Source organism: Solanum lycopersicum, chromosome 9 (assembly GCF_036512215.1).
Source record: "Solanum lycopersicum chromosome 9, SLM_r2.1".
Classification (NCBI taxonomy): Eukaryota; Viridiplantae; Streptophyta; class Magnoliopsida; order Solanales; family Solanaceae; genus Solanum; species Solanum lycopersicum.
The window spans coordinates 69281674-69517794 of record NC_090808.1 but is presented as its reverse complement, the minus strand read 5'-3'; the positions used below and the strand labels follow the sequence as shown (position 1 = coordinate 69517794).

At 33.1% G+C, this 236121-nt stretch overlaps 37 protein-coding genes and 1 long non-coding RNA gene across 63 annotated transcripts; 12 read left to right on the top strand and 26 right to left on the bottom strand.

The window, feature by feature from the left end:
• The first annotated feature begins 3257 nt into the window (after nt 1–3257).
• Nucleotides 3258–15830, top strand: LOC101260377 (importin beta-like SAD2). Its single transcript, XM_004247948.4, has 22 exons — nt 3258–3636; nt 5503–5638; nt 5813–5900; nt 6041–6190; nt 6738–6900; nt 7215–7399; nt 7515–7688; nt 8696–8841; nt 8941–9064; nt 9162–9342; nt 9875–10034; nt 10108–10149; nt 10245–10363; nt 10442–10640; nt 11635–11766; nt 12450–12553; nt 12633–12812; nt 13830–13969; nt 14088–14227; nt 14314–14474; nt 14961–15096; nt 15205–15830. The coding sequence occupies exons 1-22, from the start codon at nt 3547–3549 to the stop codon at nt 15363–15365; spliced, it is 3111 nt and encodes a 1036-aa protein (XP_004247996.2). The 5' UTR covers nt 3258–3546; the 3' UTR covers nt 15366–15830.
• A 590-nt stretch (nt 15831–16420) lies between these two features.
• Nucleotides 16421–31265, top strand: LOC101260670 (ATP-dependent DNA helicase 2 subunit KU70). The gene is made up of 19 exons (XM_004247949.5): nt 16421–16592; nt 16771–16848; nt 17862–17978; nt 18491–18605; nt 19276–19381; nt 19464–19581; nt 19755–19838; nt 19912–19970; nt 21726–21859; nt 21949–21992; nt 25290–25366; nt 26750–26897; nt 27384–27445; nt 28031–28091; nt 28832–28924; nt 29017–29134; nt 30238–30340; nt 30475–30646; nt 30900–31265. Exons 1-19 carry the CDS (start codon nt 16521–16523, stop codon nt 31011–31013), a joined length of 1875 nt encoding a protein of 624 aa, XP_004247997.1. The 5' UTR covers nt 16421–16520; the 3' UTR covers nt 31014–31265.
• Nucleotides 31266–31402: 137 nt separating this feature from the next.
• LOC101248333 (DNA polymerase zeta processivity subunit) lies at nt 31403–36056 on the bottom strand. Of its 4 annotated transcripts, none has more exons than XM_010328627.4 (6): nt 35940–36056; nt 33040–33150; nt 32859–32939; nt 32662–32774; nt 32170–32359; nt 31403–32059 (listed from the first exon to the last, which is right to left on the bottom strand). In XM_010328627.4, exons 2-6 carry the CDS (start codon nt 33062–33064, stop codon nt 31860–31862), a joined length of 609 nt encoding a protein of 202 aa, XP_010326929.1. In that variant the 5' UTR covers nt 33065–33150; nt 35940–36056; the 3' UTR covers nt 31403–31859. The 4 variants fall into 4 exon arrangements, with proteins under 4 accessions (XP_010326929.1, XP_010326930.1, XP_069144982.1 ...); XM_010328628.4 differs by having other exon boundaries at nt 33040–33105; nt 35940–36043; XM_069288881.1 differs by lacking the exon at nt 35940–36056 and adding an exon at nt 34319–34455.
• On the bottom strand, nt 33837–36072 carry LOC101260971 (protein WHAT'S THIS FACTOR 1 homolog, chloroplastic). Its single transcript, XM_004247950.4, has 2 exons — nt 35940–36072; nt 33837–35265 (listed from the first exon to the last, which is right to left on the bottom strand). Exon 2 carries the CDS (start codon nt 35263–35265, stop codon nt 34069–34071), a length of 1197 nt encoding a protein of 398 aa, XP_004247998.2. The 5' UTR covers nt 35940–36072; the 3' UTR covers nt 33837–34068.
• A 425-nt stretch (nt 36073–36497) lies between these two features.
• LOC101248618 (putative late blight resistance protein homolog R1B-16) lies at nt 36498–39830 on the bottom strand. Its single transcript, XM_069289638.1, has 7 exons — nt 38917–39830; nt 38761–38818; nt 38044–38687; nt 37852–37997; nt 37647–37706; nt 36710–36822; nt 36498–36593 (listed from the first exon to the last, which is right to left on the bottom strand). The coding sequence occupies exons 1-7, from the start codon at nt 39828–39830 to the stop codon at nt 36498–36500; spliced, it is 2031 nt and encodes a 676-aa protein (XP_069145739.1).
• Nucleotides 39831–41178: 1348 nt separating this feature from the next.
• On the bottom strand, nt 41179–51504 carry LOC101261270 (signal peptide peptidase-like 2). Of its 2 annotated transcripts, none has more exons than XR_011211528.1 (14): nt 51241–51504; nt 50072–50230; nt 48879–48990; nt 48654–48773; nt 47873–47992; nt 46342–46517; nt 44609–44643; nt 44360–44516; nt 44133–44186; nt 43931–44023; nt 42778–42920; nt 42217–42312; nt 41586–41669; nt 41179–41500 (listed from the first exon to the last, which is right to left on the bottom strand). XR_011211528.1 is itself a non-coding variant. In XM_069288880.1 (14 exons), the coding sequence occupies exons 1-14, from the start codon at nt 51358–51360 to the stop codon at nt 41397–41399; spliced, it is 1548 nt and encodes a 515-aa protein (XP_069144981.1). In that variant the 5' UTR covers nt 51361–51504; the 3' UTR covers nt 41179–41396. The 2 variants fall into 2 exon arrangements, 1 of the variants encoding a protein (XP_069144981.1); XM_069288880.1 differs by having other exon boundaries at nt 42217–42287.
• A 4218-nt stretch (nt 51505–55722) lies between these two features.
• Nucleotides 55723–58947, top strand: LOC101261553 (pirin-like protein). Its single transcript, XM_004247952.5, has 6 exons — nt 55723–56077; nt 56482–56531; nt 56766–56833; nt 57230–57292; nt 57485–57588; nt 58123–58947. The coding sequence occupies exons 1-6, from the start codon at nt 55857–55859 to the stop codon at nt 58607–58609; spliced, it is 993 nt and encodes a 330-aa protein (XP_004248000.1). The 5' UTR covers nt 55723–55856; the 3' UTR covers nt 58610–58947.
• A 1047-nt stretch (nt 58948–59994) lies between these two features.
• Nucleotides 59995–63651, bottom strand: LOC101261857 (ras-related protein RABA5e). Its single transcript, XM_004247953.5, has 2 exons — nt 63095–63651; nt 59995–60495 (listed from the first exon to the last, which is right to left on the bottom strand). Exons 1-2 carry the CDS (start codon nt 63426–63428, stop codon nt 60176–60178), a joined length of 654 nt encoding a protein of 217 aa, XP_004248001.1. The 5' UTR covers nt 63429–63651; the 3' UTR covers nt 59995–60175.
• A 1036-nt stretch (nt 63652–64687) lies between these two features.
• On the bottom strand, nt 64688–66751 carry LOC543607 (pirin). The gene is made up of 6 exons (NM_001247363.2): nt 66632–66751; nt 66388–66437; nt 66230–66297; nt 65983–66045; nt 65674–65777; nt 64688–65364 (listed from the first exon to the last, which is right to left on the bottom strand). The coding sequence occupies exons 1-6, from the start codon at nt 66736–66738 to the stop codon at nt 64881–64883; spliced, it is 876 nt and encodes a 291-aa protein (NP_001234292.1). The 5' UTR covers nt 66739–66751; the 3' UTR covers nt 64688–64880.
• Nucleotides 66752–68578: 1827 nt separating this feature from the next.
• Nucleotides 68579–71199, top strand: MCA1 (metacaspase 1). Its single transcript, NM_001279269.1, has 2 exons — nt 68579–68924; nt 70295–71199. The coding sequence occupies exons 1-2, from the start codon at nt 68579–68581 to the stop codon at nt 71197–71199; spliced, it is 1251 nt and encodes a 416-aa protein (NP_001266198.1).
• Nucleotides 71200–71591: 392 nt separating this feature from the next.
• On the bottom strand, nt 71592–75510 carry LOC101262458 (uncharacterized). 2 transcript variants are annotated; one of them, XM_069288879.1, is made up of 3 exons: nt 75363–75510; nt 74701–74947; nt 71592–72105 (listed from the first exon to the last, which is right to left on the bottom strand). In XM_069288879.1, exons 2-3 carry the CDS (start codon nt 74899–74901, stop codon nt 71923–71925), a joined length of 384 nt encoding a protein of 127 aa, XP_069144980.1. In that variant the 5' UTR covers nt 74902–74947; nt 75363–75510; the 3' UTR covers nt 71592–71922. The 2 variants fall into 2 exon arrangements, with proteins under 2 accessions (XP_069144980.1, XP_004248003.3); XM_004247955.5 differs by lacking the exon at nt 75363–75510 and having other exon boundaries at nt 74701–75108.
• A 22-nt stretch (nt 75511–75532) lies between these two features.
• LOC101248920 (protein spotted wilt resistance-5) lies at nt 75533–80703 on the bottom strand. The gene is made up of 2 exons (XM_004247995.5): nt 80399–80703; nt 75533–79426 (listed from the first exon to the last, which is right to left on the bottom strand). The coding sequence occupies exon 2, from the start codon at nt 79417–79419 to the stop codon at nt 75682–75684; it is 3738 nt and encodes a 1245-aa protein (XP_004248043.1). The 5' UTR covers nt 79420–79426; nt 80399–80703; the 3' UTR covers nt 75533–75681.
• Nucleotides 80704–82508: 1805 nt separating this feature from the next.
• On the bottom strand, nt 82509–84056 carry LOC101262752 (oil body-associated protein 1A). Its single transcript, XM_004247956.5, has 3 exons — nt 83840–84056; nt 83027–83430; nt 82509–82834 (listed from the first exon to the last, which is right to left on the bottom strand). Exons 1-3 carry the CDS (start codon nt 83974–83976, stop codon nt 82659–82661), a joined length of 717 nt encoding a protein of 238 aa, XP_004248004.1. The 5' UTR covers nt 83977–84056; the 3' UTR covers nt 82509–82658.
• A 593-nt stretch (nt 84057–84649) lies between these two features.
• On the bottom strand, nt 84650–85807 carry LOC109121102 (uncharacterized mitochondrial protein AtMg00810-like). The gene has a single exon (XM_019215596.1). It carries the CDS (start codon nt 85805–85807, stop codon nt 84650–84652), a length of 1158 nt encoding a protein of 385 aa, XP_019071141.1.
• A 4748-nt stretch (nt 85808–90555) lies between these two features.
• Nucleotides 90556–91942, top strand: LOC104649439 (uncharacterized). Its single transcript, XM_010328631.3, has 2 exons — nt 90556–90928; nt 91283–91942. Exons 1-2 carry the CDS (start codon nt 90601–90603, stop codon nt 91654–91656), a joined length of 702 nt encoding a protein of 233 aa, XP_010326933.1. The 5' UTR covers nt 90556–90600; the 3' UTR covers nt 91657–91942.
• Nucleotides 91943–96298: 4356 nt separating this feature from the next.
• Nucleotides 96299–104272, top strand: LOC101263058 (transcription factor bHLH128). Of its 2 annotated transcripts, none has more exons than XM_010328632.4 (6): nt 96299–96903; nt 101863–102185; nt 102838–102975; nt 103321–103386; nt 103517–103585; nt 103916–104272. In XM_010328632.4, the coding sequence occupies exons 1-6, from the start codon at nt 96474–96476 to the stop codon at nt 103970–103972; spliced, it is 1083 nt and encodes a 360-aa protein (XP_010326934.1). In that variant the 5' UTR covers nt 96299–96473; the 3' UTR covers nt 103973–104272. The 2 variants fall into 2 exon arrangements, with proteins under 2 accessions (XP_010326934.1, XP_010326935.1); XM_010328633.4 differs by having other exon boundaries at nt 96313–96903; nt 101872–102185.
• Nucleotides 104273–104705: 433 nt separating this feature from the next.
• On the top strand, nt 104706–109717 carry LOC101055591 (putative late blight resistance protein homolog R1A-3). 2 transcript variants are annotated; one of them, XM_004247959.5, is made up of 4 exons: nt 104706–105157; nt 105410–109245; nt 109324–109356; nt 109452–109717. In XM_004247959.5, the coding sequence occupies exons 2-3, from the start codon at nt 105427–105429 to the stop codon at nt 109330–109332; spliced, it is 3828 nt and encodes a 1275-aa protein (XP_004248007.3). In that variant the 5' UTR covers nt 104706–105157; nt 105410–105426; the 3' UTR covers nt 109333–109356; nt 109452–109717.
• A 2036-nt stretch (nt 109718–111753) lies between these two features.
• LOC101264157 (putative late blight resistance protein homolog R1A-3) lies at nt 111754–116682 on the top strand. 2 transcript variants are annotated; one of them, XR_003248245.2, is made up of 4 exons: nt 111754–111940; nt 112501–116225; nt 116298–116355; nt 116463–116682. XR_003248245.2 is itself a non-coding variant. In XM_026032990.2 (3 exons), the coding sequence occupies exons 2-3, from the start codon at nt 112518–112520 to the stop codon at nt 116301–116303; spliced, it is 3714 nt and encodes a 1237-aa protein (XP_025888775.1). In that variant the 5' UTR covers nt 111754–111940; nt 112501–112517; the 3' UTR covers nt 116304–116682. The 2 variants fall into 2 exon arrangements, 1 of the variants encoding a protein (XP_025888775.1); XM_026032990.2 differs by having other exon boundaries at nt 116298–116682.
• Nucleotides 116296–120826, bottom strand: LOC104649440 (auxin-induced protein PCNT115-like). Of its 6 annotated transcripts, none has more exons than XR_003248248.2 (7): nt 120415–120826; nt 120082–120279; nt 118718–118890; nt 118546–118648; nt 117587–117737; nt 117318–117509; nt 116296–116692 (listed from the first exon to the last, which is right to left on the bottom strand). XR_003248248.2 is itself a non-coding variant. In XM_019215603.3 (6 exons), exons 1-6 carry the CDS (start codon nt 120637–120639, stop codon nt 117490–117492), a joined length of 870 nt encoding a protein of 289 aa, XP_019071148.1. In that variant the 5' UTR covers nt 120640–120826; the 3' UTR covers nt 117241–117489. The 6 variants fall into 6 exon arrangements, 2 of the variants coding, with proteins under 2 accessions (XP_010326936.1, XP_019071148.1); XR_003248249.2 differs by having other exon boundaries at nt 117323–117509; XR_743356.4 differs by having other exon boundaries at nt 117318–117737.
• A 243-nt stretch (nt 120827–121069) lies between these two features.
• Nucleotides 121070–124332, bottom strand: LOC101265369 (anthocyanidin 3-O-glucosyltransferase 2-like). Its single transcript, XM_004247965.5, has 2 exons — nt 123137–124332; nt 121070–121735 (listed from the first exon to the last, which is right to left on the bottom strand). Exons 1-2 carry the CDS (start codon nt 124033–124035, stop codon nt 121204–121206), a joined length of 1431 nt encoding a protein of 476 aa, XP_004248013.1. The 5' UTR covers nt 124036–124332; the 3' UTR covers nt 121070–121203.
• A 4201-nt stretch (nt 124333–128533) lies between these two features.
• LOC101264464 (MACPF domain-containing protein At4g24290) lies at nt 128534–133750 on the top strand. The gene is made up of 7 exons (XM_019215601.3): nt 128534–129260; nt 130061–130299; nt 130856–131054; nt 131250–131327; nt 131410–131593; nt 132443–132609; nt 132785–133750. The coding sequence occupies exons 1-7, from the start codon at nt 129000–129002 to the stop codon at nt 133505–133507; spliced, it is 1851 nt and encodes a 616-aa protein (XP_019071146.1). The 5' UTR covers nt 128534–128999; the 3' UTR covers nt 133508–133750.
• Nucleotides 133751–133937: 187 nt separating this feature from the next.
• On the bottom strand, nt 133938–137086 carry LOC101265964 (protein ACCELERATED CELL DEATH 6-like). 4 transcript variants are annotated; one of them, XM_069288877.1, is made up of 7 exons: nt 136699–137086; nt 136299–136511; nt 135961–136149; nt 135776–135883; nt 135239–135696; nt 134302–134614; nt 133938–134196 (listed from the first exon to the last, which is right to left on the bottom strand). In XM_069288877.1, exons 1-7 carry the CDS (start codon nt 136979–136981, stop codon nt 133991–133993), a joined length of 1770 nt encoding a protein of 589 aa, XP_069144978.1. In that variant the 5' UTR covers nt 136982–137086; the 3' UTR covers nt 133938–133990. The 4 variants fall into 4 exon arrangements, with proteins under 4 accessions (XP_069144978.1, XP_010326939.1, XP_069144977.1 ...); XM_010328637.3 differs by having other exon boundaries at nt 135776–135880; nt 136699–137085; XM_069288876.1 differs by having other exon boundaries at nt 133938–134614.
• Nucleotides 137087–142789: 5703 nt separating this feature from the next.
• On the bottom strand, nt 142790–146170 carry LOC101265678 (ankyrin repeat-containing protein At5g02620-like). 4 transcript variants are annotated; one of them, XM_069288878.1, is made up of 6 exons: nt 145547–146170; nt 145262–145405; nt 144923–145111; nt 144668–144745; nt 143849–144303; nt 142790–143502 (listed from the first exon to the last, which is right to left on the bottom strand). In XM_069288878.1, exons 1-6 carry the CDS (start codon nt 145881–145883, stop codon nt 142876–142878), a joined length of 1830 nt encoding a protein of 609 aa, XP_069144979.1. In that variant the 5' UTR covers nt 145884–146170; the 3' UTR covers nt 142790–142875. The 4 variants fall into 4 exon arrangements, with proteins under 4 accessions (XP_069144979.1, XP_025888777.1, XP_010326940.1 ...); XM_026032992.2 differs by having other exon boundaries at nt 142790–143517; nt 144923–145114; nt 145547–146020; XM_010328638.4 differs by having other exon boundaries at nt 144923–145114; nt 145547–146020.
• Nucleotides 146171–146420: 250 nt separating this feature from the next.
• On the bottom strand, nt 146421–158381 carry LOC101263849 (phosphoglucan, water dikinase, chloroplastic). Its single transcript, XM_004247960.5, has 19 exons — nt 157857–158381; nt 156285–156888; nt 154816–154902; nt 154615–154746; nt 153647–153772; nt 153357–153535; nt 152575–152659; nt 151530–151697; nt 151388–151440; nt 150863–151071; nt 150656–150774; nt 150017–150087; nt 149765–149882; nt 149288–149374; nt 149093–149179; nt 148536–148612; nt 148270–148435; nt 148002–148113; nt 146421–147645 (listed from the first exon to the last, which is right to left on the bottom strand). Exons 1-19 carry the CDS (start codon nt 158078–158080, stop codon nt 146741–146743), a joined length of 3609 nt encoding a protein of 1202 aa, XP_004248008.1. The 5' UTR covers nt 158081–158381; the 3' UTR covers nt 146421–146740.
• Nucleotides 158382–161760: 3379 nt separating this feature from the next.
• LOC101265070 (geraniol 8-hydroxylase-like) lies at nt 161761–166022 on the bottom strand. Its single transcript, XM_004247964.5, has 3 exons — nt 162871–166022; nt 162479–162760; nt 161761–162257 (listed from the first exon to the last, which is right to left on the bottom strand). Exons 1-3 carry the CDS (start codon nt 163747–163749, stop codon nt 161934–161936), a joined length of 1485 nt encoding a protein of 494 aa, XP_004248012.1. The 5' UTR covers nt 163750–166022; the 3' UTR covers nt 161761–161933.
• A 1448-nt stretch (nt 166023–167470) lies between these two features.
• Nucleotides 167471–169968, bottom strand: LOC104649441 (geraniol 8-hydroxylase). The gene is given in 4 exon segments (XM_019215602.3): nt 167471–167765; nt 167768–168053; nt 168180–168461; nt 169029–169968. Coding segments are annotated over 4 exon segments (1524 nt in total). The 5' UTR covers nt 169914–169968; the 3' UTR covers nt 167471–167694.
• A 2999-nt stretch (nt 169969–172967) lies between these two features.
• On the bottom strand, nt 172968–175039 carry LOC104649442 (geraniol 8-hydroxylase-like). The gene is made up of 3 exons (XM_010328641.4): nt 174367–175039; nt 174017–174298; nt 172968–173728 (listed from the first exon to the last, which is right to left on the bottom strand). Exons 1-3 carry the CDS (start codon nt 174952–174954, stop codon nt 173123–173125), a joined length of 1476 nt encoding a protein of 491 aa, XP_010326943.1. The 5' UTR covers nt 174955–175039; the 3' UTR covers nt 172968–173122.
• A 789-nt stretch (nt 175040–175828) lies between these two features.
• Nucleotides 175829–177722, bottom strand: LOC101264763 (auxin-induced protein PCNT115-like). The gene is made up of 6 exons (XM_010328642.4): nt 177420–177722; nt 177112–177315; nt 176770–176942; nt 176564–176666; nt 176313–176463; nt 175829–176192 (listed from the first exon to the last, which is right to left on the bottom strand). Exons 1-6 carry the CDS (start codon nt 177645–177647, stop codon nt 176002–176004), a joined length of 1050 nt encoding a protein of 349 aa, XP_010326944.1. The 5' UTR covers nt 177648–177722; the 3' UTR covers nt 175829–176001.
• Nucleotides 177723–179072: 1350 nt separating this feature from the next.
• Nucleotides 179073–180058, bottom strand: LOC112942114 (uncharacterized). Its single transcript, XR_003248062.2, has 2 exons — nt 179967–180058; nt 179073–179644 (listed from the first exon to the last, which is right to left on the bottom strand). It is a non-coding gene; the product is annotated as an uncharacterized lncRNA (long non-coding RNA).
• Nucleotides 180059–180984: 926 nt separating this feature from the next.
• Nucleotides 180985–184475, bottom strand: LOC101266267 (auxin-induced protein PCNT115). The gene is made up of 5 exons (XM_004247968.5): nt 184034–184475; nt 182694–182909; nt 182031–182203; nt 181843–181945; nt 180985–181496 (listed from the first exon to the last, which is right to left on the bottom strand). The coding sequence occupies exons 1-5, from the start codon at nt 184256–184258 to the stop codon at nt 181158–181160; spliced, it is 1056 nt and encodes a 351-aa protein (XP_004248016.1). The 5' UTR covers nt 184259–184475; the 3' UTR covers nt 180985–181157.
• A 124-nt stretch (nt 184476–184599) lies between these two features.
• On the bottom strand, nt 184600–188343 carry LOC104649444 (aldo-keto reductase 2). The gene is made up of 5 exons (XM_010328643.4): nt 187905–188343; nt 186114–186314; nt 185336–185508; nt 185148–185250; nt 184600–185031 (listed from the first exon to the last, which is right to left on the bottom strand). Exons 1-5 carry the CDS (start codon nt 188127–188129, stop codon nt 184693–184695), a joined length of 1041 nt encoding a protein of 346 aa, XP_010326945.1. The 5' UTR covers nt 188130–188343; the 3' UTR covers nt 184600–184692.
• A 426-nt stretch (nt 188344–188769) lies between these two features.
• LOC101250055 (aldo-keto reductases superfamily protein) lies at nt 188770–190951 on the bottom strand. Of its 3 annotated transcripts, none has more exons than NM_001346125.1 (5): nt 190118–190353; nt 189819–190019; nt 189531–189703; nt 189337–189439; nt 188770–189240 (listed from the first exon to the last, which is right to left on the bottom strand). In NM_001346125.1, the coding sequence occupies exons 1-5, from the start codon at nt 190340–190342 to the stop codon at nt 188902–188904; spliced, it is 1041 nt and encodes a 346-aa protein (NP_001333054.1). In that variant the 5' UTR covers nt 190343–190353; the 3' UTR covers nt 188770–188901. The 3 variants fall into 3 exon arrangements, with proteins under 3 accessions (NP_001333054.1, XP_025888477.1, XP_010326948.1); XM_026032692.2 differs by lacking the exon at nt 190118–190353 and adding an exon at nt 190723–190951 and having other exon boundaries at nt 188784–189240; XM_010328646.4 differs by lacking the exon at nt 190118–190353 and adding an exon at nt 190718–190947 and having other exon boundaries at nt 188784–189240.
• A 7596-nt stretch (nt 190952–198547) lies between these two features.
• On the top strand, nt 198548–200872 carry LOC101266563 (uncharacterized). Its single transcript, XM_004247969.5, has 2 exons — nt 198548–198775; nt 200197–200872. The coding sequence occupies exons 1-2, from the start codon at nt 198635–198637 to the stop codon at nt 200515–200517; spliced, it is 462 nt and encodes a 153-aa protein (XP_004248017.1). The 5' UTR covers nt 198548–198634; the 3' UTR covers nt 200518–200872.
• A 1533-nt stretch (nt 200873–202405) lies between these two features.
• On the top strand, nt 202406–206244 carry LOC101266869 (transcription termination factor MTERF15, mitochondrial). Of its 3 annotated transcripts, none has more exons than XM_019215695.3 (3): nt 202406–202541; nt 203692–205240; nt 205845–206244. In XM_019215695.3, exon 2 carries the CDS (start codon nt 203781–203783, stop codon nt 205164–205166), a length of 1386 nt encoding a protein of 461 aa, XP_019071240.1. In that variant the 5' UTR covers nt 202406–202541; nt 203692–203780; the 3' UTR covers nt 205167–205240; nt 205845–206244. The 3 variants fall into 3 exon arrangements, with proteins under 3 accessions (XP_019071240.1, XP_010326950.1, XP_010326949.1); XM_010328648.4 differs by having other exon boundaries at nt 202534–202640; XM_010328647.4 differs by lacking the exon at nt 202406–202541 and having other exon boundaries at nt 202916–205240.
• A 72-nt stretch (nt 206245–206316) lies between these two features.
• On the bottom strand, nt 206317–211796 carry LOC101267163 (uncharacterized). 2 transcript variants are annotated; one of them, XM_004247971.5, is made up of 10 exons: nt 210065–211796; nt 208934–209093; nt 208691–208752; nt 208109–208268; nt 207876–207996; nt 207417–207498; nt 207209–207312; nt 206920–206998; nt 206779–206829; nt 206317–206699 (listed from the first exon to the last, which is right to left on the bottom strand). In XM_004247971.5, the coding sequence occupies exons 1-10, from the start codon at nt 210332–210334 to the stop codon at nt 206616–206618; spliced, it is 1173 nt and encodes a 390-aa protein (XP_004248019.1). In that variant the 5' UTR covers nt 210335–211796; the 3' UTR covers nt 206317–206615. The 2 variants fall into 2 exon arrangements, with proteins under 2 accessions (XP_004248019.1, XP_010326951.1); XM_010328649.4 differs by having other exon boundaries at nt 208934–209099; nt 210065–210472.
• Nucleotides 211797–211926: 130 nt separating this feature from the next.
• On the top strand, nt 211927–217059 carry LOC101267450 (ras-related protein RABA5c). The gene is made up of 2 exons (XM_004247972.5): nt 211927–212378; nt 216506–217059. The coding sequence occupies exons 1-2, from the start codon at nt 212045–212047 to the stop codon at nt 216820–216822; spliced, it is 651 nt and encodes a 216-aa protein (XP_004248020.1). The 5' UTR covers nt 211927–212044; the 3' UTR covers nt 216823–217059.
• A 1339-nt stretch (nt 217060–218398) lies between these two features.
• Nucleotides 218399–220636, bottom strand: LOC101267742 (cytochrome b561 and DOMON domain-containing protein At3g25290). The gene is made up of 3 exons (XM_004247973.5): nt 219806–220636; nt 219380–219628; nt 218399–218891 (listed from the first exon to the last, which is right to left on the bottom strand). The coding sequence occupies exons 1-3, from the start codon at nt 220427–220429 to the stop codon at nt 218586–218588; spliced, it is 1179 nt and encodes a 392-aa protein (XP_004248021.1). The 5' UTR covers nt 220430–220636; the 3' UTR covers nt 218399–218585.
• A 782-nt stretch (nt 220637–221418) lies between these two features.
• On the bottom strand, nt 221419–232511 carry LOC101268032 (DNA topoisomerase 3-beta). 2 transcript variants are annotated; one of them, XM_004247974.5, is made up of 15 exons: nt 232363–232511; nt 232185–232241; nt 230556–230659; nt 229459–229552; nt 229118–229217; nt 228018–228258; nt 227249–227411; nt 227041–227160; nt 226087–226166; nt 224810–225088; nt 224315–224483; nt 223686–223814; nt 223336–223548; nt 222511–222690; nt 221419–222332 (listed from the first exon to the last, which is right to left on the bottom strand). In XM_004247974.5, exons 1-15 carry the CDS (start codon nt 232381–232383, stop codon nt 221688–221690), a joined length of 2595 nt encoding a protein of 864 aa, XP_004248022.1. In that variant the 5' UTR covers nt 232384–232511; the 3' UTR covers nt 221419–221687. The 2 variants fall into 2 exon arrangements, with proteins under 2 accessions (XP_004248022.1, XP_010326952.1); XM_010328650.4 differs by having other exon boundaries at nt 229459–229547; nt 232363–232490.
• Nucleotides 232512–236121: the final 3610 nt, after the last annotated feature.

Here is a 236121-nt window from a genome sequence, read left to right as displayed (position 1 = left end):
AAATATGAAATCTATTATATTACTATATTTTCTTAACATTTTAAATATGTTTGCTATTTTTTTAAATAATTTTTAGTGACTTATTTATGCGTAATTTAAATTTTATTCAAACGTTAAAAATTAAATATAATCATCGAACATTATAGGAAAAAACAAAAAGAAAATGTGTGCAGACAAATATTACAACAGAGGATGCCGCAAAATCCAAAGCTCAAAAACAAATCTCAATTTTCACGTTGTAGGACCCACGCACCACCTACTACTACTAATTAATTTCTTATTTTCCATATGCGTGACCCCACGCGCTGCCGACCAATAAAAAATAAACTATTTTTAACTTTTGTAAAAAAAAGTTATTTGATATTCACATATTAGTAAAATTAGTAAAAAAATGTTAAGTCAACTTATTTTAGTTTATAAAATAATTAAATTATTTAATCTACATATACTTTTAAACTAAATAAACAAAATATATTTTATTAAGTGCCACAAAGTTATAAAAAAACAAATAAAAAAAGTTAAAACTAGCTAATAATTGTACGATTTAATTTTATTTTTTTAATGTTTTAATTCCATTTATTTTAGTCGAGGGTGTAATCAAATGTTATCATAAATAAGTGAATAATGTTTTTTTGGTATATGAATTTTACATATTTTTATTGTTATTATTATTATTATTATTTATTATAACTTATAAATTGTATTTTGTTTGAATAAAGTGAGAGAAAAATGTATAAACACATGCAAATATGTGTATCTTCGTTCTACACTTTATACTTATACAATACAAACATTCTCCTATCCATTTCTTTTTGTCTTTCTCTTTTTCTCGCTTTATACAAACACATATTATACGAAATGTAATGTATAATTCATGTTTGTATAAACCAAAGAGCGAGCGATATTTGATATACAAATATTTTATTTCGATTCAGTTGTATACAAATTCAAATTTTATACATATATACAAACACATAAAATTGAATTGAGAGGTTGTAAATAATTTATACAAACGAGAGACTGCCAACAATTTATACAAATGGTTTGCCAGCGAAATTATACAAATCTGAAGAGGAGCCAGCGATTTATACAAACGAGAGATTATCAACAATTTATACAACTGGGCTGCCAGTGAAATTATACAAATCTGAAAAAGAGTCAGCGAATTATATAACTGCTACTTTTGTATATATGTATAGGAAAATTGCCAAACTTCTTTTGTGTATGTGTATAGCATAAATAGTCATAGCATGTTTGTTATAGAGCGCAATTATACAAACTATATTTATAGCATATAAATATAAATTTTGTGTTTGCTATATTTGAAAGTTGCTCATTACTACAGGGATCGATGACAAAAACAGACAATCACATAGTAATTATAATATAATTTAAAATTATTTAAAATATTTTTAAAATACACATTCTGTAATATATTTTTATAACAAATCAAACATTAAAAAAAACAAATATTACATTGTAGTTTTTAACTAACTCTTGTATTTATGTGTAACTTGTGTTAGAAGTGATTTTGAAACCTCATATTCAATCAATTTGACTTTGTAGATTATGTCAACTCGCATATGTAAACATTGAAATTTTATTGATCAAGGCTTTGGCTAATAGAAATAAATTTATTTATAATTTTTTTATGATATTAACTGTGATTTTCATAATTTTACATCAATTTATCAATCTCAAAATTATTTCAAAATTCAATTTGTATTCGTATAAGGGTATTCAACTATTGATATCATTCATCTTGTGTATATATTGATGGAGAAGTATAAAGAGAAGAAAAAAGACTAGCATGTATATATGGTGTTCACTTATCTTGAAAAAGTCTACGATAAAGTCTCGCTGAAAATTCTTTGGTGTCTAGATGTGTATCAATGACTTACATTAGGATGATAAATGGACATGTATCATAGATTTAAAACTTGGGTAAGGTAAGAAATATGGAGAGGAGACTCTTGACACATGCAAAATGTTGATAAGAACACAACATATAAAAGAAAGAATAATAACGAGAACAAATAATATAATAATCAAAATAAAACCTATGTGACAATTAGAATTTAAGTCTGATTATAATATTTAAATATTGATTAAAGTAAGTTGTGGATTTCACTTTTCAATTATCACGCTTTTGTTTTATAACATAGATACGTCAATGGTCCTATCATATGTTGTTTCGTCATAGAAGGACTCATTTTCAAAATAAGAATTACATTGTCTGAAACGTATATCTCGAATTACGTTACATGGTTATCAAAGTTTTTTTTTGCATGTTTGATTTCATCGTTTTATATGTTATTCCCAAAAAATAGAAATGTACGGTATTTGTAAACAAAATTCAATTTTATTTCTAATTATAATAAAACACTTTTCATATGTTTTTCCGTTATAGAATGATTCATTCTCTAAATAGGAATCACATTAACTGAAAACCTATATCTTGAACTGTAACAACAACATATAAGGTGATCAAAGAAATTTTACATGCCTGATTTCATCATTTTATGTGTATTTTTATGTACGATATTTGTAAAAAATTCATTTTTGTTTTCTAATTAGAAAAGACACTTTCTTGTATCCGATGGATTTGCACCCCCTCGATATCCCCCCCCCCCCCCGATACCCACTTTTTATGTAATACATAACTATTTTTTTTAATATAAACGTTTTTTGATTTGAAAAATATTTAATCTCATAATAAAATAACTTGGTTGGTTGACTATCTAAACTCTTTCTTTATAATTCACCACCTTATTTACCACAACATAATCAGTAAATTGAGTAAACAATCATGAAGTTTTTGATTCAAATTTCAGAAAAGACAAAACAACTTTGTAATTTCTTTCATATGTTTTTGTCTTAATAACAAAAATAATATTTGTTATCGATAAAAAATGACAAATATATCGATAATTTTAATTGAATAACTTGTAAAATAATACATACATCATAATTATAAAAGAATAAATAATAATAATAAATAAAATATAGAAAGAAACATTACACCTAATTATTTAATTTATTTTCCTATAAAAAATGAAATATAGTAAATTAATTAAACCTTAATACTTATAGTTGACCAGAGGTGATTGATATATCTGTAAAATTAGTGCAAAATAATACATACACCATAATATATAAAAAGAATAAAATAAAGAAAGATACATTCCACCTAATTATTTCATTTTTCCCCCTATTTTGTTTCCCCATAGAAAGTTCCCTTTTTCCCTTTTCTTCCCAACTTTCTCAAAATAAAAAAATGAAAATATAGTAAATTAGTTAAACCACTCCCCCCCTCCCCCCCCCTCCTCCTCCCTCCTATCTGTCTCTTTACCCCCTAAACCCTAATGATTTAAACGCCCACAACACATTCTCAGCACACACTCCAATTTTTCGCTGTCTCTGTCTGCAACTTCTATTCATCCTTTCTTCTCTCTCTTTATATACATAAACTCTAGAAGAAGTCCTTTCTTCTAGGGTTCATACAATCATTTGTTTTCATTATCCTTTTTGCTGAAAGTTGAAGTTATGGATTTTCAGAACCTTGCTGTCATACTTGCAGGTGCTCTAAGTCCGAATCCGGATGAACGGAAAGCTGCTGAGAACAGTCTCAATCAGGTTTCATTTGCTTACAAGCTGCTTAAGTATTGTTTTGTTAATTTAAGTTGATTGAGAATAAGCTGAATTTGATTGGATTTGTTGTTACGATTGAATTATGATTCAATTTTACATATCAGAGAGTTATGATATGGTTAATGTTAGTCCTGGATAGCCAGATGAATGTAAAAGCTGCTGAAAACAGGGCTGATCAGGTTTAGTTTGCTTATAAGCAGCAAAAGTATTGATTCTTTTTTCCAAGTTGTTTGGGAATAAACTAAATTTGATCGGATTTGTTGTTATGATTTAATTGTGATTAAATCCATGTTGTTATTTCAAGTTGGATCAGTTTACATGTCAGAAATGTAAAGCTGCTGAAAACAGTGTCCATCTGGTTTAATTTGCTTATAAGCAGCACAAGTTTGATTCTCTTTTATTCAAGTTGCTTGAGAATTAACTGAATTTGATTGGATTTGCTGTTTTGATTGAATTATGATTAAATCTATGTGGTTATTTAAGTTGCATTACATATCAGAGAATTATGATATAATTGATGTTTTTGTTTGTGTTAATCCTGGATATCCAGATGAATGTAAAGCTGCTGAAAACAGTGTCTATCAGGTTTAATTTGCCTATAAGCAGCAAAAGTAAGAATAAACTGAATTTGATTGGATTTGTTGTTATGATTGAATTATGATTAAATCTATGTGGTTATTTGATGTGCAACAAATATGCTGATCAGAGAGTTATGGTATAGTTGATATTGTTGGTAGATTGTCCTGAATATCCGGATGAATGTAAAGCTGCTGAAAACAGTCTTCACAAGGTTCAATTTTCTTATATCAAGAGTATTGAATTTTTGTTTCAAGTTGGTTGAGAAAAAAATGAATTTGATTGAAGTTGTTGTTATGATTGAATAATTATTAAATCTATGTGGTTATTTAATTTGTGATCACATATATACTGATCAGAGAGTTATGGTAGAAATTGTTATTTTTGGTAGTGTTGTGCTGTGTATACGATGAACATAAAGCTGCTAAAAACAGTTGAAGCATTAGTATTGAATTTTTCAGGTTGCTCAATTTAATAAGATCTGTAGTAATGATTGAGTTATCATTAAATTCATGTGCTTAGTTGATTGACATCAAACATACCGTATCATAGAGATATGGTAATATTTTTGTAGTTTTATTAGACCTGAATATCATGATGAACGTAAAGCTGCTGAAAATTGTCTCAATAAGGTTTAGTTTACTTATAGAAAGTATATTTTGTTTCTGGTTGCTTCAGATAAAAACTCAATTTGATCAAATTTGTTGTTATGATTGAATTATGATTAGATCTATGTGGTTATTCGATTTGCATCAAGTATACTGATCAGAGAGTTATGTGTGATATTTTTTTCCAGAACTATGGATATGTGGTGTTTGGAAATTGTAGGTAATTGGATTGGGTTTGTGATGTTGGACGTGCAAGTGTATTAAACTATTTAATGATTGACAAATCATATTGCCTGTTTCAAGTTGGATTTTTTTACTTCTGACTCAGGTGTTCTCCTCATGTTCAATTTATTTGACAAAGAAATATATTTGAATTCTCCAATAAAAATAAACAGAGTTTCTTAATTTTGCTGATAGGAAATTGTTTTTCTTTGTTCTGTAATCTGAAGAATGTGGTTTACTTTTTTCTGTACTTTGTTTATTATAAGAGTGTGGTTCTTATTTTAGCTATTTATATATGTTTAATTTTAAATCATCTCTGTCCTCATGGATTAAAGCTCACAGGTTGACATTATAGGATGTTCAGCACTTGAATTATGGGGAAAAAATTTGTGGACATTGGATTATTTTTAATTTTGTATATTCCTGAGTGCATCTATGTTTGCAGTTTCAGCATACCCCACAACATCTTGTGAGACTGCTGCAAATCATAGTAGATGGGTCCTGTGACATGGCAGTCCGACAGGTGGCTAGTATCCATTTTAAGAACTTTGTTGCAAAGAACTGGTGCCCTCATGATCCTGGTAATGACCTTATTATATACCCCTATAAAGGAGAAATAGAAGAATAATATATTATTTTTTAAAAATATTTATAAGATTTTTTTAATATGCAATAAAATGACAAAGTACATTTCATGATATTTTCATTATGGTTGTGTAAAATTGATATTTACGGAGAAATTGGTGTTGATGTAGCTGAGCAATCAAAAATTATGCCAAGTGACAAGGAATTGGTGAGGCAAAATATTCTCATATTTATTGCACAGGTTCCTTCATTGTTGAGGTATTCTTTATCATCTGTATTTGCTGTAATATGTTTTTTATGGTAATCCTATTTGAAAAATAAAATGTTCATAGTAATTTTCTTTTCTACTTTTTTGACACTGAACTCTTCTAACTAAACAAGTTTGTTGCTGTGAACAGGGTACAGTTGGGGGAATGCATTAAAACAATGATACATGCAGACTACCCGGAGCAGTGGCCAACTCTTCTGCCTTGGATAAAGCATAATCTGCAGGATCAACAAGTATATGGTGCTTTGTTTGTTCTGAGAATACTCTCGAGGAAATATGAGTAAGTTGTTGATTTAGAATGGTGCTCTTCTTGACAATCTCTATTTTTCTTTGTTTTGGCTACTCTAGAAATTGTTTCTATGTGCTGCGCTTTACATTCTTCTGCTGATTCATGACCAATGAGTTTGCCTACAGAAAATGCCTTTCATGTATTACACAGTGTATCCCGCCCCCCCTGCTTTGTCTAATGGTAAGATCGTAATTTGTCATGTGTGGCTAAGCCACACATTATGGGTCTGACGCTGCTGCATACAAAAGTTTTATATTTAAGTCGGAAAAAAAGTTGAGGGGTGGGGTCATTGTCTACCGAGTTGCAAACTGTGCACCACTGACCCATTAAAATATGTATTATATAGTTTCTCTGAGTTCTCAGCGATGGATGAATAGTATTGAAGTGCAGGGATCTCCTTCTATCTGTTTAGAGATGAAAAACCCTTTTTGAGTGTTTTTGTTATCTATGAATATTCATTCTGTGTCCTAGATCAACTGGATGGTGAAACTCCATTATAACTTCTTCTGTGTATGCACATCTTTTTTCTATTTAACAGATTCAAATCAGACGAGGAGAGAACACCTGTTTATCATGTCGTTGAGGAAACTTTTCCACATCTTCTCAACATATTCAACAAACTTGTTCAGATAACAAATCCGTCAATTGAAGTAGCCGACCTGATCAAGCTCATTTGCAAAATATTCTGGTCATCCATTTATGTATGTTGCCTTTGAATGTTATTATTTTGTTTGTCTTATAAGGCTACATGTCTGGATGAGGGTTGTTGTTTCTAATTATTTAGCTGAACCCTTTAAAGAAGCGTGTGGTGTGTGTAGCGAGTTTCTGCTTGTTGGCCTTTTCATGTTCTGTTAGTATTTTCAAATATTCTTGATCTGGAAAATAATTCATAGAATTGACCTGGATAAAAATGCTGTCCCCCTGCTGTTCAGATTTATATTCTTATAATATAGATCCTTAAAAAAAAATTTGATAACGTAACTGAAGTGTATGCAACTCTCTCTACCTTTTCCAGTTGGAGATTCCGAAGCAGTTGTTTGACCCAAATGTGTTCAATGCCTGGATGGTTCTTTTCTTGAACATGTTGGAGAGGCCTGTCCCTGTGGAAGGCCAACCAGCTGATCCAGAGCTAAGAAAGTCGTGGGGTTGGTGGAAGGTGAAAAAGTGGACAGTCCATATATTAAATCGACTTTACACCCGGTATATTGATACCCTTGTGTTTATTTGGTTCTGACCAATTATGGTTTGCTTCTAAAATTGATCTCACTCTTTTTATCCTTTAGTCCTCTGAGTACTTTTATGTTTTTTGTTCCAGGTTTGGAGATTTAAAACTTCAAAATCCAGACAATAAGGCTTTTGCTCAAATGTTTCAGAAGGGTTATGCTGGGAAAATCTTGGAATGCCACCTTAATCTATTGAATGTTATCCGTGCTGGTGGTTACTTGCCAGATAGGGTGATCAACCTCATTTTGCAGTACCTAAGCAATAGGTTTGTGCGACAACTTTGTTTACTGACTCGAGAAATATGTCACATATACTATCTCCAACTACTTCCTGAATAATCTCCTCCTGGTATCTGCTTGTATGTAGGAGGCATAGCATGACCTTGGGTTTTACTAAGTTGAAACACTTCATGGATGTTTTAAGTTGTGAGCTGTATTGATATCTTTAGAGTACTACAATTTTATTTAGTGGGTAAAGGTTGGATGCTCTAATGTGGATTTAAGATACCGTGATAAAGTGCTGCTCATTTGTAATTGAGAGGATTCTCTTTTAGCTCTTCCTCTTCTAGTGGTGACCTGAGAGTGAGTGCTTGGTCAGTGAGAATACATTTGAAATGGATGAAGCATTGTAAAGGACTTATGGGCCTTCATTTTCAATCTTTGAAATATCCACGAAGAGGTAGTATGCCTATGCATAGATACTGTAGATTAATAGCATAAAAGTGAGTTCTTGCCAAGAAATTAATAGACTTCTCATCTTTATAATAAAGTAGATGGCTCATCAGTGATTTCCAACAGTTCATAAGGAAAGTAGACAACAATCTCGAACACCTCTGTTTTGAGTGAGCTTTTTGATGATGTGTCGTTTAATTTTTTGAGTGGAGACAAACACCAATCTCGGTCTTTGTGAAGAAAAATGACTGGATTGAAGGCCTTACTTTTTAGATAGTGATAATCTTTTCTGCTTGTCCTCTAGTTGCTTTACTTCCTCTGCTACCTTGCTTTGTTTCCCTAGGTTGCTTCTGTAGATAGGTTTCTAATAAGCATGTAATGAGTGATACTGGGCCCTGGTTTTGATTTCAATTGCTGATCAATTGACTGCAATACATGTGCTTGATTAGCTTTTTCTGCCTCTCTATTTTGTTTATATCAGCCACTATGGGTCAAATCTTTTTTCCTTCTCCAAGTTTCTAGATTGACAGTTTGGTAACTGAAATGCACTCTTTTAATTGTTACATTTTTCTGGATACTTAGTTACTCTTGTACTGTGCAGTATCTCAAAGAGCAACATGTACAGCTTGTTGCAACCCAGACTTGATATTGTTCTTTTCGAGATCATCTTTCCGCTCATGTGCTTCAGTGATAATGATCAAAAGCTTTGGGAGGAGGATCCTCATGAGTATGTGAGGAAGGGTTATGGTAACTGCTAATATGTCACTCACTAGTATATATATTGCTGTCACTTCACTCAGCTGAGTTCAGTATTTTAAGATTAACATTCTTCTTATAATTATGCAGATATAATTGAGGACTTGTATAGTCCCAGAACTGCTGCGATGGATTTTGTGAGCGAGTTAGTAAGAAAGCGTGGCAAAGAGAACCTTCACAAATTTTTATTCTTCATTGTCGAGATTTTTAAGAGGTATATGTCAATTTTACTTCACATGGTAACACTCATGTTAAGCACATTTCATGATAACAAAATTCTTGTGTTCACACTGTGTATTTTATTTTCTTAGGTATCAAGAGGCAGCCCCAGAATACAAGCCCTATAGGCAAAAGGATGGTGCTCTCCTTGCAATTGGAGCTCTTTGCGATAAATTGAAACAAACTGAGCCGTATAAATCAGAGCTTGAACATATGCTTGTCCAACACGTTTTCCCTGAATTTAGCAGTCCCGTGGGTCATCTTCGAGCCAAGGTGTGTTGGACCGTGTTGTTGATCTTTGTTAATTTATGCTCCTTTAAGGACTATTGCATATATAACACTCTGTAGTCTGTACATTTAACTAGCTATTTCAGGAAGCTTCCCGGTTCATTGAACTCTTATAGATTTGTCAATCCAGTCTAAAGACCCCAAATTCTGTTTGTGTTCTCACTTATCTTTTATCAATAACTAGAGGAAGATTGCTCCTTCCCAATTCCTTGTTTCTTAAAAATAAGTTGTGTTTCCTGTGCAACTGGACTTATTTTTCTTTTTCTTAGATCCTTACCAATTTCACACAATCTTTGAACACTGCATCCATTCCCTTCTTTACTCATGTTGGTTTTTTATTGATAGCTATTGGTGCAATGAACTATTTTTAAAATTATCTATAATGGAGGTTTATAAAGAACAATTTGTTGGTGCCTCGTGTTTTTTTTTTTTTTTCTGTTTATCATAATTTCTGATCTTCAAGATAAATCTGAAACATCCTCATCATTGTCAATGTTTTATCTTTCTATCATAACAGGCAGCATGGGTTGCAGGACAGTATGCCCATATAAACTTTGCAGATCCAAACAACTTCCGCAATGCATTACACAGTGTCGTGACTGGAATGCGTGATCCTGACCTACCTGTTCGTGTTGATTCTGTTTTTGCATTACGCTCGTTTATTGAAGCCTGCAAAGGTAAACATATACTTGACATTTTGGTATCTTCATATAGGTCAATCCTGCTTACACTTTTCATCTGTTTGTGCAGATTTGAATGAAATCCGACCAATTCTTCCTCAGCTACTTGATGGTACTTGTGATATCCTTTGTGTTTTGTATTGCTAACCAACATCAACTGATGATGTCATTTTGTTTAACAATTCATTTCATATCAATTGTGTTCAGAATTTTTCAAACTTATGAATGAAGTTGAGAATGAAGATCTTGTGTTTACACTTGAGACTATCGTGGACAAGTTTGGTGAGGAGATGGCTCCTTATGCTCTTGGGTTATGCCAGAATTTGGTGAGAATATTTGTTCTTTGAGCGATTCTGAATGCAAAGAATATCTGCGCCACCAAAATCTAATGAGTTGCTTTTTAGGCTGCTGCATTCTGGAAATGCATGAACTCTGCAGAGGCAGAGGAAGAAGCGGATGATCCTGGAGCTCTTGCTGCAGTTGGCTGTTTACGAGCCATAAGCACAATACTTGAGTCAGTGAGCCGGTTGCCTCACCTCTTCATTCATATTGAGCCAACACTCTTGCCAATAATGCGTAGGATGTTGACTACAGATGGACAAGGTACTTTTTTTTAAAAAAAATTGGAAAAAGATTATGTATATAGGCTAGGTGTGTTATTCTCCACCTATCCAAAAGTTGCTTTATTCTTCTGTTAGCTTGTTACCTTTCTATTAGTAGGACAACCATTTAGATGAAGTTAGTAGTTTATCAACCTGTCTGGTGTCCCGTTGAGCTACACTTCTAACGTCATGAATCTGCCTCGAAATACATTGTTGCATTATCCAATTCTCATCATTCGAATTTCATGCTTTCTTGTGGAAAGAGTAGGAATGTAATATAGGCAAATAGAGTGGAAAGGTTTAAGAAGTTCATATTTTCCTTTGTTTGACAAAGGCAAAGAATCTATGAAGATGCCATATGCGTGTAGCCCCACAAGTGGGGCCTGAGGAGGGTAGGATGTACGCATACTTTACCCCTACCTTTGTGGGGTAGAGAGGTTGTTTCCAATTGACCCCTTGCTCAAAAGAAATGTGTTCGAAGCATGATAGATTGTCGTATGTGTTTCTGTTATTTTTAATTAGATAATACACCAATATGAGAGAGATGAGCTGATTTTGCTCAGTTTGATTTTTCAAATACTTTCCTGTTCTGTACAACAGAAAAGAAGAAATGAAAGGATTTCCTTTCATTTAGTTTGCCTTGAAAACATTTTTGGAGTGTGAATTTGCAGAAAGGCTGGGTGGATCATTTTAAAATGAAATATTATAGGTGAACTTCTTGTGATTATCATATAGTATTAGCTAGCTTCTTTTGTAGTGTATCTAGTTAGACATGAGCAATTTATCATTTGTTATTTCCACCTGTGTTCATTGAAGTATTAGAAAAATGTGAGTAATACTATCTTGTGGAGACTGACCTCCTCCAAAGTCAGCATGGTTTATTTGACTGCACCAGTATTAGTTGAACAATGATCCTGTTTAAACTAAGCTGGAAGTGTTGCATATTTCTTTGGAATTTATATTTTTCTCTTCTAACCAATTGAATCTTCCTGCAGAGGTCTTTGAAGAGGTTTTGGAGATAGTTTCATATATGACATTTTTCTCTCCAACAATATCCATGGATATGTGGACTCTTTGGCCCTTGATGATGGTGGCGTTAGCAGACTGGGCTATTGACTTCTTTCCAAGTATGTGTAGACTGTTTAATGTTACTGTCGGGAAAATGCTCTTTTTCGAAGGGGTTGTTTGGTGGTTTTTATCTGTTGCTTCTAAAGCCTTCCTATTTAATAAAACACATTTGCTGTGTGACTAGGTTTATGAAGTTCAATAATTATCTAAGAACTCATGATATGCTCAACTAAGTATATCATGTGTTTAAATTGTTCATTTAGATTTAAAGAGTAAATAGTTCTCATTGTGTCATGGGAGAGATTGGTGGATAAGATTTTTGATGAGCAGAACAATTTTTTCTTGTTGTATTTTGAACCTATCTTATTCCTAGCTATGTTTTTCCTTTTTTTTTTTACTTCCCTCTCGCTCATCTTATTGGGAGGGGTGCTGGTGGTAAAGAATAAGTCGCTAATCAATCTAGATGGTTGGATTTCATCTCTTTCTAAAGATTGGCCATGTTTGGTGAAATGATTTTGCGATGCTGTTATATTGCTTATAGTAATAGGGCTTGTGGCTGTAGTGAGATATGGTGCATTCTTCTGTGAAAGAGATGCTAAGTGCTGCGGAATGTAGCATATGCTCTTTGTTTTGCCAGTGGGATGGTATATGTTTAATCATTTATATGGAACAAAAAATTACAGTTCTGCATATTACCTGATCTGGTTCCCTTTTTTGTTGGGTTGGATTTATGTTTTTGCAGATATACTGGTTCCTTTAGACAATTATATATCCAAGAGTACTGCTCACTTCCTCACTTGCAAGGATCCGGACTACCAACAAAGCCTTTGGAATATGATATCTTCTGTAAGTAGAATACTGCCCCGAATTTTAGCTCCTGATCATTTGCTTTAGATTAAAATGTGGAATAAATATTTCTTGTCAGGTTATGGGAGATAAAAATTTGGAGGATGGTGACATTGAGTCCGCACCTAAGCTTATTCAAGTTGTATTCGAGCATTGCAAGGGACAGGTGGATCATTGGGTTGAGCCGTACATTAGATTGACAGTTGAACGTCTCCGTCGAGCTGAAAAATCACATCTGAAGTGTCTCTTGGTCCAAGTGGTAATTTACTTAATGTTCAAACTTACTTTTGGGTATGTTTCTCTATTAAGTGTGTACTTTTGTTGGTATGTGGTAATTGGATGCTTCCTGAAACAGTAATATAGGAGTGCTAGCTATCTTGCGTCAGAGACTCCCTATGTGTCCTTTTGTTTCTGTTTTGCTAACCGTTGATCTATGAAATGTATTGTCTGTCATTTTCATATGACATATGCAGATGGATGCTTTCTTTGCTGCAGCAACATGCACATTCTTCATTTGTTATGAAAACAACGTTTTGATGAAATTGAATTCAATTGCATTGTGGTTGATCACATGAATCCTATATAGCAATGCTAGTATTGGAACCATTTCATTGGCATACTCAATTTCTTTTCCGCAACAAATGTTGTGGTTCTCTAAAACTAGAGTGCTCTACATCTCACACTTGTCACTCTACTGGCTTACATATGTCCTAAACAAATTATGATAATATTCTTAGAGCTGGACTGGTTGTGTGTGCAATTGGGCTAGGCAAGCTAGTTGGTATTCTTCCCATGTTTTGTTCTTTATTTATTTCCAAATGGCTCCAGAGAGATGGTAGCTTTCTGGAGCTCCGTGTGCTTTTAGGTGTATTAAGTCCCCTTTTAATTCCTTCAATCACCACAGTGTTGCGCACAGTGAATACTGCATTTGGAGATTTACGAGGTGGTGTGTATCAGTTTTGGGAAGAATTTGATTCTTCTTTTTCTCGTTCATTGTCAGAAGGCAATATAACAACCATGAATTTATATTTAATATGGGGTGTATCTGTTGAGTGTAGACACTTCAAGAGCCGTCTGTGTACTTTCCCCTTCTCCCTTCTAACTGATCATCAAATTTGATGCACGTAGAATATATCTATACATATGATAAATTGCTGATGTTTCTATTTGCTTTAAGTGTTGGTACTCAGATTGTTCATAGCTTATTGTTCTTTTCTAGATTTTGTTTCACAGGTTGCTGATGTTTCTATTGTTTTGATAATTTTCCTTTTGGCAGATAGCTGATGCTCTTTACTACAATGCACCCTTGACATGGAACATCCTTCAAAAGCTTGGCCTTGCTCTAGAGGTGTTTAATCTCTGGTTTCTGATGTTGGGACAAACAAAAAAGAGCGGAAAACGGGTTAACTTCAAAAGGTGAAGAAGGCCTGTTACTCTTGCTGTTTCCAATGAAAAAGGAGAAGTTTAAACAATTTTGAATGAATTAGCAGGTAAACAGTCCCATTAATGTTATGCTCCTTATATTGTTTTGCAGGGAACATGACAAAAAGGTTTGCTGCTTGGGCTTGACATCTTTGCTCCCTCTTCCTGTGGATCAATTCCCAAGGGAAGCCTTAGATCGTGTTTTCAAAGCAACTCTAGATCTGCTTATTGCCTACAAAGATCAAGTAGCAGGTTAAACTTATTTTAGCATTTTCCTCATTTTCTGGTACATTACTACACCATGTACACTCATCTAATATTTTTATCATTGTTTTTAGAAGCGGCTAAGGAGGATGAGGCAGAAGACGATGATGATATGAATGGCTTGCAAACTGATGAGGATGACGATGAAGATGACGAGTCTGACAAGGAAATGGGGGATGATGCTGAGGAAGGGGATGAAGCTGACAGTACTAGGCTTCAAAAATTGGCTGCACAGGTACTAAAATTGTACTTGTACTGCTGATGCATATTTTTGGTGGAGTAGAGTCATCTATTACTTTCTGCTTTATTTTAACCGGAATGGGGGTCATAAGACAGCCTCTCTACCTGCACAATGTAGGAGTAAGGTTTGCGTACATACACTCCTGGACCCCATTGTGGGATTACACTGGGTGTGTTGTTGTTGAGGATTCGGAATTTATATTTTTAAATAGTGAATTAGCAGCTTGAGACGGGATCTGGTTTTTATCCTTCATATGACAACAGTCGAGCAACTTATTGCAGAGAAAGCACAAGATTTTTATTTGAATGTGGTTGAACAAGAGAACACATAGGGTTTTATGTCGGTTGTGTACTTGTTGACATGAGTTTGTTGGAGAATTTATTACAGATGGAGGGCTTGACGTCTCTAGTTCACGACAACGATGGCCGCCATTAGAGTTAGCATCTCTAAAAGCTTTGACATCTTGTTCTGCTTTTGTAGGCAAAGGCTTTCCGCTCACATGACGAGGATGATGATGATGATGACTCTGATGACGATTTTAGTGATGATGATGAAGAGATGCAGTCACCCCTTGATGAGGTGGACCCTTTCATTTTCTTTGTGGAAACAATTAAAGGTATGATGCTCTGCTTGCCTATTTTGTTTTCAGAAATGACTTTTTGCTTGGTATGAGGCAATGGGCTCACTTATTTCGTCCCTTCTAACATTGGACTGTTGGATCCAGCTATGCAAGCATCTGATCCAGTGAAGTTCCAGAGCCTGACCCAGACTTTGGACTTCCGTTATCAAGCATTGGCAAATGGTGTTGCTGTGCATGCTGAGGAGAGAAGAGCAGAGATAGAGAAAGAAAAATTGGAGAAGGCGTCAGCAGTAGTTGCTTCATGATTTTGGTCAACCGGTTTGCTTTTGGCCAAAACTCAATGAGTGATCATCCCATTATGAGCCTTGGTTACCGAGGGCAGAAGATGAACTTGCAGCTAGGCCTGCTTTTTCTTTTGCTGTGTGGTCTTGATGAGTCGCCGTGAAGTGGGCTATTCTATGTCAGAAGATGCCCCTCTTTGCTGGATGTCATTGTCTTTTTTCCCGAGTGTCTTGGTAGTAGTTCATTTTTATACAGATGAAAACGTTAGGATTATTCATTGGTGGCCTTTCTATTTGGTATAGGAGGGTTTGGGGGTTGAGGGATGGTCGTAAATGCACACAGCATTTATCATGTATTATATTTGTTTGGGTACCAGATGATGCATATACTGTCTGAATTGGGTGAATTACTACCCTAAAAGTTTTGTAAGCCCCGGTTGTAGTTTATGTTCAGTATTTATACATCATTGGTTTATTTTTGGGTCTAAAGGTGCTTCACATTGCAAGTGGTTACACAATTAGCTTCGCTGCTGATTATAAAACATTTCATATTCCTTAGTGTATTCATATGGATTATCACAACTCTTTTTGTTCGTTTGTCTTCATGTTTCTTTGATCACATCTCTTTTTGTTCGTTTGTCTTCATGTTTCTTTGATCACATCTCTTTTTGTTCGTTTGTCTTCATGTTTCTTTGAATGTACTTGTGAAATCATACTGAAGATGTAGCTGAACAAATTTGGATATGCCATGCCCTTTATGTTACCTATAGCATAAAGGGTTTTATTTTTTTCTTTCGATTCGATCTTGATCTAGCTTACTATAAGGATCCGATGTAATCTATACAAAGGTAATATGTATTGAGTCGATTAATCAGACAATGAAAAGCTAATAATATGAGGATTCATGGTCATTTAATTAAAGTGGACTCCATTTAAAAACTTTGTAAATTCCACAATCGTAATTCTTAAAAGTACAAAAATGCAAGCACATAGTACCACATTAAAAAATTGCAATAGCCACCTGGCAAAATGAAAATGTCTTGGGCAATAGAATTACGAAAATACCCTATTTAGAATAAGGCGGGAGGGCGTCTCCTTCTCCAACAAGCTTATATTCAGAACAAGTCACATTTTAAAACCTAAACCTTGTTCACTTTATTGTTCAATAAAATCTTCGATATGTCAATGGACCTCGACCCAGATGAAGTCTTCCGTGATGATGAAGATGACCCTGAAAATGAATTCTTCAAGGTAAGCCCCCTTAACCTTTTTTGTTTGTTTTTTTAAAAAATTAGGGGAAATGGGTAAAATAGACATGCAGGAAAGAGATTCCTATAAGGAATTATTATGATTTTTCACTTTCTTGTTTGGGCTAAGATTGATTATTAAGCTCTTTGATATTTTTTATTTATCAAAACTAAACATTCAGGAAAGAGATAATACTAAGGAGTTCTTGGTATATCTTGTGGATGCTTCTCCTAAAATGTTTTCCTCTACTTGCCCAACGGTTAGTCCTTTTTACCAGCTGTTTTTGTCATTTTGATTGATTTTGGTCATTTCCCGTTACTTCACTTCACTTCAAACTGATGAAGTTGACTTATTTCACTGTTAATTTCTGTTAGACATTAATTTATAATCTGATCGAGTAGAGTTCAAGGTGCCTTATCATTACATAGTAGTAAAGTCAGGTCCATTCATGTTTTGACCTCTTGGTCCATGCTCCAGTAGGACCTGGGCGTAAAGGGGTTGGTTGGTTAGAGTTGGCTTGATTTTCACATTTATTGGGGAATGGACCAGCGGTCTGCTTATATAGACTTGATCAATCACTCCCTCTTGAACTAACTTTTGGCGTTGCAAAGCACCACAATTAGGAGTTGTTTTTTCTGGAAAGGGACATCTCCTTGATGTTGGATTTCTATTGCTTTTTGTTAAATGGTAATGTGCATTTTAAGCTGTATGGTTAACAAACTGTTCATTTGGTAGAGATGAATAGAGAGACTTGGTGATAAGTTATTAAGCTAATAAAGATGGAACTTATATTAGAAGTCTAATTTATTATCATATAGAAAGGCATTTCTTGCAAAGCACATTTTTTTTTGAAACTTGTAATGAATATATATATTACAGTTGCACCATAACAGGGCAAAAGGACTTTACAAAATCCCAACCAAGCTTAAGCTACTGCTTCACGAGGATCCTATCATATTAATAATCAACTAGTGATTAACCTTCTTAGCATATCTTTCAAAGCACAATTGTTAAAATGGTTCATGCGATATTCCTGGTGTCTTGTTGGTGTAATTTGAACTTGCTAGCTGGAGCTTGGAGGAACGAAAGGCTTAATTGGGCTAACAGCAGGTTCCGAATCAATATTTGGCACCTTGTTTGTGTTACTTTCATTAAAATATTCTAAGGGATCCTAGGAGGCCTATTTTTCTTAAAAGCATCTTCTCAATTTCCTTTAGCATTTTCACCTTTTGATTGTAAATGTGGAATCCCACTCTTTCTTCATTTTTGCAGGATGATGAAAAGATTGCAACTCATTTTCAAGTTGCCGTCAGCTCAATTGCACAATCTCTCAGAACTCAGATTATTAATAGGTCTTATGATGAAGTTTCTATATGCTTCTTTAACACTGTAAGCCCTTGTTCTCTAAAAGCTGTGACTTTGACAACCCTTTTATGATAATATCCTTAATCTCTGCTTTTCTCTATCTACAAAATTATTTCAGAGTTATACACCCCCCCCCCACCCCCCAAAAAAAGAGGAAGAAAACAAAAAAATTAAATCCTAATGAATTAAGCTTTGCTGGACCTTCTTTTCCACCTTGGTTGTAACTTGAGAATTCTGTGTGGATTTGTATTTTTCTTTACTTGTGGGATCGAAGTCTTCCTTGTACTATATAAGTTTTATCAAATACTATTTAGGTGGGCCAGATGTATGTGCTCTTGTTATGCAGCAGACTAGGTGGGTTAAAATCTACTTCTATCAAGGCAAATTTGTTTTTGCTATTTCCCCCCTAATTAACACCTGTTTCAAGTTTTTGTTTGCTATTATTAGTATTTCCAAATTTTGATAAGGAAAAACCAAATTAAAGAATTTGTTTTTAGGTGATAATTTTTTCTTATGTTCTTTTTGTGTGATTTCAGCGGGGAAAAAAGAACTTGCAGGACCTAAGTGGCGTTTATGTATTTAATGTCCGAGAAAGAGAGGATCTGGACAGACCAACAGCTAGGCTAATTAAAGAATTTGATCAAATAGAAGGTAAATCATCATATTGGTCTCTAATTTAATTTTTGGTGGGCGTGTAGTATTGCACCTTTCTCTGTTTTGACTAGATTCAACATTGGTCCTCAATTTGCTTCATCATAGTCACATCATTACAGTCAAGATGCGCATAAGCAAAGTGACTCGTGCCAAGTTGTTGTATCATCATTTCGTCTTTTTTTCCCTTGTAAATATGAGCTGTTTCTCAGACTTAAGAGGAAAACTCATCCATGAAGGTACTCTTAATTTTTCTTCATTAGCAACTTTAACTCCACACTTAAATTTCAGTTTTTGCAGTTAAACCTTAGTGCTTCCTATACTTTGCACTCTGAGGACTCTGGCTTGTTGTCAATCTTCCTAAAGGAACATAGGCTCTTGAATATATGTAGAAGCAGTCATTTTTACTGACTCTTCACAATCGTCTTATGGAGTACTTTATTAGTCCTTGTTTGACCAGCAAACTGGAAAACCCTAAAATGATGTTATTTCATACTTAATTAATAATTATGTGTAGAATTTTCTGCTATGTCAAAATGGACTAAGAATTCATCCTCTATACAATCAGTTAAATGTCTTGCCTCATCAATGAATAAACTCAAGGAAAAACAGTGTGAACTTTTTTGGTTTTTAGACTTGTACTGCAATTACCTGTTTAATTTGTTTGCAGAAAGATTTGAAAAAGAAATAGGAAGTAAGTACGGCATTGTGCCTGGCTCTCGTGACAATTCTCTTTACAATGCTCTTTGGGTTGCACAAGCCCTTCTCCGTAAAGGGTAAAATTTGCTCATTTCCTTTTTGTTTTCCCCTGAAATGATGTGCACCCTCTTCATTTACTGGTGTTCAAACCATTTCCAGATCTGCAAAAACTGCTGATAAACGTATTCTCTTGCTTACAAATGAAGATGATCCTTTTGGTAATCTCAAAGGTGTCATAAAAGTGGATATGATGAGGACAACGATGCAGCGTGCCAAAGTATAGTATCTTGCCACATATTTATATATTAATATTATAGTCAGTTGAAAACAAGTCCCAAAAGAAAAAGTAAATTTATGTGAAGATAAATAACTCTGAGTGACTGTGATTGTTTTGTGACTTCTTGAACGATTATTACACAATTATTCTACTCATAGCGCTAATGGTTGCAGGATGCTCAAGATCTTGGTATTACAATTGAGCTTCTTCCACTAAGCCGGCCAGATGATGAGTTCAACGTTTCCCTTTTTTATGCTGTATGACCATTATTTATTTTTGAGATCCTTTGTTGCATGTTGTTGTTATCTAATTCTAGATCTTTGGCTTCAGGATTTACTTGGTCTGGAGGGTGATGACCTTGCTCAGTTCAAAGCTCTGATAGGAGAAAGGTATACTTTACAAAAGATTCCAACTGTTGAGGATTCCCCTTGGATAGTTGTGAGCTATTCAAGTTTATTAGTATGCTCAGTATATGTATGGCTGTCTCATATGATTGCACTAGTCAGTTGACGAATCTCCATCTAAAAAGTTAACTACTTTCTGAAAGACTTGATACTTGTTGACACAATTTACTGTAGTGTGCTTAAGAATTTGTTACATATATTCATTAAACGAGTCCAAATAATAACTTGTTACATTTAGTCATGCTTTCTTTCAGTGATCGAGATGATTTAGTCATTTGTTGTGTAGATATTTTTCTAAGTGATCTAATGTTCATGAAGATTTAGTATGATGGCAATATGAAATGAGCTTAAATAAAGAAGTGGCTATTCATATAGTCGAAGGCAACTTGCTTGGGACTACGATTTAGTTGTTGTCTATCTAATGTGTAGTTGTTGATCTAATGTTCAAGAAGAACCAAAGCACCTAAGTTTTCTTTCCTACAGCTTATTATAGTAGTGTTAGGAAGTTTCATGCTGGAAGCATGAATGGTTGCACCTATGGTCTCCATTTCTTGAAAGATCATGGAGTGAAGTACTGATTGAAATTCAGATTCTTGTATGTTAATACTCAGAGTTCTCTATCTGTTTCTTAAGATGAATTTGTCCTTATGTCTAGGCATTTATACAATGTCTGGGAGTATGCATGATTTTTTTGGGTAAGTAACACAACGTAGTTATAATACTATTGAAGTTTCTAAAATAATTGCTATACAGACAGATTGCTGAGGGACTGGCAAAGGTATACAAGACAGACAAGATAATTGTCCAATATAATTAGGTACAGACATTATAAGTCTGGTAAATGAAAATAGGAAAATATATTTTCCAATACCATGTGGTTTTTCCGTTGGAGTAGCATTGAACAGACATGAATACAGTGAAAAAGAAATAGAACTTCGACATTAGAGGGCCTGAACATGCAAAAGGACATAAAATAACATCAATTTGTGTATTACACAATTAGAAAAGCGTAATACATTTTTTTTTTTAAAAAAAGGTAGCATAATACCAAAGAGAGAATATAGAATCTCCAGACTATCAGCAAAGCTCCTTTACCTTCCCATTTCAGGCTTCACTGAAGGAAAGATTCCATTTCTTCAATAGGTGTTGCTTACTGGAAAACTTACTCAGTTATATGAATTATAGTCTTAAACAAGGAGGCTTTTTTTAAGTGGATGAAGACTGAAGGAAGATGATCTATTTTGTGCATTCAGAGAGAAATGAGGGTCCAAAAGGGTGATATGAATGTTCACAAATTTACTTGTTAGATTTATTTATTTATTCTCGATTGATGAAATGAATACTCGAATGTAGAAAACCAAATAACATGAAGGTGAGATGACCAGATCTGGTAATTGGGTTGAATGCAATTTGTGCAGGCATTCAAGATCTGGTGCATGTGTTTTGTGCGCTGTTAAACAGCTCAAGCTTGTACATGTCCTTTGTTCATGTAGGAATCTGATTGGTGTGTGTTTTGTGCCCATGTAAATTATGCATTTTTATAACTTCCTGCATTTCCAAAATTTGTGGTTTTATTCTTTATGATTAAGATGGCTAGATAATAGATGTCAGTTTGCAAGGTGTTAAGGTGTTGAATACACTTTGAGCCTGTTAGATTTGATATTCTTTTAGAGCCTAAATTTACTGAAATTGTATTGGTCCCTCTTTTCATGTGTTCCTTTCGTATGTTTGCTATATCAGGTTTGAAGATCTGAACGACCAGCTTAGGAAACGCATGTTTAAGAAGCGCAGAGTTCGAAGACTTCGACTTGTAATTTTTAATGGATTATCTATCGAACTTAACACCTATGCTTTGATCCGTCCAACTAATCCAGGTCTGCCTTTTTTGTCCCATCTTTTATTAGGTAATGATTAACGTGAGGCGACTATAAGTAAACGCTATGCCCTTATTATTTTTCTGTAGGGACAATTACTTGGCTTGATTCGATGACTAATCTTCCTTTGAAGGTACTTTTTAGCTTCGTCGTCATGCTTTGTTTTAACCTTGTTTCTTCTGTTCTTTGGAAGTTCCTTATCAATTTTGTTGTGTTTATGTATGTCTCTTGTTTAGTGGGAGGGGGATTAAGAGAATTATTGTTCATAACTAACCTTTGCACTTCTTGGGGTTTTGATTTTTATTAGTTCTGATTGTAATGGATTTGGAGCAATCTTTTGTTTATTCGTTGAGGGTTCATTGTTGTTTTCTTTCTTACGGTCATTTCGTCCAAAGAAAAATCTCATTTGACCATCTATCTTTCAATATATTTGTCAGCCTTTGTAGCTATACATTTTTGTGAAAGAGCCAGTATAAGTTTTTCATTTCACTTCTCTGTACATCCCAATTATACAACAATTTTTTTGGTTTTCCTTGCCGACCAGTCATGTGAAGACACTCTTAGGTTAATGAATATCCTAAGGAGCCAATGAATCCGTAGTTAAACAAACAGGGAACCTTGTAAGAAAATTGTCAGGATATTTATCAAAAATGTTGTTATTTACCAAACAAATCCTTCTATAGCATTTTAGGCGCTCGTATTTCTAATACTATAAGTTTTCTTAGTTCACATTCTATCTTGAAAAAATAATATAGAATCCCGTTATATGTTATTTATGCGACTTATGTGATTATAGGGGAATTAAACAGTGTTACCATTGTAATGCATTTATAGTAATGCAAAGTTTTATACCACAAACTAAATAGTGGTTTTTTTTAAAGAAAGGTGACGTTTACTTCTATATATCTACAGGTATACTACATTAAAGTGTAGTCCCCCTCCAAAAAGTTCTACTTACATCATTCCTAGGATCTTTTAGTTACAGCCAATCAATAACACATCTTCAATAACTCCTATCACTACTGCTTGCACTAAAATAGTATAGTTCTAGGCAGTTCGTCTTTATCTTCTGAATATTGTTCTGAATTCCTAAAAAACATCTTTGATTCCTTTCCCTCCAAATTTCCACCAAATGCAAGCGGGGAAATCCTCCATCTCTTCTCTTTTTTTTCTCCTGCATTTTCATTCATGTTCCAGCATTGTAGGACTTCTATAATTCTCCCTGGCTTTGTCCACTTGATCTTCCTCTTGCGGATGAACATCTGCCACGATTGATCTGTCCATTTGCAGTGTAGAAAGAGAAGTTTGACTGTCTCCACCTGTTTTTCACATAGATAGCATCTAGAACACAGATTAGATTCCTCTTGTTCAAGTTCTCATGTGTCAAGACTGCCTCCTTTATCAAGAGCCATGTGAAGTAGTTCACCTTGTAGGGAATTTCTGTTCTCCAGATCATCCTCCAGGGCCATCCTGTTTGCTGCACCTCAGTAGAACTGAGTTCTCTGTATGCTGATTTTACAGTGAATTCTCCCCCCCTCCTCCCCTTACATAATAGTCCATGTTCCTCTCCTGTCAGATTGGTAGCCATATGCATTGTGTGATGAAATTCTTGTTATGGTTGTCATTTCCTAATCATTTAGGTTCTCCACCTGTTTTTCACATAGATAGCATCTAGAACACAGATTAGATTCCTCTTGTTCAAGTTCTCATGTGTCAAGACTGCCTCCTTTATCAAGAGCCATGTGAAGTAGTTCACCTTGTAGGGAATTTCTGTTCTCCAGATCATCCTCCAGGGCCATCCTGTTTGCTGCACCTCAGTAGAACTGAGTTCTCTGTATGCTGATTTTACAGTGAATTCTCCCCCCCTCCTCCCCTTACATAATAGTCCATGTTCCTCTCCTGTCAGATTGGTAGCCATATGCATTGTGTGATGAAATTCTTGTTATGGTTGTCATTTCCTAATCATTTAGGTTCCTTCTTAGAAACAGGTTCCACCCTTGTCCTGTCCATAATTCTGCGATTGTTTTTATTTGTGCTTGGTTCAGTCTATGTAGCACAGTGAAAGCATGTTTGAGTGTCTCCTTTCCACACCAAATGTCATTCCAGAAAGCTACTTTTTCTCCACTGCCCACCTTACAACTTGTTCTCTCCCTGACTTGTTGCCATAGGTTCCTGATAGATCTCCCATACACTACAATTATGAGGGTTGGTCACCACATCTGTCATCCATTTGTTCCTCCATGCCATATTTTTCTATTATTACTTCCTTCCATAGAGATACTTCTGGTGAGACAAATTTCCACAGCCAATTCATCATCAAGCTCTTGTTTTGGGTAATCAGCTTTCTAATCTAAATGTTTTGTTTTATATTGATTACTACACTGAAATTACTATGTATTATACAGGTAATCAAACAAGCTCGTAGAGCTGATGTAGTTCATTGGAGAAGTTATTGTGTCTACTAGGTCTGTTAGATCTAGGACATAAGTTTTACTAAATGAGAAGAGTATTATAGTTGAAACTGAAATTTTTTTGTGAAAGTTAAAGATGTGTTCGAGAATGAATGGAGAAGTATTCTGTGGTCGTTGAAGATTTGAGATTAGAAACCTGTGTTTCACTTGAAATACACCTTTAAACCAATACCTCAATCTTTCACCTAGCGTTCAAATGCTTATATATTTATGGCCGAACATGTTTTTGCAAATACTGATGTGCCGTATTTGTAAATATTGAAATATTATGACAAACCGGCCCTTGGTTTTAGAATGAAATAGTTTCAGCCTAGAGCGGGTTGGACATAGAGGATTGTTATAGCTGGCCCCAATGAGTTTGAGATTGAGGAGGAGTTGATTGGTTTGGTTTTTATGTAGAGTCTAAGCATTTAAATTTGTATAATGTTTGCATAGTAGAAGATAAAAAACAGTTGGGGGCCGTAAGTGAGAGAGGGTATGCTGGGAAACATTTATGTATAACATAGTTGAAATTGGATAGACTGTTATACATAATGGGATTAACTTCGGGGTGGGCTGTATGTTGGGAAGGTGTTACAGGTGGTTGTGGAGCTACATAATGTCTCATATAGGATATTTTTTTTCAACAAAAAGAAGACTCAACTTCGTATAAGGAATTTCTAAACGTCTGAGCTGTTCCATTGCCTTGTATTGTTTTGTTGGACGCTCAAATTCAACACATGTTTCATGCATGGAGCGACAATAAGTTTTTGCCATGTTATTTTAATATATGGTTAGTTATTGAGGAATTTTGTGTCAGCTTGTTTCTGAATCCCACTTACTAGGGAAAGTCGCCATTTCTAAGTTGTCATTTATCATTGAAGTTGGTAGAAAAGTTGATGAAATGTCAGTTCTGGTTTGTGTTGGGATTTGGTATAAAGCAAGTCTTTAACCTCTTCTATGTTCTTCCTTGTTTACAGACTGAGAGAACCTTCATATGTGCTGATACTGGTGCTATAGTTCAGGAGCCTCTAAAACGCTTTCAGTCTTACAAAAAGTCGGTATCTGTTTCTTAAAAGAATGACTCCCTCTTCTTCTACTCTGAATCTAGATTTCTCTCTTCAATTATTCTTATTTTAGATAAATGTGTGTGGCGGCATTTTTCATGTTTCTTCCAAATCTTCTTATTATGTGTGTGTGTGTGTGTGTGCATATATATATATATATATATATATATATATATATATATTTATTTATTTATTTTAAAAAATATTATTTTTGGACAAATTATCTTCTTATTATATATATTTAACAATTTAATATGAAACTGCAAATTACTTTTTCTAGTGTTTAATAAATTGGGAATTGGAAATCAATTTGTATCGGAGTACCATTCTATGGCCTACAATTATATTTTACTGATGATCATTTTGAGTGCTTTAATTAAAGTTGTCATTATGAATGTTGAAATTAGTCAGTCTAGCTACAATGTGATGTTACAGGTACTGAATTCATGCATGTTAGTTAAACCTTTTATTTTTGAAAATCCTGCACTACCCTTTGAGAAGTGTAAGTTCTCTTCTCTTTTCTTAATGCTCCATATGTTTTGTTGACTTTTTTGCTTTGTCCTATAAAAGACTGAAGAATATTATGTTATTAATGAAGTGGTGGGAGAACCATGAGGTTTCAGTTTCATTAGAGATAAAATAAACACAAGGTGATATTTCCTCATTTGCCCAAGCCTTGGGGGAATACCTGATAAGAGTACTGGCAGGATGTAGTAGATATTAGATGAAATTAGTCAAGGTGCACACAATCTGACCATATACCACCATCATAAATAGAATGTGCCATATTTCAGAACCCAAAAAATTTGTAGGAGACCTTCCCTATTTCACGTTACTCAACCTCCTATATCCTATTTAGAGAGTGTTCCCATATCTTGTCAACAATCAATTTCAGTAAAACTTTTTCACTTCCAACGGGTAGGTGAATTATTATTTGTTTCTTTGGAAACACTTCAAAATTTAACCTCTAACGATAGCTCGTACTACCAGAAGATAGTAAAAAAGACAAAATCAAAGGAAGAACAATCTCTTTATAGATTATCCATAGAGAAGTCAAAACATTACCAAGCCTCTCCACAGACTATATTAGTATTCAGCTCCTAACAGTGCTCTTTTGTTGCATTTTGTCCAATTTTTTCTGATTAATTCAAGAGAATATGGATAGATTGTAACATGGAACAGGGTGTTAGATCCTCATCATTTATGTATTGAAAAAGATTATGTAGTGAACTTGGATATCCTAGAAGAAATTCACATTTGAGTTTCCTTGATTTGCTAAATTTTGCTTCACTGAATTACCAAATGACCAGCCCAACTCAACTCTGGTAGACTTATTCAACCGTTCACTGATGTCTTGTGCCTTTTTGTTTCAGTGAGAATGTCATCTTTTCTGCGGATGAGCTTTCAGAAGTCAAAAGAGTTTCAACTGGACATCTTCGTCTGTTGGGCTTCAAGCCTTTGAGCTGCTTAAAAGACTATCATAACCTGAAGCCAGCAACTTTTGTCTTTCCCAGTGATGAGGTGTTCTTTTCAATAATCCACCTTCATTTTTCTTCTTTTGGTTCAGTATATGGTCATTGTTAAAGGTTATTCACAGTCCTCAGGCGTCTTCATTCTCGACAAGCTAAGCTGGTTAATATTGTCCAAATGCTACTAGTTAGATTTTTTTATTTGAAGCACTCTAAAATATGTTAGTTTTGTCAATTTATATTGCTGATAGATGGGATATTGGATTGGATCATTTCACCTTTTAAAACTACATCTAGAAATGAGTCTGATGAGTCAACTTGATTTGTGCTTTATTTCTACGTTTCTATATCTATCTTCATGTCCTTATGGCATAGTTAATCAAATTCAGCTTTAACAGCTTGGACTATGCAGTACCAATGATTTCTTACCATACAACTTTACCACTTCGATCCATCATTTGGGAATACTTTTCACTATCTCCTATAATATGTCATTTCCATGATGATCAATTCTATTGCTTCTCCTTGGTACTTGCAGGAAGTGGTTGGAAGCACTTGTCTTTTCGTTGCTCTCCAAAGATCAATGTTGCGGCTTAAGCGGTTAGTATGCCTGAAAATTTTGTTAATTTAATTAGCAAACAGGGTTAAGTTAATAGTAGGGAGTGATAAGTTCAGTCTTGCATGTTTTGACCTGTTATCTCTATTTAGAAGTGGCTGGATGCTCTTTTTCTTAGGTAAAAGTCCATCCGTTCTTCATTCAACTGGGTTTTCATTTTCATTTTAGTCACTGTTTATACTGTTTTGTCTATTTAAATACGAAAAATGTGTCTCTAGTCAGCCTTTTGTCTAAAGTAATTCATGCAACTGTTTTGTTGTCTTTCTCTCCTTCTCATTTCACCTTATCTTAGGTAGTTTGAACTACTCTATCAGCATCCCACTGTGCTAAATCTTGTTTGAAGTTGTATATAAGCAGTCTGCAGTAGTGCTAGCTAGCTTTGATCTCAACTATTACGGAAGTGGCACATGTTGCTGACTTATGGACATTTTTCTGCTTGCCTTCTCGCATTAAGATTAGTTTGCAAATGTTTATTTTTGCTCGATTGTAGAAATAAGTTAATAATCTCTCTGTTGCTGTGCTTGCTGAGTGTGTTGCTGTTTTGTGTTTGACTTTAAGTATCATCACAGTTTTGCAGTTGCTTTCTATGGGAATTTAAGTCATCCTCAATTGGTTGCTCTTGTTGCACAAGTAAGACATTGTTTTTCCTCTCCAAATCCTTTCGGATTATATATAGACTAAATCTACCTATTAATGCACCTGTGATTGCGGGGTCAGTGATTGCCAACACCTCTGACATGCACTGAAGGATGTATTGAGTGTGATGGTGAGACAACAATCCAAGTATATAATTTGATACAATCACTAAGAATAGTCTTAACGACTTTATTTGTTCGTGAAGTTCAAAAGAGATCTACTAAGAAGTATTAAGTCGGACATTCTTAATCCTTGTGCGATCATAATTTCAGGATTCCAAGAATTAAAAAAACTTCAATTGCTTTTTTGTGTGTTTCACTAATTTTCATGAGAGTTTCTTCTCTCCTTTTTAACAAAATTCTCTTTTCAAATGGCATTGGAGCCTCTGCGATTTCGATAGGGACTTAAGTAGCTTATGCCTACTCGCTTCTCATGCGAGGTGAAAGTTTTCCCTTTTTCGTTTCAGAGTTCAATCACCTCTTTCCTGATCACTTTTTGCAACCATGCATTTTTTTTTTTGGGGGGGGGGGGGTTGGTAACACCAGCACTCTTTTTGATAATTTTTTTCAAGTCCAGCATACCTTGTATAACTTTTTAAGTGCATTCAAACTTCTCAGTGGAAATTGGGTGGAGGGAGTAGCCTTTTTTGGTGTATTCTTTTCTGTGTGAAGTTGTGAATAATGACAAACTTTTACCTGTTGGTCTTCCATTTTCATGGTTTTTGATAAATGCAGGATGAAGTAATGACTCCTAGTGGTCAAGTCGAGCCACCAGGGATGCATCTGATTTATCTTCCATATTCTGATGATATCAGACATGTTGAAGAGGCAGGCAGATTATGTCTTAGTCACAATTGATTTCTTTTTCTATTTTGAAAAATCATGAAGTCTATATCTAACGAATGTGGTTTTACTTGCAGCTTCATACTGATCCTAATTCCGTGCCTCATGCCACTGATGACCAGATAAAGAAGGCCTCCGCTTTAGTGAGACGTATTGACCTCAAAGATTTTTCTGTGTGGCAATTTGCTAATCCTGGTAAGTAATCATAGCTTGGGAAAGGAGATCATTGTTTTGTGCTGCCACTATATATGCAGTTCCGATTCCAAAATGAAGCTTTTTTTTGGTAAGCAAATTATATTATTTACCAAAGGTGGTAGTGTTACATCTCAAGAAGATAAAAACAAACAGAAGAAACCTACTACAAAGAGCCTGCACTGGCTAGTATTTATCCCATGCCAGATGCACCCTGCAGCTCGTGTAGACCTCCTAACACCTCGTCCCCAAACAAGCAACATCACTCCGGGTAACAATCCAGTTTAGTCATGTAAGATACTAACTCAGGCACCATTGTAGCTCTATGGAAATCCTCCTGGACAATCTGCCTAATGATAACATGTTGTAGCCTTGTAGATTGCTGAAAAATTCTAAAATTCCTTTCCTACCACACTTGGAACACTGCAGCAGCTAACATCATCTTATAAACACCTGCACCTTTGCTTTTCCCTTTGCAATACCTCTGCGCCCATTGCACTTCATCCTTCCATCCTTGGTTCAATCTTGAGATGCCTTGCCACTGTAATAGCCTTTTCCATATACTACCAGTTACTGGGCAACTAAAGAATAGGTGTTGAATGGGCTGATAATTTACGAGGTGAGATATAAGCCTTTCTGGAGCTTGATGTTACCGTTGGGTTGGACTAACTGATCCATCTCTTTGTTGATCAAATGAAAAGTAATAAGTTCAATTATAGGGTGGACATCCAAAAGAAGCAAAGTTTTTGATGTAATTTGTTAAATATTTCCAGGTAGTTAAAATGTAAATTGCTGAATCTATTTATTAACTTCAAAAAGGGACTTTCAAACACAAGTCTTGCAAAGGTGTTTAAATTATGTTCCAGTGCTTCATATCTTAAAGCAATTAAATGATGCAAAGCAAAGGGTCATCGCTTCATACGTGAAGTCATGCACTTGAAAAGAATTTTCGCTTCAAACAATGACTTGCAGAGTTATTTCATTGGACACCCTTCCAATTGACATGCACTCATAATTTTTACAGAACTGTATGAAGTGGAATGCCCCTTATATATAGAAGTGGAGTACCCTTTCCATTTGTATTCTTACAAGATTGTTTCTTGCAGCATTGCAGAGACATTATGCAGTATTACAAGCTCTTGCACTTGATGAAGATGAGATGCCTGAAATTAAAGATGAGACTCTTCCAGATGAAGAAGGAATGGCTAGGTAGTGATGAATTTCCACCATCTTAGGTCCCTTTAGTCTGTGGTTTTGGTCCTTTTTAGTCTTCAACTTGCCTCTTATGTTTAGAAAATTTGTTATTCTGAATTTCCTTTGCTTGTATCTTGTTTGGGTGCAAGGCCTGGTATTGTCAAAGCATTGGAGGAATTCAAGCTCTCTGTTTATGGAGAGAGCTATAAGGACGAGGACTCAAACATTGAAGGAAAAGCTGAGCCAACTAGGAAACGGAAAGCAAATGCTATAAAAGAATATGGTAATTATGAGTGGGCTGACCTTGCAGATAATGGGAAGGTAACATTGCCAAGCTTATGATGTTATGCTATATATATTTTGCCTCAGTTCTGGGCTTTATAACAGATCCAAAATGTAATCAATCTATAATATATGAGGTCATGTGGTTTGGGTCAGATAAATTTGTTGGAACAATTAGTGCTTCAAGTGAATGAGAAGCTTTTAGTGAGATGGCAAGAAGAATACTTTCATAAAATTTCATTTGATTTCTTACTATATATGTATTTCACTTCTTTTTGTTGCGATTTTGCAGTTGAAGGACATGACAGTTGTAGAATTGAAGTATTATCTAGGTGCACATGACCTTCCAGTCAGTGGAAAGAAAGAAGCCTTGATTAGTAGGATCTTAACTCACATGGGCAAGTGAGTTGTGACTTTCAGATCTTTGGCGGTCTGCCATTAGTTTGTACAGAATGGTTCTTTTTGCTGCAGCCTGTTGAGTAGTTAGTTTTTGTTTCTCGTTGAAACCTTTATGTCTTGGCATTATTATGGAAATTAAGAGGTCTCATTACCTGTTGCTTCATGTAGATGAAACATTGTTGTAACTTGATCCTTTTGCTTCATGTGTAAAAAATTGTTGTGACTTGATCAAAGAAAGTCAATGGTGAACGAATGTAAACCCCCTCTTTTCTAGTTGTTGAGACAATTAGGAGTTCTCTCCAGAAAGGAATATGGGTGTACTTGTTTTTGCTTCTGGTAACGTCCATATTCCAACTAAGATCAAGTATCTTGATGAATGGGTTCCAAATCAATGCATTTTGAGAGGAATAGTACCAGTCACATAATAAATGTTTAAAATCATTCATATACTGAAATAAATAGACTGAGTACGCATGCGGCATGACACTCGATAGTACTTTTTGAATAGAATGATGGCCAACCAGCTTAAATACTACTCTATGTAATTGTAAGGAAATGAAGCTTTACAAGATAATCTGGTGACCTAACTATGTTTTATTTGAGTCTCTGTGCATAATTGATGCCCCCAGATATGCCCAAATCTACCTTGATATACTATATCCACTGCAGGATATGAAAACTCGGCTGTATCCAGATTAGTCAGGCAAGTGAGTTTCGAATAGTTGATGGTTGAAAAGAGAACGGTATGAGAAGTGGGAAGATGTCAGGAACCACACCAGGATAAGATATTGGCACGCCTTTACTAATTCTGTTGGAAGAGATCCATGACAAATGCCTCTGAGATGACCTCCTTCTAAGCCTTTGGTTCAGAGAGACTTGGATGTTCAAGATATAGCTGGACACCTAGAGGTTCACTACTCATGGACTTAATAGGAGTTATAAGAGGTGCTTGCTGCCACTGCTGAGTATCTGTTGGGACCCAAATTTCGGCATCTTTGCTGGTACCACTCTGCGGGAGAGAGCGGAAGTAAGCTGTTATCTCCCACCTGCAATCTATCAAAGCTAACAAGTTGAGGAAACCACTTCGAATTCTCACAAAGGCTAATTGCAAAAGCTAAGAAGATTTATAGTGCCGTTTGATATAAAGTTCCTAATTAGCTTACCTGGTGGAAGAACCTTCATTAACGATTGGGACAATGGAAGCTTGATCAAAAATGATTTAAGAGAGAACGCCAGATCAGCTTCCTCCAACTTTGAACCATAGGATTGGTTTACATTTATCTTGAAAACAAATCTCTCGATAGGTACATTGTTGCTACCAGAAAAAATCACCGCCACTCTCTCAACTAATCCCTGCAGGAAAAGAAACATGATTACTTTTGAAGAACAACAATAGCACAAGAATGACAGCCTATAGTGCCAATCTCTCATTTCCCTTGCAAAAGCAATAGCATTTGTCTGATAAACAAGATCAATAAATTGTTATAAGTTTAAGGACATGTCAAAAAGTTCCTCTGTTTTTTCCCCTGAGGAAAAAGGGGGGACAATGTGGCGAGAGGAAGGGGGAAGTTAGAAATGTCAATTCACACATTAGCTCCAGTACCCAAGATGACCAATTAACTATTATAGGACTGTTGAAAAGAAATGCAATACACCTTTTGTATGAAAGGAAGAAGTCCATTGACAGAAGAATGGATATATTGTTGAAGCTCCGGGTGTCTAGCTCTTTGAACCACAACATTCATGTAACGCCGCCTTTCAAAAGCCCCTTCATAGAACAAGATCCAATTCAGAGGTTTTCTAGCTTAAGCAGTAAAATAGAGCTCTGAATTGCCGGTAATTTTTCTTTTACCACTTGGGTAAACTCCTTTGAGGAACACAACTGACGTAATGGCAACTTCTAAGAATTCTACAAGAATCTGGGCAGTTTCACCTGCAATTTCACATTGAAGGTAACCTCTCTCCTTGCTAAACACACTGATGAAAAAAAGCTTTGAATCAGCATATCAGAACCTGTATAAGAATACACCAACCTTGTGGACTTCGATTGCGATCCATCACTCTCTCCTCAACTCCTATGGTTTCTGCAGCAATGTATTCTGCTCAAACATGTGAAGCAGTCACACAATGAGTTCTCCCTCATCCTATACACAAAGAAGACATTTTATATTGACCAATGAGGTTGCCTTTTTAAAGGTTCGACAATACCATAGTAAATGCGTTTCAACTCAAACTAGCTTACCTTAATTTACTAGTTATAGATTTTCCGAAGAATTATTTGGAAAGGTCTCAATGCGACCATTTCAGTACATAAGTTTTGACGTGAAGTACAATTTTATAAGAACTATTAAGAGTCTAAGATTATGAATTGCTACTCTCAATCAATAAGGTTCCTTAACTAACCCGAACTAACAAATTAGAAAATTTGCAAAAAGCTTCTTAAAAAATATTTATATTTTTTTCTCAACAAGATATAAAACAACCAAGTTAAACAAATAATGACCCATTGAAACTGTTGAAATTTGGATCAAAGAACCAGGAAGATATCCTTAATAGAACACTCATGAAGATTCAAGGCCTTTAGAGAGAAGCTTCTATTATTTATTGCTACCAGCAGTACAGATTCTAGGGAATACAGGAACTTCTCTATGACCTCTAAAAAGAAGTTAAACAGAATGCCAACTGAAATTATGATTAAGGAGGATAAATAGAGAATGTTGTGACATACGCAGACAAGGACGCCAAAAAGCAACTTTCAGGAAAAATTCAAAACAAAAATTAGTTGATCTCCAAGATAGTTCTCAAGATATTCAAGTTCACACCATATCTCTTTCTTTCAGCATGCCTCTAGGCTCTAAAATTCCAATAAATATGATTGATTCAGTACTTAGTTGTTTTCAACATAGAATTGAATACAAAAGCTGCATCCAAGTTCCAAAGCTACATCATTGCCAATATCTTGACCATTCGTATTACTGATTAACACAATACAGATCAAGACCCATGAGAAACAGGGTAAAAAGAACAGAATACAGTGTCAACCATTCTTCTCATTATATAAACTATGTTGGAGCACTGATACATGAATCAATATCGCTTCTTCCTGTAAGTGCTATAAACTTATCCCTAAATAATAACAGAGGGCATTTACAGATCAAATTAGACCCATCATAAGCCTCTTTAAGTATCACGGTACTCCTGACACCTTTATTAGTGATGTAGAATATACCGTGTTGTTTGATTAAGCAAAGCAAAAGTCTAGCTGGTAACCGTAACTCGGTATGAAATGCATCTATTTGAGCAGATGTCAACCTCTTTTCCATAGTCAAACTGAGGAGCTCGTGAAGCACTGCGACTACTCTCTTTTGAGCTTTGGGATCAGCAAGTTCAAATCCTTTAGCATTCAAGTATGGAGAAGGGAACTCCATCTTCTGCCATTTCTGAATTTCCTTAAGGTAGTTCATATTCGGCCTAAATCCTGCAGGATAATGCATTCGAAACGCGAAGGGACCGAAGTAGTTTCCATCTTTCAATACTCTAACCTTCTCTTTTGAAGTCAGGATCCCTTCACACGCCAACCTTTCCTCCCGGGCAGTGACAGCTAGATAAGAATCCCAATTTTCTAACTGAAGGGATGTTCTTCCATTCACGTCTTTCACTGAGAAAAATTGTGGGTATTTTGGAATCAGCGATTGCCTGAAGTCATTAGGCAAGCCCAAATCATTCTCAATCAGTTGAATGGTTTCCAGTGGCAACGTGCAATCAACCGACAACATTAACAACTTCCTTAGATTCTTGACCAAAATAGGTTCCATTTGCACTCTTGCTTTATCTTCTTCTAGTGCTATTTTATCAGCCTTTTCAGTCAGCATAACCATCGGTGGAGTTCCATTACCACCGGTGACACGGAATATCATAGGATATTTTTCAATAATACCCATGAAATTCCACTTTTGCACAAATCCAACTTCTTTCTCAAGGTCTCTAAGAAGGACACATTGTTTTCTCTGTGATTGAATTATGGATTTTAAGCGTAAAATCAATGATGGTTTTTTCTGAAGCTCCATGACTCTGTCTAGATCATTTACTCTATAGTACATTTTCTTCTTAGGTCTCCCTCCACTGGTTTTGAACATAATTTGTATGCACATATGCCCTACTCTCAGATATGGCAATGGATGGCACAATCTTTGCCTTCCATTGACTGTGAACCATTTTCGAGACTCAATTAGCGAGAAGACCATCACACATTTATGCATCTGGAAAAGAACAGAGACATGCGCAATTCAGCTTAAACAATTGAAGCGTAATAAGATTTTGGAGAAAAGAACTGTCTTCCCTTAAATGAAAACTACAAATAGAGTGAAGTTTGTGGGTTCCCAACCATCTCAAATTAAAAACAAAATGCCTACATGGTGGCGACCAACGGATTCGCCCTTGACCAAGAGGGCAACAACGCTTAAAAAGATTACCTTTTTGCCACTACCCAACATCCCCAAGCCGTTTCTCTTATATATTCACTGGAATTTTCAATACAAATAGAGGATCCACGCAAACGGGTAGCTAGGTCCCAGGAACCTCCAATACCCTAAATCCGTCTAAAACAGGAATTTGATCTAAACAGTGTCATTGAGCTTAAGCTGTATATGACCCAAAAAAGGACAATTTTTTCTCGACCGTTAACACTTAAACACAGATTAGAGCTACACTATTAACGATACCATGCTTTAAATTTACGAAAAAATAAAAACATGAACTAATACAACGGAGTTGAAGCTCTTCAATAAATTGGAGCAATTGAGCAAACACATCATTAGAAAACAAAAACAAATTCACTCGAATTCATAGTTTACTAAATACACTCAAATTGCAAGTAAATTGCAAGGGTTTCGGTCAATTTAGAGAGAAATCGAAGAGAAAAAGAGAAACTTACAAGACGGTGCAGAGCAGTGAGACGAATGAAAATGGTTCATTTGTGTTTTTCAAGTTGAACTTTGCCTTGTATAAAAAAAGAAAATCATAATCTAAATTTAAAGAAGGGGTAAAATTGGAACTTTTTTGCAAATAGTTTTTGCTATGTTTTTGTCTTTGCTTAAACCATGAATCAAAGATAAATGATAATACCACATTTGAAGTATCATTTTTTTGATAAGTTTTATATCTCAATTATCGAGTGTTCGTATTTCTTATCTAAACTATCACTAAACTGCATGTCAAAACACACATCAAAGCTAATAAGATCAAGTGTTTAAATACAATCTCCAAAAGATATTCAATAATTTAATTTACTCAACAATTTCGTCCACATGAAAGCTGACTCAGCATGTTTTTTTAATAAATAGTTCGCAATAGTTCATATAGGAAGTACAAATATTTGATAATTCAAATAGAAAACTAATAAATTTTTTTTACTTCGAATCGTGTTTTGAACCATTATCTCTAAAATCAAACGAGACACTTGAGACTTTCACAGTCTTATCTCTTCAACTTCTTAAATGTTCAGAGCTGAATCCTCAAGTGACTTGGTGCATCTCTTCATTTGATCAGCATCAGCTATTCTTTTCATGCCAGAAGCAACAGAGGAGCACTGGTTTTTACTGATGAGTTTCAAAATATGAAGTAAACACACGAAGAAATATCAAAGTAATTACACATCTACTATATATAAACAATATAACTTAGATGAACCCCTTGACTCTCTACATGGCTCCTCCCCCGCCCAGAAGCAACATCATCATCCTCGAACTCGAAGAATGCTCCATTAAGTCTCTCAAGGACTCTCACCTTGAGAATTCTCAGGGGTACTTCTTGACACACTGTGTGAATGAAAACAGAAAACCAGTAAAATAAGAGAGTGAGTCCACGATGCTACGAACTAGCCAAGTAGCTCACCCTGATATCTCCAAGCAAACTCTAAACTCAGTCATGACAGCCGCTATCCCGGGGATACATTACTGTACAAAAAATGCAATAAGTGTAGTATGAGTACAAAAATATAACGTGTACTCGACAAGTATCTTCAATAGTAACGAGGGTTGGTCTTTCAAATGTTTGTGTTCCATCATGATCAGCTTATGTGATCTCAACAGACATATAATAACAATATATAAGTATATCTAAGTGAACATTGTTATAAAAGAAATGCACAGAACCAACGTACGGAGAAGATATGCACAGATTCAACCGAACAACTAAATAAAATGTGCGAATAAGAGTTATGATGAGATATCAGTAAAGCTGATTCTTTACCACAATTGTATCAACAAAACCCAGGCAAAACAACCCTACGCGATGTTCACTCCTCCTCCCAAGATCACAAAGCACAAAAACCTGATGCACCAGAAAGAAAAAATCTGGTGCAGCTGAAATAGGAAATTAGCACCCAAAAGGCCAAATCTCACTGAACCTCTCGAGTTGCAATCCAAACATATGTACAAGTTCAAAATCATCCTATGGACCTACTCAAATCTCGAATTCGAGCCTGTCTAATCACATCATTGACTTTGGTTAACTCTTAATCGTTGAAATAACTAATTTTGGCTGTAAGAGATTCTAAAACTCAAAACAACCTAATAGGTCAATACAAACATGGGAACATAAGTCATTTGCAACCTCAAGTCAAAAGGTGTCAGTGAGCTACGGTTGTTTTCTTGATCCCAAACACTGAAGCATTCTGCTGCAAAATCTGCATCTGCATATCCTATAAAGAAAGAAAGCAAAATAGAGAGAAAAATCAAAATGTTACCTGAATGAATTGTTTTACCTAAATAAAGTTTCTCTTTAAGTCCAAACAGTTTTCCGGATTACTATACATGGTTAAACGGGCACTTAATGATATAACTTACTGTCTGGTTGATACTGAATATGAACTTGGAGACTATCACATCCTGCAATCTCTTCCACTTCATTTTTAACGTTGAAAGCTGAATCCTCAAGTGAGTTGTTGCAGCATATCAACTTAATCAACTTCAATGTCGGGATATCCACAAAGCTAGAAGGGATCTTACCACACAGTTGTGCATTTGTTTATAATTAACTTCTCCAGTACGGGGAAGGATGAATCTGAGGAGCGCCATTCTGTCATGAGAACATTCTGTAAAAGCAAGTACTTGAGTGCTAGGAACTCATAATCACTGACATCCCAACATATGCCATATCCAGCCTGCCTAAATCTACCTTCTGGCTTGAAGTATATATTACGTAGTTTGAGACTTTCAAGGTTTCGCAGACTTGCAAGTTGTGAAAAAGCTTCTTCTGTTAAGCAAAGTCTATCAAGGGACAAATTCTTTAGATTTGAAGGGAGGACAACACAGCTGGCCAGTCCTATGGATTTGTAGCCGGAGATCGGGCGTGAAAAACACAGTTTGAGAGATTGAAGTGGGAGTTCTTCAAGATTAGGCATATGAACTTCATAACCTTGTTCAATAAAGTGGAGCTTGAGTTGTTCAATATGTGGAAATCTCCACCAGAACTCCGGGGTCTTATCAGCCAAAAATATACGACACTTCCCAAAGGTCTTCAACTCTGGTAACAAAGTTGATGAAGATTCTTCGGAAAGTGCTCGATCATTGTCTTCCCATTTGAAAGAAAAATCCTGTATATCCACATGTCTTAGCTTCTTCATTTTCCAAATAGATGGGGATGTCTCGAAACGCCTTGAAAAATCACTACTTCCCACCACCTGCAAAGTTTGTAGATAGTGTAGGTGTGATACCCACTGGAAATCAAATTCTTGGGTACAAATTGCAAGATACCTCAAGTAAGTTACTGCTTGCACTGCTGTAGTCCAATAACGTCTTTCCAAACAGACATCTGACAAATGCAACACCCGAATAAATCTTAAGTTATCGAGTAAAGGAAAAGTCTTTCGCCAAACACGGGACTTTGGACGAGCAATAGACTAAAGAGACCTATCATGACATTTAGCGAGAGACTCTCCTTTCTTCAAGCCTGCCAACATTGGAATCCTATATGATGATTCTGTATACTGCAACAATTGGTGAACAAGATGATCATGGATAAATCTAGTATACTGGGGTTCCTTTGAAGGTTGGTACTGCATAAACTTTTTTTTTGTAAGTCTCCTCAAGCAAAACTCATGCACTACATCATGAACAGTGCAGTACTCTATCTCACCATTATCTTCTCTCCTTCGAGAAACAATTACTAAGCTTCTGTTCACTAGATCATTCAAGCAAATTTTAGATGCGTCCTCAACGTTCTCTACGTCCAAGTTGTGTACAAAATTTTCCGCTATCCACAACTTAAGCAAATTGAATACTGGAAATTGATGGTCTTCTGGAAACAATCCCATGTAAAGCAGGCAAGACTTTAAATGGTCTTCCAAATGGTCATAACTTGATTCTATTATCTTCATGCTTTGCTCTTGTAAAATATGGGAACTCAAATCTTCTGCGAACCCAAGCCACAAAGAGGCTTCCCTTTGCTTTGCAATAATTCCAGCAATCAAAACAATCACAAGAGGTAATCCCTTGCAGTTTTCAGCAACTTGTAATCCTGTTTTGAGTAGCTCTGGGGGACAAATCTCTCCTTGAAATACTTTCTTCTGAAGCAAGTCCCAGCTTTCATCCACTGTGAGAAATCGAAGAAAATATGGATCACTGTGGTGCTTAAGCTGCCTATACACTTCCTCATCTCGAGTTGTTAGCAGTGCCCTGCTTCCATTTTCATCATCCGGGAAAGATAACTGCAACTCTTCCCAAGCCTCAACATCCCATATATCATCTAACACAATGAGGTATCTCTTGTGCATTAGAATCTTGCGCAACTTGTCAGGCAAGTCTTCAGATGGGCTATCATACATATTGCCTACAACTTGTTTAGGAATCTCTAAGAACACCTTCCTCAGATTATATTCTTTTGAAATAGAGCACCATGCTCGAACGTCAAAGTGTTAATCAATACAATGATGAGTGAAAACCATTCTAGCCAAAGTTGTTTTGCCTAGTCCAGGCATTCCAACAACCGATACAATGTCTAGTTCCTTTGTTCCACCTGTCAATTGTTGAATTATGTGTTCAGCATCATCCTCAAAACCAACCACTTCCTCATCTATTGAGGTGGAAGTTCTTTCACCCTTCAGAACATTTTCCGTGTCAGTTATCTAGATCTCTTTACTGCTGGTAGAAGTAGAAATAACTATGTCAGAACTGACATCTCGCCCTAGAATAAATAGATTGGCTAATTAGGTCCATTTATGTAACGGTAGGGATATATGTGAGCCACTTTTGTAACGAGGGTATATAATCTCTAAATTGCAAAGTTGAGGGGATATGAAGCCCTTTTCCCTTCTTCTTTTTTTGGGTATAACATACATATAGACACACATTAAAGCTTATGCATTCATCTTCTTCTTTTCTTAACATTAATGTAGCAGAACTCTTTTATGCTACATCTTGGAAGAACAAAGAGTTCAGCTGACCATAATTTTGAAGTTCTCTCCGTTTACTTTTAATTGTCTACTATTCCAAAAATAGATTTTTATTTGTATTGGTCACTTCTATCAGATTAAAGAAAGATGATATTTTCCCATGTTTTAACCTGAGTATTAATAACTTATTCCCCAAATTATTTTCCAAGACTTAATATTGAAAAAATGCTTTGATATTGTTTTTTAAGCATCTGCTAAGTCGAAAAGTAAAAGTGAACCGAATAAGTAATTTCTTTTCCCAAAATTTCAGACCTTTGTAACTTCTGTTAGAATTTCAAAAACAAAAAAAGACACGCTCTGCATAAAATTTATAAACTATGCCCAAAGATTTGTAAATTCAAACCAGAGGTACGTAGTACTGCAATGCTAATTCCTGGATCTTTCTTTCACTTCTATACTCGATTGAGGTCCGATTGAATTTGGATTTATACACTAGATCTTTAATTAAATCCTTCTGAGGGATCTTTTTCTTTTTTCATTTTTTATGTCCAATCAACTAATTTCACAGGATACTTCATATTGTTATCTTCCGCCAACAACTCAACTAATTTCACAGTTACCTGCAATCATCAATAGATACCGAGTAAATTGCCTAGCAGTTTTGTCTATAATATTTGAACCTTGTTTTAGAATTCACAAAGAGTCCCAAAAAGGAGTATCAAAAGGTTAGTTAATCTGCTAATAAAAAAATAAATTGGAAGTTCTCTACTATTTGTAAAGGTAAAAACAAAATGGGAATTATTTACTATTGAAAGTAATTCAATGAGTTACAACATTCTCCTTGTTTTGTGATTCTTGTGATGTTACATAATAATCAATTGATTGATAGAATATACATAGAGAGAAAGGACAGTGAAGTATTCCTTTGGAAAACTTCAAACTCTATTTACAACTTTTGCAGCATGAAACATACCAATGGGTCGTGCTTTGTATTCTTCATCAAGCACTCCCTAGACGCGCTTCAGCCATTTGTTTTGATTCATCGCAATTGGTCCAAAGGTCTTTCAATTCGTGTCTCACTGCCCCCAGTACCACACAAGTTCCTGGACGATAAAGGTTTTAAGACGATGAAAAAACAGAAAACTAAACAACAATTTCAATCAACAGGTCATCAATTTTATCATATACCTAATGTGCAGGGCACGAGATACAGGAGAGCAGGTTGACCATGTCCGTTCATCAAAAACAAGCCCAAGTAAGTAATGGAAAGACCTGCACGGATTTTAGGTTGATTGAGGCGAGGAATGAACGAAATGCAGCATTAGAAAAGAAAAATAGGAAGGAGAAAGTACAAGAATAAAAAAGGAACGCGGAAAGAAAGAAACTCAGAAAGAATGATAGATAGTCAACATGATTCACACGTAAAAATCAGAACTAACTAACATATGTGGAGCTAAAAACAATTTCCATAGATATGTGCAGAATCATTAGCAGAGGTTTTATTAGAATAATTAGAGGTATTGAACGAAAGATGTGTACATTGGAGCGATAACCTCAAAATGATTTTCAATTAGGAAATGAGGCTATTCTGAATTTTACCCCTTTTTATGGTCTCGAACAACTAAGAACAACAGTAACATATTAAGCCAAAACGGATATGAAATAACACACTACAATATCAAAATATCCAGTATAATCACACAAGTGGAGTCTGGATAAGAAATAACATAGTAAGAGCAGATAAAAGTAGAAAGAACAATAAGAACAACATATAAAATAAAAAAAAATTAGAAGTAAGAAACAAAAGAGAGGTACCCACCAGTCCCATAACCAATCAATAGCCAAAGGAAGTATCCATTTAGTATCCCCTTCTTTTTAGCTTCATCAAATCTGCAAAAGAGATCGAGAAGGAGATCTACAAGAGGTCCAAATGGGATAAATCAGAAGTCAAAGCTAAATCGCCAACATTCTGTAGAAAGAACGAGTCAATTTTGACAAACTGGGCCACTAAGTTGATTTGAAAACATCCTCTGCTGAATCCCACAAATATTTATCCAACTTTTGTTTTCCCATTTTTTAACCATCGTCACCGGGATGATTTGTAACACTTGAAAACTGGAATATTTAGAGATGTTTGCATAACAAATAAGCATTTCCATTGAAACCGAGAGCTTCATATATCAAAACATTCCTGACTAAATTCATATATACTCACTGTCCTTATAGATGCCTATAACAAGAATATCTTTAAGAACAAAGGTAGAGAAGTAGCATGTGAAATAGAAGTTTCTTATCAATTAATCAAGGTGATGTGCTAATCTTTACATTTCTAAAAGAGAGAAACAATAATCTTTGCAAGATGACTGAAGAGCAAATATACCTGTATGTAAAGCAAATTAGCAAACCAGGGAAGAGAATATCCCCAAAGCCAAGCATATCAAATCCTTTATAAGGATCTGTTAATTTAGGAACTCTCAGAAGCATCGGGATTGATTCTCCACCGGCATTCTTACCTTTAGCAACCTACAAGAGAGGCCAAATCCAACCACCCAAAAAATTACTGACAGATACTGAAGAGCTAAATTATCTTCTGGTAAGAAGTGTGTGGCAACAAGCGAGTTTAACCCAGCTTCATAATGAAAGCATCCAGTTTTGAGCACGTAAATGTAATTAACAGATACCAAGAAAAAAAAACATTGAAACCATCAAAAGATAAAAGATGCATGTGTGCACATTTAAATCATACAGGTAAATCTTTATGGTTTAAACAATCCGGAGCAGCTTAAAATCATTACCTAGTTCCTGTGCAAAACAATCAAATAGTTTTGTTGCATTTTGTTAATGTTCCACAATACACATCGACAAGATAAATATCCAAAAGTGTTCAATAAGGTTATTTAGCTGCTACTACTTTGAACTGTGCATATTATGCATGTTGCAGGAAGGCAATGACATCAGAGTAAAAGAAAATTTTAATGCCCAACATTAGTGCCATATTTCGAAAGAACAGAAACCAAGTTGAGGGAAGTTCTCCTTCCTATCTACCTGAAAAATGAAACTAAAAAAAGACTGAAACTTTATACAGACAGGTTGTATAACACCACCTGCCTGTAAAGGGGAACAATCTTTAATTTTCTGGAGATTGAAGACCAAAAAGGCTTCATGCTGAAAATATTAAAAGGAAGAAAACTGGGAAGAGATAATAGCATTCTTACCAAGTTAATACAAATAAATTACAAGATACACCTGTATATAGGTGTGAAATCCATATATTAAGTGTGAGTATAATAAATAAAACAAGGTGTATTAATGCAAAGCTGAACACATTCATTATGTTGATACCTTCCATTGCCAACCTCTGGCTTCTAAAAAGTACCATTTCTCAAAACTAAAAACAATAAAAATTTCATTTAATTTAACTTTCTTCATTTTCTTACACAAATCTTTATTTAGACATCTAACTCATGATATGATTTGATAAAATATCTACATCAGCGAAACAGCTTAAAATTGTAACTAAAGAGAAAACTTACTGAAATCATAACACTGTCATGGAATATAGTAGGAGATAGGAAAACCCAGAAGATGTCATAGACAAACGCGCAGCTGAGAAGCACTGTAGCAACCTAAAAGAGAAAGGAAATGATATAAATGAAAGGTATATTAGTAGACATAGGTCAAGCAAAACAAGAAATTTTTATGTTCACTGGTGAATTTTAGAAGCTATCAACACACCTTTATATTAGGCAATTGAGCCATCTGCAGAACAGTGATCATCAAAGCAATCCCCTGGAGAAAATAAAGTTTTCATTTACTTTTAACAGTTTTCAGCTGGAGTAAGTATCTAGAAGAGTGAGACTTGGTGATAAGGATGCATAAAACCAACTAACTATCCAACTGGAAATAAAGGTCTATCACACATACAGTTTTTCAGTTAAGGAGGAAATTATAAATTAGCTTACAAGAATGTCTTGGCCAACCCAAGAGTATGATTCTTTCCTGTTTACTGCCCAGAAGATGGCGAATCCCACACAAAGTGTTAAGACAACTAGAGACAGAATAGCGACCTCCCCAACAAGCGGCAAATTCAATGTTTTCTTTCCACAGCCTCTAAATTTGCTGCTTAAAAGATTGTATGAAGCATAGTTAAGGATCTAATCAGAAATCCTGTACATAATATGACATAGACATAATGGGCCAATACATCATACCTTAGTATGAGCGTCACTATACAGTTATGCAGTCCCTGGAAAGAAACAAAAAATTAAACAATAAAAATTCAACAACCAGAAAAAATGTTGACCAAATGCAAACCAGAATTACTTTTGCTCCAAAACGTAGAAAGTGCATATGTTGCACAAATCAAGAGTAATAAAAAGCAGTCAGAATTTAGGTAAGTAACCCCCCAAGCACCATATGTACTTGCGCATATCAACTAACAGAAAATGGAAGCTAACTAAATCATATGGATTTGTAAGTCCATATATTAATCACAATTACAATATTACATCTATAAGCAGATGGAAAGGTTAACCTTTTAGAAGATTATGGAAGGTAAATCTACTGTTCCTACGATCTAAAGTTAGAATCATAGATAACATAAGGTCTTTGATGCAGCCAGTATATTAAGCCTAATACACCTCATCAGCTGGTGCATTCCCTTGACTTTGCGGTTAAGAAAGCATAGCTCCATGACAATGTTAACCATAATGATCCCCTTCCATTAATGAGCTTGATGAGTGCAAGTACAATATCATTAGAGGGCCATGATAATATGAAAAGAACAATATACTAGGCACAGCTGATGTGTTTCAAATAACTACAACTACAAAGCTACTTATTCACTTCGCATGCCCAAAAGGAAATTTGGCCTGGTGATTAAGAGTCTCTTATAGAAGAAAATACAATAATTCCACAGAAATGCATGCATTTTGCATATCAAGAAGCATTTAACATTTGTAGCACAATTCAAGAGTCAAATGATTGATTTGAACCATTAAACTGATGGACATTTAATTTTAACTATTTTAACCTTGTAATCTGGCACAAGTGAATAGAAAAGGTAATCCACTCATGTGAGTGCCTTTTTTACAGTAATATGTAAAACCAAGTACATCTCCATGGCAAGTGGGTGGGCCTACGTAGGATGTTGTCCCAGTGTGTTATGCCAAAATGTTAAGAGAGCTCAACACTGGACGATAACCCTTCAATGATCAACTTGGACTTTTTGGTTGGAAAACATTATAAAAACTTTCGAAGGAGAGGAAAACCTTTAAATAATTCTAGGTCTAGATCTATTTTCAAGCTCTAAGTTTTAAGTTCGGGAAGCAATGATTACTAGTGAAGACTTAAGAGTTCCCTAGATATGAAGAAAAAGCTGTTTTGATCATCTACTTTGTTAATCATGATGGTATGTTATTGTTTCCATCATCCAGGAGCTAGCTTTCCCTGTCCCAGAAGCTTCTTTGAATATTTTTATCAGGGGTCTAATGCAGGGAGTGGGAGCATGACAAAAGATTTGTCCACTTGAATGCTAGATTAGACCAGCCATGAAATAGTTACTACCGAAGTACAAAGTTGTATCATTTTCCTGAGTAGTTTTAGAATAGCAGGAAAATCTACTATAAACATGGCATGGAAAATATTGCAACGAGAAATATTGTAGTTCAGTAACATAATAATTCAAAAAATACATCAAACTATATATTATTAGGCATTGACAAACACATTTTTTCTAAAAAAATTTAGGCATTATATTCCATTCTTTGCATACTATACGAACAGATGCATTATATCATTATCTTGCTCATCTGTCAGATACCACATGAATGGCCCCAAATTATAAACTAATTCAACAATAAAGCATAAATAAGCAATGCCATGAAAAAAATGGTTTTATCAGACCAAATTCTATTGGCTTAGACGAAAGAACGAACGTGAATACCTCGATTCCACCGAGACAGAAAAGCAATATCAGCAGCCAGACAAACCACGTGGACATGAAAAAGTAAAGCAGCACCAGAAATGTGGATGCTGAGATGACAAATCCAATAGCAGTCCATGCAGTAATGTGCAGAATTTCACTGTCATCCTCCTCCTTGACGGTCATATCATCATCCTGTAAGGAGAGGATATACTTTTTAAGACATTACAGCTATTAATCAAGCAAGGCATCATTGGGTGTTATCAATATTTGACACAAGCACTAGAAGTAGGAAAACCAAGAAAGACATGTTCACAGTACGCTCATAACATTCAAATATAAATCATAGATATAACTAGATCACTTGTTCAACTATTTTTTAATCAGATCAATTAAGGTCATATATATCTTCAGTTCCATTCCCCGCTCTATTCGGGGATATTTCACTCCAATTCTAGATAATTTGTATTTTAACACAAAGAAGGAGTTCCACAAAATTAGTGTGCTAAGGTATGACAAGATTTCTATTGATTAGGGTTTATTTAATTTTATTAGCTTGATTAGCGATTAAATCAGATTATATCTGATTTGATTTGATCTTGAATTGTACACTTACCAAATTGTAAGTACTTGTAATTACTATAATTTCCAACTAAGCTTGAGGGATTGATCAAACTTTTCTATTCCTTCTCATCCTCTTCCCTCTATTCAATATAGCAGTTTTCAAAATTACACACCTTGCGACACTTTAGAGAATATTAGGCCTTCTAACACTACACCATTTCCACTCAGTCGATATATTGTAGCTCCACCAACCGAACAGGCCATCATTATTTGAGTCTTGTCACCACAAAGATTGTCAACAGTTTTTGAGATCCTCCAAGACCTCTCCAATTTCTTCTCTGGATAAATATGTCTCTCACACACCTTTACCTTTTTCATTAAGGAAAAAGGATCTATACAACAAGCCATCTCCTCGATGTCAAAAGTTTTTCCATCGATCTGGCCAAGTATACTTAGAAAGCACATTCTATTCCATTCATTTTAAATTCTTGACTTACTGGATCCAGTTTAGCTTCAGCATACCTCTTTTTTCGCTGGAGATGCTTAGAAGGCGACACCCTATTAGTGGTAGTAAAGGGGAAAATGTAAGCAGTGCACTGGTCAGGAACTAAAGTATCCAAAGGAAGTATGTATCAAGGATAAATTATTTGGAAAAGGTCAGTGTAGTCAAAAGATAACACAGACATGTCAACCTTGGTCAATTTAGATGTATGTTAACTTCTGGGGCAGCTCTTGTCACACAGGCAGCTAAGTTTTGAAAGACCAACAACTATTACCAATTATGTTACCTAAAATCCAACAGCCAGAGTAAACTAAATTTACTACATTATCATCAAGATGCAGTGCTGAAAAGCTTAGACAAATAGCCTAAACAAAATCAATGTTGAGAATGCTACTAACTGAATTTAAAAGAATATAAGAAGCTGAGCATGTCAAATTTGAGATTAGGAAGGGGGCTCTTGTGATAGTTCATAGTCGTCACTTTCCTTAGATTGAGTAAACTTTTTCCAAAGAGCTGCACAAATGATTGTTCCAACAGCCATCAACCATATGAAAGACACCGAGTAGTCCACAATAGGGCGATCTGGCGAATATAACAGCAGCTCCACTGGATTAAGAAAAGGATTCCATATATCAAAAGTATTCCAAGTGAAATAAAACAAACAACAAGAAATAAGATCAGAACAAAAGATATGCATCAATTACAGAGTCACTATAATCGTTTGCAAATAAAAAAGCCATTTGATGTTAGCCAACACTGCATTTAAGTCCACATTCTCACCAGCTATGTCTGACAATTTGAAGAGAAAATCAATTTTTGATCTTCTATCTTCGTTACATCACACAAAACCTTCATCCCAAACTCATTGCTTAAATGTTTTTTCAAAGTATTAACCTGACATGCCTTTTGCGGTGAAGTCACATCATCAAGATCCAACCATAAATAGATGAAGAATCATCTAAAAGCTTTATACAAACACACAAATGGCATACAGTTCCTACAGAATACACCCAACAATATATGCAACAAGGACCTCTTGTTTGCACCAAAAGTTAACCAGCAAGAAGTGGGATTACATCTCAATGATATATAATAAAGATATTTCATACTTCAATAGCACTCATTAAAATGAATTATAATGCATGTAATATAGAAAAAGTAGATTACAACACAAGCTAATCAACATCTTGACAACCAAAATTAGAATCCAAAAGAAAGCTAACCTTCATCAAAACATCTAAGCAATACATATGAGGCCAGGGCTAACCTTTCTTTCCTGAATTGATGTATTTATCAATAATATCTGCCCCCTCTTTTGAAATTGAAACAACAGGAATGGTTACATTTGATATGGTAGAATTATTAGGACAAGCAATATCCAGAGTACCTAAATAAATGCAAGAAAAAGCAGCGTCATATCAGAAAGAGATGAAGGGAAACATATAAAAGAGACCTTGAGACCTAAGATGACAATGTGAGTCAGGGTTACAACCTCCTTCATTATTTATTAGCACAACACCTCCTGCACCTCCTGCTTGGGCAACCGTGGCCTTGGTTATAAATTCACATTCACCGCGACGAGCTAGTGCAATAGAGCCTGATAACTAGAACAAATGATATTTCTGCATTATTAATGTATAACAAACAACAACACTATTATTTTCTTTTTATAGGACATTCTCGAGCCTATTTTTACAACAGCCAAACAGACATAGCAAATTTAGACTTCTTTGGTATTCAAAGTAAAAACTCAGTTTGTAATAGTTAACTTCTGGTAGATCCTAGTGGTAACCCTTTCAGCTCATTTTACAATTTGAAATTACTCCACACTACTATTTGGTTCCACTTCTGAAAACTACCATGAAAAGGATATTTTTCCTCTAAATTTTGGAAGATGATGTAAACAATGATTATCACTTGAAAAACTTATAAACAATTCAAGCAAGAGCTTATATGAAGATGAGTTTCTGTCCAGAGAGGGGTGAGGGTGTTGACAAGACTCACGACAGAACAAAAGGTTGTTCAGTAAGGTATTTAACTATTTATCTAGTATGTGTTTAGTTCATCATATTAATCAAAAAGAAGAAGGAAAGATTGTGGCTACTTTTAAGCTCTCAAGAGATCATTCCTTCACCGTCCTGTACATAGTGCTACATCATCCTCAACCTATCTCCATATCTACTCTTTTCTCCTATTTCAACCCTCCACTGTGATCCACCAGAAAGAAGTATATTTCCATTTTCACGAGTGAAACTTACACTTCAAGTTTTCTTATATGCTGAAAATAAGTTGTTGTATGCAGAGTTGAGAAGTTTGAATTATAACTTCCTGATAGAAGACAAAGAGATGGTCAATGGCTTCACATGTAGATGTTTTCACCAAAACTACATTTTTAAAAAAATTGTTTCTTCACTTCTCCTTTATATAAATGAGATTGGTTCACTATTCAGCTCCTTAAATCTTTTCAACCTTGCTGAGATTTGCATCAATTCTTCGCTCTTATAGCAGGACTTGGCAAATATTCGCAAGTTAACAAATGAGAGATGGAATATCATCAAGAAAGATCAAAAGAACCGAAATTGGGCCGCAAAAGAATTATGACTATTATTTAATCAAGCAGCAACACAATGTTTCGTTTCCGATATCCACCTAAAAGTAGGTGTGTAAGGAATGTGGAGTAAATACCTTAGTGGAGGAAGCAGAACAGCCATTCAAAGGTTGTGTATAAACAGCAGGCAACCTGGAGGCACGTTTAGTATCAGTGGGTAATACAGACCCAAATGCTGCACTCAAGCCAACTATTGAATCTTCCTCACCACCATTAACCCACAACTTCACCAGCATCTTTAACAAAAGAAAGGAAAAGAATGATTAGCACGGTAAGTTTCTATACATGCAAAACAGGATGGAAATAGAGAATACTTCAAGTCCAGTTAAGAAATGGACCAAAACAATCTTCTACATGTTAAATGCAATCTCTTATCAAGTTGCAGTTTCGATACATCCTATTTCTAAATACAACCCTAAATATATGCTCTCAATTCACTTTTACTTCTCCACTTTAGTCTATACTAAAAATACATTTTCAGTTTTACTCGTCACTTTTAACATATCAACAGAAAAACATATCTATTTCATGTTTTACCCCTCACATTAACTACTTATACTCCAAATCATTTCCAAAGAGCTGAGACTAAACATCAACTAACATGGAAATTGTGGTAAAATAATCATTTCAATCATTGTTTCTCAAGGGGTGCGCAAAGTCCAAAATGGACAAGTAAAAGTGAATGGAAAGAGTATAATAAATTTTGAATAAATCCTTGTATAGTAATCTTATAACACACACATCAAAACCTCAAATTAAACTTTTTTATGGAGGTGGTGTCCGAGCTAACTTGCCCACACCTCAACTATTCCACTGAGTAACTCTACCACCCCGGCACAGGATCAAAACATGATGTATCAAATAACTCCATTTCACAACAAATTCCACCAAATGCATGAACCCAATCCTCACCATTTCAAATCATCTTATTAACATTACCCGAAAAAGATTGCTTTTTCTTTTTATGATAATCGCGGTGTCTAGGCAAGCTCAACTAATTCCACTAGATACGTATCACCTCCCACCAACATGTCCATTCCAAACAAAGATTCTTAACTATTGAACCCCCTCAAAAGAAAACAATACATAACCCCGTCATGACTTTCCACATAATCAAGAAATGACAACATCAAATAAAAAAATCTACAAAACCCATGAAAGATTACATTTTTAACACAATTTCCACCCAAAAAACAAACCCCACAATTTATTTTCTCTATTTAGTTAAAGGGTTGAAAACATTTACCATATTGATTTCATTGCTGCAAGACTTATCTGCATTGGTAGGAGCAGAATGTGCTATTGATGATACATTTAGAAGAAAAACAAAAATAGATAGTCCAATAAAACGCCATGAAAATGCCATAATTAGTTATTTAATGTCGATTCCCCTTTTTCTTCCTAAATATTTTCCCCAATTTTCTTCACCTATTTCTGCATTAATTTTTTTTTCTGTCTTTTCAGGGGAATGAAGGAAGAAAGGAATTTTCTTTCCGATGAAGAAGTAAGCAAATTTTTAATAATCATTAATAATAATCTTAAATTAAATTAATTAATTATGAATTGGTAAAAATACCAACTCATATTAATATAGTGTGAAATTTTATGATTAATTTCATTTATAAAATAAATAGCAAAAGATAAATATGAATTTGAATGGATTTTCTTGTGATAATTTTTTATACTATGAGTTAAAAACAAAGCTAGTAAGACATGAAATTGTGTGCAACAATTAAGAAATGATATTCTTAGTTATAGATTTGATTCAAATTTTAAAAATGAATAAATCGTTTATGAAATAAATATAAATTAATGAAATTATTAAATTTCTAATATGGAATTGTTATTTTTTTTAATTAAAAAAACAGCAATACACTTAATCCTAGATATTCTCAAAAATCTAATTTATTTAGACTCCTAGTGGGATACCATACTAAAACCACTAAGATTCAAATGGAATATACTTTTAAATATGCACTAAACACATTAAGTGGATAATATCAACAAAGTGAGGACACAAGGAAGTCAACTCATGATTATTTATGTCATTAGTGAAATTTCTTAGTTGACTTTTTTTTAATTTGATATTTAATTAAAATTTTGATTAACCTAAATATATATCATATTTTAAAGTTTTATAAAAGAAAGTGTTGCTTAACTAAATCTTTTTATATCTATATTTGAAATTTGTAATTAAAGGTGAAAAAATGATTACGCTATCCCTAGTTGACCTTATTTTGACATTGTTTAATTTCAATAAGGTGTTACGTGTTAATGACAATTAGTAACCATGAAAATAAAAGAGATGTGAATTGGCATTATTTTTTATTGGTAGAATTATAAAAAGTTCCTTAACACACTCCTTGTACAACTCAAAATAAAAGGATTATGGGAAAATATTGAAGAAAAAATCAATTTTGAATAGATAATAATATATGTAAATTAAAGTCAAAAGGCTTGTTCCAGAATGATGCCTGAAATTAATTAATTCATTTGAGCTTTTCATTATATTATTTATTTATTATTTAAGCAGTCGTTAATTTATTAATTTATATTGAAAGAAAAAGGTTTAACACACGTTCAAATTATGGTTGTTAAGATAACTTACTATTATAACATATCTTTAAAAATATTATACACTTAGTATTTTTATTTATACGTTAGTTGCTCAGTCTCACACTTCTTTAAAATATTAATATATCTGTATCAATTCCTTAACATCATTTGATACATACTCGTCGATATTTTTAAAGAGTTTAAACTATATTATTTTTTGGATCTAAAACTTACCTACAATAATATTTAGCCTAACAATTTTAGGTCTTATGTTTTGTTAAATATTTTCAACGTGGAAATTTAAGTTTTTGTTGGACTTAAATAATTATATTGAAAAATAATTAATTCCTTTTCATGGTTAATTGTGAATTGTGGCCGGCTCACCTTTGTTGATATTTTTAAAGAGTGTAATTTTATTTTTTAATAGTCAATGTATATTAACAATGAGATTTGAACCTTAATACAATAACATTAAAAGAGTCTTAAGTACCCATTCTAAAATCATTGGGCCAACTATATAATTTATTCATTTGGTGCTCTATGTTAATTTTATACAAATATCTATCAATTTCTACATAGATATATATATTTCATAACGATTAATATGTGTATGTATGCATATTAATTAATACGTAATTGAACAATATGTAATATGTTTTTCTATTTTTAAACAGTTATTGAAAATTCCCGCTCCTATTACATTATTCATATATGCATCAAAGATTTCGATTTATAAAAATTTGAAATGTAATAATACACAATATAATATAATATAAAATAAATGAATATTGAAAAAAAAATCGTTGAACGAGTATATATCAACGGCTGAGAAATTGATTGTTCTAATATATATATATATATATATATATATATATATATATATATATTGTGGAAATAGTTGAACAGGATGGAGTAGATAGGATTTCACTATCTATTCAAATTGAAACAGTATTTTTATTAAATAAATGGGTCACTAAAATTTGAGTTGTAATACTCAAATTATTTTAAAATTATGCAATATATGGAAATATCTTACCTAAATCTTCTAGATGTCTTCTTCCCATAATTGAATTATAGAATATATAATTCTACTAAAATAAAGCTTTGAGTGATAATGGAAAATGAAAATAAATAAATACCTTAAAGTATTTTTAAAATATATACTATGTAACTTTTTAAGTATATTATAGCTTGTTTGGTAAGGATTTTATTAGATTTTAAAGTGCTAATTTGTTTTAGAACATAAATAACTTAATTTTATAAAAAGGGTTAGTTCATATTTTTGGCCCCTCAATTATGGATATAATATATCCCATTAATTCGTTTTCCCTTTTAATTTCATTAAACATAATATAACAAATGAACACTTTATAGGGCAATTTTATTTTATTATTTTATCATATAATAAAAGTGAATGTGCATATTCTATTCATCCATTGTAAGCATAATGTCATATGATTAATGTCATTGTTGTTGTCATTGCAGAGTCATCTCTCAATAACTGATTTTGTAGTTTTGCACACTATGTAGCTTCTGATTTTTCTTATCTATATTTTTCCATTTTAATAAAACATTTTTTATATTTATTTCATAATTGCAATTCAATTTTCTAATACATAATTTTATTGCAGACATGCACTGGTGGAATATGATATTTTAAAATAATAGTTGGTAAACTTCCAATTAAGTTACTGCTATCTTGCGACAACATTTGATAACTTAGACATATGAAAGCCTATATCAAATAATAGATACATGATATATGTTTGTTATATATATATATAACAATTGTAGCTTTAGTTTATCTAATCTGCATATTGTTATAGTTATGAGTTGATTTAATTCATTAGTTTGGCTCAAATCTTATAATTATGTTTTTAAAAAAAGTTATTTAATATATTTAAAATAAATAATTACGATTATAATCTATATTATTTATATTAAAAAGACAAAGGATAAATCTCACCTTCTTATAGTGCGTACTTGTATCAAAAGGTCAAATTCAATTGATATTAGCTACTATTATAATTATTACAAAAATCAAGATTTAAGACACAAATCCTTTATTATTATTTAGAAAAATTATAATTCAAAGTTTATAAACTAAAAGCTTTGAATTCATTGTTCTTAAATTGCATATAGTCTTGGCAAATAAGCTAATAAAGCTTGGTGCAATGACAATATACAATCAACAAAGAATAGAAAGGAGAGAAAAAGCACTATCCAATCCCAAATATATATAATCCACATAGTGTTACACTATACCCATGCACATAAAGTTTATTCAACTTACAAATGCAATATGCACTATAGAGTATAATAGTAAAATGAAAAGTGCAAAACTGAGGATTTGCTTCTAGAAACTTTACCCACATGAAGGCATGAATGAATATAATGCACTTTTAACTTTTGAAACACTTGAACATTGACAATCAAAAATAATAAACTAGAGTATTTTTTAGTGCAAGTGTATTTATTATTTATATATCGGTGAAATATTGAGAACGTTATATTAATTAAATATTAATAGTTATAATAATATAATGATCGAAATTTACAAATATGTATTCACACACATATTTAAGTAAGTCACTTCGAATTTTTTTTGATAAGATCAAAAGACATATATACATACTTCTTTCGGGGGGAAGTGTACGTATACTCGATTTTAAGTCGCTACTAAAATCACATTTTAAATTTATAGACTTTTTACATATACATCATTTCCTAATATACATATATAGTATTTGAAGTTTCGTGTTATAAAGTTCAAACATTTCTACTTTGAGTTTTTTTAACAAAACTTTTCTTTTTTGAATATTTAGTTGAAAATTAGTTTTTTTTCCAGGTAAATAAAAGCCTAATCCATGTGGTAATATTAATAATTTAGAAAAAAAAAGAAATAAGACCTATATTATTTAGAAGAAATGTAAAATAGTGTATAGTAATATTTTTTGTTTAAAAAGATTTCTGACTAAATTTTGCTTTTAAAGACATTTTTTTTCCTAAATTAGTAATTCTCCCAAATACATTTGACTTTCAAAAGGGCTTTTCACACAAAGGAAAAAAGCTTCCATCATGATGACACAAGACTGAAATCATCATATATTAATTAATATCCATATACTAAAATACAAATAATAAATTAAAATAACAATAAAAAAAATTAGCTGTCTTTTTCAATATTCAACTTACAGAGTTCCCTCAATTTGAACCCCATTTTTAATATTCTAAGAATTTTCATATAAATAGGGATTCATAGTTTACAAGATACACACAAATATTTCATAATCAAGAATTGGTTATATGAGAGCTATTTCTGAACTATTTTTAGTGAAAATCTTCCCATTTGTTAGAAATAAAAAAGTTTCAAGAAAGCCTATTTTTTTTCCTATTAGAAATATTAATATGTCTGAATCAAATCAATATGATTCTTGTTTTGATAGACCAAGATTGGTTATTAAGAAAGTTTTGGCTAAACCTCAAAGTGAAGGGAATGGAGCTGTTGTTAGAAGAAGCATTGGAAGGTAATAAAATTTGGGATTTTTATATTTTTCACATTTTCTTTTTGTTGATTTTAAATTTTGTTTCTAAATTTTATGACTTTTTTGTCATTTGGGTATTTTTCATTTTGGACAGTAAAAGAAGTAACTTTAATAGGAAATTGTGTTTTGAAACTTTGACCTTGATGTGTTTTCTTGGTTTCCATATTGTAAAGTCTCTGTCTTTACGTGGTCTCGAATAAAGTTAGCTAGTACCTGTGTTATTAGTGCGAGTTGATAAATATCTCGTGTAATTAGTTAAGGTGCGGAAAAGCCGCCAATACACTACAAATATCAAAAAGAAAAAAAAAGTATGTGTTTGTGATTTTTTCTTTAATCTTGTTGCTTATTGAATGTGGGGATTTTGTTTTAAAAATTTGATCCTGCAGGCATGAATTGAGGAATCTTGATCCTTTCCTAATGTTGGATGAATTTTCAGGTACTGCTTTGAGTAATGTTGCTTGGATCCTCCAAAAATATTGTTCCACATGTGTCGGATTCTCCAAAAAGCCAAAAATACATAGCTTTTGGAGAATCTGAGACACACATGACGTATTTTTGAAGAGTCCGAGCAACTTAAGTTTTGAACATCTTACTGGAATATGTTGTTCATTTTTGCTTAGTTATTTTTTGAGCCAAGAAGAGTTGATAAAGTACTGTTTTATTGTTTCAGTTTCTGCTCCTGCTGGTTTTCCTGATCATCCACACAGAGGTTTTGAGACAGTAACTTACATGCTACAGGTAAAAACAGTTAGTTGCACACTTCAATCCTATATAATAATAGTGAGGGAAAGGGCGGACGAAGGGTGGAAAATGAAAGGCCTTTTCTTGTTCCCTAAGGCTGTGTGTGTGCCACGACCAAACACCTGTTCGATGCTCTTTAACCTCCCAATAATGATGGCTCTTTTGTCTTGGTATCCTAACCATCCAACAAAGAATAAGCAGCAAAGTGCCAAATGACATGTCTTGTTGAATCCATTGAATCGTACTGAGGCAGATGTAGTGTTTACTTGAACCCAATATTTTTGACACAAAACACAAAAATAAACGCACATCAAATTCTGAACTCATAATTTCAAAAGTGAAACGGGCACAGAAGATGTTGATAATGCTAATGTTGTGTTTTCGTTTCCTTAGGGAGCTTTTACTCATCAAGATTTTGCTGGTCACAAGGGCACAATTAATACTGGTGATGTGCAGGTATAGAATATTCAGCTCTTAACATTTTTACTTACAAGATATGTAGTTCGGATTCTCCAAAAATGCATAACTCTTGGAATATCCGACACACGTTCGACAATGTTATTAAAGAATCCAAGCAGCATAGCTTATAAGAACAGAAGAGATATTTTGGTTGCTGATTTATGTTTCTTATATTGGATGATATTGCAGTGGATGACAGCAGGAAGAGGTATAATTCATTCAGAAATGCCTGCAGGAGAAGGCAGTCAAAAGGGGTTGCAACTTTGGATAAATCTCTCTTCTAAGGACAAAATGTAAGTTAGTCATTTAATCATTAGAAGCTTTCGGTCTTATCACTCCTTTTGACCTATGTTGCTCGTACTCTTTGAAAATGCTGGCACACCCGTTTCAGATCCTCCATAAATGCACTATTATTTGGAGATTCTGACACGTGTCTATTGGCATTTTTAAAGAGTACCAGCAACACAACTTTTGACTGACCCCATATAGATACTTTACACACCACTACTTTATTGTACTTGGCTCTAGCATATAGTAGTAAAAAAATAATGTTAGCTCTTATCCTACTTTTATTGTGGGGCGGGGGGTTAGGAGTATTACTAGTATGCAGTATAAAGATTAATCATTCACTTTTCTGTTTCTGCTGTGTTTTGCTAAGCTTAATCATTCACTTTTGACTAACTTCTCAAAATCAAGATTTAGTTTGAACCAATATTTTCCCATGTTCAAGTTTATAGCCCAAAACGAAGACTTTGTGGCGAACACACGTTTGATATGTGATTGCTTTTTCTTTTTCAATTATTATTAAGTTCAAAGTTCAACTACAGGATTGAGCCAAGGTATCAAGAACTGCTGAAAGAAGACATACCAAGAGCAGAGAATGATGGTGTTAAAGTAAAAGTTATAGCAGGTGAAGCAATGGGAGTCCAATCCCCGGTTTACACACAAACGCCTACAATGTACCTCGATTTCACCCTACAACCAACAGCTTACTATCATCAAGCCATCCCTGAATCTTGGAACGCCTTCGTATATATAGTTGAAGGAGAAGGTGTCTTCGGAATTCCGAGTTCAGGTCCTGTATCAGCTCACCATTGCTTGGTTTTAGGCCCTGGAGAGGGACTTAGTGTATGGAACAAGTCTTCAAAGCCATTAAGATTTGTTCTTTTAGGTGGACAACCTCTTAATGAACCTGTGGTTCAACATGGTCCTTTTGTGATGAACTCACAAGATGAAATTGATCAAACATTTGAAGATTATCAATATTGCAAGAATGGTTTTGAGAATGCTAGATACTGGAGATCAGGGCACTGAAGAAATGGAACTGAAACAATAATACAAGTTATGTTGGTCGGAGTCTTTAAAAACTGCCGACAGGTGTGTGTTGAATTCTTCAAAAGTAGTGTATTTCTTTTGGAGGATTCGACGTTGGTGTGGCAACATTTTACGAGAGTACGAGCAACATAGACTATTAGCCTCAAAATGCACCTTTTTTATGTTTCTTTTTTCGTTTCGTAAATATATCCCTGGTAAAGAAATAATGGCTAAGTTTATCTTGATTTATCATTTGAAAATTGTTTAGGTTATTGTTATTTATTCTTATTTTCAATGTGGGATTTAATAGCATATTTCGTCCCTTGGTTGTCGAAAAATTCCAGTTTTCTTCCTTGTGATATCTAACATTTACCATTCAGTTACTTGAAACGATCAAGTTTGATCTCTTTGCTTATGAATACTCATAAAACTTAAAACTTACTAATTACACATATGTTATGTTAAACTTGGATAAAGTTACACGCATTCTAATTAATTGAAGATTAAATATGTTGAGTCATTACTACATCACAAGAATAAAAATGATTATTCATCAATTATTGAGGTATCAAAAATGCTATTTTTTCTTCAATGTTGATAGGTCATGATCAAAAAGTTGATTATTATTTCTTTTTTCTTATAGTGAATATTGATTCTGAATCTGTGATTCTATCTTCTTGGATATTTGATATAGTGGTGGGGTGAGATCCTTTGTTGTAAGTTGGTTTACTCTCTATAGTCCTGTTTTGGAGCTCGATATTGAATACGACTTCATAGTCTGAGCTTGAACTTAACTTCATATTCTGAGCTTGAACTTAAGACTCTAATTAAAATTATCGAAATAGTTACTGCTTGATCACAAGTTCTCATATTATGTTTGAAGTAATGCTTTTCTTGTCAACTTTGAAATACAAGAAAATCTCACATAATGTTCTAGAGCAAGAGTGTTGGTGGGGATTTTCTTGATTGGAATAACTTTTTTGTTTGACAAAGTTTGAAATATGGGAATCTCTCATAATGCTGCTAGAACTGACAGTGTTGGTGAGGATGAATGGAATCATTTTACATAATTTGTTGAGAAAATGACGTTTACTCAGTTTCTAGAAGATGTTGATAAAAGCTGACCTTGACAGACTATACTGTCTTGTTCTTCTAGAATTTGCATCAGTAATGCATGTTATAATCAGCTCTCCGGAAAAACAAACAAATTGTTTTTATTACTCAACTTCTGATTCACAACTAAATCATTCACATCGAAATAAATCGCTTCCTAACAACAGTGATTCCATGTACTCAAATTCGAAAACACTGAGTGAATATGAAATAGTATTTACAATTGAACAATCAAGAATGACAAATACATAAAGCAAAACACAGAATACAGATTTGCATTGGGGAAAATAAACATTTATCATTTCAGCTGCCATATAGAATATAAATATTAAGTTCCTGACCATTACAAAAGTACTTTATCCATTAACAAATCAATAAACAGTATGACCAGCAAAAATAATTTAATGAACCATTCTTGTAAAACTTAAGGGGAATCAAGAAACATAACATTAATCACCTAGAACAACAAGAGTAGCCCTGCTTTTGTTTCGATCCATCGGTACCATCGTTGACCAGGTTGACTCTGTTGACAGATAATTCGGCTTTATAAGAATCGGAATTCAAAACCTTTCTGCTAACACTATTATAGATCTCTCGAATCACAATCTCGAAAGCCTTGTTCACGTTTGTTGAATCGAGGGCAGATGTCTCCATGAAGAACATCCCTTCTGATTCTGCCAGGCTTTTGCCTTCTTCTACGCTCACAGCTCTTATATTCTCCAAGTCACATTTGTTTCCCACCAGTATCCTTGCAACCGTTGTATCCGAATGAGCTGCATGAAAATGGTTATTTCAGTTATGATTGGGAGTATGAAGAACATATAGAACACCACCATAACATGTAATTTGCACACCTAATACTATAACGGTATAAATAAAAGTTGGGATTCCCGACAGCAGAGAGTATCATTCCAAGGCAAAGTGTGATAAATAAGCTCGTGAATGCAAAGTTCAAGTACAGCACCTGCACCTATAAAGAGTCTGTAAAACTTAATATTACTACATATATTTCCTTCAAAAGTATGTATCTGAATTTCCTTAAGTCGCTATTAACTACTTCATTGTCTCCATCACACCAGGAAGCAAAATGATGCACCTTATTAACACTGACTTTGATTTTGATGACATAATCCTCTGCTCATTTCATCTCGTGATTAAATGAAGCTTGTGGAGTACAAACCTCATTTGTGGTTATATATGCTGCAAATGTTAACATTCTGTTTATCACATTTCCCTGGCCCTGGGTTCTTTAATGGCCTTAAAGATAGGGATCTCGGACCATGTCAGGGCTCAAGCTAACATCTTGAACTTGGGCAAACGGCCTTGTATCTGATCCACTCATTCTGATAGATCAAGAGTTAATACTCCTCGATCTATATTATGGACATTAAGTTCTAAAAGTTCTCAATTTTGGAAACAGTGAGCACAAAGTCATTCATTTTCAAGATTCAAATGATATTTGCAAGACAAGAACAGATTTGAATAACAAAATAAGGTCATGCAAGTATCACATAGCAGCTCACGGCTCAAAGCAACAAATATACACTCCCGTCCAGCCAAAACTTAGTTAGCTAAGGGCTTAACAGAGAGACTACCTAAGTTATAAATATGGCACCATTTAACATCAAAAGAATCTCTGAGATTTTTTATCAATCCGTGAGACTCCTTAGTCTACCATAATACCATACGTAGGTAAGCCAGGTTGTTGGTCCTAATTATTTTCACAATCAAGCAAATAAAACAGATTCCATATAAGTATGATCCGTTGAGAAGTTCATTTGGATTGGCTTTTCGGAGAAAGAAAAGCATGACTTGAATTCCAATTCCTAATATACATCCAATTGACAGTCTGTCTAATTCGTTCTTATCATAGGTTCCCAACTGCATCTAGACAAAATTGAGCATAACAGCTACATTGGCATATATACCGCTTTCTTTGCCATTGCTTCAAGTAACAATGATACATAATCAAGACTCAAGATTTTTCTAGCTAACATTGCCATTTGTTTCTATGTCTGGTAAGTAATTTTTTACTAAAATGATTGAATTAGACTTAATAGCAACTGTAAAATCTTACATTATTCAGTTAAAGAGAAAAGTTATCGGAACCAAAACAAGATTCAAAAAATATAGATTGAACACATCCATTATTCAATTCTAGAAAAACTCGATTAAAATTACCCTTATGGCATATTCCATCGTCCTAAATAGTTAAAGTAGCCAAGACTTTTCGGATCTACAAGATATCTTACATACTTATAAGTTATAATCAAGAACCAAGAATGTGGAAGTCAAATTCCAGAATTGCCATCATGTCATAACACCATCAAATCTCAAAAACTGAACTTTATACTACCAACCTCAATAAATCTCAAAAAGGTGAGGAACTTTTATGAAAAAAAGAAAATATGTGTATCATACTTTGATGGGAACTCAACATATGCCAAAACCAAGTTGAAAAGTGGGAATTCAACATGAACCAAAATTAAGTTCAATTTTTTTTGTAGAAACAGAGACATACGAATACAACAATCAGATCTCGACTCACTTGTCAATTTATCCAATAACTAATTATAAACAAAACGAATAACGTAGAAGTCAAATCTAAAGAACTAGCATTCTATCATAACACCGTCAATTCTCAAAAAAATAGACTTTACAGCCAATCCACCAAAAAGTTGAGAACTTTCTGTGCACAAAGAAAAGACAATGCATAAAGCTTAGATGAACATAAAACAAAACCAAGTCTAGAAAAAGAGAAGAATTTTAGCAACAAATGCCAAATCTAAGAATTACCATTATATCATAGCATAATCAAAACCTCAAGAACTGAACTTTATAGCCAATCCACCAAAACCTCACCATATTTGAAAAAGGTGAAAACTTTTCTTGCACAAAGCAAAAGATATGCATACAACTTTGATGGGAATTCAACATAAACCAAAACCAAGCTAAACAAAGAAAAGACTACTAGCAACATAAACAAGAATATAGAAGTCAAATCTAAGAATTACCATTCTATCCTAACACCATCAAATCTAAAAAAAACTAAGCTTTACAGCCAATCCACCAAAAAGGTGAGAATTTTCTATATACAAACCAAAGACAATGCATAAAACTTGGATGGGAATTCAACATAAACCAAAACCAAGCTAAACAAAAGAGTATTTTTTTTAGCAACATAAACTAGAATGTAGAATTCAAATCTAAGAATTACCATTCCATCATAACATCATCAAATCTCAAAAGACTAAACTCAAGCCAATCCACCAAAAAAGGTGAAAACTTTGAATGACAAATAAGAATTCAACATAAACCAAAACCAACTTATAAAAATTAAAAAATGGAACTTTTAGCAAAAAAGATACATACTTTTGAGTTCATCAAGCCAACGAGGGATACTATCAAAAGTTGTCCTTCTTGAAATATCATAAACAACAAGAGCACCAAAAGCACCACGATAATAAGCAGAAGTCACAGCTCTAAACCTTTCTTGTCCAGCAGTATCCCAAATCTGAGCTTTAACTTCTTTTCCATCAATTTCAAGAGTTTGGGTCTGAAACTCAACTCCAATAGTTGCTTTTGAATGCAAATTAAACTCATTTCTTGCATAACGTGTAAGCAAATTAGATTTACCTACTGCAGAATCACCAATGATTACAATCTTGAAAAGATACTCCTCACCCTCATCATCTGAAGAGTCCATTTGCTGAAAAATTGAAACTTTTTGAGGTTTAGAGAGAGAAAGAATGCAAACTGGTGATCTAGAGAGAGAGAGAGGGGGGAAGGGGTGTTGGGGTTTTGTGCAAAGAAGTAATGGTGGCAGAGCTGGCAAAGATTATACAGAGAATTTGAAAGAAGTGGTCTTGCTGGATCTTTTTTTGTTATTTTGTTTTTTTATTGTTTTTTCATAAAAATAAAATAAAATCACAAGTGGGTCTTCTTTTTGGGTAAATAAAAAAGGAATATATAATAATTATATTATAACCTTTTGTTTGAAGAGAAAACAGGCGGTTGGACTCAATAGTTTTTCTAAAAAGTAAAAATAAACTTTTTATAATTTTTTCCTTCTTCTTATTGGTTTAATCCTTGTAATATGTATTTAAATTACTCAATATATTAAATTATGTGTTTATAGCTTTTTTATGGTAAGAAATATGTTAACTTTGAGCTATTTTTGGAGGTACTCTCAAATATGAAAATTCTTCGTTTGAATATAGATTTTGAGACTATTTACTTTTATTTACAAAATACAAATATAAACATATTCAAATTTCAAACACTTTCTTTCAATATAATTTCAATTTTTATTTTTCAATTTATGGTGGAGGTGGGGGTGTTGTATAAAAAGTGATGGCAAAGCTAGGTACAGATAATCTTGTTAAGAAGTGTTGTTGCTGGATTTATTAATTTTCCTTTTCTAGGATGAATTTATAAATGGAAGAATAATAGTAAATTTGTTCTATTATCTTAAAACATAAATATTTTTGTAAAGACTAATGTTAAAAGTACACATCATCCTGCTTTTCTTTGATATTTAAGCGATAAATTATTTAATTCTTATGTGTTTTTAACATCAATTTCTCTTTATAAATTTTTTTTAGACATGAAATTAGTTCTTGAGTTGATTATGGTAAAACTTCATGAATAACCACGTTGACTCAATAATTGAGAAATGATCGTAAAAAATCACATTGGACCATGTTTTTCATGGACATCCACTCCCTATAATATGATAATATAGTCATTATATTTTTAATGAATGATTTAAACAAATAAAAAATATATTATTCAAGAAGTGAATATATTTTTCCAACAAACTACTAAAAAGGTCGACGAAGGCAAGTTAAATTTTTTGAGATTCGTACATTTTAAAGAATCTGATACGAAATGCGACAATCGTTTTGGATAATCTTGATGACATGAAAAATTGAGTCTATGATCCAAACTAAAGAAGCTAAGATATAATTCAAGAACTCTAACATAAATTACTATAAATACAATCTTGAACAAATGAAGGAAATGAACACTAATAAACATCACTCAACACACATAACATTTCAAATGAAAGCAAAGACTAACACAACTTGAAATCATTAAGAAAACTAATGACTATTGCACTTAATGTTCATGAAGTATAAGATGTAACTCTGTTTACTCATTTAGAATACCATTGTCTTGATCTTTCAAATCCATTCTTTCCAAGTTGATAATCTTGATAAGCCTGCATAATCTCACTCTTAGTGTTCATAACAAATGGACCATACTGCACGACAGGCTCGTTAATCGGTTGCCCTCCTATCAGAACAAACCTCAATGGCTTTGAAGATTTGTTCCACACACTTAGACCTTCACCAGGGCCTAAAACCAAGCAATGGTGAGCTGGTGTAGTGGTTGAATCCGAAGAACCAAACGCTCCCTCTCCTTCAACTATGTAGAGGAAGGCATTCCAGGTCTCGGGGATCGGTTGATGATGCTCAGAACCTGGTTTTAGGGTGAAATCAAGGTACATTGTAGGCGTTCGCGTGAAAACTTGTGATTTTTTCCCCATGGATTCCCCTGCTAAAATAGTAACCGAAACACCATCTTTTTCAGCCTTTGGTATGTCTTGGTGTAGCAATTCTTGATACCTTGGCTCAATCCTGCATCAATATGGATGGACAAAATGAGTGAAGTTACAAAAAACGGGGCAATGAAGGCTCGTGAAGTAACAGGGTCATGAGTTGTTGTGACTAAAGCATGTTTTAGCCACACAGATTGAAGACTGGTTACTCGAACACCCTTTGTCTGACTCATATAGGTCAAGTCATACTTTAATACATATATATTAAATCTTAAACGCTTAAGTTTTATGAATTTTGATCAGAGTACATGTTTTATAGGAATATGTTAAAAAATGAAATACTAGATTTTTCAAACACTAAAGTCAAAATTGAATCAATGTAACTTACATTTTGTCCTTAGAAGATAAATTTATCCAAAGCTGCAACCCCTTTTGAGTACCTGGTCCAGCAGGCATTTCTGAATGAACTATACCTCTTCCTGCTGTCATCCACTGCATTAAACCAAACGGGAAAAAAAATAAAATCATAAAACACACTTTAAATTTCATAAATTCGATATTCTATCGCGTCATGAAGTCCCACTTTAGGAGGTAACTATCACATGTTATGTTATATTACACTGATATTATTAAAAATCTTCACACTGTCAGTGTACGTAACTTAAGTTGATAGTGGTGTTGTGAGCAAACTTATTACCTGCACATCACCAGTCCTGATTGTACCCTTGTGACCAGCAAAATCTTGATGAGTAAAAGCTCCCTAAAATTAAACACCACAAAATTAAATCACATTAGAATTTTCAATCTCCATAATCCATACACCAAATACAGAGTTTAACTTATATACATCGCGATACCTAATAGTATATATCAATATTTTTTTGGTCGGTGTACAAAAGTTAAACTTTCACCCAAAAAAAAAAGAAATTAAAATGAATTTTTACCTGCAACATATAAGTGACAGTCTCAAAACCTCTGTGTGGATGGTCAGGAAATCCAGCAGGTTGTGAAACTGCAAGAAGCCAAAAATAACATAGCTTTTTAATAAGTCAAAATCAAAATAAAATCCACAAAATAATATACTAAGAGAAAAAAAAATTACCACTAAACTCATCTAACATGAGGAATGGATCAAGATTCTGCAATTCAGGCCTGATCAAATATTATATAAAAAAAAAACAATCAGTATTCGAGTCGTGTTTCTGATATATGGTATCTAATTTGGAGAAAAATAAAAAGATGTGATTATTATTCACCAACATATTTATGATCGTCAGAGATTTCTCGATTATCACAACGATGATAAAAAATCAAGAAAAAGGAAAGAAGTATAGAAACATAGTTACCTTCCAATGCTTCTTCTAACAATAGCACCATCACCTTCATTTTGAGCTCTAGCCAAAACTTTCTTAACAACCAATCTTGGTCTACTAAAAATAGAGGACATAGACATTTTGATGTTTTTAATGTTTGTTTCAACTAAATTTATTTTTTGTTTGTTGTGTTTTCATTTGATTGTGCTAATGTGGCTATTTATAGGCAATTTGTTCTTAAGGATTCATATTCATTGAATATATATTTCGTGTGTTGAATAGAAGTTTCAAGTGGGGCCTACTTAATTTTTTTATTTGATGATGTCATGCTGATGTTACTATGACGTGGTTTCTTGATTAAAAAAATTATTTGGATAAAAAACTGAGAATATGAATTTGTAGATTTAATTGACCAAAGAGGAAAATAAGTTAAAAAGAAAAAAGAAAGATATATACTAGAATTATTAGATATTAAAGAATTCCAAATAATATAAATAATGCATGAATTATAGATTAAATAACTATAATGGAAAATAAGTTCAATGTAGAAACTAGGAATTATTAGATAGCAAAGAATCCAAAAAATACTTAAAATACCATATTTATGATTTAAACTCTTGATGTAAAATAATCTTTTGAACCATTTGTTGTAAAATTAAAAGTATATTTTAATATAAAAAATAAATTTTACTATTTATATGTGATCAAAGCATATATCATAAAGTAATTTACGAGTTAACTTTAAATATTTTAAAATTTTAATTAATACTAAAAATGTCATATTTATAATTTGAAATTTTGACATAGAAATCTCATCGCGAAGGTAAAAGGTAAATTTTATCATTTGTACGTAATAAAAAAAAATTATTTGGCAAGAAATTCAATTATATGCCTTGCCAATTACCTCACCTTCATGATTTATAAAAAAAATTATGATTGAATAACTAGAATTTTCTTATTTTTAAAAGTTTCAATTTAAATTTTATATATATATATATATATATATATATATATATATATATATAAAATCTGTAAATAAAATTTACGTAATATAAATTTGAATTAATTAAATAATCTTTATATAAATATTAAATATTAGGCGGAGAAGGATGTTATTTTTGAATTGAATGTTTATTATATAATTATTATTGATTTATTTTTTAAGAAAGAAACATCTAGCAACTTCAAAATCAAAGAGAAACAATGTTTGGTAGTTGTCGGCATGTAAACCTTTTTTATTTTGCTGCCTTTGATTCGTTGACCGTTGACGTGATCAATATAAATTCAAAATTATGTACAAATATTATAAATTATAATTTTATATATATTAAATACATCATAAAATAATAATTTTAAAATAATACGCTTCTTTAAAAAATAACAATAAAAAGAAACGAAAAAGTTATTATTGAATAATATGCCATTTATTTATTAATTTTATTGATATACAATTTTTTTGGATTATTTTTAGAAAGAGGATTAAAAATATTGTATTTGATTAAGTAGTAAGAGGCCAAATCATTTGTTCAAATCTTGCTAAACATATAATTACAATAAAAGCTTAGAAGCCACACTTTATATTTGGTGTATAACTTATGAAATACTTTACAACTTATGTTAGAAGAAAAACTTTAATTCATAAACTTGTCCTAATTTTATATGCAAAATTTAGTTTAATGACTTTTAAAAATACAGTTACTGTTTTACAGAAAATATAAAAAGGTTACTAACAATAAAAAGTTAAAAACTTATTATTTTTATATTGACTTAAATGTAAGTAACATAAATTTATGACCAAACTCTAAAAACGTTACAATTATAAAAGAAAGTAAAAAATATATAGGGGGTCCTAACTTAAAAACTTTTAATTACTTATGTCCCACTAGCCTTTTGACTTAAAAAGATCTCAAATTATTCAATCAACAATCCCAAAAAATTCTCTAAACTAAAAAGATCAATTTTTTTTCTTGAAAAATTTCAATGGCGAAAAAAGCAGTATTAATTGGAATCAATTATCCAGGAACAAAAGCAGAACTTAGAGGTTGTATTAACGATGTTAAGCGAATGTACAATTGTTTACTTAATCGTTACGGATTTGCTGAGGAAGACATTACTGTTCTTATAGATACTGATGATTCTTACACACAACCAACTGGTCGGAATATACGTAAAGCTTTATCGGATCTTGTTGGATCTGCTGAATCAGGGGATTGTTTGTTTGTGCATTACAGTGGACATGGAACTAGGTTACCTGCTGAAACGGGTGAAGAAGATGATACTGGTTTTGATGAGTGTATTGTTCCTTGTGATATGAATCTTATTACAGGTAATTCAACATTTTTTTTTACTTAAACCGCTGTTTTTTAAGGATTTGGAGTAGGGGAAATGGGGCGGGGATTATGAGGTGGGGAATCGAGTTGTCAGGTAGTCAATCGACTGAGCTATTTAGATTGTACTTGATCTAAATGATGGGTTTGTTCCAAGATTGTTTTTTTCTTTGTGTTTGTTGAATTATGTTGGGGGTTATTAGTTGTATTGGTTTGATTTAAATGATGGGTTTGTTCCAAAATTTGTTTTTTTTGTGTGTGGTATGCGTTTTAATGCAGCTACTTGAGCATTTCTTTGATCAAAATTAGGAATTGAATACTTAGGTAGTTAATCAACTGAGTTAGTAAGTCTGTACTTGATCTATATCATGAGTTTGTTAAAAAAATGTTTTTTTTTTGTGTGTTGTGTTGAATTTATTGGGGGTTTAGTTGTATTGCTTTGATTTGAAGTATGTATTTGCTCCAAAATTTGTTGTTTTTTGATTTTCTGTGTTGAGTACTTATATGGTTTGATCTAGATCATGGGTGTCTTCGAAAATTTGTTTTTTTTTAATGTGTTGTGTGTGTGATATGAATTTTATTGCAGGTATTTGTATTGCTTTGATCTAAATTTTGGGTTTGTTTCAAATTTCGCTTTTTGTTTGTTTGGGGTTGGGTGTTAGAGTTGATGTGGTAGGGTCTAGGAGATTGAGATCTTCAAATGGTTTTCTCAAAAAATGATCTTGAAAGGTTGAGTTGATCTGTTTTGATGATAATTCAGGTGGATCAAAGATATAAGGAGATTTGTAAAACGAGGAAATGGGATTTTAGAAATGAGAATTTGGGTTTCTAGAGTGATTGAAATAGTTGAATGGGGGACGCGTAACAGTTGGGAAAAAAGGAGGAGTGTAGTTTACTACATTGTGATACGAATCTCATATACAGGAACTTAATCATGGGTTGTTCCAAAATTTGTTTTTTTTTCCGTGTGTGTAAGTAATTTGTAGATTGGTATTAGACTAAGATCATCATAGAATATTGAGTAAAAAAGGATCTTGAAAGTGCTTAGTTGATCTGTTTTGATGATTATTGAGATGGATCCCGAGTTTTAGGAAGATTTGTGAAATGGGGAACTAGGATTTAGAAATGAGAATTTGGATCCAGAGCGATTAAAATTATTGAATGGTGGGAGATCAGAAAAAATTGGCAAAAAAAAGAGAATGGTCGTGATCCCACAAGTGGGATCTTGAAAGGCTAGGATGTACGCAAACCTTACCCTTGATTTCCGACACTTGGCTATACAGTTTATTACCTCTTGCTTATTTAATATTGGAAAAGTAACAGGCAATTAATATTGAACTGTTGGATGTGTTGTTTCATCCTTGATCAGATGATGATTTTAGAGAGCTCGTTGACAAAGTTCCTGAAGGTTGCCAGATCACAATTGTATCTGACTCATGCCACAGTGGTGGCCTCATTGACAAAGCTAAAGAGCAGATAGGGGAGAGCCACAAGCAAGGTGATGACGATGAAGGCCATGGATCTGGTTTTGGATTCAAGAATTTCTTACGTCGAAATGTTGAAGATGCATTTGAATCCCGGGGTATCCACCTTCCAGGTCGCCACCATCGCCGTGAGGAAGAAGAGGAGAATTTTGCTGAGAGTAGTGTGATTGAGACGGAAGACGGTGATCAAGTTCATGTGAAGAGCAAGTCCTTGCCTCTTTCCACTCTCATCGAGATACTTAAGCAGAAAACTGGTAAGGATGATATTGATGTTGGGAAACTTAGGCCAACACTCTTTGACGTCTTTGGCGAAGATGCAAGTCCTAAGGTGAAGAAATTCATGAAAATCATTTTTAACAAGCTACAAAAGAATAACGAGCAGGGTGGAGGCGGCGGGTTCATGGGTATGGTTGGTAACTTGGCTCAAGAGTTTCTGAAACAGAAACTTGATGAAAATGATGAGAGCTATGCAAAACCGGCCATGGAAACACACGTTGAAGGTAAACAGGAGGTTTATGCCGGTTCAGGTAATAGAGGTCTTCCAGACAGTGGCATTCTCGTCAGTGGGTGCCAAACAGACCAAACATCTGCGGATGCAACCCCTGCAGGCGGAGAGTCTTATGGTGCTCTAAGCAACGCAATTCAGGAAATCCTGGCCGAATCAGATGGTCCAGTCACCAATGAGGAGCTTGTTAGCAAGGCTAGGAAAAAGATGCAGAAACAAGGCTTCACACAACGCCCAGGCCTCTACTGCGATGATCATCACGTTGATGCTCCTTTTGTTTGTTGATTCTACTGTGCTATGCCTTCTCGAGTAGCTGTTGAAATACGACTGTGAAGTCAACGAGGTGTTATATAGCTACATCCTTTTGTGTATTTGTGTGATTGTTTGTGCTAATGTTGGAGTAGCTCTTTTACTCTGGTGTTTCAGTAGAACCATGCTCCATCATGTGAATGTGTACTATTTGGCTCTTTTTTTTTTCTTTTAAATTTGGTCAGAGAATAAGGTATTAAAGAACCACAGTTTTCGGTATTGTTTAGGATATTTGAAAGTTAAATCTGGAGAACTTGTTTGTATACTGAATGAGTTATATTTTAATGCAACTGAATGTATCATGTGCCAACATAAATATTGACCTTTGTCTGGCGAAACTAGGGAACAGAACGAAAGGAGGAGCTGAATTTCAAAATTTTGGTTTACATAAGAAAATATTCACTTAAATCGTGCACTTTCATACTATATAGTAATCAAGTACAACAAATCCTTGCACGCATAACACAATATCGCAATGCAAGTAAACAAGATTACTCGCGCTAGAACTAAGATGTGGTTATTTTAACTTCAATGAGATTTCACTCATTCGACAACAGTCGTTCTTCAAATTTTACTTGTACAAGTTTCAAAGATATATAGCAATAACTCCAGTTGTGTCCATGATTCCATTCCAAAGCTTTATCCATTGGAAAAAGTAGAAGTACCAAACTAAATCAACAAAACCGGTTAAGCCACGATCTACTTCTGTTCCTTCTTTGCTTCAATATCACTTGGATTTGGGACTGGTTGAATTCTTTGGTAAGGTTTCCTTGTCAACGTTTCGCCCTTTAGAGCTGCAACATATCTGTCATTTGTGTTCTCCTTTCTCTGCAGTTCGCCAAGGTACTCAGCCAACCTCTCTTTATTAACTTTACCCATCATCTGTTACAAAAATCAAAACAATATATGTTTAGGAATTCAACAATTGTAAGTCAAAGTACTAAGACAGAAGAAACCACTGTGTCTGTGAGTCCATTTTTTTTTATCTACTGCAAAGCTTTACCTACTTTGCTCTTCATAAAAAAGGCAAAGTCGATGTTCTTTCTAACAGCAAAAGACTGAACAATATAGAGAAGTGAACATTATAGCTATTTGTAGAAAAGGGTTTAAAATTAATCTTTATTACAATAACACTTTACGTCACTCAATGGAGGTTCTTTGGGGACTTAAAGAACTTAGTTGTCCTTCCTTTCCAATTTACAAGTTCCAAAAATACAAGCTGGTCCAAGGCACCCAAAGGCAAACCAGGGTAAACGGTGAGAGATTTTTCCACCTTAAAGCCCGAATTGCTGGTAGAATCTGTACGTTAAAAGATACTAACATTCTGGTCGTTTACAGCTTAATATGCACAAGTCAATCTATTTAACCCCTGCTCTCAAGTAGCTTTAGTAAGAAAGGCCAGCTAACACGGTCATATTCCTTGAAGTCTAATTTGCACATTGCCCTAACATCAATATACTTCATCTTGGACTCCAAGCTCATATTAGCTACTAGCACTCTCACAAAGAAAAAGATTATGTGATTTAGATACCAATTTGTCTATTATTTTCCTCAACCTTCCATTGAGGATTTTGGCAATAATCTTGTAACTATTGCCAAATAGAATAGAGGTCAAAAGAGTCTAACCAACATCTTACCTCTTCAGGAATCAGGATTATAGCAATAAAAATCACATTTAGGCTTCTATCTAGTTTCTCCCCCTAAAGGAAATACTTGAAGCTGGTCTTTGATTCTTCCTTAATGATTGGTCAACATCTTCTTGATGCCTTTAATGGAGCTAGCATATCACCCTCTTTACTACTATGTTCTATTTGCATCTTCGTGATGCCTGTTAATGATATTACTTCGTTAAAAATAAATAATAGGTCAACATTATCAACAAAAAGCCCTTGGTGAATCTATCAAATTCCAGAGACTTCGTTTCCTACACTGCTTAGATAGCAAGCCATACGTTTTCTCAATGAAAGTTTTTTCAACTCGGTCCACTTCCGCTCCACTTATAATGTATTCCCCAGTTCCTCAACATACCATCTAGGCTTTCACTTCTTTGTCTCTCTGAACAAATTATTGTAGAATCCCAGGATTTCTACATTTAAATAATTTTTTTGACTAATACTTAAAAAATACCACTGTTAATCTAATTTCTTAAACTCCCGGATCTGTCATATGATGTCTCATAAAACATACATAGGAACCCATCAATAAATATAGAGGAGGTGTCCAACCAAATGCTTAGAAGTAATTCAATTACTTTACACTCTTGTTTTGTATCTACCAAGATTGGTTATCGATTGCTATTTTCTATAAGTTAACTATCAATCACTTTATCTACACTAAAAAATAAAGCTCCAAACATCATTTTATTTTCAAAGGTAACCAGTACATCAAACAACAAGAAACATTATCAAATGATACTGCTAGTTTACTTTTCATTTTGACAGATCAAAAAGCTCAATCGTCACAGCAGAATACACAATAGACATGAGGCGCATACTGACCTCGCCAGATGAAAGTTTGCTCCTCATATACCATTACTAGTAACAGAGCATCTTTCAAAGGCCTTTGCCTTGCTAATTGTTATGAAAGATCCTCTGGTAGTAACAGTTAAGTAGGCAAAGGCCAAAGGGAGTACAATAAACAAAAAGAATCAATTTGCATACAATCATAACGGCAGAAACTACAACACATGAATCAATACTCATCTGGTAAAAACAATACTCCTAGGTGAGGGGACTCTAAAGCACATTAGGAAATAATAATGACAAGGCGGTTCTTGGTATAACCATTAGATCAGGATGTACAAGACATGTGAAACAGATCACTCATCCTACCAGATTGAAGATGTTCCTGTAATAACGCTTAGCTAAGCAGCGGCCAAGGGGAGTCAAGAAAAGAAAGATTTTTATTTTCTTCAAGACTCCGGGATAAAGACACAATTTTTATGAAAAATTGTTTACAGAAAAATTCAATTCATGTTAACCAAAAACAATGTTCCCTTCTTTTTCTGATATTTTTATAACGGATTAATTCAATGAATTAGAATGAACCAACTGACTGATGGTCTATATCTTTTAGACTACATTTAATGGATACTCTTAACTCATAATTGTAATTATATAGACTATGATTCCATATCAGAATTTTTTTAAAGAATACAAAATAAGAACCGACAACACCACGTAAAATTGCGTATAACCATAACTACAGAAGCTACAAGACAAATGAATCAGATAATCATCTAAGAATAAAAATACTACTAGGTGAAGGGGCTCTATGTTAATATCAAAGCAATTTCACGCTGCAGAAGCTACAATACATACGAATCAAATACTTATTTGGCAATTTACATTACTATTAGGCGATTGATAATCCTAAGCAATTCCCCGTACAGCTAAAACAGCAGAAGATACAACATACATAAATCACAAACTGATCTAGTTTTAGCAATATGAGTATTCGAAGGGGAAGTGAACATACTAGGGATTCTGGACGAGCGTTCTTCCGTAGTTGGGCTTCAAGTTCAGGACTGCGAGTATTGGTGGCTGACATAACGCAGAAACCAATAATCCCCGGAATGACGCCGCAAACGGTGGCGAATCCGATGAAGAACGGCTTCGATTCCTTCGTTCTCCTCACTAACCACCGCCATGTTCCACTCTTCTCCCACAGAATCGACATCGGCTTTTTTGATGATTCTCTCAACACTTTTCTTCTGCTATATTTTCTAGAGTAGAACATTGCAAAATGGTCCCTTATATTAGAGGAGCATTCAAAATAGTCCTCAAAAGTTATTTTATATTTATAAATTTGATGGAAGAACAGAAAGATTTTTGTAATTTTAAACATTAAGAGATCTTTAAAAAGACAATAAAAAGAATAAACTATATATTGAGTAAAAAATTGCACTTTAAAAAATATATATAGTTTTGATTTCGATCTGAATTAGAATTGATGCCTTAATATTGATTTTTTTAACCTATTAATTGAATCACGAACCAACTATCCATACAAGAATTTATTTTTTTTAAATAAAAAGAGAATTCTTTGGACTAGTTTGCCTACAATTTTACACTCATTTTGTTTTTACATCTCCCCTGTATGGCTTTAGATCAAAGGGAAAAGAGAAGAATCTGTCCAACCTTTGAAAAATATTGCATCTCCAGCAGTAAATTTAAGCTTGAGCTTTTTCGGATCGTTGATCGAATTATAAAATCAACAACATGGTTGATGTGTATTGAGATATGAAGATGTTCAATGGAGAGAAATTGGTCAAAAGCATAAAGCTAGCTGCATAACAAGAAGAAATCAGTGAATGAGCAACTGATTTATATTTATCTCCAATCATATGATACATAAAAAGAGTGTATCAATGAAAACAAACGTAGCAAATAGTAGTTGTGTTACAACAAAAGAGAAATGGGCTAGCAAGACTTGAGTGGCTGCAACAATTAGCTATCATCAATCTGAGTGTTGTTTGACGAGGTGTAAACGATCACATCCTTCAATCTGTATGATTTCTTCCTTCATTCTCACAGCTGAATCCTCCAGAGATACTTTCCAGGACCCAATCAATTTAATCTGTTCCAATGTGGGAATATCAGCAAAGCTAACTGGGATCTCCTCTAGGTCACCGCACTTCTTTATAACGAGTGTTTCAAGCAACGGAAATGATTCCTCTGAGACATCCCACCTTGATATATTTAACTTCACCAGTTTCAACAACTTAAGTTTATGGAACGTCATATCTCCAAGGCACCACTCTTCTGATTGAGGAAAACACACATCCTGTAATCGGAGATATTCCAGGCTTGGTAGTCCCGCAATGAAGGGAATAACACTTTCTATATGAATTCCTTCAAGTACCAACTTATTTAAATTTGAAGGCAACTGTAACCCGGATAGAGTGCGGGGACGCACAAAGGAAAGTTGAAGTTGTTGAAGCTGGGTAAGATTCTCCAATTTGGGACAAAAAGGCTCTTCATTATTCCCAAAATATGTGATTTGAAGTTGTTGAAGATTAGGACACCTCGTTGATAACACATCCACCCTATCAAATTGTATAATATTCTTTAATATCCTCAAATTTTCCAATTTAGAGGATCCTTCAGAGAGCCCCTGCTTATCAAATTCAGCCTTACCAAAATGAGCATGCCTTAATTTTTTCATTTCCCAAAAAGACACTGGTAACCCTATACCATAAGGAAAATTCTTTACAATGAAAGTTTCTATATGGGGAAGATGTGATCCTGGATCAAAATAGAATTTATCAGCCTGAACTGCGAGGTACTTCAGCTGATTTAGTGGTTTGAATGTAGCTAACGACAAAAATTCCACAGTATAAGAACTCAAATCCAAGACTTTAAGAAGTCGCAATTCACTAATCTGACAGAAGAGAATCACATCAATAGATTCTGCTCGATTGGTCGTTATCAATGACCTCAAGTGTTGATGGAAAGGCTTCTGTGTTTTGGAGACCAGAGATGCAAACTTGGAAAGCTCTTCACTAAAACTGAAGCTCACTCGAGTTCCCTTCCAATCCAAAGGTTGAAACTGGATATATTGACCCTTCACTGCAAGCATAAACTTTGCTTCTCTACTCTTTTCCAAGCAAAAGTGATGCACAACATCATGAACCTGACAGTATTTGACTTTACCCTTATAACTTCTCTTTGAAAGCATTACCATGTTACTGCTAATGAGATCCATCAAGTAACCTTCAGCTTCCTCTTCCATTAATGTACCAGATTCAGTGTTCTCCACGAATCCTTCAGCAATCCATAAACTTATCAATGTAGATGCTGGAATTCTTGCGTCCTCCGAAAACATTCCCATATAAAGAAGACAAGGCTTTAAACAGTGGGGTAAGTTATCAAAACTCAACTGCATAGTTGCCAGACTATATTCTTCGAACTCACTGTCAAGATAGTCAAATAAAGCATCTTTCACCTCATTCCACCAAGATTCTTCCATTTTCCTTTTTTTGATTATTCCAGCTACCAAGACAACCACTAGGGGCAGTCCTTTGCATTTTTCTGCTACTGCTTGACTCACATCTTGTAGTTCAGGCGGGCAATCTTCCTTTTGAAACACTTTTTTCTGCAACAATTGGCAACTCTCTTCTGTTGTGAGGAATGGAAGAGAATAAGGATCAGTATGGTACTTGACTTGCTTACCCACTTCTTCAAGTCGAGTTGTTACGACTATTCTGCTTCTAATTCCAACATCTGGAAAAGAAAGCCTTAAGTCATCCCATACCATACAATCCCACATATCATCCAATACAATGAGATATCTCTTTCCCATTAATTTTCTCCTCAACATGTCGGCAAGAACGTCAACCGTAGCTCCATTGTCGTTGAAACCTGTAACTTGACTAAAAATATCTTGTAATAACTCTCTCTGATTATACGTTTGAGAAATGATGCACCATGCTCGAACATCAAAGCGAGAAACAATAATGTCATTATTGTACAACTTTCTAGCAATTGTCGTTTTCCCTTGTCCTCCCATGCCTACAATTGGGACAACGTCTAGCTCATTTGTACCTCTAATCAGATAATCAATTAGTTCTTCTGCTTTATTCTCAAAACCCACTACCTCCTCATCAGTTACAAGATTGCTATGTCGATCCGGCAGATGTTTTAATGGAGCAGCCACATAATGAGGATTAAGAGGAATGTCCGCTGACCACATCTCAGTCACCTCTGCATTAATTTGCTTGATCTCTTTTACAATTGTAGGAAGTGAGCAAAAAATATGCAAAAAAACATTATACTGAGCAAGAATAGAATCAATAGCAACCTCAGCCTCACATGCCAAATTGATGGTACGTCTCTGAAGATCTTTAGGAATGTTATGTTCATGGTGCACGACATCACTGAAAATGGATGAGAGCTCCTTCTCTAAAATGGATGCAAGAGATGATAGCTCTTTCTCCAAATTCCCTAAAAGAGGTTTCGTCAGGAAACCTAATCCGGACTTAGATGTCGACATCTCATTCAGTTTCCTTAAAAGAGAATCCAGAAAGCTCAATCCACCAAAGGTGGGGAACTGAGATGGAGTAAATTTTAAGGATTTGTAGTACGTCTCAACTTGTGCCTTCAGATCTTTAGTCTTCTCCAATATCTGTATTGAGCAAAGACTTATGTTGCTAGTTTCATCTTTGTTTATTGATCTAGGAAGAAGCTTTTGAATTACATATAGAATATCACCCGCTATAGCTCCAACCTTTAACAAGACCTCTTTCAACCAGTTACCATTAATAACATGATTTGACACATCAGCATCAAGGAAAACCAACAAGAACTCTATTGCCACATCGATATTTTGAGCAGCGATATTATTAGGAAAATTCTCGAGCTTTTTGTTTCTGAGATACATCAACAGATTGTGGAGATGATGTGAAAATCCTTTTGGTAATTTCTTGTCCTTGAAAGTTTTTGATCGAGTAAACTTTGAAGCCTTTACTTCACCATGAAAAAGCTTCTTCATTTCCAGCTCCACAAACACAATCAATGATAATAGGTAAGGAGGTTTACTAAAGTTGTCATTTTCATCATTAAGTTCACCCTCAGCGACATAATCTAATACGGCCACACAATATTGTCCCACAGTGTTAGTCATGAACTGAATTCGAATCTCCAAACATTCCTGCTTCTCATAGTCGACATAACCATTTATCTCTGTGGCATATATGTATTTCAAAAATCTCATTTTCTTTTGAACAATTTTCAGTTCCTTTATAGATCGATGTATTGCAAGTTTTCTTTTGGAATGGCAGGACCTACCCTTTTGCAAGAACATCATCAGTACATCATTTAGAAATTTTTCCAGACAATCCATATATTTTGACAGATCAAAATCATTCAACTCATAATTGCGACTTAAACTGGCCGTATTACCTTGAAAGAATTCCAACAAATGTGATTCTAGCCTTTCTAGATTAAGGTTAGTTTTACATTTATGTGGAATCCTACCCAACACCCGGTGAAGTATTTCCCCAGTCAATTTGGCCATCTTTGTGAGTTTGACTAAGGAATCAGGCAAAAGAACATCATGATACTTTGTAAAGGTTCTAAAAACTCTTAGCACCATTTCAAGTTCCTCAATTCGCAATATGTCGAACCAATCCAGATCACCTCCACTCTTGATCCTTCTCAGGTGCTCTAACATTTCCTCAATTTCATTTTCAGCCATTTTCTCCCTGCAAGTTCACCAACTTTTCCAATTAGGTTCTTGAAGCCCATCTTAATGCTTTTGAAAAGTTGTACATATTATTAACCTTTGCTCAAATATATAAAAACATCCCTAAACTTGTTAACCCTTCATAATGTATAGTATGATAGATACAACATATGGCTAACATTGTTTGATGTTGTTTAATAATATTTTTATTGTTTAGTTTGACTGTATTGTAATTTATAAATTTATAAAATATCCTTAATTATTTAGGATATGAGGTTTTGATTAGAATTAAAGGGTAAAATAGTAATATGAAATATTATCTAAGGATATGATTGGGAAAAAAAATTAAGAAACAATAAACACACCAAATGGTTGTTCCATAAAATGGGGGGCTTCATTTTTAGTAATAATTAAAACAAACATTGTAGGTATGGTAAAGATACAATACAATGGAAAACAATGATTCAAACAAAGTGTTAAACAAACATCATTGGCTGATGCGGAACCAAATTTTGTGAGGGGTATTGATAGATAATTGTTGTTTCAGAACTCATTAGTCCAATTTATAGAGAAAATGTTCGAGATTAATTATGTTTTACTTCAAGTCATATGAAAGACATTAGAAAACAAATGAGACTAACACAGTTTTTCTTCATTCTTCAATCAAAATCATTACAATACTAACACAATCAAAGACATTACAATAGTTGATCAAAATCAACCAACAATGTTTAAAAGGAACAAATTATGGGTGATTCAATAATTGAATAGGATAAAAGGAGTAGTTGAGCTACTTGAGGAAAAAAAAAACAAAGTTTAGAAATCTATTTATGAGTTCGTCTTTTACTATTTTACATCTTATTTACCCTTTTGTAATGTCATGTAACTAACAATTATTATCTCATAAAATTCTCTTTTTCACGAGATAGTAACTAGATCATTTGCAAAATCAACTCTCTAATTATGTATCTATGGGAAAAAGATGACTTACAGTTAGTTAACGAATATCTTCAATTCTGAATCAATCGTTAAAAGGAGAAGAAGAGATGAAATATTAAAACTTCAAAGCAAGTTTTATCATCCTAGAGAAAAAACAAACATTATGAGGTAAAAAAGAGAGTAATAATTCTCAGATTTGGATTCCAACAAAGATATATTTCTGAGTTTGTGAAATTAGAAAAAAATTCATTGAAATAAAATGAGTGAAAGTTTGAAGGTTTGAAGGAAGAAGGAGGAGTATTATTTTCTTTCTCACTAGTAATTCTTATACCTAACAAGAGATGAATATTATGTGGTAGCTGTAAAGTGGCTTAATAATAAACCTATATTATTTGTCTTTTTCCTGAGGGTTTGTTTGGTTGGTACAAGTTCTCTCGAGAGTTATTATAAGTTACTCCGCTACGTATATGAGATCATAATTAATTATCTATTTTATTACTATAATATAAATAATGAGACACATAATTTAAGAATTACTTAATATATCTTCTATCAAATACAAGATAAAATAATTCTATATTTTATACTTCACACCAGATGACTCTTTAGGAAAATCCCCCAAAATTTTATCTATTTGTTAGTTTCATACTTAAGCTTTGCACTTCTATGATATTTTCTTAGCATATAATAAGGGGTTTTATGGTTGGGCATTGGGTCGGACATGAAATCATATCATCATCATCATATATTATCATAATAATATTATTATAAGTGAAAAACTCTGAATTGAAAAGTTGAATTACTATTTTAACTTTGTATTAAATTAATATTTAATTAATTAGTTAATATTTAATTAGTTAATTGAAATATTAAATTATCTCATTTTAATAAAATAATTAATAACTTTTGTACTTCCTTAGATTAATTCCTAATTAATTATCTAATTTAATAATATTTATCATCAATATTTATATTTAATTTAATCACCATCATATCATATAATCAACATATATAATAATAATAATAATAATAATAATAAAAATATTAATAAAAGTGGAAGAAATTTTAGGCAAAAATTAGATTATATTTTTGTCCCTACTCGGATATAAATACTATTAATCGTCTAATATATTTCTTAAGATTATTTTTTTACGGCAGCTTATGATTTTAAGTTTTTCTTTTTCATTTTGAAATTAAGATTGTCGAAGTATGTGATCTTCTCATTTATAAAACCTTAAGCTATTAAAAAGAGCATATTTTTATTATTTAACTATATTTTTAACATGCATTTCTTGACCAAATGGTGTTAGAACTATTAGACTAAGAATAATCGTCTAGTCAAATGTCATAAACCAAACAAGGATATATTAGTAGTATATATGTATATATCTATACACACTCGCTCTATGGTAGAGAAAAGAAGTAGAGAGCAGAGTACATGAGAAAATAATAATCCTAATATCCACAAACTTTTTGACCCCCCAAGTCTTATTACCTATGTTTGAAAAATTATCATATAAGACCATTTTTATAACTTAATAATCATGGAATTAAGTAAGCGTTACGAAAATTTAGTAACTCCGCCGAAATTTCAAATCATGTTTTAAAAAATAAAAAAAAAATTGAAATTAATCTCATCTATTCGGAACTGTATCGTCATATTACATATTCAAATGAAGAAGTTTTAGTAACTCAATTTTCTTCGTTTTTTTTTGGTGAGGATCTGATTTCATTTTGAAAGAAATTTCAGCTAAATTATCCCACCTTGTTAAGTCAATGAAGTTTCACAATTTGCAAAGGATTTATCTTGTTAATTATCAGGAAATTCAAAAGCACAAGTACAAAAGTTTGAAAAATTCACGATTTGCTTATGTCATGCAATATTTTGAACTTCTAACATTATACTAGCAAAGTAACTTTTAACGTTATCGAGAAATTTAATTTAAATACAAAAAGGAAAATTACTTTTTGCCTTTAAGTAGAGTTTATTTTATTTACTTGTCATATTATTATTATGTCGACTTCATATAGAGTACATTTTATTTAATTCTCATACAAATTAGTGTGTCACCAAGACAAATCAAGGAAAACCTCAATTAGAGGTACCTTACAGGAAAAAAGCAAAGCGCGTGCTATAATGATACATATATGCAACACCACCATACACAAGTTATACAGTATTTGATTACATAAACATAGAAGAGGGGAATTATTCATTCACCAACACTCGAAACATATACATATACAAGTCCTGTCACAAAAGTAAAATTTTATTTTGAACAAAATAAACGCAAAACGAAATGAACCTAAGCTTAAACAAAAACTCTAGGGACAGATTCGATAGGTTTACAATCAACTTCTCTAAGGACAGTGCGAATGCCTTTGCCTCCAGCATTAGCAAGTGGGTGAACCCCATGGGACGGACCTTCCATATATGCCCTTTTCTCCCTTTCTTCATCAAAGGACACACCAAAACGCTTCTCCACATCTACATCCAATTTTATTTTTTAAAAGACGTAAAAATATAACAAATAAAATTGAACATGTGGATGTCGCTACATAACACACACAATTTTTATGTAGGCATGTAGGACAATTTGTTTTGTTCAATATATACTTGTACACATCTAAAGCCAAGTCACATCAAGTTAAAGGGTTTTTTTATTAATGATTTGTGTACCTTGAACAAGGTTCTGATCGAGTTGACCATCTCTAGTAAGCGCCATCATAACTTGAGGAATTCCCAAAGGAAGTGTATCACCTCTATCAACCTGCCAGAAATGTATCACTTTGCCATAAGTTTTCACCGTTTTTTCATGATCTTGTCGTTGAATCGGGCCTGGAACACCGGGCATGAACAAGACACCACTTTTCACCTCGTACAAGTGGGAATGCCAGAATTTCTTCTCGTCGTCTGGCAATGTCAAGAACAGCTCCTCCGATACGATGTACTCGAGCCCGATTAGACGAGCATCGGCATCAGGCCTGTCGTAAATGAGACACTGCCTGAACTCTTCATTTTGGTGTCCACAGAAGTGGTGCGCCTCCACTTGCCGTGTCATGTCGTGTCCGTAGAAATGGAACCTGAAATCGAAAGTGCATAGTTTCACGCTAGAGTCGTGGATTTGAGCCAGCTATCCAACTTAGAAAACTGTAAATAACATGAAGATTTTCCTAAAAATAGTATGAAAATTCTTACAAAATTTATTTTCACGCAAATTTTCATACTAATTTCTAAAAAAATCCTTATATAATTCTCACTTTTCTTCTGATGGTGCAGAAGTTAAATGTTCTTATTTTTTACCCCAAACTCCTATTGTCCAGCTTTGTTCACGAGTAACTTATAACACATATCAATCTACTCTCGTCTCAAAATAAATATATCCACCTATAACCCTAATATATTAAAAATTTTAAATTCGCCACTAGCGTTATCAGTGCTATAAATTTAGTTATAATAAAAAAACGAAGGATAGAATAATAGAAACTTAACGCGCAAAGATGTTGATGAATTTTGTTGATAGGACCAAATCCTTGAATAGTAGCTGTTGCAGTCTCAAGAATTGATGTTCCTGTCTGCGTAGGTTCACCTGGAACATCTGGATGAGTCGATATATTTATGCCTTCCATCTTTTTTTTTCTCTAAAATTTCAAAGAAAAAATCAGAATTTTGTTGTGTTGATCTGTTTACTTATTTTGGCCTTGAAAGAAGAGGCAGCTAGCTTATAGATAGGAATATGACTAGCATGCAGACTAACACGTGGCATGACACGTGGCAATACAACTGGTTACGTGGCAGTACAGATGTCTTATGTTTGGGTAATTTGAAAACTGACTCTTTCTGCTTATCCTTATGACTTGTTCTCTTAACTTTGTCTAGAATTACAAGTGTGACAAATATTGTTTCTTATAGGCTGTGACGTGTGATAATTTAGTTACTCACTTTGAGTATAACTAATATTTTATTTATGATCTTATAATAATTATACTAAATGTTATATTTACGTTCTTCATCGATTAAAAAGTGTGAAGAAGCTCTGTCGAAGAGCTTCAAGAAGAATGAAGAGGAAGAAGATTAAAGGGACGAGAGAATGATGAAGAATTGTATTTCTGTGTGTGTACATACAAGGATATCTATATATACAATTACATTTTTGAGTATACTATTTAGTCTAACTATTTTATTTAACTAATTAGTATATAGTTAACTAACTAACTAATTTCCTAACAAACTTAACAAACTAGAATATTGAAAGAATATTACAAGATTAGTATATAAGTTCTCTTAACACTCCCCCTCAAGCTAAGAATTGGAAAATACATTTTTCATTCCTAGCTTGACAATTAGTTCTTCGTGTTGAGGTTTGCACAGCCCTTTAGTAAGTATGTCAGCTTGTTGTTCTCTTGTTCCCAAGTGTTGTGTCTGAATAAGTCCTTCAAGTATCTTTTCTCTTACAAAATGACAATCTATGTCAAAATGTTTGGTTCTTTCATGGAATATTGGATGTGCTGCTATTTGGATAGCAGCTTTGTTATCACAAAATACTTTCACTGGCAACTTTATGTTCATTCCTAACTCTTTGAACAAGCCTTTTAACCAGACTATCTCAGCAACTGTAGTGGCCATACTCCTGAATTCAGCTTCTGCAGAGCTCCTTGATACTGTGCTTTGTTTCTTTGACTTCCAAGACACCAGTGCTCCTCCTAGTTTAATCATATAACCAGTAACTGACCTTCTTGTTTCTACACAAGCTCCCCGGTCAGAGTCACAATAAGCTACCATTTCATTGTTTTTGTTACTTGGCATAAACAATCCAAGGCCTGCAGTACCTTTTATATACCTCACTACTCTGAGTGCAGCTTCCATATGAGATGATTTAGGAGAGTGCATATATTGGCTAAGAACCTGTACAACAAAAGCTATATCAGGTCTAGTCATGGTTAAGTATAGTAACTTTCCTATTAGCCTCTGATATTTTCCAAACTCATCAAGAATTAAGTCTTCTGCATTAGTATTTTTCTCAATAACTTCATCAAACACAGTAGAAGTTAGCTTGTGATTAAACTCCAAGGGTGTAGAAGAAGGCTTACAACCTGCTAATCCCAACTCAGACACAAGTCCTAAAGCATACTTCCTTTGATTCATCAGTATACCTTCTTTAGATCTGGAGAATTCAATTCCAAGAAAATATTTAAGCTCACCAAGATCTTTCATTCTGAACCTTTGTTGTAGTTCCTTCCTTATTTGTTGTATATGATGCAAACTGCTCCCAGTAACCAGGAGATCATCAACATAAACCAAGATGACTAGAAGATCTTTACCTATGTTCTTAGTAAAAAGTGAGTAATCATAATGAGATTGTAAAAATCCTATATCAACTAAAGCCTCTGTTAGTTTTAAGTTCCATTGCCTTGGTGCTTGCTTCAGTCCATACAAGGACTTATGAAGCTTGCAAACCATATTTTTCTCCCCCTGGTTTGCAAAACCTTAAGGGATATGCATATAAACTTCTTCAGGAAGATCACCTTGAAGAAATGCATTGTGAACATCCATTTGAAATATAAACCAGCCACATGAAGCAGCTAAAGCCACTACTGACCTTACTGTAACCATTTTAGCTACTGGTGAGAATGTCTCAGTATAGTCTAAGCCTTCCTTTTGATTGTATCCTTTTGCTACTAACCTGGCTTTATATCTCTTAACTTCTCCAGATGCTTTATACTTAACTTTAAACACCCACTTACAGCCAATAGGAACCTTTGTTGAAGGTAAAAGAACAATAGACCAAGTATTATTGTCTTCTAGAGCATTAATCTCATCTCTCATGGCATTCACCCAATGAGTATCTTGACAAGCCTCTTTATATGTATGAGGTTCAGGAATAAGAGAATATGCAGCAAGAGATGCTCTATATGTAGGGGCTAGTTTAGAATATGTAATATACTGTGACATATGATATAAACATGCACTTTGTGCACTTTGAGTCACATATGAGTCCATCCAAATAGGTGGTTTAGATTGTCTAGAGGATCTTCTTAGAGGAACTAATGGTGCTGTAATGTTAGAGGAAGTCTGAGGTTGTGTAGAAGTTGTAGGATTTAAACCTGGAATGAAGGTTTTATCAGATTCTGATTCAAATGACTCAGTACATGAGCTATCTTGAAGATCTAGAACAGGAAACAGATGATCTGGAAATGATTGAAGACTCTTGAAAGGGAATATATCTTCTTTAAACACGGTGTCTCTGCTTATAAAAAAAGATTTGCAAGCCAAGTTATATAAAATATAACCTTTCTTGTTCATAGAATACCCCATATGCACAGCTGGAACAGCTCTAGGTGCAAACTTGTCTAAAACTTTAGGATCTGTAGCATAGCATAAACTTCCAAACACTCTAAGATGCTGAAGACTAGGAGCTTGTCCAAACAACTTTTCAAAAGCACTCTGTCCTTGTAACAACACAGTAGGTAATCTGTTCAGTATATATATTGCAGTAGTAACACAAAATCCCCAAAACTGTAGAGGTACACCAGCCTGAAACCTTAGTGCTCTTGCCATGTTAAGAATAGACCTATGCTTTCTCTCAACTACTCCATTCTGTTGAGGAGTATACACACATGAACTTTGATGTATAATGCCATTAGCTTTGAATAGATCATCCATTTGACCATTAACAAACTCTGTTCCATTGTCTGTTCTTATACACTTAATGCCTACTCCAAACTGATTTCTTACCAAGTTTACAAACTCTGTTAACACTACCACAGTATCTGACTTAGTGTGTAATAAGAAAATCCAAGTATATCTGGACATATCATCTACAAGAGTTAAAAAATACCTTTTGCCATCATGATTAGGTACTCAATAGGGTCCCCATACATCACCATGTATAATATCAAAAACTGAACTTGAATGAGAAAGACTAGTAGGAAAAGGCAGTCTTGATTGCTTGGCAATTGGACATATAGAACAATGATGATCATGCATAGACACAATGTTTAATTCCTTTATTCTACTTAACACTTTGAGAGGAGCATGTCCAAGTCTTTTATGCCATAAGCTACTTACAGAATCAACAGAAGAATTAAAGCTAACAGGTCTAATCCTTTTACATACAACTTCCTTTGCATATTCTTCAGAAGAACCTTGATCATTTGAAGGCTTTGTTGTGGCAGCAGTATTGAGGATATACAATCCTTGATTCTCTTTACCAATCCCCAGGACCCTCCCATTGAAGAGATCCTGAAAAATACAAAAATCAGGAAAAAACACTATTGCACACTTCAACTGTTTTGTTAGTTGTGACACTGCTAGAAGATTATACTTGAATTCTGGAACAAACAACACATCCTTTACTACTTTGTCTTTAAGAATCAAAGATTCACCAATATGACTAATAGACACCTGATCACCAATAGGTAAATTAACTCTCATACCTCCCTGAACATCAAGATTTGCAGACTGACTCATTAAACCAAAGTTGTGAACCATATGATTGGAAGCACCAGTATCTATAATCCAATTAATATGTGACATGTCAGACATTAGAGCTGTAACATTACCTGATGTTCCAGATACAGCTGCAGTAGCTACATTGGCCATTGTATCCACTTCCTTATTCTTCCCTTTTCTCAGCATCTGTAATATCTCATAGTATTGTTCTTGAGTAAACATTGACACACCCTGGCCTAAAGTAGTGTCATTAGATGACTCATTTGTTCTAGTATTTGATCTTGAAGTTGAGTCTACCATTCCAGATTCATTTTTAGCAGAAGCAGCATTATTTGCATAAGAAGATACTCCTCCTTTCTTCTTTGGATAACCATGAAGATTATAACAAGTTTCTTTTGTATGTCCTTTATAATGACAGAATTCACAATAGAGTTGAGACTTTCCTGTAGTGTAACCAGTTCTTCCATCTCCATACCCCTTATTTCTATATCCATTATTCTGAAAATTAGAAATTCCCCTTCCAGTTCCCGAGGAAGTTGTATTATTGTTGTGGTATCCACCATGTCCAGACTGAGAAGAACTAAAAGACATTCTATTACTCATCAATGCTGTTTCAGATACAGCTTCTGCAGATGAAAATGTATTTCCTGCACCATGTATTCTTTGACTCTCAACATTAACAATCATAGCATATGCTTGATTTACACTTGGGACTGGAATCTGCATCAAAATTTGGCTTCTTGCATGAGCATAAGACTCATTAAGCCCCATCAGAAATTGCCATAATTTTTGAAATTGTAAGTGTTCAATGTATTGTTTAGACTCAGGACAGGCACATGAAGGACAAGGAATCAAAGTTTCAGCCTCATCCCATAACTCTCTCAATCTTGAAAAATAGATTGACACAAAAGAAGTTTCTTGTGACATAGTAATTAGTTCTTTGTGAAGGTAAAAGGCCCTAGATGCATTTACTTTATCAAATCTTTCACGTAGATCTTCCCACACTGAATGAGCATCAGATCCATAGATCACTGTACTAATCAAACTTTTAGACACAGTATTCATAATCCATCCAAGAACAATTGCATTGCATCTATCCCATACATCATGTAAACATTCAGAATACGTCTCCTTTCTACAAGTTCCAAGTAGAAATCCTAACTTGTTCTTTCCTAGTAACACAAGTTTTAAAGATTTGCTCCACAAAGAATAGTTTTCAGAACCCAACAATTGAATTGAAATCAGAACAGAACCTTGAGTATCTGAAGGGTGTATAAAGAGGGGATGATTGTGATCTATTTTGGCAGTATTTGCGACTGGAAATTGTTGTGGAACTTCACTTGAAGCTCCGTCTCCAGTTGAAGGCATGATTTGATCAATTTCAACAGCTAACAGTCTTTGAATTAGACAGACTCTCGACTTTCAACTCAAGATTCTTAGAACTCTTGTCTTCAGATTATGAAGAAACTAACTCAGAGATTCAACTCTTCCGTAGCTCTGATACCATGTGAAGAAGCTCTGTCGAAGAGCTTCAAGAAGAAGAAGAGGAAGAAGATTAAAGGGACGAGAGAATGATGAAGAATTGTATTTCTGTGTGTGTACATACAAGGATACATACCTATATATACAATTACATTTTTGAGTAATACTACTTAGTCTAACTACTTTATTTAACTAATTAGTATATAGTTAACTAACTAATTAACTAACTTCCTAACAAACTAGAATATTGAAAGAATATTACAAGATTAGTATATAAGTTCTCTTAACAAAAAGTTATATCCAATCACTTTAGTAGCAAAATTGCATACCTTATAAAATTCAGATTTGATCAAAGTTTAGTAATTTTCTCAAAGTTCTAGTTATGAATTTATATTTTGATATATATCGTGTTGTTTTGCTATGCTACAACTTGTCATGTCAATTTTTCATCTTCATGAAATGGTAAGGCTTGCTGTTGCCAAAATCTTTTTGGGCCAAGCCCATCAACTTTCCAATATCCAATTCTGACTGAACAAGCCCAATATGAGATGACATGATTGTAACAAACCCTAATATTCACATCCTAACTATCGATGTGGGAACTCAACATCAGGGTATCAATTGACACTTCCAACCGCCACTGTCACAATAATCCTAATAAATCTGAGTACATCATAGATGTTTATCAAGTCAAACATCAACAGTTATGAAACACCATTATAGTGACAAATTCCAAATTTCTATCGATCTGGGAACTCAACATAATCAAGGGAGACGTCGTTTAATTTTGTAAACGATAGTATTAGATATGAAAAAGTGAATTTTTAGTTATGTATTAGGATGCCAAAAACCTATCTATGACATCACATTTAACTGTTCCTTTTAATTTTGGCACCAACTTTTCTTACACTAATTAAGTAATATAAGTATGAAACAACTTTGGCAGCTTTACGATCCTTGACGCATTTCCAACTGAAAAGAAGAAACCAAATCAAGGGTGTGTTTGGCTTGGAGAAAACAAAAACAATTCCATGTTTGGTTTAATTTTTTTTCTAAAAAATACTTTCTCTAAAAAAAAATATTAGTCCAATGCACAGAGAAAAAAACAAACAAGATTAAATGAATGACATACAATATTTTTTTTTAACCAAATACACCCTAAGAAGTAGCTAAAACTAACAACGTGACTCCAAAGCAAAGCTTGCATGAAAAATCTGAAGCCTTGCATTTCACGTGCCTCTTACAAACGACTCTTATTATTAAATTGAAAATTTTCGATTATCAAATACACAACAACTAAACAAAAAAAAAAATCATCAATGAACACTCAAGAAATTCAACAATCAAATTCTACACAAATCCAAAGTGTTGAAATATCAATTCAAAATCTCATAAAAAATTGGGAGAAAAAGCAAAGATGGAATTTCTTTATCATGAATAATCCTTCACAACAACCAACAAAACAACAATGGAGAACAAATTTAACAAAGTTTTTAGAATCCACACCTCTTAGAATTTTCACCATTGTGTTACTCATAATTGATCTTGTATTCACAAGTCTTGAGCTCTCTTCATCTTTGATATCCTGCCCCCAAAACCGGAACGCGATAAATCAAGAAACGAAAGAGGTTTGGTATCATTGGGCAGGTAATATTAGATAGTCTGTAATATTATATATGAAGTAGCATTTTCTTGTATCAAAATGAAAAAATGAGTTTAAAAGCCTTTATATTATAATATTATTAGTTACATCGAACAAATTTTATAGCTAATTCACGTTTTTTACCATAGAGGTATATGTAGCTTTATTGTTTCCTATAACTTTAAATTAATTGTTCTATTTAAAACATAGTCACAACTTACAATTGTATTTAAATTTTAGTTACTTTTTTTCTTCTTGATTTTCCTTGTTGTTAGCCCTTATACAACATTTCTACGAAAGATATTATATTTCACGTTTCAAAGCTTTAATTCAATTCTATTTTTCTATTTTCCTAACAGGTATAGGGATCTTGGGATTGTTATTTTTGAAGAATGTAGGCCTTATTGTAGGTCTAGGGTGCGCGTTTTTTCGAAGACCAGGGTACTTGTTAGATGGCATAGTGGTTATGGTGGCATTATTTTTGGAAGCATATTTGGAAAAAAATGGAGGAGGATTACTTGTTGTTGTTAGCTTATGGAGAGTTGTTAGAGTTGTTGAAAGTGCTTTTGAGTTAAGTGATGAAGCAATGGAAGCACAAATTGAAGAAATTGTTTGCCAATTTGAAGAATTGAAAGAAGAAAATAAAAGATTGATGGATAGTGTTGTTGAGAAAGATAAACAAATTCAAATACTTCAACAAGAATTGGATCAATACAAAAAATCAACTTACTAGAATTTTATCTTGTTTTTAGGTACTACTTTTATACATATATATATTTATATAATCGATAGAAACTTTAAATTATCTGAATAAGTAAAAAATCATATCAAAGATTTCCCAAAAAGCAGATTGAACATGAAAAATTAGCTCATATTAAATATTAGTTCAACGTCAATTGATACTTCTTGATCTTATGCATATTATTCCTTTAATTAAGGATTCTTGTAATAAAATATATGAATATCGAACATGAATAAATTATGTCAGCTTGGTACCCAAGTGACATAAATTGTCAAAACTCTCCAGTTTATTGCCCACTGAATGAATAAAGAGCTGGTCCATATATATTAAGAACCTGTTTGGCCTTTGATTCCATTCCCTTTGTTTGATTTTTTCCCTGCAAAAGCTTTTAGCTTTTCGTAGACTTTTAGTGACCAATGAAACTTTACTTATTGACCAATTAAAACTATATGATAAATTAATAACAAGCTTTTGAAATGTAATTCTTATTTTTTGAGTTTATATGAAAAAGATATGATTTAAAGTATGTCAATCTTTTGAATTTTATATCTGAACTAATTATGTATGTTAGTTTTCTATTTGAACTATTATCACTTGAATCTCTTTTCTATTGAAGTATCATCATCTTTCTGAAGCAAATGATAGTTATGGCTTGTTTTAATGAATAATTGATGATAGTTTAATTCGAACACATGATAGTTCAATTATAAAATTTGAAAAAAATCAAAATACTAATAGATGTGTTTTGTCCCTTTGCTCTTCTTTTTTATGTGAAACTCAATTGATCTTTACTTACTTTTAGGGATCGAGCTAGAAGTTTAATTACGGATTCAAAAGAACCCAATCTATTTTGTATAATAGATATATTTGTGTGAAGAAATTCATTAAATATATATTCATATTATTATTATAACTTGACGAAGTCGTATTTCTTTAATTCAAAACCCATAAATTAAAAGTTCTGCTCGCTTCTAACATCACATATTAATCAAAAGCAATCGCATTAATTAATTATGTGGGTATAGTATCCATCGTTTTAACCTAATATATAATCTTAAATATGAACTTTTTATATATAAAAGATTGATTTCTTTTGTAATTATGTAGGAAAAAGGGAGGAAGTTATAAGCAACTTGTAAATTAATATAATTGAACCCTAGTTTGCCTATCCTCCATCTATTCATTCGAGGTGGGAATAAAAAAATAAAAAAATTAACACCTTCTTTTATTAAAAATATTATAACCTTCCAATTATAGTCGTCATATTCTCAAAGGGAAAAGGGTGCAACTTGTGCAATTTTAAGTACACTTAATTAGGTCATATACATGCATCTAGTTGTTGAATCGATGTGAGAGTTGAAATAAATTATTATTAAGAGAAAATAGTGGGGAAAGGGTTGAAATTTGTGTAATTTAGAACCAATATTTGTACAATAAAGTTATTCAATTGATGTAAGAGTTAGAAAATTGTGATAACAGACAGACACTCCAAAAAAAAAAATATATATGTAAGGGTACAACTTGGTTGATTTGATTTTTAAAATTTTAAATCGTTTAGTCATTGAACTGAGGTTCATATAAAAGAATGGTTTATACTTACATATAGCGGTCTAGGTCATTAATTGTCAATTTTAATATAGAATATGCTATTTTTTTTAAAAAATGAACAAGAAGATTTAAATGAAAGATATTCTTTTTTACCAATAATATAGGTAGAATTAGTAAGTTTCTAAGATAAGCAATTAATTTTTTTTTTCTTCTTTTCTAATCTCTGTGGGTATATTTATGAGAATAAGGGTATGTTTGGCCTGTTTAGGTTTGGTAATTGAGTATTTAAGGTTCAAAACTTCAAATAAAGTTAGCATATGATCACTTTCTCGAGTATACTTTTTTCTAAACTATAAACTATAGTGTTCAAGTTTATGTATAAAAAAAAATGTTAGTGTTCAAATAAGGTAGGCATAAGACTTTTTGAGATAGACCAATAAATAATTTATCAGAAAAAAATAATTTTCACACTAGGAAATGTCAATACGTATAATAATAATAAAAATACTTGACATGATCCATACAAATATAATATAATACACAGGACATAATATGTTAAATTAAATTTAAAAAAAAAAGACATACTATGTTCTAGGAAAAGTGCATATGAACATGAAAAAGAAAGAATTATTCAATATGAAAAAGAAAAAAGATAATTAATCTTCTAATTATTTATCAAGGAAATAACAAATTGTCATATATAATTATTATTGGCAGAATCCTAAAATTTACAAATATTGATGATTCTTTTAATTATGAAAAATAGTTTAGGGACTTTATATTACTTATATTAAATGGAATATTTCTTAAATTACAAAGGTTATACTTTCTCTACTCCATTTTATTTGTATATAAATATTAATGAAAGGATTATTTGACTAAATTAGCTTTATTTACTCCTTTTAATTTAATATATAGACTTGCCTCTTTGTAAAGTAGCAATATGCATGCAGACTTATTAACCTACTTGCAGTACAGTACTCTCTTTGTATTAATTTATGAGATATTTTTCAAACTTTAAATGCTAAACAATTTTCTTAATCACTATCTTTTTATATGTTTTATAAGTATTTAAATCACTAATGAAAAATAATTACTATAATACTATTTTCTATAATGATCCTTGAGGAATACAAACAAACTTCTCGTGACTTGAGTATATATACGTGCAATTGCTAGTACAGTGTACTACATATAGTGTTGCTTCACATGCATTGCTTTGGCACACCACATTGAGCAGCAAGTTGAACAATATGGATTGAGGCCGGGTCAGGCCTGCACCTTTTCGGATCGACCCGGTGAGGACCCGCCAAACGAAACCAATGTAGAAGAGGAAGGGGCCGGTTAATTAGGCAAAGTATGTGTCTGTGGAGAATAGATTGTATGAACAGACCTTCGTTATTATAGAATGATTATTATGATTAAAGCAGAATGACAAGAAAATATGACAACTGAATAATAAAAAATCGATAGTATAAACACATAAAAGAATAAGAAACTACATGATTATTAATACTATTACTGAAAACGAGAATTGGGAACGAGAAGACTGACCCCACCTCTCCCGTACATATAGTTAGGGGTGTACATGGGCCGGTTTGGTTTTTCATTAATAATAATCTAAACCAATTCTATTAAATCTAAAAATCAAATCAAACCACATAAAGTCAAGTTTTTTCAGTTTTGACTTTAGTCGGTTCTTTTGATTTTTTGATTTTTTACAATTATACGGTGTTTGAAAAAGTGATCCAATATATTCTCAGTTATCTGTGTGATAAGCTAAACTTAAAAGATGTCATCGAAAAGATGTAAAATTTACACGAGTACAAAATATTTTTGTTTTTGAAATATCAAGGTTTGATATGTAAAATTAATAAAGATCAAAGGCGACAATCAAAGTGAATACAAAACGAAATATTTACAAAGTAAATTGTTAACTTCGAATTTGAAAATCTATAACAATATTATTTTAACTTCTGATCTTACTACAAAATAAAATATTTACAAAGTTTTACAAGCTCAAATTTAAATAAGTATATATAAACATTGAAAACTATAAACTAACTAAAAATATATTAGCAAAGTAGATTATAAATAATATTTTTTATTTATAAATAAAACAAAATTGTATATTTATATTATGTCGGTTTGGTTTGGGTTCGATTTGACTTTTTTTCTTCGAATAGCAAACCAAATCAAGAGTGGTCGATTTTTTTTTCACGCCAAACCAAACCACAAATCGTTTTTTTCGAATTGATTTGGTTCGTCGTTTGATTTGACTTGTATACCCCTATATATAGTACAGTAATACCTGGATATCTACCCACTTTCTACTTTAATCCTCGATCTCCAAATTTTCGTATCTTGATACTAGCTATGATCACTCCCTTTATTTCATTTTCAACCTACTTTTACATCCACTAACTCCTTCTATACATAATCAACTTCTCATACCACCTACCCGACATATTTGCACACTCCATCTTCACATGTTCGAATCATATCAACCTCATCATTTTTCTCATTTTGTTTATTGTTGCAAAAGCCACCCACATATTTTCCCCGTATAACTTTATTTTCATATGCCTCATAGTATGCCCACACATCTGCTTAACTTTATAACTGATCATATTCCTCATAGTATGCCCACACGACTGCTCTTCTAAACGTGGGTATATTCTTGACTAGCTAGCCCCTCTTTTCAATAAAACAATATCGATCTAATCACTATTATTTCACTTGCCTTTAAAACTCTACTACATATTCTTATCACACAAACATACCACATCGTAATTTATATCCTTGTTCTCTTGAATTATGAATTCAAAATATTTAAAATTTTCTCTCTTTAAAATAATTCATGCGTCATTTTTCATGAATTACGTTATTAAACTTACACTTTAGATAAAATTAATAACTCACAATATAAATAATGACATAACTCACAATATAAATAATAACGATAATGTGTCACGTAAATTGAAAGAAATTAATTTATACTTTAGTAGGATAGGATGTAGTACACATTGTATATTAATTTTCTATTAAAGAAAAAATGTAAAGACAAAATCACAAAAACAGCAGAACCCCATTGGCTGATCCACTCTCTTTCTCACAAGACTTTTCATAAAACAAGTGTAGCACTTTTTCATTTTTTTAATTCCCAACTTGCTCTCTTCCCTCACCCCACCCACCCACCTCTCTCTCTATTAACTTCTCAACCTCCAAATCTTAACAATCCAATTCGAACAAATTATCAAATGTATCCATCATCAACATCTTCTTCATCACAAGGTTCAATGAGCCACACCAGCACCACCGCTGGCGGCGCCGGCGGTGGTCTCACTCGCTACGGTTCAGCTCCGGGATCATTTTTAACTACAGCAGTTGAAGCCGTCGTTAACGGTAATCACGAGTTCGCTTCTCACGGATCTCATCACTCACACCTTGGTCCTTCACGGTTTTTTCAGTCCAATCTAGCATCTACTTCGTTAAATTCCGAATCTACAAGTAAAGCGAAGGAACAATCGAATTTACAGAGGTCAATTGGTTTCAATGACTTAACAATCGGCGGCGGAAGCGGCGCTGGAGGAGGAGTTTTGCCGACGACTTCAACGACGCCGTTGGTTCGACATAGTAGCTCACCGGCGAGGTTCCTTAATCAACTTGCTACTGCTGCAGGTGATACTGGTAAGTTTTCAACTTCCCTTTTTTTCCTAATTGATATGTCAAATGACGAATTTAACCTTCCTGTATATGATTCCTTTCTGTTTGCTTTTTTTTTTTTCCTGCTAAAGTCATCAGCATTTGGTAACTTTTTTAACCAATCAGAGTAGACTTTGCTAATTGACTAATCACAACTAACTTTGCATAAATTAACAAACTTTGAAATGCATTTTACATTTTAAAGTATTCCCTGGTTACATTTTGTCCACATGACAAAGTTAATTTCGACACAAAATTTAAGAAAGAAATAATATTTTTATAGTTAAACATGTTAGAATAATTTTATAGCTATTTAAATCGTAAAAATAATTTCTTACAAAAATGTTAAATTGAATTACGAACAATAAGCTCTTGTGATCTGTTTTTTTTCCAAACCCCAGACACAGCAGAAGCTTAATTAATGCGTTGAGTTACCTTTTAAAGAAAGTGTAATTAGCTACCGATGAAATGAGAAAGTAGGTTTCTTGCAGATAGAACCAATTAATGGAGGATTAACTTATATTAATCATCTCATTGGACTTCATTAACTTCTAAATGAATTGTCATGAGATTACAGTACAAAAGTAAGATTTACTTATGTCACAATTAGACGTTATAAACTGACTAGTTGAGCACTTAAACATAAATAATTACTCAAAAAAGGACACATATAGAGTAAGTGGGGAAATATGCTAAGAGTAATTGAGTTTGTCTTATCTAATTACATATAACAAGTTGCTAAAAAAAATTTACCAAAAGATTAAAAGAGTTATGTACATGTTTAAGGATATACTTAGTACTCGAAGAATCTTTAATACCTCCTTACAACTTGCAAACTCATTTTTTCTTTCCCTCCATATGATTAGTACTTTTAACTTCTAATCTTAAAAAAGAAGTACTACTTCATTTGTCCCACTTCATGCAGTTACTAAAATGGTGAGCTAAAAGGAATTCTATAAAAATTTTGAACTATGAATTATTAAATTTATATTACATTTTAAGCAATTTTAAATATGTAATTTCTTTTTAAAAAGATATATGTCCATCAATTATTGAATCATCTCACATAAAATGGAACACAGAAAATATATCATATCAACAAAAGTTTAGCTAATTCTACTTTTCCTATGGTGAGTGTATTTTTGTGTCTGCTCTTTTTATCTGTCTAAGATAATAACAATAACATACTTAATATAATCTTATAACAGAAGTCTCGAAAGTACAGAATGTACATATATTTTATGTCTATTTTGTAGAAATCAAATCACTAAAAACAGTTTCATCTTTTATCTATCTACCTTCTACCATTTCCAAATTTATACTTTCCAATCTTGACAAGTATGTTAGATAGACTTCTGTAGTTCATGTTTGTAATTGAATACATCGTGTAATTCAAGGTTTATACTCCCTCTAGTCCCAATTATCAATCGTTTGACAAGTTGAAATTATTTATAAATATTAGTATCCATTTTAGAAATACAAGAAATGATTTGTTAATCCTTTCGTTTCAATTTATGTGTCATAATTTGATTTTGTACAAACTTTAGAAAAAAAAGTACATACGTCTACAAGTTTTGGTCTGTAACATCCCAAAACATATATGTAACTTTTATAAGATGTGTATACATTAAAAACTTCAGATTAAAAATGTGTCATTATTTTGAAGCATATAAAAAAAATTTGATACATTTAGCTAAAATTATATATTTATTTCGAGAAATTCATTTAACATAAATAAATTCTTGTTTTACAACCAACTTAATGATTTAGAATTCAAAAGTTATATACTCTAAATCTTAATTCCGCTTATTGTTAATTAATATAAAAAGTAGAGGGGAACAATCTTGGGTTAGCTTAAAATAAATGGAATTAGTTTCCTAAATTAGAAGGTATATAACGTAAGCAGCCGCAAATTATTATTTGCTCTCTTTTAAAAATAACTTATCCATCAATAGGGCAAATTAGGTGATTAGTGGAGCTAATTGGTAGGTCTAAATCCTGTCTCAACTCTTAGTGACATGTAAAGGTGGGTTCCACATTTGGTGAAGGTGAATGCATGTGTGTCTGCTAAGTTTCCAATCGCCCACAACATTTGGCCAATGAAACCACTGGTATTAATTAATTACTCATTAGATGGTGGATCCTTCTTTAAGATAGAATCTCATTAGCACTAATTAATATTTTTTTTAAAAAAAAAATGTTTCTGGAGATAGGATTTGGGGTGGGGGTTGAACGGAGTTAGATGCAACTTGTGCAATTTGACACTGCTGAGCTTATAAACAATAATATACCGTAATGGTGAGAAAATTTAAAGAAGTTATAAGTTAATATATTAAACAAATTTGTTACTTTTAGTTTTTTATAACTATTATATTTAAACCAACTTGCATGTATCTAATTAATTACGTATATGTAGTTAATTATATAAAAGTCAAATTTTATTTCTTTTTAGTCTAAGAGGTAAGGGATTTGATCTTAATGGTAAAAGTATAACGTGTGATATTCAAAATGGAGAAGATCAGAAAGATGAATTCATTATCCATTGAACTGTGAATCATGCATCACTGATCCTTGTTGTTTTTCGATTTTAATAAAAAAATATTTGACCTTTGTATTAATATAATTAATGGTGCCTAGATCCTTAGAAGCAGGGAAGGGAGAAAGAATGATACTACTTTTGTAAATTAATTTGATATGAGGTGGGGAGACTGAAAGGCTATGCTTTTATTGTCAACTATCAGAAACTCTACAACTCATTTTGATCATCTAAGTTGGTTAGACTTTTTTAATTTGTTATTACGATTCATTTAAAATGCACTATTTTAAAAGACCTGACATGCAATTTTCTATATTTTTGAAATGTCCGATCGGTATAGAAATAAATTCTCCTTTCAACTAAAAGGGTGGTTTAATCTATGATTTTTTGCCAATAAGATATATTGATTTGGAATAGGACATACAATGTGGATGCTTTGACCTCGAAAAAAGGCAATTTATTCTCTATTAATTTTTTAAAATAATTATAATCTACTCTACGTTAGGTTTAGGTCTACTATTAGACCTTTAATCGTTGTATTAGTTTCTTAAGTTAATGTGTGTATGAACTAAGTCATGATCATTATGTCACACAAACTTGAATGGGTCAATAAAGTTGTGTTGCGGTTCCTTTATTCATTTTTTCTACTTATGGTAATTGATATATGAGAGGTTGGAGTGTGCTTCTTTGAGCACTGAGTCTATTCCATTAGTTATGTTGTAGTTTTCTTTTCTTCAACCCAAATAAAACAATAAATAAATTAATTAATTAAACGAGCACAACTTGGGACTTATTATTCATTTTATTTCATTTTATATGGTATCATTTTTATTAAAAAATTTATTCCATGAATAATTACGATAACATATATGTATAATATCACAAATAGAATATAGGGAGGACAATATGTACTTCTTTACTAGGTGATGAAACTTTAGGCTAAGAAAAAATTATTTGAAGTAAGATTGTCAAAAAATATTTGAAACAGAATATTGTATAATTATGTAGTAATGTAATAGAAAGAATTGAAAAACTTTCAGGGGCCAAAAAGTATTTTGTGGTCTCTGTAAATTATACGAGTAGAGATATAAGTTTTGGAATTATTAATTGATTTTATAGAACAAGTTGTCACTTGGGCCCAATGAGCAATATAGATATTAGAGTATTATTTTGTTGTTTCCTTAATCATAATCTTAGTAAGAAGCTCCTTATTGGAGGAAGTGAGCATTTCTTTTGTGGGGTCCAAACTTTCAAATATAGCAAGTTGACATTATATAAAATATAAAATTCTAGTAAAAGTAGCAACTAGCCAATAAAATAATGAATAAAGGAAAGGGAAGGAGTTTTGTCCCTTTATTTAATTGATGGTGATTGTGCCTACGATTCTTTGAATCCATTTTTTACTTATTTTGAGGTCAAGATGCATTCACCAAACAGCTCCTAAAATTCCATGACTGGTCAGTTATCACGTGCATGGGTATTTACTTGACCCGTTTATTCCCACTTGCTCTATCCATTATTATTATTATTATTATCTTAGCCGCCACCTAAAACCAGCCCAATGTTTTTGAGTGCTTTACTAGTTCTAAGATATTTTCTGAAAGTTTTACAGTCGACTGTTAGCAGATGATCCTGTTTTTATTTGTTGGTGTAATTTATGATTCTTCATATAAGAAATGCTTTGATTATGATCTTAAATTTTGTAGACAATAAACAAACTTCAATGTTTTGTTAGTTTCAAAGGCTTATATTTTCACAACTTGTGAAAATAGTGATTAAATTTAAATGATGACTTATTTTAAAAAATTTTTAAATCAAGGACTTTCTCATTTACTATTCATATTTTGTTTTGTCTAGTGGTTAACGAAGGAGGTTTAAGCATTATAAGGTCCTAGGTTCAGTTCCTAACAAAGAGAAAACACTAGGTGATATTTTCCCTCATATATCCCATGAAATGGAGCTTTAGTAGATCAGTTAGTTTTGAGTTGAGGGTCTATCGAAAACAATCTCTCTACCCCACAAGGTAGGATAAGGTGTGTGTATCTTATTTTCGTTGGTTTTATCTTTAGTTTGAGTAGTAATATTCATACCTTGTCAAACAAAGACTTCAAATTAGATATCAAATGGAAGTCTAACAATTTGATGTGGAAAAGAGGATCTCTTTTATGTTATGTCTGTAATATACTTTAATTTTGTCAAAGAAGACCTTAATATATAGAGCCAAAAGAGACCAAATACTTTTCCATGGAGACTACAAGGGTCACACCAGAACTATCAGCTTTTGAGATGACATTTTTGAATCAAACTCACGAAAAGATTCATATCTAATATGTTGTAAAGGTTTTAATTTGGTAAAAAGAACTCGTTACCATAACTTGTAGTATAATTCAAGTTTGACTTGACGTTAGGATTTTCAGTTTCAATGGGGAGAGGAAGCTATAACCCAAAAGGCGGTGGAGATAGTGGCCGGGGAATAACAAGGCTGAACTCTCAGCTCAGCTTCACAACGCAAGAAGCTCTTTCTCAAATAGCAGAGGAAAATGAGGATATTGAAGGGACCAGTATAGCCAATGGCCACAGAAAGTCAACACATTCTTATGCCAGTGCAAGTAGTTTCGCGATGGGTTCTTGGGAAGATAACAACTCTATAATGTTCTCTGTCACACCTAGCAAACGATCCAAGCAGATTAGCAATGACATTGTCAATGGGCTCGATGACGGGGAAACTCAGGTAATATAACTGTAACTTTGTGAAAGTATGTTTCTCTGATAAAATTGTATTTTTAGTTGAGTGTTTAAGGGTCATGTTTTCTTTATCCTGAATTCTAGAGTTGTGCATGTGATATGCCTAACGTTAACAATATTTATGTGAAAAGTGAGATGTAATTTTAATGATGTTAGCCTTCTAGATGAAAAAATGTCATGTGCTTTGATTTGGTGATCTTACAACTGATTCAAAATCTGTTTTTTCTCCTTCAACACGCTATTTGAAATCTTTCAAAAAGTTGATGATTTGGTTTTTGCTTGCATTCTTTTGTCTCTAATTCCCTACCTTTCTTCTTTCTTCCAGCTAATATGAACTTGAAGGTCACTATCAGAAAACACATAAACCTTCACCGTTTGACATCTGTGTTTTCAACATGTAAACGGCGATAGATATACTTCCTTTACATTTTTCCCCTTAACAACCTTACAACTACATTCTGTGTATGTGTTTCTTTTCTTTCTGCAGAAGTATGTAAAATAAAATAGACAAAATAATCCATGTTGGCATACTCAATCATGTTTCTCGTGTGTAACTCACACAAAAATTGATGAAAACTGCATTTTTATTACTTGTGGGAGGATGAACTGATGTTTTTCGATTTTTGAACCATTTTCAGTTTCAGTTTGGCTTGTCTCAGACAGCTCTAGAAATAGCATCTATGGATAGATTGCTGCACATCCCCGAGGATTCTGTTCCTTGCAAAATTCGTGCCAAGCGTGGTTGTGCTACTCATCCTCGCAGCATTGCAGAAAGGGTGATCTTCATATTTCTTAAGCCATTCCTTTACTTGGCCCTTATAATGAACAAAAAAATAAAAATCCAATTGAACTTTATCAATTTATTTTTCCCCTGCTTCATTTCATTTGATATGGCTTCGATTGAGAATGAATTTCAAGATACTATCTGAAGCTGATGAAACTCTTCCAGCCACTGATTTTAAATGCCAACTTTGCTATTATGTAACAATAGATTTAATTGTCAACATGTAGTAGTTGTGGCATTTGAAATACTTTTCCTCAAAATTTGGATCATCATAGCTATGTTTTGCTTTTACTAATACACAATAATGAACGTTGTATTCTTTTCTCATCTTATGCAGGAGAGAAGAACCAGAATTAGTGGGAAACTAAAGAAGTTACAAGATCTTGTTCCAAACATGGACAAGGTATAGTTTGCTTCCACTCCACAATATTTTCTCAATTGGAGCTTATTGGAACATGTTTTAGCTGTAAATTTTGTCGCAGCAAACGAGCTACACTCCAATATTAACAACATTTTCTTGTTTGTTTTCGCAGCAAACGAGCTATGCTGACATGCTGGATCTAGCAGTGCAGCATATTCGAACCCTTCAAGATCAGGTTCAGGTGAGTGATCAAAATGATCAACCTTACTGCTTTGCAGCTTTACCTAAATTACTTATACTCTATGTTCCTTACACTCTTCAAAGAAACAGCCAGTGTGTTGGATTAGATCCTCCAAAAGCTATTAGTACAACAATTTTGGCCCGAGCAACATATCTTGTATTCTCACATGAGTTTACACCAAACCGAACAATTTAACCTTAATGTATTTGGGATAGATGATGTCTAATATGTTTTGCAAATAAAAAATGATAAATTTTCTAGCCCCACCTTTATAGCTGTGTGATTGAAATAGTCGAAATATAATTTTCACGTTTTCTTATTCTTATGCAGAATCTGAATACAGAACTTGAAAACTGCAAATGTGGATGTAGGAAATCAAGTCAATAACAAAATGGGAGGAAGCACTTTAGCTGAAGATTGACTTAAAAGGATTTTTGTCACCATTATTTTGCTTCTTAGAAACTCAAATTTGTACATATGGAAGTAAATTTCATACTAGTTTTTTAAAGCTAAAAAGTGAACTCTCTTTGTTTTTTTTTCTTTTCCCTTTTCCAGTTAGAAGACTACGTATATGATTGTTTTGGATTATTTCTAGTTTTCTTTTTTCATCTAACATTTACATTTTTAATTTATTTTTGAGTTTATTTTGCTTGAAGATCATAAAAGCTAATTGATGATGTTGTACAACTACTTTCTCTATTTCATTTTTATGTTCTTCTTGGGAAACAACCATTTACAATTTGAAATCCAACTCTACTCTACAAGGATTTCATGTGTTTTATTTATCGAACTGTTCATTTTCTGTGAAACAAGTCATTTAATTAATATAACGTTTGTATTGAGCCATAAAATCTATTTTTCCCTTCTTACTTGTGTATATCATGAATAAATGTGATTTATCAATGCGGCACTTTAGGATATTTTAATATTTTGCTCATGAATGATGATTTGCTCATTCAGTAATATTGCATAAGAATTGAGTAACTTTTGATATCAATGTGATCTATATTTTGCATATACAATCAAAATTTCAACTTCATATCAATAAGAATTTATATCGCATTATCCAAATGGGGCCCTACATTTGTAATTTTTATATCGCACTTGTCCTGTTAATCAAGTGTGAAAGATGAGCAAAATGAATCAGGCTGAATAAAAGTTCATTGTTCGAGGGATTTTGTGAGTGTATTTTCCTTGAGAAAAAGACAAATAATATGGTTGTATTATTGAGCCACTTTACAGATACCACCAAAGGCAACTTGCTACTGCAATTCATCTCTTGTAAGAATTATTAGAGAGAGAGAGAGAGAGGGAGCTCTTCCTTCTTCCTTCAAACATTCAAACCTTCATCCATTTCATTTCATTAAACCTTTTCTCTAACTTCTCCTAATACGTGAACTCGGAAAATATATCTTTGTTGAAATCCGAATCTGAGAACTATGACTCTCATTTTTACCCCATAATGTTTGTTTCTTCTCTTGATGAAGTCAGCTTTCAATTTTATTTATGATTGATGAATCAGAAAATTGAAGATAATAAACAGGCATAAGAGAAGACAAAAGTTAACTAACTGTAAGTCATCTTCTTCATGAATTACTTTTTCCTATTGATACAAAATTAATAGTGTTATTATATTAGGAAGCCAGTTTCTTTGTTGACGAAAACTGAAATCAAGAAAAAAAGTCTGAGATCATATAAAAAAGGTTTAACTATGCAAAATTTGTTAGATGAAATGGTGCATAAGATGTATAATCTTTCAAAAGACTAGATGAATAAAAATGTCGCTCTTAAAGAAACTAATTCCAAGAGTTGGTACACTTGCAGGAAGTCTTGTACGGAAGATGGCTCAAAATGAAATTGAAGATATGTTAGATCACCTGAGAAGGATCAAGAGTGGAGGTAATCTGGATAGGGTCAAGATCAATCGAATTGAGAAACTTGAAATGGTGTTCAAGTATCATCATGTTCTTTTGCCTGATTCCATCGTCAAACTCAAAAAGAAGGACAAATGGATTGCGAAAATGGTTCAGTGGGTATTGGATGGAATTCCGGATGAATGTAAAACTAACCTTAATTTAAGAAGGTTAGAATTACATTTGTTGGAATTCTTTGAAGGTAAAATCAGTTTAAGTTACAACCATGAGTTGAATGATTCTGATCTGTCGAAATATATGGATTGTGTTGGAAAGAATCTAAATGATGTACTGATGATTTTACTGCAAAGGGCTAGGTATGACCCTCCAGGAGAAAACCTCGAAATCCACAGATTTATAAAGCAATTAAAAATTGTTCAAAAGAAAATGAGATTTTTGAGATACTTATATGTTATAGAGATAAATGGTTACGTCAACCAAGAGAAGTTGGAATGTTTGGACACTCGAATGCATTTTATGGCTTACAATGTGGGACAACTTTGTCTTGCTATTTTAGGTTACGATATTTCTAATTTTGTAGATGATGATGATGATGATGATGATGATGATGATGATGATGATGATGATGAGGATGAGGATGGGGATGGGGATGGGGATGGGGATGATATCTTGAATAAACCTCCTTATTTATTATTCTTGATTATCTTAGTAGAGCTGGAAATGAAGAAAATTTTTCTCGGTGAACTAAAGGCTTCCAAGTTTACTCAATCAAGAACTTTCAAGGACAAGAAATTACCAAAAGGATTTTCTCATCATCTCCATAGTCTGTTGATGTATCTTAGAAACAAAAAGCTTGAGAAATTTCCTAATAATAACTCTCCTCAAAATATTGATATAGCAATAGAGTTCTTGTTGGTTTTCCTTGATGCTGATGTCGGAAATCATGTAATTAATGGTAACTGGTTGAATGAAGTTATGGAAAAGGTTGGAGCTATAGCGGGTGATGTTCTATATGTAATTCAAAAGCTTCTTCCTAGCTCTATAAAAAAAGATGACAATAGCAAAATAAGTCTTTGCTCAATACAGATATGGGAGAAAACTAAAGATCTGAAGGCACAAGTGGAGACGCACTATAAATCCTTAAAATTCACTCCATCGCAATTCCCCACTGTTGGTGGATGGAGCTTTCTGGATTCTCTTATGCGGAAACTGAAAGAGATGTCGAAATCTAAATCTTGTTTAGATTTCCTGATGAAACCTCTTTTGGGGAATTTGGAGAAAGAGCTATCAGCTCTTACATCCATTTTAGAGAAGGATCTGTCATCTTTATCATCCATTTTAAGCGATGTCGCCAAGGTGCACCATGAACATGAAATTCTTCAAGATCTTCACAGGCGTACTATCAATTGGGCATATGAAGCGGAAGTTGCGATTGACTCTATTCTTGCTCAGTATAATGTCTTTTGGCATATTTTTTGCTCACTTCCTACAATCTTAAAAGAAATCAAGCAAATTAATGTGCAGGTGACTCAGATGTGGTCAGCGGACATTGCTCTTAAGCCTTGCTATATGGTAGCACCATTTGAATACTTCCCAACTCGACATATCAATCCAGTGACTGATGAGGATATAGTGGGTTTTGGGAATGACATAGAAAAAATGTTTCAGTATCTGATTAGAGGTACAAATGATCTAGACGTTGTCCCAATTGTAGGCATGGGTGGACAAGGGAAAACGACAGTTGCTAGAAAGGTGTACAATAGTGACAACATTGTTTCTCATTTTGATGTTCGAGCATGGTGCATCGTTTCCCAAACATATAACCGGAGAAAGCTATTACAAGACATTTTGAGTCAAGTTACCGGTTCCAAGGACAAGGGGTATGAGGATGATATCCTTGCTGATGAGTTGAGGAAAAGCTTAATGGGCAAGAGATATCTCATTGTCTTGGATGATATGTGGGATTGTATGGCATGGGATGACTTAAGGCTTTCCTTTCCAGATTCCGGAAATAGAAGCAGAATAGTAGTAACAACTCGACTTGAGAAAGTGGGCGAACAAGTCAAGTGCCATACTGATCCTTATTCTCTTCCGTTCCTCACAAAAGAAGAGAGTTGTGAATTGTTGCAGAAAAAAGTGTTTCAAAAGGAAGATTTCCCGCCTGAACTACAAGATGTGAGTCGAGCAGTTGCAGAAAAATGCAAAGGACTGCCCCTAGTGGTTGTCTTGGTAGCTGGAATAATCAAAAAAAGGAAAATGGAAGAATCTTGGTGGAATGAGGTGAAAGATTCTTTATTTGACCACCTTAATCGTGAGTCGGAAGAATATAGTCTTTCAACTATGCAGTTGAGTTACTATAACTTAACCGACTGTTTAAAGCCTTGTCTTCTTTATATGGGGATGTTTCAGGAGGATGCAATAATTCGAGTATCTGAATTGATAAGTCTATGGATTGCGGAAGGATTTGTGCAGAGCATTGAATCTGGGAGATTGTTGATGGAAGAGGCAGCTGAAGGTTACTTGATGGATCTCATTCAGAGTAACGTGGTAATGGTTTCAAATAGAAGGTATAATGGTAAGGTCAAATACTGTCAGGTTCATGACGTAGTGCTTCACTTTTGCTTGGAGAAGAGTCTAGAAGAAAAGTTTATGTTGGCAGTGAAGGGGCATGATAGCCAGTTTCAACCTTTTGAATGGAAGGAAAACCGAGTGAGCTTCAGTTTCAGTAAAGAGCTTTCCAAGTTTGCATCTCTAGGATCCAAAACACGGAAGTCTTTCCACCAACACTTGAGGTCACTGATAACGATAAATAACCTAGAGTTAATTGATGGGATTCCCTTCTGTCAGATTCTTAAATTGCGACTTCTTAAGGTCTTGATTTTGACTTCCCATGAAGTGGATTATTTGTCGTCAGCTACATTCAAACCTCTAAATCACCTGAAATACCTCGCAGTTTGTGCAAATAAGTTTTACTTTCATCCAGAATCACATCTGCCCAATCTTGAAACTTTAATCGTAAATAATTGGGAAAATGAAGTAGAGTTACCAGCGTCTTTTTGGGAGATGGAAAAATTAAGGCATGTTAAGATTTGGGATGCTAAATTTGATTTGGAAGAGGATAATCAGGGATCCTCCGAATTGGAAAATTTGAGGATATTACAGTATGTAAAATTTCCAATTGATGGAAGGGATAGGGTGGATATGTTATCAAGGAGGTGTCCAAATCTTCAAAAACTGCACATCAACTTGGAATATCGGGGCAGTAATAATTCGGCAGATTTATTTTGTCTCACATTAGAGAATCTTACTCAGCTTCAAAATCTTCGCCTAACTGTTGAGAGGTCCAACATTGTATCTGGGTTACAATTGCCTTCAAATTTAAACAAGTTGGTACTAAGTGGGGCTCATATCGAAAACCTGAGTTCCTTCATTGCAGGACTACCAAGCCTGGAGTATCTCCAATTTTGTGACCCCTATGAATCTGTTCAAATCAGAGATTGGTGCCTTGGAGGTATCACGTTCCCTAAACTTAAGTTGTTGAAACTGGTGAACTTACCGATCTCAAGGTGGGATGCCTCAGAGGAATCGTTTCCCCAGCTCGAAACACTTGTTATAAAAAGGTGTAACCACCTCAAGGAGATCCCCCTTAGCTTTGCTGATATTCCAACACTGAAGCAGATTAAGTTGATTAGGTGCGAGAACGAATCTCTCAAGGATTCAGCTGTGGAGATTAAGAAAGACGTTGAAGAGAATGAAGGAAACGACCGTATTGACCTCATTATCAAAGTAAGTAGAAACAAACTCCTAAATATGTTCTGTTTTTTTGAGTATCTAACTAACTTGACACCACTATGTATAATACAGGGATGGTAGGGAATATAATTCGAGATGAAACATGTACGTGCCTGTAATCACAACAATGCTATATATTCCTTCTTCTAATTTGACGCTTGCTTTTGCTTAATTGCTCCATGTTGATTTCAAAATTGCAGCAAAATCACAGACAGAGTGGCCGGGGAATAACAAGGCAAGAAGCTCTCTCTCAAGTTCACAAATTTTCGCAGCATTAAAAACTCAAAGGTTTTGATAGTGTCTTAGATATAAGCTCATTGACATGATACTTTTGCTGTGCACTCAAAATTTTGAAGTTTGTTATTGTTGAATTATTGTAATTTGTGGCACCTATTGAAAAATTTTAATCACAAACATTTCTTTTTTAATAAAAGTAACATGAATGATGGTTTGCTCATTCATCAAAGTGTATGTACGGCATGATTTCATATCGCCTATCCAAATGAATTTGTAAACTTTTATTTGTAAAATCAATTTTCCCTTCTTCCCCATGTATGGCATGAACTCTCTACTGGTATAAGTAACAAAATATAAAACCATATGTATTTACATGAATATATTTAGAATTCGATACTCTAGGGTGTGAAAGCAGAATTTGATTTATTTGACAAAGGTCTAAATATTTTTTTATGCAAAATTTGAGTTTTCTTTTCACGTTCCTCTCCTGTTTGGGCTATATCCAGTGGCGGAGCTACGATTTTTAACAAGGAGTTCAAAATCTGAAGAAGTAAAGACACGAACTAATCGAACATAAAATAAAATTTTAGCCATGTATACTATTTTCTGTTGAAGGAGATTTGAATGAACCCTTGAATGTATGCTGGTTCTGCCCTAGCTATACCGATGTGTCAATTCCACTAAAATGTTTATCAATTTAAATGCTTGTCAATCCCTTTTTCTGATCTGCCCTCTATGATTATTGTCACACATTTGATATTATGACTTTCTTTTTGTTTTTTTTTAAAAAAGACTACATCCGCATGGGTCTTTTTTAAATAACTAGTCTTTGCGCACGTGCAATGCACGTGTATCCTATTAATTAATATTTTTTTTTTAAAATGACACAAGTATAAAATATATAAATAAGGCATAAAGAAGATTTTTTATAAAAATAATCATAAACTTGAAACAATGAAGGGTGACATGTATACTTCAAATTTTCTGAATTAATTGAAACGTCAAGTAATATTACCCTATTATCAAATATAGATATGAGAACCATATATTTATTCACCGGTCATTTGTATTACATACACTTGTATTATATATATGCATGACTTTTCAATTTAATTGGTACCATAAAAGTGAGGTTCAATCATATTATTTTAATTGTTACCATAAAAGTGGCATTACTACGATGACTTTTTGAAAGTTAATGTCTCTATGATCCTATACTATGTGTTGACAGTAATAACTACATTTCTTAAAGGATGAAAAAGTTCGTCAAAGAACCAACAAAAATTGAAATCCCAAGATAAAAAATAGAAAACTATCACATAACGTATAAAATTGAGCAATACCTCGAGAATACATTTCAAAATTACTAAAAATAGTCAAAAAATAAATATAAAGAAACATTCAATGATACAACATATTAACAAGACCACACACAAAAAAAATAATAACTGTGTAAACCTCTTCTAGACTAGATTGAAACCATAATGAGGCTAAGCATATCAAATACCATAAAACCAAAAAAAAAAAAAGTTGATATTCAAAGAATACATCAAAATCTAATATTAAGAAAGAAGAATCAAAAGCAAATAACACTAAAAAGATCACACAAAATTAACAAATTGTATTACAGATTCTTAGCACAATTTGATGGAAACAAGATCAAAAACTTAAACAAAACATATTAAAATACAATAAACAAAATCAAGATTAAATAAATAAAATAATAAAAAAGAAAAAACATAAAAATTCAATACGAATGAAATTACCTTTAGTATCTATACTACTTCTTGTATATCTTTTCTCTATTAACAACAAAAGATGATAAAGAAATAATCACTAACACAGTCTCAAGCCAAAATTAAATTGATTTTGATAAAGAAGAATTGATATACACATTTATTAAGAAAAATATAACTTTTGGTCTTTCATCTTCTTGTAACTATTTCCCAAAAGAATTTAAATCATTGTATCTAGAGGCATGAATTTAAATAAAAAATATTATCTAATATTAAATTAATTATATATTAATATTTATTTAGATTAGAAATAAAATAAAAATAAAATAATAATTCAACTTTTAAGTTGAGAGCTTCATGCTTATAATAATATATGATATATCATGGAATAATTAGACATTATTCTTAAAGACGAGGGATAAAGTTGACGTTTTTACTAAAGCAATCAATAGGAATGAAGCACTATCATTATTTTATTATTAATTAATAAAGAACCAATTATTGTTTACCTACCATTAATTAATAGATTAATAACGCACTAATTCAGAACTCATACAGTACACATTCCAGTATGTTTGAGCCATTGCCATCTTTATGTACCAGATAACACCTCGTACCACATAGGATTTGGATCTACGATCAATCAGTTAACAATAGACCATTATATCACTGAGTTATTGAGGAATAACAAAAGATTTGATAAGTTAAAGATTGTGGTAAGTTTCATTCATTCATTATTTATTTTCATACTTGATGGATCTATATATATACTTTCTCTTCCCAATTTAAGTGTCTTAGTTTGATTAGATATGAAGTATAAGAAATAAAGACTTGATTCTTGTAATATTAAATTAAAGCCTTTAATATGATCATAAGTCACCTAGTTTTTTTTTTCATTTCATTCATAAGGTCATTCAAGTTTAAAATTAATACATCCGGCTACTTTTTATGACATAATATCTGTAAGTCATCTTCTTCTTGAATAATCTTTTCCCCTTTGATTTTTCAAATGGTTCACTCAACTAACAGCTCAAAAAATCATTTTTCTTTATTGAAGAAAATTGGAATCGATAGTTTTCTTAGATAATAACTATTAGTTGAGTGATCATATGAAAAGCGTAAAATATGCTTTGTTTGCAAGATGAAATGGTACAAAAGATGTATAATCTTTCACAAGTATTAACATAGCTTCAAACACTAGATATATTGAAAGACAATGAATAAAAATGTCGCTCTCAATGAACCTAGCTAATTCCAAGAGTTGGTGAACTTGCAGGATTTTTTCTAAAGAAGATGGCTCAAAATGAAATTGAGGAAATGTTAGATCGCTTGCGAAGGATCGAGAGTAGAGGTAATCTGAGTAGCGTCGAGATTGGGAAAGTTGAGAAATTTGAAAGAATGCTAAGATTTCTTAGAACCATTACAAGTTATCATCGTTTTATTTTCCCTGATACATTAGTCAAACTCACAAAGAAGGCCAAATCGATTGTGAAAACACTTCAAGGAATATTTGATGGGATTCCAGATGAATGTAAAACTAACCTTAATCTGGAAAGGCTCGTATCACATTTGTTCGAATTCTTTCAAGGTAATACGACCAGTTTAAGTTGCAATTCTGAGTCGAATGATTTTGATCTCTCAGAATGTATGGATTGGCTCGTAAAGAATATAAATGATGTACTGATTCTCGTGGGACAGCCTATGGATGACTCATCTTGTCGGTCTAGGTTAGAGTTTCTATTTATAAAGCAACTAAAAATTATTCACAAGAAAATGAGATTTTTGAGATACTTATATGCCACAGAAATAAATGGTTACATTGACTATGAGAAGTTGGAAGGTCTGGAGACCCGAATTCAGGTCTTGGCTGATAATGTAGGACAATTATGTACTGTATTTATTGTACTCGAGGATGAGGATGAGGATGAGGATGACAATGAAATAGTTGATATAGTTGAGAATAAACCTCCTTATCTATTAGGGTTGATTGTGTTAGTGGAGCAGGAAATGAAGAAGATTTTTCTTAGTGAATTAAAGGCTTCAAAGTTCACCCAATCAAAAACATTCAAGGACAAGAAATTACCAAAAGGATTTTCACATCATCTCAACAGTCTGTTGGTGTATCTCAGAAACACAAAGCTCAAGAACTTTCCTGATAATGTGTCTGCTCAAAATATTGGTCTGTCAATAGAGCTTCTGTTGTTTTTTCTTGATGCTGATCTTTCAAATCATGTTATTAGTCGAAACTGGTTGAATGAGATCTTGGAAAACGTGGCAACCATAGCGGGTGATGTTCTATACGTAATTCAAAAGCTTCTTCCTAGATCAATAAGCAAAGACGATGACACTAGCAAGATAAACATTTACTCGATGCAGGTATTGGAGAAAACTAAAGATCTGAAGGCACAAGTAGAGACGTACTACAAATCCTTAATATTTACTCCATCTCAGTTCCCTACCTCTGGTGGTTTGACCTTTATGGATTCTCTTTTAAGGAAATTAAATGAGATGTCAAGATCTAAATATGGTTTAGATTTGCTGATGAAACCTATTTACTGTAATTTGGAGAAAGAGCAATCAACTCTTATATCCAATTTAGAGAAGGAGTTGTCATCTTTATCATCCATTTTCAGAGATGTCACAAAGGTGCACCATGAACATAAAGATCTTCAAAGACGTACCATCAATTTGGCATATGAAGCTGGGGTTTCCATTGACTCTATTTGTGCTAAATATAATGTTTTTTGGCATTGTTTTTGCTCACTTCCAACAATCGTAGAAGAGATCAAGCAAATTAATGCAGAGGTAACCGAGATGTGGTCAGCGGACATTCCTCTTAATCCTCACTATGTGGCTGCACCATTTAAACACCTGCCAACTCGTCATAGCAATCCCATTACTGATGAGGAGATAGTGGGTTTTGGGATTGACAAAGAAAAAATAATTCAGTGTCTGATTAGAGGTACAAATGATCTAGACGTTGTCCCAATTGTAGGCATGGGGGGACAAGGGAAAACCACAATTGCTAGAAAGGTGTACAATAGTGACAACATTGTTTCTCATTTTGATGTTCGAGCATGGTGCATCGTTTCCCAAACATATAACCGGAGAAAGCTATTACAAGAGATTTTGAGTCAAGTTACCGGTTCCAAGGACAAGGGATATGAGGATGATATCCTTGCTGATGAGTTGAGGAAAAGCTTAATGGGAAAGAGATATCTCATTGTCTTGGATGATATGTGGGATTGTATGGCATGGGATGACTTAAGGCTTTCCTTTCCAGATTTTGGAAATAGAAGCAGAATAGTAGTAACAACTCGACTTGAGAAAGTGGGCGAACAAGTCAAGTTCCATACTGATCCTTATTCTCTTCCATTCCTCACAAAAGAAGAGAGTTGCAAATTGTTGCAGAAAAAAGTTTTTCAAAAGGAAGATTGTCCGCCTGAACTACAAGATGTAAGTCAAGTAGTTGCAGAAAAATGCAAGGGACTGCCTCTAGTGATTGTCTTGGTAGCTGGAATAATCAAAACAAGGAAACTGGAAGAATCTTGGTGGAATGAGGTGAAAGATTCTTTATTTGACTATCTTGATTGTCATTCAGAGCAATATAGTCGGGCTACTATGCAGTTGAGTTTTGATAACTTAGCTGATTGTTTAAAACCTTGTCTTCTTTATATGGGGATGTTTCCGGAGGATGCAAGCATTAACGTGTCTGCATTGTTAAGTTTATGGTTAGCGGAAGACTTCGTTCAGAACATTAAATCTGCTGAAGATTACTTGATGAATCTCATTAGCAGTAACGTGGTAATGGTTTCAAAGAAAGAATATAATGGCAAGATCAAATACTGTGAGGTTCATGATGTAGTGCTTCACTTTTGCTTGGAGAAGAGTAGAGAAGAAAATTTTATGTTGGTTGCGAAGGGAAATCATAGTCAATTTCAATCTTTTGTTTGGAAGCAAAGTCGAGTGAGCTTCAATTTGATTGAAGAGAATTCCAAGTTTGCATCCAAAACAAGGAAGTGTTCCCATCAACCGTTGAGGTCACTGATAACGAACGGAGCATCTTTTTATATAATGTCCTTAAGTTCTTGGATTCATAATTTGCGACTTCTTAAGGTCTTGGTTTTGAGTTCCTATGAAGTTGACTATGTGAATTCAGCTACACTGAAACCACTTAATTACCTGAAGTACCTCGGAGTAAGGGCAACTACGTTCTATTTTGATCGAGAATCACATCTGCCCCATCTTGAAACTTTAATTGTGAAGAATGATAGATCAGTTATGTTACGAGGGTGTTTTTGGGAAATGGAACAATTAAGGCATGTTGAGATCAATGATGCTGAATTTGATAAGCAGGGGCTCTTTGAAGGATCCTCTAAATTGGAAAATTTGAGGATATTAAAGAACATTGTTGGATTTCCAATTGATAGGGCGGATGTGTTATCAAGGAGGTGTCCTAATCTTCAACAACTTCAAATCGAATTTGGATCTTTTGCAGAACCTCTTTGGCTCACATTGGAGAATCTTACCCAGCTTCAAATACTTGACCTTTCCTTTAGGTTGTTCCACATGCTATCTGGGTTACAATTGCCTTCAAATTTAAAGATGTTGGTACTAAGAGACGCTGATCTAGAAAACCTAACTTCCTTCTTTGCTGGACTACCAAGCCTGGAGTATCTTCAATTAACAAATATGTATTTTCCTCAATCAGAATGGTGCCTTGGAGATATCACGTTTCATAAACTCAAGTTGTTGAAACTGGTGCAGTTAGATATCTCAAGGTGGGATGTCTCGGAGGAATCCTTTCCCCTGCTTGAAACAATCGTTATAAGATGGTGCCATAACCTCGAGGAAATCCCCATTAGCTTTGCAGATGTTCCAACACTGAAACAGATTAAGTTGGTTCACTGCAAGAACAAATCTCTGGAGGATTCAGCTGTGAGGATTAAGAAAGATGTTGAAGAGAATGAAGGAAACGACCGTATTGACCTCATTATCAAAGTAAGTAGAAATAAACTCCGATGTTTTGTTTTTGAGTATTTACCTGCATCTAACTTGACACCAATAATACAGAAATAGTAGGGTCGTCCGGAAGCTGTGAGTCAATTATGTGCCTGTAATTACAACAATGGTAAATATGGTTTCTGTTTTATTTTTTTCGTGTTCCTTTCTCTAATCTAATGTTTGGTTTCACTTAATTTCTCCACGTTTATCTCAAATTAAATTTGATAATTGCAGCAAAAGTACAGCCAATTGTTGCAGCCACGCTCATGCTCAAGTATATTGTGCGCCTAGAGCCGACATCCCTGTCCTTTTTCTGTATGTTGTAGATGATCTTTCACTGTGATTTCTTGTTGCCTTTTATAAACATCATGCCTTTGTTATGCAGCTTTATTAATTTACAACCTGTCAAAACATTGCTTCTTTGTTTTTTGTAATATAATAGTTGTTTCCCTTCCATCTTACACCTGCAAAATTCAATAAAGTATACAATTGAAAGCTGGCTGAATACAACTCCCTAATATCAATCAATAGAATACTGAATGAAAGTTGTTTTGATACAAAAGCTATCTATATTGTTCCGACTCTTAAAAAATGTCACCAAGTAGTACTTTTGGATAACAACTTAGATAGTTATTTGTACTTCCTCTCTTATTCCTTTGGTAGCCTACATCAAATCAGGTTGGTTAACATGAACATTTACATATCTATAAAACTCAGGCAGAAAAAAGTAAAGCATAGATTTACGAGGATACAGATTCGAGTCTCTGGAAGATTTATCACTTTGAGATGATCCAAGTTTTACGTAAATCAAGTATAGAGAGAGAACCGGATAAATGCTCTACTTTATAGAGTGTTTAGCGGCCATGGTGTTGGATGAAAAAGTACAACTTGAATATGCAATTCTAAACCATACGAAAACATTGAAAAATCGAGACTTGAAGTGATTTAGGAGTCTTGTGTGGAAGGGCTCTATCGCACAAAGGATCAAAGGTACACAGGAGATAACAAAAAATTTCATCGCAAAAACAAGTAAAACTTAGATATAAAGGTATGCACTAGCAAAATGAGTTCAGAATACGAGAAAACTACATTGCCTGGTTCAGCCTTTACTTCGAATTAGACTTGGGCCTTAACGGAGGCTTCTTCCAAAGCAAGACGAGAAAGTATCCATTATTCATCTATCCAGGAGGACAATGGTGGAGTCTCCGAATTTATCCAAGTTGCCCACATGAATGCGTGCCTTTCGCCTTTAACCATATCTTCAGCAGCACAGGACTCTAACTGCATCATTTCATCAATTGTCAGCTTTACAGATATGGCTTCGATATTTTCGTTGAGATTGTCAATCTTGGTGGTACCGGGTATGGGGCATATGTCATCTCCTTTGTGAAGAATCCAAGCCAATGCAAGTTGTGATGTGGTGCATCCCTTTCTTGATGCTATTTCCTTGACTTGCTCGTATATTTGCTTGTTGTGCTCAAAATTTTCAGGCTTGAACCTTGGTATATTCTGGAAAAAAAAGCAAATGACATCAGCCATCCCGATTATATGTATTGTTTTATACGTTAATTATAACGTGCTGTATCAGAAGAGATTTCGAGCGATAAGGATGAGTTGGCAAACTGGATTGAGAACCATGAGGTTCAAGTTCAAATAAAAAAGACCAGGTGATTTCTTTCTATCTGTCTATGCCTTGATGGATAGAGTTACCCAATATCAATGAACCGAAACAGTTTTTTCTTTGATGACAACTTTGTTTAAACAACTCTATTTTTGTATCGTTCTAATTATAAATATTGTGATTTCTAGTTAAGTTTCTATAATTCAGATATACCAAAAATTTGGATGCATTGACCATGACACTGTGACCCGCCATTCTTTGTGGGATAGAAGTACATATTTTGTACACTCTAAGCATGTTAATATATAAAGAGTGTTTTTTTATGTCCGAATTTGCACTAGAAGTTAAGACTCGTTGATCTTGTATTCAGATCGCCTTATTCATAAGTAGCATGTGTTTCGTAGCCTTAATTCATCAATACTAACGAAATCTCATCAAGATCAGTACTGGTAGATTGGTCGAGCTCAGTTAATCAGCAAGCCGTTGGTTCTGAGTAGGAAAGTCACAACGTTGATGCTAATATTGAGCTCTCCAAAGGAGAGGCTTTGAGAGTTTCACAAAAAGCCAATGACACATGTTGCAGAATTTTGGTTTAAAAGGAAAATGATGGGTATGATATGCAGCTAATGGAGGTAAGTGGCTAAGTGCAAATGAAAATCATGCAAGATCGAAGACAGTGCAATTAACTAGACCAACCTTGCGGAAGTCTCCCTCGGCCAAGCTCTCAATCAACTCTGGACCTGCTGAGAAGAATCCTCGTCCGAGAGGACTATACGGAACAATTCCAATTCCTAATTCTCTGGAAAAGGCATTTACTCAGAAGAACCTTCAAACTATCTGAAAGAGTGAACTCTAAGAGACACATTACCTGCAAGTTGGAACTATTTCTTCCTCAAGATCTCTGGTCCACAATGACCACTCCATCTGAACAGCTGTTATTGGATGCACCGCGTGTGCCCTTCTGATTGTTGCTGCGCAAGCCTCAGATAAACCTATATATTTGATTTTACCCTCTTCAACAAATTTCTTCAGTTCTCCCATCTACACACTATGCCACACAATGTCACAAAAACAAAATAATAACAATAAGCACAATAAACAAATTGCCAATTTGAGATACTCCATTGTCGAAATGTTTATTCTTCTATTTGACTGGAGTATCATCTTTATTGATACTCTTCCATGCACCTATCATTTTCTCTCCCCATGCTTTGCATTACTTGTTTATAATAGAAGATTAATTTTGTCTCGGTGATGCTTTCAAAAACAATAGTAGTAGCTAACAATGATGTAACCTTTGTTTGTGATTTCATCATAAAGCAATTCGTTGGTGACAGAGCATAGAGTGGGTAAGTGTGACATAGACAGAAATTCTTTCATAGTTAGAGAAACTACGAAATTACAGTAAGCATAGATGAGTGTTCCTTTTACTGAGTAAACTTTATCAACACAAGAATTTCAAAGCATTGGCCTATCCTCCGAGAATTCGAGAGGAACACATTACATTTCTCACATAGCATAAGATTCAATTCAACCTTTTCGTACACCACTTTTTCTCTACCATCAGTAGAACATTGTTCCGTCTCTGAATTTATCTCATGGATTGACAAACAACACATCAGCTATGTTAATCAGATTCTCCCAAAGAACAGTCTTTGGAGGAAGGATCCTACACGCACCCATCTCCATCAACACTTTTGAAGAGTCCGAAAAATATAGTGCATCAGAAGATCTTCATGAATATGTCGGTTTGGCAATATAAAAGCGGATTCAAGTAAATAGCTCGGGACCATTTTCCACACAGTTGATTCAATCAATTCTTTTTTTTTAAAGACTAGAAGATTTTTGCGATTTCTAGCCAAGCTATATCCATGTGAAATCTGCTTTTATCCAAGTGATTAACTGGTTACTGTTACCTCTTTACACAAACCACACAATCCAACAATTCGCTAGAAATCAACAACATACCTAGTATAGTCCCACAAAGTGGTGTTTGAATGAGGATAGAGTATACACAAACCTTACCCCTACCTCGTAGATAGGAAGGTTGTTATCGATAGACCCTCAGCTCGAGGAAAAATAGCTCATAGTAGTCTAGAAAAAGAAGTAATGTGAATACAAGAAAAAACAGATACTAGTGTAAACAACAGATAGCGACCGAACAGTACTACAAGAAGTTTGCTAGAAATCCTCAAATATAATAAAGGGAAAAAAAAGAGTAAGATGTCAAACCGTGATTTCAATAGGCACTCGAATATCAATCCGATGAACATAATAAAGATCGATGCAGTCGATATCTAGTCGCTTCAAGCTAGCTTCACAACAAGCTCTTACATACTCTGGTTCACCACAAATGTCCATTTTCCCTTCTTTCAAACTTATGCCAAATTTGGAAGCTATTTGTACTTTTTCTCTCATTCCTTTAATTGCCTAAACAAAATAAAATTTAGAATGCACATGTTTAACTACCTCAATTAGTGTATAAATTGGGAAAACAGCAAGGTACAACACATTAAAGCAGGAGGTACAACACATTAAAGCAGTAATTGTTACATTTTATTTTACCTTGCCGATGAGAAGTTCATTGATGTGAGGTCCATACTGATCGGACGTATCGAGGAAGGTGACGCCGCGATCAATGGAGTGTTGAATGAGCTTGATCATTTCGGGCTCGGGCTTGGGCGGGCCATGATTGGGAGACATGCCTCTACAGCCCAGCCCGATTCTAGAAACTTCTAGGCCTTGCGAGCCTAATTTGATCCTCGGAATTTTACTCGCCGGCGTTTCCATTTCCTCCGTCGAATCTCTTGAACAGTGAGCTCACAGAATATGTTGACCAAAGTTTGGACTACGAATTTGGTTAGAGTTAGTTGGAAAAAAAAAAAAGAATATTTTGGAATTAAAATTGTAAAAAGGAGCCTTCCATTGTGAGAGTAAGTTTCTCTTTTTTTTTGGTTGACATAAACTTTATAAAATCACTATACATATTATACATGTATATTTTTAAATACTTAATTTGTACAAGCATTATAAGCGTATATTTAAATTTGAAGTTAAATATAAATATTCAGTATTGTTTAATCCATTTGAAACAATAGTAATAATAATATATCAAGTATAATGACAAACTCAAGTAAGGTTTGAGAGGAGGATGAATTATACTTGAATTTTATCGATGGACTCAAATCAAGAAAATTGTTTGAAAGAAGTATGAAAATTATTTTTGAAGTGAACGCATTGAATAAATATTGAAAGTGTACAAATATTAAAAATGACCATAAATCATAATACTACATATCTCCTCAAATACCATATATCTTCTCTTGTTTTGCTTCTTCATATACTATAAGAAAATTAAATATTTGTGATTACATCCTTAATTAGAAGTCCAAGTGAGTTATAAGATGATCCACCTTCCTCCATAGCTACTCTACTCTTCTCCTTCATTTTTTTCCTCACTTCATTTTCTTCACTTTTTACCATCAACTTTAATAAACCACTTTCAATTTCTTGAGCACTTACTGTATCAACTTGATTATTTTTCCCTTCAAAATCAACAGCATAGTCCAATCTTATCTCTTCACCAAGTCCTAATTCTTTCACTAATAAAAATGCATTCATTTGTTGTTCAGCATAGAGTGGCCAAGTTGCAATTGGTACACCAAAATGTACACTTTCTAGTATTGAATTCCATCCACAATGGGACACAAATCCTCCTATTGATGGATGAGATAAAATTGTTACTTGTGGTGCCCATCCTATTATTTTTCCTCTTTCTTTTGTTCTCTCCAAGAATCCTTTTGGCAAAACTTCTTCATAGTCGCTGTAACTTGTTGGTATATCTACTTTTCCCTTTGGTGGAGATTTTCTTAAAGACCACAAGAACCTATTTAAAAATAACAATAAAACAAAATTAGGAATAGGTTTTCGAGGTATAAAAATCTATGTTGCTCAGATTTTTTTAAAATGACGATATGTACGTATTGGATTTTCCAAAAATAAAGTAGTTTTAGAGAATCCAACACATACGCGCACGACATAATATTAATTTGGAGAGTGTAGGTGAAAAAAACTTTCCTTTGAGATATATAAACAAGCCACTATACATATGAAAAAAAAGAAAAACTTATACCCTTAATCCCAATCAACAAAGTTAGTTGGTGTGAGATATGAATCCTTATTATCGTAAAGGCATAATACATAAATATGCCCTTTAACTTGATTTCAAATTACATTTATGTTCTTCAACTTTAGATGTGCACAAATAAACACTTAAACTTGTATAAAGTTGAACAAATAGACACGTATGTCCTACATGTCGTCCTACATGTCATTTTTTGTCCTACGTGGTATCCTACTTGTATTGTGCCATTTAGGACTCATGTGTTTATTTATTTAAAAGTTGGATAGTTAAAGTGTTTGTTTGTGCATTATGAAAGTTGAAAGTCAAAGTTAAAATTTGGAGCCAAGTTTAGGATCCAATATATGTATTATATGTTGTAAATTATGAGAGTTCGTTCTCTAAGGCTAGAACATAACATCTCTAGTTAATTATAAATAAACCTTTATCATATGTAGTACATCCATATATTATATGTATGCACACTATGTTACTTTCTCCGTTTAAATTTGTTTGCCTTATTTATTCTTTTATTCTGTAAGGGATAATGCACAAGTACTCCCTCAAACTATGTTCGAAATCTCAGAGGCACACTTATACTATACTAAGGTACTATTTCCCCCTGAACTTATTTTATTAATAATTTTCTATCCCTTTTCGACTTTCATGGCACTATCTTCTGGGCCAAAGGCTGATTGACTTTTTTTTTTCAAGTTGAAACCACGTAGGCTGAAAATGGATAGAAAATTACTTATAAAATAAGTTCAGGGGTAATAAGACTTTAATATAGTATAAGTGTGTCTCTGAGATTTCGGGAAAGAAGTCTTTCCTTTCCACTGGTTCTTGAAAGCTATCAATCCCCGCTTCTCCCTCTCGCATCGGTTCTGCATCAGATGATGAGCCCATGCGAAAACGGGTTGAGGGGTGCTTGTGCATTTTCCCTTCTTTTTTTTAACAACTCTTTAACTTCAAATTTTCACGTGACATGTTTAAAACTGTAAAATTAAAAGATATTTTGTTATATTCTACCTATTTATCGTTTAAGAAATACCACAAAATTGAAAAGTCTTTTCTATTTTTAATAAAAAAAACTCTGTGCTACATGTAAACCAGACAAGCAACTTGATGAAACTGGAGAGTAAAAAAAAAAATTACAACTAATAATACCTGTGACCGGAATGCTCCAGTGCAGTTGCTATTTCTTTGACCTGTTCTGCTTCAAAACTTCCCATACTACCAAAACACAAAAACACTACAGAGGAATCCTGTTGATCATCTAACCACTTAATAGTACTTTCAATCTCCAATGAATTATTTATAAAATGACCACTTTTTTCAAAACTAACCACTGGACCAACTGGATAAATTTTTGGAACCATCTTAGAATCCAAAAGAGCCTGAAGAGAAAACGATTCAAGCTCGAAAAAAGTATTAACAATAATCCCCTTAGTCTCTTTAAATCGACGAATTCCATCAAAAAACAATGTTGAAGCAAGTCTTGAATCTAACAAATGCTTAGGCAAAACTTTAGTAGGACAAAGATTTTTAAAACATGGGATTGATAATGCCTCGTTAGAGTTCATGTATCTGGACGTATCTGAATGTTGTTCATTTCTTAAAGTCTCAAAATGAAGACATAAGCCAAGAAAAGAAGCGTTTGACGCGAAGTAAATGTAACTAGGGACATTGAATTCGTTAGCTATATCAATCATCGATGTACAAAACATGTCAAGAACAAAACCATAACATGGACTTGTTTTACAAATGTTGTGAACATATTCACGTACGCGTGGTTTGTGACCATCGATGAAATCATAGAGGAATGTTTCATGGTTATTGAGGAATTGAGATGATGTTTTTTCGTCTAGGGTGATATCGATGAATTTTAAACGAGGTTGAGAAGTGAGTGATTGAATGAAATTTTTCACACCATAGTCTAAAGGAAGTTCCATGATGAGAAAAGAGATGGAAAAATTTTCATCTTTATTTAGAATTTGTTTTGCAAATTCAATAGCTGATACAATGTGCCCTAATCCTGCTAAAGGAATGAAAATTAATTCTTTCATGTTGACAGAGTTTTTTTTTTTGGTTAATTTATTTGTGGGTAAAGTATTTAGAGTTTATATAGATATATCATGATAGAAGAAGTGATCTTTTTTTTTACTAATTTGAAGTTTCAAACTTCATATTTAGGTAAGAAAAGTCTTTGGATAGTAACATTAGTATGATATGAATGTGAGAGGAAACTCATTATGAACCATAAAATGGTTATAAAGTAAAGGAATTCAATTTACAAATGATAATAAGAAATGGAGATAAAAGGATTTTTACGTTACTTACTTCGATGTCACGTTGTGTTTGATCAGATATGAAATTTTAAGGGGAGAGGTTTAGAGTTCAAGCTTTGAAAATAAAAATATTTAGTTGATAAAGAACGTTTTACTTTTGAGTAAAGTAAATTTACTTTGGCACAAATTTATTGATTAGGATGTGTACTAAATGACAATGTGTTCTTTAAACCTGGAAAGACAAGTATTAAGGTTATCTTTGACAAAGAAAACATGTAGACCTTTGTAATAATTAAATGTTATTATAGAGATTAGAGAATAATTATTATAGAGAGATCTGACTATAATAGGTGAAAATAGTTTCTGGCTTGATTTTATGTTGAAAACGTTAAGTAATCAATAATGTGTTAAAAAAATAGTCTGTTGTCTTTGTAGCTATAATTAATTGACAAGTTCAAATATTTTTCTTTTTACTTTTCTTACAAAGGACTTGTCCAAATTCTAGATGAATGTACTTTTTGAAGTTTCCTTTTGTCAAAATTTCCTACAAATTAAATTTCTATTGATAAGAAATATATATGAACTTAGCGTAAATTAGCGTAACTTTTACCCTAAAATTACGTTTTTCAAATGTTAATTAGATGAATTCTCCTTCACATAATTAAATGACAAGAGTTTTTGTGTCATAAAACTACACTTTTAAGAGTGACAATTGCTACCTTATAGTCAATAACTTAGCGTATCAAAAAAATTCCGAATCAATTACAATTAGTCATGAGTCAATCGAGAAAATAACAATTCCATGAAATTTTATAAAATACTATTTAGCCATAGAAAAATTGACTAGATTTACACCTATTAATATTGGATGCCCCAATTATATAAATTATAATTAGAATAGGAAAAATTACGCTAACAAAATAAATTTATATTAGTTAATTACTCATCATAGCTATACTTTGCTGTAATTATCACTCACGACTAACATTATACAGTAATTATGTGGGTTTGACTTCAAACTTGTATAACTAGTCCTGTTTGTATATGTATAATTCGCCAGAATATACAAATATACACATATGTATAATATACAATTATTTACCCTATATACATATACAGTTCACATCTCTCACTCTTTGCCCTCTCTCGCTCTCCTCTCTCTCCCAATCTCGCTTGCCCTATATACAAATATATATGTATAATATACAATTATATACAATTCACCTCTCTGCCCTCTCTCGCTTGCCTCTCTCCTCCCTCTCCCAATCTCTCTTGTCATATATACAAGTACATATTGTAATATACAATTATCTAACCAATATATATACAATCCACTTTTCTCCCACTCTTTTCCCCCTTTCTCTCCCGGTCTTGCTCACTCCTCTCCTTCATATAACATGTAGCTTCAAATTGTTATTATCAAACTATAGTTATAGAGAGTAATTAATTATTTTTAAGTGATTATATGTGAAAGTTTCCTGTTAGAATACCATGTACAATTTAATTTTGTTTATATGATGTTTAACAATTTATAAAATGTTTTTATTCTTAAATGAAATAAAAAAATTTGTCTTTTATTATTAAGCCGAGTTTTGTCATTTTAGTGTTTTAGTTTATGTAGTGCTAATAATCAACTTATTACTTATGTGGAAATAATAATAATAATAATAATAATAATAATAATAATAATAATAATAATAATAATAATATCGAGATTATAATATCATATCTCTTTGATATACCCCTACCAAATGACTCCTAAATTTTTCAATAAATGCTTATGAACTTTTGCATTTACATTAACTTACCACTTTTTATTTATTTCCATCAAAATAAAAAATTTACAGATAAGAAAGGGATGATAAATAATGGTCAGAGATTATAATTATTTATTAAATAGTAAACATAATTGTTAATGACAAATTTATCTCAACATCATAACCAATTGTATGAATGGAGAATCCAATTTAATTAAACTTTAGTCCATAATTAATTAATTCATTAATAAAGTCATTAGTCAATGTTCTTCTCTCATTGACTGTATCTGTTAAGTAATAAATGCTCAATGAATTTTTCTTATTTAAATACTCTTATTGTATGTGTGATATCTTCAATTAGGGAGGCTTTTGGCAGATTGAGGAGGTGATCTTCAAGTTTTTCTCATTGTAAGTATGTTAATTTTAGATGAGTTTTTTTTCCGTTTAATCATTTCATATGTATTTGTAATTTACTGACACATTTTTAGAGCGCTCGAATTAAATTTTCTTGTTTAGGATATAATTTGAAAGCTAAATTTCATCTTTCTTAATTCTTACCACACTCTATGAAATGTCGAGATCTTATGATTAACCTCTAGATCTATCTCGTGATAATAGGTATATTCTTTAAAATTTTAATTTGTTTAATAAAGGTGGAAGAGTTTGTTATTCGTAGAGACTATTCACTTTTCTCTTTTATAGAGATTGCCTTTCTTTTCTTGCCTAAATCTTAGATCTAGCTCATGTTTCTCGTCTCATTTAGTAGCGATACCAAATAATCTGACTATTTTACATAATGCTCATCAGTAAATACTAGTCACATTTTAATTTGCATGCTCCTTTTTTTCTCTCTTTGTTGTTTTATCATATCGCACAACTAGTTATATGTATATATATATAAATAAAATCAAATGTAGTATATAAATATTCTCAAGTTAGAAATGTCATCACGAAACTTGCAAGCACCTACCTTCATAAATCACAAGGGGTAGATATAGAGAAAATCACAACAAATTTCATGTTGCTGAGCTGGCTCTTACTTAAAGCATTTTTTTTAATAAAAAAAAGTACTATTATACCCCTTTTTTTTTATTTAATAAAAGTCAGATATCTCCAAAACTTAGAATAGTAACCAACATGTTATCATAGAAAATATTCTTAGAATATAATCTTCATTAATTCATAGTTGAACTAGACAAAGATGATATGCTTATTTTTTTTTAAAAAATAAATAGATGGAGTGATCCATATCTCAATTAAAGATAATATTTAAATTAAGTAATTAATTAATTGGAGTGAAACCAGAAAGCAGGTGAGATTTGGAAAGAATAATAAATAAAATAAAATAAAACAAATGAAATGAATAATCAAATCAAAGTTGGAGATTGCTGACTCACCAACAAACAGTCAACACTTCACCAGCCACTTTCTGGGTCCCACGTCACTACTATTTGCAACGTAAATTCTTGAAAATTCTATAAATTATCTGTCGAGATATCGAAATGAATTTAAAATTTTAATTACGTTAAAATATTAGCTTAGGGTTCAACGATCTTTAAAATTATGGATTTAATAATGAGTATATGTTTTGGAGTTTATATATTGTTAAAGCTATATCAATTTAAATTTGATTAAATTGTATTGTTAAAACTATATTAACCATTGATCATCTAATATTCGAAATTTATTGATTATTTTAATTTAAATTTTAAATCTGAAAATCCGTTTAGCTTGTGTAAAATTATCTTTTTATTAATATTAATTATTATCCTACTACATGTATGCATGCTTATGCTTGAAGCTGTAAATTAGTTTACCAACTCCAAGTTCATGAATATTTTTATTTTAATTATTGTATCTTATAGTAGGTGTGGAATGTTTTTTTGTTTAATTTGATGTTAACTAGTAGTTAATTAATATGACATCTTAATGGATTACTTCATTTAACATATTCAAACTACATTACACCTTTTATTTTTTTTAATTATACATATGTGATTTTTTGTAATATGTTTACTTGATTCTAAAAATTTAATTTTTGAATAAAAAACAAAGAAGTTGATCCCAAAAGTGATTTTTCTTTCTGCATTTGGCAAGAGTCAACTATTTCATGCTCTTAATCATGTTGCATTATTCTTAATATTTTGAAATTTCTAAAAAGAAACAACTTTTCAATTTAGAGCAACCTTCATGTTGGGTAATAATTGTTGATAACTCATAAATATCACTATTTCAATCATGAAATATCTTGATATATCAAGAATATCTTTTTCAAATTAAATTTTTCGGCAAAAATTTAAATTAATATTTTAAAAATTTTAAATAAATATTCAGTTTTAAGATGATGTTTCTCCTTTCAAGCGCAATATAATATTATCACATTTGTTTCATCTCTCAATACTCACCGTTCTGTGGACGAAACGCTGACATAATATAATAATATAAGTTATTATATTATATTACATAAGAACTCACATATAGATTTTCTATTAAGGGAATTAAAACAAGAACCAAAAAGTGCAAATATCAACTCTTATACCAACATGTATTTTACATTAACTAACTAGATTTAAAACAAATATCGGACACATATTAAAAAATTAATTTGAAAAAATGATTTTTCAATTTCAGTTTTCATTTTAAAAGTGAAATTCCATTTTTACCCTTTTTCACCTACTATTTAATTTTCATTTTCTTTTAGAATTTTCTAGTTATGGTGTTTTCCTTCTTCCTTCCTTCTTTTTAGTATAACAAGATTAATGGAGTCAACAATTTACAGACGAAACATCTGGTCAAAAGTCAAACCTTTTCTCTTTCACTTTCCTTCTCCCGTCATCTACTTCTGACCAAAACCCCTCTACCTATCCCCAAACCTTATACCCCTCATTTTCTCAAATGGGTATTTCTTAAAATTTCCATTTTTTGTACTTTTTTTCAGCTCAAAAAACCAACCAGAAAGGCTCAAGCTACGACGTTTTTGAGCTGATGGATGAAGAATTCGAGAGGAAGAGGATTGAAGTTAAGGCTATGGAAGCTTTGGGCTGTGGGTTTGATTTTGCTAGCGATTTCAGGTTGAAGTTCGTAAAAAGATGTCCAAACGGGGGTAGATTGGTAATTTTGGATGAGAGTAATAGACGGAACGTCGTCATCCCCGGCGGCGTTACAATTCCCGATGTATCTGAAAATATCCGATGTGATAAAGGGGACCACATTCGTTTCAAGTCTGATGTTCTCGAATTTAATCAGGTTTCCATTTTTAATCTCCCTTTTAATGATTCTTTGCTTGGTTTAATTTTTTTTATTGTTTGATTATATGCATAATTTTAGATTCATGAAGTTGGTATGTGAATGAATTTTGTAGTTTTAACTGAATTTTTAGTTAAAGATCAAATTTTTAGATGATGTTCTAAAGTTTAGTGTTTGTATTTGATAAAGTTCAAATTTTTAGACAAGTTCTATGAATTTTGTTCTAGTTAATTAAGATGAAATTAACCACTCATAAAGTTGACTTAGAGAGCGTGTAAAAGACGAGAAGTGGCATTAGGTGTTCTTTTAAATCTGTTTTCAAGTCTTGGTGGTAAGAGTTACGTGGCATAGGAGGAAGGTACTATAAGGATTTAGTTGAGGTATGCTGAAGCTGGCTTAGGACAACTCGATTGTCAAAAACAAATAGTAGTAGAAGTTGTTCTAATGACCATTGTGAATTGATTGTTATAAAAAGCATAGTATAATCAATTCCAACTTGTTTGGGATTGAGGTGCCGGTATTGTTGTAACTACATAACTCTTTTTGGGTGTAATTTCTATTTGATGGCCAATACAAATTAGGGAAGTTGTTACATCTTACTGATTAGTTTTGTCAAGGTTTTAGAATGATTACTCCTCTCATTCTATTTTATATGATGAACTTTCTCGGTTGGTCTATTTTTTTTTTGAAAAAGATATCTTTTTATATATTATTGACAAAGTGATCTTTAGAGTTGTATTTTTGTCGAGCGTGTTATTGGCTGTCTCATTAGCTCCAAATTTTCCCTAAATTCATTGCAGATGTCAGAATTGCTAAATCAAAAATCATCAATACATGGAAAGGTTCCATCAGGCTATCTAAATGCCATTTTTGATTTAAGTGGAGCCTGGTTGAATGATTCAGCAGATGCTAAGTACCTCGCGTTTGATGGTTATTTTGTCTCGTTATACTATTTGCACCTGACAGCATCCCCATTAGTACTCCATGACCAAGTGAAGAAAGCTGTTCCACCGCATTGGGATCCAGCATCCTTATCCAGGTAGCTTCTCCATTCCACTCTGTACTCTCTTTGCTTAATCGGATGACTAGCTGTTTGTTAGTTCTAACTGGCTAAGCACAATTTCTTAAAATATCATCGCAATGCCTTTGAGGAGACTGTTAACTGATGCATTTGTGGATCCCTTTTAGTTTTTGGATTAAGTACTGGTGCGTTCAAGGATAGCCAACCCCAACTTTCTTGAAGCATAAGTGTAATTGTTGTTGTACTGATTAATTTAAGGATCTTCAGTTCGTCATTCAAAATCTGCAAAACTCCATGATTAACTTGTCTCAGAGTAGGTAACTACAACATACCTAGTGTAATCCCACAACATCAGGGTCCATTGGAAACAACCTCTCTACCTCTACGAGGTAGGGGTAAAGTCCGCGCACACTCTCTACCCTCCCCAGGCCCCACCCTACTTGTGGGATTACACGGGGTATGTTGTTGTTGGTGAATGAGTTTATGCGACTGTATGGTAGTGTTTGGAGATGCATTTGTGTTTTCGTATGGTTGTCTTATTTCTTATGACTTCTAATCTGACAATCCTAAGCAGATTTATTCAGGCTTATGGGACACACATAATTGTGGGTATGGGTGTTGGAGGCCAGGACCTACTTTGTGTTAAGCAGAAACCATCTTCAACAGTTCCTCCTGCTGAGCTAAAAGCACACTTGGATGACCTCGGAGATTGTCTCTTTTCTGATGAAGCAAGCCCTCTGCCTGAGTGGAAGGCAAAAGAGGGTAAAAAGAAGGTATTTTACACTCTCTAAGCAATGAAGATGCCTCAGTCCCAAACAAGCTGGGGGTGTCTATAATATATGAACCCTTGCTATTCCATTTTACATTCAGTTAAATAGGCACTTGATTTATGTTTGGGTATGTTCTGATATTTATGCACATAACTGGGGTCAATCATATCTGAATGGATTCTTATTTTAAATCTATAGGTCCCCGAGGTATTCAATCGCATGTTGCAGTCGCATACCATGCAATTTACTAGCATAACAGAGACATCAAGCAAGGATGTAAGTCACTCTCTGATTTTTTGTGTTCTGAAATGGAAGAAGTGGTAGACATGGTTAGTTATTAACGAATAATGTGGAGCAGGGTCTCACTATAATTTGGTCAAAAAGAGGTGGTGATGTGTTTGCACAAAGCCACTCGAAGTGGCTTCAGACTGTGGCTGCTTACCCTGATGGCATACTCTTCAAACTTGTACCGATTACTTCGCTCTTAACAGGAATACCAGGAAGCGGTTATCTCAGCCATGCAATAAATTTATATCTACGCTGTAAGTATTTCATAGTCTTTTATAGATGAGAAACATATTTTCCATCCATTAATTGTGTATAATCAGATAAAAAGGTGCATTGCTGCCTCTCTTTTATATAAAAAAATAAGTATTGTGTTTGTGTGAATTCCTCCTCATCAATTCCTTGATGAGATCTTTTGTGTGAATACAAAGTTACCTATTTAAAAAAATAATAATAATAAGTTGCGTGTTTCCGATACTGTTGCAGATATTATTTTAATTAGGTTTTAGGGATTTCTATAGTGTTCCAAAATGTAAAACCGACGAAATTAGATTAACCTACAACAATATCAAATTTGGTCATGCAAGTCCAAATTAGAGATTTTAAAGATTTCAAGAATTTGTTTTGGCTAATTTTTGTTAATGAATGTTAATGTAGCCGAATACATTTTTTGCTATCATATCTCTATGAGGGTCTAGTGTTTATCACCTTTTTTTACATCTTGACCATTTATTTGTAAACTAGTAGTTCTACTCACTGTGGCTTTATCTACCCTGCAGTATTTTACTGTGACTAAAACAAGGCTATCTTCTGATATGGTTCAATTGAAATTTACAAAGTGCATATATTCTGAGGCTGTTTCTTTTTCTTGTCTTGTGATCATTTTTCTTTGACATTCTCTTGAACTCCTCCGCATATTTACTTACCTTGACAAGAAATAATTATCCGTACAGAAGAATGTGAGGAACTTGTTTTCTTAATAAGTTCTAGTATTTAGCATATTTCATAAAATCGGCGTATTTTTCTTATCTATCAGCTTTTTCTTCTTCATTTTTCTGTTCAAGAAAGACGATGGTAGTTTTATCCGCGATTTGTTTCATTCTCAGATAAGCCTGCTCTAGAGGATTTACAGTGTTTCCTCGAGTTTCAAGTTCCTAGCCAGTGGGCGCCATTGTTCTGCGAGCTGCCTCTTAGCCATCAAAGAAAAGTGGCATCTTGCCCTGCATTGCAGTTCTGTTTATTCGGCCCAAAGCTTTGTGTGAGACCTACCCAGGTACTTCTTTGGTGTTTCTTTCTTAGCAAAAGGACCGCTGCTTTATTACAAAAATAATAAAAGTTGAAACTATATGTGCTTCATTCCAATGAGGTATTGGTCTTGCCATGGCTTCTAATGCACTAGTATTGATGTTCATGATGACACCTAATCGATATGTTCTTCTTATATGTAGGTTACAAGTGGTCAAAAACCCGTCATTGGTTTGCGCTTGTATTTAGAAGGGAAGAAATGCAACCACTTAGCCATACATGTACAACATCTTTCTAGTTTACCAAACATTATGGCATCTAAGTCTGTTAATAACCTAACCTTATGCAAGCCATGTCAATGGCGAGGCTCCGATGATTATGAATCTAGCGACCAATTCTTAGATCCTGTCAGATGGCCGAGATATTCCAACGTGTGCTCATCTGTAGTTAAGCATGATCCAAGCTGGATGCAGGGCGAAACGAGTGGCGTCTTTGTGGTAACTGGTGCACACCTTGTCAGCAAAGGGAAGTGGCCTAAGACAGTGCTTCACCTGCGTCTACTTTTCACCTATCTTCCTAACTGCACAATACGAAAGACAGAGTGGGCAGCTACACCAGAGGGTACTCATAGGTCAAGTTTCTTAACAAATCTCAGCACAACTTTTACTTTCACTCAGCGGACAAAGACAGATGCTGCACCAAAGCAGCTTCCTGCTGCTCTTAACTCGGGCGTATATCCAGACGGACCTCCAGTACCAGTTCGATCAACAAAGCTGCTCAAGTATGTAGATACGGCTGAGATTGCACGAGGGCCATACGACACTCCTGGACATTGGTTGGTAACTGCTGCTAAGCTTGTTACAGAAGGTGGGAAGATAGGTTTGCATGTGAAGTTTGCTCTATTAGATTTCTTACACGAATCATAATTTCTTGTGTGTACATATTCTGAGGTAGCCTTGTCCTTTTCTTTATATCATTTTTATTCAGTTACATTTAGTCTTATCAGCTTCCAATATCTTGATGATATATCATATTGTTTAATTTATCCAAGAAATGGCCAACAGGGGAGGAAAATGTTATAGTATTGTACAGAAGAATTTAGTGGAAGAATCGATTTATTTTTTGTTCTTTCCACCTTTTCAATTGTTTATTTCAGTTTAGTTCTATGATTTCTGAGTATCCTTTCCTATTTGATCCCTTTGTATTACATATTAGAAGTTTGCGATTGGTTCTATTCATCGAAAAGAATCCATCAATGCATTCCTTTCATATCACCTGGTAAGAAAGATCTCGTTTATTTACAAATTTCTAGATTATGTATGACTTTATTGTTACAATGGAAAAGTTCAGTGATCACACGTGAAATTAACTCATATTTTGTATATAATGTAGTAATAAACTCGATCAACTTACATACGTCCTCTCTTATAGGATACAAAGAATGAATAATAAACCAAATAATACATATAATCAAAGACAGGAAATGTCAAATCTACATAAATAAGAGTCATAATAAAGCCAACAGCTACAACAGCTATAATAAGCCACCAAACATCTTTGTTCAAGAATATATTCTCAAGGTTGAGTGCTTGAAGGCAGGCTACTATTGTAAATGCTGTGGCATAAAAGATTGAAATAATAGCAATTATAATCTTTATAGGCAATGAAATGTAGAAATCACTGCTATAAAATTTGCAAAGAAGAAATGATAAGAGTGTACCCATAGTGAATACTGAACTAAAAAGTGCTGCACCTAAGTAAAACATCAACATCCATAGTTCTTGTTGAACTTTGTCTAGGAGAATAGGTAGGCCAGTTTTCTCTTCAAAACCTCCGGGGACTGTGAAAATCGCGGCAAAGTTGATGGTACAAAGGAGTGTAGAAAGTACTAGTGTAGAATTTGATAGGTTTCTAACTGCTGTCTCTGCTTCTTTTCGTACGTGTAAGTGGTTTTTCTCGAACATCTCTTCTGCTTTAAAGCCTTTTAAGTTTTTAACATCCCAAAGGCGCGGATGCATGTTGTATTTTATATACTGTAAGAACAAATGTAAGTAAGGAATTAGCAAGACATGATTGATTGTGTATTTTTGTTGGGAGTTGCATCAAGTGAAAATGTAAGTATTTAAAGTCAATTTAGGACTTTTGGCCAAGTTAGACCTAGCCCATTTTGATGGTTTGTTGATGAAACTATTTAGTTTGTTGATGGTTGTATGATGCTAGCTGGTGGTGGATACTAGAGGTAAAGGTAGTTGATGGTGGTAACTCATGAAGACAGAGAAATGGTCGATAGTAGAGATGATTGTTCGTAGTATAGGTGATAGTTGTCAACAATAGTCGTTCTGTTGTTTAGCTTGTTGGTAGTTTAGGTGATCAACACTGGTGGTTGTGTGGTGGTGGCTGGTGGTGAATATGGTTGGTACTTGGTTGCAGTAGCCTGGTGATGTAGGTAGTCATCGATGGTGCTAGTTAATGTGGTGGCTATATAGTGGAGGTGAATCGCGATGATAGTGGATATACTAAACTACTAATTGTAAACTGTCACTTCACAACGAAACCTCTCTTAATAAGATTTCGCTCAAGATCTTAATGAATCAGACCTATTCAAAACATATACTAACCGATACTCAAAAAAAAAAAAAAAAGTTGAAGAAACTTACCTTGAACCAAAGTACTCCCCACATCATCATTAACACAGACATCACACACCATACACTTTCAATATGTTCTGTAGTTGATGTAAAAAATGGTGTCCCAACATGTGCTGCATAATGCAAAATTGTATTCCCATTTTCATCAATATCAGCCAACATCCTGTTTTGACTAGCCACTTTTTTGAGCAAATAATCAAACAAAAATCTGTTTTTATGTTCTGCTGCTATATGCAATATATTCTTCTTTTTTTCATCCAATGTCTCCACAAGTTCAGGGTATTTTTGCAAAATTTCCACCACTAACTCATCAATTTTATGTTTTGATGCTTGTATTAGTGGATTTGGCACAATGTGATCAGTAATACTATAGCTCCAATCATACTTTTCTAGCAACACTTTTGCTAATATTAGTGCAAGAATATGCTTTTGCTTTGCTTCATCAATAGCTTGTAACCAGGAATTACCTAGAGAAACAAACATACAATCTAGAAATTCATTTCAACCAATTGAACGTGCAACTTGTAAAGTAATGGTGAGTGGTACCTAATAGAGACTTGGTAAACGGCAACCTCTCAACGCAGACAACCTTAGTCCCAGCTTGTGTCTGGTTATCACTAAGTTTTGATTCTTTATATCGCGGTGAAATACCTGCTAACACATAAGAGAGTAAAATTCTGTTACGTAAGTGTGACAGACATGTTTCCGCGACTTTAATTAGTAGAGCTTACAAGAATAGATGATGGTTTCAATCATTTGAACAGGAACAGAAGGTGTTTTGCCTATTTCTGCAAATAAGTAGTTGGATCCACTCCTGAATGACAATCTTTTTGTAGACAACATATCCAAAGCAGTCATACGATCATTATCGCGATCATTAACAAGTTCAGGATACATATTCACTATATAAATTGCTAGTTCTGCATGACATTAAACAAAAAAAAAATTACTGTATTGCCAAAAACCAAATAAAGAGATAACGCTTGCCCGTTTAATTGACCATACATGGTGTGAATCTGAATTAGTCAGGGCCCTAATGCGAGTACCGTAAGTCCAATGTAAACCTTACCATAACAGTCATGGAATACTGTTGCATGAAGGACAGTTTTCCCATCATTCCTCTTCATTGTGAGCTTATTGAAATCACAATTGGCCAAAATAGTAAATACATCTTTCTCCCCACTTGCAGCTGCAACATAAAGTGGGGTCTCTCCCAAATTGTTTTGCACATAAACTAAGTCCTTCTCAATTCTCAAAATCCTCTCCACCATATCTTTTTTACCTGTCGTTGAAAACATAATTAAGTAAATACACGTGTCTTCTCAAGCGTGCTTGGCTGATAAAAAAAGAATCAAGTTAGCATGTGTAACTAAGTAAATAAAAGTGTTCTCTCTGACAGTTTAAACTTTTAAATGAGACAGTCACACATTTCAACATTACCAAATCTACGTCACACATTTCAACATTACCAAATCTAGCAGCTTCGTGCAACGGTGTATCTCCACTATTGTTCCTAGTTTCGAGATCTTGAACACTCAAATTAGGTTCAAGAATTTCGAAACCAGCCACATTGCCATTAACAGCAAGGAAGTGAAGGATGGTGTCACCCCGATTATCAATCGGGGAGACACCTTCTTCTTTCCAAAAATCGCGTAAAACCTGGAGAGATTGCAGTACTCCTGATGATGATGATGATGCAGCTTTGTAAGCTGCTGATCTACATCTTGCTTTAGTACTGAAGTTGTTCTGCATTTTGCTTTCCCTTATTTTTGTGTTCTTTTGAGTATATTTTGTGATGAATGAGATTTTATTCAGCAAATTAAAAGTTGTTAAGGCTTGGTTACTAATTGGAATAACAAAAAGAAAAAAGCTAATGTACAAATCACTTGTCTTTGATTGCTTTTTCTGATTTAAATTATATTCCTTTGTGGAAATTTTACAAAAAACAGTACTACTACTTAATAACAACTTTATTCATTATGTTCCAGTATATTTGTCCATGATGATTCTTATTATTGCTTCATATCCAAGGAATGAAAAATTCTACTCCGTATAATTTCACTTTTCTTGCAAAACATATTTTGATAAAAAATGATAGACTTATTGTTGTTCGAATAACTTCATCTTCATAAGGACATGACCCTAGATAGGAAGGTATGGAGGTCGATAATTAATGTAGAACGTTTGGAAATAGCTACTCGAGTGTGGTCTCCATATCCTCTTTTCCTTATTAATTACTCCCTTTGTTTCGTAAAGGATGACCTAGTTTGACTTCGAACGGAGTTTAAAAAAGGAAAAAGACTTTTTAATCTCGTGGTTCTAAATTAAATTTAATGTTATGTCGAATGTATAAATATGCCCTTTAATCTTGTGCTCGTAAACATGCCATGTAAAAAGTTAAAGTGTTGCCAAAAAAGGAAAGGGATCATCCTTTTTGAAACACACACAAAAAAAATAGGAACATTCTTTTTTAAACGAAGGAAGTAGAACATAGTTGATAGTAGTATTATGTTTTTTACTCTTCAATATGTTTTACGTGCTTTATTTTGCCTAGTATCTTTATATTTCTGTGTCATTTTTTTCTTCTTATAATCACTCATCGATAAACTTCTCTTTTCAGCCAAAGATCTATCGGAAATTGCTTCTCAACTCCACAAGGATTTATATACATTTTATACTCCACAGACCTCACTTATTGAATTACATTGAATATGTTATATCTATTGTTGACACCCGATTTCGAACCTCCATAATATAGATTAATCATCGAACTTCTTCAATTTTAAACGATTTAAAATAAATATTTTTATAAAGTTTCAAAAATAGTTTACAAGTTATTTTAAATAGTTTTGTTACTTTTTATAATTTTTAAATTAATATATATGTATTAGATAATTATGTCTATTTTTACAAATATTCAAAAATCGTCTCAAAAGATTTTAATTTTACTTAAATAGTTGGTTATTACTTATATTTTTAAGTAATTAATTTATAATTAAGTTAATTTTGTTAAAATTAAAAAGTTCATTAATTAATTATATTATATTACTATGTAGGCTAATTGTCTAAAATTAACTCAATCATGAGGCCATCCATTCATTTATATTTGGGCCAATTTCCTTCATTCCAACGGCAGCCCATTAACAATAGAAACGAGAAGCCCAGTCCATAAACCCATTACAATGTTTCTTCTTCACCTAGCGATCCATTACTAAAAATTTTGTGAATCAATTATAGCATCAACTAATTTTACTCTATTATCAAATATAGATACCGTAAACCACCATATAGTTATTCATTTGTTACTCGTATTGCATAATAGCATGATTCTGATTTTCTTATTTTTAAAAGACTATCATTTCAAATATATCATAATAATTACTATAATATTTGAAATCCAAACTTTGCTTGGCGTTATTGATAATGGTGCCAATTAAATCAGTGGTTTTCAGCTTAAATATTTGCACACTTGAAATTTGTAAAAACAGCATATATAAAATCAAAAGTCCTCGAGAGGTATGATAATTAATGCTCAATTTGAGGAAGCAAATAATGAGATTGGAAGATTTAACATTAAATAAATAAATTGCAGAACAATAACTTCGAGAATATATTATTAAATAACCACAAAACTCAAGATGAACTAATAACGTATGAACAATTTGACCACACTAATTTAACAAATACGCGAAAACTTTTGCTCACAATTTACGACTAAGCAAATCAAATATCATACGACCGACAAAAAAAATGAAACTCAACACTAAATAACCGCACAAAATTGAAAAGCACTGGCAAATTCTGTCACAGTTTGTTAAAAGCAAGATAACATATTAAAATACAACAAAAAAATTACAGAACAATAGAAAAATTTCAAGATTTAAACAAACGAAGTAATTAAAAAGAAAAGGCAAAAAGCTTCTATATGAAAGAAAGGAGTCTTAGCAACTTCCTTTCTTTTCTCTATTAAAAGCAAATGGGGATAAGAAATGCTAGTTGACGGTAAAATTGATATACATTTATTACGGTAAAATGCAACTTTTGGTCCTTCCCATTTTTGAAAAAATATCTTAATTATACTCTTAATATTAAGTGGCAACACATAGAATCGTCATTTCTTATTTAAAACAACTAGATGAAATATAATGTTCACTTGCAAAAAAAAAATTCCAGGCACCTGCCACTAAATAAAACGATCTCTATACTAAAAAAAAAGAAAAAAGAAAAAAGACCATGTCAGCAACAATTCAACTTCCTTATTCTCATTTATTCAAATAATAAAAAACTTGCAACATATGGCTACATCAAAACCTTTTATTGTGTTAATAAATCTAACACATATGAAGGTGTTCAAATATAAAATGAAATGACTAATAACAACCCACCATATAGGTTCACTACTTGCAAAAAAAAAATAAATAATTCAGGCACATGCCACTAAATAATACCAGATTCAATAATGCACAAACAGACACTTTAAATATTCAATTTTTTAAATAATGACAAAATACATGTAGAAGAAAAAAAAATGTGTGACGACAACAATTCATTGACAATTTAAATAGTAAAAAAAAACTTACACCTTTTCACAAGGGTTAAATACATATAATCAAAAATTGAATATTTAATGCTAAGTTTATATAACAAATATTAATAAATCCAACAACCATATAAAGATGAAACTAGAGCAATTATGTTCATTTTAACTTAAACAGCATTCACAATATAAACTTAAAGGGCTTTGAGAGTTTTTGTTAGAGGAAAAATTTATGGGTCACAAGCTTGAACCTCCCATTATTCCGAGTAAATTGGTTGAGGTTGTACTCTCATCTCCTTTGTGGACAGGTCGATTGCTCGAACCATGTTAAATCTTTGAGTCTTTTGATATATTTCCCGTTGTCTTTTTACTCGTGGTCTTTTGAGGTTTTGCTTTGTTAGCTTTCGCATTTACACCTGCTTGTTTTCGGTCCTAACAAGTGGTAACAGAGCTAGATTCAATGACGGAGTTGGGTTTAGTGGTTCGATAATCGATTATTGAATCAGGTTAGAAAGAGGTGTTCATCTTGGCGGGTGCAATTCTAGCCACAACCTTTTTTGATAGTAATGAAGATTTTGTTGAAGAATTGTTTCAGAGAGGTTCTCTGTGTTGAGACATAAATTTTGCAAAGGAGATTATGGAGAGAAGAAGCAAGTTGTTAAAGATTAAGTGAAGAAGGTAGACAATTAGAAATTCAGGTCAAGGAAAAGATTTGTTGGAAATCCAGGTCCTGATTTCTTACCATTAATAGGTTTTGGATTGACTAATCCTTCTTCTGGTAGGAAAAGGTTTAGAACTTTATAAATAAAGGTATGTTCCTTCTAACTTAATCAGCATTCACAATGTAATCTTAAAGGCTTTGAAAGTTTTGGTTAGAGGGAGAATTTATGAGTCACATGCTTGATAAGTTATTACTTGTGGGAACCTCCATGTATTCCGAGTCAATTGATTGAGGTTGTTTCTCTCTATATTTTGTACTCTCATATTTATAGTGGATTGCTCATCTCCTTTGTGGACTTAGATCGATTGACCGAACTACGTTAAATCTTTGTGTCTTTTGATATACTTCTCATTGTCTTCTTACTCGTGGTCTTTTGAGGTTTTGCTTTGCTAGCTTTCGCATTTACACCTGCTTGATTCCGGTCCTAACAAGTGGTATCAAAAGTCAGATTCAATGACGGAGTCAGATTCAGTGGTTCGATAATCAATTATTGAACCAGATTAAAAAGAAGTATTCATCTTGGCTGGTGCAGTTCTAGCCGCAACCTTATTACTTCCTTGAAAGTGAAGCTTGGGTCGATTATTTCCCCGGCTTGGTGAGTCCTCAACTTTGAGGACAAGTGCATTTGTTTCTAGTTTATAGTTTCTTCTATACTCTAAACTATGTTGTATTTCCTATTTTTGGAGACTTTTTGATGTAAAGGGCTTGATCCCTACTTGTACTTCTTGTTGAAATGGTGATAAGACAAAGTCTAGTTCTTATTTTTTCTTATATGAAGAAGTTGACTTCTATTGTGAAAGTTATCAAACTTTTTTCGTCATTTTCTTTGTCCTTATGAGATGAAGCTTCAAGGGCTTGTAGATGCCATATTACTTTCTAGGGAATAACCACGGGTCGTGACAATCATTTTTTCCAAAAATTTACATAGACGTTTGTTAAGACTTTAACATAGAGTCAGTTGGTCACCATTGCTAAAACGATCATTTCGCAAGGTCAAACGAGTCTAGAGCAGGTCCCCCTAGTTAATTCTAACGTCATTTTTACCAAATTTTTTATGGGCTAGTTGATCTTGATGGCCAAAACGATTCATTTTCAAGGTCAAACAAGTCTTAAAGTATTTTATCGATTTTCGTGTGCTATATAGTCCACCATCTTTTTTGGTGATCCCAAATTCGATGTCATATTTGCCAAAAAAATTCATCGACGTCCGTTAAGACCTTAGTTGTGGAGCCAATTGGCCTTGATGGCTAAAACGACCCATTTCAAGGTCTAACAAGCTCAAAGCAAGTAAAACCTCTATTCTGGTAATTTTTGTGTTTTATATAGTCCACCATCTTTTTTAGTGATTTAGAATATTGACGTCATTTTTGCCAATATTTTTCATGGACGTCCGTTAAAACTTTAGTTGTGGATCCAGTTGACCCTGATGGCCAAAACAATCCATTTTCAAAGTCAAACGAGCTCAGAGTAGGTAAACTCCCATTTTACCTATTTTCGTGTGTTATAGTTCACCATTTTTTTGTGATCCAAATTCCACGTCATATTTTATGAAATTTTTCATGGACGTCCATTAAAACTTTAGTTATGGAGCCCGTTGACCCCGACGGTCAAAACGATCCATTTTCATGGTAAAACGAGTCATACATCAAGTATACCCCCATTTTGTCGATTTTCATGTGCTATAGTCCATGAATTTGGTGATCCAGAATTTCGACGTCATTTTTTTCAAAATTTTACATGGACGTCCGTTAAGACCTTAATCATGGAGTCAGTTGGTCCCCAAGACCAAAAGGACTTATTCACAAGGTTAAACAAGTCACGGAGCAGGTAAACCCCCAAATTTCGAAGTCTTTTTTTTTCAAAAATTTACATGGACCTCCATTAAGACCTCAGACATGGAGCCAGTTGGTCACCACGACCAAAACGACTCATTTTCAAGGTCAAACGAGCCCAGAGCAGATAAACCCCTTATTTTATCGATTTTCATGTGCATAGTCCATGAATTTTGGTGATTTGAAATTTCGACGTCATTTTTGTCAAAAATTACATAGATATCCTTCGAAACAACCAATTTTCAAGATCAAATAAACCCTAGAGCAAGTAAACCTCGAATTTTACTAATTTTCATGTGTTATAACACATAAAATCTATCGTCTTTTATTTTAAAATAAAACAACTATAATGATGACAAATTATCCATTAGTTCACTTATTTTAATGTAATATAGTTGCACCACTTACAAATTTCAGGGACATGCCACTGAATAAAACAATCACTCAATACTAAAAAAAAAAAGAAAGTGTTACAGCAACAATTCAAACTTCTCATTTCTCATTAATTCAAATAAGAAAAAACTTACAACATAGTTACATGGCTAAATCAAAACCTTTAACTTACATAACTCCCTCTCTTATTGGATATAAATGAATAAGAAAAAAAATAATAAACATAATCAAAAATTGGAAATGCTAAATCTATATAAATAAGGGTCATAATAAATCCAACAACTACCAGAACTATAATTAGCCACCATACATCTTTGTTCAAAAAAATATTTTCAAGATTTAGAGTTTGCACACATGCCAAAACTGAAAATGTTGTGGCATAAAATACTGAAACCATAGCAATTATGACCCTTATAGGCAAAGAAATATAAAAATCATCACTATGAAATTTGCAAAGAATAAATGATAACAACGTACCAATTGTGACTAGTGAACTTATAAGTGCTGCACCTAAGTAAAATATCAACATCCATATTTCATCTTTCAATTTTTGGAGGAAGATTGGCAGGCCAGTTGTCTGATCAAATCCTCCAGGGACTGTAAAAATAGCAGCGAAATTGACTGTGCAGAGGAGAGTAGCAAGTACTAGAGCTGAATTCGCTAGGTTTCTAATCGCGTCCTCTGCTTCTTTTCGTATTTGTTGATGGTTTTTTTCGAATAGCTCTTCTGCTGTTACACCCTTGGAGTTTTTTATGTCCCACAGGCGCGGATGTACGTGGTGCTTTACGTGCTGCAAAGATAAAAACTGTCATCTTCTCAATACATATTGTATCGAATCATCTGATTTAGCTCATCATTAAATTAGAAATCACATTATTTCAGAGCTTGTGTAGTTGATTTTGAAGGTAATTGGAGTAGTACTAGACATTGTATGTGGTAGGCGCTGTCACTCCCTTAGCAATCAAACTTATGCCTAGTAGGGCATAAGTTCTTTAAGGATGCAGGACATACTCAAATTAGTTATAGTTTTACGTTGACTGTCAGCCTAAAAATGAAACCAACAATATGAGCAAACTCACACGGCGTTAGCACAACATAAATACACACAAAAAGAGAAAAGAAAAGAGAAAAAGTACCTTAAACCAAAGGATCCCCCACATCATCATGAACACAGACAAAACACACCACACTTCATCAAAATGCTCTGAACTTGATGTTCTAAATGGTGATCCAACATTTGCTGCATAATGCAATATTGTATTCCCTTCTTCATCAACATCAGCCAACATCCTTTCTATATGACCCACTTTTTTCACCAAATAATCAAACAAAAATCTGTTCTTATGTTCCACTGCTATATGCAATATATTCCTCTTTTGTTCATCCAATGTCTCAACAACTTCAGGGTAAATTTCCAAAATTTCAACAACTAACTCATTGATTTTGAGATTTGATGCTTGTATTAGTGGATTTGGCACAATGTAGTCAGTATTATAGCTCCAATCATAATTTTCCAGCAACATTTTTGCTAATATTAGAGCAAGAATATGGTTTTGCTTTGCTTCATCAATGACTTGTAACCAGACATTACCTAAAATACAAAAAAGATATATACAAGTGAGAAAGTAGGGCATTAAGAGTTTGACTAATATCTACCGACAGTCTAAAGAATTTACACTATCAAGTCACCTTTACATGTTGTAGCAGGTGGCGTGTCTTATATTTTTCAAAACTACAAATTCGTTTTATATAATGGAGAATTAGACATATAATTTTTACACTATCAGGTTATCTATACATGTCATAATAGGCATATAATTTTTACACTATCAGGTTATCTATACATGTCATAATAGGCACATAATATATACTATTTTAGCAAATATAAAAGTGGTATATTCAATTCTTAATATGAATCATATAATGGATGATTAAATGAAGGGGCATATATATACCTAACAGAAAATTGGTGAATAAAGACCTTTCTCTGCTGAAAATTTTGGTGCTAGCTTGTGTATACAAAGGAGGAATACCTGCTCCATCAAATAGCAAATTAAATGTAGGTAATAACCGTAGTCAAAATTAGAGAAAGTAAATTTGGACTATTTTTTCCTCAAGTATTTTGACAGGTGGAAATACGATGCGATTAACTAATAATAAGAATATGAAGGACCTCAAGACAAGTAGAGCAATATTAAATGTGAGCTTACATGAATAGATTATGGTTTCAATCATCTGAAAAGGAACAGAAGGTGTTTTCCCTATTTCTTCAAATAAATATTCAGATCCACTCTTGAATGATAATTGCTTTGTAGCCAACACATTCAAAGCACTCATTTTCTCATTATCACTTTGGCTAACAAGTTCAGGATATTGATTCACTATATATATTGCTAGATCTGCTTCACATGAAACAAAATAATTATAATTAGGAGTCGATCAATGAATAAAGTTACTAGGTACCTGTACAGGTGTAACATAGCAACAGAAGATCACAAATTTCAAATTTAATTCAATCCGCTCATTCGCAATAATAATATAAAACTTACCATAACAATCATGGGCTACTGTTGCATGAAGTACAGTTTTACCATCATTCCTCTTCATAGTTACCTCACTAAAATCATAATTTGCTAGAAGAGTAAATACATCTTTCTCTCCACTTGCCGCGGCTACGTAAAGTGGTGTCTCACCTGCAAAAGCCGAGCCAGAATTTCAACTTTATGTGTTGAATTTTTAGAATGAGTATACATTTACTATTTGAACAAAAGTTACTGAGTTTGTCTGGAAGAACCTGGCCCGTATCTGGGCTTCTAACTCCGCCCCTAACTTACCTAAGTTGTTACGCACAAAAATTAAGTCCTTCTCCTTCTTCAAAATCATCTCCACCACATCTTTTTTACCAAATTTTGCAGCTTCATGCAATGGTGTATCTCCATTACTATTCGTAGTTTCCAAATCTTCAATGCTCAAATCAGGATCAAGAATTTCGAAACCCGCCAAGTTACCATGGATTGCTAGAAAGTGAAGAATGGTATCACCCCGATTATCCATCGGGGCAACACCTTCTTCTCTCCAAAATTCACGTATAATTTCAAGAGAACTCCTTCGAGATGCCGCTACGTAAGCTTCTGATCTTCGACTTGCTTTGTCACTCAAATCCTTCTGCATTTTAATTCAATCTTTTCTTGGGATTCCAAGTTTTTTTTTTATCATATATATATGTAGCGACCAACACGGCAAGTATATGCACTAAACTCTCATCATGTGTGGGGTCTTAGAAAGGACTAAACGACACGAATTATACACATTCCTATAAGAGGTTGTTTTCAGACTTTGAACCGAGACCTCATTTTATAGATGTAATTTGGAATATTTACTAGTGGGTAAGTTGCTCAAGTTTAGTTCTTTGGAATAACAAAAAAAAAAAAAAAAAAGCTACTTACCCTACCCTACTTACTTCTTGAAATGCTTTGCTTTCTTGATTAAAGCAAATTAATTTGAGGAAAAATCTAAAAAGAAACATTGGCTTTTCAGCTTTTTCAAGTTAAATCAACTATTTATATAGCAAAGAGGTAAGGGGTATCTTCTTACTTTTGCAGATAACAATAATTTCATTTTAATTGCTAAAAATAGTTAGGTACTATTCTCTGATATAGAAAGATGACCAATTGAAGTCATAAAGTGAATACAGTTTCAGAGGAAAAATTCAAAGCAGTGAATTAATATGTGATTGAACTTTATTAATGTCTATAATAATATGAAAGTATGATCTCAGCCAGTACAGCAGATTGTGCAATCTAGGTGAGACAGAAATGCAATAGACTCTTTAAGGTAAGGCTCGTACAGTAGACTCTCGTGGTCCGACTCTTCTCCAGAGCTTGCACATAACGGTAACTTAATGCATCAAGCTGCTCCTTTACTCGTATAGGACTAGTATAAGCTTATTTAATCAACTGTGTACACCTCAGAGAGATGCTGAATTTTACAAACGCTATTGTGAACAAGTACAGTGCAAACTCGATATCTCACTGGGGTTGAGGTCGCGATTGCACGATGAAAATCTCATTACCAACCAAACATCCTTCGACATCTTGAGGAGAACCAAACTTGCGTTCTAGGTAGAAACCAACAGCGCCAAGCCTCTGACCGAGCTGACGTCTGAAAATGGGGTCGATTGTTAAAGGTTTCTTGCTATAATCGACAGTCAAGTGAATAACTTCTCCGTCAGCAGGGGAATTGCCACCTACAACCATCTCCTCGCTAAAGTTGGCGAATGCTAGTGTGCGAACTGTGTCATCAAATTTACCACTAGATAGACGCCACGGTGTACCCCTTGTTCCTGAAGCGAGTGTTTCACCGAGTCCAGGTGCAATTTCAGCCTCAATGAAGTTATGATTGTTGTCCGTGGGGCTCAGTGTGTGGAGGACAAAAGACAAATCTGGTGAAAGCATTTCTTGCACTAGCACGGCCATCGTAGCATCTTTCTGGGACACACCAGCAGCTCTGCGGCTCAGTACTGCTCTTCTAGTATACAACGAGGCCCAAACACGGGCTACAGCATGTCCAAACCTTACCGGATCTGAAGGGCTAACATTAGGAATTGAATCATAAAGTCCGGCTGCTGACATCCCCGCCAAGTCCTCGACATTAGCACTTGAACGCACTATTAAACGTGCATTACCGGGAAATATTTCTCCCAAGCTTTCGATGACATCTTGTCCAGGCAATAACGAAGATATTAACTTCTGGAGATCCTCACAGTGTTTATCAAGTTCACCGCCATCAATTTCAGCTGTTTCTATCTGCTCAACAAGCAATGTGAAGGTCTCCATTAACTTGTTCGTTTCCAATGCCGTTTCCATGGAACCAAATGGAATAACTGCTCCAGCAGGAACTTTAAATGATGCTGGTGCACCTTGGTCACTATAAACTGCAATCAGATAAATCATCAGACCCAAAAAAAAAGGGCAAAGACATATATTGCACCAATGGCATCCATCGTTTGTGCTATGATAAGCTAAACGCAAAAATAAAGTACCAATCGATGTTGACCAACACCGAAATTTAACTATGACAAACATAGGAAATGCAAAGGACCAAATTTTCAACTGGAAAAAGGAAAAAAAAAAAATAGAATGGGAGCAAAAACATTTACATGGAACTTTCATTTTTAAATAAAGGGTTCGTTAAGCAGAATTGACATTTTAGCTACAGCAACTAAGAATAAAATAGTAACAAGTACGGATGATATGAAGAGAGGGTTGTCCTGCAAAGAACCAAGACTACCTTTAGTAGAAGAAGTGGCCAGTGAAGCTAATTGAGCACAAGAAGCAGCTTTTGCACCAGAGGTTTGTATATCTGCATCAACAAGAGGAATAACACCTCTAGCAGGTCCAACCTGCAAGTAGAAATTTGGCAGCTCGATAAGCAAATGATAGAAAAAAATAGAAAATAAAGAATAAAGAGAAAGCAAAGTGAGAAAAGAGGGGTGGAACTGAATTAAAGCAGAACATATTTGGAGAAAAAGGTTATTTGCAAGGAAACAGTTATTTACCTCTTTAACTTGAGATGATTTGACGGCAATTGAGGAAGCACCGCTGTCTGATGAGGTTGCACCTGTAGAAGACGCATTACTTGAAAGAAGTTTATCTGTAGAAACACCACCCGTCTTCTCTGATGAAGAAGCAGTTAACTTTACACCAGTTGATGATGCTTCTAACCTGAAAGAAAAGGGAAAACCCAAAGAAAATTAAGGACAAAATAAAGAAACTACTAATGCATTATAATCATCAGTGAGTTAAAAGGTTTGAAGAATATAACCTCACATATTTTCCTAGTAGCTGTCTTACATCAGAAACTTTGTCATCGTCATCGCAGGTCACAAAAACAACCTTTTCCTGCAATCAAAAGTATGTCACACTTCTGTAACTAACACTCATATAAAAGAAAGCCTATAATTAACTTTGGACAACAACAACATACCCAGTAAGATCCCACAAGTGGGGTCTAGGGAGGGTAGAGTGTGCACAGACCTTACCCTACCTCGTGGAGGTAGAAAGGTTGTTTCCTAAGGACCCTCAGCTAGAGAATAGCAAATCTAAGTACGAAAAGTAAGAACGACAGTGAAGAAGACATAGCAACTAATATAAAAAAAAAAATAGTGCAATAACTGAAACATGATAAACAATGGATGATGATACATCATATCAAAAGCAAGACACTACAAGAATACGGCTAATACTAGCCAAGCAGAAATCCGACAAAAAGTAAGAAAAACACTCCACTGCCTATCAACCTTCTCTCCAAATCCGTGATAGATAACAAAATCAAGACACTATAATTAACTTTAGGACATGGAGACAAGATTTGGAACTCGCCTGCCGGGCCCTAACACCTAGATGAGATAAATGTGGTAGCTCCTGTAGAAGTACAACTCCAGATATGTTACTCCCTGCGGCAGTCACCTGCAAGATGGTCAACAGGCCATTCAGTATCCTTTTCCGTGCAATACATAAGTTTCTAATGCCTTAGGATCCTGCAGAAGCAACACAGAGATGAGAAGCGCTAGAAACCTCTTCATCTCCATCAGCTTTGTTCACTACAAGAATAACAGGTCCTGTTGCAGATGATGGTAGAGTGCCGGGGATAATTCTATCCACCTGAAATGTGAGTAATCAGACAACATATCAGCACTATATAAAACTAGTTCTACCTTGGATAAAATTTCAAACAGAGAAGATGCAATTCACAGCATGAAGTTAAGGTCAAAACATAGACCAAGTACTGAACTGGATAGAAGAAGTTACACTGCAAGCATTCAGATAAACCCAAGTGCTTTGTAGCTTGATCAAAATGAATTCTTCTAGACTCTTTTGCGACAAAAAATCTTACTTCTAACAAATAAACCAAATCTTTCTATACCCCGATGTTCGGGCCAGCTTGCGCATGCATTTCGAGCAAATTAACCAATTTTGTAGAGCAAATACCAGCTAGAGCTCTAAATATATAAATAAATTGCTGGAATAAGAGATTGACAATATAATATTCACCTGTATTAGCTCTCCAAAAGCATCTCCTGGAACGAGAACGTCCCATCCCGATGACCCAATTGTCCTTCTAACAGCCTTCAAAAGTAGAGTAGCAAACTTCGAAACCTGAAAAACCACACTACAAATTGCATGTATTTTACAAAGTTAGGCACTTTGTTAACTTACAGTAACATCCTCTGTCAGACAGAGAAATCAGAAGGATAAGATTGGAGCAACAATATTCAGAACAATAAAATATTTGTGCAATCATACCCTGCTCGAATTTCAGCTTCAGTAAATGTTCTGACAGTATTTTCAGGAATTCCCAAAGATTTTCCTAAAATCTGCAAGACCATATACTCAGTTAAAATCCCAAGTTATATATTTCTTACCTAACAAGCATGTCAATGACACTGAATGAAATAAGGGCTGATATAGGAAAATCAATTTCCCTCCAACTGACTTAGCTAATCATATCACAATGTGGTCCAAATGTAGTTCCAATTTGGATAGCTTACAGGCATGCCACATATAATGGAGTTTTTAAAAATAATAATTCCAAACTAGTGAACAATAACTCAAGAACTGAAAATAATAGCCAAACCGGTACCATGAGAAAAATTGAAAGCTTAGAAGCCACTACTGTCTTCTGAAGTACTCCTACGTTTCAATTTGTTTGGTTTTGTCTTGACACAAAGTTAAAGAAAGTAAACAAGACTTTTGAATCTTGTCATCTTAAGCTAAAGCTATCAAAATGCCCAGTTTTGTGGTCTTAAACATGTCATGTGAAAAGTTAGAATTAAAGAATTGTCAAAAAGGAAAGAAACATTCTTATTTAAACAGACTAAAAAGGAAAGTAAGACAAGAAAATTAAAACAGAAGGAATAATTCATTTCCAAAAAGTTGTTATACCTGTACTTTTTCAGGGAATATTTGGATAAGTGTCTCGGAATACTCCTCAGTTAACCTTCGACTTCTATCAAGAGTCGCTTTTAGTCTTAATGCCCATATAGTCTTACCATCTTCGCTGCCTTCAGTAAGGATAAGCCCAAAAATTTTCAGGATTGCTGATGCATTCTTGATTGCACGCATGATAAATCATTGATGACAATAAGATACCTTCAATTTCTGAAATACCCCTTTCTTTCCATGACAGAAGTTCATTTCCAACAGCTTTGCACTCCTCGGGCTTCCAACCAGATAGGCCTAGCTGTTGGATTCCTACTGTAAGTGCTCCAATTGGATCATTCCAAGAGCTAACGTTTTTCACAGTTACATTCTCTGCAAGCCAATCAGCTCCTCCTAGAGCTTCAACTGCATTCACAAACCTATATTTCGATTGAAAATTTCTTAGCTCGGGAGAAAAGAAGATTGTAATAATAATAAATGGGAAGTGTTCCTCGAAAAAATAAAAAAATAAATGGAAAGTATATTAACATATGCAACTGATGCTCAAATGTAGAATAGATCCATCAAAACAATAAAATACTCTTATGTTTGATTGATCAACCTATCCTCAATTTTACTTTTTAAAAATCTTTTACTGTCAGGAAAAGGGAAAATATAATTTGAAGTGGACCAATGTATTTCCCCTGCAATGCACCCATATGTTTTTTCCATACATATAGGGTATTCAGAGTATACCTGCTCAAAAGAACAAATGCATAGTCTTCAAGCCCAATTTCGCAGAGACGCCACTGCACAATGAAAAGTTGGAAGTATTGGATGATTCAAGTAACAGGAATCAATGACAACTTTAGTGTTGGTACATTTAAACAATTCATACCTTCTGACGCATAGCTATTGAAGCATCTGGAGCATCATTTCGGAGGCCACTTTCAAGACCCTTGGAAATTACTTCACGAAGAGCATTCAGAGAGTTGATAGTCCTGACTAGAAATCCAGTTCTTTCAGTCTCTGAAACATTATGTTTTTCATCCAATCTAACCAATTCCTGGGAGAGACGCCAAAGCCAGAATCAACGTCAGTTTTAATAATAGGAGTTATCCAACTAAGAGATCCTTGATTACAGGAAAATACCAAGAGGCCAAAATACGTATATGCTATCTCTTGAGGAGACATAGGGTCTATAGAAAGCAAAAGATGCATTTCATCGCAAGTGAACCAGATAACATTTTTACCCCTCCGTAAGAAAAATATTTTTTTGTTTCCTTTTTTCAGTCACTTAGTAAGAAAATGGTATCAATCATAGCCTGAGACTGCCGAGTAATCCTGAAGGTAAGACACCAAACTGCCGAGAATCACTATTCATACATTTCTTGCTTTAATATTTTGATATAATCTAAGCATCGAACCCAAAACCTTAAGGTTATCGATGGCGTCACCCATGACACTGAAAACTCTTTTAGAAATTCTTGCACAATCGTGAGGGACACTCTATTCTCCCACACCTTCTTGTATGCCGCATGAGTAAACAGATTCTAGGTTTACATGTGGGTGAAAGATTTTCCTTTTTTACTTGTTTTTCTTTTATACCTTTTTCCTTTTGTTTAGAAGATAGTGGGTTTGAAGTAGAGAGACAGAGAATAGGCTGAAGAGGATAATTGGAGCAGAGAGATAGTTGAAGAGTGGGTACGGATCAGAGTCAGTGACCCATATGAATTGAGAAAGATGAAAGAAGCCCCGAGTAGCTCGTAAACCTTCACTATATTACATCTAAGTCAAATTTATGTACATAAATACCTAACTAACAGTTTAACCTACATTCATAATATCAAAGAACACACAGCTATTGCTAAAAATCTCATCGCATTAGTAAAAACTTTGGAGCTTCTCTTAGGTAGAGCTATCACCAAAACAAATACACTGACCTTTTTGGACTCCAAGAATGATGAAAGCATTGTCAAGCTACTTCCGTCGAGTGATTCTCTTATAGATTCCAGCTGTTCATCAAGACTGAATAGACAGAACAGAAAGAAGTTATTTCAAGCAAATTTCATTTTCCAGTGTGTAAGCATTTTTGTAGGAACATATTGCACCTAATTAATTCCGTGTAAATCATACGGACGTTCATGATTGGGAATTACGTACTGGAGAAACATATCCCTTGAAGGGTGACCCATTACTAAGGACGAGAAAATTCTATAACATGCACCCAAATCATTTTTCTTCACTGTCAAAGAGCACATTTAATCAGACTAAAAGTTACTTAACAATATCCTTAAACGACTCTATAACAATGCAATCAATCTACTTTTTTCTCCTTGGGAGAGAACCACATTTGCACGTATGATAGCAAACAGTGAAGTTCATACATCACGAGCCAACTGATCTCTCAGACATGTCATGTCTAGATACCTCTCAATTAATAAAGTGAGGGTACTGCAAAGTAGCAAAATTTAATATAGGAAAGAAAAAACATTGTTGTAGAGAAAAACAATTCAGGAAGAAATTGAGGAACAACATACTGGTGAGACACTATTATCTAGCAAGTGAAGAAGCGTATTTTATAAAGTAATGGATCTGGACCAATGCATGCTACGGAGAAGCTTGATTAGTCGATCTACTAAACTTATCTCCTTTTTATCCCATAATAGGACTGACTTTTTGTGAAATCAAATATTTTGAAACAAGTAAGAGATGAAGGTCATACCTCCCAGCATTGAAGAAATCTTTTAGTTCATTGTGGAAAATCTTGAATTGCTCTACAAATGCCTCACTGTATTGTCCAGGTTGTTTGGTAATTCTTTCGAGCATTGCTTCTGTGGATACTAGATCTTCAGGGCCAGCATTTCTATGGAGCTTGTTTTGTATAGTATGTTTGATTTCTTGCTGAAGTAAGGTTATTTTAATAGTAAGAAGGACAAATATATTACGTAAAAAACATGAAAATATTGAGAATGCAAGGAAAAATTAAAAATAAGTATTTTGGTAGTATACAACCTTAAGATCATGCGGAATATCATTCCTATGAGCGATGTCCCTGATTCTCGTTAAAGGAACGGATGCAGTGAATTCTGCTTTAAAAGAAGGCAAGCACGGTTGCATCTTGCGGATCACAAGTATTTCCTGCATATAATGAAAAGAAAACTTTTCTAAGCCACTCAAAACTGGGTAAGGAAAAGCTCGAGAACAAGATAACGGTTGACTCATATCCACAAAGTTCAGAGTGATGATTTTTCTAACTCCCTTTCCTTCCTGTATCATGTTCCCAAGTTACCTTTTTGTTTGCATTTCAACTCAAAAGCTTTAAATCTCATAATCATATTACAGACAGCAGATGTATGGTCTAATAATATTTGAAGCAAGAGCTTATATTGACCAATTGTTACTTTGCCGACGGAACTTTCTAACTATATTAATGAGATTTAAGAAAGAAAAGCAGTCAGAAGTTCAGACCCTTCTTCATTAGAAAAGCATATTTGATTTTACCATCAAGAAGAAAAAAAACTGAACCACAGAATTAGCTCAATTGTAGAAGCAATAACATTTTCTCTTCAGAGCAGTGCTCTAAATAAAAATTCAAGGAATAAAACATAGATCAACTGAATTCTTCCTAACAAAATACTAAAGAGATCAATATCTACTGTTGCGTCTAAACTGAAGTTACATTTGTGTGATTTCCAGTCACATTTTTTATAACCGAGAAATTCCTGAGGGACAAAAGGCACAGTTCGAAACTCGGCAGATAATGGGCTTCCCCTCTACCTTGTTGAGATTTCCAGTTACCTATGACTTATTGTTACCATATAGTACCACCACTTAACAAATCGAATAAGAATTTGCAGAACGAATTGAACCAGTTCAACGGATCAACATTAATTTCTCAAGAGCAACCAACATGTTCCAGAATCGAAAGACATAACAAAAATTAAAATAAGCGTAATGAGGTGCACTTAACGGTTGAACACCTGAAGTGTAGTGTCTTTCCTGCTCAAGACTTTTTCTACTTCACGAAATATAAGCCTGGAAATCTCTGCATGTCTATTTGGTCGATGGTGACCCCCATCTTCAAGGCAAGGAATTTGCCCTGTATTTATCCACTGCACCCAAGAGTAATATTCAGTAGAGATAGAAATGAATCAAGCAAGTCATCTAAAAATATACGAGACCTTTAGATAGACAGCTGCATACGTGAGAGCCTCCAAGCGATGTGAACTATCCATGTTTTCAACAACTAGTTCTCGAACAACCTCAAGCTAAAACCAGTAAAAAAAAAAGGAGACAGTTAATTATAAAGAGATGTAGACAATTCTGAAGTTAGAGCCTTTTCACGAAATGGAAAAGTAACAAACCACAAGAATTGCAATTAATAGAGAATAACATCACTTCTCATGCTTTAGTGCTGGTGTTACCTCTCTTCAACCAGCTATTTTTTAATCACACAATCTACCGTTGTTCCAAAGTATATTTAGTTATCTCCAACTGAGAAGAACTAAAACTATCTTTAAATATAATCAAATTAGTAAAGTTAAAAGAATGAGAAAAGGGGAATATTTCAAATAGACGCCAATAGTTTTGCTATGACTTATGAGTTCACATACAGCCAACTCATTAGCATTATGCTAGGAAGTTTTAGCTTTTAAAAGCTCATGCTTCCTCTGTCTCTCTGTTTGAGCCGCTGCTATTCCATACTGTATCTCTAATGAGAACCAGTAACAATAACCTAAATCTAACAGTAAATGATAGTTTTATCATCCTTATTGGTATCAATGAGAAACAACTTCGCCAAACCACACTAACAGGCACCACTATGTAACTATCTCAAGATATATCATTGTACTGGCATTAAAAAAACATCTTAAATAAGGCAAAGGATAACAATAATCTAAATCTAATATGAAGTAACGGCTCTCCCATCCTTATTGATATAGCTGAACAACAAATTCAAGCTTCATCTAAGCACAAGAAAATGCACTTTCACATAGCTATCTCAAGATATGTTTTGGCCTGTTAATCTGATGGATGAAAAGCAACTTGTAGTATAGTAGACCACCAAATGGAGAGCAATCAATTTCTCCATGGACTACTTAGCAACAAATAAAACTGAAAGAAGAGAATATTGTAGTTCATCAGTCAATTTGCATAAGAACCAAGTGCTCGCTCTACAAAAAATATCTCTCAATCTCCTGGAAACATCTCTCTCCAACTTTCCTCTGTGGCCACACTTGATCTTACACAGAACGCAAGGAAAGTTATTCTCTTCCCTCTTTGCTCATTCCATCTCTTCCTTCATACCGTTTCTCCACTCATTAATCATCATGAGTGTTAGCAAATCTCTCTCTCTCTCTCTCTCTCTCTCTCTCTCTCTCTATATATATATATATATATATATATATATATATCCCCATAGCTAAAAGGAGACACACTTGGAGGACTTCACACACAAGTGATGAGTGAGCTTAAAAGAAGACACTCTTGCAATAGTGAGGATACCAACAATGCAGATTGATGAATTATAGAAAATAAATTGCAGAGATGCCCTGTGATGCTATCTTGCACAGAAGTAATTCTTTTATGGCACAGTCAATTTCCAGAATGCAAACATGCCATCAAGACGAGATCTAATCTATCTTCTCACCTTCCGCCACCAGTTTCGAGCATTCTTATCACCTTCAACAAGCTTTAGGGAAATTCCGGTGAGACCTGATGTGTCCCACTTCCTATTTTTATCAGAATCCAGCTGGTCGTTTGAACGTACAAAAGATGCAGCCCTCCCTTGCCATTGCTCCACAAATGGACTTGTTACTACGTCAGGAACAACTGCCTGGCTAGTAATTGTAGCTCCATTATCACTTGTCTCTTCTACTAACTTCTCTACCTCAAATGGATCCAATGACAACAAATTCACAGGCTCATCTGTCACATTCCATTGACAGACCAGTTCAAAACTTCCTCCTTCTGGTAGCTTCAAGATCCGATTACTGCCGTTTTCCCATAACATATTCTTGTCCTTACCAACAATTACAAACTTATACTCAAGAATCTCGCCAGATCGTACTTCCAGTTCACCAATCCATCCATTTTCTGTCCAATCCATCATTATATTTTTCTTCCAGGACCCTAATTCTTTGGCCGATCCCAGAACTGCAATGTGCTCCCCATATTCAACTTGGTGATCAAGCCGAAAACGTAGCTGAACCTTCTCACTAGATGATTTGTTCTTTCCTTTATTTTGGTTTTCCCTGCATCGAAGAAAATTTTAGTCAAGGAAAACCCACATATCTTAAATCTGTGAAATAAAAGCAATGATTTTGCTGAACCACATAATACAATTGGTCTACAATAACATAATTTATTAATTTTTGTCATGTATAATTGGGGTAAAATAGAATAAGTAATGGCTTGAAAGTTGAAACAAGAACTGAAAACTACCAAGGTTGAGGCAGTAAAGCCAACACAGAAAACTTAACTCAGGAGACAGTGGAACTTCACGGTTGCACCATCTGCTTGAGAAATAGTACCAAGGTCGGGCAGTACCATAGCCCTAATATCACTGCATTTCCTATCTAATTCACAAAGGCAGTAAAACTCGTACTCTCTCCCAGATTAACTGCACTAGGCCTTCTTTAAGATCAAAATTACAAAATTTTGAACATCAAATACACTGAGTCTTCTGCAACTAAAGCTTAACTATTCAACATCATATCAATTTTAATTTAATAGGTGCCTCCATTTTTCTCTGAACAATTAAGTATTCCAGGTGAAAACTTTTAGCTTTAAAACCAATCTTAAAGACACCTTAAATGGACAGAGGAAGTAGAAGAAAACAGCATTCTCATAGAATAAAACACACACAAAATATATATATATATATATATATATATATATATATATATACCAAATTATAAACTTAGGTGAAAGTTTTGATCTTTAATACAAGTTAAGCTTAACTATTCAATATCATATTAATTTCAATTTAATAGGTGACCACCATTCTTCTCCAAATTATAAGTATTCAAGGTGAAAACTTTGTACTTCATGACACCTGGACACAGAGAGCAGAAGAAAACACCATTCTCATAAAATAAGCTTAAGCACACTTATTATTTCCAAATTATAAAGAACTGAAAGTTTTGATCTTTAATTCAAACTTAACACATTATAAGCTATCTCAGTAAAAACAAATTCAAAGAAACAAGAAAAAGGATACCTGGTTTCAACAGAAGACACCCCACAGACAATTCCTTTAACCCTACGATCCATGAAAAAACCCAAATTCGTTGCAGGCAAAAGGGTCAAATTTCTCACACTTGTATGACTTATCTGATGTACAACATTGAATTGCTTCAAAATCTTGATCTGGGGTTGTCTCTTTTTCACATTTAGAACTGAATAATAGTGTGACAGATGCATAGAATCCATATTAAAGCACATTAACAGTGAAAACTATATACTGATTCTTGAAATTGACAGCAAACTTTGATTTTTAAGACAGAAAAGATTGGCTTTTAGAGGTAGAGTGGAATCAAGGAGAAGTATATTTACAAATACAAATTCCTAGGAGCGATCTAACAAAATTATTTATGAAAAAAAATATAAACTTGGGATGGAACAATCATGGAATTGTAAAGAGTGTAGTAAAGAAGGACCCTCCATTTGTGGATAGGTGTCACATGTCAATTTTTAGATCTTTTAATTCGAATGAGTACAAGTTAAAAAAAAACATATCTAAATTATTATTTTTTTGCGAATTTCATATTTTAAGTAGATATGATAATGATAAGTATAGATTTAAATAGAACTCAAAGCAACAAAAAATAATAGTTTGTGTATCTCAAATATATTAATATATATAGCTTACTTCTCTTTTTAGTCAAATAATTTAAAATTTGAGTAACATACTATGGGTTGATAAATTCATGATTAATAGGCTATAAGTTATATATTTACTTGAGTTAATATGCACTATTGTAGCTCAAGAGAAAAGAAGATAATTTTAGCATTGAGAATTATTGCATGTAATGTTTGGTCCATTTTAAATTCTTTCAATTGGAAGCTCTTGGATGGCATTTTGCAAAATCCCATCCTTTGCAAGCAATTGTGTCTCCTTTTTTTAATGTATTCGCGATTCAAAAATCAAATTCAAAATTTAAATTTTAAAAATTTAATTCTATTTTGTTAAAATGACTTAAACTTTAAATTCAGAGGTTTGAATGGTAACAATTGAACTGAAGTTGCAACTTAAATATGAAATCTCCAGTTTTAGGCTAAATTTTAAATAATATAATTGTGACTATTATCTTAAATAGGGATCCGTATACACTTCTCCTGAATCCTAGGCTCTTAAGCCCAATCCAATATCCTTAACAGAGACTATTTAGTTGTGGACTTGGCCCATTTATCTGGTTATTACATGTTCTATTTAAATTAATATTTGATATACATATTGAAATTTGACTAAATTCAAAACCGTCAATTACATGATGAGTTTATCCCCTTCTCCTTTTACGGCCACCACTATTTTTTTATTATACATGATATTCAATGTTTACGTCAAATCAACAAATATTCTAATATCAAATCAATAATAATACCAATATATATTACATAGATATACTCAACTAAGGGTGGTTTATTAGATAAATAAACAAAAAGATGAATCCAATACAAGTATTATAAAATATTAAACGAATCATTTTCCATGACTCATATATATCGTGAATATCATTTTCATGGTTAATATAAATTATATTAAATTTTTGCACTTCAACCATGTTGTTGACGTGAGAATAGAATCTCAATAATTTAATTTTCTATGTACAAACTAAAACTTTATACATCGAGTTATCAATTATAAAAGTAAACAGACACATAAATAAATATATGATCTATCTAAATACTTTTTAAATTGATCAAACAGTTATTTCATATAAATAATATATTCTACATATCTAAACACTTTGATTGATAATATTTCATACACACACATATCACGTTATTCTTTAAATAATATTGCTTAAGGTCTATAAATATTTAATTTTAATATAAATATCGAATACATATAAATACTTATTGACTCGATAACATCAAAGAGAAAATGGGAATAACTATCAAAGGATGAGCTTTACCTAAAGGTGATACCAAATTTCTCCTCCATGTCTAAATCTTTTGGTACAATGTTTGCCTCAAGCTTCCAATTGAAGGATTTTAAGAGTGACCCTAATATTACTGGAACAATTCTCAATGCTAGTGGAAATTCAGGGCATATTCTTAGACCAGCACCAAATGGGACTATATTTAACTAAATAAAAGTTATATAATATTTTAGGGATATTTTTTTATTGAGTAAATCGAAAATCAAATTGATAACTATCAAAAACTGATAAATCAAAAATCGATAAATAATATCTTATTGATTTGTTATTGGGTTAGCTTATTTAAAAATTGAAAATTGATAAATCAAAACGATAATACATAAATCGAACCGAACCGATGCACCCCTAAAACTTCATAAATCATATGTTCTATTTTATTTATTTTTCGTTTTGATGAACAATGGGATTGAAGTAACAATTAATATTGTTCTTGAAAAAGAAATCCTCAAATGGATTTTATTATATCAAAGAATAAGTCCAATCAAAGATCTTAAATTTTAATTATCTTTTAAATAAATTCATTTGTAATTAATTTGTTTAATCCTTTTTGATATACAATATTTTAGATTTATCAATATTTCTAATAAAATTTTTCTCTTTTTTGAAAATTTTATATTTTCTAAAAGTAATTATTACTTAAAAAAAAAAAAAAGAAGAGGTCCCCCAAGTTAGGTGGCCTAAGGCTAGTGCCATTTTTCTAGGCTAGTAGAGCCACCCCTGGACCTCGTTATATCAAAGAATAGAAGAAGACATATGGAGTAATATTTTATTTTCAATAATTAATATGTAATTATAGATGTATCCTATTATTATTATTATTATTGTTATTGTTGTTGTTGTTATTATTAAAATACAGACATATATAAGGGAAAACTTAGCAAATATTAGAAAATGGTGAATGACGAAATTTAAAGATTATACCCTAAATAAGACCTTTTTGCTAATATTCAATTGGACATAATTAATGAAATATTTTTCTGCTTTTAAATTAGACTATTTTATGTTTTTCTCTCCAAAGATAGGGCTAATTGATATCCATATATAGTTCTAAACATTTATTAACATATATTTAGCCAAGATTAGTTAAAATCTAAAAAGTTTGGCATTATATAGAAAAAAATCTAATAAGTTTGGCATTATATATAGCAAAAATTCATTGTGTCCACAAACACATCTTATATAGGCACATGCCCATTTATTTATTTAAAAACTAAAATGTACATGACATATGACTTGTATTATAACTGACAATGACAAAATGTGTGTATCAATTTTTGCTTGGATTTTTCTTTATATCATTATAGCAAAGATATGCAGAAGGGGAAGCAAAAAACTTCCATCATGGCCAATATTATGGGAAATCTTCACTTTGTAGGTCAAATTGCTTTCAAAACAATAACTTGATTGTAAAATCATGACCAATTCATATATGAAATAATATGTTAATTGAGAAATAATAATGGAAATATTAAAAAAGTGAAATAGAGAGGGTGAGTAGTAGTTCTCCAATTTTGAAGAACTACCATTCACCTCTCGATAAATTGAATATAGAGAAGGGTTGGAGAGGGCATACTCTATTTACTCTCCAAATATAGAAAATGAAGAGTAAAATAGAGGTGGTCGGAGATGGTTTAACAGATATTGAATTGTGGATATGGCCCACTTATATCTAATACGGAATATATTTTCAGCATACCATTGACATTACAATTCATATTTTATATTTTCTCTTAAAATATCAAGTTAAATGACGAAGTTATAATCGACCATATCTTCATAGATCTTACCGCTAATAATAGAAAAAATAATTAAGAAAAACATATCGTATTATTATGTGATATTTTAAATTTATTATGGATATTTTATCATATTATTATTTTTAGGTAGAGATTTTTTTTTAATATGCTACAAATATTTATGATGAGGAAACTATTAGTATTGCACAACATGAATCTCCTCTTTTGATCTTCATAATCTTTTATATTTATTCTCTTTTTGCCTAAAGCAAATAACATTCATGAGAAACATATATAGGCAATATACATATATATGATTATTTAGATTAAAATACTTGCTTCAGCGTAAATATCAAATACATATAAATATTTATCGACTAGGCAATGCAACATCGATCAAAGAGGAGAGGGGATAGCTCGCAAAGGATGAGCTTTGGCTAAGGTAATACCAAACTTCTCCTCCATGTCTAATTCTTGTGGCTCAATACCTGCATCAAGTTTCCAATTGAATGAATTCAACAGTGAGCCCAACATTACTGGAATCATCCTCAATGCTAGTGGCAACCCAGGGCATATTCTTCGTCCAGCACCAAATGGAATCAACTCAAAATCTTGTCCTCGCATGTCCAGATCCAAATTCAAAAATCTCTCAGGTTTAAACTCTAAAGGATCCTTCCAAAAAGTAAAATCTCGACCAATCGCCCACACATTAACTAGTACCTGGACTCAAATTACATGAGTTAGTTTATGTTTGGATTGGTTAAAAGAGCTCAATAAGATTCAGTACTAAACAACAGGTCAAACCTAATCCATCCAACTCTAACCAAATTTTAATTTATTTTATTTTTTTAAAAAATAATTATAAATTTTCTTTTGGGTCCTCTTTAGTACACTATTCATATTATTTTCGTCAAATAACTTTATTTACCACACATACATACCTGTGAGCCCTTTGGGATGATGTAGTCACACAATTCAACATCTTGGTCTACTTTGCGCGGAACTAAGAGCGGAACCGGTGGATGCAATCTTAATGTTTCTTTGATAATGCATTGCAAGTAAGGGAGTCGAAAAACATCAGCTTCTTCTATTAATTTTCCTTTCCCAATGATTTCAGCAAGTTCAACTTGAGCTTTTTTTATTATCTCAGGTTGTTTAAGCAATTCTGCCATTGCCCATTCCAATGTGCTTGTGGTTGTATCAGTACCCGCACCAAATAGGTCCTATAACATTAATTTGTACATCAAAATAAATAACCATATATTGCAATAATAATAAAAAAAATTCATAAATTATAATAATATAACATAAGCTCATGATAAATAATACGAACCATGAACATGGACTTGATGTGATTATGATCAATCTCTTGAGGATTTTTTTCAGTAATATTGAGAAATATTTCAAGAACATCGCTCTTTTCCATGAATCCTGGTCTTTTCTTTTCCTCCAATCGTTCGTTGATCAAATCATCAAAAAGTTTAAACAACTTACCAAAATGAATGATAGCGCGACGTCTTATTCCTTGAAGATCAATTTTTTCAAGTATGGGGAAAAAATCTACTAAATTAGGCTTCCCTACCTCAGCCATGATACCCCATATAACTTCCTTCAACTCTACCTTTGAATCTGAAAAAGGATCAGCCAAATCCTTGGAGAAAAGTGTGTTTGACAACAAATTAAGACTAGTCTTGAAAACAACTTGACCTATATCCAAAGCTTCACCTTGTTGACTACATTTGTCACAATAATCAATCAATTGTTTCACCTTTTGAGACCTTAGATGTTGATTTGCATCAAGCTTATTGGAAGATAAGAGGTTAGTGTTCAATATTCTTCGAAGCGTTCGCCATTGAGGACAAACAGGAAGCCATGCCACAGAAAATTTGTAATGGTTGTGCGCTTGAAGAGCATTAGGAGCAAATCTAGATGAAAAGGCTTGATCTTGAGTTTTAAGGACTTGTTTTGCAATGGTTGATGAGGAAATGACTATTGTTGTTATTTGACCTAACTTTAAACTCATAATTGGACCATAATTTTTTGCAAGATTGGCTAGTGATATATGAGGTTTTGCACCTAACAACTGAAGGTTTCCAATAATTGGCCATGGTGATGGACCTGGTGGAAGTTTTTTGCTTCCTTTGCTACATATTTTTGCTATGATATTAGCCAACACTAAAATTGACACAAACACAAGTGTATAGTAATCCATAGGCCTCTCTCTCTTGCTTCAACTTTGAAAGCTGACAAGATAAATGATAATAATAATAAAGGATACAAGATACATATGTGTCACTAAATATCATAACATCAATCATGTACTAGTTAATATAATAACCACCACTAGTGTTACTAATTAAATAACATTATTTTATATATACATATATATTATATTCTATTCGTTAAAATAGACGTATCAAATAAATATTTTTTTAAAATTATTTTAATTTTTCGCTACTAAAATTACTAACTATAGTGATTTTTTAATAGGAAAACTTGATAAATCATATGTTACTATTTTTATTTTATTTTTTCGTTTTAATGAACAGTGGGATTTGAAGGAATAATTACTATTGTTTTTGAAAAAGAAATTCTCAAATGGATTTTATTATATCAAAAATAGGTCCAATAAAAATTAAAAAAAAAAAAGTGGAATAGAAATGAAATAGAAGGGTAGGCCAGCCCTATACACAAAAGTCCATCACTCATCACTCTTTATCACAGACGGTACGACTAATTGACCCAGTGGCGGCTAAAATATAAATTTAAAGGAAGGTTAATTATTTTTAAAATAGTTTTATTTATAATTATTAGTTTAATCCTTTTTGATATAGAATATATATTTCAGATTTATCAAAATTTCTAATAAACTTTTTCTCTTTTATGAAATTTTATATTTTCTAAATAATATTCAATTTTTTTAAAAGAAATATTTATAATCTATTATTTATTTATATTTTTTAGAAAAATAAAAAACAAGAGGTCCCCCAAATTAGGTGGAGGCTACTGACATTTTTCTAGATAGTTTAATGGGATTGAGCTGTCATAATATATCAAGGAATAGAAGAAGACATATTATTATTATTATTATTATTATTATTGTTATTATTATTATTATATGAGAAAATTAGCAAATATTAAAAAATGGTGAATGGCGAAATTTAAAGATTACCCAAAATAGACCTCTTTGCTAGCTAATATTCAGTTGGACATAAATAATGAATTATTTTCTAGGTCTCTATTTAGTTCTTCATTTTAAAAGTGACACACATATTAAGCACTAATTAATATCATAGATTAGTTATAATTTTATTCTTAATTTAAAAAATTATGCAATTCCCCTAATATAATAAATATATTTTCTGGTTTCAAAAAACATGCATTACAACTAAGTAGTACTAGAAATTTTCTAGAATTAAATAGGAACATATTAGAAAAGAAAATTATTTTCCTTTCTTGATTTATTGAAATGAACAAATAAATAGGAATCGATATAAAAAAATATGAACAAATAAATAGGGACAGAAGAAATATTTTTCTACTTTTAAAATAGACTGTTTTATGTTTTTCTCTTCAAAGAAAGGGCTATTGATATCCATATATATTTCTAAGAATTATTGGCATATATTTAGCCAAGATTAGTTAAAATCTAAAAAGTTTGGAAATATATAGAAAAAAATCTAAAAAGTTTGGCATTATATATATAGCAAAAATTTATTATATATAGCAAAAATTCATTGTGTCCACAAACACTATCTTATATAGGCACATGCCTATTTGTTTTATGTAAAAACTAAAATGTACATGACATATGACTTGTATTATAACTGAAAAAATGTGTGTATCAATTTTTTCTTTGATTTTTCTTTGTATTATTATAGCAAAAATAAGCAGAAGAGCAAGCAAAAAACCTTTCACCATGGCCAATATTATGGGAAATCTTCACTTTTGTAGGTCAAATTGCTTTCAAAACAATAACTTGATTGTAAAATCATGACCACTTCATATATGTATATTTAGTATAAGGTGTATATATTATCTATATACTAGATAGGTTAAAGGGATTGAGGTGTAATTATTTATTTTAGTACCATATTAAACTAGTTTTTTTTTTTTTAATTATTATGATTTTGACAAGAAGGCGTTCATGAATGATTTATATTTGGGAATTAGAACAAATATACTCCCGCACTATTGTAAATGATATGCAAATATCCTTCGTCATACTTTTGGGATATTAGTGCCCCTGTCGTCTAAAAACTAGAGCATATATACCCTTTATACTAACGGACATACACGTGTCATAATTTTATCCATTGATCTGACATTTATCGACGGATAAGATTGTGCCGCGTGTCCCTATTTAGTCTTCCGTTAGAGTGAAGTGCATATATGTTCTAATTTTTGGATGGCAGAGACATCAATGTCCCAAACGTATGGCGCAAGGTATCTGTGAACCATTTACTATAGTTCAGGGGTATATTTATCCTTTTTTCCTTTATATTTTCATAGATTAATTTGTCAATGATATTGGTATAACAGTTTATAATTTTTTTAAAAAAAATTTAAGGTAGATATGAATTATATGATTTTTTTTGTGTGTGTTATTATCAACGTGAATTGCTATACTGTTGATATTATGACCCCCTTTTTTGAATTCAAAGGTAGAGTTGATTGCGATTTTGACATCCCAACCCATCATTTTGACTTTATAAAAGGGAGTTGATTTTTACTAATCACATAAATTTGATAGAAGAAAATTATGAAAAATGTTCAAAATTATGAAAAATGTTCAAAATTAAATATGAAATGTATTAAAGAAATCAATGTATCTGAACTCGTAAAGTTAAATATTAAAAATAAATGTTGTGGGAAAGAAAGTCGATAATGTAAGATTAGTGATTTTTTAATTTGAGATGTGATCGTTTTTTCCCTTGTTTTTTTTGTTATGATACCTTTCTAAATTATAATTTTTTGAATGATTTCTCTACATTTAATTGAACTTGAGATATGAACACTATTTTTTCTTTTTACTTTGTTCACTTCTTAAAATATAGTTTTAGAATGATATCTTAATATTTATGCTTCATAAGATTCACATTTTTCATCTTTTTGAATAAATTTCTTAAAAATATTTTTAGTATGATATCTCAACATTCATGCTTCATAAAATTCACGTTTTTTATCTTTTAAAATAAAATAAGATTTAAAAGACAAAGAAGGAAATAAGAAAAAATAGAATAAAACGAAGAAGAAAAGGGTAAAATATATCAATATTTTGTGACAATTGTTACTTTATGTTGTCAATAAGGTATATACTCTTTAATTCAAGTTACTTATTTTTCAAAATCAATATTTTTTAGTTCCAACTTCTTCTTTGTTAACTTCATTGCTATCTATTTTTTAATTTTTCCTCTATTAACCAACCTAAAGAATTGTCAATCAAGATCACTAAGAAATAGATAAAATTTTGAAATTAGAAGACAAAAGAAGGTAAGAAAGAAATATATTTGAAATTAAAGAGAACAAAGGATAGAATTAACTACCCAAAAAAGATTGAATAGATACAAATTTCCAATTTTTCTAGTTTTACTTGGCTTATATACAAATATATTAAAGAGTATATTTCAGTATACAATAAATTCCTAAGAATGACAAGTTATACTGATTAAGAGAATTAAGAATATGAGTTTGAATTTATTTGTAACGTAATTGAAATAATGAAAAGACAATCAAAATTAAAGTTATTAAGATAATTATTTTTACAATAAGTTTCAATAAAAAGCAAAAACAAAAACGAAATATGTCAAAATAAAGAGAGACAAACAGGATAAATTTTGTTGAAAAAAACTTGACAAGTGAAGATGGCCATGGTGGAAGTTTTTTGTCTTCTTTGCTACATATTTTTGCTAGAATATAAAGAAAAAAATCAATGAAAAAATGGATCCAAACACCACAAGTGTATAGTAATCCATTAGATGCTATATATTTGCAAATACAAAGTGTAGGGGAGGAAATATTGATAATTATTGTACTTTATATAGTAATCTTTTCCCTTTGAAATTACTTAAACTTCAAAAAAATGAATAAATTTGAAGTTTGAAATATTTTTATATTTATTGCCTACATTTTTGTTTCTTAAGAAAATAATAAAACTTTAATTGGAAATTGGTGATCTCAAATTTTTGACCATCAAAGAGGAGATGGGATAGCCCGCAAAGGATGAGCTTTGACTAAAGCCAAACCAAATTTCTCCTCCATGTCTAGGTCTTCTGGTCTAATGCCTGCCTCGAGTTTCCAATTGAAGGAATTCAAGAGTGAGCCCAACATGACTGGAATCATTCGCAATGCAAGTGGCAAGGCAGGGCACATTCTTCTACCCGCACCAAATGGGATCAGTTCAAAATCTTGTCCTCGCACGTCTAAATTTGAATGCCAAAACCTCTCAGGTTTAAACACTAAGGGATCCTCCCAAAAAGTAGAATCTCTATTAATTTCCCACACATTGACTAGTACCTATTAAAAAAGTGTCAAATAGGCATTCTTGTCTATGTTTTGGACAAGTCATATATTTAATGAAGTTATAACTACTATATGGAAATTACATAAATTGAGATAACTTATGTTCTACCATATATATACCTGTGAGCCCTTTGGAACGATGTAACCACACAATTCAACGTCTTGCTCCACTTTGTGTGGTAGTAAGAATGGAGCAGATGGATGTAATCTTAATGTTTCTTTAACTGTGCACTGCAAGTATGGAAGTCGAGAAATATCATCTTCTTCTATTGATTTTCCTTTTCCAATAATTTCTTCAAGTTCAATCTGAACTTTCTTCATAATCTCAGGATGTTTAAGTATTTCTGCCATTATCCATTCCATTGTGCTTGTGGTTGTATCAGTACCCGCCAAAAATAGGTCCTATAAAATCAATTTGTACATCAAACTCTAGACTACCAATAATATAAAGAAATAAATTGTTCCCTCCGTTTTCTTTTTTTAGAGTCAAACGCTAAGAACTTTGCCTATTATTTTTACAATGTTCTTTTTTTCATCATAGGTATACTACTTTTCGTATAGTTTTTGAATATCTAAATTTTTTATTTAAAATATCGAATTAATGTAATCTAATTTGACTTTTTAAAAATTGCAACATGACCACAGACGAGAAGCTTTTACGTATTACGGAAAAGCAACTCAACCAAATCGTTGAGGAATGAAATGCCCTAGCCGAAATTTGGAAAAAAGCTACTTTCTTCTGTATGGTGTTGCCGGTGTCGCCCAAGACCAAAAAGACAACATATATCTCATCCTTGAAATGAGATGAGCTTGATCTTAGCGAATACCTCAAAACGGTCCACTTCATCACAATAAGATTTGTAAATGCTAATTAAGGATGGAGTCCATAAATGAAGAGGGTTAATTGATGATATATATATATATATATATAGCTTATAACTCATTAATTAATGAGAAAAGAGCACAAACCAAAAATACGGATTTGATGTGATTATGATTGATTTCTTGAGGATTTTCTTCACAAATACTGAGAAACACTTCCAAAACATCACTTCTTTCACTATGAAACCTTCTCTTTTCCTCCAATCGTTCGTTGATCAAACCATCAAAAAGCTTAAACAATTTACCAATATGAATGGTTGTACGACGCTTTATTCCTTGAAGATCAAACTTTTCAAGTATAGGGAAAAAATCCACTAGGTTAGGATTCCCCATCTCATCAATGATATTCTTTATAACTTCCTTCAACTCCACCTTCGAATCTGAAAAAGGGTCAGCCAAATCCTTGGAGAAAAGGGTATTTGACAACAAATTAAGACTAGTCTTGAAAGCAACTTGACCTATATCCACAACTTTACCTTGTTCACTACATTTCTCACAATAATCAATCATTTCTTTCACTTTTTGAGACCTTAGATGTTGATTTGCATCAAGACTTTTGGAAGAGAAGATATTTTTGTTCAATATTTTGCGCAGCGTTCGCCATTGAGGACAAACATGAAGAAATGCCACAGAGAATTTGCTATAGTTATGTGCTTGAATGGCATTAGGAACAAATCTATATGTTGAAAAAGCTTGATCTTGAATTTTGAGGACTTGTTTTGCAATGGTTGATGAAGAAATAACCACTGTTGTTATTTGTCCTAATTTTAAACTCATAATTGGACCATAAATTTTTGCAAGATTGGCTAGAGATACCTGGGATTTTGTACCTAACAAGTGAAGATTTCCAATAATTGGCCATGGTGATGGACCTGGTGGAAGTTTTTTGTTTCCTTTGCTACATATTTTTGCTAGAATATAAAGAAAAATCAAAGAAAAAATTGATCCAAACACAAGTGTACAGTAATCCATTATATGCTATTTGCAAATACAAAGTGTAGAGGAATCCAATAATATAGGTGTGTCATGTGTGGGTGTGTAATACATTTTAAAAAAAATAATAAGGCTTAACTCATCTGTGGCCCCTTAAAGTTGTCCACATAATTCACTTAGACACCTAAACTAGGACTTATACCTATTGAATACCTAAATTATCAAGAAATGTGTCTATTAAACACAAAACGTTGATGTGGCAAAATAAGTGTATCTCACTACTGCTGAGCGCGTGAATGCATTTTTTTATTTTTTTTAAAAAATATGTATAACCTACTTTGTTGACACTTGGCATGCATTGATTAAATATATAAAAAAAATTAATTTAAAATCTTGTAAATCATTTAAAAAAGAAAAAAAAAACCCACACTCATCTTCCTTCAGGCTTCAACCCACCATTTTTTGCCTATTCAAAAAGAGTCGGAAGTTTTACGCTACCGGCGGCCATCCATCGGAAAATCTTTATATTCGAACTCAACAACTCTTTCACATGCTGTAATTTAAGAAGTCGATTTTTGCGTTTAATTTTTAAGAGAAGTTCGTTGGACTTGTTGGTGTTCAAGTGAAGATGTCCTATTAAAACCCTAAAACCTACATCAATTGATCTATCAATTGGTACTCTCCTCATTATCTTGACATTCTTCTCATTAAACGGAAAAGAATGTTAATGTTGAAAATACATTGAGGGATGTTAAAGTTGGAATGACGATGGAGGAAAAGAAAGAATTGCCATGGATGGGTGGATTTTTTTTTAGAATTCTTTTTAATTTTTTAATTAGTTAAATAGATTAAAATAGTTGTCTTTTAAAGTTTTATTTTTTAAATAACTTTTTGGACTCAAATACCACGTGTCATCATTCAATTTGTCATTATGTCATGTCATCGCCATGTGATAGCGAGCGTATTATACACATTTCAGTTTTTTTGTTGATTAACAAAAAAATGTCCAATAGGTATTAGTTTTAAGGGGCATAGGTGTTCAATAGGTACAAACTTTAGTTGAGGTGTCTAAGTGAATTATGTGGACAACTTTAAGGGGCTACATATGACTTAGGCCAAAATTAATGTGTCATACATTTAAAAGTTTTTAGAAAATTGAGAATGGACAAAAGTGACTCACCACCTTTATTGTTAACCATATTATCTTATATAAATGTGTGTGTCATACATTTAAAAGTTTTTAGAAAATTGAGAATGGACAAAAGTGACTCACCACTTTTATTGTTAACCATATCTTATATAAATGTGTGTGTCGTATTTGATATTTATAAACTTCTTTATATATAAGAATCATCAAATGGTAGAAGAAGACAGGGAGTGATGTATAGCTACTATTATTAAATATTTTTTTTAGTGTACGGTAACGCGATAAGATTTATTTATATAAATATAAATTATAATATTAAAAAAAGATATTTTGTGTCTCACACATTTAATATAAGGTGTATCATAAAGTAGGCTTCGTTTTGTAATTTCACCTTGGAAATTGATGATCTCGAATATTTGACCTCAACTTGCTCCAAGGACAAAATTTTAAATTCAAAAGTCAGAACTCGTAAAACTTGAAATTTTGCCCGTGGGGCAAGTGGAGTCTAAAGTTCAACACCCGCCATCAACAAGATGAATCTCGTAAACCACCCGAGTAAATCATGTAGTCGGAGAAACATCAAAAAGGAGATGGGATAGATAGCAAAGGATGTGCTTTAGCTAAATCCAAACCAAATGTCTAAGTCTTGTGGTCCAATGTCTGCCTCAAGTTTCCAATTGAAGGAATTCAAGAGTGAGCCTAACATGACTGGAATCATTCGCAATGCGAGTGCCAAGCCAGGGCACATTCTTCAGCGCTCACCAAATGGAATCAGTTCAAAATCTTAACTTCGTACGTCCAAATTTAAATGTCAAAACCTTTCAGGTTTGAACACTAAAGGATCCTCCCAAAGAGTAGAATCTTCACCAATCTCCTAGACACTGACTAGTACCTATTAGTAAGGCATGGTTGTTTAAGTTTGAATAAGTCAACAAAAGGCTAATTAATAATAAATGAAAGAAATTACATAAAGTAGTTTTGCGTCTAAGTTTCTCATATTTCAATAGTTTATTTGTTTTACTAGTTTATTATTATTTTTTTGCTAGTTCCATTTTTCGATTACAATATTTGAATGTTTCTATTGTGAGATCGGAGTTGTTACAATACATACTCATATATTGAGATTTCCAAATAGCCCCTTTTTCATCTTGATGATTGAAATATAGTCATTATCATAAAGTATCAAATTCCGCATATGAAATTTCAATACATTATCATAAAGTATCAAATGCTCATATATAGATGCTAGTTAATGTGTGGACAATTGGTCGAGACCCAGCTTCGTGGAAATATCCTTTGGTGAGAGGTTCTTGGATTTAATTAGAAGTGGATGTACGAGGGAAAGATTTTGAATTAATTCCATTTGGTGCCGGTCTAAGAATATGTCCTCGATCACCACTGGCAGCATTGAGAATGGTTCCAATAATGTTGGGTTCACTCTTCCATTGGAAACTTGGAGAAGGCATTATTAGTACACCAAAAGAATAAGACATGGAGGAGAAATATCACTTTAGCCAAAGCCCGTCCTTGGCGAGCTATTCCCTCTCCTATTTGACGTAGAATTTTACTCCCTCCGTTTCAAAAAGAATGACTTCCTCTCTTTTTTAGCCTGTTTCAAAAAGAATAACCTCTTTCTATTTTGGGTAACAATTTAATTTCAGCTTTTCACGTGGCATGTTTAAGGTCATAAGATCAGAGGGCAATTCTGTACATTTGACCTAACTTTGATTTAGGACCACATGATTCAAAAGTGTTCTTTATGCTCTTAAACTCCGTATCAAGTCAAACCAGGTCATTCTTTGTAAAACGGAGAGAGTATTTTTTTTCGTCCCTCGTACCTAAGACATATGATGTTTTGTTTCATACGACGTTAATTTACATGTGGCTCATTATTTGAGTTCTGTTTTATGTAGTGATTTGCTATTTACTACAAGGAATAAAGGGTATTTGGTTAGACAAGACTTATTATTATTCTTTTATAAGAATCCATATACATAGGTGTCTTCAAAATTTGAATAATGTTACATTATTTTGACATCTCATATATATTATTTGGTGTAAACTCAAGTATGAATAAGTACTTATCAACCGACTGACAACATCAAATAGGAGATGGAATAACTCGTAAAGGATGAGCTTTGGGTGTGATAAAACCAAATTTCTCATCCATGTCTAAGTCTTTTGGATCAATGCCCGCCTTAAGTTTCCAATTGAATGAATTCAACATCGAGCCCAACATAACATGGACCATTCTCAATTCAAGTGGCAAGCCAGGGCATATTCTTCGACCAGCACCAAATGGAATCAATTCAAAATATTTTCCTCGCACATCCAATTCTAAACTCTGGAATCTCTCAGGTTTAAATATCAAAGGTTCCTCCCAAAAAGTAGAATCTCGACAAATTGCCCACACGTTGACTAGTACCAATGAACCCTTTGGGATGATATAGTCAAACAATTTAACATCATGGTCTACTCTGCGCGGGATTAAGAATGGAGCTGGTGGATGCATTCTTAGAGTTTCTTTGACGATAAATTGCAAGTAAGGGAGTCTGGAAATATCAGCTTCTTGTATTGATTTTCCTTTTCCAACGACTTGTGCAAGTTCAGCTTGAGCTTTTTTCATAATCTCTGGTTGTCCAAGTGTTTCTGACATTGCCCATTCTAATGTATTTGTAGTTGTATCAAAACCACCAATAAATAAGTCCTGTAACATTTTTGAATACAACTAGTTACCAATACAAGAAAAAAGCTATATAATATTATATACTAGCTAGGTTTGGGAAAAATACTCCTTATAGGTTTGAAAAATCCATTATTTGTTATAAGTTTGAGAAAACAATTTTCTTGTAAGTTTGGACTAATATATAATAGTTGTACTTATATTATTATTCTTTTCATTTGTAGTGGAAAACTTTCTCTGTTTTGCCTCGATCGAGGACATATGATTACTTGAGTCTTGTTAAAAAGTTAAAGAAGGGATAAAAGAGAGAACCAGGAGCATGGATTTTATATGATTCTGATCGATCTCTTCAGTATTTTCTGCGTTGAGAAGCACTTCTAGAACATCACTCTTTCCATAGCATCCCCTTCTCTTTTCCTCCAATCGCTCATTGATCAAACCATCAAAAAGTTCAAACAACTTACCAATATGAATGGTTGCACGACACCTTATTCCTTGAAAATCAATCTTTTCAAGTATGGGGAAAAAATCCACTAGGTTGATCTTCCCAACCTCATTCATGATGCGCCAGATAACCTCCTTCAACTCATCAACCTTTAAATTTTAAAAAAAACGTATGTCATAAACATTTTAGTATATCAAATGCATTGTTCAAACTCTACCTTTGAATCCGAAGAAGTGTTAGCCAAGTCCTTGGAGAAAAGTGTGTGTGACAACAAATTGAGAATAGTCTTGAAAGCAACTTGACTCACATCCAAAGCTTCACCTTGTTGACTACATTTTTCACAATAAGCAATCATTTCTTTCACCTTTTGAGACCTTAGATGTTGATTTGCATCAAGACTATGAGGTGAGACCATTTTCGTATTCAATATTCTTCGAAGCATTCGCCATTGAGGACAAACAGGAAGCCATACCATTGAGAATTTGGAGTAGTTGTGTGCTTGAACAACATTAGGAATAAATCTACTTGAAAAGGCTTCATCTTGATTTTTAAGGACTTGTTTTGCAATGGTTGATGAAGAAATGACTACTGTGGTCATTTGTCCTATTTTTAAACTCATAATTGGACCATAATTTTTTGCAAGATTGGCTAGTGATACATGAGGTTTTGCACCTAACAAATGAAAGTTGCCAATAATTGGCCATGGTGATGGACCTGGTGGAAGTTTTTTGCTTCTTATTTTTGCTATAATATAAAGAAAAATCAAAGCAAAAATTGACACAAACACAAGTATATAATAATTCATCACTCTTCCTTCCAACTTTGATACTATATATTCCCAAAGTTGATGTATAAAGAAGTTGCCTTTTAAGGGTATTACTTGTTGGAACATTTTAGTCTTATTATTAATTAATAGAAAATTCTCTGTTTGGTTATTTTATAGAAAACATTAAATGGCAACTTAATTTTGTATTGACTTTTCCTTTTTAGCATATCATGAATACAAATTTTGTATTGACTTTTAATTAAATTATTGGATACTTATTCACAAAAAGTAGTACAAAATAACTGATCGGAAAAACTACAGCAAGGCAATACATCTCATGTATTTAATCTTTAATTTCGAGATCAACATGGGTTGTGGTGCACTAGTGGAGTGTTTCACCCTTAACCAGAGGTCTCGTGTTTGAGACCTGGGTATGGAGAAAATCTTGTTGGGAGTGCCACCACCGCATGAGCCCTGCAGTGCACGGTCTAAATTTGATCAGAGCTCCTATGTGGGTTCCGGACACAGGAGGAGAAACCAAAAAAAATCATAATTTTGAGTGAATTTCTTGGCCTATAGCGGGAAAATGGAAGGGTAGAGTAATTACTAAGGCCTAACTTTTGTTGAAATAAATTATGCATATTGTTTTCATGCTCATATATATTACTCCTTCGATCTTAAGATAGTTGTCACATTTTACTTTTCAGTAGCTAATTTAACTAAGTGAAACCTAAATTTGATTAAATCAATTCAATATTTATAGATTAAAATTTAAATATTCAAAAGTTATACAAAAATTACTATAAAATCGTATAATTCTACTCATATGAGTAGTATTTACTTTAAGAAATATAGGGTGTCCGGTTCGTGAACAAGTTATATTGGAATTATAATGTGAAAGATCAAATATTACTTTATGAGTAAATAATGAGGCGATTAATTAACGAACATTTTGGTACGATTCACAAAAGACATACATTCGATAACACAAAATATAAATAAACATAGATTTATCATCTATAAACCTTTAACTTTTAAGTTCATTATTTCAACACGGACCTATTAACTTGGAAGCTACGCGATATTTCATCGCGCAGCATGCCAAGTTGACATATGTGGAGTATCAGAGGTTTTATAAGTACTTGCACTAGAAGCATCTCTTTCACCTTTCACTGCATCAGCTGAAGCAATGGATTCAAGCTCCACCATGTCTTCAGTTGTTAACTTAATGTACAGAGCTTCGATGTTCTGTTCGAGGTTTTTGATCTTAGTGGTACCTAACAATGGACAATTTAGCATATAGTCAATCAGTTCAACTGAATCCAGTATTTTCATCACAAATCAATCTAAAAAAGTTTGAACTCGTCAAATTCAAATAACGAATCCATCTCTGGTACCTGGGATGGGGCACACGTCATTTCCTTGGTGATGTACCCAGGCTAAGGCTAATTGAGATGGCGTACATCCCTTCTTCGTTGCCATTTGGCAAATTCTCTCGTATAAGATCTTGTTATGCTTGAGATTCTCAGCTTGAAACCTTGGTATATGCTGCAAAATCAATATATAGTATTTATACAAGAGTGTTTTTTTCTTATAACTATATAAATTTTAGTTGAAATGATCGCGCAGTTCAACAAATACCGCAAACCTTCCGAAAGTCTTCATTTGACAGATCCTCGAGCAGCTTCGGACCTGATGACAAAAATCCTTTACCTAAGGGACTATATGCTACAATTCCAATTCCAAGCTCCCTACAAAAATCAATTTTAGTCATGCCGATTAATGTTGTATTAAGAACTTAAAAACTATGGTTTTAGACGTTAAAAGAGTATTAAATGGATGAATGTTGTAAACCTGCAAGTAGGAATTATTTCTTCCTCTACATCTCTTGACCATAGAGACCATTCTAACTGTACTGCTGTTATTGGATGAACTTCATGTGCTCGCCTAATCGTCGATGCTGAAGCCTCAGAGAGACCTATGTATTTTATTTTACCCTCTTCGACTAGCTTCTTAAGTTCTCCCATCTTGAAAACAAAAAGCAATTCATCAAAGGATAATACATCGCGAACAACAAGTTTGATCATTGCTTCTTATCAGGGGACTAAAAACAGGATTTTTAAACAGGGGACGAAACATTCTAAATTTCTAACAAGCTTGTTGTCGTAACTTATACTGATGATGTATATAACTTACCGTGATTTCAATTGGCACACGTGTATCGATCCTATGTTGATAGTATAAATCGATGCAGTTAACATCAAGTCTCTTTAAGCTAGCTTCACATGAAGCTCTAACATAGCAGGGATCTCCAATTATTTCTATTTTTCCATCTGCAGAAGCATTAATTCCAAACTTTGTTGCCAACTCAACTCGTTCTCTCGTCTCTCCCTTCAAAGCCTATCGCGATTATACAATCAACGTTAATCAACAAGTTTATCAAATGTTATGACATATTTAGACTCATTCTTTTCGGAACTGACTAAATTCGTAACGTAACGCACCTTTCCTATGAGGATTTCATTTGTGTAAGGCCCATATATATCTGAAGTATCAAGAAAAGTGATACCAGAATTAATGGAATGGTGAATAAGTTTGATCATTTCATCATCAGGTTTTGGGGGCCCATAAAATGCAGACATGCCCATACAGCCCAGCCCTTGAGCTGATACTTCAAGGCCCTGTGAGCCCATCTTCATTCTTGGCACTTCTTTAATTCCTTCTGCAGCCATTGATGAATGAAAGAGAAAAAAAACAGAGAAACAGAGTTGTGTGTGTGAGTAGGATGTAGATGTTGAGGTATATATATGGAAATGGGGGCGCGGATTTAGAATTTAAATTCGATTTATTTGACTAGATACGAAGTTTAATAAATTAAAAGATAGAAGGTTGAACTTATGGTAACATTACAGAGACATTTGTGCGTAGTTACAGTTTCACTTACGGGTTAGTAGCTTTGATCTAAGACTTAGTATTTATGTTTAAAAAAAATCATCTAATACGTATAAACAATATATTCAGAAATTAATATATCATCTTTTTCAGAATTCAAAATTTTGGCTTAATTTTTATTTGTCTTGATAAAATATTATGTTATTATAAGTAAAAATGGAGAGTATAGAGCTAAATTGTTTTTTTTTTAATATAGAAAGATGTCATTCAATTCGAGAGAGACTGACTACATAGAAAAGTATCACACAAAATGGAGGGTCATCTTATACGCATGACGCATATCACAGTTATTTATCACCACATTAAAAACAAGGTAAATTTACCCACCAAAGTGCAAATAAATATGAAGAAATTGTTAATAAGTTTCTCTTTTTCTTGCTGGAAATTGAATTTTGATCTTCAACGATTTTATCAACTTTATTGATCATTAAATCATAATCTTTTGCGTTTTCACCAATATTGATCATATAACTAAAATTAAAAAGTGATTTTTCCTCTCTACAAAAGTCAAATAAGTAAAGTTTGCTATTAGCCCGCCATTTACATAAAAGCTCGTCAACAAAATAATATATTCAATTATTGGGTGCTAGTTAATGTTAATTCTTTTGTTTAGTTAATTTATTAGGTGTTCGATTTAGAAAAAATAAATAAATTATTTTAGCTCCGTTCAATGTACACTGAGTAGTAAAATTATCGGAATATTTTAATTATTAAAGAGTATTTAATTTGACTAAATTATTCTTTATCTCTTTTAAAAACGAGTTCGGAGGAGAATTAACCATTCAATCTTTTGTGACCAAACAAAATTTGAAAAAGAAATACACACGGAGAGAAATAATCCATCAATCAAGAACATGAAACCGTTTTATATAAAATAAGGTATGAACAGGTCGCAAACACCTTTGAGTTGTGATTTCAATTTATTATATATAACAAAAGGTTACGTCACTAATGGTAGTGGGTGGTGATTGTTGATAAAGTGATGATGAATAGAGTGGTAGTTGGTAATTGTGGACATAATAAGACAATCGATACTAGATAAGTATTTATTATAAAGTTTACGCGATTTCAAAGAGGAGATGGGATAGCTCGCAAAGGATGAGCTTTGGCTATGATGGCACCAAATTTCTCCTCCATGTTTAAGTCTTTTGGCTCAATGCATGCCTTAAGTTTCCAATTGAATGAAGTCAACATCGAGCCCAATATTAGTGGCATCCATCTCAATGCATTTATATTAGTAAAGATCGAGGATGAAAATAAAGTCATAGTGCTCCTAAATTCGTTGTCATCTTCCTACGATACTTTAGCAACAGTCATTTTACATGGTAAGGACTCTATTGAGTTGAAGAATGTCACATCAGCCCTTTTGCTTAATTAGAAGATGAGAAAAATGTCTGAAAATCTCGAACAGACTCTCATCACGGAAAGTAGAGGCAGAAGATACCAAAGGAGATCAAGTAACTATGGTAGATTCAGAGCTCGTGGAACGTCCAAGGTCCGATCAAAATCAAAGGCCAGAAATTACTACAATTGCGATCAACCAAGATACTTCAAAAGAGATTGTCCAAATCTAAAAAGGAGCAAAGGGGAAAGTAGCGGACAGAAGAATGATGACAACACAGCTGCCATGGATGGGACACACGTCGTTTCCTTGGTGATGTACCCACGCCAACGCCAGTTGAGAAGGGGTACATCCCTTATTTGCTGCCATTTCACAAATCCACTCGTACAAGATTTTGTTCTGCTCAAGATTCTCAGCCTGGAACCTTGGTAGGTGCTGCAAAAATTGACGATCTATTTGAGTCAAACATGTATTTTTTTTTCACATAGTAGCACAAATGTATATCAGTAGCCACAAATACGATTCTCAATCAACAAGGTCAAAAGGCAATACGTATGCATTAACTAACTACCATGCTCCTTATATACATTTAACGACAGAAATATACTCGCGATATATATACACAACAATTAAACATGATATTTGTATGTTTGAAACTCAAAACCATACACAAAAACTAGAAAATCTAACATGTTTGATATTCAAAACAACAATGAATACAAAGTATAGAGTTAAAAATCGAAGAGAGAATACCAACCGTGATTTCAACCTGTTTCTTAAGTTCTCCAATCTAGTAAACAGAGTTGAAACGTTGATCATTTTAAACCCTGCATTTTATAGAGTTAAAAATCGAAGAGAAAGAAGACCAACCGTGATTTCAATGGGCACACGCGTATCAATTCGGTGCTGAAATAGTCAAGGTGCACAGGAGCTGATCTACACACTATGATTATTGGAAAAAATACATCTAGAGTACATTGATCAAACATCATTATAATATAAAATAAGTTATATTTTAATGAATATTTATAGATAGATATATGATTTTCATAGAAAGTAATAAGTTCAGATAATGTTGCAATGCATAATGGTCATTACTGTGGAGTTCATAATTACATACTTATATATATTGAATGAGTTTTCTAATTTTTTTTAAAAAAAAATACTAAATTCGGAGAGAGTTAAAAAATTAGTTATGAATTCTTGACACTAATCTTGAATAGATTATTGTACATTTTAAATTATCTTTTTATATATAAATATAAAGTCTGAATACTAATAACACGACATATAGAATTATACTTAACATTTATAACTTGATAGTACAAAAGTTTAACACTTACAATATATATAGCTTTAAGCGTAGAGATAAATACTTTTTAGTTAAATATTAAAGGAGCGGTCGATCGGAGTAATATTTCATATTATGGAGTGTGACAAAGAATATGTAAGCACATACGTCATTATTAATAATAAGAGGACCATGGGGGTTGTATGAGTATTTTATTGCCATCATGATGACCTTTTTTTCTTCAAAAAATTGCATGATATTATATTATTTTAAGCTTGTTCGAGAAATTATTTATTTAACTTTATAGATGTCTTTTGTGATAATATGTAACGTAGGACTTGAGCAAATTTTGAAAGCTAAACATGCTAAAAAAAATGTCTATAGCTAAAAGAACGTATGTTTGCCTGAAACTATCATGATTCAAAAATACTTGTCCAATTAAGGAAAAAGATTGAACCAGTACATATTATGTAAGGCAATGGGGTAGAAATTGTCAGTATTTTACTCCATAGGTAAAAGTCTACAAACATAAACATGAACTTTATTATTTGAACCATAATTAAATGGCACTATAGTTTGAATTTTGAAACAGAGAAATATACTCTCTCAGTGCATATTATGCACAACACAAGAACAACAACTCAAGCAACTGCAACATCATGTAGCCTTCCATGCTGAAAGGGGCGGCGTTTCTGAATTTTTGAAAGTACTCATACCAGGTATATATCGATCACCCTGGACTGCGTTAGCTGAGGCAATGGATTCAAGTTCTGCCATGTCTTCTGATGTTAACTTTACAGACAGAGCTCCAATGTTCTGGTTGAAGTTTTCAATCTTAGTGGTGCCAGGGATGGGACACACGTCGTTTCCTTGGTGATGTACCCAAGCCAACGCTAGTTGAGAAGGAGTGCATCCCTTCTTAGCTGCCATTTGACAAATTCGCTCATACAGCTTTTTGTTATGCTCAAGATTCTCCGCCTGGAACCTTGGCAGATGCTGCAAAATTGAGGATCAATTTTAAGTCCAACCAATTGAAGACGTACTTTACTCTCCCACAATATCGCGTAGCAAGTAGAGGAAAACAAATAGTAACACTAAACAGCACAAAGGAGAGCATTGTATACCAATTAAACAAATGGCAATATATAAGGGACAATGTTAAGTTCATACTTCATGACTTTTGATTGAAAGCTTTTGTCCCTAGTAATACCATCCAGATCAAATAGCTTATTATTCGAAACTCTTTCTTCTATAAAACAAGCAAATATACTCGCAACAGAAATACATCAATGCAATTAAACATGATAGCAATATGTTTGAAATCCGGAACAACAAAGCAAACCTTTCGGTAGTCTTCATTTGACAAATCCTCAAGCAGCTTTGGACCGGAAGACAAAAAGCCCCGTCCTAGTGGACTGTATGCCACAATCCCAATTCCGAGTTCTCTGAACGATTAACAGATAGGAGAACATCAGGATCTCACACTGCTGTATACCCCAAACACGAAAACTAACAGAAAGAAGAATAGACCTGCAAGTAGGGATTATTTCTTCCTCTACATCTCTCGACCATAGAGACCATTCTAATTGTACTGCTGTTATTGGATGAACAGCATGTGCTCTTCTAATTGTTGATGCTGAAGCCTCGGATAGACCTATATATTTTATTTTACCTTCTTCGACCAGCTTCTTAAGTTCTCCAACCTGGTAAAACAGGAATCTCAAGGGAATAAGAAATGTTGACAATAATCTGAAAAAGAGAGCAGTTAATCTATTTTTCCGTTCATCTTCATATTGTTTGATTCCAGTCTCTGGATGATCATTTCTTTTATTGTTGCTTTCTTTTTCAATAAAGCAGAAAGACAGGGAATTGTCTTGCTGATTTGGACTATAAGGGCAATGATTTTGGTCTAAGCAATATAAAGAGTGTGGCTAACAAGTGCTAGATCAATTCCGAAATATTGCATTGAGATAATAAGTAAAAACATATACTCGAATACTAGCCAGAAGCTTGCATTACAGTCAAGAGCATTTGTAGATACAATATAACCACTATACAGTAATTATTTTATTAGATTTTAGCAACACTATTTCCTCAGTAGTCATCCTCCGAGTAAGATCAAATATTACATCATTTTCCAAAATACATAATAAGTACCTTCAAAGAGTCATAAATGGAAAAAAAAGAACTAACCGTGACTTCAATGGGCACACGTGTATCAATTCGGTGCTGATAGTACAAGTCTATACAGTCAACATCAAGTCGCTTTAAACTAGCCTCGCACGCTGACCTTACATAGGCTGGATTTCCATGCACTTCTCTCTTTCCTTCTGCTTTCTTTTCATCTCCTAAAACAATACCAAACTTTGTTGCTAATTCAACCCGTTCTCTCATCCCTCCCTTCAAAGCCTACATAGATACATAATAATCAGAATTGCAAGCAACAATTATTGCAAAATGGTTAAAAATTCTCAGTTGCTTATGCGATGAATGAATAAGCTTAAGAGTGTGGTTTATGGTTGATGAAGTCGATGCGAACTTTATAAAGTTCGATTCAAATCTCAGCGGAGACAAAAATTAAAAATAAAATACAAAATGATTTCATTTCATTTATCTCAGCCTAGGTCTGTAAAGTTACTCAATATTTGTGCTAATGGAAGGTAGCAACTACATGATGAAATAATCAAGGTGCACATAAGTTAACTTGAACACTTCTATAAGAAAATACAAGTTCACTACACTTTTGTTTCAGTGTACTTTATATTAAGAAAAAAACGACTTTGCAGGAAAAAAACAAGGTAAGCTCAAATAGTAAAATTAGAAATCGCGCATGATGATACAGGTTTGAAGAATCATGAAAATTCTTCTTCTTAAGGTGTAACTCGCGAGGCTTAAGCATCTGAAAGTCTGAAAGGTAGCACATTGTCAGGTGAAAACATGTAATAGTACCTCAAAGTTTCATAACAACCCCGCCGCCAACCCAAAAAAAGAAAAGTGCAAGACTTTAAACTCTGAGAACAATCATATTCTGCATATGTAAACAAATAAAAAAGTGTTCCTTCTCAAACACCAGTAATTAGCACTACTACTTAGTACTTACTCCCTCCGTCCTGTGATGTAACACTCCTTTTTTTAGTCCGTTCCAAAAATGATACTCCATTTCAATTTGTCTGCCTGGTTTTCACTTACACAAAATTTAAGAGAATAATGAAAAACTTTTGAATCTTATGATGTTAAACTAAAGATACGTAGAATGTATCAAAATGTTCTTCAATTGCGTGATCTAAACATATAAGCAATTTTAAAAACGGATTAACAAGAAAAGTAAGACAAACAAATTGAAACAGATAGTATAGCTTTATTTATTAGTAACAATTTAACTGTAAAGTTCTCATCTTGGGACGACGAGTAGCAATCACATACTTTTACCAAAACCAATAAAGGTACAACAATCATAGAATTACGTACAACCATCCTAATGCATAAACAAAAAAAAATTAAGCATTTGGGGTAAAAAAGGTTGAACATCATACTTTACCAATGAGGATTTCGTTGGTGTATGGCCCATATACATCGGAGCTATCAAGAAGAGTGACGCCGGAGTTAATGGCGTGGTGGATTAGTTCGATCATTTCGGGTTCGGGTTTGGGCGGCCCGTAAAAAGCGGACATACCCATACAACCAAGTCCTTGAACAGATACTTGAAGCCCCTCTGAACCCAACTTCATTCTTCCCACTTTTGTTCCTTCCGTCGCCATTGTTGTCCTTTCAGCCTATTTCACTCTGCTAAATGTGAAGGACTGTGGTTTAGAATTATGCGCGGCGGCTGGTAAGTAAATACTCAATTTATCATTGCACATCTAATTACCTTTAATTCGTTTTCAAATTACAAAAATAATCATCTAAATATCCTTACAATTTATGTGTCATATTACGGGTATCGAAATTGTCATTTGAAATGTTGATATGTACAAAGTTCGAGTGGTTACTTGCTATTTGAGATTAAAAGTTTGAATTTATTTATATACCATATCATGTGAAAATATATATTTTTTTTAAAAAAAAAAAAAAGAACAAGTTGTTGGATAAGAGGGATTGATTGGACGGTAAGCGTGCAAACTTAAAAATTGCAAGTTCAAATTATGTTTGGAGACATAATTTATTATTTGAAACAACAGCACGTAGCCTATATTTATGTAGCCTTCCATGCTGAAAGGGGTGGAGTTTCTGAATCTTTGTAGGTTGCCGCAGCCGAACCGTACCTATCACCCTGGACTGCATTAGCTGAAGCAATAGATTCAAGCTCTGTCATGTCTTCAGAAGTAAGCTTTATGGACAGAGCTCCAATGTTCTGGTTTAAGTTTTCAATCTTAGTGGTGCCAGGAATGGGACACACGTCGTTTCCTTGGTGATGTACCCACGCCAACGCCAGTTGAGACGGGGTGCATCCCTTCTTAGCTGCAATTTGACAAATCCTCTCATACAGTTTTTTGTTGTGCTCAAGATTCTCGCCCTGGAACCTCGGTAGATACTGCAAAATTGAAGATCAAACCATGCCCCATATTACACTAACAACACAAATGCACTGAAATTAAACATGATGCGAGTATGCTACAACTCCAAGACGAACAATAAACACAAGCTAACCTTTCGGAAATCTTCATTTGAGCAGTCCTCAAGCAGCTTTGGACCGGATGATAAAAAGCCACGCCCTAGTGGACTGTATGCTACAATCCCGATTCCAAGTTCTCTAAACAGTTCACACATAGGCGTACATCAGGAGCTCGAATTGCAATAGAGCCAAACACGAAAAATTAACAGAAAAAAGAAAGTACCTGCAAGTAGGGACTATGTCTTCCTCTACATCTCTTGACCATAGAGACCATTCTAATTGAACCGCTGTTATTGGATGAACTGCATGTGCTCTTCTAATTGTTGATGCTGAAGCCTCTGATAGACCTATATATTTAATTTTACCCTCTTCAACCAGCTTCTTAAGTTCTCCAACCTAGTAAAACAAGACATTCAAAGGGGAAAAAAATGATGATCATTAACCATTTGAACAAAGATGGGAAAAAATTAAACAATATAAGCACTTCACTTAATTGGTGCGCGGCTGAAATGTATTGGTCTATGCCAATACTCTCTAAAGGTTACCCATGCATTATATCAGAGGTAACGGCTTCTCATTTTAAATTCTTTTAATGGTTCATCAAGCTTAGAGATGTAAACTAGAAGTCGGAAAAGTCTAAATTAGAGTGCAGTTGCATCTAATTTTGTCTTAACTTCATATTGCTTCTTCCCATCTCTGGAGGATCAATTCTTCTCCTTTTTTTGTCTGTGTAGAAAGCCATTTGGATTATAATCGCGGCGATTGTACCATAAACATATACAGAGACTGGCTTTCAACAACTAGATCGACCCCAAAATTATTGCGTATGTTGATCAGAACTGAAGCCATTTAGTGTTTGTAAAATATATATTGTATCCAAACAAGTCAATCATTTAAAATCATGGATAGGAATTGTATCCAAACAAGTCAATCATTTAACATCATGGATAGGAAAATGTTCGTAACATTCATTTTATAGAGTTGTGATATAGAGAACCAACCGTTACTTCAATGGGCACGCGTGTATCAATCCGGTGCTGGTAGTACAAGTCTATGCAGTCAACATCAAGTCGCTTTAAGCTAGCCTCGCATGCTGCCCTTACATAGGCTGGCTCTCCGCGCACTTGCATTTTTCCTTCTGCAAAACTTACAGCAAATTTTGTTGCTAACTCAACTCGTTCCCTCATCCCGCCCATCAGAGCCTGCATAAATACAATGATCATTGATTATCATATAACCTTGAGGACCAACAGACTCTCAACCAACCCAAGAACCGACAGCCACGCTCTTAGCAACTGACCATGACTCTCATCATTTGAAAAAAGAATTAAAAAATTACATAGAGACCCTCTTCTTTACCCTGTAAAAGGAGCCTCATCCCTACAAACAAGGACATCAATCATCAATTATTCACTGCAACTACTACATAACACTCACTAAAGCTCTTTCTTTCATTACTTGTATTCTTGTTCTTAGACTTGGCTGACTTTGTATCGACAAGAGGTTTCTTTTCTTTTTCGACTGGACAGTGGTTCAACAATAAAACAATTCTGTCTCTGAGCTTTCCGTTTTCTGTCATTTCACTTCGATTCTCGCTACATTTGCCCTTATCCTGACCTCGATAGATTTTAGCATCTAAATAATCAGATTATTTAGCATATTAAGAATGAAATTGTTGGAACTAGCTATTACAAGTAAAGATAAACTCTGCATACTAGCACTGACTTCATTGGAACCTTCAAATTTCAAGCACCCAGGGAAAACCATCCCGAACACCCAGGGAGGACCTAGTAAAGAACCTATGGACTCATCCGAACCCAATAGCTTTGGCTTAGACCATCTATATGCGTTAAAAAGCTCAATAAATTAGTACAAGTAATAGATTTTTGAACCACTAAATTAGACGGCAAATGATAAAATTTTGGTGCGAACCCATTAAGTTTCAAATTTTGAATTCGCCTTTCTCAACACCTAAGTTGCTCAGACTCTTCACTTTTGGTGCCGCATGGGTGAAAGTGAGGGATCTGTGTCCGATTCGGTCAACCGATTTTGGGTATTTTGACCAAAATCGATGGGGAAAGTCTGGACAATTTTAATGATTTTTGTAATCAATACAAAAGCTAAGGTGAAATTGAAGGAAATGGAATACCTTTTATATAGAAATTTCGATATCCCTCCTTTTCCTTTGATCTCCTTCCTGGATTCTCCTCAAGTTCTCCACATAATATCTCATAATTTAGGTTTTATAGCTCTATTTTTTAAATATTCTAATTATTTTTAGGCGAGTCCCCGCACTCATATGGATCCATATTCCTGAATCTTAAAAATTAGATCGATCATGATGAATCCGACCTTTAGATCCACACACGTATCGGACACCCGCACCTGAGTCCGAGCAACTTAGGTCAACACCTCCAAAAGATATACATGTTTTGAAGAACCATGAACAACATTTCTTGCTAAGGTCCACCTCAAAGGAGCTAAAACGTGTAAAGAATAGCACCAAATCCAACCCAATTCAACCTAAAACAAAAAGTAGAGTCTTTTCTTTTTTATTGATAACCATGGTGTCTTAGCTGAACCTTAAACCTCATGTTCTCGACTCATTTAACAGATCCCTAGGCTACAAGGATGCGAAAAGTGCAAGCCTTTTAAGCTTTATGAACCAGCACATTTGCATATGTTACAACAATTCCAGCTCAAACACCAAGATTCCAAAATCAACAAGCATAGCGTACAATAATCAATGCATAAAAGGCAGAGAAAATCCCAAAAATTAAGAAGTTAAGTACCTTGCCGAGGAGGATTTCATTAGTGTGGGGCCCATATACATCGGAAGTATCGAGAAATGTGACGCCGGAGTTAATGGCGTGGTGGATGAGTTGGACCATATCGGAATCGGGTTTGGGAGGCCCGTAAAAAGCGGACATACCCATACAACCAAGTCCTTGAGCAGATACTTCAAGACCCTCTGAACCCAATTTGATTCTTCCCACTTTTGTTCCCTCTGCCGCCATTGTTGTGATTCAGCTTAAGCTTACTACTCTGCAAATATGCACATAATTGAGCAAGTGGATATTGTTTTGTATATATAGAGGTTGCTAATTAGATATGGTATTGACAAATGACAAACACCAAAGTTGTGGTTATGTGTTAATCTTTCATTCGGAAAGTTCGAATCCCGAATATAAAATTGTTTTTATAAATTTGTGTAAATTTAAATTATTGTGTAGGATTGAATTCTGGATATGAAATCGTTTATATAACTTTACGTGAATTTGAATATTTATGTTCGTTCTAATCTTGTATATGAAATAACTTTTATGCAAATTTAAATTAGTATGTATATTTGAACTTTGAATCTCGGCTATGGAATCATTTTTGTAACTTTGTGCAAATTTGAATCAGTATGGATATGAAATCGCTTTTGTAAATTTTTTGCAAAGTACGTATATTTGAACTTTGAATATGAAATCACTTCGTAACTTTGTACAAATCTAAATTAGTTATGTTCGAATTTTGCATGTGAAATTGTTTCTGTAACTTTATGCAAATCTGAATTTAGTAAAAGTTACATATAGAAAATCGAATAACTAACAGAAATATAACTAATTTATGCATAACTAAATAGAAAGCCAATAGATATCAATATTTTACTCCATAGGAAAAAGTCCACAAACAGAGAATTGATTTTATTATTTGAACCATCAGTAAGTGGCACAATAGTTTTGAAACAGGAAAAAAGAAACCTCATTACATACAGTGCACAACACAAGAACAACTCTATATTTATGTAGCCTTCCATGCTGAAATAGGAGGAGTTTCTGAATCTTTGTAGGTTGCTGCAGCCGAACCGTACCTATCACCCTGGACTGCATTAGCTGAAGCAATAGATTCAAGCTCTGCCATGTCTTCTGATGTTAGCTTTATGGACAGAGCTCCAATGTTCTGATTGAAATTTTCAATCTTAGTGGTGCCCGGGATGGGACACACGTCGTTTCCTTGGTGATGTACCCACGCCAACGCCAGTTGAGACGGGGTGCATCCCTTCTTAGTTGCCAATTCACAAATCCTCTCGTACAATTTTTTGTTATGCTCAAGATTCTCGCCCTGAAACCTCGGTAGATGCTGCAAAGTTGGAGATCTTTTCAAGTCAAATGCACTGCAATTAAACATAATGTGAACATATTGGACCTCAAAACAAACAATAAATATAATCTGAACCTTTCGGAAATCTTCATTTGTCAAGTCCTCAACCAGCTTTGGACCGGATGACAAAAAGCCCCGGCCTAGTGGACTGTATGCTACAATCCCAATTCCGAGTTCTCTGAACAGTTAACAGACGGGAAAAATCAGGATCTCACATTGGTATAAACCTCAAACACAAAAAAAACTAACAGAAAGAAGAAAAAAAGTACCTGCAAGTAGGGATTATTTCTTCCTCTACATCTCTCGACCATAGTGACCATTCTAATTGTACTGCTGTTATTGGATGAACAGCGTGTGCTCTTCTAATTGTTGATGCTGAAGCCTCTGATAGACCTATATATTTTATTTTACCCTCTTCAACCAGCTTCTTAAGTTCTCCAACCTAGTAGATCAAGAATTGCACAGTAATAAAACATGCTGATAGTGTAATTTTTTATGCAGCATTGAGTGTTCGTAAAGATTTGACAAGAGTTATCAATGGAAACAGAGAAACCAACCGTTACTTCAATGGGCACGCGTGTATCAATCCGGTGCTGGTAGTACAAGTCTATGCAATCAACATCAAGTCGCTTTAAGCTAGCCTCGCATGCTGCCCTTACATATTCTGGCTCTCCACGTACTTCTATCTTTCCATCTGCAAAATGTATACCAAATTTTGTTGCTAACTCGACTCGTTCCCTCATTCCTCCCTTCAAAGCCTGTATTAGAATTTTAGCAGCTCAGTATTTACTTTCACCTTATTACTTCATGTTCGATTCGGTACAACCATAACTTAAAAGAATTGACAAATTGATACCTTGCCAAGGAGGATTTCATTAGTGTAAGGCCCATAACTATTTGAAGTATCGAAAAATGTTATGCCGGAGTTAATGGCATGGTGTATTAGTTCAATCATATCGGGTTCGGGTTTGGGCGGACCGTAGAAATCGGACATACCCAGACAACCAAGTCCTTGAACAGATACTTCAAGTCCCTCTGAACCCAATTTGATTCTTTTCACATTCTTTCCCTCTTTCGTCATTGTTGTCGTTCAGTTAAAAAATTCGAAGAAGTGTTTCTATATATAAACACTAATATAACTTTGATTTATTATACGTAAGCACATGCGTTTTATTAATTATATGTAAGCACGTGCGTCACTAATATGTTTCATTCTCTATTAATGCTAAGAAAATTTATATTCTAGTTTATGACTTTTCATGTTTCCATTTAATATAATTATGAGTCATTTTAGGCATGTCAATAGGACGTGAGTGATGCCAAGTAACAAAGTGTGAAAGGCTGATCATAGATGGTACGCGGAGTTATAGGAAGTAAACTGAAAAGGTATTAAGATTACATGATTAGATAAGACATAACGTGACTTCATATCGATAATTAAAATACAAAGTGATACCTTACCAAGGAGGATTTCGTTAGTGTGTGGCCCATAACTGTTGGAAGTATCGAGAAATGTAACGCCAGAGTTAACGGCATGGTGAATGAGTTGGATCATATCGGGTTCGGGTTTGGGCGACCCGTAATAAGCGGACATACCCATACAACCAAGTCCTTGAACAGATACTTCAAGTCCTTCTGAACCTAATTTGATTCTTCTCACATTTTTTCCCTCTTTCGTCATTATTGTGATTTATCTTAATTCGAAGAAGTGTTTCTATATATAAACACAAACGTAACTTTATTATATGTAAGCAAACACGTCACTAACGATGATGTGTTTCATTTTCTCTATTGCTAAGAATTTTCTTAATTAAACTAGAAGACCTTGTGACTATGAATTCAATAAACACTAGATAAATTATTGGATTAGTTACAATTTAAATTAATAATATACTAGTCATTGACTTTTCATTTATCCATTCTATGAATTTATTAATTAGTGGGCATCGGAAGAGGAGGTACGCTAACATTCAAACAATGAGGTGTGAGAGGCAGGTTGTAGGTGGATACGTGGAGGGATAGAAGTAGGTTAATTAGAAAAAGTAATTAAACAATATATGGTTCATTTTTATATTATCGAGTACCTAACTTTAGATAAAAGGAACGTAAATTATATATTAGAATTAAAAAAGAATAATAGTAAGAACATAGTATTGTTTTACGTTGCGTAGATTGTTGTGTAGCACTATTCATATTCATATCCTTGTACTTGTAGCCATATGTATCATATTATTTTGTTAGTGTTTTTTTCTTGTAAACTTTACTTTGCTTTGTTACCTATTGTTTTATTCTCTTCCTTGTTAATTTATTCTTGTACTTGAGTTTGATGTACTTAAACCGAGAATATTTTAGAAATAATTTTTATTTCGTGAACAAGATAATGATAAAATATGTATCTATTACTTTACCTTCTTTAAACCCATAGTAAAATTTTACTGAATATATTATTATTATTATAATTCAACCAACGGAAAAAACAAATACAAAAAACTCCCGTAAAATATAATCAAACAAAATAGTAATAACCGAAGATTTGATTTTCAACTTTATAATTCACAAACTCTAAAAAAATATCAAGTGAAATGTAATGTCTAAACATAACTTCTAATTTTCAAAAACTTTTTTGTTCTAAAGCTTCAACCAAATACCCCTCACACGTCATTCATAGACATCACAAGGTACAACATATTTAGCATTATGTACAACTATCCTATTGCATAAAACTCAAAAAAAAATTAATACCTTGCAAAGGAGGATCTCGTTAGTGTGGGGCCCATATACATCGGAAGTATCGAGAAGGGTGACGCCGGAGTTAACGGCGTGATGAATGAGTTGGATCATATCGGATTCGGGTTTGGGTGGCCCGTAAACTGCGGACATACCCATACAACCAAGTCCTTGAGCAGATACTTCAAGTCCCTCTGAGCCCAATTTGATTCTTCCCACATTTTTCAACATTGTTGTGATTCAGCTTAAAGCTTATTACCATGCAAATATGATATATATATATATATATAGATATATAAAGCAAGTGGACAAATGATATACCATCAACATTGTGGCCGAGTGTTTGACTTTCATCGAGAAAATTACGAATTCTGAATATGAAATTATTTTTATAAACTTTGATTAGTTTATATGAAATCTTACTTATACCTTTGTTGTAATGGTTGGATTTGAATATGAAATTGTTTTTATAATTTTGTACAAATTTGAATTAGTATTTATGTTTTAATTCTGAATATGGGATTGATTTTATAACTTGGTACAAATATTAATTAGTATGTCCATTCGAACTCTCGTATGTGTAATTTTGTGCAAATATAAATTAGTATTGTAAGTTTGAATTCTAATATACACCACCGAGTTTATTTTTATTTTAATTAATATTCTTACGACAAGTAAAACAAGGTCTATCCTCTTTGCTTGTACAATTATTTTTGTTCCTACTAATATTTTTTATGTTTAACTAGACATTATTTCGTAATGATTTTGTTTTTTAAAAAAATATGTGATATATTTAATCTTAAATTTATATCCGAAAAAAGTTGATCCAACCAAATAGTTCCAAAGTGTAAGCCAAACCGAATTTATTATAGTTATTTCGATAAGCCGGATTATATTAATTTAAATTGAATAATCTTTATTACTCGAGAAATAAAAAAACAAATAGAAGGAGCTAACATGAATTATAATCAAACGGAGTAAATTTACATTAATAATAATATACGTTATTGTTTCCTTGGAAACTTTCTTGTAATAAATATAGATCTAATCGAATTATTCGTGAAACTCCAAGTTATCCTTTATATACTCCGCCCATTCTAATTTGAATTCTATTTTAATTCAACATAATTTTTTAAAAAAATATATAATTTTATAAATTAAGAACATTCTAAATATATGAAGAAAAAAATAATTTTAATTAAAACTATCACATGAAATAAAATTGACGAGTTATGGAAAAGAAAGGATACATTTGAATATCAAAAAAAGAAAAACTTTTTCAAGTATGTGGGGTTGTGACTTTGTTGCGTTCTTTGTGATTTATCGATTTCTATCTCGAGTTAGTTTGACTTGACACTGAATTTAAAAAAGAACGGTTTTTAAAATTTCTAATTTAAAGTAAGGAATAGATATTTGTGTGGCTATAAAATATTTTATTAAGATAATATAGACTTTTTAAAGTTAAATTGTTATATGATATAAAAATATGTCGTTCTTTTTTTAGACCAACTAAACAAGAAAGTGAGTCATAAATTGAGACATAGGAGGTAGTAGATATTGCTTGTTTCTTGGATGAACTTTGAAGAAAATGAGTTAAAAAAAAAAGGTTTCCTTTGTGTTTAGCTGATTACTTTTTGCATATATTTAGTTTAATTGAAAGGAAAATTGTGTTTTTCAGTGGACTCAAGATTGGTTAAATAAAGATATTTAATGAGATTATCTTTCAAATAGAATTATTTTTCTTATCCGACCTACTAAATGAGTGGTAACTTCTATACATTGATCGACAATGTAGAGAATTATTAAAGATAGCCATTTAGTTTATTAAGGTAGGTATATCAACTTATAACATGAAAAACAAGACAATCAACTTACTTTCATACATTTTCATTGTATAATTAAAAATTAAATCTCAAATACTAATTTTTGATGATACTAAAGATTTTGGTATTGGCCATTCTGAATTCTGATGCATGTTTGTGTTTTATTACCAGGTGGTTGAAGTGGGAGAGTTGTCGGAAATATTTCAGTAGAAAGGTCATGAGGTCCCAAGAGGTCTACCAAATTGGGAAGAGCTCTCAAATGTATTGCTTTATTTACGGAAATAAAGTTATCTAGTACTTGTTGTTAATAGAAGGTAGTAAAGTATCATGTTGAATTAGTCGAGGTACATGAAAATTGATTTAAATATCATATTTATTTTTTTAAAAAAAAATGTATCGTTTTAACTTTGTATAGTCATTGTGCACAGAGTTTTTTCGTTCTTGTTACTGGTGGAAGGTATACACTACAACAAAAATAACTTTCAGCAACAATAAATATTGATACTAATATAGAGTGCTAAAATTTTTACTGACATTAGTTAAGTGTCATTAGAATTAATATCGCTAAAGGATTTAGGAACATATGCAAAAATTGTTAATTGCCATTAAAAATACATATTTAGAGACAATTAAGAATTAATTGTTGCTAATAATCATTTTTGACATTGTGATAATGGGTATTGTGTTTAATTAGTCGAGTTGTGCATAACATGATCAGGACATCATCGAAAGCTTTATTTGCAGTCATAGTGGATAGAGTTATTTAGTTCTTGCTGTTAGTGAAAGGTAATAGATATGTTATTGAATTAGTCGAGGGGCGTAAAACTGATTTAGTTCATAAAAAAATATTGCTTTTATATTGTCAGGGTTTCAGATATTTGTGACATTGATCTTGGTAATGCTGCACTCAGAAAACTAGAGGTAAATGTCATTAAATTGCACAGGTTCATCTAGAAAAGCTTACTCTTTTTGAGCAAAATTACAACAACCACCTCAACCAATATCAACACCAACAATGAGTGTGAAAATGGTGTGATTGATGATGGTACATGATCTTCATTGATTGTCTTTGCCTTTTTTTCCTTCCTGTTTGTCTAGTTTTTATGCTAAAGTGTTGATTTGATGTAGTAACATGTACCAAGTCAGTCAATTTCTGCCTTTTTTCTGGATTACTTGGTTTGTGTCTTATCCATGTCCCCCCTTATTACCTACTGGTTAATGCTATTTCACACAAATGTGTTTGAGATTTAATTTGTCTAGTATATAATATTACGTCATCAATTTTTTTGATTCAACTTTTTATAAAAAAAATATTGTGATCTAGAAATAGAAATAACATATTAAGTGTGATTCCACAAAAATGAGGTCCGAAAAGGGTAAAGCATACGCAAATTTTATTATTATCTTAGAAGTAAAGAGACTGTTCCGATAAATCCTTATCTCAAGAAAAATATATCCACCAAAGCAGGAATTGCACTAGCCTAGAATGATGGCTATATATAAATCACTTTATTAAAAGTGTGTCACGTAAATTAACACAAACGGAGCAGAGGTTTGGGAAATTGGTTGTAAATTTTGACTCTTGAGTGGTTGTCTTGCATGAGTAGCATCTTGGGTGGTATGCCTCAAATGTTTGTATAGTATAACATGTTGAAGTACTATTGCTATAGTAAGATACACTATTATGTGTTTGGCTGCTTCTTTTGTTGTAGCTTTTAGGATTTCACTGTTGAGAAACTCCAACATTGCCTTGAGAAAAGTCAAATATGGCAATAAAAATTAGTACTTTTTTTTAAGGCTTAGGAATAAGTTAAAATTTTACTGTTTTTGTATGCTTTGGCTTTTAGAATTGGTAGACTTTTTGGCTGTTTGAATCGATTTTTTTTATCGTAAAACTCTCTATTTTTACAAAATAGGAGTAATTCAAACTCAACTATGTCGTTTACAGTTAAGGCTAAGACTAATTCATATGTTATTATATCCTCAAATTCAATAATATTCTCGTTTAATCGAGAGTCTCTCTATAACAATTTGTACTATCCTCAAACTCAACAACCTCATTTTATTTTTAGTGTTTTTTTTAGCAAACCTAGACATCTAAAGCCAACAAACAATACAACATGAAAAATCATTATCACAAAAAGACAATAAATTAAACACAAACCTTCCAGTCAAAATTCGTCTTTCTCTAGCAAAAAGGAATTTAATGGTAAATTTTATCTTTAGCAAAACCACCAAGTTTTTTTAAATGATATAGAAATCAAAGTTGGCATTATTTATTTACATTATTTACACATAAGAGGTAAGAGAAAGCAATTTTTTTTATAAAATATTTGTACGTGTATGTATATATATGACTCTTAATATTCTTGCAATTTCACGTCCCAAACAAATATTTAGTTTCATTTAAAATAAAATTTGGACTAGATCATACTTATCCTCTTCAATTAAAAATCTTTATGTATCTTCTTAATATATCATTACACTTATTTAAGAATTCTATTTGTACAAAAACTTCACTTATGATTAACATAAAAACTCTCCTAAGCCAAATAAATCTCTTGCTTTACAACACTATAAAATCCCCACAACACCAACATTCATATTTCATCTAATTATAAAAAATCAAAAAATCGTTGGTATAAACTATGGCTAAGAAAAATTGCCTAGTTACTTTTCTCATTTGCATATTTCTACTTGTTAACTTATGTTTTGCAAGTGAGAAATTTGATTCAACATCTAATGATGAAAGTGATGTTACTAATCCACAAGATAATAATATTGGACTAGATCATTGGCATCCATGGTATCATCCACGTCCATGGCTACGTCCACGTCCATGGCTACGTCCACGTCCACGTCCACATTGGCCAATTGTTCATCCTCCAATGCCTTCTCGTGGTTTTCATCCTAAGTTTCCACCAAAACCGTCTCCACCTAAGAATATTTAAGAATATTTATTGATGGATCGATCAATATCTTATTGATGATTTAATTTTTATTAATTTTCATTTAGTTGAATTTATGTTCCTAGGAATATTGTTTTTGATTTGATTTATATCTTATTGATGATTTAGTTTTTATTAATTTTCAAATAGTTGAATTTCTGTTCGTAGGAATGTCGTTCTTGATTTGATTTATTACGAATAAAATTTGAATTTTATTGTTTTGCACTTTTTGCTGTAGTTTATTAATGTTCTTCTTGTGTGTGAATTAAATTATTTTTTCATTCAAGGTGCTCATATAATATAATATTTGAGCTTTTCTAACATGCCAAAAACAAATATTTAAGGTGTATTAATAGGCCATTTTTTTTTCTTCAATCATATAATTTATATAACATTACGCCATTTTTTTCTCCGAGCATACAATTTATATGACTTTACGTTATTATTAATTTGTTTGTATGTTCTTATTAGTTTTGTTAAAAAAAGAATGAATTGGAGAAAAAATTGATGTTTAATTAATTTATTTTATTTTTGCTAAAAGTCAAAGTAGTGTGTTTGAGAGATGGGAGCAAACTTCAAAATTTCATATCTAAAGTTCATCGTTAATTTATTACTATATAGCCTCTAATTAATAGACTTTTTGATATTTGCATTAATCCATTTGATGTCCGCCACCCTTTCCCTCCTCTTTTAGTTTAGCTGTAAATTGAAAACGTTAAAGTAGACTGTAGCTTATAAATAGAAAGATAAGGCGTTAGCTGACCGACTTGACAGGACCCCCCTTTGCTCTATCTAACTTGGCGTGCGCTCCAAATAAAAAATCACTACAACAAAAGCACAATCATCTCATAATATGTAGTTTTATACTACTAATTAGTGCTATTATCAAAGTTGGCAAGTAACACATTCAAAAATTGATTCTTTAGTGGAGTAATATTATTTTATTATATAATCATGACTAGAATCTAATCTTTGAATAATCCTAAATGGATTTGAGAGATCTCCTTAATCACTCGAGCTAAAAAGTTGATGTGACAGGTCACCTAGCTTGTAATGTATTTTGACTTGTAAAAAAAGCATCATCATATAGTAAACATTTTGTATTCGTATGGTTTTCGAAAAAGATCATACCTCTAGAAATTTAAAGTAAGCAATATATTCTAATACAAAAGGTAATTAGTGGCTGATTTTATGCAAAAAAACACACTATGATTTATATGTCATAGAAGTTAATTAGTCGCTATTTTTTGCGATAATCTATGATTTATAAGACGCATAAAAATAATAACTGAAATGAATTACAATAAAATATTATATCATAAAACGAATTATAATTAAAATATTATATCATATGTTTAATTGTATCGTATCATATGTTTGATTGAAACCACTTATAATTCTAAGTACCACAAAATACTATATTTAATTTATTTTTCTTTGATTTTCAATTGAATATATCAATTGATCCAACCAATTTAACTTCACACGAAATTCTCAAAATTTTATTTCTTAATTTTTCAATTTGTGATTATAATGGAGCCTTAATTAAATTCAAATCACACTATTTGAGAATAACATTTCTACAACGAATTTGAAAGCTATGAGACGTATGCTTAAGTGTGAAATAGTTTCGCCCATCCACCATAACTCAAATAAAAACCTTAACCATAAAATCAAAGTGGTCCTACAATAATTTTTAACAGTCAGATATGACAGGTGTCAGTTTCAGCAAACCGGCAATGACCAGTTTCTAGGTCACCAATTCCCCTTTTAAAAACCTGAAAAACCACCATTAGAAAAAGCTCAAATAAGAAGAGAAAAAACAGTCGGCGCAGTTTCAAAATTTTATGTAAATCACAACAGAAGAAGAAGAAGATGAAGGGAAAAACAGAGAATGATGAAGAAGGAGCAAAAGGGGTTGTGACTCTTGAAGAGCTGAAGAAAAAAATGGCTGATTTTGCTAAAGAAAGAGAGTGGGATCAGTTTCATACACCAAGAAATCTCCTTTTAGCTATGGTTTGTATATACCCATTACCCCTTTTGTAAAAAATGAAGTCTTTTTTGGCTTTCAAGTATGTGGGGTTTGGGTTTGGGTTGGTACATAGTGCAACTTTGTCTTCTGTGGGTTTTTTCTGTTGTCTACATTTATGGGTTTTGTTGTGTATCATGTTTTGAGCCATGAAAATGGTGTCTTTTTCTCTGTGTTTTATGATTTTCTGCTATTCTTGGTGATTTTGCTTTGTTTTCTATTTTTTTTAAGGAAAAGCTGGTGTTTTAATTTTTCTGCTCAATGGGTCAGTCTTTATGCTAGTCTGATTATTTTTTTTGTTTGTTTTGTTTTTCAAGATTGCTACTTTTGTTTATCTCTTAGTAAATGTGTTTTTCCTGTGGAATTAGCAAGATATACACATATACACTCAAACTTGGCTGCAGTTGTTGAAGAATAAGCACTTTAATATTGATAGTGAACGTTTAGATACCTCAACTTATCTTTATTGTGTAGGTTGAACACTCTCAACTTCAAAAAGACTATCTAAATACCTCTAAAATTTATGTATTAGGTGTTCATGACACACAATATCGACAAGTTCGAGCGTTTAGTTGTCACTTGAAATCAAGTTAGCTGATAGTTAGAAGTGTTACTTTTCGGCTGAGGTTAAGTTTAGAAAGTTGGAGTCTTGAAAGATAAAAGAACAATTCTTCTCTAAATTTTCCTTAGACAAAACCATGGAACAAAGAGTTCTGTTTGTTTCATAGAAACTAGAAATGTTTGCCAGTATTGGGTCATTGTGGAGAATTTGGATTTCCAATTTTGTGGAAACCCCAATAAAAAAAAAAGCTTTCTTTTGTTTCCCACCAAAGAAGGCATAGTGCTAATAATCTTTTATATGATTTTATGTTCCCCATTATGTAATTTTAGCTTTGCAGTACTTACATGGAAACTAGTGCAACACTTGCACTAATACTAAAAAATGGACATTATAATAAAAGGCTCATATCAATATTCTTCATTTTATAATGGGCATGTAAAGTTCATATTGAACAAATAAAATTGTACGGAGAGAGTAAATAATACTACTCCTAGTAGTGTAAAAACCACATGTAGTGTCAGTTGTATAGATAAATCATTGGATAAATTACTTGGTGAAGATTAAGAAAAGTGGTATTTTGCTTATTTTGACACACACTTCTAATACGTTATATATGCATTTGTGATGTCGCTCGGACTCTTCAGAAATGTTGGCAAGAGTGTGTCAGATGCTCCTATGCAGGTGTGAATAATTCTGGACTCTTGCCAGATACTCCTACGCAGGTGTGACAATAATTTCGGAGAGTTCGAGCAACATAGTGTATTTGCACAATATTGGCATAAAATGAGTTTATATGGTCAATGAAGATTCATATAGTCGATTCTAAAACTTTATTTTGAATACCAGGTGGGTGAAGTGGGAGAATTGTCTGAAATATTTCAGTGGAAAGGTGAGGTCCCAAGAGGTCTACCAGATTGGGCAGAAAAAGAGAAGCAGCATTTAGGTGAAGAGCTATCAGATGTATTGCTTTATCTTGTCAGGCTTTCAGATATTTGTGGCATTGATCTAGGTAATGCTGTACTCAGAAAACTGGAGCTTAATGCCATTAAATACCCTGTTAGTCTTTGCAAAGGTTCATCAAAAAAGCTTACTCTTTTGAGCAAAAGTACAACCACCACCACCACCACCTCAAGCAGTGAAAATGGTGTGATTAATGATGGTGAATGATCTTTTTTTGATTTAGTAGGTGGTCTATTTATAGGTACTTGCAATGACATCTAATAGTTTTTTTTTGTGCTAAAAGGGGATGTAGAGACATATAGTGTTTGATTTGAAGTAACATGTATCAAGTCAACTAATTTCTTCCTATTTCTAGATTGTTTGGTTTTTTGCTTTATCCATATCCCCTTTGCCTACAGGTTAATACTGTAGAAGTTTAAGACAAATGTGTTGAGATTTGTGTAGTATAATTTTTCGTCATTTGAATTTGTTTGTATGATTTTGACTTGGCAAAAAATAGTTGTTCTTTTAGAAGTGGATTTAAAAATATAAAAGACAAAATGCAGGGAATAGTAGTTCTAAAGATTGTTGTCCTCATTTGTCTATCTGAAACAATCTTTTTACCTTACTTTTGCGGGAGAGGTAGGTATAGTTTGCTTAGATATATTTTTATCATATTCTAGTGTGAAAATGCACTGAATATGTTATTACTTGTACTCATACTTCATATAAATTAAAGAAATGTTTATGTCATCACTGTTAACATCGAGTGTGAGTAAAGCTCTCTATTAACATGTTTTCATACTTGGAGTGATTTTTCCTCTGCTGTTTGTTACTGTAAAAAGATGGGTGACTTGTTTGTATGTGAAACAAATTGTGTGTGGCAAACCAATTTGTCTGACTGAATGAATTGATTTGGTGAGATACTGTGCTGTTGAATAAGTTGGACTGCTTCTGTTGTTTTGTGGAAGGTTTTCATCACTTCAGAGAAAATCCAAAATTGGACTTGTGTCACTAAAAGCATATGACAAAATTGGCACTGTGTGGGGCTAGTAATGACTCTTTGGCCCTTTTATATGTTTTGGCAACCATAACGACCTACTTAGTGTAATTTTACCAATGAAATCGATAGATTCTTGACTTACTCGTGTGTTTGGCAAGTCAAGCCAGAATATGAGAATGTACGACTTGAAATACTGAGAAATCGAATGCAATGCAGCTATAGATAACTATTATTATATGCGAATCTCAGAAAATTTGTCTAAGAAATAGTTTTATCTAATATTTTAAACTTAAAAAGCAAAACAACATCTTGAAAAGCCTAAAAGTAATTTTTGCCAATAAAGAAAGAAAACTAAGGACACACAAATGGAGTTCTTGTTTTTAGCCTTATTTGGAGTAAGGAAAATCACAAGCTTTCCCATAAAGTTTATTCCAAAAAAAAAATCACCAAGAATAGCAGGAAATCGTAAAGCAGAATGAAAAATACCCTATTTTTGTGTTTATAAAGCATATAATATAATATCAACATGAAATGACAAAAACCTGTCAATGTGCACAGAAAACAAAAAAAACAACACATTGGACAAAGTTGCACTATGTACCAACCCCACCCTAATACTCTCCTCGCTCGATCTATCTAATTTATATGATACGATTAAATTTTTTAGAGTCAATTAATTTTTTAAATTTATTTTAATAATTTTTAAATAAGTGTATAAGTTTAAGTTTACGCTCAAATTTTAAACTTTTAATTGGTGACACTTAATGTACCTCATTCTGCAAAACAAACTAAAGAGGTTTCTTGGAGAATTAAACTGACTCCTCCAATACTTTTTTTGTTGGACCATTTGTGGTTCAGGACGTGGAGTTAGTAGTCTCTCAATAAGTTTGTTGTATGTATATGTATATCGAGCTAATTTATTAAAATTATATTTTAAATAAATAATTAGGTGTGTAAATTTTTGTGAAAATGACCTAACTTTTCAAAAAAATATTTTATTTATATAGATATAATGGACTGTTTAAAGTTACAAATAATACAGTAATTTAACAATTAAAATGAAGTAATACTTTTAATTATGAATATTATAGTAATTTAACTCTCGAGTTAACCATCTAAATTTTTGTTTATTATTTGACAAAATGTGTTTTATGCCTTAAAAAAATGCTTTCAAAGGTTGATGGTACTCTGTATGGTAAAAAGCCCTAACAGTGTAATCGCCATTCTCCTAAGATTCTTCTGATTTCAGGTAATTCTTATAAACAATCCCTAAAATCTTTGAGTTATGGTTTTAGCAATTTGTTTTAAGTCACTTGAATTAGTAAAGACTCAAACTTTGCGGCAATGGGTAATACTCTTTGTTTCTTGATTTTTCTGCCCCTTGTTGATTTTTGTGGATTTAGCTTTCTTGAGGTTATGATAAGTCACTTGAATTAGTAAAGATTCAAACTTTGTGGTAATGGGTTCTGTAATTTATCTCTTGATTTTCTTTCCCCTTGTTGATTTTTGTGCATTTAGCTTTCTGAAGGTTATGCTGAGTCACTTGAATTACTAAAGAATCAAACTTTGTGGCAATGGGTCTTGTAATTTGTTTCTTATCTTCCTTAGCCTTGTTGATTTTTGTGGATTTGAATTTGTAAGGATTCAAACTTGGTGGCAATGATTCTGTATTTTAATCCTTTAATTTCCTTCCCCTTGTATATTTTAGTGGATTTAGCTTTCTGAAGGTTATGCTGCTAGTTTATCTATAGGTTATATGATTGTAACGTATCGCAGATGGAATCTGAAAATGCTCGACCAAAAGCTAGTGTAATCTGAACTAATTTGGTTATTCTGTGGTCGTATTGTCGTGTTTTACTGGAAGTATCTTTTGTGTGTTGTACTCATCTAATGTTGTGTTGTGTTGTGCTTATCTGATGTTAGCTAGTAGTAATCTGATAAGAGGATCTTTTCGGGTTACGACATGCTCATTTGTTGATTTAGCCCATTTAACTGACATAGTTTCAGCTCAACCCCATTAATTTGACACCCCTTAATGTAAGTTATAGTCGAGTTATGTTAATGCGAGAGAAAAGGAAAAGGAAAAGAAGAAACCTTTTCACTTATTTGCTACTAATTAAAGAGGTAGTAAGCCTTTCAAGATAACAGTAATGAATATTTCAACTTATTCAATTCTTACATGTGAGTTGAGTGGAATATTTTCTATTCCTAGTTGCGGGTGGTGTTAAGAGAATATGCGACTAAACTGCAGAACTGGGTGGAAGGATACAATTTAAACATGTTCCGGGGTAGCTAAATGTGCAGTTTATATTTTCTCACACAGAGAGACTGTTAATTGTTACTTTACGAAGTTTACTAGAACCATAGTTATACTTACGTGTTTTAATCAATTTTTTCAGATTTTGAGGGTTGTTCATTAGGCCATCAATGCGTTTGAATGCGGATAGGTGATCAGATACCTTTTAAAACTTACTAACCAGCTGAAACCATGACCAGTAGGAGTATCAGAATCTTTTTTATGTCATTTTCTAATCCCTCTACTCTAATTCCAAATCCAAGTCTCCGCTGTTTTTGCACTAACACAACAACTGTAAAAAGAAAATCTCAAGTTCAATATCCTCTACAATTCCAAGAAAAATCTCCCCAAAGAAATCTCATTGCAGTGTCATGTCTTCTAAAAAAATATGGTTTTCCAGCTCTAGAACTTACTAATTTTCTCAAGAAGAATCGTCGTTTACTAAATCTAGACCCCGCCAAAATTGAAAATTCCCTTAAGATTCTATTATCCTTGAAACCATCTCAAGAATTCCTTGTATCCATGATAAGTAGTTGTCCCAGGGTTCTAGAATATGATGCTATAAAGAAATGGGAAGGATGCATGCGAGGATTCGAAGAAGGGTCCAATTTATCCTCCTTGGCTATTCGGAATATTCTGGAGGTCTCAATGAAATTTGAACTAGATTATGATTGTGTTTTGGGGTCTTTGAAATGTCTGAAGGATTTAGGGGTTAGTGATATTACTCTAAATAAGGTTTTGGAGACGCATCCCATGGTAATTACGATGTCTGCAGACAAGGTTCGTGACAGTTTTGAATTTGTCGTTGATGCCTTTGGGATTGGCAATGTTGAATTCGATCGCATTCTCCGTGTCTATCCGGCTGTTTTGGTCTATGGATTTCAAAATAAGTTTAAACGATTGCTTGATGAATTTAGAGCTCTGGGTTTTAACATGGAGGTGGTTAAGAAACAGCTTCTGAGAGATCCTAGAATTCTTGCATTTGAATTTGGGGAGTTATCGCGGTGTTTGGAGCTGCTTAAGAGTTTGAAATGTAGGGAAGCTATTAAGAAGGATATTTTTCAAGATGGGGCTTTTAAGGCTGGGTATGAGGTGAAACTAAGGGTTGATTGCTTGCGCAATCACGGGATAACCTTAAGGGATGCTTATTCTGTGTTATGGAAAGAGCCGAGAGTGATACTTTATAGCTTAGATGATGTTGAGAGGAAGATTGAGTTTTTGTTGCACGTGATGAAATTTGATATTCAATGTCTTGTTGAAGTTCCTGAGTACCTTGGGGTGAATTTCGATAAACATATTCTACCAAGATTCAAGGTAATTGACCACTTAAGATCAATAGGAGGACTTGGTGATGAGGTGGGGTTGAGAGAGTTGATTAAACCGAGTAGAGTGAAATTTTATAATCTATATGTAAAGCCTTATCCAGAGTGTGAATCAATGTATGCAAGATTTTCAAGAGATACTGAAGCGAGAAGTCAACATCCAGTGGGGATGTGGAAGCTTTTCATACCACAAAATAACCCAAAGTCCAGAGTAGATATAATGAACATTAAGTCGTATATGGATTCGCTGGCTTGAAATATGGATTCTTCCTCTAATTTCTACCCGAACTTGCATCTACATAGCATTCTCTTGGAAGATCCTTTTCCGAGGTACATTTCTCATCCTTATTCATATGCTTTTTAGTTTTCAATTGTTATAAAATTTCATGTTGCAGCAGCATGCAATCTTTCTACAATCCCTTTACTTATATATTTTCTTTTGGAATTTCTTGTACGCTGGCTATGTGACACATTTGGAATTTCTTAGATGGTGGGGCATCATCTCAATATGTATATTACAGACAGCAGTGGTAGCTCTTACAGGGAATAATAATAATATAGCAGTTTTGCCATCATTGGTTTGCAGCTTTAATGGTCTTCTGCATCTCCATATTTGTGGCCTCGTTTGCACTTTGTATCATTAGAAGTAGTTATAAAACAATAGATAACAAAACAATAAAAGGGATAGCCCAGTGCACAAATCATCCTGCATTAGCAGGGTCCGAGAAAGGGTTGCATCCCAAGGGTATGATGTAGATGGTCTACCTAATGTACACGTGATAAAACAATAGATTGTTATGTAGAGAAAAGGAAGATTTCCAGATTGTTGATATATGATCTTATACAAGTGTGCCTCTTGAAAATCTGAAATCTCAATGTGTTCTTTTGGGTTATTCAGGATTTTGCTGACAACTAAATTTCTTCATCTTGTCAGACTTTCTGATATTTGTGGAATTGATCTTGGTGAAGCTGCACGTGAGTTAGCTAGCTGCAGGAGGCACCTGAACTCGAAGCTATGATCAGATCCAATCGGCCTATTCGACCAAACCTCAGAACTTAGAATGGCTGGCCTTCATCAGTAATCGGTCAAGGCAGTGCTCTTTTACAGTCTCTCATGGTGTTGTAAGAGTGTAATCACTCTCTATGCCATGTCAGCACATACGGTGTGATAAATCCATTCCCGGCTAGTTCAGAGGGGTAATTGGACGCGTAGAAAATGTAAAGAGTAAAACATAGTGAACAACTTGTTTATGTTTTCTTGTATGCTGTATGAACTAAGCAGCTCATGTACAGTACTCATGCTTGATAGTAATAAAAAGTACAGTTAGACAAAATCACTATCTGTACCATCTGCATAATAAGAGGACCTCAACCTTGAACAAATTTAACAAGAAAGCAGTTGCAAATTCTGGAAACAACGGAAAATCGCGAAAAAAATAACTGATCAAGTTTAACATGGGTAGCAATGTACCAAGAAGTTGCATGAGTTCATGTTATCATGTCTATTAAGATGATTTGCTGGGTTGCAGTCATATGTGTTTTAGCTTCTGGGAACTATATCTGAAGAAATGTGTTTCTAAACATGTTTGTTTATACATTTTTTGAAGTAGTTTTAGTGTTCTGTACAAAGCCTGCACAACTTGAAATAACGATCCATCTGAACTTCTCCGTTAACTTTAGATTGGGGTTGTACGTGCATTTTGACTCATGGTACACGTTCTAGGACTCGTTGCAGAGCCCTTTTTATTCCTTCTTGATCAAGTGATGTTGTCAGTTGTATTTCTTGCACCTGATCATTAACAATCGTTTCAGATTCACTAGTATGGGACGTTGTAGAAAAGGAAACGTATGAGGTAAAAGATGATAACCTGTCTTCCAGCCCGAGCAAGTAGAGTAAACTGATCCCCAGTAGCTGGTGCCTATTAGATGACATAACAGAAAAGGTTGGAAATCTATTGTGCATGAATACTGTGAATCATATCATATATGGTTTATGTTTGACAACTTACATTCGACAACCAAAGCTGTAAGTCCTGTGAAACAACTCGTTTCTCAAATCCTTGTCGACTGATTAGAATATCGTATATGCTATTGAACAAAAGAACAGAACTTGTTAGGTATGCTTCAATAATCATGTGAATTAACCAAAAAATTTCCATGTATAATCGTTCATCATGCTTCATTTGTGTAGATAATGGAACATACAATTGTCCCGTAAACATAATAGTATATGAAAAACTGAAATTATCTGGTCTAGTGAAATCTTCCGTTATGTCAAAAATTAAACTTCAATCATACCCGTCTTCTTGCATTAATTCCTCAATTATTGTTTCAAGCCCGGGAAGAGGCTCAATAACCAAGCTGCCATTCGAATCCAAGGAATTTTTATGGACGGATGCATCCTGCAAAAGTGTGGCATTTGTCAGTAACAGTATTATGCATCTTTAGCAAAATTTAGGTTTAATGAAGGAGGCAAACATGAAATTGGACCATTTGCATGGCTCACCTTATGAATTACTTTATCCAGAGTTTCCAGCAGAGGATCTTCCTCCAATTGTTTAATTGACAAGGTAATCCTAGATTTTTCCCTGTAATGTGTTCTCACTTATTATGGGAAGTGACCGGAGAAAATATAAATATAAATAAGCAAAACAATCACTGCCTTATTGTTCATTACATTGCAGATGGAGTAGTTCTTTGTTTTGTAGAAAAAAATATTGAATTTTTTTCAAATACATTGTGGTTCGATTCACCATAGTAAAAGAAAAAGTTATTTCGACGAATCACAAAGGTAGAGAGTGAGTATCGCAGATCATTTTATGGCTAAGAAGTTTCCCATATACATGATTAAAAAAATGGCCATCCATCTTTCTAAGCCAACAGGTGATCTGTTTGAACTATAAAGAAGAATCTGCTAATGGTATTAGAGGACACGTCCATATAAGCACGATTATGAGAAAATTACCTGTCAATATTTATGATTTTAACCCTCACATCGTCTCCTTCTGTGAGGATGTCTCTGACATCATGAACTAAATCCCAAGACACTTCTGAGACATGGACAAGCCCAGTGAGATGATAAGATCCTACATCACATGGTAAAATAGAAATTAGTTGACACGGAGATTGAAATGAGTAACCCGAGTAGTCAGGCTTAAAATACGACCCAACAGGCAAGTCTGTCTCTTAAGAAAGTACCATCTGGGAAGCGTAGATGAACAAAAGCACCATAATCCTCAACTGAACCGACCTTTGCTTGATAAGTATCACCTACATTTATTTTATTAGAAAACTTCAACCAGCTAGCTTCCTTTTCAGAGAATATCAATCTTCGTCTGTCCTCATCAGCTTGGATTACCTGACAGTAGTCTCGAAGGTTAACTGATGTTGGAATCATAAAGGAAAGTAGAGGAAGAACACAATTAACTTCAGTAACACTAAACATTTCTTAGTTCTAAGATCTATTGGGGAGAAAAATTGGTAATTGAAATCGAAGTTGGTTAGTGGGCAAAAAAATTTGTGCATTAAGTTTCAGTGTAAAGACGGGATACGTTTTCTTTTAAATGATGAGAGAACCTGTGATTGCTCTGCAAGTTAGAAGTCGCTATATCATATGAGATCTACAAAAATGTAGTTTTACTTGCTTGAAACTTTACAACATTTTGCAACCCGTAAGCACTAGATATTATAATGTGGCATCTAATTCTACAATGATAGGGGAATGTTTGTACTTTAGATGAGAAAAAGTTCAAGAATAGAAGAAGTAATGAGGATCAGTACCTTCACAGAGAGGACAGAACCGGTCAAGTCCCTCGCAATCTCTTGAATAGTCTTTTGTGGTTCTACAAAAAGTAAGGGTAACAAGAAAGACAGATAAACCCTCAGTAAGTATGCATATATTACCATAACTTCTATGTAGAAACATGTGATACATTAATCAACCTATGAAGCTTAGAAATATCAAGGATCAGCACAAAATGGTGATTTGAAACGAAAAATAAGCTGTAAAGGTGAACTTAGTACCTTTACAAGAGTGATAAGGGCTCATCTGTGGGAAGGGCAGAAAACCCACGAGAGAATAAAATCGAATCAGCAAACCACCACCATTGAAGCCTTCAACCTTGCCCTCAAATATCAGTCCCCTCTCACTGTATGTCCTTGCTGCTTTCCAATCAGCAGACTTCTAATACTTTGTAGTAAAGGAGTACTATATTACATACGCTTCAAACCACAATAATCTAAAGGGAAGTGTAGAACAAGGTAATGCATATATTATAGTGCTGAATCAAGTTAGTCAGCAATATGAAAAGAAATACAGATGGTAAAATCTTTAGAATATATTCATCACCAATGCGAAGGCCAATCACCTTGCAGCTCAAAAACTCCAAAGATACATGACATATATATCAGGATCCATTTGATCTAGCTGAATTTTATCTTTCCAAAGATATTTGCATAAGTAATATGGAACTGAAGCCATAATCAGGCCCTAAACAACACTACTTGGATATATCTACTGCATAACCAACAAAACTTTGTCTGAACCATGATTATTTTTAAAAAGTCCTTAGATTCAACATGCTGGGACTTTTAACAAGTTCACTCCAAGACCTCTCAATTCTAACTCCGCTAATCCAACCGCAGTCCAAGTCAATCTATTTTATCCATTCAGCTGTGTCTACCACTCTTCTGCATTCTCTTGATTCATTGGATGTATTTATTAACAAAGTAAACCCTGCTTAACCACCCACTCAGATGATGAAAGGATGTTCGTCATGAGAGCATCATAATGGAGAAAACAATTGCATTTATCAATGACTGTCCTTTTAAAAAAATTAACACCCATCCACAAGCAATATAGGAAGTCTATAAAGGCTTAAGCTAGCGTTTGACCTGGGAGTAGCTTTCAAAAAAATATATATTCAAATATCTGTTTGGCCACGAAATTTGATCAATTCAAAAATCTGATCTTCAAATATTTTCAAGATTCTTGGGACTTTCCATCACAAAACTTCAAATTTCAAACTTTTTTCAAGTGAAATGCATGTTAAAACACAACTTCAAATTCCAAAAATCCCAACTTCAAAAACTCAAATTTTTCAAGTTGCAAATTTGCAAAATGTTCACAATGCAAATACGAATAAAGGGTCTCACCCGAGCTGGTTTGATCTCATCAGGTGACAAAGATAACTGATCATCAACTCCATCAATCTTAGCATTACCAGTAGTAGAAACTGAAACTCTAGGGCTTAACAAAGAACCCCTTTTCACCAAACAACCACTCCTAGAAAAATTCATATGCAATGGGCTTGAATTCACTGAAAAACAACAAAACTGATGAGTAGAAGCAGCTATATCACTTGTAAACAACTGTGAAAGATACCCAATGCCTCCTGAAACTATGCCCATTGCTGCAACAGACATTATCAGTACTAATCTAATAATCAAGATTTGGACAGAGATTGAAAAAAGATTGAATTTTGAGAGATGGGGTGGAGTTAGTTTTGCGAATTGGAAGCTTTTTTCATGGTTTTGGGAAATTTGGGTTGTGTGGATTTGGGTAGAGACTGACGTGTGAAGAAGAAGAACACATTTGTTCTGAGATGTTTTGGTTCATCCATGTGTCATCCTGTGGGTCCCATTTGTGGGCCCATCATCTATCATTTGGATAATTTATTGTCAATCACTTGTTGAAAAATGTCTAACTATATGCTCAATTAATTCATATTAATCCAATATTATGTTTAATTCGAAGCTTTAATGTAGACATTAAATATTAAGCAAGTGGTAAAAGAAGTTCATGTATAAATGAGGTTTGAAGAGGATAATATATGAAATTCGCTCATATTTTTATGGATCAAAAAATTAGTTTTAATTAATATTTAATTTGATATATAAAAGAAAAATTCAAAGTATGCTATTATAAAAATATGACAAATGCCAAATAACAAGATACAAAGTATGTAAGTGAAACAATATGCAATAATATACATAAAACAAGAATAACGTGATTACTAAATAATACTATTAATTAAGAGAAATTTAGATAAAACTTATGAGAAAAGGGTACAATTATCTACTAACAATTTAATTTAATTTCCGACCTTATTTTTTTTTGGTAAAATTTTATCCTCAATAAACTTAAATTGCGTGAATAATTGCATTTCCCCCTACCTTTACTGCATTCATAAGGTAGTTCTTTAGAATTAGAGAGTAATGCACAAGTGCAATCTAGTTAAATTATTTTTAAAATAAATAAATAACCATTTAAAACTTTCACGTTTAGAATATGAAAGTGAAAAAAATCAAAATATTAGATGATTGTGGTTGGTACACAAAGAAAATTGGAATTGGAAATTAAAATATATTAGGCAATAGAATCAATTTCAATGAAAAATAAGATGTAGAAAGTAAAATTGTAACGAGGTTGGCTACGGATAATTTCTGGAGAAATGGAAGTAGAGTGAAAAAAGCATTGGATCCAAAATGTTGACTACTTTGCGTATGATACGATTATAATTTATCGAAAATATAACCTTAAGTAAAAGATTATAATTGTATGAAATAAAATGTTATTTTGGTTATCACTCTTTATCATCAATTATAGTATTTTTTTTTTATAGTTTCTTATTCTTCGATTTCTATTATTATATCTCATAAATATTGAGTATTACACTATTTTATAATAATTACTTTTTTCCCTCCTAAATTTATTTATCATGCTTTCTTTAACTTAATTTTTTCTAATCTCTCAACATCCTCTCCATCCACCTTCTCGTATACAAATAAATTACATACATTCTATACTCTTCGAATCACGGTTATCGAAACCATCGAAGGATTGAATATAAAATCAAAGGAAGAATAATAATTTTGTCGGTGAAATCAAAACCCATTTCTTAGGTAAAAGGAAAACATAGAAAAGAGGAAAAAGTGGCGCATTTCCTGGCACAATGCCATAAAATTTATTACTACTATTATTATTGCAACAACACATGCCGTAGCTCAAGGTCCACTCGTTATCAATTCTCCTTTTTTTTTTTTTTTTTAATTTTCTCCCACAACCCATCTTCCATTTTCTCTCAACATCCCAAAAAAAAAAAAAAATCTACTAAAAAAAAGTTTTGACTTGAAATGGATTCATCAGATGATGATGTTGAAGAGTACCTTTTCAAGATTGTAATAATAGGGGATTCAGCAGTTGGTAAATCAAATTTGTTGTCAAGATATGCAAGGGATGAGTTTAATTTGCATTCTAAAGCTACTATTGGAGTTGAATTTCAGACCCAAGTTCTTGAAATTAATGGGAAAGAAGTTAAAGCTCAGATTTGGGATACTGCTGGACAAGAAAGGTTTAGAGCTGTGACTTCTGCTTATTATCGTGGTGCTTTTGGTGCACTCCTTGTGTATGATATAAGTCGGAGGAGTACTTTTGAAAGTGTTACTAGATGGCTTGATGAGCTCAATAGTAAGTTTTTTCTCATACACCCCACCCCCTTTTTAGTTTTTATAACAAAGATTGAAACTTTTGCTGGTTTTTTTAGATGTACTATTCATTGACTGCTTATCAAAACACAAAGATCACTATGGTTTAAGTAGTAAAAGGGGACAACTGATAGTTGATGTGTGTTTAGTTCATGTTGGAAACTTGCACATAGAAACTATTTGATTGTTCAGTTATGAAACTAAAAAAAAAGGATGTTTTATGTGTGTTTTTGACCGTGGTGTATGAGTTAGTTTGCTTGTGGTTCTAGATTAACGTGACGAGATGTTTGCTACCTCCCACCAATATAGTGTAGCTATAGCGTAACTTTGTCATCCGAGGCATGAGAAGAAATCACCTATTATATCTCAATTTAGTTCATTGGGCACTTCCAGACCTCACGTGTGGGATTATATTGGATATGGTGTATGTTGTATGTATTAGTTCATTGAGAAATACGTCATATCCTTGGGTGCTAGGAAAGATATTAACTTTTTTTTATAATGGTGATGTGCATGTTAGCTTGTTGTGTACCTTGATTAACTCTTTATAGGTATCTACTATCTCCCGACAACATTTCGTAGTTATAGGATAACTATTATGTCGACAGAGACATGAGAACAAATCAAAGGAACTTTTTTTTATAACTGTGATGTTCACACTAGCTTGTTATGCACCTCCATTAACTCTGCTAGGTATCACTGTGATGTACCATGCTAGCTTGTTAAGCACCTCAATTGACTCTTCTAGGTACTCGCTTGGACAAATGAAAAGAAATCGCGTAGAAACGTCACATTTAATTATATAATTTGATAATATGCCATGATGTCTTTCAAAATGTCATATTGTTAGCAAGGTCTTAGATGAGGGCAAGAATTCTTGCTCACCTAATTTATGAACTCCATGAGAAATCATTTTCACAATTGTTGTGGATCCATAAGTTCTCGTGAAACTGGCGTTTTACTAGTACGTCTTACTTGTTCATTATTTTTATATTAAATGGAACATGTTTTTCATGCTAACTATACATTCTGTAGCATTGCTAGTTCAATGTACTAGATCTGCATCTTCATCTGCGATGTGTCAAAGTTCTTTGAACTTTATGGAAGAAGTAAAACTGATATGATATCAAGAATTCACCAAACTTTAGATTGCAAGATCTTTTTTTTTCTTTCAAAATGTGTTGAAAAACGCACAAGTTACAAAAAGATAGGAATAATCCTTATATTTCACGTTGGTTCATCTGAACTGCTATCATTAAGGGTTGAAATTGTTTCAGCAGTGTTGCATATTTGTCAATTGCTAACATGGATGTATAGATGACATGTCAAATTAATTGTATCTCAACTCTGGGAGGAGAACATTAGTAACGTACCAAAGTATAGTTGTAAAATAGAAGAAGACAATGGGGCATGCAGTTTGATAACAACAGTCGGATAATGGAAGATACAAAAATGTATGTACCATTCCCCACGTCCCAAAGTCAAACATGAATATGCCGCTAACTAAGATTGTCTTTGATATAGTAAAGAGAACATTTTTTATATGGAAATAAGTTAATTTATAAGGTTAACCTTACCAATTTCAAAAAAAGAAGAAGTTAATTCATAAGGTTTGTTAAGTAAATTGTAAAGATTGTCAAGGCCATATAAACAAACCATCAGGCCATTCCCCAACCAATGTCGGACTTTATCCACTCTAACACCCCCTTCACCTCCAAACCCAACCGCATTGTAGACCAGGAGCCCAAATGGGGATTGACCTGACTCGGATATCGTGCAATTCATATGGTATGAAGAATAACTTGTATATTACTTAAAGTGTATAATGATATAAATACATGAATAGAATAAGATTATGGTAACTAAATATTCAAATTCCTGAAGATCAGCTATATTTATTCTATATACATTACTATTATTCAGATTCTGCTGCATAAATTAAAAAAATCTTATATTATCTATATACATTATTATTCAGATTCTGTAACATAAATGAATAAATCTTATATTATCTATTTACATTATTATTCAGATTCTGTAACTTAAAGAAAAATAATCTTTAATATGTATATCTAATCTAATAAATATTGAAGTTGAAATCTAAGTCATTTTCAGGACTTAAAATAATTTACTATATTTTCATGTAATTAAGTGGACCACATAAATTCCCCTTGAGAGGCAGCTATATAAACCATTCTCCTTCTTCTGTTTTTGCTTACTGATTCTTCTATATACACAAAAATACAAAAAAAAAATCCTTCCGTTGCACCTAATATGGAAGAAAGGCGGTGGTCCTTTCGAGATGAGGTACGTTATTGGGGTTTGAGGAAGACGTTATGGTAGAAGTACACGGCTGAGATCAGAGATCCCAGCCAGAGGTGTATCCACTGGCTTGGGACTTTCGATACGCCAGAGAAAGCTGCTAGGGCTTACGATGCGGAGGTGAGGCTGTTCTGGCTACAAGGTCATCAACTAATTTCCTGAGGATAACCTCCAAAACACCAACGAGTTTCTCAAGATGCTTAATCTTAAGAATGTCGGTGATAATAATAGTTATTCCAATCATATCCTCTCAAATCTGAGAATCTTTGGTGTTATGGTGGTTATCCTCAGGAAAATTAGGGACGGCCTTCTAGCCTCGAAACAACCTTGCCGCCGCATCATAAGCTCTTGCTGCTTTCTCTAATGTAATAAAGGTTCCACTGTTCCAAGCTAGTGCTTCTTCTCTGACTGATCTCTGATATCGCACTTTTCCCATGACATCTTCCTCACACCCCTATATCGGCAATATCGCACCTCATCTGAGAGAACCACTGTCTTTCTTCTGCTTCATTTGGAAAACGGGAGGAATATTATTATTATTTTTGTAGAGAGAAGAACCAGTGGGCAAAAACAGAAAGATGTCATGGAAAATAAGAGACTTAGAAATGTAACATGTGGTGAAAATACATAATATTTTTGTTAAGAGATTAGGATAAATGAATTTGTTTCTAATTTTGATCATTGATATTGACATCTACATTCAAATCTCTCTATAATAGTCATCCTCTTATAGAAAAGTTTGACTTTAATTGAGAATGTGGTATTCAATTGTACCTTAGGACTTAGGTTGGAAATGAGACGGGGAAAATGCAAATGTGTGTCTATTCTACTTATTTTGAATTTTCTTAGTATTGGGTGTTCATGTGAAAGATTGCTTTTTGTTCTGTAATTAGTCAATGTTCAATTGGTAAATACCTAGAATTTCTTGAGGGTCTTCATCTCCGAGCAACTAGGATCTAGTTTTCAAGAATATTGTGTGTCTTGTTATAAGAAATATCGTCGATCCATTAGTTCTAATATGAGCATAATATTTGGTGCTTTAGTAGTGTATGTTTTATTTGCCTCTTACTCTCCAATTTTTGTTCCTAAATATTCCCTTCTTTTTTTTTTGGAATTTTGGGGTAAATATAGCATGTTCTTTGTTCGCCTACGGAAAATGTCTAATTGCTTGCATATGCAACATTTGAACTGATGGTTCAAGCATTGCTACTTAATTGTCTTGGATCTGCATCTTCACTCGAACATGTGGCGAAATTCCTTGAACCTTTTGGTAGAATAAGAAGTAAAAGGGATATAGGATATCAGTATTGAGCCCGAATGCGCGTAGCTAAAGATGGACAGTCTTTCTCGAATGTGTTGAAACGTGTACTTCAGACTGTCCAAATTAGCCATTTCTTTGATTCTATTGCTGTTGTCTAAGTAAAAAGAAAATATTAGGCAGATTGAATTTTCATTATGAATTTAATATAATCCGTAAAAAACATTTAGAAAGACAAGTTAATTTGCTATCGGTTCGGGCAGACGTACTCAGCTGGTTCAAATAGAAATTATGATTGTTTATATGCTAGCTCCTCTACTTTTGATTCGTAATTTGATGCACAATTGAAGACGTCACGAACTGTATATATAAGGGAATGTAGTCATTACTAACTAACAAGTGAATTTTCCATTCTCTACTTCGGTTGAAACTTTCTGTCAGTCTCGTGATTTTTGTTCTATTTCACATAATAATGTATGTGTCTGAGGCAGCAGAATTACTAAACTTTTGAAATCTGATGAACCATGCAGCCCATTGTGATACAACAGTCGCGAAGATGCTGGTAGGAAACAAATGTGATTTGGACAACATTAGAGACGTTAGTATTGAAGAAGGCGCGAAGCTTGCAGAAGCAGAAGGATTGTTCTTCATGGAGACATCCGCGTTGGATTCTACAAACGTTAATAAGGCTTTCGAGATTGTTATCCGTGAAATCTATAGCAATGTCAGTCGAAAGGTCTTGAATTCGGATTCCTACAAGGCAGAGTTATCTATTAACAGGGTAAACCTTGTAAAAGACGACGGAGAAGGATCGAAACGATCTTGGAGCAGTTGTTGCTCAAGATGAACCATGTCTTAACTGGTTATACATTTTGTTATTGTTAGCTCAAGATTAAGAGATTTTTCAGTATTCATTCAATTCAGTAACACAGTGAATTGTATAAATCTCTCTTAACTCTGATTGAGCATATGTATTCTCACTTTTAAGTTTTATTACTCTTAAACGATAAATTGTTTGATTCGATGTAAACATCAGGTACGAGGAACTATTTTTTATGGAGACATATTTATTTTTAGCAGACTACATGTTTCTCAAGTATTTTATTTGAAAGTTGTTTACATGTCTGAATTGTGCACTTCAAGTTCACTTTATCAACCAATATTTGACTTCTTTAATCTCCACATGAAGTTGTACTTTTTCCTTTTATTTGATTTTTATTTTTTGTCATAACATAATTATGAGTTTCATTAAATCATTAAGCAAATTGGGTCCCTTTTATAATTTGCTGTATGTAAACAGGTGTCGTTCAATTGAGTTTATGACAGATGAGTTCATCGCATTCGTTTAAATTTGATCAGGTTAATGATTTATTTATCAAGCAAATAATATAATGATAGTTAAATTTAAACCGTTACAACTAACATAATTTGTAATTACTTGCTTTAATCTAAAATATTTTCCCGTGATTAGTATATCTATAGTTAGGAAAAATACGTTAATATTCACAAGTGGTCACTAGTTCTACTTTAATTTGGAATGATTTCAATAATTAAGTTAATTAATTTCACTTATTAGCCTTGTGATATCTTGTAGTATATGTTTATGTTGCTAACTAATAATGGGTCCATAAATATTTTCTCGTGACCAAATCTTTCGGCATTACACTTTTTCTAAATGAAAATTATTTTCGTTTCTTTTTAGAATATGATAACCTATCGTTAATTCATCAATAAATAAAACTGTTCTTTCTGTTATTTAGCTATGAAATATTTTTTCGTTTTGAAAATTTATCCAAAAATTACACTTCTTCGAAGTCTAAGTTAAGCTATATGTTCGGTTGAATTTAATACGTAATTTATATTTAGAGAATTAAAATTTTAAATTTATAAAATTATAATTTTTGACTCCACCTCTGTAAATGAGCATTGTTTGCCTATTACTATTAGTAATGCTTCTGAAATCATTGCTTGTTATGCATGCAAGGGACTATAATTATTTCTTTTACTTTAATCATACTTAATAATTTCCATTTAATTAAGGTTCTTACTGTCAAATAAACATTATTGTCTCCTACTATCAAGAAAGTGAAAAGTAATTAAAACCTCAATTCTCATGAGTACACATGGCTTTCTTGTTAGGTTAAATTAAAATAGACATTATTTTAACCTAACACTTCCTTTTCTTAATTTTTGTTTTTTTAAGTTATGATAATTGTCCATAATTTATTCATTTTGTCAAATAAAATGGGGTTGTGGGGGAATTTTTGTTTCAGATTAATTTACTCCTAACGAAAGGTCTCGATTTTAAATTTTCTTGATTCGAAATTTGTTAGTGTTTCTTACATGTAATGCATTTGATAGCCAAGAATGTTGAACAACACTTTAATAAATACGTAATTATCTTTGAAAGGACAAGAAAATAATTTGTTGTTTGAATAGCAACAATATTTATATTCCTTACTATATAAATACTAAAATGAAGCAATACAACAACAATACTCTCATAAGAGTATGGATTCTAAACAAGAAGAAAATTATTAAAATAAATTCAACCCAACCATAGAAAAACAAATATATATATATATGAAAAAATAAAACTCAATAATAACTTCAAGAAGTGAGAGGTTGTTGTCTTCCATTTTGTCCATCATGAAGTTTGTTATTTGATTTTCTAGGCTTCCTTTTAAGTACAATTATCCAAGTAATTGCTTCTAAAATAAGAGCAATTCCTCCAATAATTGATAGGAAAATAATATAAGCCAATTTCCATTTGCTTTGTGGTTGTAAAATTTCAAGACCTTTAAATACATTAATGATACCTAGAACAAGTACACCATATCCAACTCCATGATGATACATATTCCAATAAAATCTGTATTTGTGTTCCTTCTTTGGCCTCAGAAATATTGCAAACACCTACATTTTCATAATTTTGGAGGAAAAAATAAAAATAAATTAGCATCAATTTTGCAGAATACAAACATCTAAGCACATGACGATATATGACCTAACAAGTGAACGAAAAGTATGTAAGATCATGATTATATATGAATCCAATAAAGCTAGGTAATTTTTTCTCATTTGTTTAAACGTGAACAAACACAATTAGGTGTTGGTGTAATAGTTGGCTATATACACCTTTTTAATTTGTAATTTTCTTACACTATATATATATATCATGGTACTTTTCCTGTTCCTTTTTTAAACTTCCTAGCAACTCTGATATTTTTTTATATATCTTGCGAGTTGAAAACACAATTAAGATTGGAGGTGGATGATATTAACGAACTTATTAGCAACTTACTTTTAAGATTATTATGATATATTCGGGAGTTTTGTGACTTGACTGACGATATATATAGCGTAAACGTCGAAAAAGAATCATTGGGGATTTAGGAAAATACCTGTAGAGTTGCAAGACAAAACAAGGCAATACCAAAATCTCTATGAGAATTGTAAATAATTCCTTTGGATTGGCTTCCAAGTTTTAGACCAGTGGCCCAACCAGAAACTCCAATAATATAAGATGATATTTGACAAGTCACATGAACATAAAACCATATTGGATCCAAAAATGTTCTTAGATACCTTGCGATCATAATACCAATTGGAAATAAAATTCCCCAACTCACAACATTTAAAATTCCATGAATCTGTTCCACCAAAAATCATATATTAGAAGAAAAAAATATATATTCAAAAAAATGAAATAGGTATTCATTTGTCAAAAACATTTTTCTATTTGATACCTCGCTGATGATGAGAAGCAACATGTATATCTGATAAAACGGATTATCTTAAAATAAAGGGTATTAACTGAAAAAACTTACATTTCTATTCTTGACCATAGTATCCTCAAGACCATTATTAACATTTTTTCCTTTCATCAAATCAAGTTTTCCTTTTGAATTCAAATTTTCAATTTGAAAATCATGAATTCCTGGAAATGTCCCATTTAACACTAAACTTCCAACTTGCCATACTTGATTCAACTCTTTCATTCCTTTAGGTAATTCAACACTAGCAAAAATTACCATCAGCTCATTACTATACATTGCTTGCATATTCGAAACGCGATACTCAAGTTCCCCTTCCACGATAGACTTATACGAGTTCAACTTGAAGGTTTTCACAACTATAGTATCGTTGAGATTTTTAAACGCGATCAACGATTGTGTACCAATCATTCCCGTCCCATTTGGATTGATTCCCCATGAAATCCATCCATTAGGCTTAGTAGGAGTAGCTGCAAATGCTAAATTTAAAGAAGAAATTTTTGGATTGTAAGTCCAATGAAGGTAACAATTCAAATGTGGCAAGTCATTGCAATGTTCATACAATTTGTTGCTGGTGAACTTTTGTGTTGTACATGACATGGAACATGAAAATTGAGGATTCAAAAGTAAGAACATAAAATATAGGACTATAACACAACATGATTCATATAATCCCATGTCTAATGTTCTTGAAATATTTGGAATCTTGAAATTTCAATTTTATTTTGGGAAAATGATAAGAACTAGTGGTAACCAACTACTACTTGTGAGAGATATAGTGTTGAGGTGGAATAAGTTAAAGAGACATAAAGGCATTTTGTAGCCTTATATGTAGTAGCAAATGGGATTTTGGAGTGTGACACTTATAAATCGGTATTCGTATATGTTGTTTATATCAAATTTGGTAAACTTATACTAGTGGAGTGATTTGACGAGATGTGAATGCATAGTAATTAACCATCGTGAAGTATCAAAAGTGTATATACAGAGCTATGTGACATACATTTATTAATTTTACGTGAACGAGGCTGAGTAGACATGATTAAATTTTTTTTTTTCTTTTTGTCTTTTTTTCTTGCTTTAAGAAATGAAAGGTAAAATTGGATTTTTAAGTTATGAGTAGCATTTATATTACTATCCCGTTTTATTATTCTTTTCAAGTATTTAGGTATTTAATATTATCATTTCTCTTCACCCGATAACTTTTTTTCTTTTATTTTCCAATTGTTGACATAATAATAAGATTCCCATGCTATGTAAAGTAACATGATTTCTTGTCTCAAAATTGGACCACAATAACAGGTCCCCCATCTACCCACTCCCACTAACATATCCTTCCAAAGAAAATGGAATTGAGAAAGAAAGGAAATAGTCAACTTGTTTGTTGTATTTTTTTAAAAAAGAAAATCGTTCGATGATCGATATCTATATTAAAGTTTGGTGATCAACATCTACATTAAGATCCAATTAATTTGAATTGTGTAATATAAGATCCCGTTAATAAGAAAAGTGTTGTCCCACTCACATGTTTTCTTTCATTCCCACTCCTATGCACAGAATCCCAAAATATCTGATTAAAAATAGAAAACTCACCGATATAAATCTCTGATGATATGTTGTTTGTCATAGAATATATAGAGCTTGAAATAAGATAATAAGCAGATAGATTTAGGGTATTAATATTCCATTGTTGATAGAATATTCACTAAAATAGATTTAACAGTGCAACTGTCAATATCTTTTTTCTTTTCTCTAAAATAAACCAGCATATATATTGTTCCTAGTTCAACAAAATGTCCTCCCTACAACTACAACTACATCTCAATTCCAAACAAGTAACGTGTTGTCTCTGACATAATGATCTCTAATTAACAAATTTTTATGAGAAAAATCTAAATCATATTTCAAACTTCTAGTAAGATAATCAAACAACACTTTAGAAATCTCGGAAACTCATTTTTGGGTCTTGTTGTTTGTTGCTGCCCCGTCCTCTTCCGCGATAACCTCCTCTTCCTCTTCCTCTACCTCTTCCTCTCCTGCCATGCCTAGAAAACGATCTTCCATGTTTCATTTCCACAAGTGAATGCAGCAGCTCGTCGCAAAGAATACAACCCTTATGGAGTGTAGCTCCATCTTTCAAGGGCGTTGTTTTCTTGTTGAAATCGACTTCTATGATAGTGGAATCACATTCAGGACACTTCTCTTGAGTTGTAGAAATCCGATGAGCTCCTTCGGGCAAGGATACAAGACAATTGCACGTGTTGCAGTAGAGCCTCCATTTTGGAGCGCTGACAGGATCAAGAACAAGTGTACCACTGCATTCTGGACAGGCACAAACGCCTTGTGCGATCACAGAATGTGGACATGTGGTGTGAGGACAGAGGAAGCAAGGCATTCCGACTCCCTTTCCCAACTTGGTTGAATCACCAGTTTTAGGAGCGCCAAAAAATGTATCTATGCCTTCAAACGGGGGACAGTTGAAGCAATAAGGACAGAGAGGGAACGACTTGCCTTCGGGACCAGGCATGCTACATAGCAACAGCTCGAAATTATCAAGGGGGCAAGTAAGCTCCTTGTATAGCTGAAAAAAAGTTAAAGTTCAACGTTTAGTTGGAAAATTGGGTGATCATACAATAAGGTGCTAATCGAAAGAGAAATTACCAACTTCTCAAGCTGCAACATAAAAGGGCATATATAGTAGTTCTTTCCGTTCTAATTCATAAGGGTTGGAAGTAACTTTATAACAATAAAACACTTACCTTGACTGTACCCTTCTGAGGTACATAATAGACTTCCTCACAGGTACCACAGTACAGTCGAGCTGGTTGAGTAGATATGTATTTCATATATCGCAAGCATTTGCCACATTTACTGAGGAGACGTCCAGAGTCTGAAAGTGGAGAAAATTGGGCTTCAAATAGTGCGTCCATGTTATCAATCTACATGAAGCCAGACACGAGATTCAGTGAGTAATAAGCATTAGATAATACAAGTTAAAGAATTTATGGGCCAAAAATGAGAGAAAGGTGGGATAAAGTGCAGAACATGCTTCAGAACTTTTTTGCCCTCCAATTCTTAGCTAGGTTCTAGTGTCAATAACAGTAATTATCCCGAATTTTTGTTTAGACTAAAGTTTTACTTTTCCAGGCTGCTTTGGACTTTTTCCTTAAGCCGAGGATCTATCTGATGTAGGGTAAGGTCTCCGTACACTCTATCCTCCCCAGATCCTATTTTGCGGGACTACATTGGGTATGTTGTAGTTGTTTCTTATACCAAAAACACTCATTTCTAAGGATCGGTCTGATATTATTTTATGTCCAGTAGCTTTTCAGGAAAAACAATAATGGAGACCAGCAGGGCAGATCCACAACTGCAAGGTGATGTTTGCATGACTAGTTCTTAAGAGATGTATTTGGAAGCTCATGATTAAGTTTTTATCAGTGAGCATCAGCATGTTACAGATTCAGTAAAGATAAAAAGCATAATCAGTCGTCTATTTGTGAACATCGGCTTGTTTCTAGTTTGGAAAGAAAGAAAGCAGCAAAGCGCTATCTACCATCGCGTAAGAGCTTAATATCTTATACCTGCTTAACAAAATAACTGAACTTCCTTCTGAATTGTTCTAGTACATGCTGCACAACCATTGAATGATCTGCTTGACCTTTAGCTACCAAAGTGATCTGGTGCTCAATGAAACTTCGTATGTCAGGCAAACAGAGATCAGAATCTATGCATTGATACCCTCTTATCAAGCTGATACCCAGGGGAGTTGGAGCCAATCGCCGCCCAGCTTGTACCTGCAATTTGATTCAGCCAAACTCAGAAGTCTAATTTCTAGTAGAAGATTGTTTCACGTCAAAAGAACCACAACACAAAGCAATAGAGAGGACAATCTACAGCAGCTAGAATTGGAAATCAATGCATATAGCAAAACCTGGACATAATTGCGTTCGCATATGTTGTTAATATGCACAGAGATTGACGCATCTGTTCCAATACCATGTTTCTCCATCAAAGAGATCAGCTCACTTTCGCTGAGATAACCCGGAGGCGAAGTGTCCCCCTACAAGTTACAAAGAAGAACTAAGTGAAGTAAAAAGACTTATGCGAATAGTAATGAATATAGAATACCAGTAGCACCAACAAATAATACGATAAACGAAGCAAAGGAGACATCAGGCAATAATGAAACTGATGTATAAGAAAGTAAGAGAAAAAAAGTACAGATACCACTGATATAGGAAACTAGACTGCATGACTACCTACTAACCTTTTATCCTAATCCTCGACCTCCATATGTTTCTATATAGGGTCATATACTCAGTAAGCTGCGGGTGTTTCAAGTCATTTCATAGCAAAGAAAGAACAAAGTGTCAGGTAAAATGATGGATAATGAGGATTCATATAGACAACCCCAACTAACTTGAGATTGAGGTGTAGTTGTACCCTAAATCAAAAGAATTAACTAATGGACCAATAAATACTACTGAAGTGCAAAGACTAGCAATTTAATCCAGAGCTGAAGAACAAATGAGAAGTTCAATTGAACAGATTATGTGATACCTCATCTAGTTCAACTTTAGAAACCTCGATTTTCTCTCCTACAGCAAACTCAGGAAGATTCTTCTCACTAATAGCCAGCCATGGCATAATAGAGGTGAATCCTTTGACTGTGGCAAGCTGCCCAACGCACTGAAATTGCTCTCCTCCACTTTCAAATTCAACTTTTATCCTGAGAAAATACCCAATTTACATGACTTAAACTTCTCAGTCAGAAACTAAGATTCTTCAAAGACAAGTAGATTAATAGTGCCTAGATTTGAACTTGTTATAGTCCTCTATACTTGGCACGTACTGTGCTAGTTACAAGAAAGAAAAAACACTAAAAGCAGGATCTGAATTGGATCTATAATGTGAATACATAAAAGAGCTGTTTGACATGTTCTAGGAAGAAATCAGTATTAGAGTTATCCAAGTAGTTGGTTAGTTTAAAAGATATGCAAATAAGCTCAAAGCAAGAGGAGTTACTAAGACGTTAATCACGAAATAAAGCTCAACCTTCTATATTTGCAATCTGGAGAGAGAGTTCCCAAAAAATGCTGGCAGATGTACTGGTACAACTTCCATGCATCATTCCCCAAACTATCCTCACTAGCAGAACGCATCGGAGTTATCGGAGGATGATCGCCTGCATCAGTTCCTGCCCGTGGCTTAATATAATTATCAGTTAAAAGCTTTTGCGCATAAGCACCAAATACAGGATTATGCACCAACGCCCCTAGTGTTCCTTTGAAGTCAAAAGAAGAAGGATATGCTGTGCTTTCTGTACGTGGATAGCTGAAGGAACGGAAAAGAAAAAATAAGCCAAAAAGAAAAGGTATGATCTGTAAAATGCATTGGAAATTTCAGGAAGTACAATTTTTCATAATGTCAAACTCATACATGAACTTACATGCAAAGTCCTACAAGAATTCACTGAAAGGGAATTGAAAATTTTGAATTTCCAGTTAAGAATTTGAACAATTTTGTTGTAAAAATCAAACATCAATGAGCACTCCCCAACTTGGAATCTCAAAATCCTTGTCTCTCTTTTAAGAAATCTATCCATTACCTTCACTATGGCCTAAAACAAAATAAGCTGTCCTTTCATCCAAATGTGCTTGTCATACTTGTTCAATGTGATCCTTTTTTTAGCATACAATAATGCAAGTTAATTTTTTTATAGATAAAGCTTTTGATCGTATAAAATCAGTGTATCCTGTCTGTTAATTTTTAATTCTCTCTAAACAAGGATTGCATCCCTTGGTGAGTTTGAATGAATTTTATCTTACCAATCAAACATCAACCTAACCTTAGCCTAACATTTGAGAAGGTAGAGAGGTTGTATCCAGAACAGTGGGGAAAAAAAGGTAGGTGCAACAAGCAGAAACAAAAACAAGATAATAAGATACCGACGCTAAAGAAATAACAGGTAGCGATAGAAATCTAAAAATAAGGAAAACAATTAAGAATAATACTAAGATGAGAACATAGCTATTTTCATCAGTTCCATGGGTACACTTGTGATGCAGCAAAGATACTATATACTTTTAGTGCAGTGTGGAAGTTTAAACTGACATTTAGTGCATTACGGAACTCAATCACACAGTACTAGTATAACATAAGCGAAGTTTACTGAGCAAGCAATCTCATATGCATATTTTCTAGTATTCAGAAGAAGAAAAATAGCACATGTTTTTAAAACTTTCTTAAGCAAAAAAAATTGAGTGAAAATATTAAATACAGAAGTGCGATATGTGAGAGAAGAACACTATAGTCGAAGAACAGAGGAAAACCTGATAAAACCTTGAGTATACAGACGCTCAGCCAATTGCATAGTTAACTGGGGACCAAAGCCCAGTGCACTTGAAGCTACCTGAAAATTTTGAAAATCAGAACCAGAAGATTTGATCCAAAGTAAGCGGAAAGAAAATACATTTATATCATTAAAGAACAAGTAAAGTCTCAAGGATTCAGATCTATGGACTTCTGAGTATGAGGTATTAGAAAGATAACAAAATATTGACCCATATATATGAAAATACAAAAGATGGAACTTCATTTCTTCAACACACAAAGGGCATCTAGTTACTTGAAAGTCTAAAGCAGAGATGAATGCAACATCAAGAACAATGACTCCATGCAGAAACAGTTTAAGATGACACATGCTCTAGAATTGTATTAAAAGAAAAATTTCAACTTTCACGTGGGTGTTACATGTTAATCAGACAAATTAATATTTCCTTCTTAGTAGTGCATAGATGATAAATTAGCAGGAAGTGATTGAGATACTACTTAAGATATGAGTTTTGACAGGTCAACACTCATAAAAACATTAAATATGACAAATGGGCACTTGCAATCCACAACCTTGCCACATTGGCTTCTTTCTGCAATTTTATTTCTAGCATTTTAAGAAATATGGAATCACAATATCTAAAAAATAATCTCTTTGATTTCAGTAAGCCACTATGTAGCTAATGATAGCGGGTGAGATAACACGTGGCCGGTGCCAAATGTGGAAGGAACAAATAAAAGTTACCACTTGCTTTTCACTTTCAGGAAAGCAAAAACAGCTATAACCAGTGTGGAATCATGTTAATGCCTCCTACCTTATAAATAGTGTGCATTAATGATACCTCCGCACCCATGTCGGATCCTTCAAAAATGCATTACTTTTGGAAAGATCCGAGCAGCATAGAATAAAATACATCAATAATAAAAATAGGTAGCAAGCCTATATTACCAACCTTCAGAAGATTTACTGTGTTTAGACCAGAAGGACGAGCTTTGGATTCCAGTTTTTCAGATACACGAACAACTTTCATAATCCTATCCTCTATTATTCTGTTCCGAAACATTGCAGAAACCTATCAATTGAAAAACTATTAGCAACAAAGGCATGAACTCGATATTTTGGGACAAACCTCTTGAAAGGTCAAACTAGGAGGAACTCACATCAGCATCAAACAACCTGCTACGTTCCCATTCTAACTTGAGTTCATACCCCTTGTACATAATGTACGGATGCAGCATCCAAAACTTTTCTGGCTTGAACATAGTAATTTGCAGGAAACGATCCACACAGAACCCAAGCGTAGGAGTTTGACATGGCCCATAGCTGAAATTATAAGTACGAGTGTGTTCCATTTAGACTTGTGATAATTTGATAATATAAGTAACAAGTAATTTGTAGGAGTACACGAAGTATTGACCCGTAAAAGTGATTATCTCTTGATGGTTGATGTTATTACGAAAGGTGAAACTCACAGAGACTTGTGGCTATATTATATCAAGTCATAACTCATACAAACAAAGATTTATTTTAATAGAATGTATCCACCATTAGACATGATTCAAGTACAATTGAAGACTACACAGAGAGTGCAAACATTAGCAGGAAAAAAAGAAGAAAAACAAAAGCCAGACAAACATGCTTTTCCAAATAATCAACAAATAAACCAAAAAATATGATGTGAGAGTTCTTCTGTGACACATGGCAGAAAGCATGTCATTTGAAATTAAACTCTGCCAGAACAACGTCTGCAAGGACATAACACGTTTAAGACAGCACAAAGTAGAAGAAGCAGCAGCTATAACGATAGGAAGAGAATTTATGAATGTCATTATTGTCAGACAATTTCTCCAAACGACACATAAGAAGTTCAGTTTAAAAAAATAAAGGTATTGTGAGATAGGCAAACTGAAAAGAGTGGAGAGAACCAACGAGATAACCCTTGCATCAAGATTGCCATATTTCCCATTGAAATAACTAGTCTGGAAACGTGTAAATGCAACTCCAACTTTCAAATCAATCTCTTGCCGTGCATCTACAGACAATGCCTCATCTCTGTTGGGTTCAGCTAGGCTATTCATTGCCTTCAGAATATCTTTTTCAGTAACAGAAGAGAATCGAGCACGGTAAATTCTTCTACCGTCGCTTGTGTGAAATCCAGTGCACTCTATAACTGAACCAATAAGATAAAGCAAGAATAAAGAATTATGACCTAGAAATATTCCAAAAAGCAGAACAAAAGCAACCAAACAAAGGTTCAAAAAGTGGGTGATTTGAAGTTCTGTCAAATGATGTTGATGCAGTTCATCAATTTGTCTATAAATAGACATACACACTCATTGTAGAATATGTGGTTTTATATGCTGATTAAATCCTGAATTTATTTTGACCCTTTCAGGGCCTCATGTTAGCTCCTTTTATCTGTCAATTCAGGGTATAAATCTTTTATATTTTTTCACTTTGAGATAGTTTGATTCAAAAATCTAGGTTCAGATCTCAAATCAATAGATTCATTGATTTGTAGAGAAGACATTCTGAAATAGGTGGGAGCTTTATAAATCACATGTTGATGCTTCCAAAACAGTGAAATCAACCACTAAAAAATAAAATGTCATTTCATAGGAGTGACGTCAACGGGATCACGCATGATCCCTTGAGCTTCTGTACTTTTTCCTACTGTCTTATGATTTCTTCAATCCAAACAAAAATTCTAGAATTCCAAAATTTCTTTAGATTGATCATCCATTGTTGTCCCACCCCTTTAACCTTCCATAGTAAAGATGCTGCGAGAACTCTCATTCTAAGGTACTACTTAAAAAACACCACCAAGAAACAGAATTTTATTATCATTGTTTTTAACTTCTCTTATTCTTATTTTATCAACAAAAAATCTTAAGTACTTGAAACCAACACCAAAACATTAAATGCTCTCCATGTGGCATGGAGCTTGACACATTTATCCAAGCCTATTCATCGAAGACCATTGTAACAAGTCTTTGCCTGCAAATAATAATGTCACAATCAAAAAGTACCTTCAAAGCATATATTTTCTCCTTCACGATCACAGTCCAACCATAGCACCAAATGTGTACAACCACGAGCTTCCTGGCTTAGATGCCTACAAATATGAGCCTTGTATACGAAGGTCTGTCAGAATTTGCTATTGAAACAAAAGAACAAATAAATAAATAGATCATTGTAATATCTGATATAAACAAAAGTAGATAGCTCAAAAGTATAAGATGAGGCTTATATGCTTGAAACAAATGCAACCCAGCTGCATAAAGATGGTCTTGCCAAAAGTACGATAAAAGCTATTCAAATGGAAAAATCTCTGGTAACTTTAGTAAACAGGAACAAGCAGAAATATTACCTTGGGGTTTGTTTCCTTCTTAAGTATCGGTGCCTGGAAAAGATCTGAAGGATTTGTAGTTGTCCAATCTTGAAAAGCTGCTGGAAAATCTACGCTAGATTATCAGACACGGAAAATTCAGATTGTATACTAGAACAAACCAATAAGTTATGGGATTAAATATAAAGAAAGCAATCGCTGGAAGCTCAAGCAATATTCTTACTATATCACAACATCAAGGACCAAAAAAGGTTTTCAAACATATACCTCAATGAAGGTCTTACTGATTTATGGGGAAGCTAAAGGAAAGGTTTGTAGTATTCAAAGATAACAAAGTGATTCAACTTTTCAAAAGAAAAAGATGGAAGTAATCTAACTCCCGCCTCAGATAAAGCCAGAACAAGAAAGAATCTCACTTGGAAGAATCCTAGGATAAGGCTCCATATGGTTCCTTTTATTTAGTAAGTCATGTGTACTTCGTCTTTTGGTGTATTCCCAATGCTAAATAAATTTCTTATTCACATTTAGAAAAATTAACATGTTACACATGGGTTGCAGCTCACACAACTGTAAGTAAGAAAGTAAGCCACAGGCAACATAATACCGACCAGGCTGCGCAATATGTAGTCAAACGGACGAATTGCTAGCACTCTATTCTTCATGGGTCTATATTTCTATTTAACTCCTACTGAGGAGGCGTTTGGGAGTGGCATCAAGAAAAGAAATAACTAAGCATTTGCTATCCTTAGATATCAGCTCATGCATAGGATAGCACATCCTAACGGAATCAATTTTCAAAAAGATTCATCAGTTTTACATTCTACCTATCTCAAAAGAAGGTACAGGCTTTCGTTCCGATTAAATAGACCAAAGAGTCAATTGCCAATTTAACTTAGTCCCATCAAAAAGCAGCCTCATACATATTTTTGAGTTGGAGCAGGAGCTCAAAGGGAATGAAGAGAACTAATATCAAACTAGAGAAATAGAAACGAAGTCACCAAAACATTGACGGAGAACACAATAATATAGATGTTAACAAACATATTTAACCACAGGAACTAACTGAAAAAAGAACACGTGAAAATTAGTTCTTGTTATAATCTGGGATAACAGGAAACCTGAAAACATGACCAATCACTGAAGTCACTTTATAATGTGCACGTGATCCAAGAAACATCGCATCGAACTCATGGACTTCTGTACTACCTCTTCGTGTTGACATCTGGGGCAAATATATAACAAAATTGCATGAACACTCAAAGTCTATGAAATAAAGAAGCAAGATAATAAAGCTGCTGGTGTAAAGCTAGAAGAAATTAAAGATGCATCTATGTCGAGAGTATTAAGAGCACATCAAAGGCACTGAGGATAACCAACTAGTAGATCATCAATTACCTAAAAGGTACTGTTCAACACATTTACATGAAGAACAAAAATCTCAAGAAGCATATCCCCCAGATCGGTGCTTCCCAAAGAGAATAATGACATCAAAATAAGGGAGGAATCTAGTGAACTGAAAGCTGAAACCATTACAAGAAAGTGCAGAAAATAAATCTGCTTCGTGCATTAAAATAGAGCTCAATCACACTAGACAATTGAAATTTGTTGATACTCCAAAAAACATTTAAAGAAACTATAATCTATTAGTTGCTCAGCATGACTCCTGCCACAACTCAAGCAACTGCATTAGTTTTGGTTGTCAAAGTAGAATGTGAGCCATGCACCATTACCATTTCTTACTTTAATCATGATTAATCTTTCTCTAATAAACATTGTAGTTGATACCTGAGGAAACCATTAAATTCAATTTTCAAATCATTTCATTTTGAAACTTTTGAGCCAATGATGCAAACTCAATTTATCGAATCTGAAATTTCAGAAAATATACACCCTATCATTGAAATACTGAAGTCTCTCTTATAGCATATATTGAAAAACCCAGAGGAGAAGACTGGCAAAAATCTAGCAGTAGCTTCCTCTTGAAATGTTGTCTTTCACTTAAGTGAAATAATCAATCGAAGTGTATAGTCTTCCAGTCGGTCTTAAATTGAATCAAATGTAAAACTAAAAACTAAACTATGAGGCCGACTGGTTGGAATGTTTTTTTTCCCTTTCTAAGCATCCAGGAAACAACTACACCTCAAGTTCGGTACTATTCTTACACCGCATTCAATATGGGATACCAATCTCGGGTAAAACAAACAAATGACATAAGCACCTTTCTCCATAGTTCTTTAAAAAGACCAACTTTAAATTGTTTTATATTTTACCCTGTAGATCCTATTTTTAATCCCATGAACAAAATATCTACTCTAAAAACATATATCCATTAAATAATTCCATCATTAATAATCCCCATGCCATATAACTCGCATTATAATCCTGGTATAACTAGTTTGCAAACTAAACATCCCCTAAAGTTTCTTCCTTGCATAGCTAGTCATGCATTTCCTTTCTTTCAAATTAACAATCCCATATTCAGCATATCAACAACTATGACTATCAAACTAAGGGCGGAGCGAAGTAGGGCCCAGAACAAAGAATTACACTTAACCCCCTTTCATTTTCTTCATATTTTGAACCCCTCCATGAAAATCTTAGCTCAGACACTATATCCAAAAACTTAAAAGCATATAAGAAGTGATAAAAAAAACAGTTGTTTACAAATAAAAATTCACATCAGAAGCAGACTGAACCAGAAGGGGGAAAAAGCAAGATTTTGCAGACCCAGAAAGAAAGAATCATACTTGAGCACCAGATAGTACTGAGGCAATCGATAAAGCAATGCTAGGCTTCTCTGCTACCTGCAAATTCCCCAAAATACTTAATCAATTACCATTAACGAACCTAAAAAAAAAAAAAAAAATTGAGCTTTTGATGAATTTATGAGTACAAATTAAGCAAAGGGCTGATAATTTCTCTTACCATGAAAACTTTTGGAGCCATTTTTGCTGAAAATTTCTACAATTTTGGAGCTTAACGCCTGACCTGTGCGCCAAAGGGTCCTTTAATACTTAAGTTTTAGAGATTACCTCGAGTTATTATTAATGTGTATTTTGAAATTTATATGTAAAGATATTTATAATTCATTTGATTAAATTTTAAAAAATCAAATCAATTATATTAAAATAATGATATTTATGAGAAGATTAGTGAAAGAGATTTCTCTTTATCTGGTGAGTTTTTCCTAATTTATCCTTTATTATGATTAAAATGCTTAATAATAAAATTTAATCTAAAGTCTTTAAATCTTAAATAACATGTATAATTCATTTAAATATATGTAATTGAGCAAATAGAAGGGATATGTAATAAAGATAGAGTCAAATCTCTAAAATTTGGTAAATGAATCTCCTTATTTTATAAACTTTTTTTAAATATTACTTAATATTTAATTTTAATAGACAATAATGGTAATAGTACTATAATAAAAAAGATCTTAACTAAATAGTTATTCCTTTATCTTTCTTTCTTTTTGCTTTTCGGCTTTAAAGATATTATTTATTTTTTTTTTGTTGTTTCAATTTGAAAATTCACCCTAGAATTTGAAAAGAAAAATGTATCGTGATGACATTATTATTAATTAAGGCTATCTAAATTAGTAATTTTTATACAAATCTGTAATATTTATCTTAAGAAAAATACAGGGACATTGAGGATATTGAAATTAATAGTTTTTGTAAGGTCAATATTTTTCGTAAATTTTTTTACCTCGAAATTTTGAATTGTATCGATGATCAAAAAGAATCTTTCGAAGAAGTAAACTTTGATAAAATATTCTAGCAAATATTTTCTATTGCAATTAATCACCATTTTTGTCTTTTCATAAAGTTAATTATATGTAACGAACCAATTTGTTCACTTTGCTTTTTTAATTCATTCAAAGCTTTCAATTTTAGTAGAGATAATATTTTCAGTGGATGTATTATCATTATTTAATTATTTATTTAAGAAAAATTATTGGAATATTATGTATAAGACTTTAAATTACATTATATTAACATATTCATTTTTATTTATTACAACATTATGTTTTTAATTACAACAATGTACTAAATACTACACGTTTCTACATATTTTTTCTAGCTATTTTCTTGCGTTAGGGTGTGGGACCCATAATTTATGGTGTATTTTTTTTTCGATTTTCAATTATTATAGCTATTTTTATTGAATACGTTTCATATATGTAAGATATTTTTTCTCTCTTCAAGAAAGTAAAATCATTAATTTAGTTTTATCAATTTCACTATTAGTTTGTAGGAGCAAGAAGTTATACAATCATATTTTTCCTTTGGATAAATTTGACGGTTTTTGAGATAAAATTATATTTTTCTTTTGGATAAATTTGAAGATTTTTGAGATAATATTTAGTACGATTTTAAAAAATAAGAAAGTATTAGTTATTTGATCGATAACAATAAAATTTTTCTATAATAAAATAAAATAAAATATTTTCCTAAACTATATATTTACTACTCTATATAAACTGATATTATAGTTGTATAAATAAAGATAGCCAAATAAAAATCATCCTATTAATTTTTTATTGTTATTTTTTTCTAGAGATACTATTACACTATGTAGAAATCATCACATTGATTTATTTATTTTTTTGCTATTTTTATATTCTTTATGTTTATTATTTGTATATTTTAGTTTGACTAAAAAAAGATGTAAATCATTTAATTATTATCAACTTATGGAGTGAATGTCACTAAAAAACTCTAAAAATTAGTTATGCATTAAATTTATATATTATTATTTGTTATAAAAGATTAAGGTCTAACGATTATATTGCAAAACACATCTTCATTTATATGATAATAATATTATTCATAACTTATAACTTATCATATGAAGTCTATATTTTTATACATATATATGTTTCTCGATTTTCGTAGGATCACTAGCATACATATAAAATAAATATGAGAAGAGGGCATTGTGGGTTATATGGTCATAATATTTTGAAATTATTGTAATAATTAGTTGACTGACTTTTTAAGAATATGAACATTAATTATATCTTTTCATGTTATAAAAATCATTATTCTTCGTTAAAGTTAATTGATACATAGAAGTTCAAAAGCACTACTCACAATTTAATTGTAACCCCTACTTATTTACATTAAAAATATATTATTATATTTAACAAACCCAATATATATAATCTATTCTTTAGAAGTATATTTATTTATCTCTTTTTCTTTCTTTTTTTTTTACTTTGAAAAATAGTATATTTATGTTTATTTATTTTAGAATCATATAAATTACAAGAAATTCTTTCAGTTCTAAACAAGATAATTACATGTAAAAGAAAATCATTTTTTTATTGAACCAAATTACACATCTATACATTTGTAGGAAGGTATAATATAATTATTTTATATTCTTTTTATTTTAGAAGAGACTCTTTAAAATATTTTAAAATTTCAACTAAAATTATTAAGTATACGTAAAAATATATTTTTTATATGTATAATATATCTTCTATTCAAATAATATTATAATTTTTTTTTAAATTGTGTGAAGCGCGAATAAATTCATTAGTAATGGTAGAAACCTCTCCCAACTTGTAATCCCAAGGCCCAAAATACAGTGACTCCATTTTCATTTTCATACGACAAACATGTGAAACCCAAAAAAATGTACATTTTCCCTGGTGATCAGTGAAATGTACCCAATTTTAAGTTGTTATATCATTAGTTTCAAATTTTGTTTTGGGTTCTAGATTCCTAATAAATTTTTTTTACTTAGTGTCCATTATTGATATTGAAGTTTTTGAAGCTTGACTAAATACAAATTTACGTTGAAAAGTTCCACATCGAGAGATAAAGTACTGCCTAACAAAGGTTGTTTTATATATTCAATCGGACTCGAGCCTGAGACCTCTAATTAAAAGTGAAGGAGTACTTACTTAATTTCTCTATTCGTAACGGGGTTATTATGAAAAATTAAAATAAAAATCCTTCTCTTTCTTTACTATGACAAAAGGTGGAAATTACTTTAATTGAGAGAAAAATATTAATGTAAAAATCGAAAAGCAACCAAGGAGGTGTGAGACAGTGAGAGAAGGCCAGAATTAAATTACTTGTTAATTGAACTTCCATTGATTAAAAACATTATAACATACATATTATTCTGAAAAATTCATCTTTATCATCATTTTGACTCAGTTACGTTTCATTTTACAGTAAAACATAAATTATTATAACGCATAATTAAGCACTAATTTAATATATTAATAGTTATTTAAAAAGTATATTACTTACTGTCGAAAAATTCAATCGATATATTCATTTTGATGTGTATTTTATCGTCCTCTCATTCTTTGAATTTTGCATAAATAAGCAAGAGTTTAGTACATGATCACTTACCCTTCTTTTTTTCTTTTAACCATACTTCATATATGATATACAACACATATACACAAGTCTATGGGACAAACTAATCCAATATAAATGTAAAAACAAATAAATAAAAGATGAATAAAAGAAATTAGTTTAAAATATTTAAAAGTCAACTTAGAAGAAAATGGGAACCTAGAGGAATCCCACTCATAAGTCTTATATCACTTTTGCTCTTTTGTTTTTATTATTAAGTATTTAATTTTAATCTTTTAAGTTACTTTACTTGTAAACAATCTGATTGATATATGTATGACTTTCTAAGCTTGATTAAAAA

What these genes read in the sequence shown, in the direction of transcription:
- LOC101263849 (XM_004247960.5), bottom strand. Translation starts at nt 158,080, where the DNA reads ATGTGCTTTAATATGGATTCTATGCATCTGTCACACTATTATTCAGTT. An exon ending in CTACTAGGAAAATATGTGAG is followed by an intron (nt 148,436 to 148,535) that starts GTTATATTCTTC and finishes CTTTTCTTTCAG; the next exon opens with GTTAGAAGCATCATCAACTG. An exon ending in GGCCACTTCTTCTACTAAAG is followed by an intron (nt 147,646 to 148,001) that starts GTAGTCTTGGTT and finishes ATCTGATTGCAG; the next exon opens with TTTATAGTGACCAAGGTGCA.
- LOC101265369 (XM_004247965.5), bottom strand. Translation starts at nt 124,035, where the DNA reads ATGAAAGAATTAATTTTCATTCCTTTAGCAGGATTAGGGCACATTGTA. An exon ending in CTGGAGCATTCCGGTCACAG is followed by an intron (nt 121,736 to 123,136) that starts GTATTATTAGTT and finishes ATTTTTAAATAG; the next exon opens with GTTCTTGTGGTCTTTAAGAA.
- LOC101260670 (XM_004247949.5), top strand. Translation starts at nt 16,521, where the DNA reads ATGTCAATGGACCTCGACCCAGATGAAGTCTTCCGTGATGATGAAGAT. An exon ending in CAAGCCCTTCTCCGTAAAGG is followed by an intron (nt 19,382 to 19,463) that starts GTAAAATTTGCT and finishes AACCATTTCCAG; the next exon opens with ATCTGCAAAAACTGCTGATA. An exon ending in CGCTTTCAGTCTTACAAAAA is followed by an intron (nt 25,367 to 26,749) that starts GTCGGTATCTGT and finishes TTTTTGTTTCAG; the next exon opens with TGAGAATGTCATCTTTTCTG.
- LOC101248333 (XM_010328627.4), bottom strand. Translation starts at nt 33,064, where the DNA reads ATGGATCGCAATCGAAGTCCACAAG. An exon ending in CAAAGGAGTTTACCCAAGTG is followed by an intron (nt 32,775 to 32,858) that starts GTAAAAGAAAAA and finishes TGTTCTATGAAG; the next exon opens with GGGCTTTTGAAAGGCGGCGT. An exon ending in AATGAAGGTTCTTCCACCAG is followed by an intron (nt 32,060 to 32,169) that starts GTAAGCTAATTA and finishes TAGCTTTGATAG; the next exon opens with ATTGCAGGTGGGAGATAACA.
- LOC543607 (NM_001247363.2), bottom strand. Translation starts at nt 66,738, where the DNA reads ATGTCTATGTCCTCTATTTTTAGTAGACCAAGATTGGTTGTTAAGAAA. An exon ending in TCAGGACTGGTGATGTGCAG is followed by an intron (nt 65,778 to 65,982) that starts GTAATAAGTTTG and finishes GGTTTAATGCAG; the next exon opens with TGGATGACAGCAGGAAGAGG. An exon ending in TTATCTTCTAAGGACAAAAT is followed by an intron (nt 65,365 to 65,673) that starts GTAAGTTACATT and finishes ATATTGATGCAG; the next exon opens with GATTGAGCCAAGGTATCAAG.
- MCA1 (NM_001279269.1), top strand. Translation starts at nt 68,579, where the DNA reads ATGGCGAAAAAAGCAGTATTAATTGGAATCAATTATCCAGGAACAAAA. An exon ending in TGATATGAATCTTATTACAG is followed by an intron (nt 68,925 to 70,294) that starts GTAATTCAACAT and finishes ATCCTTGATCAG; the next exon opens with ATGATGATTTTAGAGAGCTC.
- LOC101264763 (XM_010328642.4), bottom strand. Translation starts at nt 177,647, where the DNA reads ATGGCTGCAGAAGGAATTAAAGAAGTGCCAAGAATGAAGATGGGCTCA. An exon ending in GAAATAATTCCTACTTGCAG is followed by an intron (nt 176,667 to 176,769) that starts GTTTACAACATT and finishes TGATTTTTGTAG; the next exon opens with GGAGCTTGGAATTGGAATTG. An exon ending in CAAATGAAGACTTTCGGAAG is followed by an intron (nt 176,464 to 176,563) that starts GTTTGCGGTATT and finishes TTGATTTTGCAG; the next exon opens with CATATACCAAGGTTTCAAGC.
- LOC101260377 (XM_004247948.4), top strand. Translation starts at nt 3,547, where the DNA reads ATGGATTTTCAGAACCTTGCTGTCATACTTGCAGGTGCTCTAAGTCCG. An exon ending in CTGAGAACAGTCTCAATCAG is followed by an intron (nt 3,637 to 5,502) that starts GTTTCATTTGCT and finishes CTATGTTTGCAG; the next exon opens with TTTCAGCATACCCCACAACA. An exon ending in TTTGGAATATGATATCTTCT is followed by an intron (nt 12,554 to 12,632) that starts GTAAGTAGAATA and finishes ATTTCTTGTCAG; the next exon opens with GTTATGGGAGATAAAAATTT.
- LOC101266563 (XM_004247969.5), top strand. Translation starts at nt 198,635, where the DNA reads ATGAAGGGAAAAACAGAGAATGATGAAGAAGGAGCAAAAGGGGTTGTG. An exon ending in GAAATCTCCTTTTAGCTATG is followed by an intron (nt 198,776 to 200,196) that starts GTTTGTATATAC and finishes TTTGAATACCAG; the next exon opens with GTGGGTGAAGTGGGAGAATT.
- LOC109121102 (XM_019215596.1), bottom strand. Translation starts at nt 85,807, where the DNA reads ATGGTTTGCAAGCTTCATAAGTCCTTGTATGGACTGAAGCAAGCACCA.
- LOC101265964 (XM_069288876.1), bottom strand. Translation starts at nt 136,981, where the DNA reads ATGCAGAACAACTTCAGTACTAAAGCAAGATGTAGATCAGCAGCTTAC. An exon ending in TGAAACCATCATCTATTCTT is followed by an intron (nt 135,884 to 135,960) that starts GTAAGCTCTACT and finishes CTTATGTGTTAG; the next exon opens with CAGGTATTTCACCGCGATAT. An exon ending in GTTTACCAAGTCTCTATTAG is followed by an intron (nt 135,697 to 135,775) that starts GTACCACTCACC and finishes TTGTTTCTCTAG; the next exon opens with GTAATTCCTGGTTACAAGCT.
- LOC101250055 (XM_010328646.4), bottom strand. Translation starts at nt 190,942, where the DNA reads ATGACGAAAGAGGGAAAAAATGTGAGAAGAATCAAATTAGGTTCAGAA. An exon ending in ACGAAATCCTCCTTGGTAAG is followed by an intron (nt 190,020 to 190,717) that starts GTATCACTTTGT and finishes ATTCTAATACAG; the next exon opens with GCTTTGAAGGGAGGAATGAG. An exon ending in GCGTGCCCATTGAAGTAACG is followed by an intron (nt 189,704 to 189,818) that starts GTTGGTTTCTCT and finishes TTGATCTACTAG; the next exon opens with GTTGGAGAACTTAAGAAGCT.
- LOC101261553 (XM_004247952.5), top strand. Translation starts at nt 55,857, where the DNA reads ATGAGAGCTATTTCTGAACTATTTTTAGTGAAAATCTTCCCATTTGTT. An exon ending in CAGTAACTTACATGCTACAG is followed by an intron (nt 56,834 to 57,229) that starts GTAAAAACAGTT and finishes TCGTTTCCTTAG; the next exon opens with GGAGCTTTTACTCATCAAGA. An exon ending in CTCTCTTCTAAGGACAAAAT is followed by an intron (nt 57,589 to 58,122) that starts GTAAGTTAGTCA and finishes GTTCAACTACAG; the next exon opens with GATTGAGCCAAGGTATCAAG.
- LOC101264157 (XM_026032990.2), top strand. Translation starts at nt 112,518, where the DNA reads ATGGCTCAAAATGAAATTGAGGAAATGTTAGATCGCTTGCGAAGGATC.
- LOC101262458 (XM_004247955.5), bottom strand. Translation starts at nt 75,069, where the DNA reads ATGTTTAAAATTACAAAAATCTTTCTGTTCTTCCATCAAATTTATAAA. An exon ending in ACGCTCGTCCAGAATCCCTA is followed by an intron (nt 72,106 to 74,700) that starts GTATGTTCACTT and finishes TTTTTGTAACAG; the next exon opens with ATGATGGGTAAAGTTAATAA.
- LOC101260971 (XM_004247950.4), bottom strand. Translation starts at nt 35,265, where the DNA reads ATGCATAAATGTGTGATGGTCTTCTCGCTAATTGAGTCTCGAAAATGG.
- LOC101261857 (XM_004247953.5), bottom strand. Translation starts at nt 63,428, where the DNA reads ATGGACTCTTCAGATGATGAGGGTGAGGAGTATCTTTTCAAGATTGTA. An exon ending in TTGGCTTGATGAACTCAAAA is followed by an intron (nt 60,496 to 63,094) that starts GTATGTATCTTT and finishes ATTTTCATGCAG; the next exon opens with CTCATTCGGATACAACGGTT.
- LOC101267163 (XM_004247971.5), bottom strand. Translation starts at nt 210,334, where the DNA reads ATGTCTGTTGCAGCAATGGGCATAGTTTCAGGAGGCATTGGGTATCTT. An exon ending in GTTCTGTCCTCTCTGTGAAG is followed by an intron (nt 208,269 to 208,690) that starts GTACTGATCCTC and finishes GACTACTGTCAG; the next exon opens with GTAATCCAAGCTGATGAGGA. An exon ending in TCATCTACGCTTCCCAGATG is followed by an intron (nt 207,997 to 208,108) that starts GTACTTTCTTAA and finishes CATGTGATGTAG; the next exon opens with GATCTTATCATCTCACTGGG.
- LOC101267450 (XM_004247972.5), top strand. Translation starts at nt 212,045, where the DNA reads ATGGATTCATCAGATGATGATGTTGAAGAGTACCTTTTCAAGATTGTA. An exon ending in ATGGCTTGATGAGCTCAATA is followed by an intron (nt 212,379 to 216,505) that starts GTAAGTTTTTTC and finishes TGAACCATGCAG; the next exon opens with CCCATTGTGATACAACAGTC.
- LOC101248920 (XM_004247995.5), bottom strand. Translation starts at nt 79,419, where the DNA reads ATGGCTGAAAATGAAATTGAGGAAATGTTAGAGCACCTGAGAAGGATC.
- LOC104649439 (XM_010328631.3), top strand. Translation starts at nt 90,601, where the DNA reads ATGAACACTCAAGAAATTCAACAATCAAATTCTACACAAATCCAAAGT. An exon ending in GGTTTGGTATCATTGGGCAG is followed by an intron (nt 90,929 to 91,282) that starts GTAATATTAGAT and finishes TTTTCCTAACAG; the next exon opens with GTATAGGGATCTTGGGATTG.
- LOC104649444 (XM_010328643.4), bottom strand. Translation starts at nt 188,129, where the DNA reads ATGGCGGCAGAGGGAACAAAAGTGGGAAGAATCAAATTGGGTTCAGAG. An exon ending in ATGAAATCCTCCTCGGCAAG is followed by an intron (nt 186,315 to 187,904) that starts GTACTTAACTTC and finishes GTATTTATGCAG; the next exon opens with GCTCTGATGGGCGGGATGAG. An exon ending in GACATAGTCCCTACTTGCAG is followed by an intron (nt 185,251 to 185,335) that starts GTACTTTCTTTT and finishes TGAACTGTTTAG; the next exon opens with AGAACTTGGAATCGGGATTG.
- LOC104649442 (XM_010328641.4), bottom strand. Translation starts at nt 174,954, where the DNA reads ATGAATTATTATATACTTGTGTTTGTGTCAATTTTTGCTTTGATTTTT. An exon ending in ACACTTCTTCGGATTCAAAG is followed by an intron (nt 174,299 to 174,366) that starts GTAGAGTTTGAA and finishes TAAAATTTAAAG; the next exon opens with GTTGATGAGTTGAAGGAGGT. An exon ending in ATATAAAATCCATGCTCCTG is followed by an intron (nt 173,729 to 174,016) that starts GTTCTCTCTTTT and finishes AAAATGTTACAG; the next exon opens with GACTTATTTATTGGTGGTTT.
- LOC101261270 (XM_069288880.1), bottom strand. Translation starts at nt 51,360, where the DNA reads ATGGCATTTTCATGGCGTTTTATTGGACTATCTATTTTTGTTTTTCTT. An exon ending in CATCAATTCAGGAAAGAAAG is followed by an intron (nt 47,993 to 48,653) that starts GTTAGCCCTGGC and finishes TTCTTAATCCAG; the next exon opens with TGGAGCTGCTGTTATATTCG. An exon ending in ATAGTGACGCTCATACTAAG is followed by an intron (nt 44,517 to 44,608) that starts GTATGATGTATT and finishes TCTTTTAAGCAG; the next exon opens with CAAATTTAGAGGCTGTGGAA.
- LOC101266267 (XM_004247968.5), bottom strand. Translation starts at nt 184,258, where the DNA reads ATGGCGACGGAAGGAACAAAAGTGGGAAGAATGAAGTTGGGTTCAGAG. An exon ending in GAAATAATCCCTACTTGCAG is followed by an intron (nt 181,946 to 182,030) that starts GTCTATTCTTCT and finishes TTAATCGTTCAG; the next exon opens with AGAACTCGGAATTGGGATTG. An exon ending in CAAATGAAGACTACCGAAAG is followed by an intron (nt 181,497 to 181,842) that starts GTTTGCTTTGTT and finishes TCAATTTTGCAG; the next exon opens with CATCTGCCAAGGTTCCAGGC.
- LOC101267742 (XM_004247973.5), bottom strand. Translation starts at nt 220,429, where the DNA reads ATGGGATTATATGAATCATGTTGTGTTATAGTCCTATATTTTATGTTC. An exon ending in CTATGGTCAAGAATAGAAAT is followed by an intron (nt 219,629 to 219,805) that starts GTAAGTTTTTTC and finishes TTGGTGGAACAG; the next exon opens with ATTCATGGAATTTTAAATGT. An exon ending in TTTGTCTTGCAACTCTACAG is followed by an intron (nt 218,892 to 219,379) that starts GTATTTTCCTAA and finishes ATGAAAATGTAG; the next exon opens with GTGTTTGCAATATTTCTGAG.
- LOC101266869 (XM_019215695.3), top strand. Translation starts at nt 203,781, where the DNA reads ATGACCAGTAGGAGTATCAGAATCTTTTTTATGTCATTTTCTAATCCC.
- LOC101265070 (XM_004247964.5), bottom strand. Translation starts at nt 163,749, where the DNA reads ATGGATTACTATACACTTGTGTTTGTGTCAATTTTAGTGTTGGCTAAT. An exon ending in ACATCAAGTCCATGTTCATG is followed by an intron (nt 162,761 to 162,870) that starts GTTCGTATTATT and finishes TTAATGTTATAG; the next exon opens with GACCTATTTGGTGCGGGTAC. An exon ending in TCATCCCAAAGGGCTCACAG is followed by an intron (nt 162,258 to 162,478) that starts GTATGTATGTGT and finishes ATTTGAGTCCAG; the next exon opens with GTACTAGTTAATGTGTGGGC.
- LOC104649440 (XM_010328634.4), bottom strand. Translation starts at nt 120,639, where the DNA reads ATGGAAACGCCGGCGAGTAAAATTCCGAGGATCAAATTAGGCTCGCAA. An exon ending in GAAATAGTTCCAACTTGCAG is followed by an intron (nt 118,649 to 118,717) that starts GTAATGTGTCTC and finishes TGCCTTTTCCAG; the next exon opens with AGAATTAGGAATTGGAATTG. An exon ending in CCGAGGGAGACTTCCGCAAG is followed by an intron (nt 117,738 to 118,545) that starts GTTGGTCTAGTT and finishes TTTTTTTTCCAG; the next exon opens with AATATACCAAGGTTCAAGCC.
- LOC101263058 (XM_010328632.4), top strand. Translation starts at nt 96,474, where the DNA reads ATGTATCCATCATCAACATCTTCTTCATCACAAGGTTCAATGAGCCAC. An exon ending in CTCGCAGCATTGCAGAAAGG is followed by an intron (nt 102,976 to 103,320) that starts GTGATCTTCATA and finishes CATCTTATGCAG; the next exon opens with GAGAGAAGAACCAGAATTAG. An exon ending in CCCTTCAAGATCAGGTTCAG is followed by an intron (nt 103,586 to 103,915) that starts GTGAGTGATCAA and finishes ATTCTTATGCAG; the next exon opens with AATCTGAATACAGAACTTGA.
- LOC101265678 (XM_026032992.2), bottom strand. Translation starts at nt 145,883, where the DNA reads ATGCAGAAGGATTTGAGTGACAAAGCAAGTCGAAGATCAGAAGCTTAC. An exon ending in TGAAACCATAATCTATTCAT is followed by an intron (nt 144,746 to 144,922) that starts GTAAGCTCACAT and finishes TTGATGGAGCAG; the next exon opens with GTATTCCTCCTTTGTATACA. An exon ending in GGGGGATCCTTTGGTTTAAG is followed by an intron (nt 143,518 to 143,848) that starts GTACTTTTTCTC and finishes AGAAGATGACAG; the next exon opens with TTTTTATCTTTGCAGCACGT.
- LOC101268032 (XM_004247974.5), bottom strand. Translation starts at nt 232,383, where the DNA reads ATGGCTCCAAAAGTTTTCATG. An exon ending in TATACTCAAGGTTTTATCAG is followed by an intron (nt 225,089 to 226,086) that starts GTTTTCCTCTGT and finishes CCGTTCCTTCAG; the next exon opens with CTATCCACGTACAGAAAGCA. An exon ending in CTCAGAAGGGTACAGTCAAG is followed by an intron (nt 222,333 to 222,510) that starts GTAAGTGTTTTA and finishes ACTTTTTTTCAG; the next exon opens with CTATACAAGGAGCTTACTTG.
- LOC101055591 (XM_004247959.5), top strand. Translation starts at nt 105,427, where the DNA reads ATGGCTCAAAATGAAATTGAAGATATGTTAGATCACCTGAGAAGGATC.
- LOC101262752 (XM_004247956.5), bottom strand. Translation starts at nt 83,976, where the DNA reads ATGGAAGGCATAAATATATCGACTCATCCAGATGTTCCAGGTGAACCT. An exon ending in ATTCATCAACATCTTTGCGC is followed by an intron (nt 83,431 to 83,839) that starts GTTAAGTTTCTA and finishes TTTCGATTTCAG; the next exon opens with GTTCCATTTCTACGGACACG. An exon ending in CGATCAGAACCTTGTTCAAG is followed by an intron (nt 82,835 to 83,026) that starts GTACACAAATCA and finishes AATTGGATGTAG; the next exon opens with ATGTGGAGAAGCGTTTTGGT.
- LOC101264464 (XM_019215601.3), top strand. Translation starts at nt 129,000, where the DNA reads ATGGATGAAGAATTCGAGAGGAAGAGGATTGAAGTTAAGGCTATGGAA. An exon ending in GATCCAGCATCCTTATCCAG is followed by an intron (nt 130,300 to 130,855) that starts GTAGCTTCTCCA and finishes AATCCTAAGCAG; the next exon opens with ATTTATTCAGGCTTATGGGA. An exon ending in TTTGTGTGAGACCTACCCAG is followed by an intron (nt 132,610 to 132,784) that starts GTACTTCTTTGG and finishes TCTTATATGTAG; the next exon opens with GTTACAAGTGGTCAAAAACC.
- LOC101248618 (XM_069289638.1), bottom strand. Translation starts at nt 39,830, where the DNA reads ATGTATGATAGCCCATCTGAAGACTTGCCTGACAAGTTGCGCAAGATT. An exon ending in TTGGGATCAAGAAAACAACC is followed by an intron (nt 36,823 to 37,646) that starts GTAGCTCACTGA and finishes TCATTCACACAG; the next exon opens with TGTGTCAAGAAGTACCCCTG. An exon ending in CTGGGCGGGGGAGGAGCCAT is followed by an intron (nt 36,594 to 36,709) that starts GTAGAGAGTCAA and finishes AGTAAAAACCAG; the next exon opens with TGCTCCTCTGTTGCTTCTGG.